This window comes from Rhyacophila brunnea, unplaced genomic scaffold (assembly GCF_057557595.1).
Source record: "Rhyacophila brunnea isolate RB1 unplaced genomic scaffold, BYU_Rbru_1.0 scaffold_16, whole genome shotgun sequence".
NCBI classification, from domain to species: domain Eukaryota; kingdom Metazoa; phylum Arthropoda; class Insecta; order Trichoptera; family Rhyacophilidae; genus Rhyacophila; species Rhyacophila brunnea.
Genome location: NW_028232816.1, coordinates 27143720 through 27387512, shown reverse-complemented (window position 1 = coordinate 27387512; position 243793 = coordinate 27143720). Strand labels below are relative to the sequence as shown.

The following is a 243793-nucleotide window of genomic DNA, read 5'->3' as shown; positions in this document are numbered from 1 at the left end:
GTCCAATGACGAACACTTAGAACCTTGTAGTATTATACTCGCGAAGTTATAATCTTCTTCAGTTAGTGAAACGAAATAGTTCTCACAACGACACGTTCGACACAACATGTTGTACAGAGTGTTAAATAAGTTTACAACATGGATATTGAAATTTGTGACTAAGTTTACGTTTACTCACTGAAGAAAGATATCACATTGGTTAGAATCTAATAATATTGTGTAATAAGTATTCAAAAGCCGGTAAATAACACAATATAATAATTATGTACATTATTTTATAACATTATTATGAAAAAATTATAATTATTACAAATTAATGAATTCAATATTAAATTTATACTATGTTAAATTTGCTGCAGATTATATTTCCGGAGAGTTTTTAAAAAAAATGCGGTCTGCGATTGTTTTTTTTTTAAACCGAAACAATTATTTTTATTCATCTCTAATTGTATTTACAGTTCATTCTTTTTTATTTTACAATTATTTTACAATTACAAACTTTAGAAAGATGAAGAATAGAATAGATTATTGTAGGTATTCGTAATAAATAATTCGTGAATCATTGTTAAATTATTTTTGGCGTTAACGAAAAATAATGAATCTAGAGAGTGGAGTGAAGCAAGTAATCAATTAATTAATTAATTAACTAATATTGAAATAGACTAATTAATACTTGATTTATTATGTATAGAAATTGGGATTGGGATTATTAAATAATGACAATATGTTAATCCAAAGGGAAGACATTCAATTCAATTTTTTAATAATTTTATTTTGACAAACGAAAGAATGTTGAGGTAGAGAAAGCTTACAATCTTTCAGCTATGATAAAGGAAAAGTGAAAAGAATAAATGTTATTTTACATTATTTTGTGTTTTCTTTGAACCGCATTTTTCCCGTTTAAATACACAATAAATAATTGTCATTTTGTAAATTATGTAGATAGGAAATATATTACAACAAGTGCCTAAAAAATACCAAACTCTTTCGAATACTATAATAATCAATTTCTTCTGGTCCATTATAAAATGTTTGTACGGCTAAAAAGCGATAATAGTTACCATTAAAACTGAACATCTTTACGAATTAATTATTCACATCACTCAATACCACACGACGAAGCGCAAAACAGTTCCGAATATAATTAAACTCTTTCGTTCTATTACGAAACAATGTACGACTGTCAAACAAAACAATCTACATAATATTGTAAAATATTCATTCCAATGTCAATAACTTACGATTAAGTGACAGTTAGTTATGTCAAGCATATACACGATAGTAATATATTATTAAACCTATTATTAATTATCAATTGAGAGTTCATTTAACATTGTTAATTACAATGCAATCGTCATTTTTGCGTGTCAGTCTTAGCCAATTAAAAAATCCTCCACGAAATCGCCCAAAATCGATACAGTTCTTTTAATATTACAATGTCTAATTCAGGCTAAATCATTCGCACTCTTGTCTTTCGAAACGGATAGCCATCCAAATTGACAGCGAAACTTCTCAATTTATTATCAGTTCAGTTCTTATAAACAAAAACGCTCGAAATTACAGTTTACAGCATTCTGCTTATCTTTTTTCGATCTTTTCGTAGAAATATCTAAAATCTAGCTTCTACAGTCTAGTTGTCTGTGGGTATATTGGCTATCGGTTTACTAATACGGCGGTATAAAGCATATTATTGTTTATAAAATGTATCGTATTTTAAAACGCGGCGATTAGAAATAAACATTCAATCTAGCCTCCAAATCATGTATTCCGCCAATATATTTATCGTTCAATATCAGGTCTAGTTATTGATAATTTAATATCAGTTTTCATTCATCAATACCAATTTTTTTCAAACAAACTTGACACGTTTCTTTAGTGTATTTTTTGTCAATACTGTTAGATTTTTGGCTGTTTATTTGCGAAACCGCACCCGGTGATAGAATTTCACACGGTCGACCGCACTCGGACGCACTGACACAGCGGATCCTCGTCGAGGAGCTCCGGCGGAGTCTGTTGGCGATTAGGCCCTGCAGAGGCAGTCTATGACGCGATGAGAGTCTACGACCTGTAGATGTAGCTGCAGGCTGGCGGTGGGGGGGTGTGTGGCCTGAGATCGTGGGAGGGCGGCGGAGAGGGGCTGCTGGAAGGGGGAGAGGGGCTCGGACTGCTTCCCCCGCCACTTGCCGAGCACGACCCTGAACCACTACTGCGCTGCGATACTGCAAACAGTTGAATACAGTTTTAAACATACATATTTAATAACTATAAGTGTACATTGGTGCGCAGTACGCGCAGCGCTGGACAGTGGAGATAAAAATAACACGTCCAAACATGCATGCGTCAATGCGTGCCGGCCGTACACCAATCTGGCCTGATCTACGCAAACTGTATCGCCTGCGCACCAGCATATGCTTAGGAAACAAAGGGTGTAATTTATGGCCTTATTAATTCACACGTCATGATTAGTATGAAAAGGGAGAAAACATAATTACAATGCTAGGCTAAAAATTGTTCAAGAACTGAGGTTAATTTGTTTCACTGTACACTTTGTACAAGACATCACTTGTTCATTATTGCGAGATAGGGGTTGTTTTATTATTTTAGTGATACAAGGCAAGAGATTTTATAATACATAATTATTAATAAACCTAATTCTCAATCAACTTTATGGTAGATGTGTTTACACACTAAAAATATCGATGGGGCCTGAGGGGACAGTACATAACTTCCCTTCTGATCAGTAAAGCCTCGATGACATTGAGCTACTTTACAAGCTGCTTGTTGGCGAATTTACAATCTGCTTGTAAACTTGCCCATTGTCATCATAGAACAAGCTAACAAGCAGATTGTAAACAATCTACCGAGAAAAGTTGAAAGCTAGTCAACTTTACACGCTATACACGGCGTGTGGGCCTTCTGTCAAAATCAAATCTTCTGTCAAAATAGTATCAAAAATGACGGTATCAACTCGTTAGCTTGTTGGCTTCTGAGTGAGTGGAAAGTTTTGTGTGTCATCATCACAATCGCACTAGCTGACTCGCCCGCTTTTAAATTCGCCAACAAGCAGCTTGTAAAGTAGCTCAATGTCATTGAGGCTTAAGGGACGACTGAAGATCTTTTTTTCAAATCTGTCTCTTTCGAAGTTAACTTGCTCTATTCTTGTGAGATATTTGGTGGGGAATTGAGACATAAACAAATTGAGGGTTGCTATTTTGGTGTAATATATATGTTTACCCAATGTATGATGGTGTTGGCTGTTGGAGCGATGCGTGTGGTTGTGGTGGTTGTGGGTGTGGTGGTTAACAGGCATCGGCATTGGCATCGGCTCCCCCATCGCCTCAGCCCCACTCGTTTCTCAGAGGTAGACTTTCTTCACACTGCGGGTCGTGGAGAAGCCATCGTTTCCACGCCGGTACCCGTCCCCCTGCAAAACATTATTATAAATTAACAATACAATTAACTGAGCTGAGAGAACGATGGATCTCAGTGAATAACACCACCAAGTTATGGTACATTTATATAACAGTTAAATTATAAATTCAACATAAATATGTTAGATAATGAAGACATGATTATACATTTTTTAAGGGACTGGCATCATACAAATAATTGGTTTGGAGCATATTATTATGTCAACATGTTCTTTCACCTTTTCGAGAAAGTTCCTTTTCTCTTGAACTGACAATGATTTCCTTTGCTGAGAAATTATCGTCGCCGTAGATGTCAAGGGAGCCAGTCCACAAAATCATATTGCTGAGAAACAGGCACTCGAAGACTTTGTGTGACAAAGAAAAGTAACATTTTTTTATTGCACTTTTTTGTTTTTAATGATATAACGGTGAAACTTTCAACATAGAATATACTTTGTGGTGTTATCTTTTTTTATTTTGTACAAATTACTAAAAAAAATAATATCTTAGAAGTTATGTGTGTTATATCTCTTGACCACTGAATATTGAAATGTAGTCAAAAGAGTTTTGTGGCTTAAATCCATTGACCACTACATCTTTGATGATTTTAAAATGCTTTTGTGTACTTTACTCATTTTCGCCAAATTTGTGGCTTGGCTCTACGACATTGACCCTGACATCTACGAGGTGGTGTAAAATAACAAAACAATAAAAGATTTAAAAAACAAGAAATTAAAATTATCTACATAAACGGTAAGAATGAAAAATATCAGCGGGCTATGTTACCATGCATTTAATTGGACTATTTTTGTACCTACGTTATTTGAATAGAATTTTACAAAAAGTGGGACAACATGAATTCTGGGCGTGTAAAATCGGGGTTTCACTGTGTTTTCTCATTGTCTATTTTTTAAGATTTAGAAGAGCTGGAGCAATAATTTTGATGTTGCATTAAAAAAATGATCGGCTTCAAACAAGGCATGAACAAAAATGAACCATAAGTGTGAATGAGTAAGCATTCGGCACGCTTATATCTCCGCACTATGGGTTAGACTGGTTAGAGTAAGATAGAATTTCTACGGCTGAATTAAATGTTTTTTCAAAACATAATATATAAAGTTAGTGGTAATTATTTTTAGTTAATTTAGAAGAAAATATGGTTAACTATGTTGTGTTTAAATTTGGTCAGCTGTACTGAGGAGCAACACGATGGTATAGGAGTAGCTTAGTATCAAAGTGGGCCAAACGCCACCTCACACTAAATTCATGGTTTAATTGATTATTGTAGTGCAAGTGATGCTCGCTTCATGTGTTATACGCAAGAAACCCCGCTTCATTTTACCGAAAAATAAGCGCTTTCTATATATCATCACTCTAAGGCTTCAAAACCTGGTTTTTGTGGATTAATTTTTAAATAATTAGATATGTTATGGATTCAAGAATTTTAGAGAGGGTTTACGATGATTCTAACGTATTTGTATTTGTATAAAATATCTATTGTTTAAGGTATCAAATTACTCTGCAGTAATATATTCCCAGCGAATCCATTTCCAGTAAACAACTTAGCTAAATCAGCAAGTCGATTGGTGAAATTAGAGACGGTGTATTATTACATCATATCACAGCACATTATACCATTACGGTGTATTAGCCGAATAATCATTTTTCATAGTATCATATTTTCTTACGACTGTAATAACAAATTATATTTCATTTTGCTACTCGATTTAAAACGCTGATTCTATAATTAGTCCAATATGATTATGTACCAGAATTTAATGTTAATGTGTTACTTTTTATTGTATAAATAACGAAGAATAATTTATCTAGATGTCACTCGAATCCAAGTACTTAGCTCGTAACTATCATTGTATAATATACTATTGTACCGATACGCTGCTAATAAATCTCACCCTGCTACATCGTAGACTTCATTATCATCATCCTCAATCTACACATCGAACACCACACTAGTGACCCAACATTTTTAATCAAAATCTAATTTTTGACCAAAGGTTTTTGAGTGATCCCGCTCAATGTGTGAGCTTATTAGGCTGATCCAAGATGAGTGAATGTCAATGATTTAGTTGTGCACTAACCTGGTGCGAGCGCAGCGTTCCGAAGTTGTCCCTCCCTTGACGGTAGCCGGCAGCTGAGCCATCAGTCTGCTGGAACTGGAAGAGGGTCTCGGCGTGGGGGTGCGCCCCCGGATGCTGAGGGTGCTGCGGATGCTGGGGGTGGTTGAAGGAGGGCGGGTGATGCTGCGGGTGCTGGGATTTACGGAGAGTGCTGCGCGGGGAGTGCGGCCCTTTGGGCGGGGCGCTCGGTGGTGCCAGGACCGGCTCCGCGTACGTCACTTCTTCCACTTGAGATAGAAGCTTAGGTTCGGCTTGTATTCTGGAATTCAAACACACAAATATTATAAAACTGACAACGAACGAAAACTTGTATTATTTACTGAATCCTATCAAAAGTAAAACTTCTTAAGTGACAAAGTGGAATAGAAAAGGTCGTTATTTTAAGTCTTCGGGCGGCATATTATCTAGGCATGTTACTGGAATGGGTGCTTAAGTAAAATTGGGGCATTCGACAGTGTTTTTAGGATTCTCAATTTATTCTTTTACACGCCACCAAAGAATGTTTCGATCCGATGACTAGAGTTATCACTAATGGTCGAAATGTGAATTGTATCATGTTTGTGTTAACCGATTCTATGCCTTCAGCGAGTTTTTTCGCTCTATGAGGCCATGATCGACAGGCCGCACATAAAAATTTCGCTAGTTATCTCATTCCACTTTAAACTCAAAATACTAGCCACTGTCGATTGATTTGTATAATTTAAAAATTAAGCCCAGTGACATCTGTTTAAATAATTATGAAATACTAAGCCACAGATTATCGGTATTACAGCGATTTTAGTAAGAGCTTCGCTTTACATTCAACGTGTGTCGTTTAAAATCTGCGGCCTTTCAGATACTGCCATAGTAATATAAATTGTGAAGCATAGAAAAGGTTAAACAAATTAATGTTTTAATTCGTTTTTCTCAAAACTATAATTTACATCTAATGAAACTTGTCGATCCAGCTCCGCAAAAATTGTAACAATGTAATAATTAATTATTGCCATCAAAAATTGTACATTAGGTAATAATTTTCACTATAGTGTGTATAATTAATTTATCCTGTACCACCAAATTTTGTAAGGGGCACATTTAAAATAAATTGCAGGTGTAAGTCAGTGGATACTAAACACAATCATCTACAGTAAATGAAACCTTATAGTTATATCAAAGATCCTGAAGAAAACTTCTTGTCCTTTATAATTGGAGCTTAAATAAATGAGTGACATAAAAAAGGCCTTTGGCTTTTGCAGTTGATGTTGCCAGTGACGTCCCGTGAGGATAGGCAGGTCATTGCAATTTTCACAACGATGCCTCCAAACCCGTCAGTGTAACAGACCTCACATACCTAACACTACCGCTGTTTGAGAGTAGGTTTTGTAGAAATTCTCTAGTCAATTTAAAGATAACTGAAAATAAGTAATAAATAGGTTGGTACCTAGGTACCCAATTAATTTTCAGACAATTTGAAACTGAAAATGATAGGGGACGGTATTTAAAGTAGGTACGATTAAGGGCGGCACTTTGCCTAGGGACGTCACTGGATGTTGCATAGATAAATGTTACTCATAACAAACTGAGACACGCTTCAGCGATTTTGATACTGAAACAACAGAAGGCTCCATCTGATAAAAGAAAGGTTTGTTCAATATCTTAGAGTTACCTATATTATATATTATACTTACTCAATATTGTTGATTAGTACACGTACATGACGTGTAATTATGTTACAATTTAATTTGTGTATAACCTGACGGGTCATTTGAAATTTGGCAAATAATTTTGATATAGATTTTGAAATATTAAAAAAGAAATTTATTGTAAAACTTTTGTTTTAATCAAATTTATTAGTAGTATATTTTTTAGTGATTTGTTACTAATGAGTTAACTTTGTTCTAGTATTCCTGTTGTCTTAGTTTCCGTATTTTTATGTAAATAAAAAAACACTTCTATTTCTGTATTTATTAAAAAAAAAAACAATTTAACATTATTGAATATTATATAGGTAGATACGACTTAGATTATTATAATTGTACTTATTTTTATAAATGAAAACATAATGTAAGTAATAAAAATAAATAATTAAAAAAATAAATAACAGGGGTTAAGTTGGTGTGCAGATTAATAAATAATATTGTTTAGATACTTACATAATTACAATTTATTTGTCATCATGCTTTCATAAGAATACATTACTTATAGTGCTTTAAAAAGATCAATAGCTGTGAGTTACCATGTTTTGCGCGATGAAACGTGAACAGAATATAATAAAATATTATACACAATTTAATATATGTTATATAAATGAAAAGATAAAAAAAAAATAAGCAATAGCAATCTATTGAGAAGGAGGTAACTCTATGTCCTAGCTAGTTGAATGCGGGAGAAAGGTGTAATAGACCGTTTACGCGTTGCATGAATAAAATGCAAGTGTAAACATGTATTATCATGTAAGTAGCAAGACTGCATGGATGGATCAAAAAAGTTGAGCAGCTTTTGAATTTTCAGACGATACTTGCAACTAGTACGATATCTGTGCATGCGCAGTAGATTGATAGTGGTAGACCCGGGGCCTTATGTTGTAACTTGTGAGTTGAAGTCGCCCAATCGACATGACATCATATGACATCATTGTGACGTACTAACGAGAAATTCACGCTACTCAAATACTGGCGTTATTCATTGTCCCCATACACAAATAGGTGTTTCAGCATAATAATATCTATGGTGAGCCATGTGCTTGGGCGGCTCGCCTCAATGTGTGTTTGAGCTTACGTCACAATTACGTCATGTCATCGGGTGACTTCATGTCACAAGTTATAACATAAGGCCCTTGACGGAAAAAATACGAAATACAAGAATGAATGAGATTGGCGAGACAGTCAGCAATTTTATGTGTAAACAGTTATTATCGTAATAATTTAAAATACTCACTATTGGTGCAAGTAAATCCATGCATGTCACAAGGTTAAGGCACTGGATTGTGAGATATGATGGTAGTGACTAGCAATTGATTATTTTCGAATACAATGCGGTAACCTCTTTACAGTAAATGATGATTTTCGATTACATATTTCGTTTAAATCAATTAACGTAACAATTAATATCAATATGAAACAATCATCATTTTCTACAAAATTCATTATCAACGTGATGTAAATATGGGTCTCCATACAATATTTTATACAAAAAAAATTTGTTATCGTGTTGTGTTGTCCGAAATCTTGGCCAATCTATTTTAGCAGTCGGTTTTCAGATGGAAATGCAAGAAAACTAAATGTAGTTAATCTAGTTTCCGAGATAATTGACATAAATGATGTCTGCGTTGTGCGCCTTAAACACGGCGTCTGCGTAGCACGTATCCGCAAATAGTCAGGACATAGTGTTGCAGTTAGTATACAAAAATTGCGGGAAGAGGAAAAGGTACAAAAATAACAATAATAAAAAGAAAAGAATGTTAATAACAAAAACAAATAACAACAATAAGGAACATAATGTTTAATGAAAAAAGAAAAAAAAAATAATAATACAAAAGAAACAAAATATTAGTGTAAAAAATAACAATAAAGAAATAATATACAATATTAAAATTTTGATGATGTTAATACAAAATGTGTCAATGAATCCTCCACCGATTGATTAATCGACTAAAGCGAACTCAGACCTGTTGATGTTTTGCCTCTGTTCAAAGTATTCGTACTCAGTGTCAGGATACGGGAGGTTATCGTCTTCGTCCTTGTGGCATTTGCGGCCGCAGAAGTATCCCGTGATGAAGCCGACCGCCAGCGCGGCCAGAGCTCCCGCCGCCACCGCCAGAGCTAGGGTCTCCGCTGAATACGCAGAGGGAATGGTGTCCGCAACCGACACGGCCGGATCTGGAAAGAGGGTAATAGGAAACATAATTATTATAAAGAAAAAAATTTGCAGAAAGCACAATTTATCGCCCCGTTTCTATCGTGTTTTTGCCCAATAAGAACTCTGATAGTTGATGGGTATCTGGACGATCAGAATCGTAATATAATCTACTTTGGAAAGACAGTGCTCACAGTTTGATTGGACGTACACTTAAAACCGGGAGATTTATTTATCTGCTAATTATGTTGTCGTGAGTAGTATATGTTGTCTCCATAGGAGATGGGCAGATGATGGCAAGGGGCATACAGGGAGAATGAATGTGACAGACTGAAAAATGAAAGCTCAGGATAGATAGGCCCTGATGATGGTGCATTTAACTTTACCCAAACTTGGAATGATTGGAATACATTTTCCGATGGAAACACTGTCAATTCTTGGTCAACATCATCAGCCGTGCGACAGCCTGGAATGTTTCCTGATCTATTCCAACAACTCTCTCTATCTGACCCTATCTAGAATGACCGTTTTGTAAATCTGTATCTACAGCATGCGGAAGTAAATTCTTTATGAATGTATATTAAAAGCTATGCTTTGATATTATAGTTTTATAGTTGAAGGGAGCAAAATAATATGACAAAGTATAAAGAAGATTTACAGAAAAAGTGTAAAGAGCTTAGAGTAATAATATAAAGAGAGTGTTTATTATTATATTGTGTGAAATTGAATGTATTTTTTGTTGGATTTTGACCATAATAATATGTATGCGTGATGAAAGTGTAATAATTATAACCCTCATAGTCCAATACATAAGGCACTGGCTTCTCATACGGAGGTTTCGAGTTCGATTCACAAAATGTATTTGCAATTTTCTCAAACCTCGAGTATTTCTGACAGTGTGTGGGCCTCGAGGCCTGTTGAAGTGTGTAATATAAAAAAAATCGATCTGTACAGTGATGTGCCATTACCTTCGACTTGTGTGTTGTGAGGTTCCTTATCCTGCATGATGTTGATGACTTCCCCGGGGTTAGAGTGCTCCTTGCTGGGTCGCGGCAGGTCGTTGTACTTGTTGGGCTGACCGGTGATCAATCCGCCAGTGCTGCCCGCATCTTTACCAAGAATTTTGCCTGTGTCACCAAATAATCGTATGGACATTTGTGTCAAAGCACAGATGTCCACACGGTAACAATGTACGAGAGTTTCAAGTAACCTTAACATCTAAACCAGTGATGTGCACTGGGTGCTCCTCCGATGGCCTCTTGGTGGCCAATTTATAACCTGTTTATTACTGCTACAAATTTTAACAAAATCATATAGAGAATGCTACCACTCGTTATTTATGCTGGTTGATAAAGAAAAAAATACCGTACATGTCAGTAGTGTGCGGTCTATGGATGCTGTAAATACAGAGCATCGCCAGAAGTAAAGTTGGAAATAATAACGGAAACAATACTTAAATTTACCCTATATAATTCGTGTGCAATCAAAGAAATTGATATCTGCGCAATTTTAAGGATAAGTTGTTTCACTATAAACAATATAGGTATATTTCACCATAAACATATTTTGTCTAGATATCGCCTTATAAATGCATTGGTTGTGTTCTTGGCAAAATAAAATATAATATTCATGATATTATATTATTGGCAAGAAAATGATTTATTTTATTTTGAGAAGGAATAAAGAAATACGATGGAATTGCATGGCAGAGAAGAGAGGAGAGAGATTGAGGAAACCTCTATTCAGCAGTGGATTGAAACAGGTGATGATGAAAAGAAAAATTTATTTTAAAATTTGAATTTGATTTAAGCCGCTTTCAATTTCAATTTTAATTTATTTTACATATTGTGGACATTACAAATTATAAGTTTAAGACGTTCACAACATGACATTTAGAAACAAAGAAATATTATTAAAACAGTATTATGTAATACTGTAATTATGCAATATTATCCAAGTACACTCGGACCGAGCGCCATCCGAGCGCACTCGTACGAGACATCTTCATACTAATTACTCCTATCCGAGCTAGCTCGGATGAGTAGGACGCGGTCCGAGTAGGCGGATGGCACTCGGTCCGAGTGTACTCGGATCGTACTTGGATCGTGGCAACGCGGCTTTAAGTACCTATCCATAAACAATAAAAATAATATTTTTTATATCTGAAGCCTAATGCAAGATAGTGCATATTATTATGTAAATTAATATATATCAATGTTCAAGTATTGTATAAGATTGTTTATTTTTCATCAACAAAAAAATATATTATTATCTGCCAGGTTCAATTAACACTAGTCTATTCATAAATGAGACCCAAAATTCTTAAAATACTGCCATAATTACATTCACATTAAAAGTGTGGCAACAAAGTTGGCAACACCGGCGACAGGTGGAAAATAGGAAAGCAGGAAACCATAGCAACCAAAAACAATAGAATATAACACAATGGAAAAACACTGGAATTGTTAGCCAGATACTTTATCCATTATTACGGTTATTACGTATATATAATATTAATCGATAAATAAAACATTAAACTATTATCTGGCTCTATTGTAGGCAAGTACGGTGGTGATTTTTTTGCTATAAATATCTAACTAAATGAATAAAACTCAACAAGCCTTATCTTGGTGTAAAATATGTTGAATTATTTTGAAATTGGTACACATAAGTTTGTGTTTCTATGTTATTAACATTACATCCGCTGACATAGGTATTTTTAAGATTAATAGAATAAACATTTTAAAGTAATTTTTGGTACCTTAAGGCCAAAATCTGAAAAAGGCACTTAAAGCATTAGGCCAGATATATTTAGTGATCTCGAGACAAAAAAGCATTTCGGTAAAATGTATCCTTGATAGACAATAATTTATGTCACTGAATAATTGATTGGTTACAAAATTAATAATACTTAATTTGTAGTTTTAGCGATATCATAAATCTTATCCATAGTTATATGAAAACTAATTAGTAGATTGTGAATGGTACTTACTCTGGGGGCAGGCAGCATGGTGTCCTGTCAAGACGCTTTGATAGAAGTAGACTTCATCCAACCAGTGGGGGGCTGTAGACGTGTGGTCGCACTTCTTGTTTAGCTTATCCCATGCACAATAAGGATCCTGAAGTGCCACGCAGTCTCTGCACAAAAAATACAAAGCATTATAATATTAACAATAACAACAATGGTCTCAGACAAGGAGATGTGCTTACATGTCTATTATTTAATGTAATAAAACATGGAGAGTAAAAAAAAATCATTTCTATTACATGTGAGGCATCTAATTCCAAAAAGCGATAAGTCCACATTTGGTCAAAATCAAGAAAAAAATATGCACATATTCTTTGTATAATTTTACACAATATGTATTTATCTATAAATTCCAAAACGCGACATAACCCTACGAAAAAAAATATTTTAAGTCTCGATTTATTACAAAAAGCGCTAAATCCGTGTTTCATATTATTTAAAGCTTGGTTGATTTCGCGCGTGTTTAAGTCAACCAATAAGGGAACGTTCAATATTAAAAAGGGTGTCTCCCATGCTGTAGCATCTGGTAAACTCATGACAGTGTCACGGACATATTATGTGCCTTATGCGGAGTAAATTAAAAAGTGAGGTACAAATAGCGCTACGTCCAATTTTATTTTGCCTATATTTATTACACTTAAGAGTTTATCGTCTGAAACAAATTGGCATTTGGTTCTAATTTCGACATAGAATACAACGGAAAAAATAATCTTACGTTAAAACAAATAATTGAAGCTTGAAACATAAAAAAATTGTTTCCCCAAAATATTGAATTGTGGAATTAGACGCTTCATGTGCTCGCTACACACTACCTATTAGTATTACAACATTTCATACGATTAGAAGAACTTTAATGATATATTGGTAACTATAGTACTGGTATAACAATGGTTGGTAACAGTGGCCTGTTTGACATTTTGTTTTGGTCACTTGCTTGAGTAGGTGACAGTCTTAATAACCTCATGATAATTATGTCATAACCTAGAGAGGCCAACAGTTGACAACTCCGACAGTCTACAAGATACACTCGATACGTAGCAGTCGAGATGATCGGCATCCACCAAAGGGCGATAAATGTATCTGTTTTTTTCCAGATGTGTCCTGCAGGCTTCAGATGAGACGATTAAGACCAACACACTGTGTAAGCCACTTTCTGAGAGGCCATGGTGACTTCGCAGTCAAGCTACACGGTTTTCGTTTGATAGAATGTGGGCCGGAATGCGCATCCGGGCACGACCATCAAGACGCTGAACATGTCCTCTGAGACTGCTCACTAATGGAATACGACCGAGTGGAGCTGTTCGCCAGGATCCTTCCACATACGAGCCCAATTGGCCACACTGACTTTGAGGCATCTGAAAAGTTTGCTGCGGACGGAATAATTCCGATCCCTCCTTAGATTCATCACTGTTGACCCCTCTGTTTCGGTAGAGTTTCAGTACACATGTACAGGGGACACTTCATGTTACCAAAGGTAAATGACGGCAGAGAAAACCAAGTTTTCTTTCTTTAAGCACCTAGGTACATGGTTGCTACATCGGTCCCGTGCAGCTTTGTTTTGGGGCAAGGAAGTGTGATATTAAAATTTTTTCATTCTGACACATTTATAGTGTCATGAAAACCGGCCGTGGACAAATCGCGGCTCCATATACGTGACGGGCGGAGATGAAGTAACTCCAATCTTTGCTGAAATATTCACACGATATAAAAAAAAACAAATGAATACTCACATGCATGAAGTGATTTTTTTGTTGTTGCATCTATGCAGCATGAGGGAGTGCACTTGCGAGTCGGAGACCACGATGAGGGAGGAGAGGCCGGTGGCAGGGTCACGGACCACTTTCAGAGACCTCACGGGCTCATGCTGCTTGAAGACTATCAGCTCTTCTATCACTACCGGTTTGACGTCATGAACCGAGTCGGCGGAATTAGCATTGATTGCTTTGATCACTTTGCCATTATCTGAAAGAGATTGACAACATTGAATATTTGAATAGGTAGACAGCGAAATGGACATATTATTTTTATGTAGGGAGACAATATTATCTTCTTAAATACTCTATTTGGTCAAGTTTGGTAAACTGAGGAAGTAATATTGGTGCACCTATCGATATAACCTACCACTGGCAAAAGGTGGCAATAGGCTATTAAGATCCGACATAAATAGGGCACACTAAACTTTGTCATACTTAATTGTTATCATTACACTAAGAATACAAGTTGCAGATGGTGCTGGTTAGTTTTTAGAATTCAATTAAGCCCTGCCATCATAGTAGAGGTAAATTGTGGAGATCTGACAAAAATAGTGCCCATTTTGTCAGTCATACTAAAATTGTTTTCATTGAATTAAGGGTACAAATTGCAGTGGTTAGTTTTTTAAAATTCATGTTAGCCTAACCAAACCATATTAATATATAAAAAATATTCTTCTATCTATAAAATTTATATCTAAAATGATGTATATTATGTAATGGAATAATTTCAGATATTTTATAGATAGATAAATAATTTTTGGCTATTATCTATTATAGCTTGGTTTACGGAGGGTTTATTTGAATTTTAAAAACTAACCAACACTGTCTGCAATTTGTAGTTTTAGTTCGATGAAAATAAAAATGTTTGACTGGCAAAATTTTGTGTGCGCTATTTATGTCGGATATTAACAGCCAACCTCCACCCTTCGCCACCGTAGCCTACATTCCGACCAAGTCCGATCCTAATAGGATCATATGGGCCTCCGCAGAGTAGATGTTTGTATTAACAGATTTTGTTTTTTTACGAGAAATGGATGTCAGCCACTTGCTCAACCTATTAGGTCCATACCCTGACTAACACACAAATTGAAAAACAATGTGTACTTGCCAAACCCTATACTTACCAGCCTATATATATGTATAAAATAAACTGATACTGAGGGGTGAAGAACGTTAGGGGTTTGTTTTTACTTTATATTTAAATTATATTTTTCTTTTCACATAACAGGAGACATTCGTGGAGACAATAACAACAAAGGTGAAAGTTTATTCAACAATCATCATTAGGGTCAAGGGCACTTTTTGAGTTATATGGTGATGGAACTGTTACATTCACCATTTTTATAATACAGTATCGACATGTTTAACACGTTATTTATTTTCAAATTTTGCACATTTGATTGTTTTTCTGTCTTCACGCATTATGCCCAACATACATACTCTCCACGCTACATTATAATTTAAAATTTTGTCAGTTATGATGCATACATGAGAACTGGAAATACACTGATTAAGCAACACACGTTTAAGGAATGATGGAAGGTCGCTATTGAAAATCACCTTCAGACGTCTGAATGTACTCCATGTTTACTTTGTTTGGCGGAGAATTTTAACATGTATACCACCATCTATTGACACTTTTCTAAGAAGCAGTTTCAATCCTGCTTGAGCTAGACACCATTGATTATCTACAAATTATCTTTGGGTAAACCATGACTTTTGTCTGTGATATAACTTGTTCTGATTACTATTTTCTGATATTAAGACCAAAATAAAAATTGAATTAAAAATATACTTGTAGAAGTTTAGAGTAACATTATTAAAATATTGGCATGAAACAGTTTTTATTAATAAGTTTGAAATGATACATACCTGTGCCAATGAATAGTACATCGTAAGTCTTTCCACCTGGGGTTTTAACCTGAGGGTCCACGGCGATTTGAGTGAAGCGATATCTGTTGACAAAAAACAACAACATGTAAGTAGATTATAATATTAAAAGTGACATTTTTTGTCACGGATATTCCATTTTTAAAATACAGTTCTACTGAATACTCAATGACAGGTTTCAAAATAAATGAGTGTAGTGTTGCCGTTATTGACAAATTACCCAATTTGTTTTTCACGAGGTATCAAATAGCAAGCTTCACATCACACCACATATTTTGTTCTCATAGTACAATAATATACGGAGAAGCTAGTACATAGTTTATAAACATTTAAAACTAAATAAAATAAAGTAAATAATGTATATCTGTTGATATTAAGGTGATCCATCACTGAAACGGCAAATAATATTCAACCATAGGCGCGACGAAATTTTGCACTCGCTCCCATTCGGAGAGAGAATGTAAAGCTGGAAACAGGTAATTTTGCTTCGTGATGGCGACGGCCGTAATAATTCTTAAATCGTGTAAAGATTACTTAAAACGTTACCCATTTACTTTAAAAAGAAAACATGTCAATGAATATATTATTATTGTTACTGATAAAACAATAAACAGAACATTAAATGGACACATGTTGGATTTATAAGACAAATTATATTTGGTTTGACATGCCTTATTTGCACCCGCGACCCGCAATCCGCGCATCGCCTAGCGACGATCTTTTTAGACCGTGTCTCAACTGAGGTATGGCCTTAAGCAAAGTTTTATGGTCAAAAACGTGTATTTTTGGCCGCCATCTTGGTATTTCACAGGGTTTCAATAGAAAATGTCAAGTTAAATTTTGAATTAGTATTCAGTAGGTAGGTACTATAAAAATAAAAAAACATGTCTACAGTGAAAATAAGTCAAATCATATGGAAATTATGCATGATTGAATTTTGGCCCCCATCTTGGTATTTTATAGGCTTCTGAAAATCAATTAAATCAGACTGTAATATTATAGGCAGGTACTCGTTTAATCCTCAGCACAGTTTGGTGCTGTACTTACTCGAAACTTGTGCGAATAACAATCGGTTCTCCGAAGAATGCTGGAACCGTCTCATCCATTAACGAATGTGTTTTTATGAAGTTGAGGGTCTGATCTGGCAGCAAGAACGTGTCGTTGTAACATGCACCAGGCCGTAAATCAGGAATCTGGAAATACAAAAAGAAAACATCACTAAAATTTTACATTTATTCTATATTTTATATTCATTATGTATCCATATAAAAACAACTATGTACAAGATCTACAAAGCATTGATTCAATTGAGGTAATATTGTTTGTTACCTTGGCGGTACTGATGGGCAGCCAGTTGGAGTTGAGGTTATTCTGCTCCTTGAAGTTGCCTTCGAAAGTGTCAGCAATGGCCTGCAGATCGAAGGCGCACACGGCACTTCCAGATATGCTGTTGGGTGGAGTCGTGAAGGTCCCGTAGATAAGATGCCTTGCGACTCCTCCGTAGTTTCCTTCGATCAAGTCGGTCACGGATTCTGCAAAAGATGGTTCGCATTCAATTTTAATTTCGCAATGAATGAGATCTTTTACAATCAGGGACTATATTAAATGACATCGAAAAAAACACTTATTTATACAGTCGACAAAATATATTATTATGAAAGATTCGCTATCATCATACTGTTTTCGCTTTGAATCTAAACCATTTAAAAAAAAAACCAAAACGTGGATGTACATTTTCTTTTGACCATTTCCGATCATAATAATACGGGCTTCCACGGAATAGAGGTTTTTATTAACAGATATTTTTAATGAGAAATGGATGTTAGCCACCTGCTCAACCTATTAGGTTCATACTCCGACTCCAAACACAAATTGAAAATCAATATGTGTATTTGCCAGACCCAGGATTTGAACCTGGGACGCACAACATTATAAGCCAACGCGTAGAACGCTCGGCCGTTGTGGGCTTAGAAAGACAACAATGCATTTTTATTAAAACATGACGTATTATGGTTTCATATGGTAGGTAAGGTTTCAGAATGAGATGAAAATAACTATCTATCTGGTCCCAACGGTTTTTTAAACAGTGGGGTAATATAATTTTTTTTCTATACAATTAATAATATATGTACTTGGCTTAACAATCCTTGAGACTGATGCGAACTAGCACAATTTTTAACTTTTACGTTTTTCGAAGTATTGTGAATCTCTAAGAAAACGTGGTATTATTTTATTACCGCGTTTATATTAGCTCGTATTCTTGTTTGTCCGGTACAAATTTTTTCTTGTTTGTCCAGTACACTGTTATTGGTTGCTAAGGGGGTCCTATACGTGCCTTACTATGGAAATCAATATGAAATGTCAAAATGACATTTCAGTATTCTATATTAATTATTCAGTATATTATCTATCAAGTACAAAAAAAAGTATTTATTAATACATAGAATTGTCAAGTTTATATGATTCAACAGAAAATTTAAAAACCCGGTATATAAAAAGTTCTTTTTATCTTGTAATTATTTTTGCAATGAGTCCGCCTGTTAGAAAACGGGAGCTCTATGAAATCTTAAAAAAACCACTTGGTGAAGGGTTACAAATACAATAAATACTTACTGTACATAATACCAAAATATAAAATGGCGAATCTGTAGCTACAGAATTTATGCCAAAGTAATTTATCAACATTGACACAAAACATGTTGATGCACGTGAGAACAAATTTTTTGATAATACGCATCCCTTCTCCGGAGATTGACCACTTTTATGAGGTGTTTTACATGACTTGTTTTATTTTTTATCCATGTCGCCCACAGAACAGATAATAAATAGAATACCGATAGGCCATATTCAATACGCCGCATGGTGAAGCAGGAATTTGAATGTGTGAGTGTCCTACGAAAATGAAGCACGCATTATGCACGTGCAATGGTGTGTGTAATACACCAACATTAAATGAGCGTACATGCATAAACCGAGAGCAGTTTTCAGTATTCGACGTAAAACGTATTATTAACACGTGTGTAAGTTTAACCCGGATCCTTCCTTACTCGAGTCGGTTACTCGGCCTTACCCGTTATGTATTTCAGTTCCCATTATTTCTGAGTTCCGTGATGTCGCCTTATTTGTGGTTCATTCTTGCGACATGTCCCGCTAATCGTTTACCACGTTTAATGAACATTTTGTCTAAATTGGTTGGTAACCATGCTACAAACTTACGTATTTCATTGAAGTAGAAAGGAAAGTCGCCATTTATTGAGCAGTTGAGCCTGGACTTCACGAAGGATGTCCACCGGTTCCTGAAGCGATGAGGGCCTCCCCTGTCATGCTTGCATACTCGCGCTACGCGGGAAAACACAGCCTGGAACATACAAACAAAAAACATAAATTTAATAATTTGTTTACCGTATTTTCTTCGATCATAACATGAGACTTTTTTACCAATTTATTTTGTGACTATTACACCACCTTCCGTGACCCACGCATACGGTGATCGTAAAATAAAAGACACAATTTGCAAGAGAGGAGAGGGCAAAATTTTCCGGAAAGTGCAAATCGAGCGAATAGTAAAGGATATCATTTATTATTTAAGTAAATCGGACATGCGTGCTTAAAAAAGGAAAAAGGTCGGAACCGTAACATCGCCATTTTTGTGTTTTAATGTATATAAAGTAAATGTATTTTAATTTCTCACGTCATTAATGAAAGGACATTCGTTCTAAAAGTCCGTATTTATAATAGATTTTCTTTTCGTGACCGTGGGTTAAAAATTAAGGCATTGAGGACCTACACATAATTTGGAAACACCGTAGAAACAAGGATTTTTAAACATATCATTAGAAAGAATGTGACCCAAAACCGGACACGATCCTTTATCTACCGGATTTCAACATATGTGCTTTACCAACTTATCCACCTGTGTCCTACCCAATTACGAAGAAATTAACTAATATCATGATGTAACTGAAGCTCTTTACAAAATTCGCTAATATTGGCAACTGGCATTTGTTTTTTAATCAAGGTACCGGGTGCCCTATGTTATAACTTGTGACATGAAGTCACCCGACGACATGACGTAATTGTGACGTAAGCTCAATACACGCATCGAGGCGAGCCGTCCAATGCACACGGCTCACCTTAGATATTATTATGCTGAAACACCTATTTGTGTATGGGGACAATGAATAACGCCAGTATTAGAGTAGCGTTAATTTCTCGAATGCTATTGACTCACTCCGGTAGTACGTCACAATGATTTCATATGACGTCATGTCGCCGGGTGACTTCAACTCGCAAGTTACAACATAAGGCCCCGGTAATCATCTTGATTACTAGCCAGCATTAGGATCTCTCCAAATTTTAGTCTTAACGTACATGCACTTGCTTATAATTTAATAAACTATTTGCTATAAAAATAATTCGGCGTCTTTGTTTTGGTGTTTCTGAGGTGTTTCCAAATTTGAAAGAATGTTACATTCTTAAATCTCGTGTTATTATTCGTTGAATAATAAATAGATTCTGACGCTGGTCAGTAATCAGGGAAAGTACTTATTATTGGTACCTTGATACAAAGCGCAAAAGCCACTATTATTAAAGAAATCTATACAGTGCATGCCTTCTAATTAATTTCGCCGTAATTAGTAATTCACATAGTACCTAAGTTATAATCTACACACTTTTCAACATTATTCCAAAAGATGTCACTGTGTGTTCAATATTTTAAACCATCTAAAACACTTAACCTTGGCTAGTAAACGGAATTTAAAAACGAGCGCGAAAATGTACAATATATTTGTATTAGCGGCCTGCGTGCTAACCATAGACATTTATTTATAGAGTGCTTCAGACTTTATACCATAGAAATGGTTAAGAGCGTACTTCTGTGAAACGGCAAATAATTTTCAACAGTAGGTGCGACGAAATTTAGCACTCGTCGCCAATCGGAGACCGACAGCCGAGGTGTGCGCACGTATATTTGTTTTGTCATGGCGTCGGATGAATATATTCTTAAATCGAGTAAAGATGACTAAAAAACTTTACGTATGTACTTGAAAAAGAAAATGAATATACTATTATTATTAAAAAATAACATTAAATGGACGCATGTTGAATTTTTATGACAAATTATATTTCGTTCGGCACGCGTCATTTGCACAATCCGCGCATCGCCTAGCCACGATCTTTTTTTTAGACCATGCCTCAACTGAAGTATAGCCTTAATAATTCAACACTGTCTGATAATTTGGCTTGGAGATATTGTTAGTAGTTGACGAAATAATAAGTAATGTTCGATGCATCATCTATAGTCAACTCTGTGGTATTTTTACCTGCCAATTACCAGACCATTATCGCATAAATTGTTTAAATCAGCCCATCCCCAGCGAAACAAAAATATATTGAAACTATATTACAAACATTAAGGGAGTGTGCACACGAAGAAATCAAAGCCTTACCTATTCTCCTCAATAATTCAATGCTTTACTTTGTTTATTTGACGTCTGGAGTTTATGATATTGACGTACATACATATCCGCTACGATACGTATTCCCTTAACAGGAGAAACTGGTAAGCAGTGACTATCAACATGTACGCAAAGTATTGTAGAATAGGAAAATGATATAAAGGAAATTGTTATGTTAGGTTAAGTTTGTTGTGAAGATACCTCAGTTGAGGCACGGTCTAAAAAGGTCGTGGCTAGGCGATGCGCGGATTGCGGGTAGCGGGTGCAAATGACGCATGCTGACCGAAATATAATTTGTCATATAAATCCAACATGCGTCCATTTAATGTTCAGTCTATTGTTCTATTAGTAACAATAATAATATATTCATTGACATGTTTTCTTTTTCAAGTAAATGGGTAACGTTTTTAGTCATATTTACACGATTTAAGAAGTAATACCCCCGTCGCCACCACGAAACAAATTGACGTGTTTCCAGCTCAACGTTCTCTCTCCGAATCCCAGCGAGTCCAAAATTTCGTCGCGCAAATAGTTGAAAATTATTTGCCGTTTCACTGATGTATCGTCTTAATGACTGAGGTGCAGGCCAGTCCAAAGGCTAAGCTGCCCATCTATCTTTTTTATTTGCAGGTTTTTTTGCATTTCCCAGGTAGATTCTTTATACCCAAACACACTACACTTTGAGTCTAGCAATAAACATTTAACCTGCAGGTATAACTACTAATGGTATCACGGGTCTTAAAATAAGTGGCTACCTAATGCGCATGTCTTAGCAGTCATAATTATTATGATCGTTAGCGTCCATTTGTATCATCCGTGCTGTTTTCTCTTTTAGACATGTCGCATCAGAATATTTACTCAAACATTGGATGCCCCAAATATTTGCACGAATTTATGAGTGCCACGGGTCTTCATGTGGCTACAGCCATTGCGTGCCGTAGAATGGCGGGAGGAATGGGGCCAACCCGTTGAGAAGACTGTTTCGTCTCTGTTCTGGCAGAACACACCAACTGGAGAATACTAGTTTTGAGTAATTTGACTTTGAAGTTGTTAAAATGTTTGAAATAATGGAATAAATGTGAGTTTGTTAAGTGATTGTAAAAAGGATTTTAAAATAAAGACTGTTTATTTATTAAGAAGGTTTCCAGACGGTAGAGTTTGAAATAAGGAACATTTTAGTATAACTAACTCAATATGTCATTTTTTCGAATTAGTGTCTTCTGCCAGAACAGTGACGGTTTGACAGTCAAATCATCCGGGTCAAGATTCTCAGGTCATTCCCATGAGGTCTTGACGAAGAAGAAGAACAACTAATATGCCATTTACCTAAACAATTTGTATTTTTTTTTGTTTCTGGGGGGAGGGGGGGGGGTCTGGATCCGTGTATGCGCGCCTGGGTTGGTGCAATCTATTATTTTTATTGTGTTAACTGTCAATTCATGGTGGAACTGCATTGTATTATTAATTAATTTAATAAAACGCAACATTTTTAATACTTATTCTACTTTTATTGTTTAATAAATTTGGACCGGTTTCGTCCGACATTTCAAATGAGGCGGACGAAACCGGTCCAAATGTATTAAATAATAAAACTGGAATAAGTACGAAAAATTTTGCGTTTTAATAAATTAATCTATAATGCAATCAACTATTTTGAAATTTTATGTGTTCAGTCGGTAGGATATCTTTATGAAAGGTGGCGACACATTATCTCCTGAGAATGGCCTCTGCAACGAGCTTGAAATGTCGAGGAAGAACACGCGGTGAAAATCCAAAAATCTATTACCTACGACTACTTTAGTAATTTTAAGTCAACCCAAATCTCTAGTCGGTGAACCGATATCCCTCGAGTCTCAATCAATTAATGCGATCAGCGGAGTTGCTATTGAAAATCAGCATCAGTATACAAAGTTTGAGAACTTCCCCGCGTTAAATAACGTTCTCCCGGGCTCACCCGTGTGCCGTGTATCTCGGTTCTAAGTGAGAGAGACTTAACGTTGATTGATTTCGGTAATTACGGAAGGCTAGACACGGCCCCTCTGACGGTTTTTGGGCCCCAACATATATCTTCGACATGTGCGATAATGACGGTATCACGGAAGAGCGTCTTCTCGATGCAATTGACATATCCAAACTTGGACCATATTACACAATTACTAAATATAGATCATGTGACGTTGGCTCTCTTAAATTACTGTAAAGTATTATATCTTTTAATAATATGGATGAAATCATTAATAAAAATTCTCAAGGAAATGTGTAGGTATTGCTTTGTTAATCAGTCAACTTTCATAATGTTTTAAAAACATTGGCTAAAACTGTTAAAAAAGTTTACTTACTAACTATATAATTATATGCTAAATATTATCTTACGCCTACGATAGCCGAGTGGCTTATAATGTTGTGGGTCCCATGTTTCAATCCCGGGACTGGAAAATCAGATATTGTTTTTTCAATTTTATTTTTGTTTGGAGTACATATTGACTTAGTAGGTTGAACAAGTTGCTAATATCCATCATCCAACAAAAATCTGTTGATAAAAATCTCCTCTCTGTGGATGTCCATATGATCTTATTAGGATCGGACATGGTCTAATGAGAATTAATGAAATATTATCTGTTTACAATTTTGTAACATAGTCTTGGGAGGCTGGGGATGTGCTTATCTTAATGGAATAGCAAAGATTATAATACTTCATTACTACTTATCAATATGTATTGTGGAGTAGCATATCTGCGATATTATTACAATATTGACGTTCTAATATTATTATAGAACCATTTAAGGGAGTTAAAGTATTACAATACAATTGCACAAAACATATATAATATTTATTACACAGAAGTTTATCGAATATTTCTGGGGATGCTCTGCATCCACAGCATATATGTACCGCACGCCACTGGTTTCAATTACGTTATTATTTTATTATAATTAGCAATTAACAAAAAGTAAGAATGTTGTTATTGGAGTAGTTGCTGAATATTTTACTATTTTTATGAAAAAAATAAGCGGTTTCAAAAAACGCTAGATTTAGCGCAATATGTCGGATATGTTATTTGCAATTCGGAAATGATAAACTTGCCAAAAAAACGCAAAGTTGGCAACGTTAAATTCAGCAAGCTAGAGGAAAACAGTCCAACTGATCTGTAGCGCTATTGAAGAAAAAAAATGACGTAATTGAATGCCCATAAAACAAAAGTCATAAATAAAAAATGGCCTACTTTTTACGTATTTGTTATCAGAAAAGTCATTTTAAAAGTCTTCAATTTCGATATTTTGGGCGTAATAAAAGTATACGAGTATTAGAGTACTTAAAATGCTCTATCGCATAACAGTAAAAAAATACGTGTCGTCGGGAAATGGCGGCAAGTCGCGGATCAGCCATTTTGTCGCGTCATTACGGGGAACTGTAATGCCGACCGTATCGACGATAATGGCGCCGATTCCAATTCAAATAAAATCGAACGCTCGAAATTTTCTTTTTAAAAGCCTTTTAGAGAAATACGTGGCTAATATTCTTGATGGAAAATGAGCGAAAAAAAAACAAATTGCAAAAATGCTTTTGTAAGATTAAGCCAACGTAAAAATTTGCTTACACTAACGACAGAAGATAATTTGCTAACGAAATGGGAAGCGTGGTATTTTATTCAGAATATAACGTCACTATATAACTATATAACGTATAGTTTTTATATCATATTCCTGTTAGTGAAAAATATGATTGGTAATTATTTGTTGATCACTGGTTTTGAAGGGCTATATGTAGAAGGAAATATATATTTATCATTTTTATTATACCTATGATCAACCAGTATAAGTTGTCCGCTGAGTGGGGGCGCCTCATGCTCTCATTTGACATATACTTAAATACTTCTTTAAACTGTGATGAGCCTAGTTCTAAATTCGAACACCTGATGATTTATGATGGTAGGTATATCGGTGCGCTTTTTTGTGTGACTTTCACAATTTCATTTTGTTTTTCTGTTCCTGTGATATTGTAGTAAGTATTTATCACAGTTTTAATTTACCCTCTACGTGTCCCTATTTCCCAAGGGTAATTTTAACTTAAAGTCATGAAATTTCAGTCAAAGCAAACTTGAGTACGTGGAGACATAAGTCTTGGGTAACTGCTACTGAGACGTTCCCAGTCATAAAATATACTGATGCTTTATGCGCCTTGATACGCCCGGTTCATACCGGGTGCGGTGCAGAGCGGCTGTGGTTTGGTGGGGATAACTTCAATTTTTCTGTGATATTGTCAAACATGTGATTTAAGGCCTATTTACTTGCTATAAAACGTTCTATGCGACTAATAAATATACACGCGCTTTTTTGGCGTGAGAATTTTCCGCGTGAAACGATTTTCCGTTCTCAGCTGATAAAGTTGTATCCTTCGCTTTTCCCGGGGCACTTTTCGCGATTTTTCCACCCTTCGCCAGAGCCTGCTAGCCTTCCCCCGCGTTGTCGAAATCTTGCAGAACCCGAGCGGATGTCTTCAGGGAGATATTTATCTGCGTTTGGATCTCGGGTTTCATTCGTGCAGACCAGTGTTCAACAATCTTTTTTCCGCTAGGCTCTAGCTAGCGCTCTCTTAGGGTATGTACACACACTGTCGCAAGGGTGGAACATTGAACTAGTAAAAAGGGTTTGTATAATTTACATTACGAGTTGACTTGCTTGTTAGGAAGATACACGAGTGAAAAACAAAAAAAAAATCGTCATGTTCCGAGACACTAATAAACAGCTTATAAATTAAACAAAATAAATGATTCGTTTGAATGATAGATTTGTTTATGAGTTAATGTGAATATTAAATAAACATTAGCTTGTTTATAAAAGGTTCAGAGGTTATTTTATAAACCATTGAAAATAAAGCGCAAAAAGTTCTATCACATAAATATAAACAATAATCGTTTAATGTATTTAACTTTTCATATACTTAGCAATTTTATTTTTAATTCACATTTAAATTGGATCGATAATACACGAATTATTGCGATCTTCTGGGACTATATTAAATTGTGTATAGAATAATGCAATCCTTTCCCATTTTTAGTCTTGACTGTGATCATGGCCACAACATTCTGAAGCGGCCCCCCATGCCTTGATTTTTGGCGGGACCCTCCACCTATCGCTAGATTAAAAGCAGTGAGATGCTTAACAGTAAAGTTTTCCAAATTCTACACGTGAATTATCGTTAGTGTCCATTTGTGTCGTCGTCTCAGTTTTGTCTTTTACACGTGCCACATCAGAATATTAAAGCAAACGTTGGATGCCCCGAATGATGACACCAATTTTTAAGACTATCACGGATCTTCCAGTGGCCACAAGTCTAACGTGTCGTAGAACGCCGAAATAAGTGAGGCCAGCTCGTTGAGAAGGCGGTTAGAGACTCGAATCATCCGGCCCAAGATCCTCAGTCATGGGGAGAGTGCTGTTCGGGGCCGAAACCCCTCACCCTTCTAAGTCCTAAGTGTTATCTCGAATTCTGTTAATATTCTGCGACCACCTTTTTGTGATTTCGAATAGAATCGATGAAGGTTTTGTATATATAATATTTTGTGTTAGAAGATAATAAAACATTAGAAACCCAGGGAACTCAGAAATAATGGACACGGATGGGTGTGAAGAAACAGGCAACCTATCTCAAGTGCGGTAGAATATGTGATAAACTTAAGCACGTGTAAAGAATACGTTTGTGTTTCGTTCTGACAACTGCTCTCGTTTTATGTCTCACTCAATATTGGTGTCTTTGAAGGTTAAAACACACACTATTGTTATTGTACGTCTATAATGTGTACATTCACACATTCGAAAATCCTGCGTCAAAATGTAGTGTATTGTGATAGAGCCTATCGGAGTTCTATTTATTAATCTGTTCTGTGTAGAAACCCAACTGCCATTTTATGTACGTATACTTCAGACACAGTTAAGTTCATAGTATGTGGTAATTCAAGCATCACATACAAAAGTATTGTAAAGAGTATAACTTTTCCAGTGCAGTAGTTGGAGCGCCCCTACCCCGCAAAAGCAGTGACGTAGAAAAATGAAGTTTGATAAAAATGTCAAGTCTCGCAGCCGAGATAAGTGAATAGTTTGTTTGCCGCCCGTCACACCCTGCATCCTGAGGCGCGGGAAATACGGGAAACGGTGCCCTTCTCTCACGCAGGGCCAAACCAGTACCAAAAATCACATAGGTACGTGAAATGCATGACAATTAATAGCTTCAATGAGCTTTGATTTAGATTTGAAGGTTAACTTTTATTCACTCGAATGGTTAAATATACTAAAGAAAAAGGGTTTTGTCCGGCTATATGAAGCCGTTTCCTTTGCGTATGGCGCACAGGATATCTTCGATTTTATTATTATTAACCTACATAATTATTATGAAACGTTGTATGGCTGTACCATTATCTTATTTCTCAATCCGGTTACGACATTTAAACACAATAAAGTTAACCCAGTGACCTCCCAAGATAAAATGCCGCCCCTAGGCAGCGCCAACATGCCGCCTCATTTTTTTTTATACATTATTTTTATCATCCTTTCAGTCCAATATCTAAGAAATATGTTATACGGATACATTACCAACAAAATATTAAACTTATTATTCGCAAATGCGCACGTGTCGTTTCTGGTTACCAAGGACGTCGAAAGGCAACGGAAGTGAACTAGATATCGCAGTGAGCTGATTTTTTTAATGTAAATATATTTTCGTTATTACTAAGTTTAAGTAGCTATTTCTATATATTCCAAATGATTTTCTTAGATTTACCGCCCTTCAAATAACTGCCGCCTCCAAGCGACGCTCAATCTGCCTACCCCTATGGGACGTCACTGAGTTAACCACCTTTCCTACTAAATTAACTAAAAATATTGACCACTAACTTTATATTTCGCACAAAAAAACTATATATTTCACTACTCCTGGTTTCGCCCTAAGCACATCAGTCAAAATTAATATTTACCGACTTCACGACTAGCTTCACTAATTCGTTTATTCATATATCTTCTATCTTACTTTAACGTATATCGCGGAGATTATACGCGTACCGAATGCTTTCTCACTCGCACCTATGGTTTTTTTAGGCCTTGATACTACACGCGTGTCGTTTACAATTTTATTAAAAACACAACATTTTATTTTTTACGTTTGTCAAGTGTTGACATAAAACAAGACATAAACGGAGCGCCTCGGAACGAGAGAAAGCTTTGCAATATGTTTGATGTAAATGAAGTTCAAAATAGTAGCCGTAAAAATAATCACATTCGTAATTACTGCGTACTAGAAGAAATTGCATTTGCGCATATTCAAGGTTAAACGGTTACAGTCGTGTAGTAATTAAAAAGAAAAATATATCTATTCATAATGATTCCAAGTTTAAGGTCTTATCTAAGCAATGTATGTACAGAACTACAAACTTATTTAAATAATGAATGGGCGAGCCACTGTCGAAAACTACCAATACCAAATCAAGACTCGCAACTGTACAGAATCTGACATTTTCAAAATGGCGTATATGTGGTAGTTCGTAGTTCCATTTTTGACCGTTCTTTAGATAAGTTTGTAGGACTGTACAATAAGCTGTATGTAAAAGGCAGAATACAACACAAACACGAACCCCTCCAAACCAACCGCCCCGCACCACACTTGGTCTTAAACAAGCGTATCACGAGGTCCTACGTTTGATGTGAAGCATCAGCAGTTGTTTTCGCCTGGGAATGTTTCAGGCTTTCTAGTGAGCTTTGACTGAGTTTACTGAAAGAGGTAATTTAATAAAAAAGTGCCATTGGAGAGGAAGGCAAGGAGATAATAGAAATAAATGAATTTAATGATATTAAATATACAAAAACCAAAGCTAAAACAATACGGAAAAGCAAAATTATGCGAAGAGATTTTCACGTCCGCAATAAGACGCCGCATTTTTCAAAATGGAATATAATCGGCTTTTGTGGCGATCAGGTCGGTTGGCCCGATGGGCTCAACAGCTAGCTTAGCATCTCTTCCCTCTCGGAGTACATTCTCTGACATTCTCAGAGGATGTGGTTGGCATCCTGTAGCTCTCCGTAACATGGATAAATGGAATAAAAATAGATTAAATACAAAAATAATCAACGTCGTATATATAATAACATATTATATATATATAATATATAGATAGTATATAATATATCGTCGGTATTTTGTAAAAATGGCGAATTAACCAAAATGCTATTTTACGGGAGGAGGATTTTTAACTTTTGACATTTATTTGTTTATGACCTGTGGATGATTATAAATATCTAACAAGTTTATAATAAAGCGTAGAAAGAATACTGTCATCATAATAGGCATTATTATATAATATTTTAAAAGGCCTAATATGTCACATTCGCTTTTTATTCGTAATTTTAATTAATTTAATTTAAGTCGATTATCGTTTTTAAGTACTTTCCTGTGGAGATACAAACAAAGCTAGTGTGGGGTACACATTGTATTTTCATTACAATCTCGATTTTGCCAAAATGGTCGATTCGCCCTTTTTACAAAACAACGACGATATATATGAGTCGCTTAGAATCATAACTCACATATTTCAAAAATCAAGTTTTGAGATAATCGCTAAAAACCAACAGAGCACTATTTTTTGTAATTAGAAGAACAGTATTGAACTCCCTAGAATATTAATGAGTGAGAGAGTCGAATAACTTTTTTTTTAAAATATATATATACCTAATACTCCTAACGTTGCAGACATACAGCATACTATGAGAAATAGAGCTCCCCGATTGGTTAGGAAGGCGTTGGTGACAAAACTCTATTCTTTGAAATATATGACGTATTATACCAACAATGAACTTTGTCAACGATTTTCACATGGTTTAAATTGACTTTTAATACTCAACTATTTTTCGGTATATAGATTAATTCATTTAGAATCACTTGGCATATTTAACTAAAAAACGACAAAATTGCAATATGTGAGTTATGATTCTAAGCGACTCATATATACTTAGATAAAACTGTTTATAAAAATTCCCAATCCGCTTCCGTTGTACCTACAAGTAGGTAAGACGAATGTGTATACGTGTTTACATACACGCGAATGTGTTTGTATTTATCGCAAGCTTTCGCTAGTAACGCTTTATGAGGTGTCAACGCTTTCCTTTCATATTATTATTTTATATCTCAGTGAGAATATAAAAAAAAACGAATGTGGATGCAAAAAGTTCACAAAGCGATATACACGGTTATGAAATATGTGCGAAGATAGTATGAACTACCTGTATGCAAAAAGAAATGGAGAGGGGGTGCTATTTTATGGGATTGACCTAAATACTGAACTATGAATAGCATCTAATCTTGTATCGATCTTAGGGTGAAGACCAGTGACGTTTCGTGTAGGTAGGCAGGTTACGAGTTGCATATGGGCGGCCTCAAATTATACGAAAATGAGTTAATGATTGGATCTCGTTTTAAAGACGACAGAGCCAATGACATTATTAATGGACGACGCACTCAATACAGCAGCTAGCAAGTAAATTCGCGCATTCGCATGTATAGGTAGACGTCACGCAATTTCCATTATGCGATATCACGCATCAGGAATTTATAGCAATATCACCTTTATTGTAATGGCGTTAAAACAGATTATTCCATTCGGCAGACCCGACAATAAAGTGAGTGTCATTTTCTTTTCCAGACGATTCGTCCATATTGATGTCATTGTACAGAGCAGGTCCCGAACAAATGTTGTAAATTAAAAAAAAAATACCACTTTTTGGAAGAGAAACATCATTTTATATTGGTTTTAGGTATAACAATTATGACCCGGCCACTTGATGTAACTGAATAGTGTAACCCACTGCAAAGATTTTTTATCAAAAGACAATTGATGTAAATCACTATTCCATGTTGGTTACACCATTTGCCCTGTTCGCTCATTCGGAAAGTTTATTCGCCACGTGCGGTTTGTCAAGTGATCGGAGGTGTATTAAAAATATCATCATCATCAGCCCGGGTCAATCCACTGCTGGATGAAGGCCTCCCCAAGCTTTCTCCAACTCTCTCGGTCATGTGTATTTCCGCCGAACTTTACCAGTTCGTCAATCCAGCGGATTTTAGGGCGGCCCTGTGGCCGTTTCATGCCCCTTGGGTACAACTGGATGACGGCATTTGTCCAGCGGCCGTCCTTTCGGCGAGCAATGTGCCCCACCCATCTCCATTTTAGCTGTTTGGCAACATCTATTACATCGCGTAATCCTATCTGCTTCCTAACCCATTCGTTTCTCTTACGGTCCTTTCGCGTGATGCCCAACATACACCTCTCCATGCCTCGCTGTGCGACTCTTAGCCTTTGGACATCTCTCGTGTTGAGGGTCCACGTCTCGCAGCCATACGTGAGCACGGGTAGCACACATTGGTTGAACACCCTACGCTTAAGACATAATGATAGGTCACTCTTGAAGATACTATTCAGACGTCCGAAAGCACTTCATCCCAGCTTTGTTCTTCGAACAATTTCATCGTGCATGCTTCCGTCTATGGACACCTGCTGCTCGAGTTGGGTGCCATAAATACAGATAATCGCAGGGTCACAAGTATACAGGTATACAAGTATAAGGTGTATAAAAAGAGAATATTTTGTTCCTGTTAATAACGTTACCTGAAAAGTTTTCTCTTAAGAGCATACTTCAATGAAAAGGCAAATAATTTCCAACTAAAGGTGCGATGAAATTTAGACTCGCTGCCAATCGGAGAGCGATAGTCGAGCTGTGAACACGTCAATTTGTTTTGTGATGGCGTCGGGGGAATTAATTCTTAAATCGTGTAAAGATGACTAAAAAACGTTACAATTTACTTGAAAAAGAAAACATGTCAATGAATATATTATTATTATTAATAATAGAACAATACAAATAACATTAAATGGATTTTTGATGGGAATTTTTATACCCCATAATAGAATATTTCCGATAAAAACAGTTTTTACTCTGTCCTGAACAATTACAATTTTGAGGGTTACACTAATTGGCCAAAACACCATCGATATTAAAGGGCGGAACGTAAACAAATAGGTATTGCAGCCAACCTTTCAGAGTACTGATGGTTTTCATTGAAGCACACGATGCAATCGCTACCATGAGAAAGTATCGTCATTAAAAAGTTCCGTATTGTAATGTCGATTTATTGGACATGAAAATTTGTCACAAGGGTGCCTCTAAAGCTGTCAACGCCACACGTAACCACTGTTTGAGAGTAAGTTTTGTGGAAATGCTTTAATAAAATTGTAAGATAATTTTATCATCATAATATTTATTTAATTTATTTGAATAACATAATATACCTTTAATAATATCATTTAAAATGATTTTTTAAGACTTTTATTAATCCCTGAAATCTGCCACCCGGGTGTTTCGTACCCCTTAAGCTTGTGCTACATTGGTAGGAAAGTCAGATGATTTTCAGCTTTTCTCGCGTGGGGCACCCCTGATCTTGCGAATTTTTAAGTCCTCGGTCAAATATGTTTGATATTTTGCTTGCTGAGTTGCCAGAATTCGTCCGTTAATCACTACCTAAGTTCAATTTGACATTAAAGCGCGAATCAAATTAAGGTGCCTGTCGCCTACTGTCACGCTGTCGCGCCGACAAATTTAATATATGGTTTCGTCATTTTGCAGAATATTTCGAACCGTCACCATCTCTGTAAATTCACTGAGGAATGACACTGATAAAGAGTGCCAACTATAATTTATTAGTAATTTGAATTATTATTAATTAGGCATGTTAATTTCAATTAATTTTAACAGTTTCTACGTGTGCGTACGTTAAAATTACTTGCGACATGATACCCATTGATAATATTTTGAACAGAACATTCTTATATACTTATATATATGCTTATATACATAGTGCCAACCGTTAAAAACAAAAAAAACGTGATTTTGACATGACAGTCGAAAAGTGTAGGCATCTAGAAGAAGATGATAAAAACGTTTATTGAGTCATGCGGGTGTCGATACTCGATGTAGTGCAGTACGCGTGAGGTGATCAGATCACTGTTGTTCTGGCGATTTCGGCAGATTTTGCCAACCTGACAATGTTCGTTTAAAGGTTCAACATGTGGTACGAGATGGGAGCATACGTCTGATAACTTTATAAACACCAAGAAAAACGACATTATACACTTTTTTCCAGTAGCGGCAGCTATATAGCGTGATAATATATAACATAACATAATTCGCGCTTAACACGCAATCATTGGTAACGAATAAAAACTGTAAGTAATTAATTGTTCTAAAATTTAAAATGACAAATCTGTTAATTTACATATTAACAAATGGGAGTTTAGCAAATATTTTTTAATTTAACTAATGAAATTCTTAAAAAAGAAAATGTAAGATGTAATTTTCAATGTTATATTATTTTATTCAAATCTACATATTGTGAATAACACAAAATTTCAGGATTATCGGAAGGCATTATCACTTCACTCTCTTGCATCTCTTACGTGATATTTTTTTTTTTTTATTTATTAAGGAAACAAACAGTTACATTTTGATTACAGAAATATGTTTAAAAATGGAATGGTGAAAAGTTATTGCAGTCGGTAAAGTTTCCATATATAAATTATAATATAGTTACGCCTAACAAGATAGAAAGTTAGAAGAACTTAAATATAAAGAAATTACATAAGAAAATGAGGAAGAATAATGAATAATTATAGACAAAAAAGTAACATTTTTTAAAAAATATAAATATCTATATTATATTGTGTGTTAAGAATTATTGAAATTTATACATAATATGGGTGATCTAAGTAAATTTCATGTTTTGAACGTCCTGAATTTTAATTTGTTATGTCCACAATGATTTGTTTTATTAAATAAATAAATTCACTCAATCAATAATAATATATTTCATAGATTATTACTGATCTAAAGACATAGACGTTTTCAATAATGCTTTTGAAACTTTATTTTACAGTATAAAATTGTTTATGTTGTTTTATATTTTTCTTGTTCTATCTTGTGAGAGGAATATTTGTTATAATGTAAATCTCTTATTGTGAACATCCTGAATGTTAATTTATTGTGTCCACAATGTTTTGTTTTCATAATTAAATAAATATATACATATGTAATATTGCGATAATCACAACTTTTGATTTTTGATAGTTCGACATTTTTACTCGTTTGTTGATAGTCCGTTTGTCAGTAGCAGACCATAAACAAATCGGACGATCTATTGTCCTCGGAATTTTGGCTCGCCAATGGAGCGCCTGCATAAACACCCCCGCTATGTGCGGATATGGCACAGAAATAAGAAAATAACCATATTCATAAATCGTCTCTGTTCTGGCAGAACACACTAACTGGAGAATACTAGTTTTGAGTAATTTGACTTTGAAGTTGTTAAAATGTTTGAAATGGTCTATCATGTGAGTTTATTAAGTACTCGTAAAAAGGATGACTTTAAAATAAAGACTTTATTTATTAAGAAGGTTTCCAGACGGTAAAGTTTGAAATAAGGAACATTTTGGTACAACTAACTCAATATATAATTTTTTTGAATTAGTGTCTCCTGCCAGAACAGTGACGAAATGTTCACGAAACTGCGTCCATTAGTAAGTCGGCGAGAGAAACATACAACCTTTTAATACAAACGCAACGATATAAAATGTCTTATATCAATTTACATCGTAAATCTTGCAAACCCAAATGGAATCAATAAGTTATTTTTAACCCATAAAAACCCGGGAACGTATGTGCCCGAATAGAAAAGTTTGGAATAAAGTTGTAACGAAATTAATCAGAGCATCCGAGTACCCACTTAAATATTCCACTCTAAAAACAGTGGAAAGTGAAATTTTCAGCATTTTCTACAAAAAAAGGCAAATGGAAAGCATCGTGAAAGTTTTCGGCGCAAGAAGAGACGGGGATGAAAACAGAGAGAGAGGGAAATCTAAGGTAATGCGCACATTGGAAAAATTAGACTGAACCATGTTTATGTCTACGATTTCGTCATGTAGTTAGAAGACTAAAAGGATTTTGAGAGCCAAATTCCAAGACGTATTTTATTTGATCGCGGTATGAATATTGCTTATTATATTCATTCTAGGAACTCTTGAAAAAGCTTTCCACGTATTATTTGATTACCGTTTACGACTCTACGATATTCAAATAAAACATTATTGAATCCACTCCAACTTTAAATGATTCAGCCAAGAATGAAAAAAAATCGAGCAGAATAACGTCAACAAATAAAATTTAGTGCAATTAATTATAAATTCATTTATGAACTCAAGTAAGTAATGCATTAATTTAAATTACAAAGATGATAGCCATTTATTTATATAATTTGAAACTGCAGAAAAGTAGTGGCAACGCATTTAAAAAAATTAAATAATTTAGAATTCCAATCGGTCAAGAATCAAGTATATTTGAGATTTTAACTAGTTTAATTTCAGTTAACTCATGCAGCGCTTACGTCACGGCTGCCATTTCGGCATTAGATGGCCATTAGATATAATTAGCATGTCATATAAATGTGGTAATTAAATATTAATTAATTGTTAAGATACAATATTACGATTACTTGGCGTTACAGCGCGATATGTGCACGGCCGCCATTCATGACGCTATGGACGTGTCATAACCAGCGTTGCCAGATCTAACATTTTTCGATAGCTTCTATCTTCGATCTAGCTTGCAAAAAGTGCATCTGGCTTATGGCGTTTTTACTGGCGTTTTTTGATGCATCCAACAGCTTTAAATGTGTTGAAAAACGCTATATATTTAGTTTATTTATTTTTATGCGCATCAAATTTCTGATTATCGAATGCTTAATGCAGGTAGGTGGGTGCCTATTTAGTAAGAAATAAAACATAGTGAAATAAATTCATCCATTATTTAATGATTTTTATATAATTCCGAATCTCCGCTCATATCAAATAATAATTTAACAATTTATTCATCTAAAAGGAATGTTCTTTAATAATTATCTATGTATGTCCAACAAGAAAGAAGCTCTCGTCTTCAACATGAAACGAAACTTGAACGCCGTTGACACAATATAGGTATTTGTTGTCAATTTTGAAATACATTTCTGTTAAAATGTGTAGTTTTACACATTTTTTTTTTTCGATTTTTGCAGTTTTTTTTTGATTCACAAAGTTTTAAGTTGCAAATTTTATTTTCACAAAATCTAGCGTTTTTTCCTGCCAAATAGCTTGTTTTCATACCCCGTCTGGCATGTTATTGTCAACGACAGTTGGCAACACTATTATTCGTGCGCAGTAGAAGAAATAGTAATCTGCGCAATTTCAAGGTTTAGTTGTTCCACTATTATCGGAATATCGTCACTATAGGATTGGTTTGTCGAATATCCGTTTTTGTCGAAATCGACCTTTTAATGCAGAATGTTATTTTCTATCTAAATGGACTAGAACCATCCTTTTCTTTAAATCACTTTGTAATGGTAATGAATACATCATTCATATGCTGTAAAAATAACAATTTAAATATCTCCATGTATTTAAATATAGGATTATGAAATTTGTTTTCGTCTCCTGAACATTTGGTCTATTCGACAAACCAATCCTACAGCGACGATAATATGGCAAAGGAATATAATATTTACCACGAAATGACTACATAAGCTATAACATATTATTATGTATTATGTTTTATGCATTTGTTTCTACACTAGTTAAATGTACCTGTTTTTGGTTCGATAGTTAAAATATTTCTGTCAAGTGTGACAGTTACCGTACACGGTAAACATTTTAATTTGAACTTAGTAAAATTGAAAACCAAATCGAATATATTTTAATAGCCCTCTAAATTCGGCCGCCCTCGTTTAATGTACATTTCGCGCGGTAGCAGGGGTGGCCCTGTCTACGCGTGGGCATGAAAATAGAGCGTGGGCCTAGTAAAACATCAGAATGTATCAATGGAAGAGGTTCAGTGATAACTGTCAATAAAGGGAAGCGATTTACCTTGCCACAGTTGATGTATTCGACGGCTGTCTCTCGGAAGAAGAAGTAAATGAAATTCCCATGTTCCATGGATCCTGTGAAGTCAGGGGCTGGAAATAGAAATATAAATGGTATAATATATTAACAAAAGCGTAAAAACAATAGAGGTATTGGTATATAATTACATACTAAAAATAATTACAAGATAAAAATAACTTTTTACATACCACGTTTTTAAATTTTATTGGTTGATTCATATAAACTTGACAATCCTATGTATTAATAATTTAGGACAAATAAGGCAATTGTCAACAAATCATTTTTTTGCTATTTTGCAACAAACAAACAAATATAGAATACTGAAATGTCATTTTGATTTCCATAGTGACGCACGTATATATTAATAATTTTATTACTAGGACCACCCCTTAGCAACCAATAATAGTGGATTGGATTACGGATTTCTTCCAAAATAACTTTTCATGCAAAACAGAATTAACTGAAAATGAATTCAATTCTACTTAAAGATGGCTAAAAGTATTAAAAGAATGCATTGGCATCGTATTCTGGTATATTCTAAAAGTTTCAAATGTCTAGCTAGTCGGGAAGTTAGTTAAAAATCGATTGCAAGATTTGTAGTGGATAAAAAACCACCGGACAAACAAGAATACGAGCTAAGAAAAACGTGGTAATAATAAGTATTTACAATGAATTATTAGAAAATACTAAATCTAACATTACCCATACTGAATAGTGGGAAATTGAGGTATTTTGTGTAAAAATAATACCAAAAAATATTTATAAGTGAGATTTCATTGTTAAATGACTGAATTAAAGAAAAATAAATAAATTTTATACTATTAATTAATATAATTATTAACTGATGAAATTTATACAGCAGTGTGATTTATATTCGCGATACATCGATCGAAAGCGTGACTAAATTGTCTCTTTTACACGGTATGGGCAACTCTGTCCTGCTAATTAAAAAGAGTATTTTTGATTTTAGTGAAATTTTTGTAGGGGATTTAAACTACCCTTTCTCATATATTATAGACGCGTGTCGATTTAGAGATTTGTCAAAACAATCCAATAATTTTACATAATAATATATGAGAAAGGGTAGTTTAAATCTTCTACAAATCTACAACATTTTCATTGAATTGAAAATACTGTGTCACTGGAAGAAATCATTATTTCACCTAATTAATACATCAATAATTTATCATATTACAACATTTTTATTAGGTCGTATTCTTATTTGTCCGGTGGTTGTTTATCCAGTACAAATCTTGCAATCGATTTTTAACTAACTTCCCAACTATCTAGACATTTCAAACTTTTCGAATATACCAGAAAACAATGCCAATGCATTCTTTTAATACTTTTAGCCATCTTTAAGTAGAATTGAATTAATTTTCAGTTAATTCTGTTTTGTATGAAAAGTTATTTCGGAAGAAATCCGTAATCCAATCCACTATTATTGGTTGCTAGGGGTCTGTGGTCCTAGCAACTAAATTATTAATATATACGTGCGTTACTATGGAAATCAATATGAAATTCAAAATGACATTTCAGTATTATTTCTATCAAGTACAATTTTTTGTGATCGTTTAAGCTAGTCTAGTCAAGTTTATATGATTCAACAGAAAATTTAAAAACGTCGTAGGTATATAAAAAGTTTTTTTATCTTGTAATTATTTTTATTAAACTTTAAAATGCTTAACGAAATTAAATCGTTTCTTACCATTGAGGCTCATAGAGTCATATTGTTCTGTTTGTAAAGGTTCTCGGTAAATGATTGGATCCATCCCGCTGAAATCAGCCACCGTACCAGAGTAAATGAATCCATCTGAAAAGAAACAAGATTATTTAAATTGAAGAAAATATCTATAAATATATTTAATTAACAAAATTGAAGGGTATAAACTTTCTGTTTGTTCGATAACTCAAAAACTACTAACAAGATATCTATTCGCAGAATCTCTCCTTGGGAATTTGTGACACGGTCAAAAATAATTAATAAAGTGTATATTTGGGAGCTATGCCTAAATAATCTATAAACTTTGTAGTAAAGATGTATATTTTATAATGATTTATTATCTTTTCAACGTTGAAATCAACAATGTAAGGCATGATTGTAGATACACATTAGACGATATTTGTGTCGCTACATTTCAAAATCAGCCAAGTCCACCTTTAGGTATTTTTGACTTTTTTGTGAATTGCTGAAGAACTACTGCTTTCTAACATTTCTGCATTATCAAAGTGTGGAATTTATTAATTTTAAAAATTTTATACTCGAAATAATATGAACTTTCACCCTTGTGACTGTGTATTTGAGAAAACAAAAAGCTGTTTTTCTCCTATTCATCTATTATGGAATTAGCTGATTTTGAAATCTAGCGACATATTTAGATTTGGCCACGTGTTTTTTCCGATTTTTACGCGGTGAAAATGAGAACTCTGCCATTCTTGGTAGTATTGACCTGTGTGTCCTCCCAAGGTTCAACTAACCTGCCATTGGTAATTCTAATTGGAAAGGCAATAACTCAAATTACATCTGATATTGTCTTATTCCACCTGCGTGACGATGAGTAGGTATAGGTGGGTACTGTTTTATAAATTCTTAAAATTGGGCCTGCTTAGCTCATTCGGTGTACTTCATTGTATCTAATTTATATATATTTTTCGCATTTACACTTTTCTACTGTTTAATAACTTTTATATAATGTTTTAATAATATTTCTTTGTTTCTAAATGTCATGTCGTGAACGTCTTAAATTAATAATTTGTAATGTTCACTCTTATGTAAAAAATATGTGAAAGTGGAGGTTTATATTAACAGATTTTGTTTTTACGAGAAGTGGATGTCAGCCACTTGCTCAACCTATTAGGTCCATACTCTGACTCATACACAAATTGAAAAACAATAATTATGATTATGTAGGTACTTGTCAGACCCAGGATTTGAACCTGGGACCCACGACGCTAGAGGCCGACGCTTAAGCCATCATAAATCGTCCAGTGTTCGAATTTAGAACTAAGTTTACCACAGTATAAAAAGTATTGAATGATATGTCATTGGTGCCCTCACTCAGCGGACAACTTATACTGCTGGATCCATATTTATAAAATTGTCGACTTTCTCTATCTCGTAACCATATGATTGATGGAGCTTGAGAGACCCTATTTTGCGATAATATATTTTATTTACGCTAATTTTTTTGACAGTTTCTTCCAGTACGAATGGTAACTAAATAGATGTATAATATAAAGTATCTTTCGCAATTTAAAAAAGGTCCAAGTTTGGCAGTAAATAGTAATTAAGTTAGGACCTTACCAGAAATTACTGCCGTGGAATTGTGCGTCGGGTCGTAAGGACAAACAGCCTGCCCTGCCCATTCCCTTTCGTTGTAGTACCCCTCCTTTTTGACCAGGTACTCCCTGCAGATAGGCTTGTAGGCGTTGGTGCCACAGATCGTGATGTATTCTGGAGTCATCCTGCCCAGGATGCGAATGTAGTTTTGACAGCGATCCTGTGAATAAAGTAAAGTATTTTATTAAAAAAAAGTATTGTAGTGAATATTTTAAATGTCAGAAAGAATTTTCACAAGATAACTGTATAAAATAAATTGCAGGTATGTTAACACGAGGGAAAAAGTAAAACTTAATACCGACAATTAAAGTGAAATTTAACTTGGCATTTGAAATGTATTACAACTCACTAAAGCCTCAATTACATTGAGCTTCTTTACGAGCTGTTTATTGGCGAATATAAAAGCGGGCGATTCAGCTACTGCTTAATTTGATTTGTGTAATTTGATGATTACACACAAAACTTTCCATTCGCTGAGAAGCCACAAGCCAGCGACTATTTTGACGGAACGTAGTTCGCTTTTTTACCGGGAGGTTGGTAATGCGCTCTACTGTGCAGACGCAGTAGGCACACACGCCGGCGTGTAGCGTGCAAAGTTGACCGGCTTTCAACTTTTCTCGGTAGAGTGTTTACAACCTGCTTATTAGCTTATTCGATGATTACACTGGGCGACTTTACAGGCAGATTGTAAATTCGCCAATAAACAGCTCGTAAAGAAGCTCAATGTAATTGAGGCTTAATACCTACAACATCACACATATTTAAAGATGCCAAAAAACAATTAATTAAAAAAAATATATAAAAATATTTCACAATAATTGATCCTAAAGAAGGATCATCTTCTTTTCATACTGAAGAAATATTTAAATATCGACTACTTAATCTGCACACCAGCCAACTGCAGTTTTGAACAAAAATTAAAATTTGTTATAAAGCATGTTTTCTATGCTCACACAAAATTTAAAATTCCTAAGCCTATAAATACATAATGTGTTATAGTTCTTCACACAAAGCAGCCAACTGCAGGTGTCAAATTTCCAATATCGTAAATGGAACAACACGCTCTTTGTATACATTTTCTTTTCTATAAAAGGGAAGCTAAAATAGTTTCTTAATTCATAGTGCAATTTATTTGTAATTTTTTTTCCAGGTGTATTTTTGGAATTGTCAAATTCCGCCCGATTGTTAAATTATTATTTTTTTTTCTCTTTCTTGAACATTACATAAGAAAGTTAAATCACATAAGAAAGAACCTCTACCAAATTATTTAGTTAAACCATGCAAATGTAATTCTAATGCCGTACATTATCATGTAGTTATAAGAAATCGGCTTTGACATGTATATCATTGTGCAAATGTGTAAGTAGTGTTTGAAAAAACTGTGATCATGATACTTAAAGCAGTTTGAATACTTGACTTGTAGTTTCTTTTTTTTAATAAATGTGTACTTATTGTGGTCAGTGGTTATCGTTATTTCATTTATTCACCTACCTATATATGCAACCTACACTGTTTCTGGATTAATCATAATACTAAAACTAATGTCATATGCATAGATATAGTAAAGAAACCAGTCTGGGTGATTCTATACAAAAATGCTACTAAATAAAATAATTTAGAGCCAAGGAGGATCCTACGAATCGATAATTTTGAACACATTGCACTACTCGCTATTTTTATTTTTTCGAATGGGACGATCCGTTCTACGACCATGCCGGTGGCATGGTATAATTATTGCATTTTAAATCAATCCCTGATTCGGTCTTGGTTTTATTGAAGAACTCAGAACAACTTTGTGTGGGTAATAAGAAAAAAAATTAAAACCTCAATAAAAAAAAAAATTACCACTAATATCGCCTGGCAACATCGACATTATATATCTTTGTGGCCCCTACAACCTATTCCAATTGTCAGAATGCGTTGCGCATATTATGTATACGAAAAGTCTATGGGATCCTGCACTAAATGGAGTTAGCTGGTTTGCTGATTAAACAGTCTATATATATTACGATAGTTAATTCATTGATCTGACATGAAAATCCATTCGCATATTAAGTAGGTACGAATGTTCGATATTAGTATACTTTAATACATCTATGTAGCATACATATTTAAAACAAAAACAAGACTAGAAAAGATTGCGGTAGATATTCTAAAACCGCAACTGTCATCTTGTTAAAAGTGAATTTATTGTATGATATTATTATTAATGCAAAAATACGTGTACGAATTATAATTAGCCGAAACCAGTACGTCGATTCACAAAAGGCAGAAAAGCTTTACAATCAAATAGAATTTTCAATGTTCAGTTCGAAAATCTTTCAAATTATAAAGGCTTCATTAAACGTATTCATAAAACAGCTATTGACTTTATTGACTGTGACAGGGAGTTCAATCATTAGTAATCGGTTTACAAATTCTAATAATATTCAAAATGGTGGGCATGAAACGCGTATAGTAAATTCAAATAATAGTGTGTTGATAAACCATCGCAATTGCGTGTAATTATATCAATATATGTACATTAATTGCTAATTAGAGGCGTCAGTAAATTATTTGACATCGCGTTTAGTAAATGCGACGTGTTTAAAATAAATACATATCAATGCAAAATGTGAAAGTATTTAAATTCGAAATTGTGCAAATGTGACAAACTTTCGGATCAAATTACGCAAAAAATATACACACTATTTAACTAAAAAATATTTTAGCTATAGTGCGTGTGTCGATCGTGCGAATATCGAATACAATATGTGTTGATTAAAATGTTAATTAACTTTTATTTTATTTGACCATGTCGGATCCTAATAAGAACATATTATGGGCCTATTATGGAGGTATGGTGGAAGTTTGTATTAACAGATTTTTGTTTTTACGAGAAATGGGTGTAAGCCACTTGCTCAACCTATAAGGTCCATACTTTGACTCCAAACACAACATGCAAAATAATATGTTTAATTTTGCCAGATCCGTGATTCGAAATTGGGACTTACGACATTATACGCCGACACGCAAGCCGATCGGCCACCGTGAGCGACCATACATAATATAATGGCGTTGTGAACTCAGCGACACCAAGTCAACTGGCCGCTTGTTATCTTGGCGCCGATAGAGATTAATGAAATTGATTCACCAACCAATGCTAAAATGTGAAAAATATATAAATAAATTCGCTAAACATAACGACTGCCGCATTCTAATTGTCAAATGCCGTTTATCGTATAAGCAAAATATTAGAAAGGGGGCCTTTTATACTATCAGCGCCTTGGGCCTCCACGTACTTAGCACCATCACTACAATGGGCCGACCGAAGACATTCTTACATTGAAAAAAAAAATGAAGGCGTCAAATCTATGTGATTACATGTGAAAGCGTGTTATTGTATTATATCAATGGAGTTTTAATTAAATTTGAATTTAAAATCAATTTTTAACAGACATCTTGTGCCTGAAATCTGAAAAGCACAAGTATTTTCATCGCTTTTCATATGTTTCAGGTACCTAGAGAAAATTGATAATATAAATATTATTTTTTGTCAGTGAAACATAAGTTCAAAATATATCACGAGCCAAGCAATAATATTACAATGCGTAGAATAAGCCAACAAATAAGGGTTAGAATTCACAAAGGGGTGAAAACTTCACGGCGTTGTTTTACCAACCCTATCTGCGAAGTAGTACTTCTTATCTTATTTCTACAATCTTTCCTTTCGCTAATTGCTTTTCTCGCTCTCTGTCTTTCTCTATGTTTTGGCAACCTTTATTATTATTATGTTATCAGTGTTGTCTTTGGCCAAAGAAAGCGCGGGAAAGCGTTTGCTTGTCATGAAGGCGACCTAATTTGAAAAAAGAATTCGGTCGGAATATGGTTTTTTGATTATTAAGAATACACGTACGTTCCATATCATTAATTGTGGATTACAATATGGCTGTTAATTAAGATAATTATTCAACACATTCAGTCATTATATTCGTTAATAATTTCACAGAAATAAAAATTTTAACGATAAAAAATGTAATGTATGTAAATGACCTAAAAAAATTAAATTGTCTACGTTGGACGCATCCAAGGACGCGCCAAGCGGGGGTATTAGAGGTGCAAAACACCCGGGCGGCATAAGTCCGAAAATCAATATTTTTTTAATAAATAAATTTTATGAAGTAATATATTAAGTACCCACGTTCGTTTTTTACTACCGAAGAGCGTCACTTAGCATAGGGTGGCAAATAAAGCATTTAGGGTAAATTATAATTAAGAAAATCAGAGCCACACAGGTGCTAGAAAATACAATTTGTGTCATAAGTGTGATTCACGGCCAGTAAAGAAGTCGCCTGCAATATGTGAAATTATTTAGGGCATCCAATGATTGCTTTAATATTCCTATGCGACATGTATACAAGATAAGACAAAGACAAACGGACAGACAGGCATTCATTTTTATATATAAGATAATATAGTCTATCTATACTCTTCGCGCAAGTGCAAGCAATAAGTTGACAAAGTTTTATCGCAATCGGATGGACGGTATGGCAGCGCATAAAACACGAACAAACAAACAAATATTTATTTTTATATTATAGGTTTTTAACAGGACGTATTGAAAATCCGTTAACCTCAAATGAGTAGTTCGTTTTTTTACCGGCAGATAAAGATCTTACTATCTATATATATTACAGATCTTACTTGCGCGGAAAAAATCATCACAATTTGGAATCTTCCAATCTTGTTTGATTTATACACGCAATCTTGCCAACTGCAGGATAATACATGTTTCCCCATACATTTTCTTTCTGTGCACAGTGTAAACGGGGTATTATGATGTGTTATCAAAATATAATATATATTTTCACCTCTTTATCTATATTTTTTCTGTTGAGATGCTTTAAAAAGTATGCAAGCCAGAAATTTCCTAATTATCTTTACCCGTTCATTATAATAATATACTACGTCCCTTTCGCGTAATTCAACCCCAGTTCGTTAAAAAGAGATGTCAAAAAGCATTTCGGCACAGGATATTTCTGAAAGAATCCTTTATGAAAACGTACGTCGGAAAATTTGGTCGAATTAATAATATCTGGACATCACATAGACGCCTCGTCTCCCACACGCAGGCCTAATCCCCTCAGAGTCGAAAAGAGACGCAGCAGGAATTATAGAACGCGTTACCAGTCTAATGAGTCCATCTATTATTCGTGATGCTATCAAAGAGCGCTTCCATTATCTGACGAAAGTGCGCCACTGCGCATGCGCACATCTCCAGGGATGCATATTATTAACGTGAAGGTAGCTACAGTGATAATATTGCATACTATAGTTTGACAGTAATTATCATATATGGGAAAAATGGCTTCTAATACTGCGAATAATAAAAAGAACATAGCTTATTGTTAAAGCTTACTGTTACGATTTATCTAATTCTATTTCGACCACTGGAACTTTTATGGTACCATCTTTGGAAAGTCGGCGTTCTATATCTGATCAATATTTTCTTTTTAAAATTATCAATGGTTTTGTTGACTCGCCAAACCTACTCGAAAGGGTGGGTTTCTATTGTCCATTAAGATTTACGCGAAACCAAACTTTGCACCATATCAGTCGTAGCGGTTCTAATTATGCACAAAACTCTTTTATTCGGCGCTCTCGTTTAAATTATAATATGTATTTCTCCACCGTTGATCCTTTAATAATTCATCTGTTTTATTTAAACGCGCTATCTCCAAAATTTTGTATAAATAGATATATATATGTTACCTTTTTTGTATATAATTTAATTATTCATTATTCTTCCTCATTTTTCTGATGTAATTTTCTTATGTAATTTCTTTATATTTATGTTATTCTTAATCTCTATCTTGTTAGGCTTAACTATAATATTATAATGTATACATGGAAACTTTGCTGGTTGCAATAACTTTTCATTATTAAATTTAAATTTTTTGTAATCAATATGTAACTGTTTGTTTCTTTAATAAATAAAAAAAAAATTAAAAAAAAATAATAATAATTTTTGTACATGATAGTTTACTGGTATATTCGGAAATTCTAACTTTAAGGTCGAGACGAAAACAAAATTGCCTCATGTACAATTCATGTAATTTTAATTGAAATAAGCAAGAATCAACGAAATCTTTGTCGTTACATACTCGTAAACCAATAATATATATTTTTTGCTTTCTATTCTTGGTCGTGGCCATCTTGAATTTCCGTAATCTTCAGATTGACACCCTTATCGGTCGTCTGTTTCTATCGGGGCAGAGTGAAGGATGTCACCAATATCGACATTCACTTGGTCGCTCCTCTGCTTTATCTTCCCTGGATGCTATACCCAACATGACAAGACTCATCAGGTTATACGGTCCGCGCCGAAGAATGTGTCAAAACACTGTAGAACGCATCTCAGACATATTGTCGAGAGCCGTTCCTTCCCGTTCCCGCAGGGTCCATGACTCGATACCAAACGAAAATACACTATTGTTTGCACAAGCATCATTTTTATGACAATAATTGATGTGTCATCACATTTATCAACCTGTGTATGCCTTATTATTTCTGCTTGACATCCGCCTTTTCCACTAATGGTCAATCCCAAATATACAAACTTGTCCACTGTTTTTAGGTTTTGGCCTTGCTGCGTTGGCTATTTCGTTATAACTAAATTAACTTGAGCTCGAAGTCGAGTGTGATACCAACCTAGTAGATGTGGATATAGCGGATGGGTAGATAGGCGAGTTATCTTAAGAAAGTACCTACATTTATTCATTCTGTACCAATGACATCTGGAAAAAAAATGACACTCACTTTTTTGTCGGGTATGCCGAATGGCAAAATCTGTTTTAACGCCATTACAATAAAGGTGATATTGCTATAAATTCCCGATGCTTTTTGTCGGGTCTGCCGAATGGCTTGGTTCGAACGGGTTCGCTCAAATGAACATTGACACTAGAAACACTGTTCTAAAGCCATTACTTACAATAAATGTGATATTGCGATAAATTCCCGATGCGTGATATCGCATAATGGAAATTGCGTGACGTCTACCTATACATGTGCGAATGTCGGTATGCGCGAATTTACTTGCTAGCTACTGTATTGAGTGCGTTGTCCATTAATAATCTCATTGTTCTGTACGTAGGTATATCTGTCATTTTTTTATTTACATATTTCATATCATGGGCGATGTCGCGAGCTGTCGCTGATTTATAATAATTGTAGTAAATCAAATAGCAAAAAATAATGCTAATGTCAAAAAAAAACGTTCGAAGATTGAATATTCAAAACTGGTGGCGAAGTTCAAAATTTTTTCAGTTTTTTTTTTAGAGTTCACGTGCCTAATGAAAAAATGAATTTATAATTAATTTATTATTACGCGTGCTCTAATTATGAACTAATTAAGTAATGCAAGGTTTATACGCCACAGAAGTGGCTGAAGCGCTAAGATCATCCCTGAAATCCCAAACGCATTCTAAGAGATTTGTGCCTGGGAAGAGGGTTTAAGGGCAAATCCCGCACCTAAATCGCGGCGCCAATTTTAATAATGAATAAGACTGGATCAAAGGAACAGCCGGTGTTTGATTTTGAACAATGTAATACCAATTATTACAAGTGATTAGTATAGAGAATTATATTGATAAATACATTAATTAATTTGTTAGTTAATAAAAAATATGATACTTAATTAATTTTAATTGAATTATTTTTTATGATAATAATTAATTTATAATAAGATTATTTATAGAGATTGGATGCATTATGGACAATACTCAAACATTATTTATTTTTTAATTTCATAGTTTTTTAAAGTATTATATCCACGAAATACGGCGTCGTCCTCGGTCACGTTTTCCGTTGAGCCTCATTGATTGATACGAGTGCAGATTCACTAAACTATTCCGGGTGGCAGGTCATAGAGCAAAAATCGCTCTGATGAAAGCCGACCCTCCATAGGGGATGCCATGATATGAAGAAAATGTGGTTGGTAGTTTACCAATAACATTTGGAAGGGAAATTTGTTTCGAATGTTGTATGTATAATTTAATATTTGTCGTATGTGTGTCATGTTGGCACAGATTAATAAGACAGAAATATGAAACACAGACGCCATAACCGAAGATTTTGAAGCCGGATTCGGTTTATGACGTAATGACAGTGAGACTATAAAACGCAAGAAATACAAAGCCCGCTCAATGTCGTCATTAAATGCGCGTTTCCTGTACGAGACATACTTTAATGAATGTTTTATGATGCAGGCATAAATATTGAAAATAACGTTTATGCTATATATTTTCTCCACACTCTATAATGTGTACCTTCTTGAAACCACACCCAGAAGGTAAGGTACTTTCCATTACTTTTATGTAACTGTACTGGCCAGATTATTTATGATATTTCGTGACGGATTTTAGTAGCTCATTCTTTTCCTTCGTGCGATTTGACACTGTGGTAGGTCTACTTAAAAAAATATATAACCATAATTAATACGAGATTAATTTCAATAGTATAAAAGAAAAATATTACTCCTACATTTACTGTGCGTGGGCGTTTGATTTTTTCCGTGAAAATAATAAAAAAAATACAACATAATGCGAGGAAAAAGAACATAATTGAATATTTTTTCTTTATAAAAATGTCCGTTTTTAATTAGACGGAAAAATAAGATTACTCGCAGCAGGCAGAAGAAAATGCCAAGTCATGTAATAGTAGCCGAGAGTGATTTATTACGTAGGCAATGTTTGGTCAACACTCATTAAAATTTCCCTTTTTACTTTGCGCGCGTTTTCTTCGCAGCGAAATATTTTCCAAAAGTCCCAGAAGTTCACGGTCTAGGGATCGCACACTCGCAGTGAAGTTATTATAAAATTTTCCGGTTTTACCTGATGTTTTACCGGTTATCGGGACTTTACGACCGTGACGACGTATGCATGTCAGAGTGAGGTAAACAATATGTAATACATATCATTCATTATCCACCATGCTGTTCTATCAATGATACTTCCACCAAAGATAAAACGAAATAATTACAAGATGAAAAGAACTTTTTATATACAACGTTTTTAATTCTGTTGAATTATTATGCTCAATATGCTCAAACTTATACTTGCTATGAAGTAAATAAAAAACAAACAAGCAAACAATTATAGAATACTGAAATGTCATTTTGACATTTCATTTTGATTTCCATAGTAACGCACATATATATTAATAATTTAGTTGCTAGGACCACCCCCTTAGCAACCAATAATAGTCTTTTACTTTTTATGGATTTTTCTGAAATAACTTTACATACAAAACAGAATTAACTGAAAATGAATAATTCAATTCTGCTTAAATATGGCTAAAAGTATTAAAAGAATGCATTGTCATCGTGTTCTGATATATTCTAAAAGTGTTAAATGTCTAGTTAGTCATGAAGTTAGTTGAAAATCGATTGCAAGATTTGTACAAAACAAACAACCACCGGAGAAACAAGAATACGAGATAATAAAAACATTGTAAAATGGCGATATTGAGGGTGTATACGAGAATTTTAAACAACGAAAAACTCCCTGCCATTTAGTAACATAACGTCTCTACCATCAAAGCGTCTTCGTTCGAGGAATCTGAAGGTTACTGATTAAGAAGTTCTATATTTATGCTTCCATATAGTGTGTATCTGAACCAACTGCTGGTGCGAGCATTCCAGGTATGCTTATATTATAATGCACTAGTGGGCTTTGAAACAGTCTTCACTTTGCGAGTGTAGTCAGATTTATAGTAAGTACACACACACACGTTCTTGCTCGATGGTTTTACGCTCATTACAACATGTCTCAACGTGTGTGCCATCTGACTCGATGGTTTTTTGTTCGACAACGAACAAATTGCGCTATCCGAAAAAGATTGAAGGTCCATAATTCGTGCTCGATGTAATTTGAGTGAGGAAGTGAGGACGCAAGGCTCGTGTGGCCTCGCTCTTACTCGTGGTCGAAATCGTGGCGGTACGACGGTGGCCTCACAGCGTCGGATGTCGAGTTGTTCGATTATTTGGACGCAACGAGTATGCTTCCAAGTCAACATGCTCGATCGAGCAAAACCGTCGAGCAAGAATGTGCGTGGAAGAGCATTGTTTTTTGCAATTAGAAGAAAATTATTAAAATCAGTAAAAGTACTCCCTTGAATAATAAGTGAATGAGTAAATTTACATTTAAAAAAATATATATAATATATAATAGGTATCCCTAAGGCTGCAGACATACAAACAGCACACTATGAGAAATAGAGTTCCCTGATAGGTTAGAAAGGCTTTGATGACAGAACTCACATTATTCAATAAAAAATGTGAGTTATGACACCACCAGTCAACTTTGTTAATGATTTTTACATGGTTTAAAATGACTTGATAGCCAGCTGTTTTTCATTATATAGATTAATGCCTTTAGAATTACTTGGTATGGTATATTTAACTCAAAAACTCAAAATGACAAAATTTTTAAATGTGAGTTATGACTCTAGGCGACTTATTTAATATGCAAAAAAAAATCATACCCTTTTACCGGTAATTTATTAAAAAAAAAACAGTATTTTAGTAAACCGAAAACCGATTTTCGATATCCTCAGTCCGTACATTATGCCCTTTCGTCCGTTCTTTTGGGGCAAACAAATCGGCATCGAAAGACTTTTAAACTGTATTCGGATAATAAGCGAATTTCAATTTTTTTATATTATCCAGTGAATTAAATACTTGGAAACTCTATTATAAAGATAGGCATTTAATATTCTATCGAAACTTTCTTTTCGAGAAAGGAAAAGCTCGTTCGAAAATAACAAAATGAATTTATAAGCTAATGGAAATGGCGCGAATAACATTGTTGGTTGAATGAATATCTATATTTTAATGTAAAATTGTACCAGTGGCTGAGAATTCGTATTGAAGTATTATTCAGAATAACATCTCAGAAACTTAGGTACATACGAAATTTTCTAAAAATATGCAACTGAGATATTATTTAAAATTATATTCATAGGTGGTGACCACAGAACAGATTGATAAATAGATTTCAGATTGGCTATATTTTAAAGCATGGTTTTGGATGTGTGAGTGTCCTACAAAAATAAAGCACACATTATATACGTGTATTATGTGTGTTATAACCTTCAAATACATCAATTTTGACTGAGAGTCAATGCATAAATATAGAACAGTTATCAGATGAAGGACAAGCTTAGAATGGTGAATTCTGGACACATGTTTAAGTTTATCCCATATTCTTCCACACTCGAGATTGGTTGCCTTTTACTCCACACCCGTTAGGTATTTCAGATCCCATTAATTCTGTGGTGGCCATCTTATATTGAATCAAGGTATTAACAATAGGCACTGACTTTCATCGCTAGATGGCGTCTATCTATATAATCTTTCCAAATTCTAGTTCTAACGTACTTTGGTAATAAAATTTTTAATTGGTTTAAAATTATGTGTGTTCAATAAAGAATGCTACATTTTTAAATGTAGTGTTATTATTCATTTGACTAGAAAATAGTTTTATCAATGATTAGTTTAATTATTAACGTATATATACAGAGTTTCCATTGAAAATGTATTTATAATTACGAGAATTTTATTTACTACTTGGTGTTGATTGATAATTTGTGCTTATGTTTTAAATCGCTGCAATACCTATATAGCAAAGAACGCAATCTGATGGAGGATGTGAAACAGATGAGATGGCAATGGACAACCGCTGGAAAAATGCTATCATACAGTGGTCCCCAAGGGGCACTAAACGCTCACAGGGACGCCCTAAAACCCGCTGGATAGACGAAGGCAAAACAGTGCAATGGGCTATAAGACCCTATCACAGTAGTGTTGTGAAACAGTAGTGTAATAACAAGTTACATGAGTGAATCAATCACAAACACTCAGACATTAAGAAAATTACATAAATATACTGTGACCTCACCGGGAATCAAACCCGGAGCCCCCGGGTGAAAAACCAGCGTCTTATGTATATGAATACGAGGGCCGCACTGAAGTTAAGCGCCCTCTACCGAAACCCGCCCCACACCACACTCGGTCTTAATCGAGCGTATCGCGGGACCCTACAATTGGTGATGTGAAGCATCTGAAACAATTGAACTGGGAGTGTCCAGGGAGAAGATGCCCAAGACTTAGATTGCTACGCTCAAAGTGAGCTCTGATTGAGTTTAATGAGTTTATTTTAATGTAAAGTGCCCTACAGAGATATTCTACGGGTTGAATCTTTTAAATGATAAAATAAACGTTATATTTTATAGGGTGATTATTAAGTATAAGCCCACGATGGCTGTCGGGGGTTACTGCGTCGACTTAGAATGTCGTCGATCCCAGGTTAAAGCCTCGGGTTTTTTAAAAAAAAAAAAAATAGTTGTTGTTTTGAATGTAGGTATATTTGGACCAGAGTAAGGTGGTAATTAAGCATGTGGATAACATCAATTTCTCGTGAAAAAAAAATGTTAATACCACCCCTATTCTATAAAAGCCCATATTATGATATTAGTGCAGGATCCCATTTACTTTCGTATACATAATATGCGGAACGCATTCTGACAATTGGAATAGACTAGGGGTCACAAAGATATAATGTCGATGTTGCCAGGCGATATTAGTGGTCAATTTTTTTATTGAGATTTTAATTTTTTTTCTTATAACCCACCAAAAATGGTTCTGAGTTCTTCAATAAAACCAAGACCGAATCAGGGATTGATTGAAAATGCGATAATTGTACCATGCCATCGGTATGGTCGAAGAAAGGTTCGTCCCATTTGAAAAACACAACATCGACATTATATATGTTTGTGACCCCTACAACCTATTCCAATTGTCAGAATGCGTTCCGCATATTATGTATACGAAAAATCTATGGGATCCTGCACTATTTTTTTTTTCGACCATGTCCGATCCTAATAGGATCATATGGGCCTCAACCTCAACAGAGTAGAGGTATGTATTAATAGATTTTGTTTTTACGAGAAATGGATGTCAGCCACTTGCTCAACCTATTAGGTCCACACCCTGACTCACACACAGCTTGAAAAACAATATGTGTACTTGCCAGACCCAGGATTCGAACCCGAGACCCACGGCGTGATAGTCCAACGCTTAAGCCGCGCGGCCACCGTGGGTGCACTAATAGTAAATATAAAAAAAATTAGATATCATTTCATTGTAATTTGTAATCATCATTTTTTTTGAACAGAGTTGAACAAAGAAAACGTTATATTGCGTTATCTTAAAAAAACAGATGTAATATGATATTCAATTACGTTGTAATAAAGCCCTGCATGCAAATGAAGCCTCTAATTGTGTAAATATCTCATTAACGAAGAGGGAAAATGGCGTGCTCATATTTACAGAACAAATTCATAACGACATTATTATACTCTTTTAGAGTCTAACTTTCGGTCGACAACACGACTGTCCCAACTCAATTTTAATGAAAATTTTAGTGCAGGAAAGTTTTGCACACGGCGTTCAAGAAGGTACGTGACCGAGAATACCTTGTTATAGCGAACCGCAAAACTGTAAAACTCCAGTCCGGGAACAACAAACAGACTGGCAATTTACGTACTTACGTTGTTCTGATAATATAGTATTAAGTTCTGTTTTCGCGGACTTCATCTGATGGGGAACGGACGGTATTGAAGTGCAGAACTTTATGCAAGTGCAAAGGATAGGTACTTTGGTAGAATACAATTTTATACTACTTATGTTGTGTGGTTATCGATAGATTGTTAGGAAACAAAGCTTAAGTCAATATAGTTACAATAATGAGTAATAAATGGCAACTGTTACATACTAAAATTCATAAAATTAAATTTAAAAAAAACAACTAGCAAACGTTATAAGTATCCACGTATATAAGAGATGTCTATAGAGATTTATACAGGAATATCTATTTCAACGATTGCATATAATATAACAAATATATAATATTATTATATATTTAAGATACGTCGTTACAACATTTGCAAAAATGTCACACAACATACAAATAATAATTGATCGATCTATTACAATAATCGAGCTACATTTCGAGTTGATCCTAACAAGTATTGATATTGAACATACATAAGTTAAAAACACTTATATAAGTTTATTATATAGTACCTACCTACTAGAAAAAGCATATTTGACAAAATACGACGCCCGACGGGATTTGAACCCGTATATTCACTGGTATCGCGCCAATATGCTTTGACCAATTATTAAGCTACGGGCCTCCTACTTAATTATGATAATTTAAACTAGTAGGTCCTACATGAAATGCTCATCAAATTGCGTTATTTTTGACTATCGATTTTTGTGTTTTAAATCAAGTAATCATTAATTAACTTAGTTACTAACCGATGCCCGGCTCTCGCCAAATATTTAGTTATAACGTCTTGTCTTAATACGGGTTCAAATCCCGTTGGGCGTCGTATTTTTTCAAGTGTGATATTTTATTTTAGGTATATACCTATCTGAGATGTTTTCAAGTTATGTATGTTCAATATGTAGAATTTTACATTCTCAAATCTTGTGATTTATTTGTTGGTTAAAAGAAATGGTTTATTAAGTAATGATATTTTTGCGAAGTTGTCACTTTATTCACCATTTTGCTGTCTTTAAAGTTTCATATATCCGTTTTAATTAATTAGTTCTGTAATGCCGGCAGCCGCATTTGGTCGGTTTATATTAAAATAAGTATAGCATATACTCGTAGCTTAATAAGAAATAGATAAAGATCATTACCTCATCGCTTCCTTTCATGATGCACATCTTGACGTCTTCCTCTGGAGCGAACCAGACGAGGCGACGCTGTTCTATCAATGTCGTCAGACTAAGGTTGTAGACAAGATTCCTGGAAATAAAGAAAATCACAAAATTATTAAAATGCTACATTAAAATTCAATGTTTACCGGTGAATTAAAAAAATACGCTTGTGTATGTCACTTATGTTAAAATCTCTGTTAATTCGTAATAGTTTTCTACTAATTTAGTCACTAGCTTTATTTCTATTAAAAGAAGGTTGTTTTTTGTTCGCGGCAGATTTTCTTACGAGGAAGAGGTGTTCCGTCTTGAGTTGAGAGACTGAATCACGAGTCCCACGACTCTTTATTCACTGGTATATTCAATTCATTTATTTTTTTAGATATTGTGGACATTACAAATTATACGTTTAAGACGGTAACAACATGAAACATTATTATAAAGAAGAAAGAAAAACAAAAGTAGTAAGAGGGATATAAATGAAATATAAAAAGAGAATATAATATAAACATACAACAGCAGTGAAAATACAATTACACATATCTATATAAGTTCAAATAAGTACACCGAGTGTGCTAAAAAGACCCTATTTTAAGAATTTATAAAATAGCGTCCACCTAAACTCATCTTACGCAAGTGAAATATATCAACTCACGAAGCAATTTGGTTGAACATAGTTATCGCCCTCTCAATTGGCATTACCAGTGGTAGGTTGGTTCTGCACCTTGAGAGAATTAACAACTGATGTTCCCTATTTCTTAGATAGTTATCAGGGACACATAGGTCAATACTGGCCAGAATAGCAGAGTTCTCAATTATACCTCGTAAAAGTCGAAAAAAATACATAGATAAATAAAAATATGTTCTAAATTGCAGACTGCAGTATGTAAGTATACCTAAGTGAAAGTCAGATGGATAAAGCGATGGATAGTATCCATACAACCCCAAATAAAGGAGTCTCAAGAATTTCTTCTGAACCCTCTCGACCAAAGGTCATACTTCAACTGATGCGGTGCCCAAACAACAGACCCACTCTCAAGCCTGATTTGAACTAAAGAATTAAATAAAAGTTTCAATCAAGTTTCCTACATCTTAAGCGCCTTGCTATATGGCCTAACTATGCGCCTAACTATATGGCTAATAAATGTCAATGACACGTAGAGTTGAGTATTTCCAGAGAAATTTTCAATTCTCGAGATTCGGGATTTCCAAAAAAGAATTCTCGAGGTATGGGGAAATTTAAAAAAAAACCTGTAAAAATCCTAAAATCACTGTAAAAACAGACAAATTCCAATTTTTTTTTTTTAATTTATGTAAGAAGACAAACAAAATAGAAGTAGGAAAACAAAAATAATTGAAAACATTACTTATTTAAATAGAATTTAAAAAAAGACAAGACTGTCAGTCGCTGCGTCTGACAATCGCGTACGCTTTTGGGACAAAAAATTCCCTGATGTTGCAAAAATTGCGCTTATTTTGAGTCGACGTTGGCTTAATTGTGTTAAATGCCGCGATCAGTAAATATTTGATAATAAAGATATCCCGAATCCCGAGAAAAGATTCCCGAGATCCGGGATTTCCCGAAATGTTAAAAATTTCAATTCTCGAGATTCGGGATGGGAAATCTCGAAAATTCCCGTCGGGAAATTCCCGAAACCAAACTCTACTGACACGTCATGCGTCTGAAGTTAGAAGAAAAAGAAAAAGGTTGCAAAATACGCGAGTAATATTTTTCACCTGAGGCATTGATTATGTTCATGTTAATGATAATAATTTATCTCGATGGGTTAGTACGTGTTAGTCACATTATTACGGTGGTAATAAAGAATAAACCGATTGGGAGAATTAAGCCCGACGTCGACGGCATTTCGTGAAACTTTAATAATAATTTTATTCTCCCCGAAAGTTCAGTTAAGTGGAAAGCGACATGTCTTATTCCCGACCGACGTGGCCATCAAAAGAATCGAAATCGATAATCGATATGTTATTATTTGGCTGGGTGAGCTCTGAAAAAATATCCTCTCGCTCGACGTACGGGAAAAAATATAATATCAAACACAATTTGACGCCCCCACGACCACCGTGCGCCCCCACCCGCCGCAAAACCTAGATAACAAACGTCGCCTCTTTATCTGGTTTCCGACAACTTTCACAGGCGCAGCGGCGCGGAAAACTAAACTGTTATATTATTTTTTCGTTGTTGTTGATAAAAACATAAATTTTCCAGAAAGAAAGACACTTTGAACATGTTAGTATTCTATTTTTGTTCCCATGTGAGGCTGACATCTATTGATAGTACTAGTCGAACTTGGTTATTACGAGTAAGATGGGACCGACTGAATCGTTATATCGTTACATAAATTTTTTCGCGTCACGTTCTACTTAAGCATAGAATTTAAAAAAAAATTAAAAACCATCGTAAAAATCCCCGAAACGGCATTTATAAACTACAAATTAAATTGTTTATTGTAATGAAGTGCTGAGCCGCTGGCGCTGGTAGGTACCTACTGACTTCACAAAGCTTGGATTTTTTGCATGAAATTTCAACCATATGCGTGGATACTTTTTCAATGTTGTCGGCAAAAATACCAATTAGGTACTTAGACACTTAACTAGTGACGTAAACGTAAACCGATCTCGGCGGTATCGGTCTAGTTAACTGGCTGGTCGGATTTTATTGCTTAGAGTCGAAAATGTTGTTTTTAAACGAACGACACATTAACAGTTTTGCTCGGTATACCCGATAAGTAGCTCGTTATAAAAGTGAATATGTATGGAGAAAATCATGGACTAAAATGTCAAAGAATGTTTCCTCATTATATCCGAGATCTCGCTATTTCCGTGTTCGTAATAACCAAGTTCAACTGTAGGTATATACTTTTTCAATCAATGTTTTACTCACAATAGTTTTTTCTTATTGTGCCATCCCCTAATGGAGTTCAGCCACCATCAGGCGATCGTACAGGCATGATGATTAAGAGGGATAAAGCTTATATTTATATATATGCCGCGTATTTGCTACTCGCCTTTTGTCGGTGCTGCTTTACGGTGGCGAGTTACGGCACCTGTGTGACATGTGTGCTTGGAGACGACGCGTGGGTATTACATATTGCTCCAAATAAAGGATAACTATAATAGCTAATGTGAGAAATAAAATAATTATCCGAGAATCCTATATCTTTATTATAAGAACGGGAGAAATTATTTTTGAGAAGGATATTATTGTGACTATCTTTCCTCATATAACATATTTATTACAACAAATAACTTTAGTATACTAGGAACAATTAATTGTATTAATCGATTAATATACAATCATTTTTGTGTGGTTGTTTCGTCCCGTTACTGCTCTAGTGATAGATAAAAAGATAGGTAAAAACTTGTACAAAGCATAATGGCATTTTTACGGAGGGTTATCGGTTGCATCCCGAGAAATGGATGTTTTTGAAGTAGAACCTGCGGAAAATTAGGCGCCCCAAATATGTTTTGATGTCTCTAAAAGGAATATTATTGTATACCTATGTATTTGTGTTATATTACTACAAATACATATAAACAATTTATCTGTAGGTACTACAAAAACATGATATTCAATACGTCAAATTTTATTTTGACAGCTCAAAAATACAAAATGGTGGTTCAGAGAATTCTAGATTTAAAAGTAATTATTTGGAAACAAAAATACGTTGAAGAAGGCGTGGCCTACTTGTACCCAAACTAAAACATTCACAGTATTATATTGAAAATGTGGTGATAATTATTATTGCACGTGAAATGAAAGACCGTCAAGCTAATTATACATTTAGGTATATACAGATAGGCCAATTACACCGAAACATCGTTATTTAAAGTATTTAGATAAACAGTAAAAAAGTCAGTTAGATATAAATTGTGCGTACCAATTAGATTTCACCGTAGTAGGTACAGGTCGCCGTGAGCTTTCTATCGGAAAAAATACCGTATATTATACGGTCATCTCTATGCAACCAGATGAAAAAATTGCGAGGTGTTCTGTATTTCTAATTTAATTACATACCTACATATTTTATACTGTCTTTCCCTTGTATTTCGGTAGTTTTTATTACGTATTTTGTCTTTTGTTTGTATTTTATCGTGTTTTAGGTACAAGTCGGTTTACTTACAGGAAGTCAGGCGGGAACCGCGCCAATTTTCATAGCCGATTATGGCAAAATTCATGAATTCAAGAATGAAAACCTAACATAACCTAACCTAACAAATAATCCAGTATATGGGCTATTTTCAACATTTGTTTGCCACTGGCTGTTTTTTATTTATACATGTTTTTATCTCAGTACTACGTTAAAGTTCCCACCACCACCCGTCATGTATGTACAGCCGTGGATGTGCACGATCGGCTAGACCCTATCTTAGAAACTTATAAAACAACGTCCACCCACATTCACACATTCACCCTCACGTAAGTGGAATATATCAATATCCGAAGCGATTTCATTAAACATGGTTATTGCCCTCCCAATTGGCATTACAAATGGCACGTTAGTTCTGCACCTTGGGAGAACAAACAACGGATGCCCTCGATTCCTAAGGTAATTATCAGCGACACACAAGTTAACACCACCAGGAATGGCAGAGTTCACATTTACGCCGCGTATAAGTCTGAAAAAAATGTAGCTAAATAAAGATCCCTTCTAAATTTTAAGCTACAGTATGTAAGCATACCTAAGATTTGGACTCTCTCCACTATAAGGCCGTACTTCAACTGATGCGGGGCCTAAACGATAGACCCACTCTAAAGTCTGCTTCTAACTAAGGAAGTTATAGAGAATTTTTAGTACCGTAACATCCGAAAAGACCCGGGAAGTACGCAAGACAAAGCCCAACATCTTTAGCGGCTTTTTACAAATGGTATCTATATGACCACTAAACGTCAGTTTACTGTCAAACGTAATGCCAATATCTCTTACGGATGATATTCGCGAGAGAACTCTGTCATGCATCGAATACTGGAAAAACAATACTCGAGAGGCTATACGAGGTTGCCCAAAGAGGTTGGATTGTCTTTAATGTAGGACTATATACCTATGTCCGATGGAACATTTCACGGTGAAGTGTGATACGGCAAACTGCATCGTGTCCGGCAACGTGTACGTATGCAGTGCCACCCTCAGAAAAACTACGTAGTATTTGCATACAAACAAAAAATGGAAACGTAATTGATTTATTTCTTAATAACATATTATGCGTGATCTAAATGTGTCTCATTTCATTAATTTAAAATATTAGGCGATTCATTGTTTCTTGAATTAGCCACCCTTAGAATAAGCGTGTCCGGAAACTTGTACGGCCGTATATTAAAGACGGTCTTAGGGTCATATAGTACCTACTGACATAAAATTCATGTCTAAATAAAACACGGTTCTTGTCGGTTTACACTTAACAGTTTACAGGAAGCCAGCAGCAAACAAATTTTGAAAATAGCCGATATAGCTACTGGATTATTTGTTAGGTTAGGTTAGGTTTTCATTCTTGAATTCATGAATTTTGCCAAAATCAGCTATGAAAAATGAATTAATGTTCATAATGAATCTAATCAAATTGGAGACCGTATAGTATTTATAAGGTCATCTCTTTCTGATAGAAAGCTCATGGCAAACTGTACCACGATGAAATGTTTTACGTACAATTTATATGTAAGTAACCAAACTGTATACCTACGTACAAATTTCCGGACACGTAAAATATCACTTAAGTAAATCTAAGACTTAGTATAATAGTGTGGGACCGGTTGTTTTGGGGGTACATGTCTGTGTTGCTGTTTTAAGTGTTCATTTAATATCTGGTAGATAATTAAGTCGTTGAACTAATAATAAATGACTTACATCCTATTTCTTATGGCGTCTTCTTCGAAATCGCGTAACGTCAAAGCATTATTTCCCGCCAAAACTTTACTCCCCCTCCACCCTGCACCAACACCCGCAAAATCCATAAAGCCATCTCAACTTTGCACGCTTTCATTTTGACACTGTCATATGAGCTGTCGCGATGCCTAATCAATGGGTGGAAACTTCGTATTGGCTGCGGGTCATATTGCCGGTTTTGATTCTGTCGTTCGAACAAAATGAAGGCAGTACGGTTCGTGGCCGTAAGTTTGCAAGGGGAAGTTTGAAGAAAACTTTAATATCGAAGAATGGTGAATGGATACGTCTGAAAATGTCGACTTTGTTCTATTTAGGGAGACGCAACTGCGTACATTGTACAATATTTCCAGAATGTCTGCATATGGTTAACTTACATGCTGTTTATTTTCCAATGCATGTTTGGATTCAGTCACCGCCATCTTTAGATTAATAAAGCCTGAGCATAATTTTTTGCACAAGCAACGAGTGGTCCACTTTTCAGCTGTCAAAATCAGATCCCTGATTGCTTGAAATATTGATTCGCCCTTTCTCGTTTCAAATTGAATTATACAAAATTCTCAAATCAAATATATTAACAATTAGTGTTATTTATAAATAATATACATTCCTGTTATTCATCAGCTGTCAAAGTCAGACTAGTCCTTCACACAAAAACCGGTGGTAATATCGATTTCCAAAAAAATATGTAACATTGATCTATGCATTACATTTGTAGAAGGTGTGTTAATGTTAGTGTATTATTTATCATGTAACTTATCTATTCAAATCAATCCATTCCCTGTGTGAACACGACAGACACGTCATTATGAGCACTCTATAGAACAATGGCAGTTTATACATAGACAACAACGGGATGGGCGGAAAGAGTAGGACCAGTCGTTGTGAATGTATCGGCTTTCTACTTCAGTTGGCAATGATTCAGTGCATGGACCATATGGGTTAAACGAATATTTAGCAACAATATTTTGGAAAAAAAAAATTAGAAACCCCCCCCGGGAGGCGGTCAATAACTACAACGGATTATAAAAAAATAAAGAAAAACAAAAACAAAAAAGAATCTCAAACAAATGGAATGTGAGAATATTCGAAGCGATTTATTTTAACACAGTTATTGCCTTCCTAATTGGCATTACCAATGGTTGGTTTCTTAGTCCAGCATATTGGGAGATCAAACAAACGACGTTCTCGATTTGCAGGTGTATTTGTATCATGCCTATTTTAATGCTACAATTTTATATAAAGTCTTTTATGTCACCGTGGTCGTTTCTGAAATTAAAGCCAGCTCACCACAAATATTTTCATCCCTATTACAGTCCCACAAATTTATCTGAAGAACGGACAAAAATGAAATTCCATACTTCAATATGAAGATTAATAGTACAATTTTCAATTTTTTTTGCTGCTGGCTTCCTGTAAAGTGTATACTGACAAGAACCGTGTTTTATTTATAAATGAATTTTATCTCAGTACTATACGAACCAAAGAGGTTGGACGGTCTTTAATATAAGGCCATATATTTTCGATGCAAAATGTCACGGTAAAGTGTGATTACGGCGAACTGCATACTGACACCAAATATTACAATGCCTAAATCCCCCATCAAAAATCTTGTAATCGAAAGAGTTGGGATGATAATATTATTATATTATGTAACTGTAAATGAGTCGAGGCCAGGCCAGGGTGCACAGCCAAACAAACAAACAAAAAAATACCGTTAATTGTTTCTGGGCGGACGAAGGACCGAGAGTAGGTACGTTCAGTCGGTAACCTACCCCCGAGCCTTGAACGTCGCGTCTGAATACAATTCGCCACCCTTTCGCACCAAAGCGTTTACAAATGTTGCTAATAATTAATTGTTACTTTTATTAAAGGCGAAATATACTTACGTAATACTTATTAATATCCCTGAATCCGTGTTTTTAATAAGTGTAAAAGTATAAATCAACATCCAACATAAACCCATATATATCAATATGTACATGTTTTCTGCATGCGGGATTTTAATGGTTTTATTTTTCATCAGATTTCCCATAGGTAGTGGCTTCGCGTAAATTTTTTATCAAGCCTCGCACTTGCTACGGCCGAGTCTGGTCGATAGTATTCATTTTCATTTAAAAATTAGGGTAGGTTTTTGAAAATAATCGATGCCCTATGATTTATTTAGTTGCAGTGTTGGCGCATGGTGCTAAAAAGCGAGGATTGAATTTTATACACATCCTCTGAAATGGCTGTGATATTGGAAAAGTTTTGCTGTGCCCCCACCCTCACATTTCCTCACCAAACATATTATCTCGTCTGAAGAAACTTTTGCAGTACAGTGGGACGAGATTTGCAATGTTATATTATTTTTCGTACTAATATTCTGCACCTTAAATTATTTCGAACATTGATTTTTAATTTTCATTTGATGAAATTGGTTTCAACCCCTTAAATGCACACTGTACTATGTAATGTACAAACTTTAGTATCGGTTTTTTGAGCAAAACAGAAATCGAATTTACCATAAATTTTATATCTAATGGTAAAGTTGATTATTTCAATTTTGCCGATAGATGTCATTGTAAGTTGTGGTTGTTGGAAATAATTTGTAATCAAACAACACCAACCAGTACCACAAAAATATTAAATTTTGATTGGGAAAAAGACATTACTGGATCCTATAAGGTGGATTGATATGTATCTCAAGAGCGTGTATATAATGGATTTTCTCAATTCTGAGTTTTTCTGTGATATTTTTTGTCACTGTAATCGTACAATGATTGTTAGATATATAATTTAACCCAAAATGTAATATTTTTTCATAATTACGTGTTTTCATAATCATATTTATTAATAAACATGAATTATATAGAGTAAATATTGCGGTTAAGAAATGTAAGATACCACAATTCTTTGAAACAAATGAAGGAAAAAAATATTTTGTCAATCGATTTAACAAAACGGGAGCATAAAATGTTCATAGCGGAAAAAGATGACATATTACGCATTATTCAAAAAAGAAGATTTGTTCGAATAAAAGAGTACAACTGGGAACCCGAGTCATGTCTAACGAACGAACTAAGATCGAAATTTAAGATACCTTAGTTCTATAGAGAAACAATTTAAAATACCCTTTTCTAGGATAATGGCATTTGAAAATTTTACACAAATTCTTATTTTCAATGTCAAAGCCATGATTTTTGAAGTAAATATGATTATTACCACGTTTTTATTAGCTCGTATTCTTGTTTATCGAGTACAAATATTTTCATGTTTGTCCAAGATTTGTATTGGACGATTGAAGATTTTTACTTTCCGACTAGCTAGACATCTTAGAATATATCAGAAAACGATGACAATGCATTCTTTTAATACTTTTAGCCATCTTTAAGCAGAATTGAATTCATTTTCAGTTGATTCTGTTTTTTATGGAAAGTTATTTCGGAAAAATATCGTATAAAGTAAAACACTATTATTGGTTGCTAAGTGGGTCCTAGCAACTAAATTATTAATATATACGTGCGTTACTATGGAAATCAATATGAAATGTCAAAATGACATTTCAGTATTCTATATTTATTCAGTATTTCTATTAAGTACAAAAAAAGTACTTATAATACATAGAATTGTCAAGTTTATATGATTCAACAGAAAATTTAAAAACGTGGTATATAAAAAGTTCTATTTATTTTGTAATTATTTTTTATTTAGTTCAAATGAAGTTAGCAATGAATGCACATTGAAATGTTACTTCTTCTTCTTATTGTGCCATCCCCTAGCGGAGGTCGGCCACCATCAAGGCGATCTTATTTTTGCCGTCTGCTACCCGGAAAATTTCGGTGGAGCTGCACTCGTACCAATCACAGAGGTTCTTAAGCCACGAAATGCGGCGCCGTCCTCTGCTACGCTTCCTATTGATCTTTCCTTGAATGAGAAGTTGGGGAATGCTGTATTTTTGTCCTCTCATATTGTGGCCGAGGTATTGTAGTTTCCTAATTTTACAGTTTAACAAATAATCAATCCAGACATTCACGTTTATAATTGAATTAATGATTAATCCCAGAAAAGGTTATTTGATATTATGAACCTATGAAGAACTTTTTGAATATTTTTTTATTGAATTATAAAGAAAATACATTTCTACGTCAAATAGATACCTTAAGATTGTGTGTTGTTTCCCTATAGATCTAGAACATTGATTACCTAAAGCTTCTAAGTTTTCGTGTGTAAAAATTCTTTTTGTTAAAATTATATATCTGAGGTGTTTTCAATCGTATCCGGAAATTTGTACGTAAATAGTTCACCGCAGGACACTTATTCGTGCGTCGCAGTACGTGAAACATGAGTTCGTGTAACATTTAATCAAATGACGAGTTCTTCGTTGAACCGTGGAGTATATTTGTACGTATGCTACAACATGTGGCGAATTTTAGGGTTAATCTAATTGGAACAGTACTATTTGCAAACAATCGCCGCATTTTGTAAGATACGTACAAATGTATTCCACGGTGAAATGTTAAACGAAGAACTCGTCATTTGATAAAATGTTATACGAACTCATGTTTCACGTACTGCGGCGCACGAATAAGTGTCCCACGATGAACTGCATACGTACAACTTAGATGTAACCGTTTTCAATATAAAGAATGTTATATTCTCAAATCTTGTAAATTATCCGTTGAACAAAACAAATAGTTTATTAGGATGTGAGGAATTTATAAAAAAATCTTACAATTCACACTTACTGAAAGTCACATATATCCATGCATGAAGAAATGATTCTAAATCGAAATTATCGATTCTAAATTTTTATAAAAAAAACCCAAAAACTTAGCAAAATCATTGTAGGTACTAATAAAGGGAAATGGAGATACTTCCCATTAAATGTGTAAACACATAATAACGTTATACGTATAAAACATTTTGGTAAATTTTAATGATGTTGAATATTTTCAAAAAAATGGTTTTACGTTATTTGGATAAAACTCGAGCTAAATAAAATTATCGAGGAAAAATAATAAAGTAATTTATATTTTGTATGAAAGCTAATGAGCAAAATGGATGAAAATATTACAAATAAATATTATTTTTGGAAAAGTTATTTTATTTATTTAGGATGGAAATATATTACAACATGAGTTTAAAATACATATTGAGTTTTGTAATGTTTGAAGTAGACGCTTCTAAGGCCATCTAAATAAAATGAATTAAATCAAAATGATTATTCATGAAAACAATGGTATGGGATACAAAATTATTGTAAGGCAGATCGTGATGGTATCATTCGCTTGATATGGACCATGTGCTCCACTGATTGTCAGAAATGGATGTAGAGATCATGGCCCCTACAGGGGGGGGGGCTGACAGAGCTCTAGCCTGGGAGCCCGGGCTCAGGAAGGGCCCAGCGTAGTGAGTCGACAGGATAAGTGATATAAACACATATCACAAATTCTCTCTAATAGAAAAAAAGTCGCCTGCGGGGCTATTTTTCGTCAATAATGTTATTATTTAAAATTATGTGGTTGTACAATACAAATTTTCTATTATGTATCGATACTCGACAACTCCATAATTCAAATAGATGGATATGGAAAATATACAAAAAAACACTTAATAGGTATACACATTAATTTTACCGCGTATACCATTTAGAAAACGCTACTGTAGAGCATCACAGTGCCTTTATCCTAAGCGATAGGTAGGGGGCCCACCAAAGATCCTAACCTAGGGGCTCGCTTCAGGATGTGGGGGCCATGGTAGAGATTCTTGGACAAATCTGTGTTTAATCATAAACTGTACATTGTCTGTGATGAGCTGGACTCAATTATAAGGCAACGCCGGAAGGACAACGGGCCCGGTAGCTATATGGGGTCAGCTAAAATACTCTCAGCGTGTTCAACTGGCAACGTAAGTGAGGACATGCGATGGACTACAAAAGTATAAAGCTCAATCTGGGCTGTAATACCATACACGTCCCGTGCGGGATACGCAGACTATGTAGGTTACATGTAAATTGTACGTTAAACATTTCACCGTGGCAAAGTCCGCCGTGAGCTTTCTTATCGGAAAGAGATGATCGTATTCCATCCCAGTTTTATTAAATTCAATATGAACATTAATACAATTTTCATAGTTGATTTTGGCAAAATTAATGAATTCAAGAATGAAAACCTAACCTAACCTAACAAATAATCCAGTATATCGGCTATTTTCAATATTTTTTTGCTGTTGGTTTCCTGTAAAGTGTAAGTCGACATGATTATTTTTTTTTTTGTTTAGATATGAATTTTATGTCAGTACTAAACGACCCAAAGAGGTTGGACGGTCTTTAATATACGACCTTATATTTCCGATACAACATCTCACAGTGAAGTGTGATACGGCAAACTGCATACGTATACGTATCCGGACACGCTAATTCTAAGGGTGGCAAATTCAAGAAACAATGAATCACCGAATATTTTAAATTGATCACAACTAAGATAACTAAGAAGAAAAATCCTTAAATAACGCATAATATGATAATATTCCTAGAGGAAGTTGAAGGGGGAAATATTACAATTTAAAGAAAATTAGATAATGAAAATGGGCGTTTAAACCGAATTAAATCGTGTAGAATAGAAATATTTACTAATTATTGTTTGAATTATTTTTTCACAGTAAGTTATAAAAAATGTTAGTTGGTTGATAAGAAGCTAGATTATCTAGATTATCGGTGTGTCAGCTTTCAGCTTTCTTGACTTACATTGAGTGAAGAAAAAATATTTTGGGTCTGTCACTTTTTAGACCTTCTTTTTTGTGCCGTCTTCTATCGTAGATTGGCGACCAACTTGCAGTGGACCTCACTATCCTGGGCCAGAGGTCCCTATTATATCCCTAACGCAATGGACATTAAGGTACTTACGGAGTATGCGTGACCTAGAGAATCTATTAATATCTACACTTCTGTTTCTCATTACTGGTATTATTGGGGTAAATCATACTAATTATAAAATTGCGGGTAATAGGGCCAAAGTATTTAAATTTTCTGCGCTTCCGAATAGCTATAAGTTCTCTTGTCTCATTGAGTTATATTTTAACATCCTCATTGATCATGATATCTTCATGGTATGTCGATAATATAATCTCGTATCTAAAGATTATTCATTGCTTCAACGTCAGACTCTGTAGAATATAGATCGTGTCTATTTATAAAATAAGTGTTTCGCTAATGAACAATACTGAGAGGTTGGCGACTCACCTTACTGAATACATAGTGGTAGTTCTACTTCGAAATAAAAGTCTTATCTGAATGTAAATAATTAGATATTTACAACTTTAATATTTATCCAACTTTGCTTTTGAAAACGAAGGCAGGAAGTGAGGCTTCGCAAAATCTCTTTTCCGTAATCCTGTTTCTTGATCGAACGCAAAATACGCTCCCATAACGTAGGTAAATCTTCCAACGATAATAATAATATTATGATGGGCTTTACGTCGATTGTGGTTTACCGGAAGCCGCTCATCTATTTAGCCTACCTACTTCCTGTTTATTTTTTAAAGATTACCTTTTTTAAAAATACAGAAAAATGTTCGAGAATACTGAATATCATCTTAAAATATTAGGAGAGCCGAATAAACAACAATGCATTGAATATTAATAGCAGACAATTATATTGGTCAAAGTACATTACACAATGTACGCAAAGTATTTGTTTTAATGCACACGTGCGTATTTAAGAAATAAATAAGATAAATACAAGTTATAGGTTTGGCGAAAACCAAAACATTTATATGGGAATTAAGAAATTAGAAAGTAAATAGTCTCATTGAATCAATAGGTACGATCAGGGTCGGTCCTAGCAAATGCGAGGCCCAATTGGAGTATTGAAATCAGTATTTTGATAATAATTATAACAAAACTTAACAAAACAAAATATTGAATAATGTGGTTGAAATTCCCCAAGGTTTATATTATTTATTATTCTATTACACGAGAGTCTGTCGTTTTAAATGTTGTAATGTAAAAAAAAATAAGTAAGTTTAATTATTTTTTGTTTTTACTTGGGTTTACACCTAGAAGCTCCTACAGCATGAGGTCCAATTGATCCAATCGCCCTAAGACCGAGCCAAGGTACGATAACACTACCACGATAGACTAAATATAAATTTGAAAATATTTAAACAATGTTAATAAGCACATTGTAAATATTTCACCGTCAGATAAGAGGATATTAACTTGTTGACTGCGGAGCATTTAATTATTTTTTAATTAAGTACCGCATTTAAATAACATGTTAATTATATCGAATGGCCAATTAATTGTACAACAGGTGTTCCGTCCGCGTGGAAATGATTAATTGTAACCCTAGTATACCATTTAACTGTGAATAGAGAGTGAATTACTATATATGATCCTAAGTAGAGCATACGTGCCTTGAAAAAGCGGTCGTTATTCAGATTTTTTTTTTATAATGTGTGATAATCATTCTATAAATATTCAATTCTATAAACATTCTATATATAAACAGCATAATATGAATTTATTCAGATGCAGGATTAGAATCCGCATCCACGGTTTAAGTGACAAACGCTCTAGCAACTACTCCAACTCGGGGTGAATATGAATAGCTCTACTTATTTTCTCTCTGTACTGCAAGGAACATCTTATTAATATAATCTGCATAGTTTATATAGGGGTAGTTTATTTATTTACTGAATACAGCATCGTTGCTTGATTAAAAGGGAGAATTTTAAAAGAAAACAACTTCAGACGGAGACTATAATTGAATCAGTGAGTGAAGATACTGGAAAAGCGAGAAGCACCTTTTCCCTTGCAGTTTGCAGTACGGCAGATAAGCTTGAAACAATGTTGAATACTTTCGTGTTTTGTTACAATACAAATACATCTAGAATATTTAATTTATTGCAAGCATATCTATGAATAATTGAAAAGTGCCAACACAGAATACAAGGGTATATGGGTACGGATCCCCCCAGAAACGGAAATCGTTATTTAGGTAAATGGAATATTACTTCTGCTTCATCTTCATCAGGACCTCATGACTGAGGATCGTGACTCGGATGATTTAGCTGTCGAACAGCCGTCTCGACGGGTTGGTCACACTCCTCTTGGCATTATACAACACGTGACACTTGTGGCGACTGCAAGACACGTGGCATTATTCATGAATCGATGCAATTATCTAGGGGAACAGCGCGGACAATACAAATGCATGCTTTTATTTTTATGACCGTTAAGCCACGCTATTCGATAACCACTTGTGGATGCGACAGCTCGCAATAAATCGTATATGAACACCCTTAGTTATACCTGCAGGCCAGATATTTATAGATAGACTCAAAATGGGGAGTGTCTGGGTATGGAGAACTTACCTGGAAAAGTTCAGTACATGGTTTAAGCGAAGAGAAGCTATAAGTACCTAGTAGGCGGGGTAAATGTGGAGATATTATGGATAATTTCCAAAAATGGACCCCCCAAACCGAAAGCCTGCGCCGACATTATACAATTTTATTGTGGACAACGTAATTAATCATTTAATTAATTTGCAAATTAAAAAGTTTTTTAATTAAAAAAACTTTTTTTATAATATTAATGGAAAAGAATGGAGATTGAGATAAAAATATATTAATTTTATAATACGGCAAAATATAGAACGCAACTGAGTGTCAATTACTTTAATGGAAAGTTTACAAAATGTATTTTATAGTTTAGGTAACAATTATTAAATTAAATCTAGGTATACACTGCACATGTCGATAAAAGAATAATATAATAAAACAAATAGTAGTTTTATCTATCACAATAGCTATTTAAATATGAAAACATTTATACTTGAGCTATATACTATTATGCGGAATTTATGTGGACAGCATTACTTTCGAAAATATTAAATGACGGATTTATTCATTTTTCGTCTCTAAGCGAAATATTGTCTTCTATAAATATGTTATAATATTATATTCCCAACAATGACCAAATCAGAGTTATCTAGTTTCTTGTAGTTCGGAGGTGACGATATGATAGTATGGCTTTATTATTTTGGTACGAGTAGTTTTATATAATTATATTGCGGACAAACACAGTATTCGATGAACGATTATTCAATTAAAAGATTGTTTGTGAACTACTTTATTCAAAGGTTTGATATCGACCAAGACCGTTGTCGATAGATGTTACTATAAGATACTTGATTATATTATAAAGATGCCAATTTGAATAATCTAGCGCGTACGCTACATGTGTAAATAAATACAATATTAATGTATGTATAATTTAGTAATTTATTTTATTGTATTACGATGACGCGTGATGCTGCTCGCAAGAGGTGTCGCAAGCTTTTCTGCCATCTGCAACACGTATAAGTGTTTTTGACGAAAATATTTTAGTACAAAATGTTTATGTACAAATTACATGTAATCATTTTTGTGGCGGTCCAGTCCACTAGGACAAATTGGAAAAGCTTGGAAATAAAATCCGTTATATAATATTATATAACTACATAAAGCTAGAGATTTTAAAAATCTTACACAAAACCCTACACTAACACTCCTCACTCTCGCTGATTATACAGACAGCGCTAGATTCAATTACACGGCGACATCTGGAAGCTACAGTTTCAATTGTTTGAACACAGTGAGGAATATTTTCCTTACTGTTTGGAGTAATTGCCATAATTGAAATAATAATTATTATTACGTAGGCAGTGAGTGGGCAGGGAGTAATGTTTGCATAAATAGCTCGTCGAAATTAGCGTCAAGTCCTACAAAGTAAACCGTATTATTTGAGGTAGACAGAATATTACTATTGCCATAGTATAATAATGATAATTACACAACAATTGACGCAAAAAAGCAACATCTGTAACTCTATTCATTGTACTCGCCGCGATTTCAATCTACGGTGCTGAGATTAGCTAGTAGTTATTACCCTGGTTTGAAACAGACGCGGGAAAATAAAAGTAATTATAGTAACTAACAATTTTGAATATAAATATATGGTTGGGCCAAATATGGTGGCCGTCATCCCTTATTTCCCCACCTACCTATGATATGCCTTATTTATTATTATCGCAAGACCAGGGCGACCGGCAGTTACGGGTCTTGAGTAGACCGTGGTTGCAATTAATATTCAGTTATCCCAAGACAACGTGTGCGTGTTGGCCTGTTACCGCTAAACTAAACATTATTGATGAATTCGATTATACAGACTGATTTAGAAGTTGTTCGTGGGCCACGGCCGGGTCAGCTTGATATAATGTGACCGTCGTCCAAGCGATACTTCTGAATACCTGGCAAGCCGTGACACCGGCTCTCATCATTCATCAACATCATATATCATTCATCAACCGTGTACCGTCAAGTGCCGCGCACCGGGTAACCCAACAAACCATACCGAGTGATAGTGCAACCAGACCACGGAGCCATCATCAACATCATACAAGGTCATTGTCTGGACATTGTTTCTAACATTCTTCTATTGCTTAAAAACCGTCTTAGCGATAAAGCATACAGAAGATGACCGACGCAGACTAGGATGTGCGCAAAGCAAGTGCTTTTTCGCCTCTCCCACCACGCGCGTACCGCATGGCTTCCTGCAGTATGCTCCGCCACTTAGGTTAGGTTAGTTACACTAATTCAGTCATTTTTCAGTACCTAATCTTGAGAAGCTACCAAGTATATATTCAGAATGATGAGAAAATGGTATACAATGGCATCACCTCCAGAATTGAGATAGATATTGGGCGTTGATATTTGAAAGCGGAAATCACGTGTGATAAAATTAGAGGATGTAGCTAGTTCATAACTTCGCCATTATACGAACTTATGATGTTCAAAAAAATCTTTCTTAACTTCCTTCTTTTTGAGGTAGGAAGGAAATATACGAGGACGACCATCATTGGCCCAAACCAACGGATGTAACTGATTTCATAAATAATGTATGTTTTTTAAATTAGTTTTACAAGCCAATTGAACAGGATTTGAGGGTTAATGAACGAATGTAAAACTAATATTCTAATTTGAAAAAGACGCAGTGAAATTCTATGAAACACAGACTTGACAAAACACGGAAGTCACAATTTTATCTGAGTCAACATATTTTAAATGTACCAAAAATAATAATACAGGGAGTTAGTTCGCGAGCCGTTACCTCTGTGACCTACATCTCCCGAGGCGCTACCCTTTTCACATTAATTAAAAACAATGATGCGAAGCGGCCGCTATCCGGTGAAATTGCCAAGAAAAACAGGAACTGCCGTGGAAACGAGAGCCAAATATACAGCCTGATTTATATATGTATTAAGTATTTTATAAGTCATTATTCTCTTAAACTTTGGTCAGCTGTATCGTACTTTACGTTTATGTAACTCTATCGTCGGTTGAATTGTAGTAATTATACAATTTTAAGATGGTTTAATTACACACTACACACCAGTAGCGAAGGGTGGAGGTAGGCTGTTAAGATCCACCGTAAATGGTGCACGTTAAACTTTGTTAGTAATACATATTTGTTTTTATTGAATAGAGGCTACAATTTACCGATGGTGATGGTTAGTTTTTAAAATTCAGTTAAACCCTGCCTAACCAAACCATAATAGTTTTGGTATACTTTGGGCGATACAACAAAATTTTCCACACTTTTTCATTCATACTTATTTATTTTCATTGGATTAAGAAATATTACATATATTGTTGGTTTATTTTTTTAAATTCATTAAGCCCTGCCTAAACCAAATAATAAGAGATCAATAATATTATTCTATCTATAAATATTCAAAGTTATGTATGATTTAATTGCATAATTTTCGATATTTTCTAGATAGACGAGTATTTTTTGACTGTTATATATTATGGCTTGTAATGTTGTGTTATAATTGAAATTTAAAAACTAACCAACACCATCTGAAAATTGTAGTCTTATTTCAATGAAAACAAATACGCATGACTGACAAAGTTGATTGTACATTATTTATGGCGGATATAAACAGCCTCCCTGCACCCTTCGCCTCTGCTACACACATTAATTATGTATGTTTATAAACAAGCAACTAGAATATAAGTTTGACCCGATAATTATGCGACCATTAATGCATATAAATCAAGGAACACAGAATTAATGGGAACTGAAATATCTAACGGGTGTGGAGTAGTAACATGCAAACGATCTCGAGTGTGGAAGAATATGGATAAACTTAAACACATGTCAAGAATACGTCATTTTAAGATTGCCCTTCGTTCTAACAACAGAACTACTCTTGGTTTATGCACTGACGTTCATTAAATATTGGATGTTTTTGAAAGTTGCAACAAATGTGTGTTTCATTTTCGTAGGACATTCACACATTCAAAACCCTGCTTCAAAATGTTGTGTATTGCCTCCCTGAATTATATTTATTAACCTGTTCTGTAGTATACATATTATACCTACTCATAATGGTTTTGCTACAATGTACAGATTTTTTAGAAAATATTTACAACTCCATTTCCATTCACGATCTACAATTTAAATATTTGTCCAGGTTAGGGTTGAGTCAAGGTCCACTATTTTCAGGCCACGGTTTGAGTGAACGTCGCGTCTATATAATCCATCCTGAACTTATCATCATCATCCATCAACCTCATAATATATCATCCATCAAAGTGTACCGTTCGTTTACCAGTGCGCGTGAGTGCGTGAACACCGACGCGGCTCCAGCGCGCTCCAGTCCGCTCAACATAAAGGTCAGTTTCTGGAATACTGTGTAACCCCCCCCTAGATCAATCCACCATCACCTTTAAATTATGCAGTCTACTGCTAAAAGCGCCACCATCTCATGCTCTCATGATTGAGGATTGTATCTCGTAGTTGACTCTACACCTCTCAACATACAGTGACATTCAAAGCCTGTGTCAGTGGAAATCCGTATCGTACATTTGATTTCATCAATCCATTAGCTCTCGTTCGTTCATAACATCAATATGCGTATATCATGTTATTGAGAACTGTATCCTGTATCCTTGGGAGACTTTATAGCATCTATCAAGATGATAGAAACATGCTGGCACATGGTTTTATTTCTCCACAGTGTGATTGTTCATGTATACTCTGCAGTAGTTTTCTACAGAAATATTCCATAGATTCATAAGTATCTTGCCTACGTTTTCCACAGTAGATAAGACTTATATCTTTAATTACTTGTAATAAAAGGGCGTATTAAATATTATTGCGTGCACCATAAACAAAGTAATGCGCTATACCAGTGGTTCAAAAATCCCAACACACAGCAAGTAGATAATATTTTATTTGAAAAATAAAATCACAAACAGATGTGTTGTAAAGTTTGGTCTACGAAGTCGATATCTGGACGTTAATTGGATGGGTCATCAGAAGACTGGTGTTTTTCGAGATGTAGTTATATTAAATAAAATAAAACAATATTATGTAGGTACATAATCAAAGTGTGTGAGGCGATGTAGTAATGCGTTTGAAGAGTATTTGACCAATTGTTTATTGTGGTTTTAAGAGAAGGATGATTTGACGAAGAACCAACAGACGCCTACTCGATCGCAGAAATTCGTTTTTTGATAGTCGGCAATGAACAATGCTTTGGGTGAAAACTAGACTGTAGATTTATTTTAATGATACAAACCCTCATTAGGTACACCACTTGATACAGATCCTCCTTACATAATTCAGTGTATGTTTAAAGAAACAACCTTCGAAAGAAATCCGTTCGATAGGGTATTGACTGTGTATGAATTCGTTATCATTTACCACTCCAGTCCCTTGAAATGACTCATAGCACTCAGTTACCTATTGGTAGGCAACACTAAGACCGGTCGCACATACAAATTTGACTCGACTGCAACACTTCAAATTTTGTTGTCAAACATAAAATACATGTGCGATATTTCCAGTAACAAAATTCACTGGACATGGGCCGCATGTAAAATAGCAAAATGTTGCATCGGTGCATGCGAAGATGCTGCTCTTTGCGGTCAGACATTCATTACGGCTAGCCACATGACGTTACCATTCCGGTATGGTCCCGCCTGTGATAAGTGTTGCGACATTGACTATGTTCCAATCGAGATGATTTTTATACGTGTGACTGGGCTTAATTGAAATATATATACCTGAGTGTCCCTGATAACTATTTTAGAAATCGGTAGCATCTGTTATTTGCTCTTTTAACGTGCAAGAACTCAAGTGGTAGTGTGAACTGAGAGGGCATTAATAAATCGCGTCGAATATATATATATATTCCACTTGCGTGAGAATGAGTTTACACGGCGCCCGAAATGTAAAAAAAATACGAACCGGAGCGGTCGATAATTTTCCGAAAATATTAATATAGTCATCTAATTGTATGTAAATTTTATAAAAAAATAAGCCTATAAGTTTTTATATGGCCTATCTAGCGCAGATGGTCAAATTATTTTTTTCACGATACGGAGCGATAATTTTGCCTATTTCACGAACGGAAACAGCGCTCCGGTCTATTTCAAGCTCTGAGTTTAGTGGTAGATTTTTTATATTATAGATACCTATTCTTAAATATGGTCTACGTATAGGTCCTTCTATGTACCTACTTTTAGTTTTTATTGTATTTTCAAACCATGATCCTGGACACTCCTTAAACGTTGTAGATAATCTATTTACATAATTTTGAAGCCTTATTATCCTTCATATTTATTTTAAACATTTAATGACTGCATAAAGTATTTTTGTTACATAAAATAGTATTCTTTTAAACCTCTCGCTCTAATGTTTCAGAATATAGTCATATTTCGGTACATGAATGTGCAGTGGTGTTAAGATTTTTTACATTTATTAATTTTTAAACGCATTTATAAAACCATTAGTATAATTTATGACGAGATAATTTTAGTAAAATATTCACGATAAAAAAATATATTGATAATCTCTGTGATCCCAAATTTGACAAGAATTTGGCATTTTATTATTCAAAAAATCGGCAAGATTAACACATTTGAAGATAATTCTAAAAATACTCATTATAAGCTATTTCTTTGACCATTCAAGTGTGATAAACATCCTACGAATAATGATTGCTTTGTAGTGTCCTACGAAAATGAAGCACGCATTATGCACGTGCAATAGTGTGTGTAATACACCAACATTAAATGAGCGTAAATGCATAAACCGACAGAAGTTTTCAGTATTCGACGTAAAACGTATTCTTGACACGTGTGTAACAGAGGTGAGTTGAAAATACTGTCACCAGTTTGTGTACTCAAGTCTCGGATGCAAACTACCCATACTCAGTACGTGTGGCCCAATAAACTTGTTCCAAAAAACTTGTTCGAAGGCATGCGATTAGAACACGCGAGTCGCTCGCTAGTTGGTAGACAATCAAGTATATTTTAATTTATCAGTCTATGCACTCGAATGACATACTTTTATGTATGAACAATATGTCATACATTTTGTGTAATCTGCAGCAAATTCCTTCGAGTGACGGCACAGGCTTGTTATGACAGCTCAAAATGTTTAAAATAAAAAAAAAATCATTGTATAATCATTGTATGTTAACAAAAATATTATAACATAAACATAAAAACAAAAATGTGTTATACATTATATATATATTTTATACTAAATGGGACATTTCGAAAAGCGATGGAATCGGCTCAGTGTATTTTTAGCGATTCGATTAAAGCCAATATTTCAAATACTAGTAAGTATTTTGGAACATGTTTCGATACTAAGTATTTTTTATACTGGTAGTAAGAATACTTAGTCTTCAAAATCGACTAGTTTACCCATTTCTAGTGTGTAAGTTTAACCCGGATTCTTCCTTACTCGAGTCGGTTACCTGCTATCGCCTTACCCGTTATGTATTTCAGTCTCCATTATTTCTGAGTTCCCTGATTACGAATAATGTGGTTTCGGTTTTAAGATTTTTTTATCATTTGTAAATAAGGGTCCTAATATCAAAAATGTTTTGAGATACCGCTCTATACAAGACAGTTTCACGTTATCGTAATATTGCACACAATTTATAATAATAAGTATATAATTTTAAGACAATCCGAAATGTCTTCAATAAAACTTGGTTAAGAAATAATGACGGCCATTGCTGGCTCGTTTTACCCTTTACGACTTGTTCCGGTCGTTAACGAAGAACATTATCAAATTGTTGTTATGGAGGTAAAATTATTATAACGCAGATAGAAATTATTGAATTCACCATAAAGACGTTAACGCAGTAATTAGGAAACCCTGAATCTTCCGCGCATTGCCGGAGACAAAACCGACATAAATACCTACAATAATAAACGCGGTGTAATCATTTAAATTTAAGTATTTTTGGAGATAAGATAGATCAGTGGTCTCTAAGCTACATCCGGATTTGAGCTATTTTTGAAATTTAAATTATCTGGTGAGCTTCTTCGACCATGACCGATCCTAATAGGACTATATGGGCCTCCATAAAGTGGAGGTTTGTATTAAGACGATCAGGGTTCATGAAATCCACAAAATTATCGCTCCGTCTCGTGGAAATATTAATTTGACCGTCTAAGCTAGATATTTCATATAATAAAAAAATAACACACTTTTTTATGAATCACTTTTACAATTAATCTAGTATAGTATAATATAGTTGATATTTTTGTAAAATTATCAAGCACTCCGGTTCGTAAAATTTTCCATTTCGAGCGCTGAAGACGATACTTCAGTGAAACGGCTAATAATTTTCAACTATATGCGTGACGAAATTTTGGACTCGCTGGCAATCGGAGAGCGAAAACGTCGAGATGTGAATACGTCAATTTGTTTCGTGATGGCGACGGGGGTATTAATTCTTAAATCGTGTAAAGATGACAAGAAACGTTACCCATTTACTTGTAAAAGAAAACATGTCAATGAATAAATTATTATTGTTACTAATAGAACAATAAACAGAACATTAAATGGACGCATGTTGGATTTATATGACAAATTATATTTCGTTCGGCGGCGTCGTTTGCACAGTCTTCGCGTCGCGTAGTCACGATTGTTTTAGACCGTGTCCCAGCTGAGGTATAACCTTAACATAGGGGTAGTGAACATTTTTATACCTACCGCCCACTTTTGTATCTCTATTAGTAGTATAAAATTTTAACCGCCCATCGGTTCCACAGTAATGGTGATTTATAAAGTGAATACGTGTATTAATTAAGGCTATAAGTACCAAAAAGTAATATTGCCTGTGGTTACAAAATACTGTGTCATTGCAGTAAAATTGCATGAAGCAGACCTTTTGAGAAATGTGTTTTCGCAGTGTGAAGCAATCTCGACAGCTTCCATAATTTTAGGAATTAAGATTTCGCGACTGTCAACACACCATCGTCAGCCATTTTATATTGAATGCCGTTGACCACTGCAGTAGTACATACACCATTATAAATAAAACACGCCAACGGACTTACAATGTCGCCAGATTTAAATATTTTGCTGTATTTTTTTGACTTGCTTGAGGCACTTAGACTATAGTTGACGTTATTGGCGTTGATATGAAGAACATTTTTCTATAAAAATGTCAGTTTTTATTTATTTGGTACTTAGCGCCCTAATTAATACACGTACTCAAGTAGGGAAGTAACTTTACTTTATAAAATTTATAAAGCAGAGTTACAGCAAGTAAAAGCATATATTAATAATTACTTACCAAATACATTATGTCAGACTTTCGCTAAGTCTGGCGGAATAAAATATCTTTGTAAAACAACTTACTATAGTTAAATGATTTACTTAAATCTATCTTTTTATTTATACTTTGCATACAAAGAAGCATGAAGTCTGATGAAATTACATTTAATTAATTAAATTATTAATGAGATCCCTGAGGCTGATGCTGCGAAACTAAATACTGGATATCTTCAATTTTATGAAAACATAATGAAAGTGTTCTTAAAACCCCTACCGCCCACAATGAAAGCTGGAACGCCCATTTATTGGTTCTTATGAGAAATGGATGTCAGCCATTTGCTCAACCTATTAGGTCCATACTCTGACTTATACACAAATTTGAAAAATAATATGTGTACTTGACAGGTAGGTAGATAACAGTACAACGCAGATGTGCGCTTATGCTGACGACATAGTAATTACAAGCAGTTCCAAACAGAGGATGATCGACCATGGTGGCACTATGAAAATAAAAGCAAAAAACGCTGGGCTGCAAATAAACCAGTCAAAAACTAAATATATGGTCAGCACACGCGATCAGGTACCGCTGCAGAATATAGACATAGGACAGCATGCATATGAAGGGGTGGACAAGTTCACGTATCTCGGATCCAGCCTAAATACCCAAAATAAGACAGCAGAGGAGATAAAAATCCGCCTTATCTCCGGGAATAAATGCTGGCATGCCTGCAAGCGACTGGTGGGGTTGAAAATTCTAGGCCGAAGAAGTAAACTACTAATTTATAAAACAATTATAAGGCCAGTGGTCACTTATGGCTGTGAGACTTGGTGCTTAACTCAAATATCGCTATAACAAATAATCCAGTATATCGGGTATTTTAAAAATGTGTTTTCCGCTGTATTCCTGATAACCGAACAGTACCTGCGTGCTTCATTTTCGTAGGACACTCACACATTCAAAACCCTGCATCAAGATGCGGCGAATTGAATATAGCCTATAGGTATTCTATTTATTATCTGTTCTGTAGTACGCATACAATCCACGAACCGAATCATTGTTTTCTTTTTACTGTACATATTGTGTAGACAGTTGATGCGGTGCGTAACGCGTTTTCAACTTTACAACATGCGCAAAACTACTCGGTGTTAAAACCAGAATTTAAAAGTTGAAGTGAAGTGGAAGATGAAGTGATCAAAAAATGATGTAGACTTTAAAATACCAAGTTACAGAGTGGGAGCCACGACAACTTCAGGGAGTGGCATCATTACTTCGTGTACACTACCGTCCCAGATAGACGATTCACAAAATAAACAGCGTCCTTTATATTATTTATACTCAAGTCTACTTTCCACATTAAGTCATAAATTGTTCCCAAAAAGCTTCTGGTTGTATATAATAAATTAATAGAACGGTCTCATAAATTATGAAGACTTTTTAATGAAACGTCTCTATGAAATCGTCCAGTCGACTAATCGAAAGAAACATCTGAGCGAAAAAGATTAGTTTTGTTCGGATTCTTCGTTCAACATCCTACAGTCATAAATCATCACGGCTCCCAAGAGAGAAAGAGAGAGAGAGAGAGAGAAATGAATGTGCATTATCGGTCACTCAATGTCTTTTCTTTGATCCGGTCTACTGCAGCGTAATCTAGTTTCCGATATTTCTGTCTATGTACTTTCAATATTATTGCAACTTGCCACCCCAGTTCAATACGATTACATCTCCAAAATATAATATTCTCCGGAGAGTCGTTTGATGATAATTTTTTGGGTATATAGTGAAACATTTTGAGAGAACATGACATTTTTTAGGGCCGCACCAATAATATGTTATTAAATATACTTATAACATTCTGAATAGTAACGTGAAATGACTTGAAACGATCGATGTGTGTCGATGAATGAAGCACGGAAGCATGATTTATATAAAAAAATGGTATGCAAGAAATTTGAGCCCTTTCTACTTATCTTGAAACAAACTGAGTCAAACAGTTTTTTCTAAAAATGTTTATGAATTAGTTAATTTTCTGACGCTATTTGTCGTAGAAAGAATTATATTTTGCACTGACCCATCATATTGAGACTTTGAAAGAATGCTTTTCGGTAATTTTATACACAAATGTGATACATTAGTCATAAATCAGAGATTTTAAAGTGTTAAATAATAATATATTATGCACGTAATTAATGCCTTGGAGATGCGCTGTTGGTGCCGAATACTCCGTATACCAAACCTGGCAATCATTTCGAGACTACAGATAAAAGAACGGCTCTCGAAAATATATTTGAGACTCATTCTACAGTTTTTTGGACAGATTGTATGGCGCGGACTAGATAACCTGAAAAGACTGGTGGTTTTGTGTGGCCTCCGAGGAAGGCGAGGCAGAGGAAGGAGGAGCGACCAAGTGAAGGAGTTTAATGGGAGCAGACTTCACTCCCCCAGAGAGAAGAAGATGACCGGGAGGGGTGGAAGGTCTTGGACACTCGAAAAATAATGGAATTTCAAGGTGGACACGATAATCAGCCATGAGGGAGCGACCAAGAAGATGCAAGTAATATTTATTTGAATAATCCGTTTTAACTTTTCGATTTTCCGCTCTGTGATAAGTGTGACTTTTTGACAGTACCTAGGCAACGTACGTAGGTGCTTAATATATTTTATCAGATTCCGTATATTATGGAATTAAATAACACATATTATATACATATATATTTTTTAAATAAAATCAATAAAATATGTTTTTTTATTTCCGCCGTCCCGTGAATCCTGCCGCCAAGGAGTTTCGCACATATAGTACCGCAAAATGTAATATACATACTAGCATGACCGCTATTCGATTCATTAGATTCCGTCGTTGTGATCAAGCCTCTTTCAACATGCGGTGATGAGGCGGCTCTCATGGTGCAGTGGGTAAGGCTCTGGCCTTCCACCCGAGAGTTCTGGGTTCTATTCCCGGTGAGGACACAATACTTATGTGTTTTTCTCAAAGCCTGGGTGTTTGTAATTGTCCAAAATTACTAACAACCACCTTGTACGAAAAAGCAAGGACATGGTTATTAATAATTCTAAAAAAAAACATGCGGTGATGATACAAAAGCGATCTACGCGGTGAATGTCTCCTATGGCAGAAGGTGCGGAACGTGGCAATGGACTGACAGACATGGCGCAAACTTGTGGTTGCTTTATATTCCGATGCCGATGCGATGAGTATGATTATATATGAAACAAAGTTAATGAAGGACAATAATAAGACTTTGGAACGGTAAAAACAAAAATATGTTGTCCGTCGCTGAAATGAAGGATTTTATTACAAACGCGAGACATTTTTTTACGGTTTTCCTTGCATACAAATACCACAAAATTTCTCTCTGAAAAAAATATTGACAACGCAATATTAGGATCGAGGTCAACAGTTTTTTTTTTAATAAAAATACATTCTTTTATTTCGAATGAAAGCCAATTTACGAAAATATTCTTTTATTACAAAAACATTTTTAGTAATAAAAGTCGGTACAAAAAATTTGCATTTTTAAAATGGGAACAAAGGAAGACGATTTTTGAAAATTAGACAAGACATTTATTATTTAGTTGAAAAGGAGGGCATTTCCTTTATTAGGATACCATAACAACTTCAGCTATAAACTTGTCAATGTTATAAATGTAGTAAGACTTTAAAATTAAGGATTTCACGACATAAGATTTTTTGGTATATTATAATACACACGTTGAAAACATTACAAAAAATAAAAAAATACAACACCCAGCAGGATTTAAACCTGCTCCACCCGGGACTCGCGCTCGTCGATTTGTTGAATAAAAAATAATGAATTTATTGATGTTAGATAGGTAACGCATTCATATTAAAAATACAAATCGTCACTAAGCTTTATTTATTTATTATTGTTAATGCATTTAATTTTAACACAAAATTTTAAGCACCGTGGGGGTTTAAGGACATGGGGATTCGAGGTGCTAACTGATTACTAGTAAAAATGTACGAAAATATCATTACTCGTAGACATGAATGATATGTTAAAGTGCTTACCTATTGTATATATTAATACTTGATAATAATATAAGTTACATACTTACTACGGGTTTTTACAATCACTTGAAATATTCAAAATATTTAAAAAAATGTTATTATACCTGATTATTCACTTCGGTAATAAGGTTTTTACTTTCCTTCATTGTAATAAATTGTTACCTATATAAACAATAATTGACTGTATCCGTTGGCAGTGTGTATTTGCCATTGGTGAATACACATACTGCCTGAAGATGCCGAAAGGCAAAACTGGGGTCACAAAATAGTAGAAAGAATTTAAATTGTATAACTGTTTTGAGGTCCCCTTTTAAATCTTCAGACGAATCCATCGCGTCACCTGCGTCAAAGAAAATCACCGCTGGTTATTCATAGAGTGTGGTCGTTAAAAGAAATTGTATCAATAAGGAACGAACAGTATTAAGTAGTTGCATTTTATTAAACTGAACCCGCTTGTCGAGAGGATACGAATATTTTATCTAATATGTATGTTTCTGAGGTGTTCAATAACGAATGCTACATTTTAAAATCTCTTCGAATAAAAATAGTTTTATTATAAGATTTTGATTAAACATTAATTATTATTATCAATGTATTTAAAATTGATCTTATATTATATATTTTTTTAAATTCAAGAACGTTATGCTTTATGGTATACCATGGGTCGAAAGAGATACATTTTTAATTAATAGTTTTGACCGAGGGTACTTGATGGAATTTGAATTGATTTATGTTTAGTACCATCCAATTTGACTCGTTTATTGGACTTCATCTTTCTGCGTCTTCAGGCACGATGCGCATTTATAGTTGCTTCATCATAACTTTGCACTCCGGCTCTTGGATGAAAATGATGAAATATATTCTAAACATATTATTTTAAGACACAGTATGAGTATATTATATTTGTTTTCTTTATTTTACATAATATTTTACCTATATTAATACAAGTGAATATCATTTTTTATCTAATTTTATGCGAGGTAATCAGACAAAGAGGCGTTATCAGCATAGTAAAAAGTTCAAAAAAGTGAAAAGTTATAAAACGTATACTCTACTAATAAATGGTAAATGCAAACTGACAACGAATATAGTTAAGTCTCGTTAGTTTAATTTGGATTTAGATATTTTTTCTAACTGTTGGGAATACTAAAACATTAATAGTTAGGAAGTTACCTAGACACTCACTTCTACCAAGAATTAACTAGATGTAAATAATAATATAAAATAAGATTTGTTTCGCAAAACAATTTATTCTTAACAGCAGACAATAAACCCACTATGTCGCAATAAAACCTCCATTCAGCGACATGTAATGAGTGGCCGCAGTGATAGCGAGGTTGCCTTCCAGAAAAAAGTTTTCCGTCTTTAATTGTGTATCCTATTATTCGGAACATCCATCTTCCTCTGGGTGACAGGCGCGCGTAGCCGAGCGTGACTGAGTGCGCCTCTACGCCGCGTAGACCCCGGAGCCTCCCCGGGTCTACGCGCGACGCCCGAGTCTCGGCCCGGCGATACGATGACATCGCGACGCAAGTCGACGCTCCCCATAGCGACGCCGTTGTGCAGCGGTTGCATGATTTCTTGATTGCTTTCTGGATAGTTTATTTTATATGACAGTTATTATTTTTCATTTTACAGTTTTCAGCGAGGGGTGAGGCTTTTGATTGCGTTCTATTAAAACTTAGCGCCTTTAATGCGTTACGCAAGAAATAAGATATGTATGTTGGTATTCAAAGATTTTCGACGAAGCTTTGATGGAATTTAAAGAAAGGGTCCTTTTCAATTATTTGCCATATGCAAACTATTATTTTTTTTTCAAATATTTGGAATTGTTTTAAAGAGATAATATAAAACTCAATCTCACAGATGTGAGAACGGTAGCTTAATACTTTGGACGCTGAAGACGCACATGTGCGTAATGACCAGGCGGCCGATCGATGTAATTAACGTGCATTTTAAAGGTGCTAATTAAAATCTCATTATATAGTCAGCAGCGAATGAGTTAAGAACCCAGGAGTCAAATGCGGTAAGTGAAGTCTTAATTCATAAGTAGTTTGAACTCAGCTGATGGTAACTATGGTCATACTTAATTTCAAAACATTTTGGAGTTTGGACGTTGGAATAACAGGTAAGCACGGTTGAAGTTCTGTTCAGGCGTCCGCAGTACGTGGACGTGCCAGGTTCAATCAACGTCGCCTTTTCACTCTCAACGCGATGGAAGGCTGCATGGTTCGTTCTTTTATCTCCTGTTTAAACTCATACCTCCCGCAAACTCAGTATCCGTTGCAAACATTTACACTCGAAACTCGGCATATGGTTGGCTATGAGTCTTCGTATGGTGCCATGATTCGCTACTGTAAAGCAATACAAGCAAAATATAATATATATCAGTGGCGAAGGGTGGAAGTAGTCAGTTAAGATTCGTTATAAATAGTGAGCACTAAATTATGTCAGTTATACTTATTTATTTTCATTTAACTACGATGGCCGCTCGGCTTAAGCGTCGGCCTATAAGCGTCGTGGGTCCCAGGTTCGAATCCTGGGTCTGGCAAGTAGGTACACATATTGTTTTCCAATTTGTGTATCAGTCAGAGTATGGACCTAATAGGTTGAGCAAGTGGCTGACATCCATTTCTCGTAAAAACAAATCCGTTAATACAAACCTCCACTCTGTGGAAGCCCATATGATCCTATTAGGATCGGATATGGTCGGAAAAGAATACAGTTTGCAGATGGTGCTGCTTAATTTTTAAAATTAAATTAAACCATGCATAACCAAACCAGAATAGTTTAGGTATGCTATGAGCGATCGGACAAAAATATTGCACACTTTTTCTGTCATATTGAATTAAAGGGTTTATTTTTTTAAAATTCATTAAGACCTGACTAAACCAAACTATAATAGATACAAAATATTCTATCTATAAAATATCTAAAATGATATATGGTTTAATGGCATAAGTTTAGATATTTTATTGACTATTATCTATTATGGCTTGGATTAGGCAAGGTTTAATTGAATTTTAAAAACTAACACACTACCAACACATTATAGGCTTAGTTCAATGAAAATCAATACGGTTGACTGACATAGTTGAGTGTAAACTATTTATGTCGGATCTAAACAGACTACCTACACCCTTCGCCACTGATATATTTAAATATTCTTTGGCTGTTTATTGTTACTAATAATACAAAAAGAACTTTCTAAATGAATATTTAAATAATTCAGCTTTTGGTAAAAAGTTCTCGTAGTATTTCATTTCCTATCCATCACTCTAAGAAACACCTGTAAAATAAATGATTATTCTTATAAATTTTCAATTAAAGAGCGATGTCACTGATTGTGGAGCGAATCTACAGTAATATCCAAGTAAAGTTTTTAATTAAAATGTCAAATAACTTCGGAGAAATCGGAGCGTCAGCGATTCGTCATATTTGAAAACACCTGTTGCCGGTACTTCCCCCGAAATCAAGATCAACTTATAATTTATAATTTACCTGTGTTTTACAGTTATACCTACAAGTTAAACAAAGAAATTCTTGAATCAGGGATGGAAAATGTTCAAGTATTTATTTAACATATTATGATAATTTGGTCACGATTTAAGCAGGGTATCTACCATTGGCGAGGGGTGTAGGTAGGCTATTCAGATTCAATATAAATACTGCACATATAAATTTTTCAGTCATACTTATTTGTTTAAATTGAACTAATAACACAATTTGTAGATAGCGACGGTTAGTTCTTAAAATTAAACTGAACCCTGTCTAAACCAAAAATGTGAATGACAGCAACGCTATTTTAAATTTGTTTTATCCATCTGTCATCGACCTTTTGATCAATATTTAAAAAAAAATTGGAACTGTGCAGAAGACAATTGAAAATGCAAATGTACAATTATTGTAATATAATATAGGTTGTTTTACCACATGCCATACAAATGAAAGTGAATTTTCCGGAAATACTTCATCAGAGTCAAGAAGCTTATGATATACGCTTGAATCTGCCAAGCTACATACAGTAGAGTGTATGTTGCCTACAAAATTCTGATGTATTGATTTCATTCATTAAACACGTAATACATTCAAATGTCACGTAACTTACATTTCATTCAATACTATGCGTTAAAAAGTATTAGATCAAGTTTCGTAGAAAGAGTTTGTTGTGTCTACTCTAAATTTAATGTGGAGGCTTATATGATCGAAAGGGCTTGGAGCGAAAATAATTGTGATTTACCTTTTATACTATTAGGTCAAATTCACATACATACGGAGTTTTATAGCCCCGAACTTAAGGGTAGGTGAAAACGTGTCACAGCCTCCGCACTTAATTGATCAAGAAAGGTGTAAAAGTCGAGAAGAGAAAGACTAAAAGGTTTTCAGTTACTTATTTACCTGAGACTGTTACTTGGCTCAAGACAGCTTTGGCGTGCATAAAAATATATACATGGGGGGTGTAATATATAATAGGTGTCAAATAAGGTTGATCGTGAAATAATTTTTGGTCGATCGCCAAAAAAGTATAATGGGATTTTATTTATTATACAATATTTCTATTATCCAAATTATAATAATTTATAATTCCAATACCTTAAAAAAATGATTAGAATCTCCACAATTATTTTTACAAAAGAAGGTATCAAATCAAAGGCAATCATAGTTGAGCCGTTAAGAGTATGCAATATTCTTGCTAAAAACAAGAAACAATTTAGTGATGATGCAATGTTTACAAAGGCATTTTTATAGGCTCTGTAGCATCCGAAAACTCAAAATAAAATAACTACAGTTATGTAAATATTTTTTTCTATGTGCAACGCTTTATTGAATTTTCTTAGTAAAATTCAATTTTGGTTTAAAAATATATCTAATATATTACTATATTTATATAATATATATGTCTTTATTTCAGACAAAGTAGATCGCGGAGAGTTTTTCTTCTTCAAAGTAGATCTTATGTTAAAAATTAATTAACACCCCTGTGGGTCTATTCTATACTTATCGTCCGCTAAAGTGATAACTAAAGCAATAAATGCTATATTTTAACAGCACCTCTCTTGCTGCTGTTAAAATATAGCATTTATTGCAACAATTATAAACATCTTATTGTAATTGTTGCAATAAGTGCTAATACTTTGATACAAACCTAGCCTAAGTTTAATAATATTTATCACTTTAGCGGTCGATAAGTATAAATAATAGACACACTGATACATAATATGGATTTTTGTCGCTCATTTGTTTACAAAACCACATAAGTCAGTTCCGGGCAAATCCTCGAATGGGAGTCAATATAGTGGGTGTTACTACTTTACTCCAAGTTGTAAATACTCGGTGATAACTAAATACTGCCCGTTCAATGCTAGTATTTGCATATAAGTAGAGATAATTATAAAATCAATATCAGACAAAAATAAAAAAATTACGTACTTTATTTAGCAACTAATTAATACACTCATATTATATCATAGCGTAACACAGTGGGGTGACAAGGGCGCCAGGCTACTCAAAAAGGGTAAATCGATAGATACCTCAATTTTTTTACGTGAATCAATATTTTTAGCTACGTTGGTCAGAGCAAAAATGTCGCATATAAATGATTTTTTACCATTCGTCATTTTATGTGTTAAGTTATCAAAGCTTCATTATAATTGTAGCATTCATTTTAATTGTATTAATATCGACCAAAGCTTTTTAAGAAATCTTTATTGTATGTGGTTAGACTCCACTAACACTGGCAAAAAATACCCCATGTTTACTAATTTTCATATAAATTGTTAAGAGATATAACAAAATTTTATTGGGCTTACATAATTTACATCAAACGAAAAACACATAAGGTTCCATTTGACAGTGGAAGCGGTTTTTCAATGTCGTTGATTTTGCCCCATTATATAAGGGGGTGCTGATGAAATTATGTTCTGATTTAGTTTTATGCTACACGTAACGCCATTCCTTACGCACGCCACTGTAGAAAGGAAGGCTCAACTTTGCACTTCGTTGCCAAATCTTTCCTCTCCGCAAACGAACTTAATACTTTCACTGATTAGAAGCCTCCGATGGATGGAGGGGCGCAGGAGGGCAGAGCCTCTTAAGTTGGTTACTTCTTCTTGTTCGAGAGGTGACTTATCCCGAAGCACTTTGCGAATAGTCGTTCAGGAGACACGCTAAGCACGCCATGCCCATGGCACTAATAGGACATTTTCATAAATACTTTACTTTTCTTCTTTCGTCTCTAAAATAAACCCCATTTATGGGAATATCGGCTGGAGATTAGTACCGCCCTGTAACTAAAATTCATTCATTAAGGTAGTGGATTTCATATACCTACATACGACTTCGTTAGGTAAGTACATAATATAGAATTAGACATACCTACGGCTACTAGTTTCATTCAATGAATCAAGACCCCTAAGCTACATCATTGTTTTATCTCGTTTGATATACATACCTACATTAAACATAAATTACTTGAAATAATAATCTAAAATTAAGCACATACTTAAATAAAAGAAAATGTATTTTTGTTTTTAAGCAATTCACGGGGGGACATGCTCAGCGTACGTCAAAATGGAGCTTTTATGCTATTTTCAAAGCATAATCCTGGACATTCCTTAAACGTTGTAGATAATCTATTTACATAATTTTGAAGCCTTATTATCCTTTATATTTATTTTAAACATTTGATGACTGCATAAAGTATTTTTATTACATAAAATAGTATTCTTTTAAACCTCTCGCTCTAATGTTTTAGAATATAGTCATATTTCAGTACATAAATGTGCAGTGGTGTTAAGATTTTTTATAATTATTAATTTTTAAAAGCATTTATAAAACCATTAGTAAAATTTATGTCGACATTATTATAGTGAAATATGTACAATAAAAAATTATATTCATAATCTCTGTGATCCCAAATTTGACAAGAATTAGGCATTTTATTATTCAAAAATGGGCAAGATTTATACATTTAACTGATTATAAGCTATGTCTATGACCATTCAAATGTGATAAACATTCTACAAATAATGTTTGCTTTATAATAATTATTGACCTAAGAATAAGGTAGTATTTTTTGGAAATACGCCATTTCTATTGGCATTTCCCAGTGGCTAAGCTGAAACATACGGCCGTAGCCATAAATTGACATAATGAAGTAGGGAGTAAGATCATGGTAACGCGCGTGTTTGAAAATGACATGACAATAACTTCAATTAATTTGTAAAAAATAACACAAAAAATTACTTTAATAATAAAAAAAACGATTCTACAGATACATACATGGGATTAACATTTAAAATGATTTCGGGCGTATGGCCACTGCGAGTGTTCTTGACGAAGGGCATTCTGAATGTCTAATTATTTTAGGTCACTTTTGAACGAGAACTGTTAGCTTCCAATGCGTCAATTGTTACTGGTTTATCAGTGACATTGCGCAGCCTCACATGAAATAATTCATAAGTCTCAAGCTGCACGACCTTGGAGGCCTATTGACTGGTTCATTTCTCGAAATCAAATTATGGAGAAAAAAAATGATAGTTGCGGATACCGTATGGCATGTAGCGCCATTTTGTTGAAACCACATCTTATCCAGTGGGTCTATTCTATACTTTTCGAACACTAAATTGATAAATAGTATCAAACTTAGGGTAGGTTTGTATCAAAATATTAGCACTTATTGTAACAATTACACGAAGCCGGTTTTTATTGTTGCAATAAGTGCGATATTTTAACAGCAGCAAGATAGGTGCTGTTAAAATATAGCACTTATTGCAACAATAAAAACCGGCTTCGTGTAATTGTTACAATAAGTGCTAATATTTTGATACAAACCTACCCTAAGTTTGATAATATTTTTCACTTTATCATTTTAGCGGTCGATAAGCATAGAATAGACCCACAGGTCAATATAATTCATGTTTTAAAGCCATTAGTTAAAATTTGTCGTGATAAAGTAAGACTCCTTTAGCATTGTTATCAATGTGCGTGGGCGTGATAGCCGAGAGATTCAGGTTAGATTCTTGCGGGGTCTTACTTTTTTCAAAAATATGCTGGCATATTCGAGAATGAATATATGTGAAAAATGAGCACAGTATCGCAGTTTGGTTTAACAGTTAAATTCTTTTGTATATTATATCTAAGCATAAAAAAACACATGTTTTTAGAGCAAATAAATGCAGTAGTAAATATTTAACCAAGGAAAAACATTATTATTATTATTATTATACAGAGTGGAGGTTTGTATTAACAGATTTTATTTTTACGAGAAATAGATGTCAGCCACTTGCTCAACCTATTAGGTCCATACTTTGACTCTGACTTTGACATACTGGAATCCAAATGTTTAAAAACTAACCGTATTAGTGACTTAAGGCTGTACCTCAGTTGAGGCACGGTCTAAAAAGATCGTGGCCAGGCGATGCGCGAATTGCGGGTCGCGGGTGCAAATGACAGCATGCCAAACGAAATATAATTTGTCATATAAATCCAACATACGTCCATTTCATGTTCTGTTTATTGTTCTATTAGTAACAATAATAATATATTCATTGACATGTTTTCTTTTTAAAATAAATAGGTAACGTTTTTAGTCATCTTTACACAATTTAAGAATTAATACGCCCGTCGCCATCACGAAACAAAGTGACGTGTTTATAGCTCGACGTTCTCTCTCAGAATTCGAGCGAGTCCAAAATTTCGTCGCGCCTATAGTTGAAAATTATTTGCCGTTTCACTGATGTATCACCTTAATAATAATGTGATTTTGGATATTGAGGTGTAATATTATCATCTCTATGATTTTTCATTGCACTATAATGCATAGGTATAACAGGTGCCTATAATCATAAGGAGTTTCCTAACGAAAGCTTTTAAAAATCATGACTTTAATGTTGTTAATAGACCAGTCCACCTGGAGAGAAACTTTTAATGAAGTTTACTGCAACGAAGTATATACCGGGAGTGTATAATATGCTTAAGCTAGTTAGGCGCGAGGTCTTGCTCTGTCTGTTGAAGTGTTTCAGATAAGGCTCTATAGCGTGATGATAATCACACGATGTTACTGCTAACCAACTGATAAGAAATTTGAATATATTTTTTTGATATAATTATGTACTTAGTTATATGAAAAAAGTTCACAGTTCACTTGTCGAGATATTTGATGTAATTTATTCTGAATAAATATAGAGCCTTAACTATTATTAGGTAATACGAAGTTTTATATTATTGTAATAATAAAAACATATTTGGTAAATTATTGCTGTGTATTTTATATACCTAATATAATAATTTTACATTTCCCAATTTCGCGCAGTTCCATTTTTAAAAAATTAATTTTGAAGTTAATGACAGATGAAAAAAAAACAAATGAACAGAGAGAGCCCTGCTGCCAATTCGTATTATGCACTGAAAAGTAATTCTTAATATGTTGTGTGGTAGTACAATAAAATAATGGGAAACATTTTGCAAGGCATGAAAAAGATTTTAAAAGAAATTATGGCCCTTTGAATGGCTGCTTCATAAATTATTAATAGTGGAAATAATACTTTTATATACATACGCAAGATATTTTCCTTGGTAAAAATCGATGATGGGATCAAGTACCAACTTTAAGGATAAGGTTAGGGGGAATGGGATAACTGGACGCCAGGACAACTGGGCGCCGCACTGTCGAATGAAATAATAATACGTTCGTTACGGTTTTATACATAAAGTAGACGAGGAATTTTAATTAGTTTCTATCTGCCACTTAGTAGTTTTAATTAATTTTGCTCTTAACATAATTTTTTTACAACGTTTTTATTAGCTCGTATTCTTGTTTGTCCGGTGGTTGTTTGTCCAGTACAGAGCAATCGATTTTTAGCTAACCTCCTGACTAGCTAGACATTTAAAACTTTTAGAATATATCAGAACACGATGCCTATGCATTCTTTTAATACTTTTAGCCATCTTTAAGTAGAATTGAATTCATTTTCAGTTAATTCTGTTTTGTATGGAAAGTTATTTCAGAAAAATCCGTAAAAAGTGAAAGACTAATATTGGTTGCTAAGGGGGTGGTCCTAGCAACTAAATTATTATTATATACGTGCGTTACTATGGAAATCAAAATGAAATGTCAAAATGACATTTCAGTATTCTATATTTGTTTGTAGGTTTGTTTTTTATTTACTTCATATCAAGTACAAGTTTGAGCATATTAAACATAATAATTCAACAGAAAATTTAAAAAAGTTGTATATAAAAAGTTCTTGTAATTATTTTATATAGGCTTCATATAAAAATAAAATATCTCTCTTCTCGTTGAAACTTAAACATATGCACAATTAAATTATTATTTACATGTGCATATTTAAATTCTCACCAAGTATTAAAAATAATGTAATAATTTATATGTAAATAATAATATTAGGTAAATATACCTATATTTTAAAAGTACCTATACTTCCCGAACGTTTTTTTCGATTGCGTGTTGTGAACGTCTTGAATATTTATACAGTTCACTATATAATAATATGTAAATGCTTTTATAAATGAATATGCATTACTGACAATACAATGTTTCCTCGAACGCGTTCACGTAAATGACGTTTGTGGGATGGAAACGAAGCTTTTTAGCTATGACGACATGAGTAGAGTTGGGTTTCGGGAATTCTCGAGAAATTTTCGAGATTTTCCATCCCGAATCTCGAGAATTGAAATTTTTAACATTTCGGGAATCCCGGATCTCGAGAATCTTTTCTCGGGATTCAGGATTTATTTATTATCAAATATTAATTGTAAAAACGATTTTCTATATGAAAAAAGTGGACAGAAAACGCAAAACGTTCAAGGACTGATCGGGGCATTTAACACAATTAAACCAACGTCGACTCAAAATGAGCGCAATTTTTGCAACATCTGGGAATTTTGTTTCTCGAAAGCGTACGCGATTGTCGGACGCAGCGATTGACAGACTGTGGTTTTTGAAATTCTATTTTAATAAGTAATGTTTTGAATTATTTTTATTTGTCTTCTTACATAAATAAATAAAAATCATATTTTTTTGGAATTTGTCTGTTTTTACATTGATTTTAGGATTTTTACAGTTTTTTTTTAATTTCCCGATATCTCGAAAACTCTCGAGAATTCTGTTCTGGAAATTCCGAATCTCCGAGAATTCAAAATTTCATCATTTCGGGAAATCCCGAATCTAGAGATTGAGATTTGCTCGGGAAATACCCAACTCTAGCCATGAATCAGTCATGACGAATTCGCGTAGAAGATTATGTACGACTTATAAACGGGTAGCACCTGACTCATACAATTTTAATCACTCATACATGAACGTAAAGAGGCTACATACACTAAATATAAAATGTTTTCTTTGGCGTCTTTGGTTTTAATAGAGTTTAAAAAAATAAAAATAAAGTTTTTAAGTTCAATAATATGAATAGGATGGACGTAAGTATGGGCCAGGGTAACAGAATTTTCTAGAATGTACATATCAAAACCAAATTGTAAGTTCATTTACATAATGAAGCACCTGCCTGATGGTAGAGAATTCACATAAATCTATTTAAAAGTTAACGGGGATAGACGTCTGTTCACCACTTGCTGAGGAAATGTGTTACAATTAAAATGGGATTACATGAACAAATTATTAGTAGTAGGAAAACAAAACGATTCCGAGAGATTTTTTGGCCCATCGGAGAAATAACATAGTTTAAACCAAGTAACACACAATAAAGTGGGTTGCCATCTGGGTGAGGCTGTGACAAGTTTTAAATATCGAATGTGGAAAAATATCCGACATAAGCACGTGTTATTTTCTATAGTTACGTCTGTTTCATACTGTATATTAAAGTCTGACAAGTAATACCAGTTGAGGACACTCGGCGGCCTTTATGTTTTGCGCATGACCATCGTAAAGTTATAAATCAAACAAGGCTATTATATCTTAATCGTGCGATCACGGGAGTCTATGTTTAGTGTGAAAAATCATTTTTTTATGACTGGGAATGTTTCAAATGTAGTTACCCACGAAGAGGATCATTTGGGACTCAACAGAGTGGAAGATTGTATTAGCACATTTTATGAGAAATGGATGTTAGCCACTGTCATACTTATCAATTATGTGCATACTCTGACACCAAACACACTTTGAAAAACAATATGTTTACACATTACATGCAGACGCATTAGTCGTTCGGCCATTCAATTTAAAACTGCCAAATAAGTGATATAATGTGGTTTGTTGCACGTAGCACTGGAGCAATGGGGTTTTAACCGGAGCACGAAAATTTGTAGTGCTCCACTGCTCCGGATGTTTTTTATTATTACATTTTTGTCCTAAAATCCAATGAAAAGATTATTATATTTGACACTTTCCAACACTGGAAGTATTTGAAACACGGGAACACTGCCGAGTAACCTCACTATTTTGACAGAAGAGTTAGATAATGAAATACAATTTGCTGTAAGAATTTTGTTTTATTGAATTAATAATGAAAAGGACGAATAATAAACTTTATTATAAAACTACAAAATTTTTAATTTTTTTACATAGGTAGACATTTATAATATCTATTAAAAAATTTTACCCGGAGCGTAACTGGAGTAAGTATTAAGTCCCGGAGCGGAGCAACTCAAAAAAGGGTCCGCTCCAACTCTCTTGTTTGTATGATGTGTTTCTCCGCAACATGTACACGTTGAACAGGTAACAAGACTAAAACAATATAGCCTCTCAACGTAGCCACCAGTTCAATTTGGAGTTGTCCGGGGTCAAATATATATATGTAGCAACATATGTATCACATATATGTAACTAATATGATATATATATATATATATATATATATGTAGGCATGTCTAGGCTTTATAATACGGATGTCAAAATAACCTATTTCACCTCACATCTCAAGCGTTACCTCGTGGCGTAGCCGAAACCATTGCCCCAGCTTCCCCACGATCGGCGCGGTTCCCTGTAAAGTTTGCATGCCGCCTTCGCCCCTCTTCGACGGTGCTTAACCGCATCAAAGCGTTCCTCTGAGCAATCAACGTCGTAATCTTTCAATCGCCGAGCAACATGCCCCATGGTCGGCTTCGCCCGCGCCTCCCCTAGTCTTTGATCTATTCTGAGTGTGTTGTATTATAATATATTATATTTATCGCCGCCGTGTGGGCCGAGTGACCAACTGCCAGGTTGTGTTTATTGGACATTATTATTCGGAAGCACACTTCAATCAGTTGATATATACGCCGGTAAACATCAAGAATGCGATTCCTTGTTCGGTACCTACTAAACTATTTACTACACTGCCTAATCGGGTGTGTTTAAATCTAAGGGGATGTTTATATAAAAGCATGGTAAGCAGGGTAATTGAGGACTGACGATTAAAGGGGTACACCACTACACACAGCACCCGGGGTGGGCCCTGGTTTCATCCCTAGTCCTCCGCAATTCTTATCCAATCTGAAATTAAAACAGCTTATAAATGTATTTTAAATACAAGGGATATCCAACGCGAGATGGATTTTGATCAATCGCATCATAGGCACATGAAAATGTCATCATAATAATATATACATTCTACAAAGAGAGAATACCAATTAATTTATATTTTGAATAGGCAGGATTACAAATTCTTATGTTGTTCTAATGACGTCCACAATGGCCGATCGGCTTAAGCGTCGATCTATAACACCGTGGGTCCAAGATTTGAATCCTAGGTCTGGCAAGTAAACATATTATTATTTTTCAATTAGTGTTTGAATCAGAGTATGGACCTAATAGGTTAAGCAAGTGGAAAACATCTATTTCTCGTAAAAACAAAAATCTGTTAATACAAACCTCCACTCTGTGGAGGCCCATATGATCTTATTAGGATCGGACATGGTAAATAAATGTTTATTCTCTTAACCAATTTACGTGTAAGTTGTTTTAAAATTAGTATTAACGAAGCCCACGTGATCTCTTAATTTATATTGCATCAAACACAGCACACTGCAGGAGTGAGAAAAAGAGAAGAGAGAATCTCCGCGCTTTATACTAAAGCGTAGTTTCCTTTTACTGTCGAGTAGTAGGGTAATTGCACAATTAATAGCAGACTACTTTCACGATCAGTGTAAAGAGTGCACAAAAGAAGACCAATATAATAGTATAATATCACAGCCTGCTTGAAATTTAACAATACACAACAATTGCTTCATACGTATACAAATATTTCAATTTTATTATAATGTTTATCTGAATGAAATTTATTCTCAATAAGCAATGTTCACTGGTTTAATGCTCCTTATACATGAACGTATCCTTGAAATGTTTTAATTCAAGAATCTAGGAGTTTAATAGGTACACCCGTTTACAAATCAGACCTTTCAAACCCCTGAAAATCTAATCAAGTGGTTCGGTTCTGTCAATAAAAAATAATTTAGACGCCGGTTTTGGTCCACCATAAAATCTAATCCTTCTTCAATAATTCTTTTAAAAATGAATGGTGTGTATCATTTTAAATTCTAAATAATCTAAAAAATCAATATAAATATCGTGAAACCATAATAATATAATCCGCAGTTACCTTATGCAGGATAGAGAACGACGAAGTAAAATCTCAATTCAAGGGTTAATGTATTTAAAACCAACTCTCCATAGTCCGCAACTAGTCAAACGTATGTATAACATATGTACATTAGAAAAATATAGAAGATGGTCTATTTTTCCTGTTAATTTACATTATAAATTATTGAAGCGCCTAGTTTCAAAAGCCCCTAAAACGGTTTTTGAAAATTTTTGAGTTAGATATGTATTTAGATGGATATTTTTGTTACCTATATGATGGCCAAAGATTGAGCTTGAAGAAACGCCAAAAACCGTCAATACGTATGATCAAAAATTAGGGTATATTTCAAAACCCGCTAAAATGGTTGGGTGTGCTTTTCAAATACCCCTAAAATGGAAAGTCAAAATACTCTTTAGAATGTAACAAATTACAAAATAAATACGTAAAGTTCACAAATTTAATAGAAATGTTTTTTTCTCATTATTCTCAAAGCTATCTAAAACCGTTTTTCTTATTTTTCTCAGAACTACCTAAAGTCGTTTTAGGGGCTTTTGAAACTAGGCTCTTCAATTATATTTACTAATACAATACAATATCGTTGTCTACGCGAGAGTCAAGTAAAAAAATCATGGAGTCTTGGACGTTCTTCGGATCCTGCGGCCATTTTGATAACTTGGCCGCCCGTAAGGACATCTATGGGGATTTTATGAAAGTTTTTTTTTCATCGTAAAACAGTATTATGTTCGAATTTCGAAAAAAAAATATTTAACGTAATAAGGGTTTTTAAGAACGTGTACAACAATTGGAATCTTGACATTATTATAGGGTTTCAGTTACGGTTCGGGAGTTTAAAAGGGTTCCGGGACCGTTAGTAGCTCTGGTACGAATTGGCGCTTCGCATTAAAATTTATTTCATTATTCGCAAAGCTATTAAACTCGCGGCTCACTCGAAAAAACAAACCGGCCGCCGACAAGTGGTCGCCATTCATGCAAATTAATTGCGACCATTTGACGCCGACACAAGGAGTGTCGGTCGAGTGCACGCGCCGCAAACAACTCGGCCCGTCGTGACGTGTGGAGGGATGATTTTGTATAAGGGATGATTAAAGAGGTGGGGGCTAGTCAATGGCACTTGGCGAGCGAGGGCCATTTTGCGAATTTATTTTATCAATTCAAATCTCAATTACAGCTGACTGTAGGAAGCTGTTTATTTATTTATTTAATTAATATAAAGGAAACCTATTTAATAGTATGTTTGTGAATTAATAAATTATTGTTGTAATATCTATCGGTATGTCATTTTGGGTTGTAAGTTATAATTCCTTCCTTAGATGCAAGGTTGAGAGTGGGTCGATTTGTTAGGCCCCGTGAAGTACGATCATATGGTGGAGAGGATTTTTCGAAGACTTCTTCACCTGAAGCTGCATAAATTGATTTATGGTTTTTCCGACTGTCTTTCAATAGGCACGATAGCGTAGTTGCAGTCAATAACTGAGTAAGGGCCAAGTCTTGGTACGCTAACGTACTTTCAGTCTACATTTAGAAATGTTGGGAATAGTGGATCGTTTAAGGATCGTAAATTATCAACGTAGTTTTATATATATGATTAACTTTATTTATTATCAACTTCATGAATAATAATATACAGAGTTATTATAACAGATTAAATTTTATTATGCACGCGTTACAATTGACCTTCGAGTACTAACTGATGTCACGCCATACACACAAGTTAACATAAAACAGTAATTAGTATTTAGTAGCGTCGCGCAGCCAATGCTAGAGTTAAACACGTATTTTTTTTATTCTTATATTATTACTTATAATATTTAATTATGTTGTTATATTAGACGGCTATACATCAACAAGAAAATATCATAAATGAGAACTGTGTCATTTTTGCTTGTATATGTCTGATTTGATCTAAGAAGGTAATCGGAAACAACAGTTGTATGCTTTCCATAACTAACCTACCATTGGCAATGCCAATCGAGAGAGCAGTAACTGTCCCAATAATACCTATTGGTTTGGATAATGACATATTCCACTTACGTGAGTTAGATGGATGTTAATCACTTGCTCAACATATTACGTCCATACTCTGTGACAAACAACATGTGATTTTTTGTCAGACGCGGGGTTCGAACCCGGGACCCACTACATTATAAGCTATATACATAGCCGCTCATATTGTTACATTCGTGAGAAGAGCTCGGTCCATAAACATAATATAATTTTTACGAATTGGTATTTATGATGTGTTAATACTGTTTATAATAGCAATAATTTATATTAGAGCAAAAATACATAATATTATAATAGTATATAATTAACTATTTCTTTTATTCAAAAAATAATTCACAAGATTTAAGAATGAATCATTCTAATTATTGAAAATACATAATTTTGAAAAACACTTTCTGAGAGAATATATTATAACCAATAGAATTTTTTTCGGCGGGGAATCGAAACCTGCATCTCCCGGGTTTACTCCCCATCCGTGCATTACCACTATGCTACGCAGTGACATACTAATTGCGACAAATTTTAACTATTGGTCAATGTTAATACCCACTCATCATCGCTCTTCCAAATCAAGCTACTTTGGCAATCGATTTTTGTTTCTTAAATCAAAGTAAATACTTATTACTTCGATTACTAACCGACGTCGTGGATTTCTCCAATATTTTTTATGATGTAACTTACTTGCACTTGCTAATAATTTATAAGTAACTATTTCTTTTATTCAACGAATAATTCACAAGATTTAAGAATGTATCATTCCAATTATTGAAAATACATAATTTTGAAATACATTTTCTGAGAGAATATAATATTATAACCAATAGATTTTTTTTTTTGAAAACAGTAAGCCACCCCGGCGGGGAATCGAAACCTGCATCTCCCGGGTTTACGTCCCATCCGTGCATTACCACTATGCTACGCAGTGACATACTAATTGCGACAAATTTTAACTATTGGTCAATAAGTAGGTATTAAAAGTTGGTATTAAACTCAACTCATTGAGTCCATCACAAGACGTGCTGCTATTGTCACGAGTTATTCACTTGACATAGTACATCCGTTATTCCACTCTAATCAAATCTCTCAGTACATTTTTATAATTAATCTCTTGATCATATCAGACATCATTACCTCGCAATTATAATCTGATGTCATACCCCTTATTATTATATATGATACAAATTAACCAATAAACTCTCTTCTCAACAACCAAGCAATAACGACTCTTCATCTCCACCTCCATCTACCGTCAAATGTTCATTATCCAAATCTTTATAAAAAAATGTTAGCTGATTTAATCGAAATATAAGCCTGGCACATTTAGCTAAAACTAAAGTAAGTCACAGAGCTCGAGATAAGTAAGTAATATTATCAAGAAACGTCCCACGGGAAACAAAAGCTAATTTACAAAGTCGATTAAGGTTGATAAAATCAAATTGTAATGTCCCATATAGATTGCGATATCACATTGAAAAAAGTTATGTCTCCACATACATACAATCCACACGATGTAGAGGGCCTTGGGGAATGATATATTTTAGCGTTCATGTTAGGTTTTCTATACACTAAACTTGTACATAATATTTTTGATACAACGGGCCTTAAATTAATCTTTGAAGGAGATAACGATAAACTTTTTAAAAGTAATGAAAAATGCCGTCTGAATGTCGCAAGACGTAAAAGCAAAACTATTTTAATTATAAAACTAGTTGAAATAACAAGCTTCGTACGACGATACTTCGGTAATTGATATATTGATCGTTCTTACCGCAATAAAGATAGTACACACTTAATTAGATATTTCAATATCAAAATAACTGAATAGAATATTATGTCAAACAGAAATTCTGACAGTTTGTAAAAGAACATCAAATTAAAATGGAATCCAAAAATTCTAAATAAAAAGGAATACACATACGTTGAATTTGATATACCTTTAGAATTTATATATATATATAAGTGTAGGCGTGTGTCGAACATGTGCGACAGAAATATTTTTTTCTGTTATTTTCTCTTCATTTTTATAATCATCAAAAACGTCGTCATCAATAGTATGTTAGCTGTGCACCAAATTCTCTTCATCATGTATATTCTTATATCTATTCCATCTTTAATTTCACTAAAGTTCTCACATACTCATTAAGTTATTAATCATTTAGGTACATACAGAGTATTTATTAAATATTTGTATACTTACGTAAAAGACAGATAATTAGTTAATATGTATTAAGGCATAATGATTTGAGTTACCCCATCTACACCCGTCACGTATATGCACGGCCGCCTTCCACGACGCTATAAACGTGTCAGAATGAAAATATTTTAGTGCCCCACTTTCTTCTCCCGAAACAAAGCTGTTCAGGACTGATTGATCAACCATGCACCATGGTGCTTAAAGAAAGGGTTTAGAAAATAAAAAAAAAGAATCTTAACTTGCTCTGCCGTCATTTATCTTTAGTGACATAAAGTGTCGTCTGTTTCCGTATACTGAAACGAAAAGGTAGAAAGTAGTAGAGGCGAAAGCAGAAAGAGATTCTTTTGGCTATGAATACTCCGTCAGTAGGGTTAACGTCCAAGGCATTGTTGGTATGAGATGACCAGCCCAGAATAGGGAAATGTAGTGTAATGGAAACTTCGTTAGAAGACAGTAATATTAGCTTTACAATTAATTCGGTGTAAGTGAAGTGGTTAGGTAAGAACTGTAGCTGTCAGTATATTAGTGATCAAATGTATTGAATTATTCGACCGCAATAATAAATAAAATTCACAGCTACTCGTATTTATAATGTTTAGGTATTACTTTCGACTGTATAAATTACGAATAATGATTTATAAAAATGTCACTCGAATATACGTTCCCAGTCTGTTACCATCGCAGTCTTTATATCGCTTCGCCCAACTCTGATTGTGCCGAAATGCGGACCTCGGATCCGTACCTATCATAAGTTTAGTATTGTAACATGACTGCTGTAACATACTATTGTACCAACCGTTACGCTAATAAAATTCGCTCCTGCATACATCCTCGACTTCTTCATCATCACCCTGAAACCCCAAAAAACTATAAAATTGAACTAAATAAACAGAGTTTATAAATAAGTGTGCTTTAATACTATTTTCATTCAGAATGTATACAAACAAAGATCAGCCATATAAGGATTGAACACGTTAATAAACAATATCACTATCAAAACATAATTATCACGTTGTAAAATTTGCATGAAACTGCAACGAAGCGTCGGGACGCCTCAGTAAACCGTCTTTCCAAACAGCGTCGACGTCGTATCCGCTCAGCCGTCCACGTCACATACATATAGCTCAAAATAACCCTTCCGGTTGGAGCTTTGGTCGGACAAAGGCTGTGTGCACGCTTGCCTTTAAGGCAGCCATTGTTTCTTGGGTCGATCTTAATAATATAGCGAATTATAGTGTCGATATTTGGTATTGCTATCGTGAATCGATAGATTTTTCTAATATAATCTTGAAAATTGTTGTATAGTTACAATTTATAATTTTCAACAATTTAACCGAATACGGAAATTCATGTCAGTATAAAATTATATTTCGTACTATTATTTTAATATTTTATTGACTACGTACTATTATTTTAATATTTCGTACTAAGTAATTTATATTACATTAATATTCGTCACCGTCCAGGCAAAAGTCACCAAACATCAAAAAGGTAGTTTTGAGTATGTTACCCTAAGCATAAAATTCTGTTCTTTAAGATGCAAAAGTCACCACAGTACATTAGTTAGTAAAATGTTGCTTAAATCTGAATTATTAATTTTTCACTGATTCACATTCTTAACAAGCATACGTCATTATAGGCGGATATACATTATTGACAATATAAAAAAATAAATCCTGCGTTATAAAAACATACAAGCAAAAGTTACTAAATTACGTATGGTGATTTTTACTGAGTAGTCATTTGAAAACTTCTAATATTTGTCTGAAACAGGTAGCAATAACTAAACAGAGATAGTTATTTTAGCTTGTCATACATAATAAGATTATTAACTAGAAAAGGTTACCAAACCACATTTAGCCACCTTGTCTCCTTCAAAATATTCCATGCGTATTAATTAGCATTAAAAAGTAAAATTGACATAAAGAATTTTTTAAAAAGACATGAGAAAATTATGTAATCACGATAAAACCTTAAAAACATTAAAATATTATTTTTCCATCATCTGCAATCATTCAAATTGCGATATCTCGAAATGATGTTTTTTGGGTTAGTGACTTTTGCCTGAACGGTGACGAATTATGAAATTTCTCGGATTTATTTATTTGAAAGATAAAGAACAGACGTTGAAATAATATTATCGAAGATACTAAGTCAAGAAGGTGTAAGGTGAATTTAATGTCGGAGTTATTTATGGGGTTAGGATATTTTAAATATAATATTTAGTATTCCAAAAACGTATCAACAAGAGATATTCTTTAGTGAAATTACAACTATGTTATTTTAGGTTGTTATTTGTTAATTATTGTTACAGATAACACGTTTCAAATTGTCTCAAATGCCCTTTTGGCTTAAAAATATCGATTTACTTACTAAAGTATCGTTAGACATGGATGTCACGACAAATAAAGGTCGCAAAATTTTATGATTATTTCTAAATTGTGAGTCAAATAGAAAGTTCGTAAGGAGTAAAAACTTATTTTGGCTTTAACGTAAATTTTAGAACGATAATAAAATGTTTTATTTTTAATGAGTTTAATAATCCGATGCGGATCGTGAACGCTTCATGAAATTACGAGAAATGGATGTTAGCCTCTTGCTCAACCTGTTAATAAAAAAATACTATGTGTAGCTATATTCCAGACAGGGTTTCAAACCCGAGATCCATGACCTTATAATCCGACACGTAATTGGTCGGTCACTGCAAAATAATGATGGGTAACTTAATTTGATACATTTTCTATTAATCGTGATAACGAAATAACTATTGATTGAGATCAATAATTACAAGGTTTAAATACATTAAAATGACCGTTTTCAAGTATATTCGAGTATATTGAGTATCGAGAAGAGCCATTATATCGACATGAAATATCCAGAAAGTAACGTTCTGGGTGACCATCCCTACTCACTACGAAGGGACAAAGCACACACAGTGGTAGTATGGATCGCTTGGTCACCGGTTTAATTAAAATTACCATTCTCGATATCCGGTGGTCACCCCGGAAAGTTTGCCTTCCGAATAAAACGGTCATTAACTTTGAGTTTATACAAAGAGAATAACTACGTGCGTTGTGGTGCTGGGGTTAAATTTACTTCAACATATCAACCTTTAACACATATTTTATGTAAAGGGACAACAGTTATATAATAATAATTATGATACACATACAGAATTTGAAAACATTTCATACACATACCTACTAGCAAAAATATTTTTTAGAAAAACTTATGACACCCGACGAATCTTGAACGTGTAACCGCTGGATTTGAGCCAGTGTACTTTTCCAATTAAGCTACGGGCATCTTACTTAATTACGACCATTTTAACTAGTAGCAATAGATTTTGAGTTATAATGGAACAAACTGACATAAAAATTTGAAAAAATTAAACTAAATTATTATTAACTATTTTTTGTTTATGTATCTGTATCATGTAAATAGTTAAACAATTTGTATAAATTAAATAATTGTATTTTAAGTTATTTAGGCATGTGTATAATAATTATGAAAGAAAAATATCAGATGGAGGGCCTTACAATACAATTTAAGGGTCTTAAATTTTCAACACTTTCAGAAAAAATCAAATTTGCTCCCGGTGCATAAAAGCCGGGTCCTGTCTCAATTGCAACACGTCGAATACGTCGATGTATTTTTGTTGGTATTGTATTCAAATAGACCTTCGCACACTGCTGAAATGTGACATTCTGGTCTGAAAAAAAAAACAACACAAACACAGACCCCTCCAAACCAACCCGCCTCGCACCACAGTCTGTCTCAATCGAGCGTATCACGAGGCCCTACGTTTTGTGTGAAGCATCAGCTTTCGCACTGGTAATCTTTCAAGAGCAGATTCCCAAGACTTAGGTCGCCACGCTCTCAGGCAAGCTTTGACTGATTCTAATGATTTTACTCTAATATAGAGTGCCGTGGTAAAGAAAGGCACGGTGAATAATTAACAAAATGAAAAGAAATTTAATAATATGTATAAAAAAAAATAAAGCCAACGGATACGGAGAGCAAAATTTATGTGAAGGGATCATCACGCCCGCAGTAAGACGCCGCAATTTTTTTAAAAGCAATAAAATTAATCTTTGTGACGACCGGGTCGGACGGCTCGTTGGGTCGCATGAAAAAAATTTCACCCGACATGCGGTGCAGGTATAATTGCAAAATATCGCACTTCGTCATTCATTCTGGCTGGCCGTGTGACGTCACTGTCCCGGGATGGCCTCGCCTATACGCAAAGAAGAAAGTCGCAATGTTGCGTCCAGTTTTAATGTATGACTATATCTCAGTCAAGATGACTTTCAATGTGCGACTGGGCTAGTTTTATATAGTTTTAATAATAATTAATTGTAATCAAAACGTAACGTCCTCAATTAATATTATTAACTAGTGGATAAAAAATAAAACAATTCAATTCATCCCTAATGCGCCAGCTAGACGGCAGCGATTTGTCTGCGCGGTATAGTTTGTGCAAACTACTTTTACGGCGCTTTTCGGTTTGCGCGAGCTACAGTTTTCCCGTCCATACACATGGGTGTCCTTATATAAACCGGTTTGCGTAGGTAAACTAGTGGCAAAGCATGAGCGTGTAGCCGACGCTTAATAATGAAGTACCCGTGATATATTGCCAATTATTACTTTTTCCTTTATTACAACGTTTTTATTAGGTCGTATTCTTATTTGTCCGGTGGTTGTTTATCCAGTACAAATCTTGCAATCGATTTATAACTAACTTCCCGACTAGCTAGACATTTGAAGCATTTAGAATACATCAGAACACGATGCCAATGCATTCTTTTAATACTTTTAGCCATCTTTAAGTAGAATTGAATTCATTTTTAGTTAATTCTGTATCTTAGTAGTTATTTCGGAAGAAATCCGTAATCCAATACACTATTATTGGTTCCTAAGTGGGTGGTCCTAGCAACTAAATTATTAATATATACGCGCGTTACTATGGAAATCAAAATGACATTCAGTATTTTATATTTGTTTGTTACTTCATATCAAGTACAAGTTGAACATATTGAGCATAATAATTCAACAGAAAATTTAAAAACGTTGTATATAAAAAGTTCTTCTTATCTTGTAATTATTTTTATTAATTTAAGACGTTCACCACATGACATTTAGAAACAAAGAAATAAAATTAAAACAGTATTATATAAAAAATCAGTATTAAGTTATTAAACAGTATAAAAATGTAAATACAAAAAAAATATAAGTAAATTAAAAAAAAAGTAAGTACTTACACCGAATGAGCTGAGCAGATCCTATTTCTATCAATCTCTATGTCCTATATCTCATGTGAAAAAAAATATACCTAATGTTCAATTGGCCCGAATTTGTGGTTTTAATTAAAGTTAAAACAAACCCTCCGACACAAGCTTTTTAATGTCAATTGGTGTATCAAAAGGAAAATATTTCGAAATCATAAAAATACAGTTCAAATTGAGATAACAATACTTATAGGAAAATGTAATTTAAAAAAATGATATAAAACAACCGTGATATTAATTCAATACTCAACAGAAACAGACCCAAAATAATGTGTCGACGATCCCAACGAAACGTCCGATATGGCCTGACTGATACTTAAATATGACAGTTTTATTCGGCGCAAAGAATGGAAGATAGAAAAAAATAAATTGACAATCCATCGGAAAAACAAAACTAATGAAAACGCATTTTCTTTTCCACAAAGCCAGATCGACGGCCAGAGGAAATGATGAATTATATCGGACAGACGTCGGGAGAGGGGTCTGGTTTTATGTACACAGTGTAGTTCAGAAAAAAATTAATACAATTAAATATATCATGATACAGAATTTTACCTACGATAAAGTTACTATTACAGTATTATTGTAGAAGTTAATGCAGTAAGTTTTAAAACAAAAACTTTTAACGCTCATTGAGTTTAGGTATATTCAGAATAGGGGTTTAATAATATGTCATTGGGTTTAATTGACAGCCGTAAAAAACTAATACAGTTAGTGAAAATTAAGTTAATTATATTATAATTACAGTGCTTTTCATGACTTCTTTGTGTACTTTATATATTTTGGGATATAAAAAGAACACCCCGTTCTATGTAATATAAGGTTAGTAAAATAAAGTACAGATTCTATTATTTAACTAATATGTAATAGCTGGCGGCTCTCGTAGTGCAGTGCGTAAGGTGCTTGTCTTCCATCCGGGAGCTCTGGGTTTGATCCCCGGCGAGTTTATGAGATTTTCTCAAAGCCAGGGTGTTTGTGAATGTCCAAAATTACTAACAATCACTTTGTACGTAAAAACAAAGACATGGTTAGTAATAATTAGTAAAAAAATGTATAAGCTGCAATTTCATATCACTGTATGTAGTATAAGGGACGGAGGCGTGGGGTCTAGTATATAAGTAACCGGACAAAACCGAACATGAGACCTATAACAAAACATGAAGAAACAGCTAGTGGAAAAATAAAACATTCATTTTTGTCCTATATATTTATTAACGATACGGTCACTGCTAAAGACATTCCTGACATGTCTCAATTAGCATGATAATTAAATGTGGTAATTGACTCGTCAGCAGTGAAAGTATTAGATCTAATGGCCACAGGCCTAGCGCGTCTTTAGCGGTGAAAGTCTTAATTTACGTAAGTTACTTATAAAACTTCAGTTTATAACCGAAATATAATATAATCACTCTATGTTGGCCATTCTGCGTAAAAAACTCAAACCTCTGCTTGAATTTGATAATCATGCACAACCCCACAAAATTATTAAACTCATTATTTCGTTTTACCTAGTCACTCAAGCATTTTGAGCATATTGGATTGATTAATACGAGATAAACTTAGCTCGCCAGCAACACCAAATTGACCCCCGTTTAATTCAGGCTTTACAGTGATTAAGAATGCAGAAATTAATTAATTAGATTTTTCACGGCGTAATGAAAACCTGACCGAGAATTTTAATATTAAATGTTATATTTTTGTCATAGTTCTGTTTATAGCTTGTTCTGTTCTGTTTCTTCGTGTTTTGTTTGTTCATGTCCTGTTTATTCATGGAACCAGTATAATAATATAATATATATGTGCCGTACAACAGTGTGAGGACATATTATAGTTCCGCAAATTGTTGCTAAGACGTCTAACTAAAACAATGATATAATGGTAAGTCTATAGTAATGTACCGACAGTATGACGTATTTATAAGGTAAATTAAATGTTAGCAAATAACGGAATAGGTGCGCCCGAATCAAAATAAAAATTGTGTTTTTTCGCTAAACTAGAATTGATGACATCAACTTCCTTTGAAAAAATCAAAACACTGTTTATTTTTGGTTCGTGTCAATCAATCACAGCAATGAAAAATAAAATGCGTGTAATGTTTTTTCACTTCGCACTTTTTCGTTTGTCATTATCAGATTTTATCGCTTTACCCTATAGCAGTGAATTCTAACCATTTTTGTATGGCGCAACCCCAACCCTATATGGGTAGCATACAAAATTACCAAAAGCTTACTCAAAATGTCGATCCTTACTAGTTTAGTCTAACATGTGTAGCAATCATACCACAGTATTTAATTAGTGACACGCTTTGATAGTAATATGTAGGTTTTCTTGTTAAAACAAAACATTAGAGCAATAATAATTGTCAGTGTTATTTCAATCATAACTAGATCATTAGGGTCCGATTTGATTGGTAATTACGACAATATCTATTGTAATATATGTAATGCATAAATATAAATGAGAAGGGCATCTATGAATCCTCACTCAACTCATCGAGTCTGTCACGAGACGTGCTGCTATTGTCACGAGTTCATCTCATAACATAGTACAAAAAATTTTCAAATTTTCAAAATGCGTTTTCCGCTGTATTCCGTATAACCCAACAGTACCAAATATATTTTTAGAATATAGTACATCATTTCCATCCTAGAGCCGGAGTGCAAAGTTACGAAGCGTATAAATACTCTACCTATTACAGATTCCTCAAGATAATATGAAAATGGCTCGCCTGTTATTCAAGACAATCAGATTTGGGGAAGATGCAAGAAGAGATTCTTGGAGGCGTTGTGTGGTTTCTAACTTTTTTGTACCTAACCGATTTGTTTTAAACGGTACATGTTCAAACACGCGCGTTACCATGATCTTATTCCCTATTTCATTTATCGTTTGTCAATAATTTATGGCTGCGGCCAAATGTTGTAGCTTAGCCACTGGGAAATGCCAATAGAAATGGCGTATTTCAAAAAAACACTACCTTATTATTAGGTCAATAATTATTATAAAGCAATCATTATTCGTAGGATGTTTATCACATTTGAATGGTCAAAAACATAGCTTATAATCAATATCTTTAGAATTATCTTCAAATCTATTAATCGTGCCCATTTTTGAATAATAAAATGTTTAATTCTTGTCAAATTTGGGATCACAAAGATTATAAAACATAACTTTTTATCGTACATATTATGTCACTATATAATGTTAACATTAATTTTACTAATGGTTTTATAAATGCGTTTAAAAATTAATAAATCTAAAAAATCTTAACACCACTGCATGTGGATGTACTGAAATATGACTATATTCTAAAACATTAGAGCGAGAGGTTTAAAAGAATACTATTTTATGTAATAAAAATACTTATGCAGTCATCAAATGTTTAAAATAAATATAAAGGATAATAAGGCTTCAAAGTTATATAAATAGATTATCTACAACGTTTAAGGAATATCCAGGGTTATGCTCTGATAATATCATAAAAGCTCCATTTTGAACAACGCTGAGCCCTTAAAATAGCCGTTAAGGGGGGACATGCTCGTCGAAGGTCAAAATTGAGTTTTTATTGTATTTTCAAACCATGATCCTGGACACTCCTTAAACATTGTAGATAATCTATTTATATAATTTTGAAGCCTTATTATCCTTTATAGTTATTTTAAACATTTGATGACTGCATGAAGTATTTTTGTTACATAAAATAGTATTCTTTTAAACCTCTCGCTCTAATGTTTTAGAATATAGTCATATTTCGGTACAGAACTGTGCAGTGGTGTTAAGATTTTTTACATTTATTAATTTTTAAACGCATTTATAAAACCATTAGTATAATTTATTTTGAGATAATTTTTGTAAAATATTCACGATAAAAAATTATTTTGATAATCTCTGTGATCCCAAATTTGACAAGAATTAAGCATTTTATTATTCAAAAAATCGGCAAGATTAACACATTTGAAGATGATTCTAAAGATATTTATTATAAGCTATGTTTTTGACCATTCAAGTGTGATAAACATCTTATGAATAATGATTGCTTTATAATAATTATTGACCTAAGAAGAAGGTAGTGTTTTTTTGAAATACGCCATTTCTTTTGTCATTCCCTAGTGGTTAAGCTACAACATACGGCCGTAGCCATAAAATGACAAACTATAATTAAAGTAGGGAGTAAAATTATGTTAACGCGCGTGTTTGAACATGTACCTAACCGAATTTTTTTAAATTTTTTTTTAAACGGTACATGTTCAAACACGCGCGTCAATACCATTTTACTCCCTACTTTAATTATAGTTTGTCAATTTATGGCTACGGCCGTATGTTGTAGCTTAACCACTAGGGAATGACAAAAGAAATGGCGTATTTCAAAAAAACACTACCTTATTCTTAGGTCAATAATTATTATAAAGCAATCATTATTCATAAAATGTTTATCACACTTAAATGGTCAAAGACATAGCTTATAATGAGTATCTTTAGAATTATCTTGAAATGTGTTAATCTTGCCGATTTTTTGAATAATAAAATGCCTAATTCTTGTAAAATTTGGGATCACAGAGATTATCAATATAATTTTTTATCGTGAATATTTTATAAAAATTATCTCGTAATAAATTATGCTAATGGTTTTATAAATGCGCTTAAAAATTAATAAATGTAAAAAATCTTAACACCACTGCACAGTTATGTACCGAAATATGACTATATTCTAAAACATTAGAGCGACAGGTTTAAAAGAATACTATTTTATGTAACAAAAATACTTCATGCAGTCATCAAATTTTTAAAATAACTATAAAGGATAATAAGGCTTCAAAATTATATAAATAGATCATCTACAACGTTTAAGGAGTGTCCAGGATCATGGTTTGAATATACAATAAAAACTCAATTTTGACCTTCGACGAGCATGTCCCCCTTTAAATATATATGAAATGTATCCGGCTTTCAGAAATAGAAGTTGGTAGTAAATTGATACTGTAATTAAATGATTTAAATTGTAATATAATTACCATTTTATTGTATTGTTCATCAATTAAATGCCTGATAACATTTTTATGCAATTCACAGTAATAATAGCAAATAAAGCAATAAAAATAAGTATCCGGGAATCAGAACGTACAACCAATTGCCGACATTAATGTAAGTGAGCATTGTGATTTCGTCTGCTTCCAGAAAATGGGAGGTATGTTGTTAGGATCAATATTGTGATAGCGGGGATTTATTAAACGGAGGGGGGTGAGGGTGCTTATAAAATATTGGTCGGGGGAAAGAGGAAAGTATAACACAAGAAACAAGAAATGGAGGCGAGTGATGCGCCCTGGGTGTAAATGGTCGCATTAGCCGCGGAAGACAAGGCAGTAATGTATAGGAAGGAAAGAGGAGCGCATTTCCGGAATTTATATTATATTGTATAAATTTGCCGCCCGTGGTATTAGACAGGAAGGGTCAGTGAAGTTTTCTCGATCTTAATTAACGGAAAATTACGGGACGATATAGTTATTTGCAGTGTGTTAATGCAACTTTCAATCATTTTTAAATTATATTTGGTCAATATCACGGCATATTTACTGGAAACTATCACGATATAAATCAATTTTCAATTTATTTACTTTTAATATTCGTCGCTATAGGATTGGTTTGTCGAATTTTAATCCTTTATGCAGAATGATTTTTTGTATCTAAATGGACCAAAACCATCCTTTTCTTTAAATTACATTGTAATGAATACAGCATGCATATACTGTAAAAAACAGCTTAAATACCTCCATGTATTTAAATATACGATAATGAAATTTGTTTTTTGTCTCATGAACATTTGGTCTATTCGACAAACCAATCCTACAGCGACGATATTGTGGACATTACAAATTATAAGTTTAAGGCGTGCACAACATGACATTTAGAAACAAAGAAATATAAAACAGTATTACATAAAAAAAGAGATAGATTAGTATAGAGATATATAGTATGTTATTAAACAGTAGAAATATGTAAATACAAAAAAATATAAGTTAGATAGGTACAAAATAGTACACCGGATGAGTTAAGCAGACCCTATTTTAAGAATTTATAAAACAACGTCCACCTATACTCATCTTCACGTAGGTGGAATATATCAACACCCGAAGCAATTTCGTTGAACATAGTTATCGCCCTCCCAATTGGCATTACCAGTGGCAGGTTGGTTTTACACCTTGGGAGAATAAACAACTGATGGTCTCTATTTCTAAGATAGTTATAAGGGACACACAGGTAAACACTGTCCAGAATGGCAGAGTTCTCATTTATACCTCGTATAAGTCGAAAAAAATACGTAGCTAAATAAAGATTTCTTCTAAATTGCAGACTGCAGTATGTAAGTGTAAGTAAGTGTATATAATATAAACTGTACGTACATAAAGTTACGTAAAAATCACCCACGATGGTTCGAATCCTGGGTCTGAGAAGTACACATATTGCTTTTCAACTTGTGTGTGAGTCTAATGTGGGCCTAATAGGTTTAGCAAGTCGCTGATATCCATTTCTCGTAAACACAAAATTTGTTAATACAAACTTCCACTATGTGGAGGCCCATATGATCTTATAAGGATCGGACGGTTACATGTAAGTTGTACGTATGCAGTTCATCGTGGGGCACTTATTCGTGCGCCGCAGTACGTGAGACATGAGGTCGTATAACATTTTATCAAATGACGAGTTCTTTGTTGAACATTTAACCGTGGAATACATTTGTACGTATTTCACAAAATGCGGCGATAATTTGCAAATAGTACTGTTCCAATTAGATTAACCCTAACCTAACCTAACCTGGTAAATACATCTCATAAAATTCGCCACATACGTACAAATATACTCCATGGTGAAATGTTCAACGAAGAACTCGTCATTTGATTAAATGTTACACGAACTCACGTTTCACGTACTGCGGTGCACGAATATGTGTTCTGCGTTGAACTGTTTAAGTACAAATTTCCGGATACGATTGAAAACATCTCAGATATATACTTTTAACAAGAATTTTTACACATGAAAACTTACAAGATTTAGCTAATCAATGTCCTAGATCTATAGGGAAACTATTTGATGTAGAAATGTATTTTCTTTCTATATAATTATATAATTCAATAAAAAAATATTCCAAAAGTTCTTCATAGGTTCATAATATCAAATACTGTTGATCAAATACAAATTTCCGGATACGGGATCGGACATGGTTGGAAGGAAAAATACATCATTATTAAAACGCAGTAGTTATTTATGATATTAGATTATATTATGTCACAGACGTATGGAACCTTTCCTAGTTTTGTGGCCAAATTATCATTCTTTATTCGAGTTACATAAGGGTCATTTAATTCATGATTTAAAAAAATGTTAAATTAATACAAGTATCTAAATTTTAGAATGTCATCTTCAGAGTCCCATAAATATGCTGGCAAGAATAATTACATCATGAAATATTTTTTTAAGTAAAAAAATTGCAATTACAATTTATAATATGTAATTTTGGATTAGTAATATCTATATACAAGTATATTTTAATAATTAAAATGTAGTGAAAATTGATGAAAGAGTATCATAAAGAGACAGAAATGTGTATTACGAGGAAAAAATGTAAAATGCAATTATATTGATATGGAAACAATTGTACCAATAATTGCTGATCACTACAATATTATAGCATCCTTAGCTTTTTTATGTATAAAAAATGATCCTAAATATTAATGCAGAAGCGACAATGAAGATATAAGTCTTCTTTTTGATGGTCAAAGACGAAGAATTCTTGAAAATTTAAGAAGTCAAAATTATCAATTAACGTTTAATTTAATCTTGATATTAAGGCTCAGTTACATAGTACGATTGAGTTATGTTAGCCATTATACTTGCATATCTCTCCTCTTCAGTTCCACACAATTACAACTTGAAAAAATTATTAGTTTGTGGCCGATGTTTTTGTCATTTTTCTACAAGTCAGTTTAGGTGAGTCAAAACTTTGATTAGCCATTACCCAAAACTAATAATTCCTAGTTGTAGCACTACAGAACTGAGCAATCGATATGATTATAACTCAATGACAAACATCAAAACGTTTTTGTATATTATATTTTTAAATAGTATAATACACCTGTCCATTAATTTTGTTTAAATATATTGTAACTACAGTACTTACATAAATGCACATTTAAATAAGCCTAAGCTGAAACTGTAGCTTAATAATACCTACAAAAATCAATAATGTCAAAGAAGGTAAAACAGAGTATAGAACCTGCTGGGTACAAAGTGTAGTAGTATAACTGCCTAAAAAACTAGCTAGATCAAAAAATAAAGATCTAGGAATACTAGATCAACCCCAACTGATATTGGTAAAAAAGCTATTTAAATCGCATAACTACGCTCACTTAAAATGTACATTAAAATCAGCTCTTCACATAAAAATTCAATTCAGAAATAAACTGCACGATTTCACACGTGCAAAGCTCTTAAAATATTTTTGCTAAAAGCTCAATAGCTCGGTAATAGACGCGCATTAAAGTCAATCGTACTGCATAGAAAATATAAAAGCTATCAAATGTCACACTGTTTCGAAATTCAAACGGTAATAAAAAGGAAATTACCTATGCCATTTCATGTCTATAGCAAGGGATGTACAATATTTTTACTAACCTTATATGAAATGCAGTTGTACAATATTATATATCTCTCTACGTTAAATTTCAAATACTCTTTTTATCCACGAGATTAAAAATTAAAAAAAAGGTTTTACCAGAACTGGAAGAATAATTATCTCTTGGCTGTCAGCTACCTCCTGTGTATCTATTAGTATAGGTTTCAAATCGATAGAATCATTACAAAAAAAAGTTTTTAATAACGTTGTCTGGAGACAGCCCCAAATTTTTAATTGAATATATATGCGGTACCTGCTTGTGTACTGAATTTAATGTCTCGAAGTATAAGGAAAGTATGCGAAAATTTTGTGTAAAACATTGCAAATTTTTGTTTATGTTTGCATCAAAATGTTGCAATTTCTCAAAAATTACGAGTCAATTGCAAACTCCCGTATAAAGTTTATCGAATATATTTTACTAGATAATATTAGACAACAAATAAATTAAATTTATAGTGTACGTGTTGATAAAATAATTATTTAGAAAAATGCTATATAGAAGGTATCATTGCATGTATAATATAGCTTTAGTTTTAATTTCTAAACGACAACGCTCATTTACTTTGATATAATAATTTCTGCGATTATGAAATGTTGATTTCCATGATGCTCCAAGACAGGGTATCATAATGAAATACTCCTTCATCTTGTTTTGATTCCCAAAGGTTTTTGAAACTTTTTTATAAAAATAAACGCTACCTAGTGTCATATAAGAAAGGGATATGTAGGTAAGGTGGGTAGGATTGTATGGATAGGAAAGGAATAGGCAGTGAATATATAGGCAGGTGCGCCTGGGTACAGGGAGCGTGGAGATAAGATATGGAATGGGACGGGAAAGGAGTGCGGCAGAGCAATGAGACCGGGGATGCAGAGTCGTGGGTAGATTGACATTACCTCTAAAACCTCAGTTACCTGTCCGGCTGGTTTACTCATTCGGTTATGTAAATAACATGACACTAGGTTGAAAGAAAAACCACCATTGGTTATAATCGATATTATTCATCATGTGCAGTAATAATTTAATGCCTCAGTCCACAGCACGCGTGGACGCCACCACAGTGGTCATCTTATCTTATAAAATAAACAAATTTTATTAACACATTTTTGTGCATTCATTCCGACATGATGTGAAGGTATCGATTTCAACGTCGGTATTTTCAATAGATTCTCCACAATTTCCACCATGATCTATATACAAAGTAAACCTACACTTTATTCCCTCATCGATGTTAAAACGATTTACGTCGCAGTAAGTTATGAAAGGTTATTTTTAGATTTTAAGGACGGTGGAGGAAAAAAAAACTACCCCCCACAAAGAGGGTTGGGAAGTAAGGTATCGATAAAGAGAGAAAAAAGACATAAAAAATGTTCCATATAAATCCAACTAGTTGCCAAGAAAACCAGTGGTTCTAATAAATAGAATAAGAATTTTAAGACGTTGTGACATAACATTTTGCGAGCAGATAGTGTACAATTAAATTCAACTTCAATTTGAAATTTCAGGCATTTTACATATTGTCGTATCAAAGCAAACATTAGAAAATACTTAAAAATAATTTCTCAAAGATTTTATGTAGGCAACGAAAAACAATACATTGGCAATTATTTTTAAGATAAATAATCACGTAAAACACTGAGATAAAGGTTATGTAAACATAAAAATAGACTTCAACCACAGAACAGATAATAAATAGAATACCGATATGCTATATCCAATACGCCGCACGTTGATGCAGGGTTTTTGAATGTGTGAGTGTCCTACGAAAATGAAGCACGCATTATGTACGTGCAATAGTGTGTGTAATAACACCAACATTAAATGAGCGTAAATGCATAAACCAAGAGTAGTTTTCAGTATTCGACGTAGAACGTATTCTTGACACGTGTGTAAGTTTAGCCCGGATTCTTCCTTACTCGAGTCGGTTACCTGCTATCGCCTTACCCGTTGGGTATTTCAGTTTCCATTATTTCTGAGTTCCCTGACTTCAACCCATATCGTGAACCTCCATTTCTTTTTGAAGCTGCCGATAGAAGAAGAAAATAATGAACTTGTTACCAATATAACAACACGTAGGTTCGATTCAAATATTATGTTCAATACGAAAAAATGAATTCGAAGGATTTGAATGGATTGAAACCCGAAAGCGAAATGGACATATTATTATTATTATGTATTTGAACGAAATAATCTAATAATTGCAAGATAAAAATAACTTTTTATGTACAACGTTTTTAAATTTTCTGTTGAATCATAAATTTATTTATTTATTTAGAAAAAGAGTATTACGGCATTACAGCGATTGGTCAATGCGCCATAATACATAATAAATACAAAATTATAAAAATATCTGAATTACAAATAACAACTAATATAACAAGAAAGTAGAAACGACAGCATATGTTTATGTAAATATTAAAGAAACATGATAATATATACAATTATAAATTTAACCTATTTAACACGTCCATAAACATTATATAGTTAATAAAAAATAAATCAACCTTTATGGTGCCATCAAATAAGTTAATCGCACGATACACAGCATCATGAAACATAACAACTGTCCTGCGACGAGGTATCATGAAGACCGTAGAGTTACGACTGATATTGGTGGGAACATGAAAATTAATATTTGCCAGTATATACGGATTGTAAATGAACCCACGAAGAAGTAAAAAGAAATGCTTTAAAAGAGCAATCACTCTTTGGGTGGACAGGGATTGCATTGATAGCATACCCAGAAGAAAACGAGTTGGGAAATTCATTTTATTATCATTATCATAAGGAAAGAACCCGTATGTTCTTAAGTAGAGAAATCTAAGAAATTTATTGTGGTCTCGATCCAACTTAATTGTGTGGATGGACCTATTAGGACTCCAAATAATGCTGGCATATTCAAGAATACTCAACACAAATGATACGTATAATGTACGTAGCACTTGGACGTTTTCGAATGATTTTGATATACTTGACTTGACTAGCTTAAACGATCAAAAACATTTGTACTTGATAGAAGTACTGAATAAATATACTGAAATATCATTTTGACACTTCATATTGATTTTCATAGTAACGCACGTATATATTAATAATTTAGTTGCTAGGACCCCCTAGCAACCAATAATGGTATCGAAATAACTTTTTATACAAAACAGAATTAACTGAAAATGAAATCAATTATATTTAAAGATGGCTAAAAGTATTTAAAAAATGCATTGGCATCGTGTTTTGATATATTCTAAAAGTTTAAAATGTCTAGCTAGTCGGGAAAATAGTCAAAAATCGATTGCAAGATTTGTACCGGACAAACGACGAGCTAATACGAGCTAAGAAAAACGTTGTAAAATAGTCCATTAGGACCAATGAATGTCATTGATTAGGACGCACAATATTTTTACAGCATGTGGATGACCGTTTTATGTATGAATTCCTATAAATGTTGGTCTTCGTCTTGCGTATTTTCCAGATGTTTTCGGATATTACGGTATTAAAAATAATTTATAATTCCTTAGTTCGAAGTAAGCTTGAGTGTGGGTCTATTATTTGGGCACCGCATCAGTTGAAGTACGGCCTTGTGATGGAAAAGGCTCAGAAGAAATTATTGAGAATCTAATACTTGCGGCTGTATGGATACTACATATCCGTGGCTTTATCCAACTGACTTCCTTTTAGGTATGCTGACATACTATAGTCTAAAATTCAGAAGAGATCTAAGTATATTTGGCTACGTACTTTTTCGTGTTGACCTATATGTCCGTGATAAATATTTAAAACGTCAGGTGTTTGTTCTCCTAATGTGCAGAACTAACCTGTCCCTGGTAATGCCAATTGGATGGGCAGTAACTGTGTGCAATTTGAAGATAGTGTACTACTCATTAATACGTTGGACGCTGAAGACGCACCTGGCGCGTAATGACCAGGCGACTGATCGATGTAATTAACGTGCATTTTAAAGGTGGTAAGTAATTAAAAAATCATTATCTAGTCAGTAGCGAATGAGCGGACAGCCTCTTGACAAACAGAATTTGTTCACTACACTATGTAAATCAATAAATTTGAATTTGAAATTTCAATAATAAATCATTTTCAGTAAAAAAAAAATTACGCACTTTTAAACTAGGTCTTAATTCCAATATTGAATGGCGTCAGTTATAACAATTACACGTATCAATTGACTACATTCGTCGATGAAAAAGTGTAAAAAATACAGGAATTAAAGGTAAAATAAAAATTTGAACGTTTCTGTGTGAAAGAATGCCAAAAGCCCTGTAATATGATCATTATTTCTTTATCACGCTCTCAGAACAAACTGTAATGGACCGTTCATTTTAATCGACCGGCACATTTTCGCGCTAAAATATTTTTGATAATACAATGTCACTATAGGAATTTATTTTTAAATGAGGAACGATTTTTTATTACAACGTTTTTCTTAGCTCGTATTCTTATTTGTCCGGTACAAATCTTGCAATCGATTTTTAACTAACTTCCCGACTAGCTAGACATTTGAAACTTTTAGAATATATCAGAATACGATGCCAATGCATTTTTTAAAAAATACTTTTAGCCATCTTTAAGTAGGATTGAATTAATTTTCAGTTAATTCTGTTTTGTTTGAAAAGTTATTTCGGAAGAAATCCGTAATCCAATCCACTATTATTGGTTGCTAGGAGTCTGGGGTCCTAGCAACTAAATTATTAATATATACGTGCGTTACTATGGAAATCAATATGACATGTCAAAATGACATTTCAGTATTATTTCTATCAAGTACAATTTTTTTGATCGTTTAAGCTAGTCAATTCAAGTTTATATGATTCAACAGAAAATTTAAAAACTGTGTATATTAAAATTTCATTTTATTTTGAATTATTTTATTAATATCTACACTATAATAATATTAATAACATTACAAGGTGGTCACGTTTTTCTGTCATACGTACTTAATTGGCATTTTTACTCATTTCTCGTGAATTCAGAGACTTTAAATTCGGTACACGTATACTAATGTGGTGACAATATATTTTAATAAAATATGAAGTTGTTCCGGTACTGCAAATATGAGTTTATATGCAAACGCCTAAAAAACCTAACTTTTTTGTATTGATCTGAAAATTTCACTTAAATATTAAAATATAGTGAAAATTACAAATAAAAAATTCAAGACGTTCACAATGTGATATGGAAAATAAAGAAATAGTATTAAGACAGTATTAAAAAACAAAGTAGAAAAGTAAACACAAAAAATATTAAACAACGTCTTTCAATATCAGCAGTGATTTGTTAGAACACAGTTATTGTCTGCTCAATTGGCGTTACCAATGCCACGTTAGTTCTGTACCTTGGGAGAACATAATATAATTGATGTTCCCGACTTCTAAGACAGTTGTCGGGTAGATTGTTCATGGAGGTTTTCAGGTAAAAATGTGAACAAACATGGTTGTTGTAGATTTACTTTTAGAGATAATGAATATTAAAGTTGAACACTGTATTATCGCCGTTTATTTTGCGCGTGTTGTGAAGGTATCAGCTATGGTGAGGGCGTAACGAAACCGGCCAATGATTACTTTCACATATTTTATATTAAAATAAATCCTCCAAATACATCGTGGGCGTGTACCGTATACGCTGTAAATATAACCAATATGTTTTTTGCATGTATACATATAATTTGAATATGTCACCCTTATACCAAAACGGAGAAATCTAAATCACTGAACATGTCTTTGGGACCTACACTGTTGATCTAGGTTAATAAATCATTGTAGTCATTGTTGAACTAGGTTATGATTGAGTACCCAGCTGACCGCAGTGTCTGACGACTACGAGGTGTTTTGATGAGCGAGCCGATTACTATGTCATTGCTTGTGATAAAACGCAGATGCTATATGAAGTAATATTGAGAGTTAAATGACTTGTTGGTTTTACGTTGTCAAAATTCATGCTGACCGGACATAAGGTTATTGATTGCTACAAATGCCTGTTTATATTTATATATTATATTTTACACCGTATACAGAAATGAAAATAGTTATCTTTGATTAGAATAACAATATCGGAGATGGCGCGTTTGTAGTAGATGAGTTTGTAGTAGTTGAAAATGTCTCTCTGAGGCGGACGAAACCGGTCCCAATTTATTGATTAAAAGTGGAATAATTACTACAAAAAAATGCGTTTTATTAAATCAAACAACGATACGTGAGGTATTAATAGGACGATAAAAGTGATAGTTTAATTAATAGTTATATATGATTCCGGAGTATACTTAAAATTATGCTAAACCCATTGAATATATTTCGGTGTTTGATGAATTGAATGAAATACGTGGGTCTGAAAATAAGAACAAAAATATAATATATTAAAAAAATGCTAAACACGCGAGAAATGCCAAGATAGTAGAAATAGATTAGGGGTATTGTTCCAAGAAACCTCTACAGTTAATCAATGCGTATACAGGAGTTGACGCGCTTGTAGTATACGTATATAAATATATAGTTGAGGTATTCATTGAATGATAAAACTGATAGGTATTGTAATTATTGTATATAGTTTCGTATTGTCCTCGAAATTATGTGAAGGCTACTGAATATATTTTGATGTTAGATAAGTTGAATGAAACACTTCAGCCTTGGGCCGTTATATTGGAAGAAATCTCTATATTATTATTATTATATATCAACATATTGTATTGCGGATGTAATATAATTTGCTAATAGGCTTTTGAAGGAAGTATTAAAATATTCCCGTTTGTTAGAAATAATAGCAAGTAAGTAGTTGTGCTAATTATGGTCACCCTCATCCCACTATTTTCCTTCTACCTCTAATCCAAATTATGTCCCGTTATATCGGAAGAAATCTCTATATTATTGTAAATCAACATATTGTATTGCGTATGTACCTAATATAATAATATGCTAATAGGCTTTTGAAGGGAGTATTAAAATATTCCCGTTGGTTAGAAATAATAGCAAGTGGTTGGGCCAATTATGATTACCCTCATCCCACTATTTGCCTTCTACCTCTAATCTATATTATTGTTGCCGTCCAGGCGCTCAACTAAATTAGGGAGACATCAGTCTATTGTGATTGATAAACAGTTAGTTACACCAAGACAATGGACGCGTTAATATTTAACACAGTTTGACTTTCGTGAATGCAGTAATTCAATTCGGGAGTCTCATTACGAATTTCATCGAGTACACCTAGCAAGCCGTGATACCGACTCTAACGAATTAATCGTAAATGCATACAGGGTGACTTATAAGTGACGGTTCAATCATGTTGCATTACAACACATAGTGACGAGTTACGGTTCGACCGCTGTGTCAATTACCGTAATTCACCCAATCATAAATTCATTACTCACTGTGTCAACATCCATATAAAGAAACTTCCAGTATTGATTTATGTGAAAGTGAGAGTGCTATACTGCCGTACTAAGCACAGAGGCCGTATCTGCATTTTAGGCAAGTGGGAGATCTGAGTTTTCATATTATTTTACTTTTCCTGCTAATACTGTGGAACTTTTTGTTTATTTTATTTGCCTATAATACTTAATTTTGGTTTAAGATTTGTTTACTCACCTTGAAAATTTGATTTATATTATATTTCGTACAAAAAATGTACTTACGGCTTCCTCTATACAAAGCTTTTCTTAGACCGTACTAAGGTAATTTGGGCGTATCTACATTTTTTTTCTTTAATACCAATTATCTTTTTTTAGAATACAAATTGAGAATTAAATGGAATAGAATGATATTAGAAATATGTTTATTATAATATAATATGATGGTTTATGATCTTTAATATCATATTGTATCACAATTTATTAAAATTAATATAAAATATAGCAAAGAGCAGGTAAGCAGTTATATAAGATAAAAAAAGTTGTATTAAATTTAGTCGAAATCTAACTTTGTACATGCATATTATTTTTCTGGTTGATATTTTTTTATGGATATGTCGCTTTTTTGAAATTATCTCCACAACTTTCTATTATTACGGGGCGGGACTGCATAACATTTAATTTTTTGTGTTCGCTTTCATTTATTGAATTCTTAAACATTCTTCTTTTTCTTATTTCTCCTTTCTTAGTAAAAAAAATAATATCTGCAACATGAGGGTTATCGATTTGGATATATATCTTCAACTTCATTTGATCGGTCTGAATGCCGCCTAGTTGTATTTTCATTTATGCATATTTGTCAGAACTAATAATGTTAACACTGTTAACAGTCATTGATATCACGTAAAAATCATGGTTTTCTACTTTTAATAAATTGCACGCTATGCTCATCATCTTCCATACTAAACTTTGTAAACACATTCTCAAAATAAAATAATCAAATTATTGTTATTAATCTGATCAAACATCAAAATACTGAATATCGTAATATATAAAAACATATTACTTATATTATAATAGTGTATAGACAAGTATAGAATGAGACCTCTTTCAATATGCTTTATATATAAACATTATGCTCATTAAATTTAACATTCTTAATTCCATGTAAACAATAAATACATTCATACGGAAATTTTGAGGTTATAATTTTTGGCTACGTAAACTGACAAATATTTACTTACTGTGCATACATTGGCCAAAGCGAAGTAATTACTTGTAATTATGAAAGGTAATAATGTCACTTCAATACAAATATAGCATATTATGACTGCAATTATCTTCAAAAACACACCAAATACACGGTTAGAAAATCACTAAGTTTACACTGGAACTGTCAAATTTCGTATACGGCTACTACTAGTCACGGAATAACAATCAACAGTATTAACACAGAGTATTAATACTAAAGCATTATGGCCGTAACTACTGCGATACTAGGCCATTTCGGATGTAAGTCTGAAAAACTAAGGGATATTAGCCGTATCTATGTCAGATACGGCTAATATCCCTTAGTAAATGATAGTTACAACCGAATCGCTTAGTATTTATCGAGTTTTTTTCTCAAACTCCGTAGATACGGCTATTAAAACCCTTGATTGCTCCGTAACTATAGCAGTTACGGCTTGGACTTCCGCTGTCCCTAACCATCATTCAAATCCTCAACATCCTTTCATACAGTACACAAAAGCGCACAGTTTCACAAAAAGAATGATACAATAAATATAATAGGTATACTGTTTATATTGTAAACAATTGTATGTGAATATTGAATGAAATGAGTTATGCTACAATTGGGAATGGTGCAAATCATTATTAATTTCGTTGAATAATCAAACAAAATTGAATAAACAAATACCAATTACGCAACCGGCCGTCGAATGACGCAAAAAGTTGTTTTGATTATAAAAAAAAGAAATGTATTAATTCCAGGAATTAAAAAGTCAGTATGAAACAAAAAACTCTCGGAGTACTGTTGTCAACTCGACGCAATGAAATTAATGACTCTAATATTGCAATGATACGGATGGCGGCGATTAACGTAAGGTGAGTAAAAAACAAATGAGTAATACCTACTAATTATATTATGATTAGAAACTACATAATCCCCATAAAACACCTTTATCTCTCTTGATTTATCTCTACTCGATGATACTGTCAGTACAATGAAGGCTGATTGGTCCGATTTTTTATCTTATAGTTACTCCAAAAGTATTACCGCAGACCCAGTATCCGCATCAAATATCTGTTCTCGAAGCTCAGTATACGGTTGCTTTGATCCTGAATAAGGTGACATGATTTATTCTCGTAAAGCAGCACCATCACAAAGCAAGTGTAGCCAGATACACAGTACAGTCGTGAGTTCCAGACATTCTGCATCGAGTTGGATGTTATTCTCTTTGTGATTTCCCGTGAAGTCATCAGCAACAATTATTTATTGATTTTTTTTAAATACAGTTAAGTAGTAAACATAACATATTATCAGCACTCGAAATGAAGAATTTTACGAACCGGAGCGCTGGGTAATTTTATGAAAATATTAACATAGTTATCTAATTTTATGTGTTTTATAAATATTAAGTGTGTGATTTTATGTTATATTATGGCCATACTAGCTTAAATGGTAAAATTATTTTTTCCATGAGACGGAACGACAATATTGCCGATTTTACGACCCGGAACGGCACTCCGGTGCGTTCCGTTCAATTTCGAGCCCTGCATATTATTATAAATCCAATATGTTCAGAATACAGGTTTAAGATTATTTATACAAAACACAGTAATTAGAAGATTAAATAGAAACATCGTAAAAAGTAGACGCTAAACCTCGTCTAAACTCGAAGGGATTAGGTTGAATACAGTTATTGCCCTACCAATTGGCATTGCTATTGACAGATTATTTCTGCTCCTTGACAGAACAACCAACTGATACTCCCGGTTATCAGACTGAGTAAAATGCTTCATTTACAGTGCATATAAGTTGAAGAAAATACGTGATGAAAATATACAGTCTAGTATTTGGACATTTAGAGTATTTAGACTATAGCTTGTAAGCAGAGGTTCATAAGAGACTAAGTATCAAATAAAAATATGGATAATATCAATTTATTTTACCATGCCTGATCGTGAGAAGATTATATGGGCCTCCACAGAGTGGAGTTTTGTATGAACAGATTTTTGTTTTTACGAAAAATGGATGTTAGCCATTTGATCAATCTATTAGGAATCAAAATAGCCTTAAGAAAATGAGACACATAAATTTATTTTGAACCCTCCACCATAACACCCAATAATAGACCTACTCTCAATCCGAATTTGAACTAATGAATATTTAAATAACTTTTAATACAGTTACAACAAAAAATCTTGGAGTGATCCGTGACGTCGGTTAGTAATTAAACTAATTAATAACAACTTTGATTTAAAATACAAAAGCCGATTGCTAATAGTAACTTAATTTAGAAAGCACTTCAAAGAGTATTGTAAGAACCATTAGATAAAATTCATCGCAATTAGATGAGATGTCTATAGCATTGTAGTAAATGCGCGTGGGCGTGAATCCCGAGAGACGCAGGGTATCGTTTTTTCAATAATTGGTTATCTATATATTTTTCTCAGAAGTGTTTTTAAATTATGTATGTTCAATAAAAATAATGTTACATTCTTAAATCTTGTGAATTATTCGTTGAATAAAAAAATAGTTAAATTAATATAGTGATATCTATATGTAGTTACAGTTTCGTATTAAACCTTTGCTGATAATACTATAATAGACTTATTTGACATTTTAGCTAGTTGCTGTGTAAGCCTTTGTCCGGTCAGATTATCATAGCAGCGGGCAATTCTTATGAATCTGTATAATAATGCGACCTCGTTAAACCCTCATCCCACGGAGATCGGAGGTCGTAAATCCTGGGTTGCCATAGATCAAAGTGACGTACGCATTGTTGCCAACATAACGAATGTTTCCAAAATGAAAGCGCACGATATATAAACACACATGCCATTAAAAGCCATGTTGAAGTAGGCACGAGGAATTCAAAGGACGGCGAATATAGGAATACATTTTAAATTTCGCGATAAATTATTACGCATGTAATTTATGTAGATTCACTAATGTAGGTAAACAAATAATTGAATTACATTTTTAAACAATTGTACAATTAGCTAAGTAATATTATAACCTTGTATTAACTTCACCTAATACAATCATCAGTGTGGATGAAGGCTTCTCCTATTTCCTTCCATTCTTCTCGGTCTCTACTTCTTAGCTGCTACGTACATCCATCGAACTTTAATTAATCGAGTTTTAAGGCGTTCCTTGGGTACCACTGTATGACATCATAGTATGTCCATTCGCCGAGCGACATGTCCACCCCATTGATATTTGAGTGTGAGGTGATACTTATTAGACACAAACAGAAATGAAAACGGCAATTTTGAAATGATTATTGCCAACGGAAACATTAAGAATGGAATTTATGGTCTGGCCAAGCGAAAAATGCAAAAATTGTAGAAAGGCTTTTAAGAAAAATAAAAATATTCAGCATTGAAGCCAAAGGCCCGACCAAACCATCTCTGGTCTTAATCAAGCATATCACGGGAGTTTTGTGATTATGAAAATCTCCTGCGCTCATGACGGCTTGGAGGCTAGCGTCGGTTTGTTATGTCGTGTCCCCTAGGTTTAAATCCTGAGTCTGGAAAATGCACATATTGGTTTTTAATGTATGTTTGTAGTCAAGGTTTGTACTATTTGTAGGTTGAGTAAGTGGCTAAGATCCATTTCTGGTAAAAAAAAATGTTAATACAAACCTCCACTTTTTGGAGGCCCATATGATATTCTTAAGATCGGAAATGGTCAAAAAAACTAACACTAAGTGAGCTTTGAATGAGTTTAAGTTAAGGGTGTGCCATGGAAGAGAGCAGCAAAAAGAAATCTTTACGTTTACAGTATGTGCGAATACAAAAAAAAAAAATAGTAATTGTGACGACCTAATTGGACGGCCTCGTAAACCCAAGAGGACATAGGTGATTGGACCAAATAGTTAGGATAATACTTTTACAGTAGTAAGTTATTTATACCCATGGTAGAGAGGCGCACAATAAAGCAAAATCAGCAGTGAGGATTAAGTCAACAAAGAAGAAGATGAATATATCATATTATACTACAGAAATAAGATATTTTGAATATTTTTTCTGATCCAATTACAAGGAGGCAATAATTTTGAGAAGGTATCCAACTCTCGGGATGATTTGTTTATTTAACGGGTTAAAAATACGCCCCCGGGGAAAAAGAGAAAAAACATCTCATCAAATTAAAACCAACTATGACACTTGAAACAGGAAAGAGAGAGAAAACATACACACACGCGCGCGGGAAATAGAGAAAATACACATTCATTTTATTAGTTATCCTCTCCGGGCGTAATGGGATTCGCGTTGCGTCACGAAATAAGAGAGAGAGAGAGAGGAAAAAGGATAAGGATAGAAAGAAAGAGTCGCGAGAGGAAAGAATGGAAAAGAAAACTTTTATTTCTCTGCATTCAAGCAAATCTGATTTAAATTGGATGAATTTTCATTCTTTCCTACTCTCGTTTACTTTCAAACTTGGACTGGCGTTATTGCATGACTTAGTTTTTTTTCTCTTCTGAAGCCAGACTGAAACAAGTTTTTGAGTTGACACTAAGAACGATTCACGAAGAGGTCAGTCATATTCGGATTATAAGAAATAGTTTTCAGATTGATATTGTTCACAGAGCATGAAGATAATAGCCCTACCAAACCACACCTACCCCGCAACACATATGGGTACATACCAGTGGCGAAGACTCTATACTAGACGATTATTTGAAGCCTACCTTCTTAAGTAAAATATTTTTTAATTGCATATTGACTTATTTATATATATTCAATAAAATTATTTATTTTGCCAACGAGAGATGTTGTATGTGTAGGAATGTATTACACAGATAATATCAAAATAATCTGCAAAGGTTTTTTAAAAATATACTACAGCGCGCCATCTGTCTTGACGTAAATAAAGGTCGGACTATGTTTCAAATAATTCTCAATTTTACTCATATGGACTTTAGGTTACGTAGCCCCGCCCAGTCTATCGAATTGTATGAACTAAGGTAAGCTCCGATCGCAGAGCTTGAAACCGAAAAAAAATTCTATGGTGTTTAATCGAAATTAAATATAGTTTTTAAAAATAAAAAGAACTTTTATCTAATGATTTTTGATGTGTATAAATGTTTTGAAAAAATACTTAATTTAAACTGATCGCTTAATTTTCATTAAATTAGTGTGTCGTCATTAGTGTGTACCTATTCATTAGTAGTAATATCGTCTTTTCTTCTTATTTCTCGTAAGTATACCTGACAAGTGTGTTCTTTTTATCAGATCTCCAAAAGTCACCCTTCGCCACTGGTATATACACGCATGGATATGAAGCATCAGCAGTTTTTTTTTAACGCCATGTTTAAATAATTTTAATCCGCCAACATACCCAAAAATTAATTTAGAACACAGTTCGAAAATCAAAATATTATAGGATTCCTAACATTTTCAATTTTGATAAAATTTGCAATAAATAAAAATAACACATGATATTATACACTGTTTATACGTGCATGGATTTACTGCTGGCCGTACGTATAATCGCGGCCATAACAATAAAATGCACGTGTAAACATGTATTATCGTGCAAGTTGCAAAATTGCATGCATGAATCAAAAAAGTTCAGAAGCTTCTGAATTTTCACGCGACAGTTGGTATAAATTTGTATGATATCTGCGCCTGCGCAGTAGAACGATATTGGCGAATCTGCCGGTAAAAAAACGGAACTACACCACGCAAAGACTAATTTTGAGGTTAACCGATTTTCACGACCTGTTAAATAGTAGAATAATGAGATTGGAGAGACAGTCAGCAATTTTACGTGTAAACAGTTATTATTGAGATAGTTTAAAATACACATTATCGGTACAATTAAATCGATGTAATGTACAGGTGCCATTATGTTAAATCCATACCAATACTATACGCAAAGAAACCTCCCATCTATAGCGGTGATGTATTTTTGATCGGTTTACATTAAAAATTTGTGATATACCTAATCACTTTCGTTCATATTTAAATATATATTTTCTGCCATTTTATATGGTTAATATTAAAAAAAAAACTTATTTTAATGTATTTGTACTAAAAGCTTTAAACACATATCTACATACCTACTAAACACATACATACCTGCTACAATAAGTGAATCCATTTTCGCGGGTCTTTGGATCCCGTGGGAGAAGAATTTTACATTTGGTTACATAATAGGTATTTCATTAGTTAGGCAGATTTAGATGTTTTTTTCAAACATTAGAAGTAATAAAAGGAAGAAGAAAAACATCTCTATCTATTTACGGAAACGATAAATCAATTTTGTTGCCAACGTCGGATAAACTTCGGCCAGTGGCGTGCCTACGTACTATAAATGGAAAGATATTAATTATAATACCACGAAACAAAGAAAAACGAGTTATCTATACAGTTTGTGACGTATTCCATTTGGTTGAAAGAAATGTTTTACAACGTTTTTATTAGGTCGTATTCTTATTTATCCGGTGGTTGTTTATCCATTACAAATCTTGAACGATTTTTAATTAACTTCCCGACTAGCTAGACATTTGAAACTTTTAGAATATATCAGAACACGATGCCAATGCATTCTTTTAATATTTTTAGCCATCTTTAAGTAGAATTGAATTCATTTTCAGTTAATTCTGTTTTGTATGAAAAGTTATTGTCTGGGGTCCTAGCAACTAAATTATTAATATATACGTGCGTTACTATAGAAATCAATACGAGTGTCAAAATGACATTTCAGTATTATTTCTATCAAATACAATTTCTTTTGATCGTTTAAGCTAGTCAAGTCAAGTTTATATGATTCAACAGAAAATTTAAAAACGTTGTATATAAAAAGCTATTTTTATCTTGTAATTATTTATGAATTAAGTTAGTTTAAAAATAATTTTTCTTAAAACTAAAAATATAACGGTTGAAACAGCTTTATTCCTGTTCCTCCAATTGTTGAATTAACTGTTATTTTAAATAAATTTTAACATTTTTCCTTTATACATTATAATCGATTAAGGCAAATATTATTACAATTATAAACTAAGCCCAATTTATTTAGAGTGACGTACGCCATGTTTTTGTAAACGTCACCGATTTTGTGAGTGGGTATATTACCCTATCTCGTTGTTTACGAAGAGAAAAAAATATTACAATGAAATATGGAATATAAGACGAAGATGGAAGATAAGAAAACACGTGTCAGTGACAAAGAATTTGCCCTGCTATAAAAAGCGATTGTTATTCCGAAAAATAAAAGAAAAATCATGGAAATAAATGGATTCTAGGAATATTATAATATATTAAGTTTGAAATATTTGAAAATCATGGTATGGTATTCATATTATTATGATATAGATTATTACGTTGTTTATATCGACCTTGTTTAGGAAAAAGGGCGTAACCCACACAGAACAAATTTTATAGGAGGCAAAAAACGTTTTTTTCAATGATTTTGGTTTAATATTATAATAGGCATAGACATTGTGTGCATGATGATTGATGATTTGGTGTAATATCTTTTCGATCTACTAATAATTAAAGAAGTTATTACAGAAAATCATTAAAATTGAGGATTCCCCTTTTTTCCTTAAATTAAAACTTAATTAAAGTTCAATTAAAACCTGAATTTAGATAATAAATCGGCATTTTTGCGGCTTACTTCCTTTTTTACAGAACGTGTATTTAGTTGTATATATTGTTAATATCTAATAGAAGAATTTTTTGAAAAATCGAGGGTTTCGCCCTTTTTCCTAAACACAGTCGATATGTTAATATAATAAAAGGTTAAAATATGTTGGTACTACAGTTGATCACAATGGTAATTGTTAGAGCGACCTTGGAATCCGCATGGGTGTGGCGAGATCAATGCTGTGTTCTGTGAGAACCACATCCTTTCAGTTAAAACGCGTGCGTGCTACTTATACTCCTTTAGATTTCGATTCATACTTAGTCCCTAAAATATCAATTCTTGAACCTTGAGAATCGGGCATATCTCGCCCAGCAGCGATGCTACAAAAGTGTACTTATCACAGTTAACCGTGAGCGGTTGTATCATAAAAAGATGGCCGTACAAAACTGCGTTAAAAATGACGCGTTAACCATGGAGCATTGCTGCAGACAGTAATGTTTTAATTTTGTAATTTTTTTGGTGGCTAAGGGTCGTATGCGTGAGATTCCCAAATACTGATCATTTGTATGCATGAGTGCAAATGTAATTCGTTGTTTAGCGACGTCACGATGTGACGTCATAATGTGGCATAGCGTCCAAATAATGGCAAACTTATAAAATTTCATTCCCCGACCATTAATTTAAAATTTTGAAATTGCAAATGTGTCTGAAAGTGTGCGAACGGTACCATATAAATTTAATAATTATACATGAATAATTATTATGAACTTTAAATAATTTATCAGTTATTTTATCACATTTATTTAATAATTCTACTGTACGAAAGGATAAAGTATTGCCAGTAAACATTTCCATTTGGTGGCAATACATACATATTATGACTAACTTCAAAAGTATATTAGTCTATGCTAACTTCACTTCAATCACTTCTATTAAGAGATGTCAAAACAGAATAAGAATAAATGACGGAAATGCAAATGGATTTAGATAATTATATGTAATGATCTCTGTATAATATTATCATTTATACCAATCACCGTATGGCACTATTGATGTTACCAGTGTAATAATACTGCATTTTGGAAGCGAAATACGAGGCATTGTATCAGTTACCTGCTATCTAGATTATAGACTATGGATCAAAATTATACGTATTTTTTAAATAGCACGACTAGGAACTGTTTTTAAAGTTCGCAAATGTTATACAGAGTGAACGAAGGCCTCAAGCAAGCGTTTGTTGTAATGAATGCATTATTAAAATGACATTTGAAAGTGACAGATGACGCAGCCATTTTGAATGACGTGTGTCGTCAGATTGCTTACGACACAAACAGTGCTATACGCTATATGGTGGAACATCGGTTAAATAGCTTATAAAGAATTTGGTAATCTCATACATATGGCCCTAAGACTATGAAAACCGATACAGGAACGGATCTCGACAATATTATGTCTGAGACGAATTCTGATTTTTTTTTTGGGCATATTATTCGGCGCGGACCGGGTAACCTGGAGAGTCTGCTTGATAACCTTCAGGGAAGGCGAAGCAGAAGATCGAAAGAGGTGGAGAGTTTTAGCCAATCAGAAGTTGACAGAATTTCGACGTGGTCATGATCCACAGCCATGAGGGTACGATCAAGAATAGATAATAATTCTACGAAAGAGACACATTGATATTTTCACTAGATACATTGCTAGTTGAAATATATGTTTTTTTTTATTTTTATCGTGGAGGGCCTCAAAAGAAACAGCGCCTTGGACAACACATTTCTAAGTTCGGCATTGTCCATGATAGATACTTAAGGCTATACTTCAGCTAAGGCATGGTCTAAAAAGATCGTGTCTAGGCGATGCGTGGATTGTGCAAATGACGCGTGCCGAACGAAATATAATTTGTCATAAAAAATCAACATGCGTCCATTTAATGTTATGTTTAGTAATAATAATAGTATATTCATTGACATGTTTTCTTTTTCAAGTACTTGCGTAATGTTTTTTAGCCATCTTTACACGATTTAAGAATATATTCCTCCGACGCCATCACAAAACAAATTTACGTGCTCACACCTCCACTATCGGTCTCCGATTGGCGACGAATGCGAAATTTCGTTTCATCTACTGTTGAAAATTATTTACCGTTTCACTTATGTATGCTCTTAAGAAATATTTTGAAGGAATTGTTAACAATAATTTGATCTAGCTATAAAATTAAGTAATTGCTAAAAATAATATGTAGGTATGCATTAACAATTATGTTTATTACGTATCAGATTAAAAAAAGAAATATATTAATCCACAAAATCACAAAATATAATTTTTTTTTTTTTTTTTTCGACCATGTCCGATCCTGATAGGATCATATGGGCCTCCACAGAGTGGAGGTTTGTATTGACAGATTTTGTTTTTTACGAGAAATGGATGTCAGCCACTTGCTCAACCTATTAGGTCCATACCCTGACACACACAAATTGAAAAACAATTTTTGTACTTGCCAGACCCAGGATTCGAACCTGGGACCCACGGCTTTTTAGTCCAACGCTTATGCCGCGCGGCCACCGTGGGCGTGTATAGTCATATCAAAATAAATATGTAGCATTGACGTCGGTGTAGTATAAAATAATCTACGAAACAAAAGCCGTCTTTTTTCTTTTTTTGCCAAATTTATTCATGATAAGGGTTAGGTACCCGAAGCTATTTTATTAATTTGATAAAAAAATGCCTCTCAAAAAACATTCAGTAATAATCTGACGTCTAATTTCAGATAAGACTTATTCGAAGCTAGCTTATAAAACTATTTTGAATATAAAATTTAAATAAAAACTGACAGACAATTAAATATTTATCATTTAAGATATATTTTTTGTCATATTTTCTTTTTTGACTATATTTTAATATAGAAAAAACTACAGTACATCGGCCGTATTACTAGAGGACATAATTATAGCATCGTAATCCACAGTTTGGTTACATGTAAATTGTACGTAAAGCATTTCACCGTAGCACAGTTCGCCGTGAGCTTTCTATCGGAAAGAGATCACCGTATATCATACGGTCTCCAATTTTATTAGATTCAATGTGAATATTAATTCAATTTTCATAGCCGATTTTGGCAAAAATTCAAAAATTCAAGAATAAAAACCTAACCTAACAAATAATCGAGTATATCAACATTTGTCTGCCGCTGGCTTCCTGTAAACTGACAAGAACCGTGTTTTATTTAGATATTAATTTTATCTCTATGCGACCCAAAGTGGCTGGACGGTCTATATATATACGACCACATAATTCCGATACAACATTTACACGGTGAAGTGTGATACGACGAACAGCATAATTTAAATAATTTAAAGATAATATGAAGATAGAATAATATTTTTTATCGATTATGGTATGGTTAAGGCAGGGTTTAATGAATTTAAAAAATATAACGAACACCTGTAATAATATTACGTATTTTTAATTCAACGAAAACATATAATTATGACTGAAAAAGTGTGCACTATTTTAGTTGGATCGCCCATATAATACCTATACTATTATGTTTTGGTTTAGGCAGGTTTTAATTAAAATAAAAACTAACCAGTATCACATGTAAATTGTATTTTTAGTTCAATGAAAAAGTTTAGTGAGAACTATTTATCTCGAATATTAACAACCTACCTCCACCCTTCGCCACTGCTTGATTCAAACCACAAAACCACTCGCGAATATTAACGTAATTTGTAAAGTGCTTCAGTTCCATGACGATTGGTTAATTTTGTCGTAATTAGGTAAATTGGTGGTACTGTTCAGTTATATGGAATACAGCGGAAAACGCATTTTTAAAATAGCCGATAAACTGGATTATTTGTTAGTTTGGGTTAGTTTAGGTTAGGTTAGTTTGGGTTGGGTTAGGTTAGGTTAGGTTTGGTTAGGTTAACCTAACAAATAATCCAGTTTATCGGCTATTTTCAAAATGCGTTTTCCGCTGTATTCCGTATAACCGAATAGTACCAAATTGGTTGATCAAATTTATTAGATTCTGATGAATGCAGGTGAGAGTCTTGTTCACTGGCATATTTTTTTCTTGAGACTTTTATTAATATGTATGTTTCTGAGGTGTTTTAATATAATGTATGTACAATGAATAAACTCAGTAACTCCGCATATAAGGGAGATAATACACGCTTTAATCGCAATTTTATACGACATGAAAAAGATTTTCCTGTCTCTTTACTTCGCGATGGATCTTGAAAAAGGTTAGGGTCAAAATATAAATGGGCACAGTCTTGTTGGTTTTAAATCACTTAAAGTGTCATCCCATGTCAAAAAGACTGATGGTCTACTAATCTATAGATAGATGCATCGCATGGCGGGAGCTTAGCGCAGTATTAAAGTAAAATTTTCAATTCGGTTTGAATCTGGACAGGATTGAATTTCGAAAAGCGTCCTTTGTAAAGTGAAATGATGTGTAAAGTAAAAAGAATAGTTAGTAAAAAGATTAAACTATTTTATCACTTAGAGATTCTTTTGACGCATTACCGATTTAAAATATAATCGTTTTAAATACTACCTATTAATTGAGTCTCCATTAACTTGATCTGTAGAATTTCATGTTATTGTTACTATCATTAATTTTATTAAATACTATATATATACCTACGTAATTATGCAATATAATTGTATTTATGCCGGACAATATAGTATATGAGCGGCATGCACAATCTAAGATTTCGATCCTATGGATAAGTCGCCGAAAAGCATGACTTAACTATAGACAATCCTGAGTATAGAGTTAAGGAATTCTTAACCATAGACTACTTTTGTTACAAACACGCCCCCTTATGTATTACCATTTACCACTGACAGCTGCTGTCAAAATAAATTCGCATGTCTATAAAATAGTCCATACACTCAAATTCATTTAACAATGTACCTCAATATGGATATTGATAGTGTTAATTCGTTTGGCATGTACTTGCAGAATATTATTTTACTTTTATACGCCAGCCCGCAGAAATACAAGATGCCAGTTGACAGAATGACACTTGACGCTAGTGTTACCATGTTCAAAAAATATCTTGCGGTGCCTGTGGAATCACGTATAATGACTTATAACGGAAACATAAGAGTATTATAATTAAATATAAGTATGTATTTATAGTTATTGCATTTATAAAATGCATTTGTCATCGTTTAACAATTATAAAATAATTTACCTAAACTATAGGAAAGAGAATTTTTAAATATGGTCTTATTTTCAATAGAAATGATCTTAACTAAGGACAATGTTTCTGCATAGTGTTTTCTGCTAACGAAATTTTAGTTGTGACAAATGTTTCTGCATTCCGCTCTATGATAATAATATAATGTATATATGTCAAGGAGACTTGAAGCATTCGAGATGTGGCTGTATAGACGCATCCTCAAAATTCCTTGGACTGACCGGGTGACAAATCGTCGCAGGATTGGTTTCCCGAATATCCGTTTTTGTCGAAATCGACCTCTTAATGCAGAATGTTTTTTTTGTATCTAATTGGACGAGAACCATCCCTTTCTTTAAATTACTTTGTAATTGTAATGAATACATCATTCATATGCCGTAAAAAATAAAAATTTAAATATCTCCATGTATTTAAATATAGGATTATGAAAATTGTTTTTCGTCTCCTGAACATTTGGTCTATTCGGGAAACCAATCCTACAGCGATGAAACGTTGAAGTTCTCAATCGAATGGGGAACGACCGAGAAGTTCTACGTAGTATCAAAACCAAGAAACAAAGATAAGATCGCCTTGATGGTGGCCGACCTCCGCTAGAAGAGAAGAAGAAGAATAATATAATATACCAGTGGCGAAGGGTGGAGGTAGGCTGTTAAGGTCCGAAATAAATAGTGCAGACTAAACGGTAACAGCCAGTGAAAAAAATAAAACATTCATCTTTGTCGTATCTATTTATTAATTAAATACTCATAAAACTTAGGTTTATAAAAGAAATGTATATACATATTTAATATATATAAACTCTGCAAGTTGTCTATTTGGCGTAAAAACCTCAATTTATCTGCTTGATTTTGATAATCATGTACAACTTCACAGTATTATTAAACTCATTATTTCGTTGTACCTAGTCATCCAAGCATTTTGAACATATTATATGATTAAGACAAGATATACCTAGCTTGCCGGCAACACCGTGTTGAGTCCCGTTTAATTGAGGCTCTCCGGAGATTTAGAATACAGAAATTATATAATTTGATTTTTTTTATGACGTATTGATAACCTGTGTTATTAAAAATCTATACAACATGATAAAGATAGGTAAAACAATTTCAAAATTATTTTTTAAATTCCATCAAACCCTGCATAATCTAAGCCATAACGATAATAGTAAAAAAATCATCTATCTATAGAACTTATAAAATTATGTTATTATATAATAATGGTTTAGTTCAGACAGTGCTTAATGAATTAAAAAAAAAAAAAACTAGTCAACTCTGTAATATGTATTCTTAAAAAGTGTTGTATCATTTTTATCGGGTCGAATATAGCATTAACCAAAAAATAATAGTTTTTGTTAGTTATTAGGCAGGGTTTAATTGATTATTTAAAACTAACCAACGCTATCTGCATATTGTACTGTTAGTTCGATGAAATCAAATACGTATGACTGACATAGTTTAATGTGCACTTTTTATGTCGGATCTTTAGAGGCTACCTCCACCCTTCGCCACTAATATGTACCATACAACAAATATGTCGAATGAGTCGATCTCAACGTATTCCTATATGAATTGATTCATCGAATTTCTTATTTTAAAATTATTTGTTCATTATTATTGTTAATAATGTCGGTACAATTTACCAACTAGATGAATTGTAATAAATAATAGTTAGGCTTCCCTGTGCAAAACCGTTCGTTGCACCCCGCAGTCGATAATACGGCTGTGTTCATAAATTCCTCTCACGATTCCCCGGCGCAATTGGTCCACGATAAGACAATGCCCTGATGGGAAAGCGGTGCGTGCGTGAACATCATGTGTGAACTCAAACACGCTCACAGAAAAGCTCAAATCACACGAAAGTCTGCAGCGCTTTTTTTGAAGCTTTCGTTATTATAATACATGTTATTAAATATTATAATATCTTCACTGTAGTTGTTTATTTTGTTATAAGTGAGAAACTGGTTATTTACAATAGTATTTTAATGTAAATATTTATAAAATTATCTCTCAAATTTATGCTAACAATATTTCAATAATTTGTAGTAATAGACTACTCACAAAACTTAGTAAAAGTTTATGCCTATTTCATCCTAAAACGTCGTTAGTTAAGTAGGATCTAGAATTGTGTTTGCTAAATTCACAACATAAGAAATGGTCAGGCTAACCATTAGTCGTAAAATAATCAGAAATACACCCAAAACGTAAATGTGTGGTTGCGCCAATTGTAGTGGCCGTCATTACTTATTCCCCCACCTACCTCATATCCTTGTTTATTATTGCCACACGACCAGACGACGAGCAATTACGGGTCAAAAGATGACTGTGATAGCGAATAACATTCAGCTAGCTCAAGACAACGTGTGCGTGGGTCACGGCTGGGTCAGGTTGATATAGTGTGACCGTCGTCCAAGCGATATATCATATATATATCATCCATCAACAGTGTGCCGTCAAGCGCCGTGCACCGGGTAACCCAACAAACAATACCACGCGTGTGATCGGAACAGACCACGGAACCATCATAAACATCATAACAGGTCAGTATCTGGCATCCTGTTAAACCCCCCCCCTCCTAGATCCGGAATTAAATTACAGTCCACTGCTAAAAGCGCCACCAAGGTGTAAATATAAGATTTTAAGCAATTATAATGATGATAAAAATGATGTGATGTGATTGTTTTCAAAGTTAATATTTTGTTTCAACACGGTTTTTAAAACACCTTTGAACATTTGATAACTAAACGAAAATTAGTGACTTCTATTCATGTACTTGTACAGGTAACGAATTTATTATATCGATTATAATATATTATGATTATTATTACGATTATATATATTATATTACGATCGATTTTTAAGATTTTTTTTGTTCAATACTTATTATGACATGTGCCACGTGATAGGAATTATCATAATGAATAGAATAATGTGCGTACGTTCAGTTTATTATTTGACGGTTATCAACAAATTTTACATGATAGGATAGATCAAACTGGATAAAACAGGTAGATTCTTTTTTGAAAACCGGAACAAAATAAATGCTACTTTTTCTGTTTATTACAAAGTTACACTACCTTTTTTCTGTCTGCTTTATGAATAAAGTTCTGACGTGTTTTGTTATTAAACTTGATCACGAAATTTCGCTTCTCGCGACCTTATCCAAAACTTATCCCCCCCGATCAACTGAGGTTACCTGTAGTCTGTACATACAATATCTATATTTAAAAATATGCATAGCTTGCTTTATTAATTAAAACGTTTGCTAATCGAAAATTATCTATAAACCCAGCTATCTTTCGATGCAATCAGAATTATTTCAATCCAGTTGCTTTTAAACTAAAGTGTTTCGACCAGTTTTACCATCTAAGCCACGGAGCCGCTATAAATGGAAAATAAAAGAGCTTATTCGAGGTGAATTTCGTTAGCTTAACTGCAAAGCGTCTGTATATTTAGTGCAGGTAGCCTCTTGGCCGACCGCAACCATCCCCCAGTACGCCGAACCACCCCCAAAGGCAAAATACAACTCCTAACAAAGTGTAAGTCTCATTAGTATACCAACGTAGGAGCCTACCACCCCCTGATGCAAAATACTGCCCCTAAAAAACGAAGCCACTCGGATTATGCTGACACCCGTAGAAAAAAGCATTGATTTTGGGAAAATACACTAAAGCCGATGTGATTTAATTCATAAAATATTCAATAAACTATTATGTTACACACAAAAAGTTTCCACGTCATAATATAATTACTTTTTGTATAACGCTTGCAAAACGTGTGGAAAATAATTAATAATCAGGACATTGTCGTATTGAAATGACGTGTGTTATGGGTTTTCGGATATTAAAAACAATATTAATGTAAGTATAATAAAGTTTAAGTATGTATTTAACCTACTAGGTAGTTAATAACATATAATGACATAATATTTTCATAAAGGAAGCAGTAAGAATACAATAATTATGTAAACAGAAGTTGTTGGTTTGGAGAAATAGTGACGCTGGTTTGATCAGCTTAGCAAAGTCGCTTCAGATAAAAATTTGAGATACGAATTAAAGAATTCATCTAGCTAGTCAACTGTATGATAAGTACCAAGGAATTTCAAATGCTCCGTACTTCGATATTGTACTATGATTCACGTGTGTTTTTACTTACAATATACATAATATAGGTATAACATAATATACTCTCGTATTGACGGTATATCGCAATGAATGTTTATCTGAATAATAAAATTGCAAAAGTCTAAATGCCTAAAAGTAAAATAAGTTAATTAATATATTAGATCCTAATAAAAGCATTCATGGGTGTCTGTAGAGTAGAGGTTGTATTAATTATTTTTTAGGAAAAATAGCAGTTAACCACTTGCCGAAATTATTGGGTCCTTATCATGGCTCCCACACGGGGGGGCTGACAGGGCTCTAGCCTGGGGGGCTGGGCTTAGGAGGGGCCCGGCATGGCAGGTCAACCAGTTAAACGAGATATACCTACACACACCACAAATTTGCTCTAATATTTAAAAAAAATTCGCCTGCGGCGCTATTAGACGAATGAAAATTTATTTTATAATTACTTTTTGTGTGTTTCCTGACTAATAAAAATGACTATTTATCCAACATGGCGAAGGTTCACATGTTACTTAGCTATCACAAACGGGGGTCGCGATCAGAGCTTCAAAATATAATGCTGAGTGCCGAAAATTCAAGCGGATTTATTTAAAAATACCAAAAATCGCTAAAATATACATTATACCCATTATTTTATACGGAACCCTGGAGTTCCGCGGGTATGTCATTTGGGAAACATTACTGTAAAACACTACACTGCCCTTAACCTTAGCGATAGGTTGAGAGGCCCGCTTCAGGATGTGGGGGCCATGGCCCTTATACTGGAAATACAAGTTGAAAAAATATCATGAAAAATCTTTGACCGGCTGCGGGTTGAAAAACGTGATCTTGGCTTCGTATCTCAACAAAAATGGATGCTTTACATACTAAACCAACGTGGATGTACATAAAATTGTATAAGTAACAAATTCAAGTATCATTGGTTATCTTGGCCATATCTAAGTATTTCACAATATCTGGAATTGACTGATTGAGTGGATTTAAAATTGTCGTAAAATCCACAAAGCCAAATAACGTAATCAAACTTTTACCCTGAGTTACTTCATCAATAACGGTCTATAAGATTCATTCAGAAAATAATTAGAATATCCTACGACGTGTTAATCTGGAAATAGATATAGAGGTGTATCATAAATAATAATATATTTGTGTACGTAGAGCAGTATAAGATGATAATAATTTAACCTCAACTTCTATTTCGATTCGGCTACAATCATTATCGTCTACGATTGCTACGCTTCTACGGTGCTACGCTTTCGTAGCACTCCGCTAGCCACTTGCCTTAATAATAAGCCAGTATAGGAAGACTATTTCCAAGTTAAGGTTTTTCGGGGGCAGTTAGCTACGCCCTCCGGCGGACGAATTATGGCAGACATAAAAGGGCGTAGAGGTAATAGTGAGAATGAAATATCACCTCAACTTAGTGAATGAGATCATACGCTGTAGTGGACAATATGCACACATACTTCGAAATGGTCCATTTCTATATTACTACCATCAGTAGAATGAATGCATTTTTATTTGAGATTTGTATAAATCTATTCTTTGATATCATATTTCAATTTTTTGGCGCAAATACGCATTAGGATATAAAGCATTAATGTTTCAAAAGTTTTTGGAATCAAACCATAGAGGTATTAAATAAAAAGAGGGGCAAGGAATCGGCTTTATCATACAACTGAATGAAGCAGGCTAACAAATAGCCGACAAAAATAGTGACGCGATAAAAAAAATGCAGGGCATCATGGATGATTACTTTAGTCATTATAACGTACCCATATAATATAATGTTAACGTGGAAATTTTGCTGCAACTTGATTACCAGCCCGCCTCACGGTACCTTTACACCATACCAACCAGCTTCACCATACTTTCATATAACTTGCCGCCCCTAGCTTCAAACCATTTCGTGTAATTTTTGCAAATATGCAATTCTACTTTCTAGCATTAGAATCTACTTCTACTCTCTTCTTCTTATTATTCTTATTCTAGAGATTGTTATAACCCAGCAGCTTTGAGCCTATCTTTGTATTCTTACCAAGTATTAATAAACATCCATAATGAATAGCTGGGAATGTATTTGATAAAGATTTGCTTTATCGTACCATTGCTCTTATCAATTTATATGTCTGGAATGCAATGCATCAATACCGCTCATTGTTTAAAACTTCATTTTAACCGATATTGTTTTATATTTGACGCATCGACTTCACTGCATTCAATCAGAATATTAACACGTTATATTTTAAAACATAATCTATTATATAATATATTATATTACCTTCTAATAAGACTAGTTTAAATATGAAAGGTGTTTATACGAAGTTGACCCCGGCGTTCTATATCAAGATGTGTATTTTAACAAAGGTGTCCTCAAAACTCTACCAGAAGAAATCTTGTAAAAGCTTGGCCAGGTAAAAATACTAAGTTACATTAAGTGACAATATTATTAATATATTAAATGGTCAAATTTATATTTATATTTTGTGATAATAATTGATATTTTTCTACTGTAGTTTAAACATTATTTAAACGCGAGTGAATGGACATTAAGATAATAATATATTAAACCTTCGTAAAATACATAACAAATACGAAACGTTGATTTTTTTCTTCAAAATTGTCAGTCAATTTAAAAATACAATGAAAAGTTTGTCGAATAACTTTACTATAACTGTATTATATTATTTTTAAATACATTTGAAAGTAAAATAACTTAATTAAAACAATCTGGTTCGATTGGAACAACGGACATCTGATTTAACAAAATATAGCTTTATTCTCAATGTCAAATGATGATTTTTAGAAATATAGACTTTTACGGTTATATATTTTATATAATTACATTGATTTATAAGTTGAAAAAGACAAGGGAATATAATGAAATAATTTATAACTTTACTACAAAGGCTACAGATTTTTAATAATGCTTCCAGAAATACTTCAAACTCTTCATTTTCGACAGACAGTGTTTAGGACATTAAAATACTCTCTCTATGAAAATTCTAATGGATTTAAATTTTGGACAAGAGCATACATCAGTGAAACGGCAAATGATTTTCAACAATAGGTGGGACGTAATTTCGCACTCGTTGCCAATCGGAGAGCGATAGTTGAGCTGTGAGCACGTCAATTTGTTTTGTGATAGCGTCAGAGGAATATATTCTTAAATCGTGTAAAAATGACTAAAAAACGTTACGCATTTACTCGAAAAAGAAAACATATCGATGAATACAATATCATTATTATTACTAATATAACAATAAACATAACATTAAATGGACGCATGTTGAATTTTTATGACAAATTATGTTTTGTTCGTCACGCGTCGTTTGTACAATCTGCGCGTCGCGTAGTCACGATCTTTTTAGACCATGCCTCAGCTGTATAGCCTTAAGTTTGACTTGACTTGACTTAAATGGAATAGTAAAAACTTAAACCCATTAGAATTTAAGTTCAAAGTACCTTCGGCCGATAGTATCAATACCATCTCTATGGTTTGGATGCAAAAATACATATTTATTAAAATAAAATAGAAATTTAATTTTACCTAATCAACCAAAAAACGCAGTGTACGGCCTATTGCTATAATACTGTTTATTAAACATAAAATAAAAAAAATAACACCATATTACAACATAACATTCATTGAAAGGTTGGAAACTAAATAGAAAATATTATGCATTTTTATTATATCAGACTAGACGTATTGCATAGTATATGCGGCAGTATAGTTTACGATATTAGTTATATTATAAGGGTGGCATAAAAATGTACTTGGCACGAGGGATGAAATGCGATGCTAAGTGGAGGGGGTTTGTCATAAAGTGCCACAAGAGACAGCCAAACGTGCATCTTTTAGCGGAAATGAAAAGCTTGTGGTTTGAGGTAATAACTTGAAAAACATAATAATATGATAAACTTTGTGTTTACGTCGAAAATGCATGATTTAATGATGAGATAAAATACGGTCAACATTTGAATGTGACAAAGACTAAAGCCATATTGAGTGCTACATGCACTTGCTGTGTTTGTCGAGCTATTGGCTTAATGCTACACTGCTACAACCGCGGCACAAATTGCGAGTTTATATGATAACTTTTCAGTTTTTCTGATCAAACATACTAATATTTTACGGATACCACCATTATCATAGGCTTTATAACAGTGGTGAAGAGTGACTTTTGGAAGAAGGTAGACTATGTGCGTGGGGTATATATACTGGGCAGTGGGGCAGTCATACTTACGGATATATTAATATATTATTACTAGGGATGAATAATAGATCGACACACGATTGCCACACTAATGTCAAAGTAGAATAATATCGTAGAATTAAGACATAAGTGATACATTTTAATTGCATTTAATAAAATCTAAAATATAGGTGTATAAATATTTTTCTAGAAATTCATTTGCTTGAAGGCTGATAATAAAAGGTTTTCAGCATTGGTGCAATTTTTATGATCTGTTACGATAATTTTTTAGTGATATTATATACAAAAACAAGATACGTACTAATGGGTATGGGTTTACGTTGGGTGTTGATTTACACTTTTCACTTATTAAAAACACTGATTCAGGGGCATTAAGTATATTTCGCTTGACAAGTAACAATTAATTACTAACAACATTTGTAAACGCACGCTTTGGCGCGAAAATGCTAGCAAATTGTATTTTTAGAGGCGACGTTCAAGGCTCAAGGGTAGGTTACCGACTGCTCGCACTACCTACTCTCGATCCTTCGTCCGCCCAGAAACAGATAACGGTAACTTTCTTTTTGTTTGTTTCGCTGTGCATCATGGTCTAGCCTTGACTCATTTACAATTACAATAATATTATCATTATATTCCCAACTCTGTCGACTGGAGGATTTTTGATGGGGGATTTAGGCATTATGATATTTGGTATCAGTACCTACGTATTATTACCATCTTTCAATGCACGATCAGAACAGATTACTAATTTCCGATAGGCTATACCCCAATACACTACATTTTGACACACCATTTTGAATGTGTGAATATCCTACGAAAAAAAATCACACATTATAGACGTGAAATAGTATGTTTTGCAACCTTCAAATACACCAATATTAAATGAGCGTCAATGCATACACCGAGAGCAGTTTTCAGAACGAAGGACAAGCGTTTCCTAACATGTGTTTAAGATTATCCCGTATTCTTCTACACTCTAGATCGGTTGCCTTTTACTCCACACCCGTTAGGTATTTCAGTTCCCAGTTCCTAGTTCTGTATTGATAATTTTATTCAATTACGTATACAATAATAAACGGATTCACACGTATTACTTATGTATTAGTAGTTGTTAACAGTAGATATAGGTACTGCGATAACTATTACATTATAATACGTACCGATGCATCTGTTAATTTATTATTGGTATACGTACTGTAATGTATTTTTAAAAGTAGGCTTTAAATAATCGTCTAGTAAAGGGTCTTCGCCACTGGTTTATAAATCCTATATTTACTTACTTCTAATAATGGATGTTAAAAAATCAGTTTATACACCTTCATGTGGAATTTCATAATGATTTTATAATGACCATAGATAAAAATAAAAGATAATATTACCACGTATATTACTTACAATATCACCCCTGTATTGCAAAAAAGAAATTAAAAATAAACCCCCTTAATGACACTGCGGCCTTCAAACGCTTTATGGGTGATCGGCATCCGGTTAAAAACTGTTGAAATTTTGTAAAATGTGTTTTATTTGAGTAAGTACATGTTTGTATTGATATAATATATGAATACACATTTTATTATGGATATCGGGTTGTAGACTTCTCACAGTTCTCAGTGATGTATCTGTCATGGTGGCAACGTGTGCTAGATGCGTGTTTAAATAATGTATCGGCTCTCCTTTTAGATACGACTTTTTTTCTTCTTCGCAATAAAAAAAAATACTAATAATAATTCTAACATCACTCCTGATCGTTTTACATATATTTTTTATTATCGTACACCACGGGAGCGTAAAATAAAAAGATAAATTTGACAAATTTGGCGGCGTTCCTTATTTGAAAACGGAAGTGCGATTAGCTGCACTTTAAGGGATTGTTAGTTCATAGTTTTAACACGTGGATATGAAGTTCTTGTTTGACAATAAACGAATGCTCCGTATCAGCTGGAAAGTCAAGGTTAAAAATGTCCAGGTAATGTCGAGGATGAAAAAGACCAAAGAAACAAGCAGATAAATAACAACAAGAAAGTTGGCATACGTTGGCCACATCATACAGTCAGCATCATCAGCCTGAATCTATCCAGTGCTGGATGAACGCCTCTTTAAGCTGCTTCCACTTATCTCGGTCCTGTGTGTTGCGCTGCCACGTAATTCCGCAGAAATTTATCATTTCATTGATCCAGCGGCCTCTAGGTCTACCTTGAGGACGTTTCGTACCTCTTGGATACGACCGGATGACGAAATTTGTACAACGATTTGTCTCTTCTTCAAACTATGTGCCCAGCTCATCTCCATTTGAGCCTTTTAATGAACTCTATTACATCGCAAACCCTTGTCTCCTTCGTTATCCACATCATACAGTATCCCGAGAGATATGAACTTCTGCATATTATTACTGGAGAGAAGATCTCTGGTAAGCGAGGCCCTGGTATAAGAAGAATGAAGTTTGAGCTCAGCACTCACGGAGAAAATGGCCAAACTCATCGTTGTTGTTGAATGTTTAATGTCTTTGATGTGTTTGACGTCGAATGGTTATGGCACGAAAAGAAGAAGGTAGTTATTAAAATGTATCTTTTTTGATTAAAGTATGATACGTACTCTTGCTCAGATTAATATTTCATTTATTTGGTGATGGATTCTTTATATGATTAGTTTAACTTTAATAAGATTAATTACTCGCTAGGAGAATGAGCATGGGTACATCTACAAACCTTTCAAAACGACCCATTTTCTCATTTAGACTATAGAGCTAGTTTTCCCGCGTCACAAGAGGAATAAAATTACCCAAAATAACGGCTCGCCGGAATGACTTTTCCAAAGCTAAATAAAAGGTTTACTGTGGAAAAACCGCCGCGGGCTATACAATAACCTTTTTGGGGCAAAAGAGAAAACTGGATAGGGCCTTTACATTGACTTGCATCAAATATTCAAGAGCTCCAGGAATGCAACGCACCGTGCGATTGTTTACATAGTAAAAATATTATGATTTAATTAAAATGCGTAGGACTACTTTAATGAATAAGGGCCCGGTTGAATTACCGACTGTAAATAAAGCCATATCTAATTCAGGCTATGATCTATTCTAATATCTAGTATCAAAACTGGCAGTGACCTGTCACACACTTACATTGTCATTTTTATTGGGGTCTCTCGTGTGTGGTGTTCGATGTGTAGGTAGAGGATGATGATAATGACGAAGTCTACGATGTAGAAGGGTGAGATTTATTAGCAGCGTATCGGTACAATAGTATATTATACATGATAGTTACTAGCTAAGTACTCTGATTCGAGTGACATTGAGATAAATTGTTCTTCGTTATTTATACAATAAAAATTAATAAATTAACATTAAACTTCTGTTACATATAGAGTCAGCGTTTTAAATTGAGTAGCGAAAAGAAATATTATTTGTTATAACAGTTGTAAGAAAATACTATGAGAAATGTTTATTCAGCTCATACACCGTAAGGGTAATGTGCTGTGATATGATGTAATAATACACCGTCTCTCATTTCGCCTAATCGACTTGCTGGTCTAGCTGAGTTGTTTACTAGAAATGGATTGGGAATATTTTACTGCAAAGTAATTTGATATTTTTATAAACAATAGATATCTGATCGCTTATTATTCTGCAGCTACATATTGTAATATATTTTACTTAAAAATTATAAGTTTTGTATTTTTTGGGCATTTATTATACTTATCTATTATCCTATTGTAGAAATAAACTACTGCGTGACGGTAAGAGAGAACTACGCCTCAGTTTAAGGCACAGGGATACACGCATTTGCTTTCTCTCGCTTTTACGTTATGGTTAGACTGTAAATGACGCAATACGGATCAAGTGATACGATGAGGTCACGCAGTCTTCCTTAGGGTTAATTTAGAAATGACTCACATAAACTAGTTAAGTAGACAATTAACTTAGAAATAGTTTATACTTTTCCTTTAAAACATTAATTAAATTAAACCACATTCTGAGAGGACAAAAATACGGCATTCCCCAACTTGTCATTCAAGGAAAGATCAATGGGAAGCGTAGCAGAGGACGGCGCCGCATTTCGTGGCTTAAGAACCTCCGTGATTGGTACGAGTGCAGCTCCACTGAACTGTTCCGGGTAGCAGACGACAAAGATAAGATCGCCTTGATGGTGGCCAACCTCCGCTAGGGGATAGCACAATAAGAAGAAGAAATGACATGAACACTATGACAAAAGTAATAAAACTGTTTTTTTTTATTGATGTTATATTTATTTAAGTTCCTGAGAATTATTTTCTACATTTTAAACACTATATAGCGTCGCGACAAGTTTAAATTGTTTTTAAATTTATGCTAGGAGTGTCCCACGAGAAAATTATTGCGACTGGTTGTGCATGGTGTGTATCTATGTTACCAGAATTCCTACCTAAAGTTAACTGCCTTCGACAACTGTCATTTATATAATATGTAGTCCTGTAATAAGATAGGCAACAAATATCCTACACATAATTTAAACAATAATACTCGCATGTAAAATTCAATTCGGGTGATTTATTTAATGCGCTTTTGAGGCCTTTTCCAAAAATAACGAAAAAGTTATAATAAAGCTTTGTCCGTAGATTTTTCATTGTCGTAAAAACTATTTGATTGTTGTGCAAAATTAATAAAAAGTAAAAAATGCATCATCCAACTTTTACCAATAGTATTTAAATACTACAAAAAAATTGTAAAGCAGAAAATATGTCGAAAAGTAATGCCATTTAATAGTACCTACTTCAAAAAATCTGGTTTAAATTATCCATTATCAATCAAAATTGAGTACATTTTGTTATTGATAGCTACAAAATAGAACCATCGAATTTTGGCGCGAAATTTTGTATAGGTATGGCTAGTGTACTACGCATCGGAAACCTGGATATTAACTCTGCGAAATGAACGAGCTCTGAACATTTTTGAAAGAAAAATTCTCCGCCGTATATATGGACCGATCAGGGACGGCACCAATTGGAGAAGATATAATGCTGAGGTCTACGGTGGCTAGGTCATGTGCGCCGTATGAATGACAATGAGCCGGCAAAGAGAGTGATGTCCGGCAATCCAAAGAAGAGGCAGGTAAAAGATTCGATGGTTAGATGGAGCTGCTAGTGACTGTCGTGTTCTAGGGGTACCGAATTGGAAAGCAGCCACACTGGATAGGGACAAGTGGAGGGAGCCGTTGGAGGAGGCTAATACTCACACTGGGTTGTCGCGCCCTTGATGATGATGATAATGGTTTGTATACTAGAAATGGCATTGGGTGATGTCAAAAGGTGTGAAATGTCACACAAATCTCTCAACTATACTAATACATTATTTAACATTTTAAAATTACGTATTATATTATAATATTGGTGAAAATGTACAATGTAAAAATACTTCACGAATGAAATGGCACAGCAAATCAATAGTTCGTTAATAAGAGAGCACGAGGCTTTAGCGTTGCAGCCCTACTATCCGACCCCGGGGGCTTCGGTCGTACATCTTTGCAGTGGGTTCTTGATTAAGATTTACAAGAGAGATAGCCATAAAGATGGGAAAATCTGGAAAAGGGAGGCGCCCGCCCAGCGCTTTCCCGACGCTAATGCACACCAATTGACGTTGGATAGAGATTTTTATTTTCCGGCCAGCCAGTACCAACAAGTAACTACACCGTGATATGACTGTCTGATAAATTTTCCAAAGCAAACTTATATTGGCTATAACTGTACGTTATCGTATTTCGCAGATATATTTTCGGCGAAATAGTTATTTATATATATTATAACTATTGTATCACTTGTAATATCGTCACTGTTCTGGCAGAAGACATTAATTCGAAAAAAATGACATATTGAGTTAGTTATACCAAAATGTTCCTTATTTCAAACTTTACCGTCTGGAAACGTTCTTAATAAATAAACAGTCGTTATTTTAAAGTCACCCTTTTTACAATTACTTAATAAAGTCACATGATAGACCATTTCAAACATTTTAACAACTTCAAAGTCAAATTACTCAAAACTAGTATTCCCCAGTTAGTGTGTTCTGCCAGAACAGAGACGATATGATATCGAAAAAATATATGGCTAAAAAAATCTTATATGAAATTATTTGCGAGATTTATCTAAATAACTGGTAGTGGGTGGGTTGTCATCGTTGGTATTTTTATAAAGCTCAGACGTGGTGACCAGCGTTGCGAATTTAGCATTTTCTTGCCAGATCTAGCATTTTCGATACGCTTGTAAAAAACGCTTTTTGTGGCTTATGGCATTTTTACTAGCATTTTTAAATGCCTTCGACATCTTTAGATGTACTGAAAATAAACTAGATATTTATTTTATTTATTTTAATGCCATCAAATTTCTGACTATCATATACCTACTTAATGTAGCTAGGTCGGTACCTATTTTAGTATCGTGAGAAATAAAACATAATTTAACACTTGAAAGAATAGGAGCATTCATGGCCTTATAGCGAAATGTTATCAATGTTATCATATAATTTTATTTAATGTCTGCTTAGGTATGTCACATCAGTTTGACAATTAATTATCAGAATGACATGAAACGAAAATTTAATACAGTTAATTTAAATTTTTTCAATTTTAATTTATTTTACATATTGTGGACATTACAAATTATAAGTTTAAGACGTTCACAACATGACATTTAGAAACAAAGAAATATTATTAAAACAGTATTATGTAATACTGTAATTATGCAATATTAAGTTATTCTACAGTATAAATGTGTAAATACAAAAAATATGAAGTATATAGGTACAAGGAAGTACACCGGATGAGTTAAGCAGACCCTATTTTAAGAATTTATAAAGTAACATCCACCTTTACTCATTCTCACGTAGATGGAATATATCAACATCCGAAGCAATTTGGTTGAACAGAGTTATTGCCCTCCCAATTGGCATCACCAATGTCAGGTTAGTTCTGCTCCTCGGGAGAACAAACAACTGATGCTCCCGATTTCTAAGATAGTTATCAGGGTCACACAAGTCAATATTACCAAGAATGGCAGAGTTCTCATTCACACCACGTATTAGTCGAAAAAAATACGTGGCCAAATATTGATATCTTCTAGCACTTAAACTACAGTATGTAAGCATACCTAAGAGAAAGTCAGTTGGATAAAGCCACGGATAGTATCCATATAACCTCAAATAAATGAGTCTCAAAAATTTCTTTTGAACTCGCTCCACCATAAGGTCATATTTCAACTGATGCGGGGCCTAAACAATCGACCCACTCTCAAGCCGGCTTCTCACTAAGTAATTATAAAGAATTTTTAATACAGTAACATTCGAAAAGACCCGGGAAGTACGCAAGACAACACAATATAGGCATTTGTTGTCAATTTTGAAATATATTTATGTTTGATAAGCATTTCATATGTGACCTACTACTTTAAATTGTCGTAATTAGATAGGATGCTCGTAGCATAATTGGTTAATGCACAGTTGGCATGATACCAGTGGTTATACGGGTCCAAATCCCGCCGAGCATTGTATTTTTTTTCAAATATGATTTTTTCTAGTGGGTATATAATATATACATATATTTGCGGGTCTATTCTATACACAAGACTGCTTTCGGCCGCTACAACGGCTAACTAGGTTAGGTTTGTATCCAAGTATTAGCTAACACTTATTGTAACAATTACAATAAGTTGGTTGTAATTGTTGCAATAAGTGCTATATTTTAACAGAACTTCTCTTGGCTGTGATAAAATTTAGAGCGTGATAGACAGTTTTGACTGTTTAGATTGCTAACTTATTGTAAAAATTATAATACTTCAGTACATAATAACATATGTAATAAATAGTATCACTTTATCACTTTAGCTGTCGATAGTCGCCTTGTGTATAGAATAGACCCGCTGAGGTGTTTTCAAGTTATGTATAAAAACCAAATGTTGAGTTTACAAAGAATATATTTTAATATTTTAGCGATGGTTCGTTTATTGTTCCGCAAGGTGGATAGAAATCGGTTCAAAAAAATCACGATATAAATAATGTGAAATTTGTGATCAGCCGAGCGAGCGAAATTCCTGATAGCACACGTGAACATATAACATATAACGCGAGTTAGTTTTGCAGGTCAAAACTGTGTTTTGTACTTACGTACAATGGACGTCTGGAAAATTCCTAAGCCGAACACGAGGAAAATTGTTTTTCAATTCTTACGCCTGACCGGCTCCGATAAAATGAACAATTTCCTGCATTTTTGTTTTCTCTGGCTTACTACACGGGTTTCGGCTTACCAGGATTCTTTGATATGAGCTTTTTATAGTGGGTGATCTTTGTTGTAGATAATACATATTTCATGAATGGCATGAACGTATGTAATACTTATGAGAAAATAGAATATCATTTATTAATATAAAACTAAATCGGTGTGGATTACATGTAAGTTGTACGTATACAGTTCATCTTAAGACGCTTACTCGTACGCCGCAGTACGTGAAACATGAGTTCGTATAACATTTTATCAAATGACGAGTTCTTCGTTGAACATTTCAGCGTGGAATACATTTGTACGTATCTTACAAAATGCGGCGATAGTTTGCAAATAGTACTGTTCCAATTAGATTAACTCTAACCTAACATACTAAAGACATATTCACATGTTGTAGCATACGTACAAATATACTACACGGTGAAATGTTCAACGAAGAACTCGTCATTTGATTAAATGTTACACGAACTCATGTTTCACGTACTGCGGCGCACGAATAAGTGTCCTGCGGTGAACTGTTTACGTACAAATTTCCGGATACGGTGATAACCTAGATTCTTAGACTAGCTCTTAATTATCTTGTTAAATTACACACTCTAGAAAAAATACCGCTTAATGGAACGCCGTTGGTTTATTTCTATACGCTTATATATTACTAAATTATATAATTATTTATCGTTTTTTTATTTTTAAAGTAACAACTGCCACTATGACGTTTAATAGTTTGTTTACGTAAGGAATTGCAAATGGCCGACAATAATAAATTTGCCGCCTAGGCAACGGAACAATTCCAAACTATAATATTATACTGTATAGTCGTCACGATTGGAGTATCATACTGTGGCGTAATGGTAGTGCGTTCGGCTGATAACCGAACGATCAGTGGTTCGAATCCAATCGAGTGCGTTTATTGAAAACTTTATTGGCGCTTTCAGTAGAGGGTAAAATTGAGAGCTGCGCGCGCAGACCGTTACGAAAGTGCGACAGAAATGATATCTTGGACAAGAGGGTTATCGCTGTCGTGGATCCCACTGATGGTGCTACAGCTGCCGGAGAGTCTCGTTTGGTGATGATAAGGTTTTGCTTTTAATCAATTTCATGGATGACAATGCTTGTTCACATCTGTATGGTCGATCCAAAGCGACATATATAACTTTTTGCATTTTTTCTTAGCTCCGGAAAATGTTCATAGGGTAATGAACGCCAGAAATTAATTATGTCAGAAGCATTTTGATCTGGAAAAAGCTCATCAAATTTTATTTTGAATAATGAATTTGTTTTTAAATTAATCAGTTCCATTTGTATGTTACTAGGCATCTGCATTACATTTTGTTCACTGAGTGAAAATGGGTTTATAATTAATGCGAGCATGGATGTTCATGTATTACATTTTATTTTGTTAATTGTCAATAATTATTATGTAAAATTTTGTGTATTGTATCACTTGTTTACATCTTGCTAGCTCTTTGAAATACATATTTATGGAGTATCTATGTTACTGTTGGGATTTGTGTGTGGAAGTACTAGTGATACATATATAAATACAATTATTATTACTAACCTTCCGCCGACGATCAGAAAGTTTCCGTCAGTCATCACCTGTCTGAAGTGATCATTGTGTGACTCGTTCCCAATAAACCGATAGACCTCGTCAGGACCTGGAAAAAAGACAAAAACACTCGGATTACCGTGGTGTTCAACACATAAATCAAAACTGATCACACTTGGGATTTTTCACTTCATTACGTTACCTTTATGGAAAATTTCAATTAATACAGGGGGAGTGAAATAATATGTTGGTACAAGTCGGTTATGGGGAAGCCAGCGGCAAACACATTTTGAAAATAGCCGATATACTGGATTATTTATTAGGTTGGGTTAGTTTAGGTTCGGTTAAGTTAGGTTTTCATTCTTGAATTCATGATTTTTCAAAAATCGGCTATGACAATCAGCGCGGTTCCCGCCAGGCTTCCCCATAACCGACTTGTACCAATAAGTTTTTTATGCACTGCATTTTTATGAAAAATATTTGAATAAATTAATTTTTACACACAGTAAAACTGTATTATCACAAGCAACATGTGCTCCAGGTGAACAAGTTGAACATAAAACATAATATTTTAACTCAACTGCATAAAATGCAAATATATATAATAGCGCAAATAGAAACATCTATCCCTAATTGCGAACGCAAAATTCAATGAATTATTTTTAATAACCATTTCTTTTATTCAACGAATAATTCAAAAGGTTTGAGAATGAAACAGTCTAGGAGATTATATTGAACATACATAACTAGAAAACACCTCAGATGTATCCCCACTAGAAAAAATCACATTTGAAAAATTAATGATTCTTATATTTAAGACACAAAAACCGATAGCCAAAAGTAACACGAACTGATAAGCATTTCATGTAGGACCTACTAGTTTAAATTAAGTAAGAGGCCCGTAGCTTAATTATTGGTTAAAGCATATTGGCGAGATACCAGTGGATATACGGGTTCACATACCGTCGGGCGTCATATTTTTTTCAAATTTGATTTTTTCTAGTGGGTATGTATATGAGGTATTTTCAAGTATTGTATGTTGAATTATTTTTTCTGCATCTTATTAACGATTTTCTTAAAACTTATAACTTATTTCTTATTCTAATCATCAACTATTTCTCCAAGTGAAGACAACTTTAAGAATATCTTTTTCATCGAAATAAGTTTTATTTGAAGGATTACAACCTTGAACAAACTTTCAATATAATCGTTTTCATCCTAGATAAATACTCAGATCGTTCATATGAGCGAAAATGCCAGCCATGTGTTTATAGCTCCGCAGCTTTGAGCATATCTTTGTATTCTTATCAATTATTAATAAGCATGTATAATGAATCGCTGGAAATGTATTTGATAAAGATTTGCTTTATCACACCATTGTTTTTATCAATCTAAATGATGCAATGCATCTTTATCGCTCATTATTTCTGACTTCTTTCTAATGGATATTGTTTTATCTTCTTATTGGTCGTGCACTCATGGCTGAGGATCGTGACCACATTTAAATTTCGCCATCCTTTGAGCGACCAAGACTTTCCATCCTTCTCGATCTTCCCCGCTTCTCTCAGGGCAGAATGCATGGTGCCCCCAGTCAGATCTTTCACTTGGTCGCTCCATCGCGCAGACGCTCTTCCTCTGCTTCGCCTTCCCTGGAGGCTACTCAAAACTACCAGTCTCTCCAGGTTGTCCGGTCCGCGCCTGACAATATGTCCAAAAAACTGCTTGTTTTATAGCTATCCAATTTTATTATCAAAATAAATGTTTGAGAATGCAATGCGTAATATTAATAATGTTTTATATAAAATCAAAATAGCTTTCCAATTCAGTTTTTATTCAACCAAACAATCAATTGAAAGTTTTGCGGAATATCATATACTTTCCCGTATTGAGCGAAAGTTTCAATATACTTATACTGGAACAATGGAAAAGATGATATTTGAAAATTGCCACCAGACGGACAAGATGCATTTTGCAAATTGGATGATATTTTTCAACCGTTATACTGCCTGCAAAAGACTAGTTTTGGAAATGTTTATAAAACATGTGTGTGTTTTAAATAAGGAATAAAATTGCATATTCAGTTCACTTTTAGTCAAAACTTTGCAAGATGATTTGTGGAAATTTATTGTTATTGTTTGTCTAAAATTTAATACAAAAAATATTTAAATGTAATCCTGACATTTTACTATCCTGCTTTGAAAAACCTTCGACTCGATAGCATGGTGTCATATAATATTATGGTGGCATCCTGTCATGTGTTTCAGTATCTAACTAGTTAAATTATATTAAAACAAATTAAATCGTTAAGCTGATTAAGCAATCGAAGAATCAGTGTAAAACGAAAGATCAATCAAAAACTACTTCGGAACGGATGATAGAAAACCCGTTCAAAATAATATCACATTCAAAAAGTTTCAAATTCACGCCGCGGACTATTATCATGCGAAAATTGAATACCCCCGAATAAAAAGTTAGAAATTACCTTTCGAAAAAGTTTTTTTCCAACGTGGCAATGTTCAGAAAAAAATATACACGAAAAATATGAGGCGTGCTTTAAAAAATGGCATTTGTGCGATATTCATATTACTGTAGTTGAAGAGCTTTACCGATAAAAGCTCTCAGTGTGCTTTTGTACCTTTATATTTGAGCATTATTATAGTTACATGTAGTCGGAATATTATTACATATTCCAGGCATTTGGAATTTATCGGATATTTTTATTGGACTTTCTACAGTTTACTGTTGTTGGCCTTTTTTATATCGCATATAAACGTTACGTAGAAGTTTTGCGAGAAAATTATTATTTTTTTCGATATATCGTATAATAATGTACACTTTAACGTTTATTTATCAAATTTAGGCGTGCACACAGAAGAATAGTATATGGGGGAGGTATATTTTGGAAAAATATTCATACTAATTAATATCTATCGAATTTTTAAATCGTTGGGAGGGGGCAGGATAAACAAGAACCAACAGGTGTCAGGGACTTACTCCACCTACTATTTATAGATTTAAAACTTTTCCGGGAACATATCCCATACCCAGACACTCTTCAGTTTTAGTCTAGTAATAAACATCTCGTTAGCAACTATAAACTATGGGTGTTCTCCTACGACTTCTTTCGTCATGTCGTATCCACAAGTAGTTATCGAATGCGCGTGGTCTAACGGTTATTTATTTATTTAAGAAAACAAAACATTGTGGACATAAAAAATCTAAATTAAAGACGTATACAACATGAGATTTATATTATAACAAATATTACCCTCACAAGAGAGAAGAAGAAAATATAGAAAATAATAATAATAATTACAAAAAAATAAAAATAAAATCAAAACATTGTGAAGTACAATTTTATACAGAAAAATAAAATTTCGAATACAAAATACAAAGTACGTCACCGAAAATATCTACGTCTTTGGGGAGCGTATTGACTAGTCTTGCACCCCTCGCTAATAGTGCCTGATAGGCTTGACATGAGGAAACGGTTCCGATCGAGAATAAATCATGGCTGTGACCACGTGGATAATTGACAGGCGCATGTTAATTCAAATTCATTAGTGTCTGTTTGTATCGTCCGCAATGCCCTTTCTTTAAGACATGCCGCGTCAAAATATTAAAGCAAACATTGGATATCTCTGATTAGTGCATCGATTAATCAGTGCTATGGAACTTCCACATTGTACCTATACCGTAAAATGCCGAGAAGAGTGAAGAGACCTTTCGTTAGCCAAATCATGCGAGTTACGATCCTCAGTCATAAGGTTCTGACAAACGCGAAGAAGAAGTATTATTTCATTCACCTAAATAATTTGTACTTTTCATTCATGGGCAGGGTGGCGCCTGATCGAATAACACAAAAATAACTTTGTTAACCGATAACAACGTTATTAAATTTTATTATTCATTGTTTTATATTATAATGTGACCATTTATTAATTTATTGAACTATTTCTCTATTCAATGAATACTGCAGAACATTTAAGCATTGTAACATTCACAAGGGATATAATAAAAAGTGTTTTTATAATAGGTTTATTTTTGAAATTTTCCAAATTGTGTGTACCTAAATAACAATATAATTACATTTAAAGGGACCCTGCCAACGGGGACCTACTCAAGGACATCAGCTGTGGAATCAAGACAATATTCATTTGTAAACATTTTAGTTAGAAAAATGAAATGATAGTAAAAATTACAAATCTTCTTATACAATAATTAGATTCCAATAATGCTTCCATATATTGAATTTCTCAATGAATATCCTACATACATACGTGGATTTAAGTATTCTTTGGGGGGCCGAACTGGAGAGAAACGAAATAGGATGAGTTGGAGGAGTCCAAACAGAGATGTAGCACCAGAAAGAAGAGGACAAATAACAAAAAAGTAGGTGAATGTGAGTTTTCGGAACCCAAAATATCTTAATCTATCTATTCAGTGTACAAAAGTATGATGTTTGCTATTAATAATAATTCTATCTGCAATCAAATTCACCTGAAGATAATTTCTCTTCGGTATGATTACGACTTATATTATAATATTGTACTTGAAGACTAGAAGATATCTTTATTTCGCCACGTATTTTTTTCCGACTCAGACGTAGTGTAAATGTCATTTTTATCAATATTGACCCGTGTGTCCTCGATAATCATCTTATAAATCGGGAGCATCCGTTGTTTGTTGTTGTACGATGCAGAACTAACCTGCCACTAATAATGCCAATTTTGAGGGAAATAACTATGTTGCTTCGGATGAGTACAGATGGACGCTGTTTTATAAATTCTTAAAATAGGGTTTAGTTAGCTCATTCGGCACACTTTCATGTATCTATTTAATAATTTATGTATTTGCTCTTTACACTGTTTTTGTGAAAGTCTTAAATTTATAATTTGTAAAGCTCTATATGTAAATAAATACATTTGAATTTGAATAATGCAACCATCTACCATTGTTATCTATTTTGAAGTTTTTAATTTCATAATAATTTATGTAGTTACTTACTCATAGTTTTTACAAAATCCTGATAATTTGGTGTCAGTAAATTTGAAAATTCTTTGTGTGGACCTCAGAGCAATAATATAGTATGGAGAAATTAAGTAGTGGATATTAAATCACTTAAAATTTGTTCATAATCTAAAAACGATTATATTAATTGAAGATACGTTTTATTATAGTGGTAGTTCTATTGACGGTTTCTGATGTTACTCAACGTAGATATTATCGAAAGCTTTTTACAGGTCAGTTTGCCAATACAATCGGAGCTTTCAGGCACGAAGCTTTCGGTTCGCAAACTTCAAATAAGAAAAGGATGTGGACAAGTTTACTTTGTGATTTATTTGATGGAAACTTTCCGGAGGCTGTCTAATTCCTTTACGAAAAAAAGAAAAAGACGAATTGTCTAACGTTCGGACGTTTACTACTTGTGACTGATACCCAAATATTTCAAGCGTGATTATTTTTCGGAGAAAAAAGTTTTTAAAGTTCTTAATGTTGAATAGGGTTTTATTTTTAAATTAATAGGATTAACTGAGTATTATTGACCTTAAGACTTTATAATAATTTAAGTAACATAATATAATATAATATAATCTAATTTTTTAAGAGATTCTGCTTTAATTATATAGTAAAGTATGATAATTTATAAAATGTATTTATCGCTGCGTAAATACGCAGCGATATATAAATACACAATCAAATATACCTGTGACAGGTGTGAAGCATACTTATTTAGTTATTTATGTTTAGGAATCTCTCATTCAAGACTAAGGTCCACCGTGACTCATTAAAGTGTGGTTTGACTAAAATTACTATACTTTAAGTCAATGCTCCGCAACCTTTTCTCACCTACGGCACACCAACGGTCTTTCGAGAATTACACGCTACACCACAAGTAAAAAAATATTTATATAAATTACATTAATTTATGTTATTTTTATTTGATAAATAATTAAATATACATAACATACGAGGAAGAACTAAATGTATATATTTCCATGTATTTGTATTATCAATATAATATATGTATTTACTTATTTAATCAATACAGCATAATTATTATACAATAATATTTGAAGGAGCAACACGAAGTTCTTGGTCAAGACCCTTCAAGCACGACTGCTTATCATTTTTAATTAGAACTTGGAGTGAAAAACTTTGCTCATATATATGTCGTAGAAAATTGGGGCAGAACTGCGATACCCTTGTCGGAAATCTGAAGATATTATTTAAAATCTAAATCCAGAAAACATTTGGTCAAGACCCTTTGAATTTTCGGCATTGGTTGCAAAAGGATTTCGAATCCAGTCATATTGATTGTATTGTGCGGAACACTGCTTTAAGTGAAGCAAAAAACACTACAATACAACCCTAATATAAAACTGCCAAACAATTTAAGTAAAGACATTTTCACGTTTGTAAATAGGTACAAGCAAATGTGGGTTTTTGACGACTAGGTCAGACAGCCAGAAGGGCCCAACAGCTAGTTGAATATATTTGACCAACTCTTTCTGTATTACCTACATATATATTCTTTTTAACAATACAACAGGTGATGAGGCCTAATGACAGTAGTGTAGCTAGTATTAAAAATGAAACAATCACATTACAACAATACCCAGATTTTTAGAAAATCACATAAATATTTGTAATCTCACCGGGAACCCAATCTCTGCGTGAAAGATAACAAGATAACAAGGGTGACGGAGGAAGTGTGACATGTCCAAGATCATAGACTATAGATACTGCCTAGTCTACGTTATTATTAGTATATTCGACGATTTTTGCATATTATTTAATTTGGTCTGTTGGACGCGATAAAATGCTTGGGAGTACGCCTAGCGGACCACTAGATTAGTGTTTAGTTAAACCAGTCTTTCTCAAAGTGGGCGATAAAGCTTGTGGGTGCTGGAGGCTTTCAGGGGGGCAGTAGAAGGCTCAATGAAAATTAGGGGGCATTAAAGAAATCTAGAGGGGCGACGGCAGATAATTTCTATCTAAAAAAATCCGACGGAATCTAGACACGACACCACTTGAGATGCGATTTACTACTCGTATGCTTGGAGTCCCGTATAGACGGTTAAATTAGAGTCGCTTACGCATGTAATAATGTGGATGCAGTTTTATATTTCATGTACGTAGTCCATGGTTAAGTTAAATAAATAAAATTGTCCGTGATTTCCGATATTTTTTTTCATAAGTACAAAAATTTTGCGCCTGATATTAACAAACTCGTCGAAATGCATCAGATTCATCCTTCACATTAGATATGTTTTAAATTCAAAGCCTTTTTTAATGTTAATAAAAATACTTCTAAATATGATTAAGTATGAGTTTTATTTCCTTTCATTGAAACATTCTTTGATCTCAGACATATGATATGGGTCACACCCTATCTATCCTATCCATATAAAATTACATGTGTACAAATTATATTTGCAATAACAATAGCAAAATAAAATAAAGATACGCAACATATTATAGTAATGTAAAATGGTAAGTTAAAAATATGGGGGGCACTAGATTTCTTTTAAATCTCAATGTGGTCGAAATAAGTTTTAGAACCTGTGAGTAAGACTGTATTAAAAGAATATAACTGATTTTGCAAATACTACCCTCAATTGATAAGTTTACGGGGAAATGTCTGACGGAAATTATCTTAAGTTCGAGAGTAGCTTTAATTATTTATTTAGACTCCATAATTATAATATTGTAGACAAAGTTTGTTTCAAAATCCTTGCTATTCTGATATTTTCGCAATATTAATTTTGTTTAAGTGGACTCGGCCAAGTAATGGCGTGGCGGTTTTCTAGAACCTCCGAAAATATTGATTTAATCATTAACTTTGGGGTGGAAAAAATGCGGCCGAATAATAATAATAAAATATTATTAAAAAAAAAATAACAAATGATTTAAAAATTGTTCGGAAAGTCAAAAAAAAAAACATTGTTTAGATGTTCATATTCGCCGCGGCAGGCAGATGAAGATTCAAGATAAAAATTCAATTAAAAACTTCTCCTTGATGGCGAATACTTAAAAAGCAATTTATCAAAAAAATAAAAATAAAAAAAACGATGAATAATATATGAAGTCACTCCCTGGGGTGCAATACTTTATACCGGAGAGCACTTTGACGTATATATAATATAATATACGTAACAATATAAGTAAGTAGTATATTTTGTTCGAATTTTATTAAATTGGAATATTTAGAAATATTTTTTTATCACCTGATGTAAAAATAACCGATACATTATTCCAGTCACGTTCGAAAATGGCGATGTAGATCGGCCTATTGTGAATTCCTGACGAGAAGAAAATATTTCTGCATTTCAAAAATATTTAATCCATAAAACAGGCCTAGCTGATGTATAGTAGTAGCAGAGTACGTTTAAAAATAAACGTACGTAAATATACTTCGAGAAGGAATTCGATTCCATGAAGATATTCTCAATTCTCGATGCAGTAAGAAATCGAGAAATTCCCGGAAGCTATTTACATATTTTCAACGTCAATCTACAAAAGCTAACGCACAGAATTCCTATCGGCGAATGTGGTGTCCGGCAAGATGATACAATCTAACCTAACCTAACTACGCAGAGATATTAAATTCCAAGTTCGGTGTTTTTTTTTATGATTTTATCGAGGCTTTGACTGCGACTCACTTTCATATCGCCTCTTCTCTTCTAGATGGGGATCCGTCGATCAAGTCCTAACTCCTATTCTGTTAAATAACTTTACGATTTTGCCTAGCTCTTCCGTCTTACCCACCGCCAGGACACCTTTCAATTCGTCGACATTTTCATAGATATCCGCAATTCGCAGCTGTTCTTATATTTAGGGCATTGTTGTGCTATATGTACAATGTCCTCTAAAACATTCATCGCAGAGTTGCAATTCGCTTCTTCCCATGAGGACATCAAATCGTGTGTGCCCTGTTCTTAGCTTCAGTATTAACTTAAGCTCATTCCTCGTCAAAGAAGACTCTACAAACCAGGGCACATCTCGTGGTGATGGTAGAATAGACTTACTCCATTTCTCCTTTTATGATGATGCCCTATCGTGAAAATCTATCCACATACTTTGGCCCATTTTATTTATAGCCTAAGTTCTGTATTTTCTTATCATTTAGCCGGATTGTACATGAACACTCGAGACATCGTCTGTGGCACAGCCAGGGACGGCTCTAGTAAAGGAGCAAAGTGTGCACTGCACTCCCATCATCGATTAAATAAAAATATATAATATACAACCCCCATGTATTCCGAAAAATGCGATATCGAAAACTTATACGAAATCAATCATTTTGAATTCCGCGCGCATTCGAGCAATGGTGATTTCGACGCGCAACGCCACCGTCTACCAATACACACGTAACTACACCAATGAGACGCGACTAATACACATACCTCCATCGGTGAGACATGGCAAGGAGCAAAATTCAAAGTGTACCTTGAGAGCCTGATGCAGAAACATTTGTCTTAACTAAGATTTCCTCAGGACAAAACACTATGCACAAACATCGTCCTTAGCTAAGATCATGTTGTCTATGGTTCACCTCGTCTTAAAGCTTCGTTCGTTTTTTCTATTGAAAATAATACCATATTGAAAAATTCTCTTTCCTATAGTTTAGGTAAATTATTTTATAATTGTTAAACGATGACAAAAATATGACAACTGCACTTTATAAATGCAATAACTATAAATACATATTAATATTTAATTATAATACTCTTATGTTTCCGTTGTAAGTCATTATACGTGATTCTACAGGCACCGCAAGATATTTTTTTAACATGGCAACACTCTTGTTTTTTGCGCGGTATTACGCAGCAAAAAAAAGAATAGGCCTGTCTATCCATTGAAAAAGTATCGATACATGGAATGGGTATCGTATCGAAAGAAAGTATCGTTCTTTAAGGAAAGGATGGCCCACACAACCTGAACCGGGCCCCCACTCCCCAGGCAAGGATTTTTAAGATGGCTTAGGGTTAAAAGCAATGTGACGCTCAATATTAGCGTTTTCAAAATGAATGCTGTATTTTGAAAACGTTACAAGTCAGTATTGTGTTTTAGTCAAAATAGTGAAAACAATCCTATAGGTATAAAAATAAATAGGTAGGTAGATGTAAAATATATTATTTTATAGCAAATGTTAACCGTTGTCTTTAAAAAAAACTACTAACATTTATGTATTTAGGTAATATGAAGATTTTTGCAACTTATGTCACTGTTTCTTAAAATGTGTCAAGTAACGTTTTCGAAATACAGCATTCTAATGGTGTTCGAGGTAAAATGAAGGATATTCACTGTATTTTTAGTGATTTTGTGTATTTTTTAATATATCTCTGTATTAAAAGGTCCGCAGTCTCCATTCACTGCGGACCATTTAATTAATATTTAATTATCACATTTAAATAACATGCTAATTATATCTAATGTCCACCTAATGGGCAACGCACCAGTTGCGTTGGACGCAGTGAATAGGTCATTTTTATACGACGCGGGTCGGTGTGTCAATTGTATTTACCATTGGTGAGCGTGCATAGTGCCCGAAGATGCCGAAAGGCGATACCCGTGTCGCAAAAAACGATTCAAATGGAATAGTACAAAACTTAAAACCATTAGAATTTATATCTATTTGAATTGTGGAGTTGTCAAGTATCGCGACATACGATAATAAAAAAATTGCATCATACTACTATTGATAAAATCGTTGAAATAAATAGTGCACAGGCGACTTTTTTAGTATTAGAGCAAATTTGTGATGTGTGTTTATCTCACTTATCTGATTGACCCCCAGGCTAGAGCCCTGTTAGCCCCACAGGTTAGTTACTGTTTAGTTACCACACTGTTAGTTACATGTTTGTAATTATCGTTGTCAAATTATGGTTGTTTGCGAAGGATTATTTATAATCTTATTATATAGGTATCCATCGTTATCGAAAGAAATTATCAATAGCAAAATATCGATGTATCTTTCATAAAGTATTGATACTTCAAAATATCGATATTTTTGTTACGGTCCTGCACTCATGCGTAATATGGAAGGGGGCGTGTTCATAACAAAAGTAGTCTATGGTTAAGGATTCCTTAACTCTATACTCAGGATTGTCTATAGTTAAGTCATCCTTTTCGGTGACTTATCCTTAGGAACGATTTCTTACATTCTGCATTCCGCTCTGAGTTTACACTATTTTTCACGCATACATTTAAAAATTCACAACAACAAATGAGGCTAGTAGAATCAAAACCAACAAAGTTCTATAAGACTACATGAATCTTCGTTGGAAATGATGTTTTCCAAGTTAATTCTTCAGGAGGTTGTCTGTACCTAATGCCATAGCACACAAAGCTTAACTCGGCGTTCGGACAATAAAACCATACACTGGACGATATAAATATTCCAACACACGCGCTTAGGCCACGCGTCGAGATATAGTTGGAAGCCTAATTATTGATGACTAATGTCATGTCGATGCATGCCGTGCAAAAATAGAAACATATTCCCAACTTATTTATCAAACGGTTAGTTTAGTAAGTTTAGTTCAACGTGAGCCGCTCCCGGTTTCACCGATTTCGCCGATATTATTATGTTAACGTTGGTGGATTAATTTTTTTATTTTCATTTTGAGATTACCCTATTACTATTAGTGTTTCAATAGGTAGGTATCTTAAATTTGATGTACAGTACAGTTCAGTTCAGCTTGTTGATTTTTTTAATCAGGTGGGTATTTCACAGAAACGCTGTTATTGAGAATAAATAGGTACCTACTTAGGTGTAGAATTGTAGACGTAGGTGGGTGGGTAGCTTTTAACAATTAGTTATCCTAGTGTTTGTCGTATTGAAGTAGGTACCTAGTTACATAGGATTTATAATATTTATTATTACGTTTATTTTGTACAGATATGTAGGTAGGTATCTATTCAATAAGAAGGAAATGGAGCATAGGTACTGTCGTTGAATGAGAATTTTACAAGTGGAATTATTATTGTTCATCGTTATTTTAATGAGCGATTCACATCGAGACGGATGACAGTTTACATTGGCCGACATTATTAGCTCAGCCAGGTATTCATTCATTGAACGGTACCTACCTACCTATTTATAATTTTTCTTATTTGAAACGATAATGGGGCCCTATTTCGTGGTCGATTTGAGATTAGGTGGTACCTATTTTGATAGGTAAGTAAGTACGATAAAAAGGCCCCATTTCTTTCATGGTCATTTTGAGATTAGGTAGGTATCATTAACCTTATCATTAGGTAGGTAACTGTGTAGGTAGTATGTCGATAACTACCCACTGTCCTATAGTTTAATGGGAATTAATTTTCCGAGTCGAATTCATGAAGCAATTATTATTCACATCGGCGCATCATCTATTCTATAGGTGGGTAAGTATAAAGACTGCTTTCGGATCACAATAAGTGCTAATACTTCGATACAACCCTACCTTGGATAGCTGCCGTAGCGGCAGAATGTCATCAATGGGAATTTAGAGCATAAATCGACGATTCAATGCAATAACGTCATCGTAGGTATCGTGACAATGCATTCATTAAACGAAGTTGCGATTTTATATGACAGATCACAGCACTGTCGTGTCGCGGGAACGTTCTGCGATTTGAATCTGACATGGGCTGATTTTAAAGAAAATACCGAAGATATTGATTTTTCCCACTCAATATCGACGTTTCGGCTTAAATATGTTCAATAAGCATGTCACTCATCATGTTAAATGTGCCGAAATTCCTTCGTTGCAAAGTTTATATCATTTTTTGCAGTTCGACGTTTAACATAGGGGCAGATTGGCAATGCGCGGAGGTGACATTTATTTTTTATAACTTTTATTATAACTATCTTATTACTCGATGGACAACGTTAAAACTTTGGGGAATATGTAAATATGCATTGTCTGAAACATATCTACAATGCGGCTGCACGCAATGAATTTTTAAAAATCGGCGGTCACAGTTAGTCCGTAAACAACGCGACCGAATTATGCCAAATTATCAGCTATGTTTCGCATTAATCATTTCAAAATCATACGTATATTTAAAATGTGTACTGAAGAGAGCTAGCCGCCTACCTAGCCGGCTGGCTTTATATTTTAGTAAATGAATTTTTTTAAATCGGGTAATTTAATACTTAATTATAAATAATGAATAATTATTATTAACGTGACAAATTTTAACTTAAAAATGAACTAATAGTCTTATACAGTAGAGAAGATTTCTACGTTACTGTTGGAGCATTATTGCTACTTCAACTTTTCACTAATAATAATTTACTGGAAGTATTTGGCAAAAGTGTTACCCTATTAAAAATAATTTGTACAATCCCGATGATTTCAGTAGGAAGTGAGCGTTGTTTCTCAATTTTAGAAAAGGTTAAGTCATTTTTGAGAAATACAATGACTCAAGACAGGCTAAATGCTCTTGCGATGTTAAGTATAGAAAAACAATTGATATCGTCAACACCAGACTTTAATGTTCGTGTTATCGACGTGTTTTCAAAATCGATGGAAGATGGGGACTTCTTGCATAAATAGGTGAGTTTTTTTTGCACTCCCTCATATTCTTGTCACCGGCCGCCACTGGGCACAGCCATACATTAAGCCTTCTAGGAACGTCGCACCGATGTTTCATATTGAACCGCGCACATAGGCGCCTAGCAACAGTCGCGCGTAACTTCTCGAGACGTCAAAATATACTCTAACTAGTGACCGGCGAGCTTGATGTCTGTATAGAAGTGACCGACGCATTCGTGACCGCAACACTGGCGACTTCGACTCTTAACTCTATTCGAATATATAATTCGAAAATGTCGGATTACACCAATGTGCGGAGCTCTATTTGGCAACGTGTGTTTTGTGAATAACGTTACATCGACGTATTCGACATGTTGCAGACGAGACGAGTCTAGATATGCGAGCAGACTTACTGAAAAACAATGTATTTGTTAGTTAGTTTTTTAAATACAATTAAACCCTGCGCAAACTAAGTCATAATAGATAATTTTCAAAAAATATTCACTCATCCAAGGTATTTTTTTTACAATAAACGGTTAGCGGCGGCTATCTCTAATTCTTAATACGTCAAAAATTTAGGTTAGTAGACATGTCAGTCAAATTTGGATATTCGGATAAGACCGAACACAAGCGGAAAAAGCCGAATCAGCGCCATTTAGTTTTGTATTGACACGTCAGAGTGTCAGACTATCAACATATCCTACAATGTTATTAGTCATATCATTGCGATTGCAGCAAAACAGTCGGATCTTGCGTCTCATTTCTCAATATGTAAAATTGACATACTCTGTATCGTTGTCAAAATTTACACGGCTAAGCGAGGGACTGTTAAAAGATATCACCTTTTGACAGTTGAGACGGTTAACTTTTTTACATAATTAACCACCAGAATACGTAATGTGATAAATGTGATATATTTATCACAATTAGCTCTTTTTGACGTTAAGTGATATGTTAGAACAGCGGTTCCCAACCTGTGGTACGCGAGTGGTTAGTTGGTGGTACGCGAAAAATAATCAGTAATGGCGGACATAAAATCATAAAAATAACATTTAAACTATTGTATTTTTTCTATAATTCATAATTTTAATTAATAATATACAGTACAGTTGTTAATATGCACAGTCGATGATCGAAAATCCAACAATCAATATCGTATTTTTGGAGTGCACTTTTAAATTTAGCGCGTTAGTTATCAGTACCTTGAGATGTCGCCGTCACTGTTATGATGGCGCTGTACTCCATTCTAACAGTTAGAATATGCCTGCTGAAATTGGTATTATTAGTTCAATGAACTCAAGTAAGTACCTATAGCAGACACAGTTTATTTTGCACTATTCATGTCAGATATTAACAGCCTATCTCCACTCCTCGCCACTGCCTGATAATATAATAATCTCATTGATTTTGACCAATTGAATTTTAGATTGTCAATAGTTATTGCAAAACTAGTAGAAAATCTATTATGTAAAATAAACTTTGCGATATTTCGTGTGCCTATTGTAACGCTTTTGCCAACAGTCTCTATAAACTAGAAAGTTATCGCCGTGCGGTGTTGGAAGTGTTTGGCATTTACATAAATTCATAATATTTGCATATTTATGCGGGCACCAGTTTGTTTATTCGTCCATAAAGTGTGTACTGACCGATTTTGGTCCGCACGGCAGTGTTTCTATAACAAACACACAACGCTTCTTCTGGCAATAAACAAATACAAAAAGACTACGCGCATTGGCGTAGATAACTATGCATATTACGGTAAAATATGTAATTCAGGTACCGCCAGAACAACCTATGCCATTCCATGTCCGATCATATGGGCCTCCGCAGAGTAGAGGTTTGTATTAACAGATTTTGTTTTTTACGAGAAATGGATGTCAGCCACTTGCTCAACCTATTAGGTCCATACCCTACACAAATTGAAAAAACAATACGTGTACTTGCTAACCCCTTGATTCGAACCTGGGACCCATGGCGTTATAGTCCAACGCTTAAGCCGCCGTATGTCCCTATATGTCCCTGATAACTATCTTAGAAATCGAGAAGATCTGTTGTTTGTTATTATAAAGTGCAGAACTAACATGCCAATTGGGCGGACAATAACTGTGTACAACCAAATCGCTTCAGTTTTTGAAATATTCCACCTACGTGAGTATAAGTTTAAGTGAACGATATTTCATAAAATTATTAAAATAGGGTTTACTTAGCTCATTCGGCGTACTTCCATGTACTGGTCGAACAAGATCTTCTTGGCTAGGTATTAAAACTGTGAACTAACAAGCTCCTCTAATTTTTAACCGCACTTCCAATATAAACTAACAAGCTCCTCCTATTTAGTCGACGACAACGCCTTCCGGCTTGTGCCTAAATCTTATTGTTGGACAGTACTTCATAATTTTTGTATTTACTCTTTGCTTCTATTGTTTTTTTAAATACCGTTTTTCATGAATTGTATGAAATATGGTAGGCGCCTATCGCAGAGCCTAAAACGCATAATATTGTTGTCATAACTGCACTTTGTCCAAAATAATTAGGTTTTAATTAGATAATTTAAAAAAAATATACGAGTAGATTGTTTCTAAAAATAAAAATAAATTTTATTTAATGATTTTTGATGTGTGTACATGTTTTAAAAAATACGTAATTTAAACTCATTGGTCAATTTTATATCGTCAGTAAGCTATTGAAATTTCATCGAATTGGTGTGTCGTTGTTGTTAGTATGTACCTATTCATCAGTAGTAATATCGTATTATTTTCTTATTTCCCATGAGTATACCTGACACGTATGCTCTTTTTCTCAGATCTCCATAACCTACCTCTTTCCAAAAGTCACCCTTCGTCGGCTACATGGAATGAAATGCAGTATTTTTAACACATTGTTAACACACTTCTAGCTTTTCATGCAAAGCATTATACGTCATACAAATGTATGTGGTGTTAAGAAAAAACTGTTTCAAACTAAATTTAATTACACGACACTCGTGCAAGTACAGTCGTCAACTCCAATATTAAAATACATATTTTTTGATGTTGTCAACTTCCTTCTGTATGTACACTATGTTAGGGGTGGTTTTACAAGGAGTGTTCCTTGTGGTGAGAGACGCCACTGCGCGATGTAGTGGAGAGAATGTATGAAAAATTAGGTGCTCGGCCGGGTGTATCGATGGAAAAATCGTCCGTTCCAGCCAAACATCCCCTAAGTATTATTTATTGCGGCCATTCAGAGGGCTGCTCGTTATTTCTGGGCATGGATAACAACGCAGTTATCGATCAAACCGAAAATATACCGGAACAACCAGAAACAATCAGATAAGGGTCTCACAATACGACCTAATATTAAATTAGATACTGATATTCGGTTATTAAAAATTATTAGCAAGTTCATGTAAACGTTATAAGTAAATATTTGGCGAGAGCCCTGTTAGTAATTAAAGCAATTAATGATGCCTTAATTTAAAACACAAAAATCGATAATCAAAAATAATCTACTAATTAAAATAAGTAAGAGGCCTGTAGCTTAATTGGTTAAAGCACGTCGGGCGTCATATTTTTACTAGTATGTATATATCTGAGGTGTATTCAAGTTATTTATGTTAAATTAGATACATTTTATATTCTATACTATTATGATGTCATTGACATGCTATGTCACTGTGCATAATTATTATAACCTGACATTACTTTTATTATCTTAATTTTTATACGAGTACATATGCATTTTTTATAATGTTATTATTCTTTTGTTTTTATTTTATTGAATATTTTCTGTTGACTTATTATTATAAATTTGAGAGGTGATGTAAATATTATAGGAATACTACTTTCATCACAATTATATGGTACATATTTTGCATTTTTTGAGAAGTCTACTTCTTTTTCGTGTCAGAACCTTCATTTGCTACAAGAGTACAAGACGTTACTCTAGAGTCTAGAAGTTGGCAAAAGCAAGCCAGTTTTCTTCAGCTTGTAGAATCTCGATGTTGAAGTTGTCTTTCAGCGTGCATGCTTTGCATTAAAACTGGTGTTAAATGGTTTTCAAGGCACTACACGTAGAAGATAATACTGTTATTATATTATTATGGATATAATTTTTTTTTATTCGATTTGGCTTGGTTCTAATTTTAGCATTGGTTTAGTATGGCACGTGGTTCAAAACCACAAATGGTGTCAGTTGGCCTCTAAATGGCGCAACACACTGCAAGAAGCCGTGCTATGCGCGCACGGTGCAGGGGGTCTAAGCGGCACGCGCGCATCGCACAGCCACTTGCAGTGTGTCGCAAAGAGGTACGACGTACTGAAAGATTTTGAGGCCCCCGCGATAAAAAATAAAATTTTAATATCTCCTTTTCCTAAAATCACATCGTGTACCTAAGTAACTAAAAGCAATTATTATCGCAGATTGCAGAGATGATACAATTTATTATTAGTGGTTTACTTTTTGTGTAAAAATTGGTACGTATTTATGCCCCTTTTATGTTACTTGCAAAGATTTTGTTAAGCCTTCGGTAATATTTTATACTGTACGCTTCTTTTTAAGATTATGAAATGATTGATTAATTGTATGACCGATTTGAACTGTTTCGAGGCCCCCTTTTAAATATTCTGACGGATCGATTGCGTCATCTGTGTAAGAAAAATTCGCCGATGAAGTGTTATCATCTCAATAGTAAATTAATATGTGATGCAAGTGAATCTGTAATGCGAAATATCTTACAGCTAATTAAATTAGTTTAGTAACCCTTTTTTAGATTAACTTTTATTTTCTTTAATATTTTTTGAATTAAAATAAAATTTTGTTGAGTTAAAAATATAAACTTACTTATTTATTATTATTTTCTGATACAACCTGTACAAAATGTCAAGAAAATACATTTTCGCGTAGGATGGGAAATGTGGGCTAAATAAAAATATGAGAAAAATATGTAAGGATAGAAAGACGTAGAGCATTGAAGCTTCGAAAAAGATCGGGTAGCTTATTTATTATTTTTATTATATATGAACCAGAGACGCCTTATGACGGAAGATCCTCAAGAGAACTGGCAACACAGAATTATATTATCATGATGTACAAAAAAAAAATGGTTTATTTGAATGTAACAATGACATCATTGATATCAATAAAATATAATTCGAAAACACCTCAAAAAATATATAACCACTAGAAAAAATAACCATATTTAATTCTAAGAGGATCATAATATGGGCCTCCACAGAGTGGAGGTTACATTAACATATTTTTGGTTTTACAAGAAATGGATGTTAGCCACTGTGGATTTCTTTGTTTATCTAGGCTCCGTTGTCACAAACACTAATAACACAAGCGATGAAATAAATCACGAGATCACCCTCGCCAAAAGGTGCTATTTTGGTCTCTAAAGGCTTCTAAAGAACAAGGCACTTGTCAAGGAAAACCAAAATAACCTTATATCCGCCTGCGCCCAGTATCAACGTATAATTCAGAATACTGGGTACTCAGCAAACAGAATAAGAGAAATAAGGATATCTTTGAGAGGAGAGTTTTGAGAAGAATCTTTGGGGCTGGTGAAGAAAGTGGCATTTGAAGGTCAAGGTTAATGAGGAGCTGTATACACTTTATAGGGGAGAAAAGATCACGTGGCATATAAAAATGCAAAGATTGCGCTGGATCGGCCATGGGCATAAAATGCCACAGGATATACCAGCAAGGCGGGCTATGTACGCAACCCCCGAGGGAAAGAGAAGACATACTCGGCTGAAATTGAGATGGCTGAATTGCACCACAGGAGGTTTGAGAATGTTCGGTCAAAGCAAATTGATAGTGTCGGCGCCGTATCATCCAAGATGGAGGACATTTTTAAGGAAGGCCAAGACCTGCCAAGGATTATAGTGCCTTAAATGATGAATGTTTTAGCCACTTCAACTTATAATAAATATGGTTCATACTATGGCTCCAAGCACACAATGAAAAAGAACCCGCAATTCGAACCCGGGAGTCACGATATTATAAACTGACACATTACAACTCAATCATTGTGGATATGGCATAATACACCGAGAAATACATACATAAATTATTTAAACAAAGTAAAAAACATCAAACCAGAAGATGAGCCGCCATTTTATTTTTGGCGCTGTCAATAGAAGAATAAAATTAAATAATGAACCTGTTATCAATAGAACCGCACGTACAAAATCGAACTGCCTTAAAAATTCTTAATACGGACCTAGGAATTCTTTATTTACAATAAATCTAGAATTAAAATTCTATATACACAGTACAGTTTGGCAACCATTATAAAGTAAAAGGATAGTGAGACATCATAAAATATTGCGAAGCACTAGTTATTTTTTTGGGTTATTGGCAACTTTGAAAAATATAACACTAAGAAGAGGTGTTTACCACAACAACCGACTGATTTATTTCCTACTTATAAAAATCGAACGCTATTGTATATATAAGGATTTCTAGACCATTTTATACGAGTATATTTTAGGTAACTATAAAAATATAGGTTGTCAAAAAGCATTTTAATAAACATATACATATTAATTAACTATTTCTTTTATTCAACGAATAATTATTGACAAGATGTAAGAATGTACTATTCTAATTATTGAAAATACATAATTCTGAAAACACTTATGAGAAAATATAGCCTCTTCCTATTCTCTGATCTCCACAGCCTACCTCTTTCCAAAAGTCACTGCTATGCAGTACTTATTATAAAGAAAGGTATATTAAATATATTTACATAAAAAAAACATTTCTTGCAATAGTATTTAACAATATAACATATTCTTACTGTGGGAATTTGGTCAGTTATTAACCTACTTATTTATTCATATTGATTCATGACTTATATCTAATAATATTTTTTAACAAATCGTAGAACGAGGTGGTATTGACTTTCGTAGAGCATATAATTTGTAATGCAAATATCAATATGTGAATAATATGTAAAAATATTTGCGATAAAACAATCTTATTAAACCTTTGAGTTGTATAATTTTGTTAAATTGATAAATATGTGTAAATGGACGGTGTTTACCATTTTGAATGTCACACGCTCACCACTACTACATGACTGAAAAATACGACAGGTTGTGGCATTTCTGATGATGGTGTTATTGAAAATATTAATTATTTATCGATTTCCTCTCAACAAACAAAAACCTGTTCGAAACGTTTTATTGTGTGTGTTTTCAGTTACCCCATTTGGTGCCGGGTGACAAGCGCAGCTGTCGCTCTTTTTGTGTGTCAGAAATGTGACGTCACGCGCGACCCCACAAAAATGTCAAACGCCAAACATGCGCCTAATTAATCATCCCGGATGGATGCGCACACATGATTAGGTCAGCCGCACACGGGTGACCTTAAGTTGCAGCTAAATCCTTTAGAAATATTTTGAAGATTGACTACAATACGTAATATAATAATGTTATTTTTTCGTCATTTATCCACCACGTCTTCACATTTTTATGCAGGTAAATAGCGTAATATACCGAACGTAAGATAGCTTCTAAAGTTTAGAATCCCAAGTACATGACCACTATTGGGTGGCATGTAACGAAAAAAAGTTGGGTGGCATGTAACGATTTTAAATGTCACAAAGAACACATCTCGCGTTGCAACGGCACACGAAGTATTCAGTAGAAGAGATCTGTGGAACCCTTCAGTAGAAGAACGATGAAGAAATTCAGAGATAACGAGCCTTTGATCAGGTGATACTCTGATACACACACAGTAACGACCCAACAGTATGCCGAAGTGGAGACTGGTTTTGCTCTTGCACGCTATTTTTGCGAAGCTTCATTAAATTTCATTGTCGATTATTTATTGTGATGTTAAATGAAAGGTTATGTAGTTAAAACATCAAAAAATCTTTGAAAAACTTGACCATACCGGTTTATTTGATTTCTAATTTCAAATTTAGCGCGATTTTGGGACAATTAAGGTTCGATGAAACATCAACAGACAGCTCCTTCGGATCTGCATGATCACTTTTTCTGTAGTTGACAGCGAACAGCGCCAAATCAATAATGAATCACAACAATTTAAACTAGTAGTTGTTACATGAAATGCTTATCAAATTGCGTTTTAATGTTGTCAGTTTTAGTATATTAAATTAAGGTAGGTATCAATTAATTCCTTAATTTCTAATCGACATCGCGGATCACTCCATTATTTAGTTTTTATAACGTACTTATACTTGCTAATAATTTAATAAACGATTTATTTTATTCAACGAATAAGACTTCAGAATGTAATATTCTATATACTGAATATTCATAATTTGAAAATATCTCATGCATATATACTCTAGAAAAAAATATGACATCCGACGGAAATTGAGCATGTATCTGTAGTATAATGGTCAAGGTCTCAGGAAATAAAAACAAGAATTGATGATACCATGGAGTGTATTACTAAAAACAAGATGTTTCCTTAACAATCAAGACCTTAACCTAGATCTGAGACTGTTTGAGACTACATTCTCTTCTATGGTATAGAATAGATAGATGCTAAAGCAGGTAATGTCACGAAGAGTTGAGGCTCTTCAGAGGTGGCTGTATAGACACATCCTCAAAAATCTTTGAACTGACCGCGTGGCAAAAATTTTGACATTCTCAAACGAATGGGAAAGGACCAAGAAGTTTGCATAGTATCATAAACTGACTGAATTACAGTATTTCGGCCACATTATGAGAGGACAAAAATACAGCATTAAGAATTGAACGATTGCCTGAATTTATAATAGCCTGAAATGGTTTCGTAAAATGTGAAAACGAAATTTAAAAAAAAACATCGCATTAGAAAATAACCGCAGTGCAGTCAGTCATAATATGCTAAAAGGGACGATCATTCGATTCGTTAAAAAAAATCCCTTCCATTTCACATCGAATGATGGGGGGGGGGGGGGTGTGGGAATTGGCGAAATGTATGCCGGTGAAACGTTTCATTTCATATAAGCTATTAAAAGTTTTATATCGCTGCACGATGTTGCGGCCCAGGTTTTAATTAAAACTTGCTGTCGACTCCCACCTTTACATGCCGCTATCTACGTCTATGTGTTTTCGTTACAGAGAGGTCAGAAATATAATTGAAAAATTATTATAGTCTTGAAATATATTTTTTTTATACTGAAACTATTTTCAAGAGTGACGGATGAAAGCTCGTACGAGTACAATCAGAATGGCTAAGGTCTTATGCCCTACCAATTAATTGCTATGGTTCGATTGAAACGATATTTTTTAGATAGTTTTAATAAAAATACAATCGATGACTTACGTAGATACTTTTTAAAAGAAGTACATTTTTAATCAATGTTTGTGACACCTATAAGTACATTCAACACTATTTATAATTATTACACTCTCCCATTTATCTTTGTTATGTCACCATAAAGGTTTGGATCTCCGTTAATTGAGTTATACTTAACTTATTACTTAACTTACTATGATTAACTATTTATTTTATTTAACAAATAGTTCACAAGAGTTGAGTGTCGTATTTTTAAATGTTACCCTCACAAGAGAGAAGAGGAAAATATATATAAGTATAAAAAAAAACATAAGTATAATTTTATACAGAAAAATAATAAAATAGTCTTGCACCCCTCGCTAATGGTGCCTGATAGGCTTGACACGAGGAAACAGTTCCGACCTAGAATAGATCATGGATGCGACCACGTAGGTAATTGACAGGCGCTTGTAAATTCAAATTGTTTAGTGCACCAGATTTGGAAACCTTCCCTCGCGATAACAGGCAAAAATGTCTCACGAGCAGAAGCATAGAGATATTAAATAAAAAGAGGGGCAAAGAATCGGTTTTCTCATGAAGCAGGCCAACAATAGCCGACAACTTACGAGAAATAGCGTCGCGATAAAAAAAAATGCAGGGCATCACAGAGGATTTACTTTGGTCATTATAACGTACCCATATAATATTATGTTAACGTGGAAATTTTGCCGCAACTTGATTATCAGCCCGTCTCACCATACTTTTTCACCATACTAGCCAGCTTCACCATACTTTCATATAACATGCCGCCCCTAGAGCAGAAGTGACATAAGGAGTGAAAAGTAAGCACGCCTCATTGAAAGGCAGTCGAAAAAAATAATCATTAATTCATGTCTTAAAATAAACACATCGAAGAAATTGATTCGGCACTCATTCTACAATAAGATTATAGGAAACCATATAAGGACACCATTTAAATCATAGTTGACGTAATTCTCTAATAATGTATTTCTAGTAGTTAGTAACGAGTTACTTGTATTAGAGAATTAGTTATAGTTTCATAATTATTTTATATTAATTGATAAGTAAAATATATTTTATATTGTGTATGGTTCAATTTCAATTTCAATTTCAATTTATTTATTTTTACATATTGTGGACATTACAAATTATAAGTTTAAGACGTTCACAACATGACATAAAAAAGAGATAGATAATATGTTATTAAACAAATATGTACATACAAAAATATTAATTATATAGGTACATGGAAATACACCGGATGAGTTAAGCAGAACCTATTTTAAAAATTTATAAAATAACGTCCACCTATACTCATCCTCACGTAGGCGGAATATATCAACACCCGAAGCAATTTCGTTGAACATAGTTATCGCCCTCCCAATTGGCTTTACCAGTGGCAGGTTGGTTCTGCACCTTGGGAGAATAAACAACTGATGTTCTCTATTTCTAAGATAGTTATCAGGGACACACAGGTCAACACTGCCCAGAATGGCAGAGTTCTCATTTACACCTCGTATAAGTCGAAAAAAATACATAGCTAAATAAAGATTTCTTCTAAATTGCAAACTGCAGTATGTAAGCATGCCTAAGAGAAAGTCAGTTGGATAAAGCCACGGATAGTATCCGTACAACCTCAAATAAAGGAGTCTCAAGAATTTCTTCTGAACCCTCTCCACCATAAGGCCATACTTCAACTGATGCGGTGTCCAAACAATAGACCCACTCTCAAGTCTGCTTCGAACTAAAGAATTAAATAAAAGTTTTAATACCGTAACATCCGAAAAGACCCGGGAAGTACGCATGACGAAGCCCAACATTTTAAGCGCCTTGTTACAAATGGTAACTATATGGCTAATAAATGTCAGTTTACTCTCAAACGTAATGCCAAGATCCCTTACAGATGATATTCGTGACAGAACTCTGCCATGCATCGAGTATTGGAAAAACAACACTTTTGAGGCTCTGGTAAACGACAAAAGATTGCATTTATCAATATTGAATTCTAGTTTGTTACGCCTGCCCCAATCTAATATATTATCTATATCAAGTTGGAGCTGACGACAATCGTCTAAGGTGACAACTTCCAAAAAGAGTTTCAAGTCATCAGCGAACAACAAAAACATAGCATTTTTTATTACCAATGCTATGTCATTTATAAAAATCGTGAAAAGCAACGGCCCTAAGTTTGAGCCCTGAGGGACACCAGAAAATGTGTTAAAGGTCTGTGACTGATAAAGGCCGTACGATACGTATTGTTGACGGTTCCTAAAATAACTCCCGAATAGCTTCAAAAATCGATCAGACAATCCAATAAGTTGTGGTATTCTGGTGTGATATCGGCAAACGGATATAATGAAGGTATTTTGACTGTGCGGTTTGCTTGCGGCCTAGGTACATTGCCACGTCAGAGATTCAATTATTTATTATAAAAATATTTTGTGGTTCTTAATATATGGTTGATCGTGTTTACTTGTTTTAGAAAGAAAATGCTATACATACTAATCAGTTGTCTTTGATAAATTTATAATAAGTACAGAAGTCCTATATTAATTATTACACTGGAGTTTAAACTTTTAATTAACGAGTAAGGAAACTGCAATGGTGCATTTTATAAAACTAACCAACGACATTAGTTTTAATAATTACAAGATAAAACTTTTTATATACAAGGTTTTTAAATTTTCTGTTGAATCATATAAACTTGTCTTGATTAGCTTAAACATAAAAAAAAATTGTACTTGATAGAAATAATACTGAAATTGTCATTTTGACATTTCATATTGATTTCCACAGTAACGCTCGCATATATTAATAATTTAGTTGCTAGGATCCCAGACCCCTAGCAACCAATAATGGTGTCGAAATAACTTTTCATACAAAACAGAATTAACTGAAAATGAATTCAATTCTACTTAAAGATGGCTAAAAGCATTAAAAAATGCATTGGCATCGTGTTCTGATACATTATAAAAGTTCCAAATGTCTAGCTAGTCGAAAAGTTAGTTAAAAATCGATTGCAAGATTTTTACCGGACAAAGAACCACCGGACAAATAAAAATACGAGCTAAGAAAAACGTTGTAAAATACATTTGTTTCAACCAAATGGAATACGTCACAAACTGTATAGATAACTCGAAATCACAAATTTCGCAATTATCCAGAAAGCATCGCCAAAGGTCACGGAGACCTATCAATATTAATTCATCAGGGGTCGATCCACTGCTGAAAAAGACTAGGAACTCTAACTCCCTGCCTTCTTTTCGGTCCCTATTCTTCACAGAACTTTATGAGTTCGTTTATCCAGCGGATTTTGGAGCTTCGCAGTTGGCATTTAGTGTCATTTGGGTACCACTGTATGACGGCATTTGTTCAGCGGTTGTCCACTCGCCGAGCTACATTTCTAGCCCATTGTCATTTTTTCATCTTCTTAGCTAGCTCTATCACATTGCGTACTCTTACCTGCTTCCATCATTATCATCAATAATTAATCTATTTTGTAAGGTTAAGTTAATTTACGACCCACATGCTCAGCGTATGTCAAAATGGAGCTTTTATGCTATTTTCAAAGCATGATCCTTGACATTCCTTAAACGTTGTAGATAATCTATTTATATAATTTTGAAGCCTAATTATCCTTTATATCTATTTTAAACATTTGATGACTATATAAAGTATTTTAATTACATAAATAGTATTCTTTTAAACATCTCGCTCTAATGTTTTAGAATATAGTCATATTTCAGTACGTCCATGTGATATGGTGTTAATATTTTTTTATTTATTAATTTTTAAAAGCATTTATAAAACCATTAGTAAAATTTATGTTGACATTATTATAGTGAAATATTTACAATAAAAAAATATATTGATAATCTCTATGATCCCAAATTTGACAAGAATTAGGATTTTATTTACTATTTTATTGAATTAGACTTTCCTTCTGGGTATGCTATTAATGCAATCCCTGTCCACCCAAAGAGTGATTGCTCCTTTAAAGCATTTCTTTTTACTTCGTCGTGGGTTCATTTACAATCCGTATATACTGGCAAATATTAATTTTCATGTTCCCACCAATATCACTCGTAACTCTACGGTCTTCAAGATACCTCGTCGCAGGACAGATGTTATGTTTCATGATGCTGTATATCGTGCGATTAACTTATTCGATGGCACCATAAAGGTTGATTTATTTTTTATTAACTATATAATGTTTGTAGACGCGTTAAATAGGTTAAATTTATAATTGTATATATTATCATGTTTCTTTAATATTAACATAAACACACGCTGTATTTTCTACTTTCTTGTTATATTAGTTGTTATTTGTAATTGAGATATTTTTATAATTTTGTATTTATTATGTATTATGGCGCATTGGCCAATCGCTGTAATGCCGTAATACTATTTTTCTAAATAAATAAATAAATAAATCTGTGCTAGATGTCCAAATATTTGACAATTTATCTTTTTTATTACCCAAAATTTGGAAAATAAAACGATAGATTTTTCAAAGATATAACATTTAATGTAGTTACCTATAACATAGTATACAATAATATTATCAGTTGTTATAGTCACATTTGGAAATTTGGCTTGCAAAATAATGCTAACGACATGATAATTATTTCAATATAACGAGTTGCGCATTTCTAAACTTAGACATACAATTCTTGTGATTTTTTAAGAATAAGAAATAATGATAAAATCGTTAACTGATTTTAACGACTAGCAAGAACTGAGTATTCCATATTTAAAAAAAATGTAGGTTATACATTTTACGTATTTATTAATACAACTTCAGTAAAATGCAAATCAAGTTCCGGTGGGAGGTTTGTTAATCCAATTAGCACAAGGAAGGTTCCGGGTGCAATTATCAATTGGGCGAAATTTTAATGAATAATTTACATCATGCAATGTGTTTTATACCTACACTATTAGGGTAAATTATTTAAATACTACACATAGCTTCAGAAAAAAGATTTTATTTCTTAGCCAGTACGGATATCTGGTAAATCAACAAGGTTTACGTCGTAGAACTTCATTACAATTATTTTGAATAATTAATCTGGTTTTTACCGTGTCCGATCCGAAGAAGATCGCAATATAGACCTCCACAGAGTTAAGGTCATTAACAGACTTTTATTTTTACGAGAAATGGGTGTTCGCCACCTAGTTACTTCACATATTAGGTCCATATTCTAAAGACACATTAAAACCACATGTGAAGTTACCAGATTCGGTATTTGAACCAGGGACCCGCGACATTATAAGCTGACGCAGTAACCGCTCGGCTATCGTGGGCGTAAATGTGTTTTGTGTATTATTTTCGAGTGATTGATTTTAATAGGTGTTTTGGACAATATACCCATCTTTAAAACGGTGAATTTAATTAAAAAAATGTTATGCAAAGCTAAAGTAATGACTAAAATTGTATTTCTCTCCGACCATGTCTGATCCTAATAGGATCATATGGGCCTCGACAGAGTGGAGGTTTATAAATAGATTTTATTTGTTTTTACGAGAAATGGATGTCAGCTACTTGATCAACCTATTAGGTCATACTGTGACTCATACATAAATTGAAAAACAATATGTGTATTTGTATACCAGACCCAGGATTCGAACCTGGGACCCTCGACATCGTGGGGAATTGTATGCACTATCATTATAAATAGAGATGAGCGGGACGTTTGTAATGGATCAATTACTAGCTGATCCTAAATAAGATACTTATTAATGCTCAGAGAAGAAAATATGTTTTGGAAAGCTAAGGCATCTCAGGGGTAATGTTGGAAAGGATGCCGAAAAACTGGTGGTGATGAATAGCTAGAGGAAAGCGACGGAAGACTGAATATAATGGACGTGGAAATTGAAGCCATCAATGCTTGATTTGGGCCAAGTGTTATTAGATTAAGAAAATAGTAATTTGTGTCGTCTTGATAACAGAATGACTACCAAAATAGTCATAAATTTAAAAATCGTAACATATATAGGTATTATTTATTTTAGGACTAATCATTGCCAATCAAGTTGTACATACAACGCTAAATTATTTCTGCTGTGTGAACGTCTTCGCAGGCAATAATGACTAAGAGTTTGGATGAGTTCGTCTCAAGTGAACCGTTCTGTATCGGATGATAAGGGGTGGAGCAAGGTTTAAATGCGGAATTTGCACAATTGCTTGGCAGGAAATTAAAATCCGGCGCACGGGGAAGACTGCTTGCACCGGGCTTTGGCGTTGAAAGGGTGCCAAGGCTTCTCAATTGTCACTTTCATGCGAGACGTAACGGTTCAATTTATATAAAAATAGAAGTGTTTTTCTTTAAATTAAAGTAAAGTTTGTCCGCCGAATACAAATATTTTTTGATTGTTTGAACTTGAACTAATGTTTTTAAGATATTCTGTGCTTAATCAGTTGTAATACATGAAAATACACGTACCTTACTTGGTCTTCAATATACATTTTTTTTGTGATTTTACCGAGGCTTTTTGACTGCGACTCGCTGTCATATCGCCTCTTCTCTTCTAGAAGGGGATCCGTCGATCAGGTCCTCACTCCTATTCTGTTAAATAACTTTACAATTTTGCTAGATCTTCCGTCTTACCCACCGCCAGGACACCCTTCAATTCGTCGACATTCTCATAGATATCCGCAATTGACAGCTGTACTCTGTGAAGTTCATATTTAGGGCATTGTAGTGCTATATGTACAATGCCCTCTAAAACATGACATTCATCGCAGAGTTGCGATTCGCTTCTTCCCATGAGGACATCAAATCTTTTGCCCATTGTGTGCCCTGTTCTTAGCCTCAGTATTAACTTAAGCTCATTCCTCGTCAAAGGAGACTCTACAAACAAGGACACCTGCCATGGTGATGGTAGAATAGACTTACTAATATATATTATAAATACGCTTCCTGTGGAGACATACATATTTTCAGTGATGCTAAAGTCACCTGAGCTCTATATGTCGTCTCTGTTCTGGCAGACGCAGACGCAGATGTACCAGTCTAACTATTGAACATACATAATATCGTATCTGTTCTGGCAGAACACACTAAACTGGTCTATCATGTGAGTTTATTAAGTAATCGTAAAAAGGATGACTTTAAAATAAAGACTGTTTATTTATTAAGAAGGTTTCCAGACGGTAAAGTTTGAAATAAGGAACATTTTGGTACTAACTCAATATGTCATTTTTTCGAATTAGTGTCTTCTGCCAGAACAGTGAAGATCTATTTGATTTATACACAAGTTGCCTCGTGTTGTAACTCGTACGTTTATAAATAACATTTTTATATTATAAATGACTCAAATACATTTGTAATATTGCCTCTGGATATCTCTCCCATGAGTACCTTAACTTGAAGTCATGTAAATTCAGTCAAAGCACATTTGAGTGCATGGCGACCTTAGTCTTGGGTAACTGCTTCTGACACATTCCCAGGCATAAAAAAAAGATGCTTTACACCAACCGTAGGCTTTTGTGATACGCCCGATTGACACTGGGCGTGGTTTGGGGTGGATTTGGTTTCGTGGGGCCATTAACTTCAATGACTCAAATAAACGGATATTAAAAGTGTTCACACGTGTTTTATTGACGTCTCGAATGAAGGTTTTCACACTTTTTGTTATGTTTATTTTTTATTTAACTCGTTCGACGGGGACGACACGACCGCCGTGTCCCCGTTAAACGGGTTAAACGCAGTGATGGTGTCAAATAAGAATTAACTGTATTCGTTGTCAGTGTAGATTTGGTTGAAGATGTCAAAAGTCGAAAGTCTAGTCGTAATAAGCGATTCAAATGGAATAGTGCAAAGCTTGAATCAATTAGAACTTAATATGTATTGTATTAGTGTCGATTTAATATGTAAAACGAGGTTGGGCCTTTTTGATAAATTCCAAAAAACAGAACTGCGACAACCTGATACCAGGTTATGTCTATACTGATGCAATGCGTAGAGAAAAGCTATCATCTATAACGATGACGTATTTGTGTTGGGTTTGAAATTATGCTAATTGTAATGTGTAAATTAAGCTTTATTCAATACATTATACTGCAGCTTGCCTATAAGAAGTTTCACGTGAAACACACGAAAATAACAGTCTTCACGTTACTAAGCAACATCATATTTTTTATAAACAATGTATTCAGGGATTGCGATTATCGATTAAATAGTCTATTATGAACACTTCAAGTAACAATTTTTAAGTAACTATTGGCGAGATAATATTGTTTGATGTTTGGCAATTCGTTTGTGAAAAAGTTTGAATTTCTCAAGCTACGATGTGAATCTGAGATATCTATCTACTTATGAATTGCAAAATTGAAATACTTTGCGAAAATTCTGCTTAGAAGGCAGTATTTAAATATTTCGCGAAGTAAAATCAGACTTTAAGTATCCATTATTAGTAATATTATACTTTTAAACATTACGTATAACATGACATGTGTGTGATTAAAATCAAAATTGATACCAAGTAAATAATGAATTGGTAACGGCCGTAGACAACGAAAATTAAGGTGAAATACTAATATTAATATACCTACCTGTGAAATAACCATGGTACATAAAATTACACGTTTTGTCACATAAAATGACACGTTTTGACACATACAATTAAAATGTCACAATATGACACATAAAATTTGTCGGCGAATCAAATAATTGACCACTTATATTGAAAGATCGACGTTAAACGTAGCAGAAGATTTATGGCTAATAGACGATAGAACAATGATTGACCTGATGGCAGTATACATTTAATCCGGACTGGCACAAGAAGACGAAACAATTTCAAATCCTGACTTGTACATCTTCGGTGTTGCAAAGGTAAGTAATTGATTCAGGGCTGCGGTCACTAATGTTGCTAATCGAAGTTTGTATACTTACATCAGAACGCACCCAAGAACTAAGTGCTTTTATAAAAATTATAGGGAACACAGAAATAATGGGAACTGAAATACCCAACGGGTGTGGAGTAACAGGCAACCGTCTCCCGAGTGAGGAAGAATATTGGATAATCTTAAACATGGTTTAAGAATAAATACGCTTGTCCTTCGTTTTGATAACTACTCTTGACTTATGCACTGACGCTCATTTAATATTGATGTATTTGAATGTTGCAACACACACTATTAGACGTCTATAATATATGGTTCATTTTTGTAGGACACTTACACATTCAAAACCCTGCGTCAAAATGTATTGTGGTATAAGCCTATCGGAATTATATTTATTAATATGTTCTGTGATTTCACCAAAGGTTTAATGTAGGTAAAGAGAGGTTAGCTTTTTGTTTTTACAATCACAAATAACAGGTAAGTTTTACCTATTTATCGGATTATTCGTCGAGGAATGCTGATATGAACGTCACGTCACGTGACCTCACTCTGTCTATCGGATTGTATGTAATATTATATTGTAACGTTATTTACTAATAAAGTGAATAACTGGATGTCGCTAAGCTCTGGATATTAATTAATACTTTGTTGTAAAAAATTAGTTATTTTGTTTTTTATACGCTAATCCACATATGAAAACATTTTAATTTTCAGACATATAATATGAAATAATAAAGTCAGCTATCCAATGCCAAAGTTTTCGCCCGATTTGATTAAGTAGTCTCTATACAATTTCACAGTATGCGCAAAATTAAATTTCGGCGCAAATGGAAAACGGGTAACATTCTTCATATTAATAATAATATTATTCCTTTTTTTGCCGAGCTTTAAGCTTAAGCCTCGAAAGCTTACATCTAAATCAATCCCAAAAAGCTCACTCGACTGAGAATTTTAAATAATGTATTCCGTATTTTTTTGTTGTAATCTGAATTGTTTTAATTTGAAACGAAATATAATTGCAATTCTCATGCGCTCGCAGTGGGATAATGAATGGAATGTACGTCTCTAAATCCGTTAATTCGAATCGTAAAATATAATCAATTTTACAGGTTGTCTTACAATCTAGGTTTATTTATATACATAACATACACCAAATAATTTTTGCATAATATGTATAAGAAAGTTTTTAATTAAAATAATTATTTTATTATAGGATAGGTAAATATTTACAAATATATATGACAATACTGACAGTAAAATTTTAATCCAATAAATAAACGACTGCAGGTAAAAAATATTTTTTGACTAATTTAATGCAGAATTTTATTTCACTTTACACATTATATTCTACGAAGTTAATGCAAACATAGTTAAATTAAAACATATTCATACCTATAAATACCTAACATAGATTATTTATTGACAAATTTAATGACAACTAATTCTATTCCACTACATATTTTCTTTAATAATATCTAATAAATATCAGAGAAAAAATCATCGCACACTCCTGTTGTGCAATAATTTATAATCGAAATTTATGTTGTTTCAAAATATTATGTAATAATCAAAAAGTCGTAAGCAACTTCCTTTTTTTGTAAATGTATTCTTATAGGATTTTTTTTAAAAATAAAAGCTAAAACTTGTTTTGTATTTAAACCATTGATATTATTTACAGGTAGGTATACACTGTCCCACACACAACAGATACACCCAATACACTACATTCTGACGAAGGGTTTTGAATGCGTAAGTGTCCGACGAAAATAAATCACGCATTATATACGTGTAATAGTGTATGTAGCAACCTTCAAATACAAATACACCAATATTGAATGAGCGTCCGTTCATAAACTGAGATCAATTATCATGACGAAAGCCAAGCGTATTATTGACACGTGTTTAAGTTCATCCCATATTCTTGCACACTCAAGATAGGTTGCTTATTACTCCACACAGTCCACACCCGTTAAGTATTTCAGTTTCCATTATTTTTGGATTCTCTGACTGTCCCATAAAATATCTAATTGAATAAAATGGATATGTTTTTCATAAAAGCTTATAGACTTTTGTCAAAAAACCTGTAAGAATCATATATTTTGAAATATATGTAGAGTTCAGTTTTAGGTAAATTTAATATGTATTTGAAAGAATTCTCTTAAAAATTGTGTCATAAAATTGTATTTTTGTTTTAAATTAAATCAACAATAAAATTAACTTATACATATTAACTTCGTTTGAAAATAGACCATTATTACAATTATACAGTTCGTATTTCTGTCACTTTCATCTGTATTACCTAATTACCAACAAATACATTGTATCTGTATTCTTTTATGTAATGATTCTAGCATACTAATCTTAGGGCAGACTAAAATTTTGTAGTAATCTTATTTTTCACTCACTTTAATGTACTACGCAATTCAATAGTTTAAACATAATAATGTGATGATCAACGGTAATATCTCATTAGTGCGTAGCATTCTTGAATATAGGCCAATTATTTGGTGTCCTTATGAGGTTTCCTATAAGCTTATTTTATAACGCGTCCAGAAAAAAATTCTTTGATGTCTTTATTTTAAGACATATAATTATTTTCCTATCGATAAATCGTCAAATGATTATTTTCCGACTGCCTTTCTTAGAAGGCACGCTTACTTTTCACTCTCTTGAATCTCGTAGGTCTCTTCTGCTCTTGAAACAATTTTGCCTGTTATCGCGAGAGATGGTTTCCAATTCTGGTAAACTAATAGATTTGAATTTACATGCACCTGTCAATTACCTACGTGGTCGCAATCATGATTTATTCTGAATCGGAACCGTTTCCTCGAGTCAAGCCTATCAGGCACCATTAGCGAGGGGTGCGAGATTAGTCAAAGCACTCTCCAAAGACGTGGACAAGACATTTTTGGTGACGTACTATATATTTTGTATTCTGTTTTATATATTTTTAAAATGTTATTATTATTATTATATATGAATACGTGTATTAATTAAGGCGCTAAGTACCAAAATAATAAAAACTGACATTTTTATAAAAAAAATGTTCTCCATACCAACACCAATAACTTCAACTATAGTCTAAGTGCCTCAAGCAAGTCAAAAAAATACAGCAAAATAATTAAACCTGTCGACGTTGTAAGTCCGTTGGCGTGTTTTATTTATAATGGTGTATATAATGGTATTTATAATGGTCAACGGCATTCAATATAAAATAGCTGACGATGGTGTGTTGACACTTGCGAGTTCTTAATACCTAAAATTATAGAAGCTGCCGTGATTGTTTCACACTGTAAAACTACATTTTTCAAAAGGTCTGCTTCATGAAATTTTACTGCAATGACTCGGTATTTTGTAACTACAGGCAATACTACTTTTTGGTACTTAGAGCCTTATTTAATACACGTATTCATATATTGTCAATCAAATCGTAAATGACCAACCCTGAAAAGGTTTACAATCCCTGATAAATATCACTAAATAAATATTTCCCAAACGAACACGCATTTCGACAGCGTTCCTTCACACAGGGCCGTGTACCTGAACGCTGCCTTTCTTAGAAAATACATGCGACCTTGAATACTTCGGGCGCATTTACCGTTCAGAGTTTCAAAAATTTGTAAGTCCACCTCTTGCCCCTCGCCCTTAGGGTTTTTAGATAATTTTCAACAGCACAAATTCTCTCGCGAAAGTGGAAGGTGTGTAAGACCACGCGGCGTGGTCCAGTCGCCTCCTCTCAACGCGAAATGCAAAGCCTCGCTTGTCTCAATATTGTAAATCAGTGAATCAGTATAATTAAAAAAAAAATCTAGCTCTGCGCGGAGCTCTCAAATCAAAAATGTGTGTTATCAATATAATGTGACCATCCCCAATGCCTCTCTCTAATGCACAAGATACCAGGACCTGAACAGAATCATCACACATGAGTTCATCGTCTTCCCCCGGTATCAATATGTCGTCTCTGTTCTGGCAGAACACACTAACTGGAGAATACTAGTTTTGAGTAATTTAACTTTGAAGTTGTTAAAATGTTTGAAATGGTCTATCATATGAGTTTATTAAGTACTCGTAAAAAGGATGACTTTAAAATAAAGACTGTTTATTTATTAAGAAGGTTTCCAGATGGCAAAGTTTGATGCCAGAACAGTGACGATATATTCTCTTCTTGTGTCTTGTGACGGTAATATTTGTTATAATGTAAATCTCATGTTGTGAACGTCTTGAATTTAGTTTTGTTATGTTCACAATGTTTTGTTTTCTTAAATGAATTATAATTATAATTATTATGGTATTACAATGTGAAAAACTCAATAAAATAGGTTTTAAAACGTTAAAAACCTAGTATAGGTAAATTCGTCTTATTTGGTTATGTAGGTATTTTGATTATACGAAGAATCAAATTCAATATGGCCGTCGACTCAATATTCAAAAAAAGAACTTGGATAAATTCAATGAGTACAAAATGTAGCGTATTTGCTATAAATTTTGCGATTTGTAGGTTATCAGGTTTATGACCCGAGAGCGGCGCACAAAATGAAAAAAAAAGATTACGGATTTTATGATAAATTTTACAGGTTTAACACAATAAGAGGCTTATAGAGGAATATACATGCCGATAAAGTGTATGTAGCGAATATCGATCACGATAAAATGCCTGATAATCTCGCCCCGGCTGGAAGCACATTGTGCGGCCGCAAAGAAAGGGAACAGAAAATATTATTTTTCGTCAGTTTTCTTTGCGAAACAAATCGCTCCACTGACAGCCGTCTTGCAGAATACAATGCGAGGAAAAATAACAAAGAATTTAAAATTGTGTGGAAATTATATCTTGAATAGACTCGATGACATCGACAAAGGAGAAAATTAATATCTTGTAATAATAAATTAGAGCAAAAATTGTGCTCTCGCATGTTATATTTTTATTCAATGGTTTGAATAATATTTTATTTCAATATATGGGTGGTTCACAATAATAATTATGAATCAAGTCCATTCAAATGGATCATGAGATATTTGGACCTAAAGTTAAAACTCCTTTTGTAAAATTCAGGAATATTTTCACTGTATGTATTTACCATATTTTGATAGTACACGGATCAATTTAAATAAATAGTTGAAACATAAAGTATATTCAGGCTTTATTAATATTAGCAAATTAATGTTAGCAAATACCTCTTTATACTGTTGAAGGAACTGTCAAAATGGACATGATTCACATTAAATTTGATGTCTTTTAAATTGATTTAAAATGATGTCTTTTAAATTTAAATTTGATTGCCATTTATGCGGAAAATTGTAGAGCTACGATTGTGATATTAACACACAATATAGAAAAATATTTTATCTAGCCACTGAAACAAAAAAAAAATCAAATTTTATGAAAATTGGACTTGATCCATAATTATCAGTGGCGAATGGTGACTTTTGGAAAGTAGGATTTCGAGATTTGAGAAAAAGAGCACACTTGTCAGATATACTTACGGGAAATAAGAAGATAATCCGATATTACCACTGATGAATAGGTACATACAAATGACAACGACACGCTAATTCGATGAAATTTCAATAGTTCACTGTCGAGATAAAATTGAGCGATAAATTTAAATTAAAAATTTCCCTAAATATTTATACACATCAAAAATCATAAGGTACATAAAATTAATTTTTATTTGAAAAACAAACTATATTTATTTATATGTGAATAAATGCCATGATTTTTTTTAAAATTATCTAATTATTAATTATTTTGGACAAAACTGCAATCATATACAATAATATATCATACCACACCATATCTGGCCAATTGAATAAAACGTATTACGTAAAAAGTTATATTATACGAGGGGCTAAATATTTCACACCCAGGGAACACAAAAGTGATAGAAGTGAGTTAAATTCTGGGTGTCGCTGTAAGAAATAACGATTTTTGAATGTGCCGAGAAACCTTTTACTGTTGGTAATATTATTTTATTTTTTGAAAATCCCGTTGATTCTAAATTTGTTTTTCTGATTATTCTCACAACCACTACTGATGAAATATAAATGGGCTAGAAGTCGGACAAAATAATGTGTCAGTTCTGAATGTCGATCAATATACTAATTAACTGTGTTTTTTTTCAATACACCCAGTATGTCGATAGCGTTCACTAGAGGGTAGTATCCCGACAGGATATTGACGAATAAATACGAAGATGTATGGAGGCAATTATCCGTCCCTTTATTTATACGTTTGGTGGATGGATTCTGTTTGCACAACATGCCAGCGAAATTCTCACTAACAGTTCGTCACAAGTCTATCAATTATCAATTACTAAAATAATTAAAGCTCTCTGTATATAGTAAGATTAAGTACCTAATCTACATATTATTATTTAATTATTTTCAAAAATGGAATATTATAAAAATACCGTATTTAATTTAGTTTAAGAGCGGTCGTGCTCAGCGTGAGTCAAAATTGAGCTTTTTTTCTATTTTAAAAGCATGATCCTGGACATACCTTAGACGTTGTAGATAATCTATTTATACAATTTTGAAGCCTTATTATCCTTTATATTTATTTTAAACATTTGATGACTGCATAAAGTATTTTTATTACATAAAATAGTATTCTTTCAAACCTCTCGCTCTAATGTTTTAGAATATAGTCATATTTCAGTACATAAATGTGCAGTGGTGTTAAGATTTTGTACATTTATTAATTTTTAAAAGCATTTATAAAACCATCAGTATAATTTATATTGACATTATTGTAGTGAAATATTTACGATAAAAAATTATATTGATAATCTCTGTGATCCCAAATTTGACAAGAATTAGGCATTTTATTATTCAAAAAATGGGCAAAATTAACACATTTGAAGATGATTCTAAAGATACTTATTATAAGCTATGTTTTTGACCATTCAAGTGTGATAAACATCTTATGAATAATGATTGCTTTATAATAATTATTGACCTAAGAATAAGGTAGTATTTTTTTGAAATACGCCATTTCTTTTGGCATTCCCCAGTGGTTAAGTTACAACATACGGCCGTAGCCATAAATTGACAAACTACAATTGAAGTAGGGAGTAAAATGATGTTAACGCGCGTGTTTGAACATGTACCTAACCGATTTTTTTTTTAAATAGTTTTATATTTAAAGACAGCTTATAATTAGTATCTGTAGAATTATCTTCAAATGTGTTAAACGAGAGGTTTAAAAGAATACTATTTTATGTAATAAAAATACTTTATGCAGTCATCAAATGTTTAAAATAAATATAACGGACAATAAGGCTTCAAAATTATATAAATAGATTATATACAACGTTTAAGGTATGTCCAGGATCATGCTTTGAAAATAGAAAAAAAGCTCCATTTTGACCCACGCTGAGCACGTCCGCCCTTAATGTATGTATTGGATAAATTTATGTTGACATAGAAGAGTTTCATTCTGACATGCATCGATCTATTCACTGCTCGATGTAAACCTTTATAAGCTTATATGCTTTATTTTTGATCCTGTGCATTTCGCTACCATGTAAGCAGAACTCAACTGACAGTTTCATCGATCTAGCGGCCTCTAGTACTACTACTTTGTGGCTGTCATCGGATTCCTGTGACCCAGATAGCAATTATAATATTATTTATTAAATATTAATTTTCACGTAGAATCAGTCAGTATATAATATATAATAATTAGATTTTGTAATAATATTATGAGATAGCGGATCCGCAATTAATTTCATAATTATTTCAACATATTATTTCATAATGCACCGGTCAATAAATAGCGGGTCATAATAATTGATTGGACATTGTCATGTTATTTTATAACATAACACACTAAGTCAAGGAAGTCTTTACGAGGGCAACACTACGCAAAAAGTACGACCGGATCGCGCCTGCGCACGGGATAGTTTGTACGGAGTTCGTGACACTATTTCCGGCGCTATCGGGCTAGCGGGCTTTTGACACGTAGGCGAAGCGAGAGTCGGCTCTCAGTCCTGATCGTTCGAAGGAAGCAGACGTCTTGGCCAGTTCCGCGCCTCGGACCCTGGGCACAGGGCTTTCGATTTCCTGACGTTTTGGAGACGTGGACGATGGCCATCTGAAGGACGTCCCCCCCACGCCAGGAGATCGGAGGAACTCCACGTTCCCCACACGTTTGAAGACGCACTCCTCGATTCCGTCCTGGAAGGAATCGAGGGCAGCGAAAAGGCTGGAGAGCCTTTTGTGTAATCGGTATTTATTGTCATTTTATGTTACGGTCCACCGACCGAATTAGCTTTTGGGTTTTTGTTCTTATTTAATTAAATATTGTATCGCTTTAGGTGCTCGTGATTCACTTAAGTAATTATACATTTTTATACACTGTAGCCCGCAAGTTATCTTATTTATTAATATACAATTGTTGAAATTTCTCTACTTGCTTTTCATTTAATTTTCCTTATCACAATTGTCTCTATGCATCAACATAGAGTGGCGCTCAAACCGAGATATTTATATTTATCCCATTTATTATTCCATCTTTATGTAATTTATTATTATACAGGAACATCCAACGAATGAGCGAAGTAACCGGACAGGTAACTGAGGTCATAGAGGTAATAAGTCAAACCACCCACGACCCTGCATCCCATTTCCCCGAGTCTCATGCTTATTCCTATATCCCCAACATATCCCTATTCCTATCCCTATCCTATATCCCCATCCCATACCTATTCCTTACCCCGACATAAAATCCTTTTTCCATGACATTGGCACCCAACAAGCATCGTGTTTCTTTTTGAATATTTCTTTTCCAAAACACGATGACTTACCTCTTAAAGACTCGCGGTTATTTGTTTCGGATTATGAACTCGTTCGTTATTTTGTCCTAATGTTCTAAATTTTACTTGTTCCGATTATAAAACTTTAAATTTTGCTAGTCACGATTTCATACAATAATTGTTACCGTAACGGTATTTTGTTTTCAGAGTCATTAGTTCTAATTATACCGATTTTTGCCGGCTCACTTTTAAATTTTTTGGTTGACCGTCGTGTAGTACAAGCTAGGCCGCACGGCGTGATTTTAGACGCATTTTGATATTTTTTTTTAATCCATAGTACTTATTAAACTTATAAATTAATTAATAAATTAAAACGTATTATTTGCGTTATATTTTTCTTAAATTTTTCTGGTTCGGTGGTCGTAACTATGTGTGTTATATTTTTCATATATTTATATAGTCTTTTATTGACTTACGCGGTACTTGCAACAGACGTGAGACTAGTCGATGCTGTACGCGAAGAAGGACGGATCTAAATGATAGATCAATACGTCACGCCAATTTCATTATTGACCTTGTGGAATTAATTTAATTTTGTGTTGTAAGCTACAATTATTCCTTCGCAAATTAATATTAAGAGTGTTTTATATGGTTTACACCTAATTTTGAAATACAATTTGCACATTTATCATCAATACATATTTCTTCTATAATTTATGTGATACCCACATTATTGGTATGGAAATGTCAATATTTGGGCATCGGAATTTGTGTTAACCATTGATTGTTTCAGCAAAAAGTTTGTTTTATGTTTAGTATGGTGCTATAAGTGATTTAATAAAGTTCCAAAGGAGAAGGAAGGATGTCAAACTTGGACGAGATCGACATGAACATTTATATACCTACTGGATGACAAGAATTATTAACCTCAAATTTGATAGAACCATTGGATTGAAACATACTATGTGGATGTAACACCAAATCAATTGGACAGCTGGATGAACCTTATTATGGAATGGAGTTTACAAAAGGTCCTTTCGTTCCATTTCTATATTGTGAATAATTATTAATTTCTATATATCGAATAAAATCATTATCGGGTTATTCCACGATTTTAGTCGGCAGTCGCGCTGTCATCGATTATCAGTGATTGATTTACATTCTTGTTAAAATTTGACACTAAATTATTCTGAATTCATTTCTTCTTAATTATTAACTTTCTATTCATTTTATTTTGCTATTACAATTAATTATTTGCGACGGTAGAATACATTTATTTCGGATAATATGTTTTTACATTGTTTTTCTTACTAGTTTGACAGTTCGATATTAGTTTTTTCAAATCTGTTCTTTTTATAATGTAGACAATTGAAATTATTCATTTCGCGTTCATTATTGATAAAATTGAAGTAATCTTTCGTTCATTGAAATAAATTTAGTCATTTTTAATTCCTATTCAATATTCATATTTCAAATTGATTTCTGTTACGTTAAACGTCAAGCGCGCTTACATTTGCGGTCGCTAGATGACACCTTCATAGAATTTATTTGAAATATTTAATTTCAAGATTCTGTTCTTTCGTAAGAATGATTATTTATTATACATAAATAATTATTTTTACAGGTGAATATTTTTAATAAAATTTTCCTTCTTAATTCCTATATAAAAACTTCCGTCTACATATTTTTTTGAATCAATTTAATTTTTTCTCTCCTGTCAATCCTTTCTAATTTAAAGACATATTTTTTTTAAAGCTTTTTGATTTCATTCTAGATGCTTTCACTCAACTATATGCAACTTTCCGTCCTCTCCTAATTTTTTAAAAAAGCATATAAGCTAACATTAATTAATATCTTTAAATTCTTTTTTTCTCTTTTCAAATCCTAGCAATCAGCTATTTATTATTCATAAACATTCAATTTACTTTCACTTAAATTATTAATTACATTCTTTTTGATTTTGCAATTTTTTTTGGATAAATAAAAAAAAATTATTATTTAAGAATTTTCTATATACGTGTTGCATACATGTTAATTTTGAATTTGGTAAAATATTTCCATTCATGTATAGTTGTTAAATGATATAATTAAATTTTTCTTTGAGTATTAAAATATTTTTCTTTCAAATACAATCTTGAATTGGATATTTAATTACATTTACATTTGAACTAACTAAATTATTTTTTCTTCCAATTTAACTTGAATTTAATAATTGATTATTTTTTTTTTGCTTGTTTAGCATGCTTATTTTACTGGGCAATATTTTACAATGCTGATATTTAATTTATTATCAACTATGTTTGAAACCTTTAGGAGTTATCAAACCTTCATTCATTATGACACACACTCTGTCAAATATTTTTTCTTTGATTATTATGGAAAGGTGTGTTTCCGTGCTAATGACACTCAACAAATTATTTTGAATTTTGTCAGGGCCGCATTTTAATAATGCCTATTTATTAATATTCAATTCTTTCGTGAAGGAATTTTGTACTGTTTTGTCTTTTGTCTATTACACACCTCAGATATTTCTAAATTATAATTATTATTTTTGCTCTTTTACAAGCTTCTTTTTTGGATTGATTTTCTTTTTATCGAATTAATTATCGCAAATTTTATACATATATTATGTCATTGAGTAATATTTTCTATTATAAAATTCTATATTTCTTTATTTCAATTTCTTTGTGAATTTTTACTCACCTATGGTAAACTATTTCAGTTACTGACTTCTTTCCTGCACATGGCAATACACCCTTGTTCCGGTGAACGTCCATCGCAAAGGTGGTGGTTGCAGACCTTTCGGGAAGGAGGCCTACTCAATTAATACCACACAAACAGCATCTGGACCAACTTTTGGTAAACAAGCACAATTCTAAATACTACCATAGTGCCAGGATGAGAGTTATGGTGTTCCCGGAAGACGCAACCGCTGTCTTGGCGTTTGGAAGGGCCTGTCAGTTTAGCTACCTAGTGATAAAATATCTATATTTAAAATTACCTACAATTGTCTAATTAAGTACATCGCGCTGGTGATCGTGTGATCTTTATTTATACCAGTTGCCTTTGTACTTGATTTTGCGTGACGGTTTTGTTTGCTATTTTTCATATTTTTTTTTTTATTGATTGTAGTGATTGGTTATACTTGTTCTGTTCAATGTATCTTTGTCGGTACAGGTTGCGGGGAGATTTTATTATTATTTGTTGGCTGCTAGCTCCTTGGAAGTCGTGGGAACTGAAGGTGTCTCACTACTGTCCGGTGTGTTTTAGTGATCCGGGGTGCCGAAGATGTTCCTCGGACGCGTCTGATTTTTTTTCTCTAGCAGTCAACCCTCTTGGTATTTGGGTTGAACTATCGGTGCTGAAGACGGTCCCGTTAGTCCCCTCTCTTTTTGGCGTTGGAATCTGCCGCTGATTGTGTGGATTCCACCGCACTCTGATGTTTATGGTGGTGAGTTGGCAGGCGTGATGCAAATAATAGAAGCGATCGTCTGTCAACACTGATGATGTTGTGCAGCGGCCTGGACTGTATGAAGGAAATCAACCTACTTATCAAAATTCCTTGAGGGAAGAAAGTGGACGTTATTATACGATCTCTTTAGCCTTTCATTTTTTATTTTTGCAGCCCCAACTTGAATGTCGGACCAGTTGCGAACCATGTTGTTCTTTAATTACATTTAGCTTCCGATGTGTTCATGGTTTCCTCGTCGTTGCCTGGTTTTCGTGTGGTGCTTCCTTAACTTCGTTTTCTAGCTCATCCGGATCAGTTCTCTTCTTGATGGAGCTCAAACAGCAAGGAGGGAGTTGTCTCGAGATGGCGTCTCGGGTTTGGCGGGATTGAGTTGGTCCAGAATCTGCGGCGGAGTATTTTAAGTAGTTAGCTTTAAGTGTGTATGAAAGGGATATGGCTAGTTTTGCTATCGCGAGGTTTTAGAGTAGTTTGAAGCAGAGCCGTATATTCTGGAACGGACGATATCTTGCTACACCATTGTAGACTTTAACGTAGTATACTAAAATCGATGATTAATTTTAATGTTATATTTTGTACTAGGAATTCTTTTCTAGCTTAGTTTCCTCCTTGTTCGCGTTATTTTATTTGTGGGAGCGCTGCTTGGGATCCGGACCATGGCTTGGAAGTCCATCACACGTCATTTGTTCTTTCAGGCTTAACAGAGAATCCACATCACAGCTGTTGGTTGTTAGCCACACTGTTATTTTTATTCAGATTAGACATCTGAAAGTAGTATATTTTAGTAATGTTCTTTTTAAATATTCGGACGGTGCTTGACGCACAGTATTTATTACTTTCCGACAGATACGCCCTCACGCAAAAGCAAACTGGCACTCATTGTTTATTAATTATTATGTTATTTGTTCGAACCAAGTTGGTGAATTTATTGTATTTATTATTTTTTATTATGTATACTTGCCAAAAACCACGGCATATACGATTGAGAATTTATATTTTTTGCTTTGTGCACTTTATAACTTTTGCCAACTATTAAAGGTTCATCTTTTTTTCAATAACTTAATATCATTTGAAATCAATTTATTAAATCATTCATTGATCTATTATTATTTTCAACTTAATTACTCAATGCTTATATTATTACTCAAATTATGGAAGCAGTTTTAATTTCTATTAATTACTTTATTATATTATACTATCTCTGCAATTTTATCAATTAATGAATTGAATTAAATTTCTTGAACTAAAATATTAATTCCTTTATATGCAATATATTAATTTATTATACCATTTTATATATTATTATCTGAGGTGCATTTATGTAAATTTTTTGGCTATTATTTCAATTTTTTATACTGATATCAAATCTTTTCAAACTAATAATTATTATACAACTCTTCATATCTTTTTGGAAGCTTTATCTAAATCAATTTTTATACATTCTAAATATTGCAGTTTTACACTGCTGGGTTGAATCCTCACTATTTATTATGATGTGAATTATCTGTGATAAATTATTATATTTTATTTATTTATTTCCATGTACACGAGCTTAGGTGTTTTTATATTTATTAGATCTTTTTTAAAATTTATAAATTATTGGTGGACCGGTTAGGTAGGGTAAATCTACGAGACCTCTCCCAGCTCTTCACTCTTCAGCAAATAATCTTCTTCGTTTTTTTGGATTCTTCATAAGCCTCTCCCTCTGTCACCAAATAACAGAGTGGAAATTTCATCTATATGTCTCCTTCGCTTCGCCTGTAGCCGCGCTATCTCTAAGCATGCCGTCCATGATGCCCAACCCCTGGGAGGATTGATGCTATCAGAAGACCCCCCCGAGAAGTTGACAGTCGAAGTCCTCGCTATGGCTTGTCCTTCTCTTACCGAGGTTGGAGGTAATGTCATGTTATTTTATAACATAACACACTAAGTCAAGGAAGTCTTTACGAGGGCAACACTACGCAAAAAGTACGACCGGATCGCGCCTGCGCACGGGATAGTTTGTACGGAGTTCGTGACACTATTTCCGGCGCTATCGGGCTAGCGGGCTTTTGACACGTAGGCGAAGCGAGAGTCGGCTCTCAGTCCTGATCGTTCGAAGGAAGCAGACGTCTTGGCCAGTTCCGCGCCTCGGACCCTGGGCACAGGGCTTTCGATTTCCTGACGTTTTGGAGACGTGGACGATGGCCATCTGAAGGACGTCCCCCCCACGCCAGGAGATCGGAGGAACTCCACGTTCCCCACACGTTTGAAGACGCACTCCTCGATTCCGTCCTGGAAGGAATCGAGGGCAGCGAAAAGGCTGGAGAGCCTTTTGTGTAATCGGTATTTATTGTCATTTTATGTTACGGTCCACCGACCGAATTAGCTTTTGGGTTTTTGTTCTTATTTAATTAAATATTGTATCGCTTTAGGTGCTCGTGATTCACTTAAGTAATTATACATTTTTATACACTGTAGCCCGCAAGTTATCTTATTTATTAATATACAATTGTTGAAATTTCTCTACTTGCTTTTCATTTAATTTTCCTTATCACAATTGTCTCTATGCATCAACATAGAGTGGCGCTCAAACCGAGATATTTATATTTATCCCATTTATTATTCCATCTTTATGTAATTTATTATTATACAGGAACATCCAACGAATGAGCGAAGTAACCGGACAGGTAACTGAGGTCATAGAGGTAATAAGTCAAACCACCCACGACCCTGCATCCCATTTCCCCGAGTCTCATGCTTATTCCTATATCCCCAACATATCCCTATTCCTATCCCTATCCTATATCCCCATCCCATACCTATTCCTTACCCCGACATAAAATCCTTTTTCCATGACAACATGTCACTCGATTATAAATTCCCGTTAAAAACACATCGCACAAAATAGTCGTTATACCTATTATATTGTATCTATTATACCTTTGTAACTATTGAAACAGTACATAAACCCTCGCCCCCTCCATCATTATGGACAACTACTGCCGTCTTTCATCTGCAACACCTATTCATCGCCGAAGTGGAAAAAGTGGGATTTTCTGTAACTTTTATATCTTCATAAACTTATTAAATACATAATACATATATTATAAAAAAAATGTAGGTATTTACAGTTGATAATGTTTACCTAGGAGAAGATAGAAATTGATTTTGATAGTAGTTACAATTAATGTGTTAAGGGCTCACATGTCCCGTAAAAGTGAAAAAATATATTTGAGAGATAAGTCTGAAAAATCCGTAGATTTTGTAGAAAAGATTTGAATAATTCAACGACTATTATACACTGTCATTGGGCCTCATGGTTTGCTATAGTGTTAAAAAGAATATATAATATATAAGTACATGGCAACGAAACGCACAGGACTGAGAGAAGTGTAAGCAGCTTGAAGAGGCCTTCATCCAGCAGTGGATAGATTCAGGCTGATGATGATGATATAATATAACGCAGTGTCGAGGGGTGGATGTAGGGTATCAGGATGCGATATAAATAGTGCACACTTAACTTCGGTAATAAATATTTGTTTTCATTGAACTAAGATTACAAATTGTAGCTGATTAGTTTAAAAAAAAGAACAATTAAACCCTGCAAACCATAATAAATAAAACGTATTCTTCTATCTATAATATAGTATCTAAAATTATGTATGATTTATTGTGATTTTTTTTTTAGATATTTTATAGATAGACGAATCTTTTTTGACTATTATTGATTATGGGTTAGTTTACGCAGGTTTGATTGAATTTTAAAAATTAATCAACACTATCTGCAATTTGTAGTCCTATTTCAATAAAAACAATTACATATGACTGACAAAGTTTGGTGTGCACTATCGGATTTTAAAAGCCTACCTTTCGCCACTGATATCTTAGACTATTAATTAAAAATATTTGCGTTTAATGTGAATTTGAAGTTGACTTGTATATTGATAAGTCCACCTTATAAATTAGGTACTTGTGTTTATAAGTCTTATTGGTTTCTTTAATACATTTATTGGATAAATCGAATGCAAATTGTTCGTACATCTCTGAATATTGACGATATATAAGTTGTGGGTGAACATTCACTGCAAATGAAAAAAACTTCAAAGCGAGTGTGCAAACACAACGTATCCGTAAGAAATTTACTTCGTGGATATGAAACAATCCAAAGGGTATGTGCATATATGCCTTTATTAAACTTTACCACAAAGAAAATCAGCACAGAATATAAGAAAAACTCTAGCAATAATCACAAATAAACTACTATTAAATAGATTATAATATCATAAAGATATATTTATACGTCATAATAATATAATATAGTAGGAAATGACGGAAGTACAAGATGTGGTGACGTATTCACGATATAGAAATCGTACTGAAGTAGCAGAACGACCGTGCCACTATTGATTATCGTGAGTGACTTAAAACCTTTCAAAGCTATAAGTACGAGTGAAACATATAAAGTCGCAATGTCTGAAGATATGTATTTCCATAACAAACGCCTTATAAATAAAATAAATCGACAATTTATTTATGGTAATATTAAATATCGATTGCATATAAATTGAATATATTATAATCCGTCGTAAACTGGTTGCGTTTTTTATAGTGGACTGTAATTGAGTTTGATGGAATGATTGCGATGGTGGATGTGGATGGTGGGGGGGAGGGTTATGTTAGGATGGCAGGCACTCCACTATCTACATCTACGATTAATTGTATCTGTATGACTGCTTATTTTAATTGTATTTAAAAAAATGTATTTTTCTTTTCCTATACTGCCTGTTTTAACAATCTTGATTTTTTATGATTAGGTACTACTAATGTGTATTCTTTTTTAACGATTTTCAATAACTCTCCAATAATAATTACATTCGCTACAGCTGTACCTAATTATGTGAACTTACATTTGATTTATTCTGCTTTTTGTGTCCGGCTGTTATTGGGAGCATCACACATTATTTTTTCTATATTATAATTATACTTATCCTATGTGATTGATACTTTTGGATGGTCTAAATAAATATAAATAAAATAAATACTTAAGACACTACTGTCATTCATTTGGGTCTCGTGACCTCAAGGAAGTGTTAAAAAAAGAAGAAAAAAACAGAATTCCTACAAACTTTGCGACTATTGTATGACTGTAATGTACGTTCAAGACAACCGGCGATCAATACGGATTAAATATATGTATATGGTATCTCCACCCATTTCACCCAGACAGTGGTCATAGACAACAAAGAAAATGATAGCTACCCTGGTTAATTATCATAGTTAACGTGTCGAAGTCAAATCTTTTAGATATAAACAGCTTCGTGGTGTGGAAAATCATGCCACACGTGTTGGGAAACGTGTACTTACACACTCACGCACTTTCGCGATTGTGGTAAATAAAAGAACAGCTCAATTGCAAGGGGGAGGAATTTTTTCAATGCTGCGAGATTTGTATTAGTGTAAGTGAATCGATGGATGTAGAAACGACAAGTTATATTATTTGTAAAAACATAACAAGTAACCGAAAATATAAATATTGTATTAATATGCCAAACCAACCCAATTTCACTTTCTATATAGATAGGGTATATTTTAAATCTTAAATATATTTAATACAATGAATGTGCACCGCCATTCAATATATTATATAAGTATATAATCATAAGTGGAACTATTTATATTCAATAAGTTGAGTTAGTGAAAAATAGCGCTTTATATATTTATTATTAACATATATATTTTTAATTACATAAATCTGTTTTTAAAAAAAGTTTTTAAACGTAGAAACTATTGCAAAATTTATGTTTTAGATCCATATAATAGTATTTTACTCTATAGAAAATTGAGCGTTTACTAAATTAGTGGAATATTGCACACAATTATATTAAAAAACAATATTCTAAATGCATTATGCATATAAAAAAGTATATTATGCAGCGTTTTGAAGGTATATAATTTATTAGAATGGAGAGCTGTCTAGGAATAGAACCCAGAACCTGGTGTACGCTATTGAAATGCTGTGTTTAATATGTCACTAAAGAAAACAGATAACTGTCTGATAACGGGAATGGGACAACTGGACTCCGGACAATTGGACGCCGCACTGTCGTAGACATGTATTCAGAACGTAGACGAGGTATTTTAATCAGTTTCTATCTAGTGCTTAGTAGTTTTAATTCAACATAATGTATTCTTTATTGCGGATTGACAATTACCATGCCTAAGGCTGCCAAATCATCCTAGACCCCTGATAACCGCCATGGCATTAGCATAAGAATCATAATCTGGTAAAAACTTGAGACACAAATTAAATATTATCCCATAAAAGGTTGCATAACTGCATAGACTATAGATCATAAATATCTTCATTTCTCTGCATCAACTACATCGTTTTTAAAGAAAAATAAAATAGTAGCTTGTTACGTACTTATACTCTTATACATATTAACTATCTTAAAGAATATAAACATTTAAATAACGCCAAAGAAAAAGTCTATTTATGGCCATGGAAAAAATGCAATCAAATGAATCGGCAATGTAAAATATCTTAGAGCTACTTTAATATTTCCTCTTAGTCACTGCTTCTCACGTTAATTTTATATTATATAATAACTCCGTCTGCATAAAAGAATATATTTTCAATTTTTTGCAAATGCCCTTCCTCGAACGTCGATAATGTTGCGTATGCGTAAAGCAAGGACTGAATAAAAAATGAGCTTCGCGTGCATTCACTTTATTGTCGTAATATCAGTGATGCCAAATCTTTTATCCCCTAAGTGTCCATTTATTTTTATGGTTCACTTTCATATCAGCAAAGAAAAAATATGTCGCCTCAAGTAGATGAATATTTCACATCAAAATATAAACAGAGTACTTACAAGATTGAGTGCGCGTATTTGCCACGATAGCAATAATATTTTACTCAGTTAATTAAGTAACAGAGGTATTTATTTTCGTAAAGTCAGCTTCTATAAACATGGGAGTCCATAGAAACTAAAGTAAAACAAAATATATACCTAGCAGTTTTCCACAGTGCATCAACAAATGACAATAAACATGGATCCTCAAAACCAACCCGCCCCACATCACACTCGGTTTTAATCGAGCGTATCACGAGACCCTACGTTTGGTGTGAAGCATCAGTAGTTGTATAGGCCTGGTAATGTCTCAGGAGTAGATACCCAAGACCGAGATCGCCACGCTACCAAGTGAGCGTTAACTGAGTTTACTGAAAAATGTAATTTAAAAAAAGTGCCATGGGAGAGAAAGGCAAGGAAACTTGAAATTAATAACAATAATATATATAAGATACAAAAAACAATACAGACAAACAAAACTATGTGAAAAGATCTTCACGTTAGCAATAAGACACCACATTTTTTTTAAATGCAATATAATTGGCCTTTGTGGTGACAAGGTCGGACGGCCTGATGGGCCCAACAGCAGGTTGGACCGACTTAAGCATCTCTTCCCTTTCGGACCACATTTTCGGGCATTCCCAGAGGGTGTGGTTTGCATCTTGTAGTTCTCCGCCACATGGAGATGTTGGTCGGACTATAATTCACGTTTATTTATTTTTGAATTTTATTCGATTCCGTGAAGCCCATATTTCCCGGCGCCGAATGGTCGACCCTTGTCGAAGGATGCGGCAGCGATCAAAATCCTCTGGATAGCGATGGATAGACTTCGCCGGGGACGACTTGAAGAACGCAGTAACACCACGGGCTGTTGCACTACAAGTGATGTGATGACCACTGTAATAGCCACTATAAATCTGAAAAACACGTCGCCGTATTTTGAACAACACTCTCCCACAGGAACATTATAATAGAAATAGAACAGGTATATAGCAAGGAGTAGAAGACTCTTAGCGGTTTATCACTCTCGTAGTTCAGTGCGTAACGTGATGGCCTCTCATCTGGGAGTTCCAGGTTCCAATTCCCGGTGAGGTCACAATATATTTACGTGATTTTCTTAAAGCCTTGGTGTTTGTGATTGTTTCGCTTCTATTATTAAACACACTACTGTCATTGGGCCTCTTGGCCTGTTGTAGGGTTATAAAGACTACATTATGTAACGCGAAATACATTTATCGGAAGGACTTACCTTGAAAAATCGTAACGAAGATATGTCACATTTTTTGTAAACATCTAATTGATAAACTAAATATAAAAAAATGTGCAGTTGCCGTGACACCATGATTATAGTAAGCACAATTTCCGCACCGTCTCAACTATTGGCTTAGTTAAGAAGTGCGCGAAAAATAATTATAATATCTACTATCCCGGACGAAAACCAAAATTTGTGTATTTTAATTGAATTGTTAATTTAATTCTACCCGCGTTTTCATAAAAAAACTGTATAATTTCTATTTATATTTGTTTAATATATTAACTCATTCGCTGCTGACTATATAATGAGATTTTAATTAGCACCTTTAAAATGCACGTTAATTGCATCGATCGGCCGCCTGGTCATTACGCGCATGTGCGATTTCAGCGTCCAAAGTATTAAGTTAAAATATATTATTATTACAGCCAACAGCAAAGATTTTTGTTTTGTCAGTCACGACTCACGGCTAACTAACTATTATTGAATACTATTACTTAATATTCGTAATATAAAGACCAAGTTTCCAGGGAGATTAAAACAGATTAATATTTTCCCTACATCTTTTTAGTTTCGTCTAACAGCACTATCTACGTATATCAAAACGAAGGCACGCTCATATAGCTATGAAAAACTTATCAATGACTTGTATAATTTATGCATTGAAAACTTACAAGAGAAAGTTTGACGAGAGTGGATTTTAAGTTGACAAAGTCGGATCCGCCGTGGCAACCGCCAACAAGCTTACTTTATATGCCAACCTACTTATTATCTAACTATACAATTATTACGTAAGCTGTCGCATGCGAAAATGTTTGAGAAAGACTGGGATTTTTCAGAATATAATCGTATACAGATCGGTTTTTTAATCGATTGTTATTTCGGTTATCACAGAATTAATGGGAAATGAAATACCTAACGGGTGTGTAGTAACAGGCAATTCAGAGTGTATAGTAACAGGCATTCTGAGGGGAATGGGACGACTGGCCTCCGGACAATTGGACGCCGCACTGTCGTAGACACGTGTAGACGAGGTATTTTAATCACTTTCTATCTACTACTTAGTAGTTTGAATTCATTTTCCTCTTAACGTAATGTATTCTTTATCGCGGATTGAGAATTACCTTGCCTAAGGCTTTATATAAAATAAAAAAAACTCTTTTTTCGTTGGAACTTAAACATATGCACGATTAAATCATTGTTTACTTCTGCATATTTACATTCTTACCAACTATTAAATCATAATATAATCATTGAAGTATAAATAATAATATTGAATATTTTTTTTAAAGTACCTATAATTACCTAACGTATATTTATTTTCGAATTCCGTGGCGTCCAGTTGTCCGGTGCCAAATCGTCCTAGACCCCATTCTGAGCTTGTCTTAGTAAGTTCTGACAATTTCTTTCGGTTTATGCACTGACGCTCATTCAATATCGGTGTATTTGAAGGCTGTCACACAAACTAACGCACGTTTAAACATTTAAAAGTTTGCTTCAAAATGTTATTAGGGTAGGTATAGCCTATCCAAATTAGATTTATTAATTTATCACACTAATAGCAGGACGATTGGAGTATTCGATTTGTCTCTGCATTAATACTTTACTCATAGAAAGATACATAATCTTTCTTTGTGAGTATGCGGAAATTTGTATGTATGCAGTTGGCTATATCACACTTCACAGTGATATGCTGTATCGGAAATAGATGGCCGTATAGTATTGAGATCATATTCGAGTGATTATTAAGAAAAAACGCGAAATATCGGCATCCGTGTCCGGAAACTTGTACGTATGCAGTTCGCCGTATCACACTTTACCGTGAAATATTGTATCGCAAATATATGGCCATATATTAAAAACCGTCCAACCACTTTGGGGCGTTTAGTACTGCCATAAAATTCATGTCTAAATAAAACACGGTTCTTGTGGGTTTACACTTTACAAGAAGCCAGCAGCAAACAAGTTTTGAAAATAGCCGATATACTGGATTATTTGTTAGGTTAGGTTTTCATTCTTGAATTAATGAATTTTGCCAAAATCGGCTATGAAAATTTAATTATCTCTAATAAAAGTAATCGCTTTCTGATAGAAAGCTCACGGCGAACTGTGCCACGGTGAAATGTTTTACGTGCAATTTACATGTAACCATCAGTATCAGCACCGAAAGAAGAGTATCGATACTTTTTTGTCAGCTTTAAATCTGTCTTTGGGGTGTTTGTTGATAAAAAGTAATAATACGATTAGGCGTAAATTTGAGCAACGCAATCATTTTCTGATATTCTACATGAGGCGCGTATCCATTATAAAGTTCCTAATAATTAGCAAGAATTTTGATATTATTTCATACATCCTTGTCCAGTTAATATTCAGATTTTATAATAAAATGGAACAATGATTTATGTTTTCCTGCGGTGCATGAAATGGATTTAAAAACTTCTCCGTGCATTTCTGACTCCATCGGAGAAAAATTTTCAAAAAAGGAACACGACAGTTTTTGTCCGTTAGAAAAGTAATGTCTTTTTTAATGGGTTCCATCAATACCCGCTATATATCATTAACGAGTGCACTCTATTACTCGCAGAATGATAATGCTGGCAGAAAGACCATTTGGAGAGAGTAGAGTCTATCTTTATTCTTTTCCTTTTACGACCAAATAGCTGGCTATTTGTTAGGTTTCTAAAGAAAAAACGACACTATACCACTTCTAGTATGTGTGTACGAAAGAAGTGGCGGTAAAATTGAAAATTTTGATACTCATTTGTAACTTTTAGTAGATATACGTTATAATTAGGGAATCCAATCCCGGGGTTTCGGACAATTTAAGATACCTATGAATCCCGGGATTAGTCCCTAAATATATTCCCAAAAATTTGATTGGGATTAAACTGTCAATTCACGGTGGAAATGCAATGTTTTATTTTATTTTTATTATTGACTCATATTTTCGTTTATATTCGTTTGTTCATCAGGTGCTAATACTGTTTACATATTTTGTTTAATTGTAAATGAATTATTAATCAAATGTATTAATAAAAATATTGATTAATCATAAATATCTGTTTGGTGATATAGTATCAACACACAGTATTATTACAAAAGCATTATGGCCATAACAACAGCGATACTAGGGCATTCTGGACGTAAGTCCGAAAAACTAAAGAATATTAGCCGTATCTATGTCAGATACGGCTAATACCCTTTAGTAAATGAGAGTTACAATGGAATTGCTTAGTATTTATCGAGTTATTTCTAAAACTCAGTAGATACAGCTATTAAAAACCTTGATTTCTCCATAACTATAGCAGTTACGGCTTGGATTTATTAACCGATCTTATATAAAATCTCTGCCGAATCAAAATTCATCAAAATATGAAAATACCCAAATACGTCAGTTACGGCCTCTGTGTCTAGTGAGGCAGTATATTTAAATGTTATTGTAAGTACTTCTAATTGCTTCATATTTTGTTTTATGTTAATAATTTAGAATACTTTGTTTAAGTCCTTGATGTAGTATGAAATCTTAATATCCAATTTCATTAATTTTAATTTAATTGTTATTGACAAAGTATTATTATACGGATAATTTAATGTATTGGTAGATGATTTGTGTCGCCTTTTGAATTTGTTTTGATAGATGCATGTTTTGTAAAGTATATTCAATTGAAAATGTCCCTCTGAGGCGGACGAAACCAGTCGATATTTATTTATTAAAAGTGGAAAAAGAAGTAAAGAAATTCCGTTTTATTATATTAAATAAATAATAATTATTGGTGTGTGTACAGAATCATTATGTTAATGACGTGTATGTACTTGCGCATATCACAGGGGGAATCGCCGGAAACTCACGGATAATAAACAGCCATTTTTGTTGCCATATGCAATATTAACAATATCAGAAAAATAATAAATCCGTTTATTCAACCAGTTCGATACCACTGACGTGCTGGCACGCGAACTATGTCTAAACGCCAGTGCCACGGACGTGCAGGCACGCACTTGTTTCTACGCAGAATTTTATTTAATTTTATCATTGACTTTAATACAAATACAACCACGAATAAATAGAAATTGTTAGAATCTCTTAATGTTTGTGAAATTTATTATATGTATTCTATTATATTAATGTCAACACAATATGTTATTTTTTTATTTTAATTAAACTTGTATTTGTTATCTTTTCTTAAATAAATAAAACTGTTTTACTTTCACATTATTATTTATATAACAATATTATTTACTCCATTAAACCTTTGTATTTGTAAGATTGAACGTACACAATATTAATAATAAATGTCTTAAATATTATAAATTAGACTCGATATTTTTCACTGATTTATCAATGGTATTTGTATATATATAAAAATATAATATTAACTATCGAAAAAATGACAAATTGTAATCCCGAAATCCCGGGATCAAAATTTTGGCTTAGGATTGGATTCCCTAGTAATGTAATTCCCTTATAATGTTTCATAATCCGGATTTTGCAAAAAATAGCTCAGTAGAGATTTTGTATTAAAAGTATTGCAATTTTCAGAACCAATTCGCACTTTTAGTATATTCAAAAAAAATCAAATCAATAACCGGAAGTAATCGGCTGAAAAATCTTTAATTGTGTGAACGTCAACTGTTCTACAAAATTACGAGCCAATTGCAAACTAAAATGACAAAAATATCGAATAAAATTAAAAATATAATGTACATATAAATTATAATATTTTTTTTAACTCAGGTGTAGCTGAAGTGATTGCATTCAAATTTGAATGACAAAATTTAAAAGACTTGTTAGTAGGAAAAAGATGTACACAAATAAATAAATTAAATAAAAATGGCCGATCCAAAAAGAGACCACTATTTCAAACTATATTATTTGGTACTCGTATATAAGCATATTGATTTATTTATATATTTAGAGTCAAAGACTGCAAAGAGAATCTAAATTGAATAGATCTGCAATGTACATTTACAAGTAATATGTCGACGCGTCTCTGTACGTGAAATCGTTATTGCATAACGAATTCCGTTATGTGTAACTGTGCGGAGGCTCTAACGGCCGTTATACGAACGTGACATAATGCGAGATGGCCAGGGGGCAGGAATATTACGGACAAAGGGATGCTCCAGATCCGAAACGCAATAATGCTCACCTGGAATAGATCAGATTATTGAATATTGGAAAATTATTTAATAACGGGAAATAAACGTAGTGATTTCTCTATTGAAACTTTTGTTTTTGTGGACTAAAGGCAGGGTAGGGTCCCTGACCAGGGGGTGGAATCTCACTAACTATAATATGAATAATATTTGTTTACTGACATAATACTGTGAATATGTATTAGAAATTCTTAAGAGCCCACATGCTCAGCCTAGGTCAAAATGGAGCTTTTATGGTATTTTCAGAGCATAGCCCTGGACATTCCTTAATCGATGTAGATAATCTATTTATATAATTTTGAAGCCTTATTATCCTTTATATTTATTTTAAACATTTGATGACTGTATAAAGTATTTTTATGTGACATATTTACGATAAAAAATTATATTTCATAATCTTTTTGATCCCAAATTTGACAAGAATTAGGCATTTTATTATTCAAAAATGGGCACGATGAACACATTTGAAGATAATTCTAAAGATACTGATTATAATCTATGTCTTTGACCATTCAAATGTTATAAACAGCTTACGAATAATGTTTGCTTTATAATAATTATTGACCTAAGAATAAGGTAGTATTTTTTTGAAATACGCCATTTCTATTGGCATTTCCCAGTGGCTAAGCTACAACATACAGCTGTAGCCATAAATTGACAAACTACAATTGAAGTAGGGAATAAAATGATGTTAACGCGCGTGTTTGAACATGTACCTAACCGATTTTTTTTAATAGTTTTATATTTAAAGACAGCTTATAATTAGTATCTTTAGAATTATCTTCAAATGTGTTAAACGAGAGGTTTAAAAGAATACTATTTTATGTAATAAAAATACTAATAAAAACGATAAATAAAGTAGGGAGTAAGATCATGTTAACGCGCGTGTTTGAACATGTACCTAACCAGAAAAAAAATATTTTTTAAAAAACGACACTTAGATGCAAAAGTTTACAAATAATAATTCTAACATCACTTCTGATCGTTTTAGATATATTTATATTATAAAAAGCTACAAATTACGTAAATTGACAGATCCATGCACCACGGGAGTGTAAATTGTAATGATACAATTTGGGGTGTTCTTCATTTGAAAACGGAAGTGTGATTAGCTGCACTGGAGGGGGTTATTAGTTCACAGTTTTAACACGTGGAAAATTAGCTCTTGCTCGACAGTAATATCATACTTTATTTTGACATATATGAAACATGGCGTCTCACGCAATGACGTGACCATAGCCAACCATAGTAACCATAGACTGAGGATTATTTTGCTTGGTGAAATATTGTTTAGCTTTGTGAATTTCCTCCCCTTTCTATGTAACTAGTTGTCAAAATTAATTTTTATTTATATTTTTAAAACGCGATACGTAACTTTTGTTTGGTAGTATATAGTTTATGTGAAAACTATTTTCTAAACTAATGCGATGTGCGATTAATTCCCAACCTTATTGTAAAGTTTTATTTTTAAATATTGAAATTTCAAATTATACTTATCTATCTACGTTAGGACAGTGACAGTATGCAAATTTCTAAAGTGCAGTGTCGGCAGTCAACCTTCAGTGTACGCGAAAATTATGTTCCCATTTGACCCATTTGGACGTGCTCCTACATGTAACAGGGAGACTACAAGGAGGTTTACCTATTACGTGTGTTGTACATAAGTGCAGGAAAGAACTTGGAATTTAATTAACAGAAAATGCCGAAAAAGGAATAAATTACTTGATTTCATTATGATTAAACTGTTAAACAGAAGTACCTTGTAATGACTTGAAGTAATTGAGCTATCATTCATTTTGTAGAATTCCATTTTAGAAAATATACATTATATGGAATTCTACATGTTTAGTTTATTCGATACCATCATCAAAACTATTAGGATATACCTACCTGACATCAAACAAATGCATTTCTGAATTATCTTCAAATTATATGTGAACAATAAACAATGTAACTTACATACTTAAAATATCGGGTACCTAGCTCTAGTTTTTATAATAAATCTTCAGAAACAATTCTTTAAGAGCCCACATACTCCACGTAGGTCAAAATGGAGATTTTATGGTATTTTCAGAGCATAAGTCTGGGCATTCTATAAATGTTGTAGATACTCTATTTATATAATTCTGAAGCCTTAATATCCTTTATATTTATTTTAAACATTTGATGACTGCATAAAGTATTTTTATTATATAAAATAGTATTCTTTTAAACCTCTCGATCTAATGTTTTAGAATATAGTCATATTTCAGTACTTACATAAATGTGCAGTGGCGTTAGGATTTTGTTTTATAATTTTTTAAACGCATTTATAAGACCATTAGTAAAATTAATGTTAACATTGTTATACCCAGTGAAATATTTACGATAAAAAAATATATTTATAATCTCTGTGATCCTAAATTGGACATGAATTAGGCATTTTATTATTCAAAAAATGGGCAAGATTAACACATTTGAAGATAATTCTAAAGATACTGATTATAAGCATCTTTGACCATTCAAATGTGAAAAAACATCCTACGAATAATGATATATTATGATATATTATTGACCTAAGAATAAGGTAGTACTTTTTTGAAATACGTCATTTCTATTGGTATTTCTCAGTGGTTAAACCACAACATACGGCCGTAGCCATAAATTGACAAACGATAAATGAAGTAGAGAGTAATGCTTCAAATACACTCTATGACGATCGGTCATATATATGTCGAAAAACCCGTTTCTTATGTTGGCGTCCTGTGTCATAGGGTGTCACAGAGTGTAAATACGATGTCATAGCTCTCATACAATATGTATGTATAATATGTCGGAATGGCATAGATTTGATCATAGACACTAAAACGCTCTTAGCATATATGTGCCCGATCGTCATATAGTCTATTTGAACCCTAAGATCATGTTAACGCGAGTGTTTGAACATGTACCGTTTCTAAAAAACAATTTTTTTTCTCGGTTAGGTATCTTATTATGACATTATTTTATAGTCATACCTATGTATTATTAAAATTTAGTTCATTAAGTTTCTTATATTATACTTAAGAGATTTTTGACTAATTCATAATTTTAATATTTTAATATTTATTTTAAAAAACATCGATTTTTATAAAAATATAAATGTGTATAACTTGAAATCATTTTTATTTATAACGTCTTAAGTGCCTAAGGAAAGTTTATAATATAATAATATGCTCCTCTCAATAATTAAGCTAAACTACCTGCTAGCTAATTTCTCAGCATTCCAATATGTGAAGGAATCCAGTAGAATTATAAACATATAACAGTATATAGAATACTAAATTCCTGAAAAATAGCTTGCTGTTTTATTATCCCGTCAGGCTTTATGACAGTTGGCAACGGATCTGAGCGCAGTTCAATTATATTAAATCCAGGTATTAATTCAATATAGCACTCAGGTAATCCGTCCCTGAATACCTATGGGCCCAATGGCGTATGTATACGGATGCGGACCCACACGCATGCCATGGTGTTGCATAAATTTCAACGCAATTCGCCCGATTAACGGCATCCGTGCTAAATCATTATGTCACCGATAAAATTTACCAGGCGTACACTGCGGTCGGAAATAAATATCGGTTGCAAATTGTCTATGGACGTATGCATATTTTAGTGAATGCTTAAAATGCGGTGAGACAGCATCGCTAATCAGCACATTATTATGTACAGGTATGTGTTATAACTAGGGCCCGGATTTGTATGCAACAAAAAACATGATTATATGCATGCACGTATGCACTTAAAATCAATAAAATATGCACTAAAACCGAAGAAATATGCAATTAAAAATTGACATTTTTTGTGGGAAAAAATTGTAAATACCCACTTTACCCAATATTACTGACAAAAAATCGAATAACTAGTTAATAATTTTTCAACATAATACGATATCAGAACAAAAAAACACAAACAAAGAATATAAAGTTAATCAATTACAATTTTCAAAATAGTTTCTTCACAAGTACCTACAAATAATTGAATAATAAATGCAATGTAAACCAAACATAACTTAAAAAACAAAAACGACACACTTAACTATTCCTAAATATTATTAACTGTTTTTTGCCCGAAATTTTTTTTTTCTTTCAATATTATGCTCTGGCATAAAATTTTTCCGCATAGATATCTGGCAGTATTTTGTTTTTATGCGGAAAACTACCTCTCAACGTCCACTTGGGCAAAGTTTAAATAATAGTGCCCGAGTTGATTTCACTTTTTTCACTGATAAATCCACAGAAGGAGATGGCATTAAAAATGCAAGTGCATTTAAACTATCTTCCTTCCTAACTTAGTTATATTTCGATAAAATAATTTAAAAAAACTAAAATTATAAAATCGAAAGCTCTAAAATATGCATCTATTTATGATATATGCACTACTGTCTCAAAATGCTCTAACGTCTCAAATATGCATTTATATGCACAATAAAATTTTATTTTTGGATTATGTGTCTTTCAAAACAGATTTCTGTGCAACTCTCATATATGTGCATACATCCTAACAAAACATGCATTAGCATATAAATCCGGGCCCTAGTTATAACACCCACGATGGCCGCGCGGCTTAAGCGTTGGCCTATTACGTCGTGGGTCCCAGTACAATGGGTACGTAAACACATTTTTTTTTCAATTATATTTGATTGCATGCGACGAAATATTTTTTTACAAAGAACAGTAATTGTTAGTCATTAGCAAAATCCATTACTTACATATTATTTACTCTGAATCTAACACACGGATTTTTGCAAAACACGGGATACGACTTTCTGATATACGTTTGTGTAACAGAATCGGGTTTTCGAATTTTCTTTTGGAAAAATAATATCTGGAACAATATCATCAACAATGCAGGAGTTGTACAGTTATTAGCTGAGTGCCCTATATATACTAGCCATAATAGGCTAATACATTATGTTATTATGTAGTCATTTTTGAGCACTTGTCATATTCATATAACGTATAACTAGTGAAAGATATCACGTAAATCGTATTGATTAGCAGAAATCAAGTAAACATAGTATTGAATATAATTTACTCATTTCTGACAATACCAAATTATATTGAGTACCAATTATCTACGCAAACACAAATATTATTAAAACTATTAGAATCTGTTTGCTATTCAAATGACGTGACTTAGTATTGTAATACTTCAATGCGAAGGATACTGGATCCGCAGCGTCGACCTATAGCGTCGTGGGTCCCAGGTTCGAATCCTGGGCCTGATAAGTACACATATTGTTTTTCATTTTGTGTATGAGTCAGAGTATGCACCTAATAGGTTGAGCAAGTGGCAGACATCCATTTCTCGTAAAAACAAAATCTTTCAATACAAACCTCCACTCTGTGGTGGCCCATATGATCCTATTAGGATCGGACATGGTCGAAAGAAAGAAATGTGTTGTGACTCCCAAGATATATAATAAGCAGTGGCGAAGGATGGGGGTAGGCTGTTAAGATCCGACATAAATATTGTATAGGTATTAAACTTTGTCAGTCATTCATATTTGTTTTTATTGAACTCGAATCGAAGACTACGCAGATGGCGTGGGTTAGTTTTTAAAAATCAATTAAACCTTGCCTAAACCAAACCATAATAATTCAGGGAATGGGACAACTGGACTCCGGACAATTGGACGCCGCACTGTCGTAGACACGTATTCAGAACGTAGACGAGATATTTTAATCAGTTTCTATCTACTACTTAGTAGTTTTAATTCATTTTACTCTTAACTGTATGTAACTGTAACTGTACTAATGTATTCTTTATTGTGGATTGAGAATTACCATGCCTAAGGCTTTATATAAAATAAAAAACTCCTTTTTCGTTGGAACTTAAACATATGCACAATTAAATCATTATTTACGTCTGCATATTTACATTCTCACCAACTATTAAATCATAATATAATCATTTAAACATAAATAATAATAATATTAAATATTTTTTAAGTACCTAACGTCTATTTATTTTCGAATTTCGTGGCGTCCAGTTGTCTCGGTGCCAAATCGTCCTAGACCCATAATTCAGGTATGTTATGGGCGATTCGACAAAATAGTGCAAACTTTTTCATTCATAGGTACTTATTTGTTTTCAATGAATTAAGAATAAGTTCGCCACCCCTGCACTAGACTAAACAAAACACATTTAAATGACCAAATTAGACTAAAACTTTCCCTGCTGACGAACGTAGTTATATATCCATAAATGCTCCGACTTACTTTGCTTGTGTTCCATTGAATTTTTGTGTGTTTCATTCATTGTGTAAATGTAGGGGCGGCATGTTATTATGAAAGTATGGTGAAGCAGGCAAGTATGGTGAAAAAGTATGGTGAGGCAGGCTAGTAATTAATTTGTGGCAAAGATTCCACGTTAACATTATATTATATGGGTACGTTATAATGACCAAAGTAAATCCTCCATGATGCCCTGCATTTTTTTTTTATCGCATCGCAATTTCTCGTGAGTTGTCGGCTATTGTTGGCCTGCTTCATTCAGTTGTATGAGAAAGCCGATCTCATTTTATTTAATACCTCTATGGTGTAAATTAATAAAATTGTCTCCCAATCCTGACCGGTGCTCTTCTACTTGATTTGCACACACATGTACGTGAAGAAAATGGACGTCAGCGACTTTTACCTGACCCCAAACATTACACGAAGAAGCGAATTACTCATATGCAGTTGACGGTGAACACAGCAAATGAAACCTTGCAGAGCATAAAGGAAGCCTCAAAGCTTCGAAAAAGCTCACCTGAAACAAACAGAAAAAAAAATTAATTAGTATTAAGACCTCTAATAGCAGCAGTAAAATGACCGATATAAACGCACATGGAACAGATTAATAAATAGAATTACGACACGCTAAATACACTAAATTTTGATGCAGGGTTTTGAATGTGTCCTACGAAAAAAAAACCACACATTATAGACGTGAAATAGTGTGTTTTGCAACCTTTAAATAAACCAATATTAAATGAGCGTCAGTGCATAAACAGAGACCAGGTTGTCAGAACGAATAACAAGCATATAATTAACGCGTGTTTAAGTATATCCCATATTCTGTTACTCCACACTCGTTGGGTATTTCAGTTCCCATTATTTCTGAGTTTCCTGTAAACGTATATTTATATTAGGATTTACGAAAGAGGGATACTTAATATTTGTGACTCTCACCAGATTCCCAGATCTCAATAATTATATCTTTTTTTTTTTTCGACCATGTCCGATCCTAATAGGATCATATGGGCCTCCACAGAGTAGAGGTTTGTATTAACAGATTTTGTTTTTTACGAGAAATGGATGTCAGCCACTTGCTCAACCTATTAGGTCCACACCCTGACTCACACACAAATTGAAAAACAATATGTGTACTTGCCAGACCCAGGATTCGAACCTGAGACCCACGGCGTGATAGTCCAACGCTTAAGCCGCGCAGCCACCGTGGGTGCTGTATAATATCTATTATTTATTAAATATTTTATTTTTCACGTACAACCAGTCAGTACCTACACATAATATGGTTTCGTAATGTTATGAGATAGCGATTGCAATTTCATAAGATTACAAATTAATGTTACTTATTTCACCATAATTTCAAAATATTATTTCATAATGTAAATATGTATAAATAGCGGGTCAGAATCGATTGGACATGTCACTAGATTATAAGTTTCCGTGAAAGACACATCGCACCGAATTGCCGTTATACCTATGTATTATATTGCGTCGATTGTACCATTGCAGTTATTTCAAGCCAACATAGTCTTAGCCAAGCTCAAACCCATGTTAGGACATAGAAGCAAACTCGCCCACCGCAGCAAGTTGCTATTATACACAGCTATCGTTCGCCCCATCATGACCTACGCGTGCCCCGTCTGGGCATTCGCAGGCCTAAAATTTATCAACAAACTACAAATCGTACAGAACAAAACTCTCAGAGCAATCACCAACGCTCCCTGGTTCGTCAGGAACACCACACTCCACAGCGATCTTAACTTGGAAACCCTCCAAACCCACATCCTCAAGCTCACGAAGCAATTCTACAGCTCCATCGACAACCATCCCAACACGTCAATAAAAGACTTATTACATTACGACATACACGCTCACTACCAATTTGACCGACCAAGGAGGGTACTTCTACTAATTCCCCCCTCCCCTAAATAAATATCCTTTTTCCTCATATTCTTCTCTTCTTGTATACTCTTTTCTTCTTTGTATTTTTTCTTCTTATGATTACAGATCCCTTGCCACTCAACCAAGGCCGATCACCACCTAAGATGACCTGAGGACCCAATAACTTATTTTCTCTCCCTACAGATTAAAACCACAGCGGAGGGGTTTTTGGCCGGTTGTGGGCTTGCTCACCTCCGGAGTTTTTCCCCCCTCTGCGGCTCAAATTTTGATGAGCAAACGGGCTAAGACCCGAAGTAACACACGATAAAGATGCGATTATGGATGCCAGTCTTTGCTTTTTGGCCTTCTCTCAGTCTTCCTGGGAGCACTCATCAGGTGCGGAAGAAGACGACCCCGGCTCTGGATTCGGATTGGACGAACGCCAGACCCCATGACTGATTGCTGGTACCCGCAGAACCGGACAGAAGCGAGACGTGGGGTGGGGAGATGTTGGAGGCCTGTGCGGCGGTGGTCTTTGTTGTTGTTTGCTCAGTGGAAACACTTTTTTTAAATATACTTACTAGAGATTCCTTCACCCAGATCCCAAACCTGGTCTCGGTCGGTCGCGAAGCCGCCGAAACCGGGTCCTCTCACCCAGTGGCGCACCCAGGGGGGGGGCCAAGGGGCCCTGGCACCCCCCAAAAATGAAAATTATCAGAATGATTTTAAACATTGAAATTGAAAGCCAATAAACTATACCTTTGCGCTTAGACAAATAAAAACACGGCAAAAAAATGATTTGTAATAATTCTCCAGCACCCTTTTTAGAAAAATTTCTTAGATTTTAATTTCTAACACAAAAATTTTGAAACACTAATGTCAGGTTTTTTCAGAAACACAATCCCTAATGGAACTGTCAAAAAATTCTCGGTGTCCACCCGAATTCCGGAGTGGTGTAGGTCATGGCTGGGGAGGGCTGACAGAGCTCTAGCCTGGAGGCCCGGGCTGTGGGGAGCCCGGCGTGTCGGGTTAACCAGATAAGTGTGATAAACACAAATCATAAATTACCTGTAATGGTAAAAAAAGTCGCCTGCGGCGCTATTATACTTCATGACCATGAAAATTTTCAATTACTTATAAAATTGTGCAATATATTTTTTGATTATTATATGTCAATACTCGACAGCTCCATTATTAAAGTAGATGTATTAAAAATCGCCAATAATTCACTGTATAAGTACCCTTAATTTGAATTGAAATAAATTTTGAAGGACGTTAATGTAGTGTTTCACACTGCCTTTAATCTTAGAGGTAGGTAGGGGGCCCGCCAAATATCCTAGCCTAAGGGCCCGTTTCAGGATGTAGGGACCGTGGTGTTGGTACACCGAGTGCAATAGACAAAAGACCGATAAACGAGAAATTAAGCTGTGAAGAAGAAAAAGATCCTATGGGACTAATTAACATTCTCCTCCTTGGCCCCCCCCCAATATTAAATCCTGGGTGCGCCACTGCTCTCACCCACAATCATGCTTCACTCCAGATAGGCACTACATATGAAGGGGATAGGCGCTAAAAACCGTCTAGGTTGCCTAAACATATAAAGCACATACCCTAAGTAAGTATTGCAGTTATTTGAAACAGTAAATAAATACTCGCCTCCTCCATCATCACGAACAAGTACTACCATCATTCACCTGAAATACCTATCATCCGCCGAACCAAAGAATACCATATGTATAAAGGAATACGACATATTAATTCATAATATGGCAGTAATGTTTGTTTATTATTTATAGTATGTATGTATTCCTTTTATTAAACTAGAGAACCTGAAAGTTGTGCGGATGTTAGGTCCCATTATTTACCGCCATTTATTTTGAATTCAATCAAATCACAAAACCAAGTCGACATTAGATTTGAACAGACGTAGTGATTTTTTAAAGAAAAATATTTAATGTTGCATTTTATTGCACAGTTTGTATTATTTTCAAGAAATAGTAAATGGAGACAAAAGCTTTCTGATCAAATTCTAAAGCATTGTTGATTATGTGTTTGTATATTTTGCTACAATACAAGCAAACATAATTAAAAAGACAGCTTAATTATTGAAATAGACCCGTTAGACCCGTATTTGATCAGAATGTTGTCTGACTGGGCGAAACGAGTAAAGTTGATAAATACACTTCCACTGACTGTGAACTCCTTTTAATAAGTGAAAGGAGTGAACTTTACAAAAAGACAATATAAATTATATTAAATTGTAGGTACAGGTTGCCTTTTTAAGCCGATAGCTATTTCAGTTATAACTAGGGAATCCAATCCCGAGCCAAAATTCTGATCCCGGGATTTCGGGATTACAATTTGACAATCCCGGGATCCCGGGACTGGTCCCGGGATTGGCATTTTTTTTCCATTGTTAATATGAAATTTTTATATTTACAAATAACGTTGATAAAATCGGTCAAAAATAAATCTAGTAAGTATAATTTATTCTATTTAAGACATTTATTGTTAATATTGTATACGTTCAATCTTGGAAATACACAAGTTTAATGGAGTAAATAATATTGTAATATAAATAATAATGTGAATTTAATATGAGATTGCTGTTTCTGATGGTAAAGACATAATGAATGGATTTGCGAGATTTAAAATAGTAAAGCAAATAATCATGGCGTACTTATGGCTTTCCGCTTTATAAATCTAATTAGTCAGCCAAATATGAAACTGCCGTAAAACGTATGATATCATGGTGGAATTACTTTGTTAAAAGTGCGAAGCATTGTTTTTTTCCAATCTTTCTCATTTTTAATAATTCATGTGAAAAAATAACATGAATCGGCTACCTACACATGGGTATAAATCAAACTTCATTCAAACTCAGTTTATTTCTAATGTAGTTATTTTTTATTAAAAGTATTTTTTCTGTTATATTTTCGCTTTTATTTTATTTGTTTGTTTTTGATTTGATGAATTGATAAAAAAAATCAATCCCGAAATCCCGGGATTATGTTTATCAATCCTGGGATTCATAGGTATCGAAAATAGCTCGGGATCCTGGGATTGGAATCCCTAGTTATAACACAATTATCAATACAGCAAAAATAAACGACTTGTTTATTCTAAAGTATAAAATTCATAGAATGAGACAAGATTAACTTCTCTTCATCGCATTGGGACTATTTATGAACAGTGTTGCTAACTGTCGTTGACAAACATGCCCGACAGGGTACGAAAACAAGCTATTTGACAGGAAAAAACACTAAATTTTGTGAAAATAGAATTCTGAATAATATCTACGTAGGTACAAAAACATCAAATTTAATGTAGCTCAACCCTTCACCTTAAATCAACTGACGACTAATATTCTTGTGACCAATTAATAATTAGATGTCATAAGAACTAAAAGAAGACTTTTTTGAAATATCAAACAATAATTGATTTATATAATAACATATGATGAGAAATAATTAGGTATTGCCAGATAGTGTAATCCCCGATAATCGTCAAATCATATCACAATATATCACTCAGCGCCATGAATTCTATAGTTTCATTTTTTTGTTTTATTTATCAGATACCGACCTACCTTCATTAAGTATGTGATGGTCAAAAAGTTGATGTCCAACAAAATAAATAAACTAAATATCTAAATTATTTTCAGCACATTTAAAGCTGTTAAAGGCATCAAAAAACGCTAATAAAAATGCCATAAGTTAGATGCGTTTTTTGCAAGCCAGATTCCTATCGAAAAATGCTAGATCTGGCAAGGAAAACGCTAAGTTGGCAACGCTGTTCATGAATAATACCTACTTACTTGGGAACGGTATTAATTCAAATTAGTTCCGTACAGGATATTTAGTGAGTAGTGTTTTTGTGTATTTTTTTATATTTTTACCTTGCATTTCTGATGTAAAGTATTTTACAAGCAGTCGAAAATGAATCTGCACATGGTAGAAACGCATTTAAAGAATAAATGTAGAAAAAAATGGTGCTTTGACTGACTTTGCAACTAATACTCTCTTATTAAGTAAACTTGTTGAGACAGGCAGAATGAAGATGTACTCGAATCCGACCAAAGCCCACCAAACGAGGTTTCAAAAGTTTCTATTGAAATAAAAGCGAGAGAGCTTTAGAAATAATGATTTTTAAGTGCATGTGTCTGTTATCAAAAAAGCTTTTCGCTCAAGGGTTGTTTCGAGATTATTTCCAAAGTCTGCCGGGCTAATAAAAGCTGCTGCCTGACGACAAAGGGTGTCGCTGATTACGAAACTGGCCCCGGGCGAAATTGAATGGATACTTGCAGAAATGGCGCACGTTGTAAAAGTATCAAAACTTACTAATGAGGGCGAAAGTCTACTAACGCTTTTAATACGATTTTGTTATATGATTTAAAATTGTCATTTTTAATATTGTTTAGTCTAACCACATAGATCAAGATATCTTATTGCAATAATTATATTGTATTTGATCTTAGCAGTGATTCCTAACATTTTATGTATGGCGGAACACTTGAAGCATTTTATAATATCACAAAATTCAACCAAAATTCCACCTACCTACGTATGTATGTAAAATAATTAACCAACAGCTATTTAAATCATATTGGATAGACATTAATAAAAAAAATAACAATCGTTTAAATTTAGAATGTGGAAAGAATATTCTTGGATAAAAAACAGTGTGTCCAAGCTTGGAATAAAAATTGGTTTCATAACTTGACAAAAACGTCTCCATATTTTATATTTTACATACCCAAATGGTACATAGTTTATAATCTAATCTATAGCCACTGTATGCTAGTGGCAGAATGTTTGCCTCTGAATAAATTTGACGTGGGTTTGAATCCTGAGACTATCGGGTTAGCATATTGTTTTCTATTCACTGTATCATTTGTCAAATAAAACCGCTAAGAAACTATGTTGGGAAATGGCCAAGATACATACCGGATTACAGAGTCAATGATAAAAAATATATTATTATCTAATAACTATTATAGTTTAAACAAATTAGTTTTTACTTTTATTTTGCATACATACAAGATGACTACTAATTATAAAAGTATGTTTAATTTCTATTAAATAGGTTCTGATTTGTGGCGAGCCTGTTCACAAGTTACCGTAAACCGCTCAGTCGTCCAGTTAAATATGACGACGTCATCTACGTACTCAAAATCACAGTCTTTTTTCACATACTTAGGTTACGCGTTCATGATATAGGCGAATTTCACTTTCGATTTCCATTTCCACTTTACGCATTATGAAGTCTATCAAGATTATAACAAGAAACGGCGTAAGTACACAGCCTTGCTTGACTCCTGACGTAATTTTTCATACTGGGGCTTGATAGGATGAAGTAAGTAAGTAATTAAATAATGGCTTTACACCAAAACATGGCCGTTGGCAGTAATACTAAGTTATCAGTGATTACAATATTTTTTTTTTAATATTTTATGATTGCCTTTTTGAAAGTTTTTAATATAGCATTTGTGTAATATAATAAAACTTAAAAATAAACATATTTTGTATGGTAATAAAGAATAGATAGTAAATTATACCTTCGAAAATATAGATTATTCCTTTATATATTATTTAATATTTTGATGCACACTAAGATAATGTTAATTATTCCCTTACTACCTATACAATACAATTACAATTAGGTACATATTCATTGGCAACATATATCTGTATTATTGTTTTTTTTTGTTTAAGAGATAATAATGATGATAAAATGGCAGTGCTTAATTAATAATTTGTTTTCGTAATTTTAAAACAAACGCCATTTCTCGATTACGTATTCGATTCCACAGTAGAATTTGTTAGAAAGGGAACCACTTTTGTTTAGTGAGCTTCTCTTGCTGGGAAGAAAATTTTCTATTTTATTTGCAAAGTTTCATCCAGATAGGCACAAGTTTAAGGCAAAACTGGGTAAACATCCTTGAACAATGGGTAACAATGTAAGAAAATAATAAATTATGTATCATTTTCTTGAATTTTCTTAGCTCACAGTTATTTAAGTAAATTATTTCTACAAAACTACGGCAAATTAAATTTTTAAATATTTTTTCTTTATAGTACACAATGAAATGCTCCTTAGCTAGCCCGTGACAGTGTTGTTAACTTAATAGAATTCCAGCCAAGATTATGTAGCAAGTTACGAATAGAAGTTATAGAGGGTAACCGGACCAAACAGAACATGACAAAACAAAAAATGACAAAACAGAACAGTGACAAAACAGAACAGCCAGGGGAAAAATGAAACATAAATTTTTGTGGAATCTATTTAGGTTAGGTTAGGTCATTATTTCGTTGTACCTAGTCACCTAATCATTTTGAACATATTATATTGATTAAGATGAGATATCCTAAGCTTGCCGGCAAAGTCCCGTTTATTTGAAGCTTTCTAGCGATTAGGAATGCAAAAATTAGCTATTTAATTTGATTTATTATGGCGTATTGAAAATCTGTGCTATTAAAAATCCATCAACATAATAGAGATAGGACAAATTCAATATTAAATTTGTATTGTTCCTGAAAAGACATAGTTATATTTATCGTTGACGTTAATATTTCGATACTTTCCTACCCTAGTTAGCTTCCGTAAAGGCCGAAAGCAGTCTTGTGTATAGAATAGAGGAGAGCGCAGGCCAAGCTGGAACCAATTGTGTGCAGTGTTGCCAACTGTTGTTGACAAAAACATCCCAGACGGGGTATAAAAACAAGCTATTTGGCAGGAAAAAACGCTAGATTTTGTGAAAATAAAATTGTATTCTGCACTTTTTGCAGTTATTCTACCAAGAAGTCAATACCTTTGCTTTCGCGTATCAAAAAAAGTGCAAAAATCGAAAAATGACGATACGTGTAAAAACCACACATTTTAACAAAAATATATTTCAAATTTCACAACAAAATACCTATATTGTCAACGGCGTTCAAGTTTAGTTTCATGTTTGAAAACGAGAGATTCTTTCTTGTAGGACAGACATAGAGAATTTAAGAACATTCATTTTAGATAAAAATACTTGTTGATTGTTAAACTGTACGCGGAGATTTGAAATAATATACAAAAACATTAAATTAATAATGCATGACATTGTTTCATCGTGTTTTATTTCTCACTAAAATATGTACCGACCTATCTGCATTTAAGTATCCGATAGTCATAAATTTGATGCGTATAAAAATAAATAAACTAAATAATATCTAGCATTTTTTCAACACATTTAAAGCTATTGGACGCATCAAAAAACGCTAGTAAAAACGCCACAGATCAGACGCGTCTTTTGTAAGCTGGATGCCTATCGAAAATGCCAGATCTGGCAAAAAAACGCTAAATTGGCAACGCTGATTGTGTGGATTGATGCCTTGCCCGCGTCACTGGGACATTTCATATTACTAGTAATATTATGTGATTATGTTTCCTAATAACGTCTTCATTTTGAACAGTTTTTTTACCTATGTATTTTTTGCTGTCACTTTAAGAATATAATATTGATAAATACTCACACGCGTTTCCAGACGTTGATGTTTGATATTCTATTTTAGTATATTGAATAAATATTTAAAAATACTTAGACACAATTAAAACTTGTAAACGCACAAAGAAGAATAAAATATGTTATATTATTTTATTTGATATTTACTTATAAATCGAGCTTAAGTGGCTTCATTTTAAATTATATATCTACATTTTATAGTACCTACATACTAGACACTAAGAAGATTATGAAATTTATAGTTTTAAGTATGATGGATGTATTAAAATTTCTACAACATAATAAACATTTCAGTTCACTTTTATTAAAGTACTCAAACAGAATTGAAAGCATTTTTCTGAACTGAAATAGAAAAAAAAAACGTTTTGTAATATTACAAGACGCGTGTCTAGACAAAAAATGTCAAAGTAATTTTGGTGAAAAATTGAACAATGCATCTTTTAAAAATGCATATCTAAGTTTTCTTTTCATAAAACATAATATATTGGTTTTGTAGACAAGTGGTTTTTTACAATTGAATGGATTCAATATTACAATATCGTCGATTTTATTTTTACGAATTATTATTCATTCGTTTGATGTATGAAATATATATGTTATGCCGAATGTGTGAAATTGCGTATTACATGAAATTGGCAAAATTTTTCCTATTTCATGAAAAATACAAGCCAGTTGCCTTATTCATGAATTAGGCAAAATATCTACCGAGTGCGTGAATTCGGCAGTAATTTTTCTGCCCAGTTCATGCATTGGACAAATTAGATAGTGGCGCTCCGGTGGTGTTTTTTGCAACCAAACCAAATGTGTCAAATGCTTATGCATTGGTCAAAATAGATGGCGGCGCTCCGGTAGTGTTTTTTGCAACTAGTCAAACTAACCAAATGTGTCAAATGTCATTGATCATATAAAAATATACCAATCAATAACTACAAAGACGTTCATATCCATTTACTATGCCCAAAGAAAAATAAAACTATACCTAATATGATAACGGAAGAATTTTATTAAAAGGTATTTTCGCGATTTGATTCGTGCTTGGGTATCAGGTAATGGTCGATTGTTTATTTGTGATAGTTTGTTGACAATTGTTAGCTAACCTCAAAATGGACATTCAATTTTCTTCATTGTAATTCAGAATTACAAAACATAACCTAACCTAACCTAATAATAATAATATTATATTATGTCCAAATTATAACTAATAAAACCATCCGTATTAAATTTACTTTTTCTACTGTCATGTTGACAGTTTAAGAATTCCATACCTGCCGAATTCACGCACTCGGCAGATAATTTGCCTAATTCATGAATAAGGCAACGGGCTTACATTTTTCACGAATTAGGCAAAATTTTGCCAATTTCATGTAATACGCAATTTCACACATTCGGTGTGACATATCCATAATATATCAAACTAAAACGATTTCTTTAATATTCACACTTGTATTGGGTTGGAAACAGACACTAGAAATCTTTTATGAAAGGTATCAAGTAGATAGTGTCACGAGACATTATTGTAAAAATTAGTAATATAAAAATAATTTACCTGTGGAAGACAAGAGGACAAATTTTTGTTGAGCTTCCTGTCGTTATTAGAATTTCACAGAATTTAACAGATTGAGTAATTATGTGATCTTCCATTTTAATTTAAACCGACATAATACTATGGTCAGATAACTCTGAGGGATATAATTTCAGTCCTGCAACTTGCTACATAAGCTTTGCTGGGATTATATTAAGTTAACAACAGGGAATTCAGAATTATTGGAAACTGAAATACATAACGGGTGAGGAGTAATGGGCAACCGATCTCGAGTGTGGAAGAATATGGGATGAACTTAAATACGACTCAATAATGCGTCATTCTAAACTTGTCCTTCGTTCTGACAACTGCTCTTGATTTATGCACTGACGCTCATTTAATATTGGTGTATTTGAAGGTTACAACACACTCTATTGCACGTATATAATGTGTGTTTCATTTTCGTATGACACTCACACATTTAAAACCCTGGTTTAAATTGTAGTTTATTGGGGTACCTACAGCCTATCCGAAATCTATTTATTAATCTGTTCTATGATTGTCACACTAATATCAGGACGACTGAGATAATCGATTTGTCTCTCCCTAAATACTTTACTCACAGAAAGATAGATAACCTTTCTTTGCGAGTATCCGGAAATTTGTATGTATGCAGTTGGCTATATCACACTTCAGAGTGACATGCTGTATCGGAAATAGATGGCCATATAGTATTGAGATCAAATTCGAGTGACTATTATAAAATGCGACATGTCGGTAAGTATTATATTTATTAATTTATTCTGTGCTTGGAAAGCTTTTCATTAACGCTGAAATAAAGGAATTACTTGATATTTATTTGTTTTAAATTATCTGTAACGCATGAGAGATAACATATAAAAATGTGTAAGAAAGAGCGAGACACGGATAAGTTATTCAAGTTAAAAGAAAGTTTAAGTTATACTAATAATACTAATAATTATTAGAGGTCTCTTTTTGTTTCACTTTCATACGTTTAAGCTTCATCTCTATACGAAAAGAATTTCTTCAACAAATTTTGTTTTTTAAAAGATTTTTGTACTTTTGTTTTTGAAAGTATTATAATTGTAGCTATCAGTATATTTGCGATCAAATATCTATTTTTAATGTATCAAATTATTCGACCGCAATAATAATTTCTCGGCCACTCATATAACGGTAAACAAGTTTACTGTTTAGCTGGATCAGCAGATTGATTGGCGATATGAAATAGGGTATCGCAATGGAAAATTAGTCGAATAATCCTTTCCCATAGTATCATATTATATTATGACTGTAATAATAAATAAAATTCACAAGCTACTCGTATTTAAACTGCTGACTCGTTCAATATAATTATGTACGGGGATATAATGTTTATGTATTACTTTTGACTGTATAAATAACGAATAATGATTTATCAAAATGTCACTCGAATCTAAGTACCTGGCTCGTAACTATCTCAGTAGATAATATGTACTGTCATTGTATTTATACTATTGTACCGATCGTTACGCTGCAAATAAAACTCGCTCCTGCATACATCTCCGACTTCTTCATCATCATCCTCAACACTACAACCCGCACACCGAACTCCACAGTGGTGACACCAACAGTAGTGACCCAACAGTGGTGACCTCTCCATCATCAGAAGGACAACTCTAACAATTAATTATATAATTTTCTGTAAATAATTACATAAAAGCATACATATTTTAATCGATACGTGTCAATTGTTGTTAATTTCTGCGGGCCACGTTAAAAATAATCGACGTTTAAATAACAATATGGCGATCAAATAAACGAAATAGCAACATAGTTATGCCAGCTGATAGTCCCCCAGGAGTGAAATAATGCGATTTGAATTGATATTCCTGCCGCATTTATGGTAATTTGGCACGGCGAATAAACAGTAACAGTACAACGTCGCATTGATAATGGTACAGTGAGCAGTTTCCAAGTAATGTAGTTAGTATTATCTTAAACTTTACTTAACTTTACTTAGACCAAAGTGTTTGCACAAATTGAATGCCACAATTCGATAGTTATTTCACTAGGTATATGTCATGATATACCTCGGTTGTTGTCTTCAAGAAGCCTGGAACCCACACCACGAGATCAACATCAAAATTAAAAAGCTTTTAATGAAACGTTTCTTCTCAATCGAAATAGAATTCTAGTGGAGAGGAGGTTCTAGATTAAATCCGTACTATTTTATGAAGTCGAAGTTTGGATGTTAAAGGAACGAACCGTCAAAAGACTGGAAGCTTTCGATATGTGGCTGAATCAACGTATAATGATTTCCTGGATTGATCGCATTACTAATAAAAGAGTTCAAAAAAATAGCCGATAAGGTAACAGAGCTTGTGAGTATGTAAAAGGCGAATGGACTTCTCTCCATTTTTGAAATACAAAACAGTCACTCTTTGGAATGTTCAAATTAGACCAAATAACTTTATAATTTTTAATTTACACTATGATCAGAGTATCTCAGTACACTCTAATAATATAAAACAATATAATTGTAGCAATCATACTACTCAGTATTACATGTGTGACACACTTTAATATGTATATTGTATTGTTGTCAAAACAAAACAATAGAGCGAAAACGATTGTTAGCATTACCTCAATCATAACTACATCAGTAGAGTCTATTATGATGTGTTAATTGCGACAATGTCTCATGTATTATATGGACTGTATATGTATAAATTGAAAGGAAAATCCATGAATCCTCACTCACTCATCGAGTCCGGCACGCGACGTACTAATCATGAGTCCTTCACTTGACATAGTCAACCGTCATTGCACTCGAGACTGGTCTCACAGTTCATTAATATAATAAATTTCTCGATCACATCGATCTCACCAGTGCATATTGTTATTGTATTTTTGTAACGACCTTCTATCTCCTCCACCTCATTTACCTCCAAAGTGGTGACCCCGACATGGTATCATCTACCACCAACTAATAAAATGTATAGAGTATCTCTCAAAAGTCTTCGAAGCTGTCATTATTTTTATGCGCATATCAGTGTGTAACTGATGTGGAGAAAGGTGGATTGTAGCAGAATTATACCAGGGAAGTGGTGAAGGTCCAGGAGCCAGTAGAGAACTTTCATGAAGAATATTTAATCATGTATTTATATACTTGTATGGGAATTTGCTTACAATCCATGTATCAAGAAACATTCACCAAAAATTAATTAAACGTAAAATCAATACCTCAATCTTTTTTTCATTTTAAATGGCAGGCTTATGAGATGCAGGAAACGCACATTAAACCACTGCCACGATATGTTGACAGATTCATCATTAAATATTATTTTAATAGTATGATGGAAAACGGTGGTACGCCACTGCACGGTAGGAGTCCAAAGTGGATTTTGATTACCCCTAACCGCAGTGCGTGCACTGCATTTTCAATCATCAATATTCGACGGGCACGTAAAAATGGCATAATTATTGTAAAACTTACTCCCCAGTGATATAATGATAGAGTAAAAAAAACTCCATCGTGTTTATTATATTATATATCTATCATTTATACACCCACGGTGGCCGCGCGGCTTAAGCGTTGGACTAATGTCGTGGGTCCCAGGTTCGAATCCTGGGTCTGGAAAGTACACATATTGTTTTTCAATTTGTGTGTGAGTCAGGGTGTGGACCTAATAGGTTGAGCAAGTGGCTGACATCCATTTCTCGTAAAAAACAAAATCTGTTATTACAAACCTCTACTCTGTGGAGGCCCATATGATCCTATTAGGATCGGACATGGTCGGAACGAATGAATGAAATGAATATCTATCATTGGTTTTACCTTACGGCCCGGTTTATTAGCTTCATGTGGAAGTACCTACCTAGACCTCAGAGTAATAATATAAAGAGAGTGGGTATTGTTCAGCAAAATGAAGCCATATTTCTTGCGTATTACCCACAGTAGAACCTCAATTTTATTATTATTAACTTAACTATGAAACGGTATACCATCATGTTACTTCTCAACACGGCTACCAAATTTAAACACAACATTGTTGATCATATTTATACTAAATTAACTTAAAACATTACCACTAACTTTATGTTTAACACAAAAACAATTAATTTCAGCAACACGTGCTCGCAGTTTTTAAACGACTGTCATTCAAATCAATATTACCGACTTATACAAAACATATTTAATTCAACCGTAGAAATTCTATCTTACTCTAACGCATATTGCGGATATATAAGCATGTCGAATGCTTTCTCACTCCCACTTATGGTTCGTTTTTGTTCAAGCCTTAGTAGGTAAACCATGCCAGTATGTTACAATTAGGGAATCCAATCCCGAGCCAAAATTCTGATCCCGGGATTTCGGGATTACAATTTGACAATCCCGGGATCCCAGGACTGGTCCCGGGATTGGCATTTTTTTCCATTGTTAATATAAAATTTTTATATTTACAAATAACATTGATAAAATCGGTCAAAAATAAATCTAGTATAATTTATACTATTTAAGACATTTATTGTTAATATTGTATACGTTCAATCTTGGAAATACACAAGTTTAATGGAGTAAATAATATTGTAACATAAATAATAATGTGAATTTAATACGCGATTGCTGTTTCTGATAGTAAAGACATAATGAATGGATTAGCGAGATTTAAAATAGTAAAGCAAATAATCATGTCGTACTTATGGCCTTTCCGCTTCATAAATGTAATTAGTCAGGCAAATATGAAACTGCCGTAAAACGTATGATATCATGGTAGAATTACTTTGTTAAAAGTGCGAAGCATTATGTTTTTCCAATCTTTCTCATTTTTATTAATTTATGTGAAAAAATAAAATGAATCGGCAACCTACACATGGGTACAAATCAAACTTCATTCAAACTCAGTTTATTTCTAATGTAGTTATTTTTTATTAAAAGTATTTTTTCTGTTATATTTTCGCTTTTATTTTATTTTCCATAAAAAATGATAAAAAAAACAATCCCGAAATCCCGGGATTATGTTTATCGATCCCGGGATTCATAGGTATCGAAAATAGCTCGGGATCCCGGGATTGGAATCCCTAGTTACAATCAATGATTATTTTACACTCCGTAAAATACTAATATCGCCAATACTAGAATCTGGGCAACATAATTTATTTATTTACCCTAAATATACCTTACCTGCTACCTGATTTTTACTGTTATCAGAACAGTTTAAATTTTATACAGTTTCAAATTAACCACAATGGTGATGTTTGTTAAAATGTTTCAGTGTGTACGAAGAGTATCAACATGAATTATGAAAACTCGACTCATTCTTTTTTTACCATAATAACCCAATCTTGTCTCTTAAGAAACACCAAGGTCACTGTGTATAATTTGTAGCTATTGTACTGACTTATGAGATTCATTCGTAAAAAATAGAGATTTGCGCATTATTGGTGTTCTGGAAGATGAGAGAGAAAGTTAGCCATAAGGATTTTTCGCACTCAGATGTACAGGACGTAATAATATTTCAAATAATTCCTATCATGTAAATCATTTATTAACGTATCAAAAAGCGTGGACTACGTAATTACTAAAATTTTATATTATTATCCATCAGTGGTGAAGGGTGGAGGTAGGCTGTTAAGATCCGAAATAAATAGAGCACATTAAACTTTGTTAGTCATATCTACGTATTGTTTTTATTGAACTAAGACTATAATTTACAAACGGTGTTGGTTAGTTTTTTTAAAAATCAATTAAGCCCTGCCTAAACTAAACCTTAATGATTTTGTGTACTTTGGGCAATACGACAAAATGTGGACACTTTTTCATTCATACTTATTTGTTTTAGTTGAATTAAGAATAGGTACATATTGTTGGTTCATTTTTTTTAAATTCATTAAGAAAAATATTATGCTATCTATAAAATATCCAAAGCTATGTATGATTTAATTGCATAATTTTAAATATTTTATAGATAGACGAGTATTTTTAAATATTATCTATTATGGCATAGTTTTCGCAGGGTTTAATTGAATTTTAAAAAGTCTCTAACATCATCTGTAAATTATTAATTGTAGTCTTATTTCAATAAAAACAAATATGTATGACTAACATAGTTTAGTGTGCACTATTTATGGCGGAGCGAGCCTACCTCCACTTTTCGCCACTGTTATCCATCAGTGTTTTCAATGTATAACTTCATCTTGTTACTCTCATAATATACTACTTGTAATCGCTTCTTTTCAGAGTTTCGGCTTCCAGAAAGAGGCTGATGATTCACTAGTTACCCAAAGATATATATTATTATATATTTATATTATTAAAACATTTCATAATGTATCTGTCTTCGTAAGCAAAATGTTCTTATAATAATATTTTATGGACCACATGTGGCTCACGCATATTTTAGTATATTGCATAGCACATTAATAAATAAAATATTTCATATTTTTTACGATACATTTTTCGAAATGTAATATTTTGTGCTCTGTACGAGTAAATGAATGTAGAAAATATATACCTACGCCTAGTAGCTACACAGTAAATAACTGGATGATATAAGAAAGTTTTCAATGAATGCTAGTCATCTGTGTAACTCGAGAGGCAGGCGAACTTTGAAGAGTCCAGATTACTTCGGATTCCCGAATGGATGTTGAAGAGATGGAGCAGTGGAATACGTCTAGCACCTACTTATGAAATGGTTTGAATCAGTGGCACGGTACAAAGTTTACGTCGGGGGGATTCAAACCAAAATTTATTACTAAAACTAAACTAAAAATTACTAGAAGTCAAGAGAAATAACTCTGTACTTATACATTTTTTCTTCATATTATTATTTGACTATGCAGTTATTATTATTTATTATACATATACATTTTGAAATACTGTGTACAATATTCTGTTGACCATGTCCGATCTAAATAAGATCATAATATATGGATCTTCACTGAGTAGAGGTTTGTATTAACAGATTTGTTTTTCCGAGAAATAGATGTTAGCCATATTCCCAAACTATTAGGACACGTCCATACTCTGTCTCAAACATAAATTTAAAAAAAAATGTGTGTATTTGCCAGACCGAGGATTGGAACTTGGGACCCATGACATTATAGGCCGACGCTTAAGCTGCTCAGCAATCGTGGGAGTAGAATAATCTTAATATTTAATATATATATAATATTAATATCAAGTTCGGTCTACATATCGATTTAAACCCGATAAATGGTTAACCCCATTTCACCTTGTAAGGACGCATTACTGAGGTTAATGATTCAATTAGATTATAGTTATTTTGCAATGCAGAATTATCCGTAGCAAACTTTGAGTTTTTTGGCTAATTTTCTAAGATTACATTAGAAGCTAAAACGTTTTGTTTTATAAAATACAACAATATCTACATGAAAAATCATCGCGAATTAGATTGACAAAAAATTCAATTCATTATTTATATATATGTATAATATGAGGCACCAACGTCAAACGGCCTTTTATCCTCGTCATGTGTAGTACTCGCATTTGTATACCTATTAACGAAGAGCGCATGGCCCTGTGTCGTGGGTCTGAAGGAAGAAAAAAAAATAACAGGGAAATAATAACAAGATAAAAAGAACTTTTTATATACAACGTTTTTAAATTTTCTGTTGAATCATACAAACTTGACTTGACTAGCTTAAACGATCAAAAAAATTTGTACTTAATAGAAATAATACTGAAATGCTTTTTTGACATTCCATCGTAACGCACGTATATATTAATAATTTAGTTGCTAGGACCCCAGACCCCTAGCAACCAATAATATTTCGAAATAACGTTTCATACAAAACAGAATTAACTGAAAATGAATTCAATTCTACTTAAAGATGGCTAAAGATATTAAAAAAATGCATTGGCATCGTGTTCTGATATATTCTAAAAGTATCAAATATAAAGGGAAGTTAGTTAGTAAGGGAAATTAGTAAAAATCGATTGCAAGATTTGTACCGGACAAATAAGAATACGAGCTAAGAAAAACGTTGTAAAATAGGTGTAATACAGTGGGTTTTCCTTCGAATTCACAGAGTTAGCACTGCAAAATATTTAATTTGAACTAAATGGTCTGTCTTTTGTCTCTTACTGTAGGGAAAAAATGTAGACTAAGAAGAGTTTAAGAGCAATATTGCTCGTGGTTTCGAAAATACGGTGGTGATGGCTGAATCGTACTTGTTTAGATCTTTGATCGACTGGTTTGGGAAATTTGCTGTCATGGAGCTGTAGAATGTTTTAGAGTGGTATTGCGTAGAAACTATGGGGCATCTGTGATTGTTCTAAAGGCTTAATTGCATTGGCAGACGCGCAGATCCAACCAGATCCAACGATCCACGCCAAACGTCGTGACCAACGTCTTTACACTATTTGCAATTGCACGCAACGATTCGATCGCGTTGGTCCTTGCTTTTGATTGGTTTAAAATAAACACAGTGTTGCTATTATTAAAAATATAGGTTGACCGAAAACTATTTCCTCGTTAGATTCGTGGCTACACTGCATAGTTTTCCCGCACAATTTTAAGTCAAAACTCAGCTGTGTTTCAGCGGGCGTCAGCGGTCGCGTGTTTAGATATTTACGTATGTTTTCGGCAATCTTCGCTTGCTAATGAATGGATCGTGACAGACGGAAATAGAATTTGTTCCAATTTGCTCGTGATCGCTCACAATCCCAGAAAACCATAGATAATAGATGTTGGCAATCGTGGCAGATGATCGGGCCAGACGTAATCTACGAATGTAATTTGAGCAGAAGAAATTTGCTTTGTAACTATAGTTTGTAGCGTTTTAAAATGTTTTGACAAAAATACGTGCAAACGGAGATTTATTTGCCAGAGCCACACACTGGGACAAATCTCCATGTAATAATGTTGCATGTCTAAATAAATCATGCTCTTTATACAGTGACAGGAAGAATCTCGTAAAAATTTAAAGACGTTAAAAGCTGATCACAATTTTCTTAACAGAGATTATTATTCTCTCTATAGTTATCGATGCATTCATACTAAAAATATTCTGGAATCACAATCAGATTCACTCTAGTAGTAGTTTTTTTTATGGCATTGATTGATCATGCAATTTCAATTTAATTTGATCTAATTTTGTTAAATAAACTAAGGAAATAAAAAGATTCATGGGTTTAATGACGCGAGGCGCAGTTGCATAAGTATTCAGTGCACAGCACTGACGCGAACTGCTGCCAACAAGAGCAGTGCATTATGACGAAAGCTTTACAGGCATCATAAAGCTCGCGTGCGCCACTGCAGACATTTCAAATGAGAAATGTTTGACTCGTAAACATTCCTCGAGGTGTTTTCGCGCCAAATTGAGGAGAAGAAATGGCGGGAAACGTTGCAAATATGAGCGGTGAGAATTGTACCATTTGTACCTATACGGAAGTGGAATAATTTGAATTGTGCTTGTTATATAAATTTAATATATATGTAATATTTTAAAAAAAAAATAAGAATATCTGGAAAAAGGCTTTCAGTCTCCTCTTTTCTCGTTTTAGTCAGTTTTAGTCTTGCGTTGCTACGAGTATGTAGCTGATACTACTCGTATATTATTGACTAGCAGTCAGATTTACAGAATGAATCGATTTGGTATTTCGCAAATCAAGAGCGTCTCTCAACACGCACCTAACCTCACCACTACACAACTACTATATTATGATCATTTTACCTATAGTCCACGCACTTTACAGAGTCACTGTTGTGCCTTCGCTAAAATTGTTTCGCATCTGTTTTGGTATTATTTGTGTGTATGCATTAAGACCTGTAATAAAACCCTACTTAGAACCACCTGCAATTATTACCGTATCACCAATTGGTTAGGCGTACATTGCAGGGGCGTAAAGGGTGGAGTTTCTATTGTTATTGAGAGTCACTGTTCATAAACAAGTCATAAACTTATTCTTTGGAGTCGTCTACAGTGTGTTCATATAGTGATTGTTATCTGGTTATCTATAAAGCTGGGCGCGTCTTTAGTGTCTTACTGTCGTATGCATGAGATTCCCAAAAACCTTATAGGCTATATACTGCACGTTTGTATGCATGAGTAAAAACGTAATTAGCTGTTAAGTGACGTCACGAATGTGACATATCATGTGTCATGGTGTTCGTATTATAAAATTTCATTCCCCGATAAATAATTCAAAATTTTGAAATTGTAAATGTGTCTGAAAGTGTGCGAACGGTACCATATAAATTTGATAATTATACATGAATAATTATTATGAAATTTAAATAATTTATCAGCTATTTTATCACATGTATTTTATAATTATTCTACTGTACGAAAGGTTGTATTGCCAGTAAACTTTTCCATTTGGTGGCAACACTGAATACATTTGGTGGCAATACTGAATGTTATTATGACTAACTTCACTTCAATTATTGAGATCTCAGAAGAGAATAAGAATAAATGACAGAAAATGCAAATGATTTAAGACAATAATATGTAATGATCTCTGTATAATATTATCATTTATACCAATCACCGTATGATACTATTGATGTTTCCAGTGTATTTGAGAGTTGTGCCTCGTTTATTACAGTTATATTACGATAATTAACTAGGTAGGTAGGTGGTACCGTAATATTTTGAAGAACGCAGAATGCTTACAATTGTATATTTTAATGCCAGATACAGCAGTAGATACATATTTTTGCGGTGGTTTAGCGGAGATATTTTATCGTAATCTTACGTAAGTCCATCTTATGTCTCCATGAGAAATATTGCAAGCGAAATAGGCGAAATAAGCGAGGCTTTTATCAGTTACCTACTATCTAGATTATAGACTAGGGATCAAAATTATACGTATTTTGTAAACAGCACGACTAGGAACTGTTTTTAAAGTTCGCAAATGTTTTACAGAATCTACAAAACGAATAAGGGCCTCAACCAAATGTTTTTTGCAATGAATGCAAAATTAAAATGACATTTGAAAGTGACAGCTAGCTGAGGCAGCCATTTTTAATGGCGCGTGACGTCAGATCGCTTACGTCACAAAGAGTGTTATTAGCTATTCGATGGAAAATCGGTTAAATAGCTTATAAAGAATTTGGGAATCTCATACATACGGCCCAAAGGTATGAAATTATGTTCTTCCTATTATTGATTTTACTTTAACAGCATTATACTTATGTGTTGAAAATGCCAATTGTAATTGTTCTCTGAAGTCCTAATGATTATATGTATAATTAAATGACATTGCCAACGAAATTATGTATTTCTGGTATTATAATTGTCTTTATTTGTTTATTTCTCTATAAATTTATAACTAATCTGTTCAATAACGATAATGAGATCGTTAATTAGCCTTAACGATCTATTATATAAATTCCAAAACATTATATATTCCCAATCCCAACTAAATAAATAATAATACACGATGTTTTCATTGAATTGTAACTATCGGTATAAGTAAATAATATATAAGTACCTATGTTCTAATGTACGCATTTTTATTCCATATTTTATTAAAACAATAAGTCATAAAAATATGCTTATTTACCGTAATTCTTCATGCACACCCTGTGTCAATACTACCAAAGAACACCAACACAACTGCAACTCGTTTTTAGCGTACAACAGTGCCGATGTATAACGAAACACCTATACTAGTGATGAATTGTGATAATAGTTTACTTTATTGGTACCAACAATGTAGTTTATAAGCATGTAAGTTTTATTAATACTTGACGATTTTAGAAGACATTCTGGCCATTTGGATGATTTCATTAATTATTAATTGTGCATATGGAACCAATCTAAAGTACTGGTCTGGTGGCTCGACTCTTGAGAATTATGAATTATACTTTGTAGGAGAATTTAGTCTATCGTTTCTGTGTTTCTTCACGAAGCGTATTGAATAATTATAGATACCTGCATAAAGCTAATAATTGAATATAGATATTTTTTCTTAGAGCCTTATATGAGTTTTTCACCTAGTTATATAATATATAGTTGACATTACAGAAATGTCCGCTAGCTGCAATATTTCACAGCTTTTCTTGTTAGCTCTAAAAAGTACGAAAGTAGGAAATAAGGATTTAAAAGGATTTTTATGAGTTTGTGTGTGCAAGATAAGTCCCCTCAAAGAAGGAATGCTGTGCTTAAAATATCTTGAAATAATTAATACTTAAAAAATACTTAAAATGTCTTTCCTCCGCAAAATACGAAAACGTATTCATTAAATGCATTTAAAATACCATAGAATATAATGTATTATACGGGAAAATAATAATAAAAGCTTCAAAACAAATCAAATCAAATCAAATTTATTTATTTTACATATATAATGAACATAACAAATTATAAATTCAAAGCGTTCACGACATGACATAAAATAAATGTTAATATTAAAAAAAAAAAATACCGAGAAGTGTGAGTTAATAATACAATAGGTAATAAAATAAGAAATAAAATAAAATAAACAAAAATAACAAAGTAAAAGTAGATGGAAGCACACAGAGTGAACTTTGATAGACCCTATCTTAAAAACTTATAAAACAACGTCCACCTAAATTCACCCTCACTTAAGTGGAATATATCGATATCCGAAGCGATTTCATTAAACATGGTTATTGCCCTCCCGATTGGCATTACTAATGGCAGGTTAGTTCTGCACCGTGGGAGAACAAACAACGGATGCCCCCGATTCCTAAGGTAATTATCAGAGACACACGAGCCAACACCACCAAGAATGGCAGAGTTCACATTTACGCCGCGTATAAGTCTGAAAAAATATGTAGCTAAATAAAGATCCCTTTTAAATTTTAAGCTACAGTATGTAAGCATCCCTAAGAGAAAATCAGTTGGATAGAGCCACGGACAATATCCATACAGCCGAAAGTAAAGGAGTCTCAAAAATTTCTTTTGGACTCTCTCCACTATAAGGCCGTACATACAATATTATACTTGGTGTTGAATAAATTAGGTTTAAGATTCCTGCCTGTATTTTGAATGTCTTTTAAAATATTGTTAATTTATAGTAACAACTATCAACAGAAAGTATAAATCAGTCGATATCAAAACCTTTAAATCCAACAGTTCAAAATGAACCTCTCAAATAAATAATCTTTCCACGCATGAGACCAGATTCGTTTCGGTGAGAAATATTTTAACAAAC

The 243793-nt window shown here is 33.6% G+C and overlaps 1 protein-coding gene across 1 annotated transcript; it reads right to left on the bottom strand.

Moving 5' to 3' along the window:
* Positions 1-476: 476 nt before the first annotated feature.
* Sema1a (semaphorin 1a) lies at positions 477-156514 on the bottom strand. Its single transcript, XM_085943447.1, has 16 exons — positions 156405-156514; positions 55601-55709; positions 40819-41014; positions 39223-39327; positions 37497-37585; positions 19271-19412; positions 17384-17586; positions 17102-17247; positions 16037-16119; positions 14141-14372; positions 12375-12520; positions 10351-10491; positions 9195-9405; positions 5510-5807; positions 3235-3424; positions 477-2219 (listed from the first exon to the last, which is right to left on the bottom strand). The coding sequence occupies exons 1-15, from the start codon at positions 156437-156439 to the stop codon at positions 3356-3358; spliced, it is 2205 nt and encodes a 734-aa protein (XP_085799573.1). The 5' UTR covers positions 156440-156514; the 3' UTR covers positions 477-2219; positions 3235-3355.
* Between the last annotated feature and the right edge of the window lie 87279 nt (positions 156515-243793).

Bases quoted from the DNA above. Each gene is read 5' to 3' on its own strand.
- Sema1a (XM_085943447.1), bottom strand. From the start codon at position 156,439: ATGACTGACGGAAACTTTCTGATCGTCGGCGGAAG. The intron at 41,015-55,600 runs GTAATGATCTTT...CTTTATTCACAG, and splicing joins TCATGAAAGGAAGCGATGAG to GATCGCTGTCAAAACTACAT. The intron at 19,413-37,496 runs GTAAATCGCTTC...TGTATGTTCCAG, and splicing joins AATACATCAACTGTGGCAAG to GCTGTGTTTTCCCGCGTAGC.